Source organism: Pezoporus wallicus, unplaced genomic scaffold, assembly GCF_028554395.1.
Source record: "Pezoporus wallicus isolate ANWC-B61680 ecotype Strahan unplaced genomic scaffold, APGP_CSIRO_Pwel_v1 contig_5485, whole genome shotgun sequence".
NCBI lineage: Eukaryota > Metazoa > Chordata > Aves > Psittaciformes > Psittacidae > Pezoporus > Pezoporus wallicus.
The window spans coordinates 6200217-6438284 of NW_026641550.1; the positions used below are offsets into that span (position 1 = coordinate 6200217).

The window sequence follows — 238068 nt, forward strand, 5'->3', positions numbered from 1 at the left end:
ACATTTCTAAACAAGAGTTTAAGGAATGCATATAAAAATATATATTTGTAAACATTTTTTAAAACCTCCATACGCACATTGAATGGAGCAGCTTCGTGACAGGTCTTTGGAGCCATTTCTTTTCCAAAGGGCAGGCACTGGGGACACGGGGAGACTGCCTCTCTGCAGGTGCGGCAGGCGTGGAGCCTCCCACGCAGGCAGGTTGTACATGTACATGCAGCTCTTCCTGGGGCCACTTCTGCACCCACCTGCCTTCCCCTTTCACACATACCTCCGCCTGACCAGGGACTGTAGGGAGGGATGGGGATAGGCTCCACTGAAGTTGTCCCCTGAATTCTCCAGGCTGTGAATGACATTGATGCTAAGGATAGTTACTGATAAAGCTTTGACCTGGGTTATTTGGTTTTCTGAATAGCAGCTCTTCCCATCATTTTGATAAGCAGCATGTTTTCTTTCCATTTCATTTTCTCCTTCTCACTCCAAAGTGAGTGAGGGGTAGAGAGTGGCTGCAGAAGGGCTGACGTGGTGGCATGTCTGCATCTCACCGAAGGTTATATGCAAGTTTTGTTCAGGGATAACCCTCAACCGTGTCAGTGCTCACCACTGACACTGTACATGTCAGCCCTCAGGCTGGAAAACTGAAAAAAAGAAAAGCCTGAGCCCTCCTTTAACATCCAGTCCTGTGCTGTAGCAGTTGTGCTTCATTTAGCCCCAGGTCCTGTGCCCTACTCAAGCCTGGTGCCGCTCTCACAGGAGCTGGGACAGTGGGGGAGCTGAGGGCATGCTGAGCCTGGCAGGGTGGTCTGAGAAGAGACCGCAACCACTGACAAACACCACGTGCCATTTGTGGATCTACCTCACCTGCACATTTAACTGGGTTCTGTGTTACTTGGTGTCCTTCTGTGGTAAATGACATTTGTAAGCGTTTAGAGTTAAGTGATTCGCTACCCCACCCCAACCCCATCATGTCTAGAGGAATGCTGTGAGCGGGATAACCTGCTGCTTGCATGATGTAGCCCAAGGTCATGCCAGCTTTCCCCAGCCAGGCACTTGCTGAGCACCCAAGAGCTCTGTTAAGGTTTGGCCCCCTGGCTCCACAGTGATTTAGTTTAACATGCCGAAGACCTACAAGTGGGGATGCTGAAAAGGGCTAATGTCATTAAAGCAATCTGTGCTGAGCGTGTCCACCTCCGGCTTCTTGAAACCTAAGGACACCCAAACCAGCCCTCCTGCTCACAGCCATATTCTGGACTCTCCCTGCTGCAGGGTGTTTGTCCGGGAGGGCTGACTGGCTCTCCTGCCCATGCAGCCTGGCTTACCTGGGTGCTCCCCTTCACAGGCAGGAAGGTCTTGGCATGGCAGCAGCCTGGCTCACACCCCAGTGCCTGTGTGGTGGCTGTGAGGAGCGCGTGTGTAGGCCTCCTTGTGGGCCTGAGGCTAGCCTGTTGGAGGAGTAGGGCTTGAGCCAGCACCCTGACAGCTGCAAACCGAGCCTCCCAGGTCTCCTTTCTCTGAAAGAAACAAGTGCAGGGACCCAGGGGGTCTGGGCCTCTCCCTTCTCGCCCATGAGGCAGGGGCTTTGGCTGTGCTCTTCTCTGCAGCTGCCTTCTCACCTTAGGGCATGGTGGGGCTGAATGTGGGTTGGGGCCACCCTGTAAGTAAGAAGAGTTGAGTTTTAAGTAGGAGCAGGAGGAGCTGCTGCTCACATTTGGAGGAGCTTATCTCAAGACAAAGTGTGCCTGTATCTTCCCTTCAGCTAGTCAAAGCAGGGGGAGAAAGGAGGAGTGTGTGCAAGAAACACAGCAGCAATTAGCCAAGCCCCACTGTGTTGGGCCAGGGGCTGGGGTTTTCTGGTCAGGGAGATAATGAGAGTTTGAAGCTTTTCCTGAACCAAGCACTCCCTGGTTTGTGCCGATTGAGTTACCCGTCTTGAACAGACTTCCTTCAGCTTTCTGCCAGCGTTAGTGCAGTGTCTGTCCATCACCACCTCCCACCCTGCCACCTGGGGATGTTGCGTTTTAGTTGCTGATGCCATTTTTGTACCAAAAGGTCTTTGTTGGAGCCGGGAGGGCTTTTGCAACCAGCGCCAGGTTTGGCCTTGCTTGTGCAGAAGAGAGAAAAACAAAAAGCTCAGGCCCAGGGACAGCCATTTGCCTTCTGCAGCAGCCAGAGCCAGCAGTGGGAGCAGGCCAGGCCCTTCTCTGCAGCTTGGAGCCGCATGTCTGTGTCCAGGCTGCATGCAGGCACAGCTCTGCGCCCTTAAGCGCAGCATGGGCCATCCTGCTGCAGCCTTTGCTTTGCTTGTGCTCATTCAGGTGCTTAAGCAAGCCCTCCCCAGCATTTACTTGATAACAGTGTTTACCGGTTGAAGTTTTCATACATAAATAAACAGTTCAGAGTCCCAAACCCCTTGGTGTTGCCTGTGATGACTGTGAAGCACTTGCGTGTAATCTGTCAAAAAGAGCTGACAAGTATTCAGTGTTCTCCTGCCCCACTTGGCCCTGCTGAGGTGGTGATGGCGGGCGCTGCTGCTGACCCTCACCGGGAGCAACCGCGGGTGGCAATGTCCCTGAAACTGTTCGTAAGTTGTAAGTGGAAAGTTTTTGTTACACAATAAAGAGCTTCTCTCTAAGGGTCTGGAAAGGGTTTTATGCCCGTGAATGGCTACGTCTCTGTTTCTGCATCACTGCGAATAAAAGCAAATGCAACGCTCTCAAATGCATCTGAGAGCATTTGTGCTCTCAACCCCGGGGTTGGAACTAGGTGATCTTTAAGGTCCCTTCCAACCCGAACCATTCTGTGGCTGTATGAAATGGGTTGCTGGGAGGTGGGGATTAAACTGGGGAAATAACGTCCCTAGGAAAGCTCTCCCATTCAGTCGGAAGCGATAAAGACAGAACATGTGCTTGCAATTGGCACTGTTATTTTATTAGTACGAGTATACTGAAACAATAAACTTGTACTGGTATACAGACAATTTCTTTAAAACAATTTTGTTCAAATTTTGAATCAAACATTGTTTTATTATAATAATGAAATAATTTCTACCTAGAAAACCTGCAAGCACCATCAAAGAAAGGGACCATAAAATTCAATAAACAGACGCGAGTGTATCCTACAAATAGACACACCACCATTAGAAAATAGAATATGAATTCTTCCATTTTTTTTTAATATTTGTTTTAAAAAAGCTAGTGCAAGTACAATATTTTACACTGGAATTACAGAGAGTATGCACGCATATGGAAAAAAGTTCTCCTGTCACAATAAAAGCTCTTAACTATGTCTGTATGCACTTAAAATCTTCTCCTCTTTTCAATAAGGTGCAAAACGTTATTCCCTCCCTATTTCTCCTTTGTACTGGCCATGTCAGCTCAACTTCTCCCCAACACAAAGCTGCGATATCCCTTTTTCTGGGCCTACCCTAGGAACTACACTGGAAGTGGGATTTGCAAGAACCCTCATTAGTAATACCAGACAATTTAATTAAAAAAAGAAAAGGAAAAAAAAAAGACCTTAAAAACTGCTGCTGTAGAATGGCTAAACCTGACCCGGCATGGCCAAGCGCCGGGAGTGGTGACATAGCTAGTACAAAATGGTTTTCAGTAGCTCACCCGAACTGAAAAAGGTTGGGACACCCACCCCCACCCCCACCCCCCCCACTGTAACACTGCCAAAAGAGCAGCGTTCAACGTTAATATATTATTCAAAAAAAAAAAAAAACAAAAAAAGAGAAATCCAACATTAGTGAGTTTCAACATCAGCTGACTGCCGTGAAGAGTCCTATCTATGCCTTAACAGATCAGTAACTTCGCCAAGAGGCCAGTGCGATGGCCAGGGAGAGGACACAGACCCAGCCACCCCCAGTGACACAGGTCCCACTCGCCTGCCTGGGACAGGAGTTCTGCAGAGCGTAGTCAGCGAGAGAGCACGTGGGTCCTCGAGTTTTAAAGCAAACACCAGGGAGGGATCCCCACACTGGCTGGTGCGAAGGGGCAGAGCGGGGCTGTCCAGGGAGCTGGTGGTCCCACACCGGCTCTGTGCCAGCCAAGGATCCCAGCCCTGAGGTTTCAAGCAATCCCATAGTAGTACAGCAATGACAGCTTCAACAAGTGCCTAACGCTGGCTGCAAACAACGCTTCCAATGCATACCTACTGCATGGTCGAGGGAAAGGGCACAGGAGCTTTGACCGCTCAAAACAGAAATGAACAAAAAGGAAACAACCTTGGATGAAGCCTCCATCATAAAATCCTCAGTGGAAGACTTGAGTCCTTTCAGATAATGACAAGAAAAAAAACTACAGAAACCTTAGAGACTGTTATTGTATAAATACTACCTGTTGGCTGAATGCACTTCATTGTAACACAACTGGGGCTGACTTTCTGAGCGCCCAGGGACCACCTGGACAGGGCAAGTACTTTTGCCCTGCATGCCTATGGGAGCCAAAGCTTGGGTTACCTCTGGGGAGGGGAACGGGAGCAACCTCAGAGCCCAGCTGCCCTGCTGCTGGCTCCCAGCTGCCCAGCTGAATCTTTGGACAGGAAAAGGACCCTCTCTCTCCTCAGAAACTGCTTCAGGATCCTCTCCTTTTGGCTTCTGAAAAACACCAGTCTCACCATTGCTCAAGACCATCATCACTGGAAACGTGCTCTGCATGAGCGGCTCTAACACAGAGGTGAGTGGGGCAGTGACAGAGGCTGCAAGGCTGGACCACCTCAGGTATCACCCTGCTGCCAGTGCTGGGCTAGGATCCCTTGTTATAAGCACTTCTTGCTCAGGGTTATACTCTTTGGGTTTCATCTGGAACAGGAAGTGCTGAAAAAACATGGAACAGCATCCCAGAGAGAAGATAAAAAACACGGGACCGAAAGCTTTCAGGCAGGAACTAAGAAGGTTGTGCTCAGCCAGCAGCGGCTCTCCAAGCAAGGGCTGCTGCGGCACTGCCAGCCATGGCCCAGGTCCTGGTGCCAGTGAAGGCACGGCCAAGGCCTCCCTCAAACCTGGCCGTGCCCTGTGGGCTGCTGGGGCTCCCTCAGCACAGGCAGGAGAGACTTAAAGCCAAAACAGAGCTGGAGAGTGAGACTCTGGTTGTGCACGCTTAGCCACCCTTGAAGTGCCCGGTAGCTGCACTCAAGAATTGCTGCTCCAAGGTATATTTCAGCACAGGAATAAACAGTATGAAGCATGACTCCATTCCCTGGAAATGGGACCCATGTAATACGAACAGAAAATTAAGCACAGTTGTTCTTTAAGAGCCTTTTAAGTAATAATTCTTCCTGGCCAAAGCCAATACAAATCAGATCATCTAGACATGACATTTTCTATATACAAAAAACATGAAACTTTCGACCTTTCTCTGCTTTTGTATTTAAAAACTTTTTTTGTTTTTTTTTTACAAACAAGGTATGAAACTCACTGTTCAAACAGAGCCATCTCTTTGTCAAACACTGAATGAATCATTCCAACATTCATTTTTCTTTTGTGCAATTGTTTAAAACATTACCTGTACTCCTCAATGTGAGTGCTTCAAAAAAAGTTTCTATTTTTAATAAGCTTCTCAAATTAGGTTTACATCAAAAAATATTCCCACAAGGTATAGTGCTACAAGAAAAGATCCTATCAGTAAAGGTAACACATCTGAAGCGAGGTCGTCTATGTAAAAGAAATTGAACTCTGGAGTAGAGGTGTGCAACGTGTTTGGAGTTCCCCTATGGACACAAAGCAAGGCTGTCCTCAGGACAGGGAATCAAGTGGACACGTAGGCATACGTGCCAAAACAAATCACACGCATTTATTCATGTGCAGACAGACGCTTCTGTCTGGGGAGGTGTGTGTGCACGAATGCGGATCTGCATCAACAAGTTCTCATTTTGCTATGGATTTAGGATTTGTGGGGGTGGGAGGGTTGGATAAACCAGAGGAAGGGAAATTACTGCCTGCACTCTGGTGGTGCCTTCATTCCCCTTGCCTGTCGCATCAGCACCGGCCAGAGCCCAGAGCGGACCCTGCTGTTACCTGTGGTGATGGGGAGGGAAGAAATGGAGATTATTTGTACAAGAGCACGTCCTGTTTCACCCTTTGTCGAGTTCCTAGGACAGCAAAGTGTTTCAATAGGCCGAATCCCCCCTACCAGCCTGGGGCTTCCGCCCTGGCGAGCCTGGATGAACCCCAAGTCTCTTCCATCTGTCTGATTATGGTCAGGATCTGGCCCTGACTGAACCAAGCTTCAGTTTCACAAAGATTTACACACGTGCTTCACAGTGAGCTCCTGAGCAGCCCTGACCGGCCAGCCTGGACCCCCTGTATGCACGTGTGTAAGTGTTTGCAGAACTGGGTCCCAGGATGCGCAGAGCACTGCCCCAAGAGGCCCCCTCTTTAAAATAACACTGTTGTTAGTGTTTAAAATTATTGAGGATTTGCTGTCCTTGATACAGGCTTCTTTAGCAGTTGCAAGAATTAACAGAATTTCACCATTTCCTTTCTACTATTGGCAACACACATTAAAATAAAATAAATCTCTGCAGAAAGTGAATTTTCGTGATTTACCGACAGCTACAGTTCACGCTAAGCCTGCTGCTTTTGTATTGCAATCTAAGTGAGATCTACAAAGTTTAAAACCATGAGGTGCAGGAAATCCAAACTTGTCTGTAACATTGTACATCCCTACTCCGGAGCAGTAAAAGTGCTGCTTCTGGTCACATCAGTGTACCACACATATGCCAGCCCCATCCCTGAGTAAAAGGTGTGAAAGGTTTCTAAATGTTCCTTGATTTAAGGGAAACGAGAGTAGTGATGTCACTTCCCCATGCCGAGAAAATGACGGGAACGACAGGTCGAACAAAGCAACAGCGGGACGAAGGAATTAAAGGAATAAAAAAAGGAAGGTGTCTCCCCCCCTCCTCCCGAGGCCTGCGTCTTCAAGGAAAAGCCAGCCCAAGGGCAACGTATGAAATGAGAATATAGGTCAACAGCAACTCCGGTTTGGGTCTCGACCAGAGGCCTCGAGGTAAGTGACATCAGACTCAAATCCCCCGTGATGTGGCCCAGACAAACTGAAACAATGCCTAAGTTAAACACTATAAGGAACAGTCATTTTATATATATATAGATATATAGATAGATTAGCTAGATAGACAGATAGATAATTTTCTTTTTTAGAAATCCCTATAAAGAGGTTCTTGTTTTATTTTTCTTTGCCCTGACTAATTTCTTGGTGATTGTATGCGTTTCGTTGTAAACTAAACAGGCCTGCTACAAAAAGAAAGAAAGGAAAAAAAGACAGAAAGATAAAGAAAACTACTGTCAGTTACTATTGCAAAGCAGATGCTGCAGAAGCAGCGGCTCAACCTCCTCCTTGGGCTTCGCCTCAGCATCTCTACAACAGTGACTGGAATTTCTGCGTGCACCCAGGGATCGATGGAACTTCCCAGGCGTGGGGACTCACTGCAAGGGATGCTCGGGGCTTTGGGGAGAGGCAAAGCCACCACCTTGCAAAGGACTTGGTCTCCAGGGGGCTTATCTCTCCCTGATGGGAGCCAGGATTTGTCTGCATGCCATACAGCACTCAGCCGCACTCCACCTGGATGACACGCAGACATCAATACGTTTATGTTTTTTCCTTTGTTTTTTTTTTCCTGGATCTTTTTTATCATCCAATACAAAAAAGGTTTGTGTTTCCCGGGGCAGGGGATGCTTGACCCTTAATATGTTTTCTTTTCTTGGGGGGGGGGGGAACGACAACACAGGAACGGAGTTATTAATAGGGAATCAAAAAAAAAGGTAGAAAGAAAACCTATTCAAAAAAAGAACAAAATGAGGGGAGATCAGAAGTGGGTATGAGATCTGCTACCACCACACGGGTGAGTCTAAGTTGGCACATAAAGTATTGCACATCCTACAAAAGCCAAAGCATGGAAAGGGACAACTGTTTGGAAAGAACCAGTTATTTTAGAATTCCTCAGTCTGAAATACAAGCACAGAACTAATACATTCCTATTGCTCCAAACTTGGTTTTTTATTATTATTATTTTTTAGACTTTTTTTTTTTAGTGTTAGTTGAATAGATCCAGTCAGTTTAAAGGCCCCTGCTTCCTTATTAACCACAAATGTGTATGCATATGGTTTTACTTGAGATTATTTCTCTTTTCCCGAGTACACGTGAAGCATGGAAATAGTGGTACGACTGTGAACTAAAACTTGTAATTCTTTCTATTCCTTTACCATCAAAGCTTAAAAACAAAACAGGAAACAAAACTAAACAATAAATTGCAAGTGCCCTGAGCAGAGTATATGGAAGATTAAGCAACTTCTCTGAAAGAGAAATATTAACAAATAAGCACTAACTAAGCAGTGTGACTGTGAGAAGAAACCCACTCAGCTATTTGGTAGCCTGCTGAGAGGTTAATAAAATTCAAGGAAATTCAAGAAAAGTTTCAAGCTATTTTAAATGTATTTCAACTTTTTGGTACACCCCAGAATATGGTATAAAAACAATTAGGTCTGGTGTGAGCTAAATTTCAAGTAACAAGTCACAGAGTCAAAGCTGGGGTTTGGGGTTAACATTTCTTCTCTTAAATAAAAGCACTGTTATTTCAGGGGAGAGGGAAAATGAGATTTTAAATACATTTGTTCACTTTAGGTTACTGCGTTTCTAACAATGGACTTTTCTTTCCTTTTCTCCCTATCAATCAGTACAGCTTCTTCAAAACTACCTGAAGGATGTGAACTCGCCAACCAAACCCAACGACACAGACGCTCGCTCACGTAGGGCCCCGAGCGCAATCCCACTGAAAGACAACGGGACCTTTCTAGTGGCGTTAGCGCTCAGCCCCGGAGTACTTCATACTTGCACCTCCCCGAGGCTCATGCAGGAGGCTGGGTGCACAGCACCTCAAAGGATCCGGCCCTACCTGGGGAAAGAAAAGACTGAATGGCATGAATCCCCTCCCCCCTCGGTTTGTACCAAACTCTTGAAATGTCGTCTTTCCAATGGGAAACAATGCAATTAAAATAACAAATAATAATAATAATAATAATAATAAAATAACAATAGGTTTGTTTTCAAAACAAACAAACACCTTGCTTAAGTATAGAAATGTTTCTTGTGGAAAACTCTCTCAGCAAGTCTGAAGAAAAATTCTCAGAGGTGTCCCAGTAGGACCTGGTTCTGTGTGGCAGATACGGTAGAAAGACCAAAAATGAATTCTTGAAAGGAACATAACCCTATGAAATGGCCTAGAGCATAGGCAGGTTAGTGAGTAATTGCTACATTTGTTTATGCTCTTTCAGAACCCCCCCAACCCACAACATTATTAGGTAAAAACTGCAGGAATACCACACAAATGATAAACTCAAGATGTGCAAATTGCAAGATTCTTTAAAGTCCATCTTTTTCAAAAACACTGGACAATGATTTTTTTCCTCTTTCCTTTTTCCTTTCTCGTATTTTTTTTTCCTTTTATTATGTCAGCTCGCATATGCCTTTAACTCTTTCTCAAGCATTAAAGTTTAAAAAGTGCCTCCTATTAAGTAGTTCTTTGTGGACAATGACTGTCACATACTAGTTCAATAATTCACATTCATCCCTTTGAAACCACATTAAAACTTTCAGCATCTTGCCTGTGAGAAAACTTTATATAGTTGCATGTAATTACAGTGTTGAAGAGATTTGTTTGTTTGTTTGTTGTTGTTGCTTTCCAAGCAGATTAAAGTGAGATACAGTACGTACTGAGTGTTAGACCAGGATGCTCAGCAATAAAGTGTGAACAGCATTTTAAGTGCTTAAAGACATTCTAGGTTCATCTTCAACAGCGGATTCCTGTGTCACACCGCAATTTGAAAGAAGTGGCACCAGTTGTCCATAGTCATGAACTAAAACCAGTACTAGAGTTAAAGATTTGCAATCTAACTGCAAACCATGGATGCCTGTGATCTCAAAGGGGCAGTATGCGTCTACCTTGTGGAAGCAAATGTCAATGGCGTAACCCGATCGATTTGTCTAACACTGCACAGAAATAGGAGTGAGTCTGAGCCAGGCGCATCCATGGAGCTGCAGGCCTCCTCGCACACTCACGCACACCCAAGCCACACACACACATCAATACCCCCACCACACACACCCCTGCCATGCAGGACAAGCTGGCAGGGTGACCGGTGCGGAGGCCTCACAGCCTCCCCGCCGGCTGACTCTGGGCAATGGAACTGCACTAGCAAGCAGAAAGGAAATGTTGGTGTGGCAGTTGCTTTTAGGAATAAAAATCAGTGCAGTCAGACCCCATGGGGGGAAAAATATATATATACATATACACACACACAAATATATATATATATATATATATAGTAGAGCCTTGAGTAAGAGTTGGCTTGTTGTTGAAAACATCAGAGACTATCCTATCCTTCTCAATACCACCCATGGGTTGTGTCCTCAGCATCCACTTGGCATGAGGAAACCTCTTGACCAGCCCGCCACAGAGCCGCAGTCCCTCCTCGGGACTGGCGTGCACGCATGCACGCACATGCACGCTCACACATACACATGCACCCACATGTGACATACACCTCTGCTACAGTTCCCTTCTCCTGACCTCCCCCCAAAAAAACCTAGAACAGGAACCAAAACAACAAAACAAAACAAAAAAATAAAACAAGGACAAAAGGAAAACAAAATCACAGCTGGACCCTGTCCTACTCGAGGTGTTAGAAAACAGGAGCCATAACAACACATTCATTTCCACTAAGGGTGTGTGAAGCAGATACTGCCCCTTCTGTAGCTCTCGATAAACCTAGTCACTGACAAACACTTGTGGAAAAACATATGCACCAGTCTCCTGCATAATACCAGCTGCAACTATAACAACAAGGTTATAACATAAACCTAAAATAAGATGATAACATGTAAATACTGGGTTATTTAGTCTACAGTACAGTAATCTGGATAAAAATGACAAGGGATAGCCTAATTTCCTTTCCCCAAACGACTTTTACTTTCCTACATTGGATCGACCTTCAATGCAAATCTTAACCTCCTGAGGAATAAAAGAAGGCTTGGGAAGAGTCAAAGGTGGCTCCTCTTCTGATTTCTCTAGTTTTCGTGTTTCGGGGGCTGACCACCTCCTCTTCCTCGTTGCCGGGGGCTTGCTGGGTTCTGTTTTGGTGAGCAAAGGTGCTGCAGGCAATCCTATTTTGTCCGGAAACTTCAGTTCACCGTTCTCAGCTAACATCTGTGCGCTTCCCTGATTAATCCCGTTTTCCTGCTCTGCATACCTGTGTCTACTTCCAGCTAGACTGTCATTCTTTGAATGCTTCAGCAAGATACTAGCTGAGTCCATGGGCTGGCCCTTTTTAATAGAGCCGTTCTTCAGGTTCTTGAGCGTGAGCGATATGCAGACGTCCCCCACCGAGAGTTTGGAGCATGGCAAATCAAAGAGCTGGCTGGTTCTCTCGGGGCAGCAGGATGACCAGCCTTGTCCAAATACAAAAAAAGGGTATTCTACCAAGACTTCCACGCTGACCTGCAGGAAGAGAGGGGACAACAGAGAGAGACAGAGGGAAAGAGAAGAGAGAGCGTGAGATGACCTGTGTGCACGTGCATGGCAGGCACCACTTGTTGCCGTGGAGAGGGATAAAGCTAAAATCGCAAAAGTGCTGTTCAGTTTCTGCAATATCAGTACACTGACCAGCAGCCTTCACACCTATCCTTGTCACATGAGTGCTAATGCTTTCTCCAAGCTCAGCAGGCATACTTGTGTGAAGGCATCAGTGTGAATCAAGCTTTACCTTCATCCAGCTGCTCTGAGAGGCATAAAAGGCAAACGAGCTTTGGCATGTGGCAAACTCCGTTCCCTGTCACGCCCCTGTGGTACCTAGAGCCTGTCATCCACATGTAAATACACTTTCCAAACAGAGGATGGCTCAAGGGAAGCTCTGCTCTGACACAATTTTCTAAGTGACCACAAGAACGTCATCCTCACCTCTGCTCAAACAAGCGTGTACTTACCAGTGTGAAACAATTGAAAGCATGCTCATTTCCAGGGGAAGGCCATGAGTATGTACAGAGTTGTAGCAATAAGAGCAGGGAGCATGAACCTGCCTTCTGCCAGCAGCCCTGTTAACCCTTCCAGTTTCTTCCCTTCTCACACCTGCTCTCGTGCTTTGTAGTTAAGTTCACCTCCTGCACTTCCTCAGGGAGAGAGAGGATCATTTCTCCTCCTTCTGCAATTCCTACACTGGATCTCCTTTTCTGCACTCTGTTCCTTTCCCCCTACTTTAAAAAAACACATCTGGTTATGAATCCTACCTAACCATTTTACTGGAAGCTGCCACAGCCAGGAGAACAGACCAGCAACAGGCGCTTACTGCTCCTTGACCTTTTGAATGCTGGGCCTTGAGGTCCCAACATGATAAAGCACCTAAATACCTGCTTGTCTTTGCACATGTCAGCAGTTCAATGCTCACTGCATGGTGCTGTGTCTGCAGGCTCAAACATTTGATGTGGCCTCACACAATTCACCACCCATGGGACCGAGTGCCCGCCCCAGCACACCACATGAGGGCAGGAAATTTGGACCAATACTTTTTTTAACACTTGGCACACGATTTTAACTTGCTGTGTGTGGCACCAGTGAAGTCTGTTACTTTAAGAGGATGGCTTATGCTGAAGTCTGATATCCATGGCTCTGCTTCCAAGGCTCCCGTGCCCTTTGGAGCTCTTCTAAGCCATGGTGGGCAAGATCCTGTTCTCATATTGTAACCCCTGTTTGGTAGGGGCTAAAGGGTAGGATAACACCTGATTACAAGTGCTCATCTCATTTCTGAGGCACCCAGCAGGCATGGAGCATACCAGCTGCCTGGAGAGCCTTCCCTCTCCCTGAACACAGACTCACTTGAAAGGAACATCACAGCAGGCTTGTGAAGCCATCTCTCACCTTGGAAGCGAGTAACGCTGTCATACCGAGCATGACTTTGTATCGTCAAACCCAGATTTCAGCATCAAGGAATAGAAGCAGTTTGAGATGCAGAGTGCACTCCAGTGTTCAAACACCTTTGTTCATAATAGTAAGTGTGAACCTTTGGATGAATTTGCATGGCCACAGAAGAGCTTGCACTCAATTGCAGTACAGCACCCAGCAGCCCTGATGCTAGACCCTCCCTAGAAGCTGGGCCGGAGGTACCCTTGCAGCTCTCCATCCCTTTTGGGCAAGAAGACTTGATCAGGGATGTCCCACAGTTAAGACAGGGGCTTCAGAACCAGAAACCCAAAGATTCCCATCAGATACTGACTGTGCCTCCAACTGGTTAAGCCCATGCCATGCACTAGCAGTCAACTGCTGTTTATGAGACAGTTGATAATGATAGAAAAAGACCTTATGATGTCTATAAATATACGCTATGTGCCTCTGCAACTAGGCCAACAAGTAACGCTGCATGCATTATCCTGCCACTCCACCTGCCCAACATAGTTAAGCCACTATACAAGGAATTTCAAAAGGAACAGTTTAGAGGCACAAGATAACCCCCAACATGTCAATTTCTCTCATATTAAACCTTTTCGAACCACAACTGTCTATCAAGAGTCATCTACACACATGGCAATAGTGTAAGATAGTGTAAGCTATAGGACCTGATTCTAGGCCTGGTTTATGTTCTGAACTATGGAGAAAGTAGGGTGAGGTAACCATGAAAGTCCCATCCCTCCATGTCGCTGGATAGGAAACACTCAAGTGCCAGATTTGCCTAAGTATTTGCCGAGAGTCTGGGATCTTATTCCATACATACGCATCTCAGTAGGGGGTCTAACTGGGAGAAGTGGTCAATATCCAGTGGTCAATATCAGTATCTCCCATAGACTTAAATGGAAACTGCTCTCTACACAGAGCTGTGGGCTCTCTGATGGATCATCCAGTGGACACAGCTTTCTCCCTTTATATTACTATGTCTCTCCGCTTTGTTCCTTGCTGCCTGCTGTATTTTTTTCCTTCTTTTTCTGCTTTCCCGTCCTTGTCAAAAGCCATTTGTATCTGTGGGAATCGTACATGCCTGTGTGCATCATACTCGCTGACACAAGTTCCTCTTGATGTGAACACATTTTCACCTCATGTGGCATCCAAAACACTTGCCTGAACTGTCAATCACTGTAACAAATCCCAGAATTGGCGGTGGTGATCATGAGTAACACCAAATAATAAAGATGGTGAAATTCTGGAATTCCCATGATCTGTTCACAGTGTGCATGTAGCACAGCTACATCCAGCCACAATCCCAGCTAACTTGGGATTTAAGGTAACAATTCTCTACAAGCAATAGCAGTCAAAGCCCTTTAAAGTGTTAAAGTTCAGTAAAAACAACCGTGCATAACTTTTTTCTGCACTAAACCACTAAAAAATAATTTTAAATCTCCCTCCCCCAGTATCATCCCATGATTAATGTAGAAGAAAAAGAAGTTTGGAACTTGTTTTCCAGTTATTACGACAATAAAGCAAGAAATGAAAATGTTGGTCCCTCTTCAAGCACAATGAGGCCCTCCTGCAAACTAGATTTCTATTTCTATTTTTTTAAGACTGACTAATGAAAACACAAAACTGTTCAGTGCAGCCACTGAGTATCTGCGATTTTCTATAACCCTTTGTAATTTTATTTCTCAGCCGAACGCAGTAAGTAAGGCAGGCATTTCAGACTGCTCAGGAAACCCTGGCTGGAGCTGGAACATGGATGATAGGTGCTGAAAGATCTGATGCCCAGAAAACACCCTTCCCATCATTCAGAAACGCAGCAACTTCAGTCTTGGGGCTCGCTGCTGCAACCAACGTAACAAGCACTAAAGGAAAAGGTGCCTAATAAAAGCGGTTTGAGTGAACTGTATTTTAATAAATGTAAATACACATTTTCCAATTAAGTGGTATCAGGTTTCCCCGTATTATTAAAATGTGATGAAACGAGGAGTGGCAGGCTGGAAACAAAGAGAAGGAAGCGGCCCTGGAACCAGTGTGCAATTAAGCAGTGGAGATCTCCACAGAAGGCTTTGTTGCTGCTGTGAGAGATTCCTTGGGTCCAAAAAACAACTAACTGTGCAGCCTGGTGGATTAGAAGCTCTCCCTCTCACAGAGAGAAGTCTCTGCAGTGCCATTCTCCCACATGATGCCCCTTACTCTGAGACTCTGGGACTCCTAATGTTCCCACCACCCCAAACAACACCTTCCTTCACCCTGCACGACATGTGGTCTGGTGGGCATCCAGCGGATGCATCTAGTCCAGCTGAACTACATCATTATTACAACAAACGCCTCCAGGCTTGAAGATTAGGGGCTACTGCTCTCCATGTGATCCCACCATTCCTCAAGAGAAGCAACCTCTATCCACGAGTCCACTGGCTGCTGAGTTTATCACATGAGCTCTTATCTGCTGTGGTCCCAGAATTCAGTAATATGTATCCAAAGACAAATCACAGCTGCCTCATCACTACGAGGAAAAGGACTTATTGCCCCATGACCAGGGGCCATGGAGATCACATGAGGGGAAGGCGGGGAGAGATCTCCATCTGCAGCAGTGAACTGAGTCAACATCTCTTTTTCTGCGTCTGTTACAGTGCCAAAGATAATGAAAAGGAGAGTGCAGAGTAAAAAAGAAATAATTGGTTTGTGTGTGTGCAGAGATACAAGGGGAAAACTAAACTGGATGACAGTCTAAAAAAATTAACACTAAACAAAACTAACCTGAGCTACTAACTAGACACTCTAATGGGACTTTTCCATCTCCAGTGTCTATGATTCTGCTTTTTTTTTTTTTTTAAGGAAAATTAGGAACTGTATGTTCATTTTTCTTTCTAAGGTATACTTGAGGAATGATTAGGAACTGAAATGCAGGGATAAAAGCAAGCATTTCAGAGAACTCCTTTTGCACCTCCTGTGTATTTTGGCCTTAACATTAATGGAGGTGAATTACTGGCTTCCTCTTGTTCTTGGCAGCAAAAGAAACAACAGGTAATAATGATGAAAGTGTTATTACAAGAATAATATGTGGAATTGCAAAGAGATGCAGATCCATGGGTCTTTTCTTGTAGCAACTTGAATGCAGAGGAATAACAGCTAGACTTTGGGTTCTGGTGCAGCTGATATTTATTTGACTTCTTCCTAATCCAGAGTAGGGATGCTATGAAATGGAAACCTTGCATCCCTCCAGGGCTAAGACCAGCTATTTCACTAAAAAGGCATGAAGCTTTAGGTAGGTCAATTTTCCTCCAGGTTTCCAGACCTGGAAGAGGGTTTGATTTGTCAGCTGGTTGGAAGACAGGGAAAGGAGGGAGGATGACCTCTTTCTGCCTAAGTGCTGTGCTGGGGAGGGGCTCCTGTGGGCTTGCAGTGATAGGATACAACAGCAGCTGCATGGTACTTCCCTATTGACATTACAGTTGCACAGGCTCAGCTAAAAAATAATCTCCTACCTCTGTCCCTAAATTGGAGAGAAAATTAGCTAATGTTTGCACAGAGCCTGAAAATACAAATTCATCACTATTATAATGACTTCCCAGAGATCCCTGGGAAGAGTGCGCAAGTGAGCCCAAGCTAATGATAACAATGCTATTTTTGTATGGCACTTACTCTTTACAACTTATCCCTTGATAATACCATTTGAAAAGCTCCTTCCTTCCAGAAGTATGTATGCAACTGGAACTTAATTGTAATTTAATACTTTGCCAAGCTACACTACACACGCAGATACATTCCCACTGTACTTCGGAGTCAAGAGGTATTTAAGTGCAGGAGCACCACGGTGCCACTGCTCAAAGCAGCACGACTAAATACTGTTCTTGCAACAAGAAGTCTAAGCCCTCTTCATGCAGGCAATTTTCTAACAAGTAATGATTGCTGTACACCTGCTAATAAGGCTAAATGCTTTCATATAACAACGCTAGGCTGAGGGAGGTCACAGAGACTTGAAGCACAGAGAAGCATTCTCTCTCTGTCTCAACCCAGGCAAGGGAAAACCGTCAGAGCTGTCCCCACTATGCAGGGACACAGCTGATCTGGGAAGAGACCCAAGTCCTGGAATCGGCAGGAAACCTAAATTAAACCCTCGTTTCTAATCATATCTCTACGTGACTCGCCCTCCATTCTGGAAGCATCCCCGGTGGGAAACACAGCTGGGGAGTATTTTGGCTACGATGATGTCAGCCTGCTCCTGATAGGCTTCTCCGTAAGGTGCCACTGCTGGGTGAGACCCATGTGCCTGGCCCTGGATTTTTACAGGCTCAGCTTGCTTTCTGCCAGAGGATGGCACTCCACCCCCTGCAAAGGCATCCTTCCCAGCGCCCAGGCCTACAGCACATCGCCTGCATTGACCAGTGAACGAGACATGACACAAGTGCTACCGGCTAAGCTGTACCTCTTCTGCTGGGGCAGGGACTGGTGGGCTGGCTGCAGGGAGAGAAGCAGGAGTGAGATGAAAACTGCCAATGGAAGATTGCTACTTTTGAAAACTCATTATTCAAAGCACCAGGGCAAATTACAGTAACTGGTCCTGATCCCAGGACAGTTCTCCTCATCACAAAGACCAAATGCACCAAATTACAGTTGAGCAGTAGGGGGGTGAAAATATCACATCTTTATAGTGAAAGCACCAGAGGCCCAACTTCTATCAGCTGTGCAGATGCATGCACATATATGAACAAAACTACACAGGGAATCTGCATGCTAGATATGAGAAAGAGGATATGTCATATGTAGCAATTTACCATGTATGCACAACTGGGGAAGGACAGGCCACAGACTGGTGTCTGCTCCTCAGTACCATCACTGTTTTTCTTCTCCAAACTCAGCTTGAGGTGCTTTACTACATATGTCCACATCCAGCTCCTGAATCCCTCTCTCTCATTCTGGCTCTCCAGTGCTGAGGGTGCGGCAGTGAGATACAGATGTTGCAGTTTGCAGCACTCAAACCAAACGAAAAAGATTTGCAATGAGATTATTTAGACTGAGTACCTATAGGAAGCAAAATGCTATCTTGTACATCTGAACTGCTCCAGCCTCAATGCAGCAGAATCTACGCTGCTCAGAAAACGGACAGCAGCAGCATGATGCTTTATGATCAATATGTATTAGTTCTCAACCTAAAAATACCTTTGGAAAGTTACAGGTTTCCTTTCTACATTGCAAACCAACAAGAAACAAAAGTCAGAAGCACAGCACAGCCACGTAGATGTCTTTTCTTTCTGAATTTCCCTTGAACGCACGATTATGTAAGCTATGCAGTGTCTAAACCATCTGCAGCTGAAGCCTCCATAGAACTCTGTAGTGCATTTCAGTAACTTAGGTGTGCAATGGAGCCACTCCCAGGCAGTTCCAAGTTTTCAAGCCACAGAAATTCACTGCCTTGTGCCCTACCTATCTCTTAAGAGTAGGACCTGAGCTGAATCTAACCTGAGCTTTCTAGTGTGGAAGGTAAAAATCACCTATCAAAATGCAAAATATATCCTCTCATACTGCTTATGCCATTTTGTATTTTAATCAAAACCCATGTAATTCTTCTTGTGGGTTCTCCACTGTAAAAAAGTCCTGGTTTACATCCAAGAGATTACAATTATCACCAGTGTGACCCTGGTGGCTCCCCCGGCATGGCAGAAGACATGCGTTTTGGACCATAGTTTGTATCATGGATGGGTGTGGATGACAAAGAACCACCCCCGTGCAGATCCAAAGTGATTGAGATGTTCTGAAGAAAGCTGCACCTGGGGGAACACAGGGTGTACCCCAGTCCAACACCCCTACCCCACCATGCATTGCCATTACCTGTGCTCGATGCTCCCCAACTGCAAACTGTATCACGGCAATGCCTGGGCTATGGCTGTCTTCAATCCTCTCCACAGTGCTGGAGTCTATTTTCAGGTCATTGCTAATTTCCGCGCTCTGTATGAAGTCTTCTGTTTTCAAGTCCTCTACTTTCTTCAGCTCCCCATTGGCCAGCTGAATGATCGACCCCTTCATGAAGTAGGGGGGCAGCGTGGGGGGCGCGGCGGCAGGGGAAGCGATGGACTGCACCACAGGCAGGTGGATCTGTGCCTGCACCATGGTGGCCTGGTAGGCGGGCTGGGTGGTGAGGGGCTCCGCGCTGAAGTTCTCGCTCTTGGGGACGGCGGTGGTGACAAACGTGTGAGGCACTGCTGCAAACTGAGGAGACGACGTGACGATCGCAGGTGCGACTCCTGACGGCTCAACGTCCGCGCTGCCGACTGGTATCAGCAGGGACTGGGTGCCAGGGATCACGAGGTGCTGCGGCAGGCTGCCATGGTATCCAATGGCTTGCTGCTGACCACTCAGGTAGCCGATCACTGGTGGCTGGGTCCCGGCATAGAAGGCTGTTGCCGGCAGCCCGACGGGGAGTTGTTCGGAGGCGCTGTGGGTAGTCTGAATGACGGTGTGAGGGGACAACGTGGCCACTGCCTTCACCCCCTCGTGGCCCAGGGCCTGCTGCGGAGACAAAGCATAGGACCTGTGGGCTGGCTTTCCTAAGTGCAAGCTTCCCTTGTCGTTGAGGGCTGATGGAGAGGTCTCGCGGTTGGTGGCCTGCTGCACCTCCATGTCCGCTGTGGGTGTGCTGCTGTTGGGGACTACCATGACGGAGGCTCGGACACCTGACGAATCCCGCGTGCCGTACTCGGCAGGGCTCGAGTGGACCACCACGTGCCTGGTCTCGTAATGATGGGGAGCTGGTTTATTGCCTGCTTTGACTAGACCTATGTCGGTAGAGGGCGAAATGCCGTATCTCCGGCTCTTCTCAATCTCGCCGTTCAGTACCTCCTTGGCCTGCATCGCCTGCAGCCGGCTGCTCTCGGGCTTCTTGGGGGGATCCCTGGTGATGAAGTGGCCCCCCGAGTCGGTGTACTGCACCACTACTTGGGAGGAAGGGCCGAGCGTGAGGGTGTGTGGGATCACTGTCTGATGGGGGTGCAGAGGGACCGGGATGGTTGGAGGAGAGACATTTCTGACAGTGCCCTGGGAAGAGCTGGAAATATGGACGTACTGGTTCTGCTGGGTGGGTGGAGGAGACCCAGCGGCGATCAGTCCAGGCGTCCTGACCAGGTGCGGCTCAACTTTGTGCCCCTGCTGGCTTAAGCCGCTCATGCTGGCCAGTAAAGTGGAATAAGCCTCCAGCTGGGAGCGCTGGGATGGAGTGGTTGCAACGGCCGTGGCTGCCACGGCACCAGTTGCAGAATTGGCTGTTGGGGAAATCAGCTGCGAGGGGATGAATCCGGTGTACGACCCGCTGTACTGGGGCCCGACAAACTGGAAGGTGTGTTGCAGGTGCGTGTACTGCACGGGGGAAATGGGGGTCCCTGACTGGGAGAGGGCGGGCGAGTACACCGTGGGAAGGGTGGTGGAAGCTGGAACGGACCTGGGCGCGCTCGGCGGAGAATAGTCCAGCCCTGCAGACAGCGACTTGTGCAAACCCTGCTGCAAGCCTGCCTCCACCGAAGATGTCCCCCCAGGCCGGTGCCGGCTTCCCAGGCCGCCCTGGCTGCCGGGTGTGCTGGGGAGCCATGCTAGGTTATCCGCACGGTGGTTTTCGTTTGGCAGGACCGGCTTCACCTCCGAAGGCAGGCTGGTGGCAGGGATTTCTCGCTTCTTAGGTGGCAGGCATTCATTGCTCCGCTCTTGGTTGGATTTCATCTTTCGCCGTCCCCCCTCCACTGTGCTTGCTTCACTGTCTGGCTGGCTCTGATTTCAGTCTGATAAAAGGAAAGTCACATTTGATTTCTGCAAGGGATCCAGTGACTTCATGAGGAATCATCTCCCCGTGAGCACAATCCTCCGACAGCTCCTCTGGATTCTGCAACGAGAGGGCGGGCAAGGGAGGGGGGGAGTCACACTGTCAGCACTGAGAAATGAGAATGAATGAGCAGACACCCCGAAACAGCAAGTGAGAAAGAGAAAAACCTCAGGGAAAAAAGCCCCACAAACAGTAGGCATTGCCTCTCTCGTGTCAAGGAACAGTTGACAGCTGCGCTGTAAACAACAATAAAAAATCTTTAAAGCGATGGATACCTCTGCTAAAGCATCAGGAAAACAATTAAAGCTTTAGGCAGATCAGAAACTCTCTGGCCACAACTTGTCGCATTTAGCAAGGTTCACTTGCTGAATTTCCCAAGGTTCACTTTCTTCTTTCTCTCCCTGTCTCCAAGGTGCCTGGTTCACTCTTCCAGACTCTGCTTCTCCTGCAATGATATTGTCTTCACCCTGATGTGTCCTAAAAAGCATGGGAGCATGGCAAGGAGCCCTGAGGAACAGGCATGTGCTAAATATTTACGTTAGCAACAAGTAGCTGTTAGTGATGCAGAGGGAAGCCGGTGGATGACTCCTGAACCCCTCGAACCCCCGAGTCACCCACAGGGCGACTTCACGTCACACTGGGCAGGGCTGCAGAGGCAGCAGCTGCCCCTGTCCCCCTCCACACCACTGCTCATTCAGGGGCACACGTGCCCTTCATCTACCAGCCTGGCAAAACACAATCTATTTACAGCAGCAGTCCAGAGCCAGAGATGGCTCTGAGCCAGGTTTTTAATGTGTGGGTTGGGTTTTCTTCCCCAGCGCTTTGAAATCCCCTTGCTACTGACACTTCACACACAGGGGCCCAGGCAGGACTGCAGTGGGAGAAGCCCCCTGCCGCGCACAGGTTAGCTGCAGCCAGGTGCTGACACCATCCGCATTTCTGGTGGGATCTGATACCTCTGTTTCGGATGATGTTTTTGACCATGGAGGCTGCAGGTACCATGCTCACAGCCACAGCCACATGTCCACATGCCGTGCAAACTCAGTCCTGTGGATGCCTCACCAGGAGCGCTTGGAAAAGCACATTTGGGTTTCCTGATCCAAACCAGGAGCCCTCACCACTGTAAAAGCTCACAATTTTATATCAATATGACTTTGCTATTGGAGCAAAACAGTTGCATTTTCTGCTTTGCATCACTTAATTCACCCAAAGGCAACAGAGTCCTCCTGACTCTTTTACTATCGGCTAAGGAAAATGCCTTAACTAAACCACATCATGCTTGGGAAGAAAGCAAAGAAGCTCACCATCTCCCCCTACCTTCCTGAAACCTACCTAGCCTTGTCCCATAGCAGGCTTTATGGAGAATGAAACTCTTCCCCAGCCCCTGTCCAGCCACCACTTACGTACATTTCTGGCTGTTTTAAAAGGTGTGCAAGAATGGGTGCTGAGAAACCGCATACCCCACATGACCAGCATCCTAACAAGAAAAGCATGCATTACATGGAAGAAAAATGGGAAACAAAGAATTCAGAGTGGATGTGAAAGAAGGTGGAAATAGTATATAGCCTACTTTAAAGTGAATGCTGAGCAGCAGTAATAATACTTATCTTATGGCAAGTAATATTCCTTTGGGGGATTTCTTTCCCTGCTGCCTTGCTTCTAATGAACAATAAGCCTGATGTTTATATGCGTATGCAGTACTTTGAAGACATATTAGGCTAAGATTAAACCTATCTTTGAGAGCCCTCTTAATGTTTATGGTCCTCCAAACTGCTGTAAGCCTGCAGGAAAAGGCCAAACCTTTTGATGCTTTGATACAATCAGTCTTAAGTTAATTATTCCATTGCTTAAATATTGATAAACAGTAATAAAACACCAACAGCCAAAGAGCTGGGGAGGGGGGTAGTAAAGCACTGTTTTGGGGTAGATTCTTGGCTTCGAGATGAGAGGGAGGAAAAAAGGGCTTGAGGCAGCTTCAAAAGAGCAAGAGCCAGTGATGTCTTGAGCATGGCACCCACCAAGCAGTGGCTCAGCACCGTTACCCAAACCTGCCCCAACCCGCCAGCACTGCCGCCTTGATGCTGCGACCATGGCTGGATGAGGGCAGCCAGAAGACAGGGTCCTTGCTGTATCAGCACAGGTCTTCCCCCTCCTCCTAACAGTTGCTCAGCGTGTCTTGGCAACAGCTAAAATTATTATATTACACATGACTTACAGATTTTTATTTTTAAGCTCAACTAAAAATAAAATCGCCGAGCTCACATTTGCGCAGTCATCCTTGGCTAACTTTAGCTCACTGTAGCCCTGGCTGCCCTGGGCAGTTGGCTTTGGCAGGTAAGTCAGCAGCTCCTGGCTGAGGCGGCTGCCTGGGGACACTGTGGGGGGACGCACTCAACGCAGGGCACTCGTCCTACTCCCCTTGCCACGGCCTCAGACCATCCTTCATTCTCACGTGGAGATGAACATGACCTGCAAAACCAGAGTTTAAAGACACTCCCATGGGGAAAAGTGGGGAGCAGAAGCCTGGCCTCTCAGCCTGAAACAGAGCAGGGAGCTTGTACATAGGGCCAAAAAGGACAGTCTTTTTTGTTGTCACAGATAAACCAGGCTCTTCAAAACTAGTTCCAAAAGTCTAAGGCATCTGGGTTCAGCTTCTCTGCATCGTAAGTACTGCTATAAAGCTCTGTGAATCATAGGATGGTTTGGGTTGGAAGGGACCTAAAAGATCATCCAGCTCCACCCCCTGTGCTATGGGCAGGGAAACCTTCCGCTAGATCAGGTTGAAACCTGATGAAGTTTCATTCTGCAGGAGCTGAAGCAAAGGTTTTGTTCTGCTAAATAGCATCAAACCACTGAGTTTTAGGTAGCCTCCCAGTCAAAGCTAACATACTTAAAAGTATAAAATATAAAATATTTTGGGTTTGGGGTTTTCTTTTGGTGTGAATCTTTCATATGGGTGATTTCTTCATCACCAGTAGCAAAAGAGCTGCCCAAAATCTCTGGAAGTGCACAGGGGGAATGAGCAAGCTTAATGGAGACAAGGGATGAGACAGCCACAGAGTGGTGCAGACTGCCCCACTTTTCCAACCCCAAGTACTTGATGGTGAGGCTCTGAACTCTAACACACACAGGAATGTATTTGCAAAAATGCAAATGTGCAGCATAAAACAGTCTACTTCTACTTCAAGACTTAAAAGTAAAGTGGTACACTTTCAGCATAATTCAAGTTCCAGCAATAGCAAAGATAAGACAGGACTGATTTTGCTCAGGGAAATGAGGGAGATGACCCAAACAGAGTGTCTCAAAGACAAAAGATGCAAGACCTGTTTAAACTCTTCTTTGCTGGCCTAGAAATATAAACGCCTGCCTTCTGCTGTGTGCTGCAGGGTTTGTTATTTGTACACTTCTCAATTTTGGATCAGGGTCATTTTTCTGACTCTCAAGATTTCCTTTCTCTGTAACTTCAGAGCTGCCGATCACAAGCGGCAAACACCAGGTAGTTGTTATGCTCCCGCTTTGTACGTGCGTGTGTGTGCCACAGTGTGTGCGTGCGTGCGTTCACAAGCGTGTAATTATGGCTGGGAAGGTAAAGAGGACAAAGAGATCAGGGACAGCAGCTGGACTTTGGTATCTCTGGCAGCGAGTACACATGGAACATTGCTAAAGTGTCTGGACAGCCAGTGTCCGCTGGCAGACTGCCCACACTCAAATTCCTGGAAAGGCTTAAGGCAGAAAAATAATCACTTGGAGGAGTCACCATCTGGGCTTGCTCTGGTCCCACAGGGATTGCTCACTGGAGTTCAGGATGTGCATTTTTCATGCGAAAGTCCAACGTCTCTCTGTAAGGCACTTTAAACCTCACTATGTCTCCCAAACCAGTATTTTTCTATTTATTTCATCTAATAAATTTAAAACTCATGAGAAGAAACTGGCTTACAGCTTGAGGCACTGACTTCTTTTCTTTATCCAGGGTTCACTGCAGCAAAGGTAAAACCAGCAAAACAAGCCTCCAAACACGCTGTGATCATACACTGCATCCCACCATCCAGGATTGAGTCTTGGGATGCAGAGAAGTTGAGGCCAGACTCACCAACCACAGCAGCACATGACTATGCAAATGGTGAGACTTTCACTGCCTTCAGAAATGAGGCACTTTCTGCAGTCCCATGATGTAGCTGATGTCATTTTAAGGTCTCTAAAACATCTTCAAAAATCTGGCCCCTCATCCTCTCTGGTTCTTGACCTTTCTGCAGTTGATAACAAGCTCACACCAACGTGTGACAACCAGGAGCACGAGCTGGGACCACCGGCTTGTTTGCCGTATTGCAGGGAGATGACACAAGAGGGACAGCCGTCAGCCTTCAGGAATATTCAGGCCAAACCAGTCATTTATTGTCAAAAGGCTCCTTTGATCCCAAATCCTAATAACACCCACATTATTAGGACTTTTCAACTTTCACCTTCCAGCTCCAGGTATGACCAGTAAATTCTCACATTTATCCCTGCAATAAAAAAAAAATGGGTCTTGCCTCTGTCAGACATAATTGCTCTGCTTGGCAAACAGACATCAATGCAATATTCAAAGAATACACAAAAAAAATAATCCTTTGAATTGAGCCTGACACAGGGCTCTTTATATCTGGGATGTTGCTGGGCAGAAGCAGCCATAAAGTCTGATGCTCCCGCCTCAAATTGCCCGCCCATCCTATCATGATAGGATGAGCGAGTAATTTTGGCAGTGCTGGAAATCAGTGGGAAGGGAGGGCACTTCATCCCACCTCTCCCCTCCCCTCCAAGAAGGCTGGCATCTTGCAGGATCAGATTCAGAGAGATTAAAAGAGACACATTGCAGAGGGCTCCACAGCTGCATTCTGGCTCTCAAATCTGTATGCCAGCTTTCCTCCCTGCTCTACACCCTGCCCGCTGCCAGCTACATATTCATAGTTGTAACTGCTACAGATTGCATTAGCCTTGCCATGTGCAGCTAGGCGCACGCCAACAATAGCTATAGGAGTTTATTGTCCAATCCGACCAATTTCACAGCTCTCTGGCAGATTTCCCAGGAGGGCGAACTGCAGAGATCCATTAACACAAAACATGAAAACCTCTAATAAAATTTGAAATTCTCCTTCCAAACCAAAAGGATCTTTGATCAATACTGCATCTGCAAGACAGATTGTCCACTGCAGCATTAGCTCATATTATACTTCTGGGAATCAGCCACAACAAATTGCTACAAGCTTCTGCAGAGCGAGCAGCTATTCTACACAACCCTCCTCTCCCCAGTCAGATCAGACAGCCTCCACGCAGTATGAAAAGCATATGATACAAGCAAACCTCAGCAAGCACATCACCAATGTGAGATGCCCAATGTCTTGACATTCCCATGAAATTTTATGATGCAAGTAAGTAGATACCAGAGTTGAGAAATGAAGATTTAATAGGAAAATCCAGTGTAAGATACCTTCGCAAAAGGATGGACAGATGATGGACAGTGATTTACCCAATAACATTCATGAATGCAGGCAATACAAACTGATTATTAGAAAGCTACTCCAGTGGTTATCTATCCATTTCTGCTACTTAGCTCCTGAATTTTGAGGATAAGAGATCTGCATGTTTTAAGCAAGGCCCAAGTCTCCTGCAGTCCTGTTTTACTACAGTTACACTGTGGTTGGGTACATAGTTACTTTGCGTGGTAGGTGCGGGTGAGCTGCACAAGAATATTGTGTTAGTTTTAGCTTCAGTTTTAGCCAAGCTAACTGCTGAATGAAGAGTTGGAATTAACTTCCAGAAGTTTGCAGGTTTCTTCCATCAGTTCACCTGGGTGCCATCACCTAGTTCTGCAGAAGGACAGATGCTCACATTTTCAGCACCTGTAAAAGCCATGCCACGCTCTGGATGCCCTTCTGTGCACATGTATAGTGATGCAGCTACACATAAGCCTGGAGGACTGTGAGTAATGGGTGATCAGAGTAGATTCACAGCCGCCTACTCATTTATCCCATGTTTTTTTTTTTAAAAACAAACCACAACTTGTTAGCAAAGGTGATCCCTCCTCTTCCAGCATGCTTTGCAGAGAGGTGGTACCACAGAGCACGGCACAAGATGCCAGGCAGGCAGGCTGGAAGCAAGGAAGCATTTGCTCCAAGAGCCACAAGCCAATCCCATGGCAGGGCTGCTGTCAGAGGGCTGGGTGCATCAACTGTCCTGCTGCCCTCCCAGCCCACCCAGTGGGCAGCATCCTTGCCCACTGGCACAGAGTTTCTCTGCCTTGCAGTGCCAAACCCAGGTGCTCAAATATCACAGTCAGGCCCCCAAAATACAAGACATGGGTTTACAAATAGATGATTTCTTAAAATGATAATGGCAGAGGTTGTTTGCTTTTTTATTTTTTTTTTGCTTTTAACTTGCCCTTCTGCTGGGTGAGGCTGTTCAGGCTCTAAGTTTCTCGCTTTTCCCGGCAACCCAAAAGACCAGAAACTTACTATTTTAGCTGAAAGTGGAATTTCCCATCTCATCATTTGACACCAGGCGTCAGATATCTAGAGACTAGTGATAAAAATGCAAGAGCTGACAATGCTGATTACAGTGAAATTTCTTTGAGGGTGAAGTGCTGGACTTGAGAGCCCTCTGCCCCTATGGAGGAAGAGGGAGAAAGATCTATCTGCTAAGTAAGGGTCTGAGCCCTGGGGCAAAGCCATGTAAGTGCACATAACTCAATGCACAGCTTTCTGTCTCAGTTGCACAGCAGAAAGTGCACTCAGCTGACCCTAGAGAAGCGTCTCCATCTGCAGCCACAAAGGAAAGATCCGGGGCTGCTTGGGCTTGGGGTTTCAGCTCAGGCTGACTGTGAGCTGCATGGTCTTGCAGGCAGAACTGACCCAGGTGTGACACTGGAGCATGTTACAACAGCACAACATTTTACCACCACACTGCCCTGAAGCCTTTAAAACCTGACAGAGGTCTGCCAAACCTCTCCAAAGCCCTGCTCCTGAAGCCTTGAAGGTGGCTGTGCCAGGTCATGAGGGCCAGCAACCCAAGATGCTCAGGAAGGCATCATCCCTCTTGTGCCATCTTTGGTGGCAGCATGGAATTCATGGAGCAAACACACATATTTTAAAGCACTCCTTCACCCTCACCTACACCTGGATGGAAAGGCAGATCCCACCTATGCTGCTCCACAAGTGGCCAGATGCAGCATCTGACCTTTTATCTCCCACACCGCGCTGACTGCTGCCAGCATAGGACGGCAGCTTTACTGGACTCCTTTGTCTGACAATGCACAGTGACACCCTTTACTCTTACACCCATCCCCTAGAAGTGCTTCTGCAGTTAAATGAGTGAATAGAGCTCATTTATAAACAAGTATAATACTGAAATTACTTTGTTGATGTTTTTCATTTATCTAAAATGTGCCCAGCTACAATGGGAGCTGCCTACACAATTTTCCATTGAAAATTTCACGAGTGACTATAAACGTAGCGACACCCACTCGCCGCTCATTTTAACTTGTGACAGAAACTGTCATGCCTGTATGAACACATTTGCACCACAGATATGTCACACAGGTCTCCTTCCATGTGTCTGGAAATGCTCGCTAACGTTCTCTCCTTCTTCGGCAAAGCAAATCAGAGAGACGCCTGGCTTCGCTGCCAAGAGACATGAATAAGACCCCCACGAAAAACTACAGAAACCGGGGGTGTTTCACCCCTTTGAAGATCCAGCCAGTAACACCAGCAACCAGCAGCCAACTTGGAGAAGCCATTTTACCGATAAGCACAGGCGCTCATGGGGAGGAACGTACCTTCAAGCCTGGCTGATAAGGGGATGGTGTGAGATCACAGCTTTAGGAGCAGATTCGGAAAGGTCAGCTGCATGCTCAGTGCCTTTCCTTGGAAGTTAACCCTGCAGACTGCTTCTCCGGTAGATTCCACATGCTAGCAAATTAGACTATAATTAGTCCATCTGTAAAGTGTGAATGGTGAACTGTCATTAAATTCCCTTGAAATGGATTCCAACACCTTGCCTTTTCTCAGGCTTCATTCAGCAAAGCTTTAACTTAAAGAGATTTTGCATGAGCTCATAGCCCCAGCACACACTCGGTGACCTCCCGAATCAGGATCAGTTACCGTCACCACTGACAGGACTAGAATGCCAGCAGCTCACCCTGGCCTTGAGGCATGCAGCACGTTCCCTCAGTGCTGCAGAAGGCTGAGTGAGCCTTCAACACTTTCTCTTCCCCCTAAACCACCCCTCTAGTCTTTCTCTAATTCATTTTTTTCTTCTTCATTCAAGGTCACTGGGTGTGCCCTGCAGCACTGCCCACGCATCCTGCGTAGACCCTCAAATCAGCTGTCTCAACACAGGCAACAGCTCAGGGGTCAGTGCTGGTATTAATGCATGTGGGCAAAAAAAACCCAGACCAACTCTTCTGCACCCCCTCTCCCCATAAAATGCCTGCCCTGACTCTGCAGCCCACAAAACCAACTGAAAAGTTACTCTTCCTGACTCAACATTGTACGGAGCCTCCCTCCTGCTTCACAGGGACAGTGGCAGACAGACAGAACAGGCACAAAAGTGAAATCCATCACCAGTGTCACTTGACTGAGGCGAGCACGGCCAGGGTGAGATTGCCCCAGCTGTTCTATATGACCATGCAACACAGAAAACTATTAAAAGAAAATGAATTAATACAACTTTATAACAACATAGCAGGCTCTGCAGTCACAGGCTCCAGTTGCAATTAAAAAACCCACCAGTTCCAACTGAAGATGCAAATCATCAGCATTGCTTTCAAGCAGGGAACGTTGACAAATGAAGGCGGTGTGTTAACAGGCAGTGCCAGTACTCTTAATTTAAGTATGTGAGAAACAAAGGTATGTACCATCCAGGGCTGCCAGAAAGAACTTGCTTTAAACAGGAATCAAAAAGAACTGGGTTTAAAAATTACTTTTCTTACAAAAAAAGAGATAGAAGAAAACCTTTTGCTCACTTTCTCCCAGCCAACTGAAGAAGGAACAAGAAAACAAGAATCACACAGCTCCCATAAAGGTTATTTATACAGGAGTTTTAAACTCCGGAACTAAAAGCATTCCTCCACTGCACATGGGGGTACAGAGAATTGCAGCTTGGAAATCCGACTGGACCTTTTGTAAAAGCCACTGAGGCACGAACATGCTTTCTCACCACTGCAATCACTTCTGTGAAAGCATCTTACCCATCTGCCACTGGAAATCCACGGCGCAGAGACAAGTGACTCCCCGACACCAGTGAAATGGACAAAAGGATGACTAGCTACCTGCAGCTGGTTTCAATCGAAAAGCTGAGTAATTATTGCAGCCCTCTCCTGTGGCTCATATGGAGCGCAGCATGGAGCTGTAAAGCGTTATGCAAGTCTAATGTGCTGCCAGATCTCCTAGAGCAGGCAGCAGCCAAGTCGCTCCCTCCCACCATTGGCTCAGCTTCATTAACTTAATCAGGTATTCATTCATTCATTCACTCATTCAAAAAAAAAAAAAAAAACTACAAAAATTACACTAAACCTGGCAAATAGCCAGTGCCATGCATGCAAGGAGCATGCTCGCATCAGCCACCGGGGCTGGAAGGGAAAGGGCAATCTCACAGCCCTCAAGCTTTGAGAGGGGCATTGGCTTAGCATGCAGCCCTGGCACACACACCTTTGCCACAGCCTCCCCAAAAGCATGGACAGAGCTGCGGTGGGGGCAGACACCGGGGGTGGGGACTGTGGAATCGAGAGCAGCCCTCTGTCAGCACAGCCAGCAAGCAGCACAGTAGAGTACTTCCCAGAGCAATGGATTGATTAGTTAATTTGATTGTTCATGTGGAAAAAAATGGAATTTTGGCAGGATCAACTCAATTCATTTTCATGGAATCAGAGAATCATGGAACAGTTTGGGCTGGAAGGGACCTTCAAAGGTAATCTAGTCCAACCCCCCTGCAATGAGCTGCAACATCTTCAACAAGATCAGGTTGCCCAGAACCACGTCCGGCCTGGCCTTGAATGTCTCAAGGGATGGCACGTCCACCACCTCTCTGGGTAACCTGTTCCAGTGTTTTACCACCCTCACTGTAAAAAATATTTTCCCCATATCCAGCCTGAATCTCCGCTCTCTTAGTTTAAAACCATCACCCCTCATCCTATTGCAACAGGCCCTGGTAAGAAGTCCCTCCCCGTCTTTTTTATAGGCCCCTTTTAAGTACTGAAAGGCAGCAATAAGGTCTCCCTGAAGTCTTCTCTTCTCCAGGCTGAACAACCAAACATTCTCAACCTTTCCTCATAGGAGAGGTGCTCCATCCCTTTGATCATTACTATGACCCTCCTCTGGATCCTCTCCACCAGGTCTATGTCTCTACTATACTAAGGACTAGTTGGATGCAGTCCTCCAGGTGGAGTCTCAACAGAGCAGAGCAGAGGGGCAGAATCAATTTTGCTGTAAGATTGCTACCCTTCCTTTTGCACATACCACATATGGGGCACAGTTCCCTCCAGACCGAAGGGAACAATGCAGAATGGAGAGAAAAGGATGGAGGGATTAAATAGAAAAAAGAGAGGAAGCATCATACAACCAATGTTAAGAGCAATTGGTAATGGAAATCTCTGTTTGACCTCCGTACCTGTGAACATAAGACTTCCTACAGGCTTGTAACATTCAAGCATCAAATGCAGTCCCTTTCCTTGCACAGCTTTTGCGCTTGTTTTTCTTAGTCTTTACATGTAAGTTTGCAAAGAATGTTATTACTTCCCTCTAGCTGTCATCAGAATGACTTTCACTGCATTTTTTTTCAGCAAGCTACAAGAAGGCTGCTTTATTGACTATTCCAAAAAGCAGGCTTTGAGAGTCAGCTCTGACTTTACTGTAAAGAGTTTCATGCAGTGAACCAGGGTGGGCATTAAGGAAAGAGGAGAGGTGCTACATTTCCCACAGCGGAAGCTGAGCAACAGTGTGAAAACAGTCAGCATCTCTTCCCCTTATTTCACTCTGCCCTGTGCGAAAAAGCACCAGATGGCAGGTTACTCTGAGAAAGTCCGTAAGAGTAACAAGGAAATACAAAGCACTGAGACTATTTCAAAATAGTGTGGATTATGGTTAGACAATGAAAATGATACACCCTGGTGCAAATCTTCAGCCACAGACCTGGCTGACATGGCCACAGTCAGATGTCACAACCCTCCACCTTCTGATATCATGGAGAGCACGTATCTTCTCTGTAGGAAATTCAACTGCCTCTTCTCTATCTAGCCTCCAAGTTGCTATTTTTCTTCAGGCAAAAAAAATAAACCCAGGTCTTCTATGGTCACTGTCCCAAACCAGGACACAAACAGCAAATCAAAGACTTTCAAAAATTGCTATTAATGTAAGAACAACATTTAGGTAAAGGTCTGCAGTTCAAATGTGCTTTGCAAGAGCACATAAAAGACCCCAAACCAACACTCGTAACTCTCACCATGCAACAGAAGCCCGTGTTTAACTCCTGGGCCTTGTCTTGAATTTCTCTGTAGATGGATGTACTGAAGAGCACCTAAGTACATAAGTACCTAAGCAAACACACAGCTTCAGGGGGATCAGCTGTCAATACACCTAAGGGCCTGTAAGGGCCACAAGTGAACATAGTTACCTATTGCAGCTCATCAGTGAATGAACAGTGAAGTACGGCTGAACACTGCTTCTTTGACTGCTACATGACAGTGCATAGGATTTGCTGACTAGGAAAGAAAACCTTCTCCAGATGCTTTTATTGCATTAAAATAATTTTAAAAGCACATGAAATGAAAAGGGGTCTGAAGCAACACGTTTCTTAGTCCTTGGCCTAATGCACTCCAAAGTATGTAGGACATCAGCCAAGCAGCCTTGAAGTACTCTACACTCGAGTCAGCCTCCTTGAAACAGAAGTTCAATCTCAAGCTACGGGCCTTCAAATTATCCAAGCACTTAAACACTGTGTTTCTTTCATTATCCTTGTCTCCATCACTAACTCTTCTCTAAATGGGGTCTGAAGCTTGGAGGTTCCTCCTTTTTGCTCCATCTCCTTTCCTGACACAATTATTTCAATTCAACACGCAATGTTAGTCCCTCTTCCTCTGCCCATGCCTAGCTTCCCCTCTCCTGCTTGACCAGCTGCTCAAGCATTCTCTGCAGTAGCACTATTCTTTGCTGGCATCAGGGCAATGAATCTCTATGAGATTCCACCTTCTGAGCCCCTCCTCCATACATGGGAGCCCCCAGCAAGGTGTGATTTCTGATACCAGAAATTAGGCTATCAGGAGGACAGGAACAGGGAGCAGGAGAAGAAAATCAGCCCAGAAACACTATGAGTATTTTATTCCAAACAATTTGAACTTGGGCAAAGGTTCTACTTTGGTCTAGATAAATATATGTGGTTTGAGCAATTCTCGTTCTTTATATGAATCATTTCACTTCCCCCTAGAAAAGCCATTAGAAGAACATGGAGTTTCATGATTCAAGGTAGGAGAATGAGAAGGCAGTATTCCAGCATTCTGAAATGAGGCTAACCACACCACCAGCTCAGAGTTCACTTCTCACAAGTGTCAAGTATATTTTCTCTTCTGTATCTCTGCAAGCCCCAGTTCTGTCTGTTGTCATCACTCATGGGATTTACCTAATCCCTAAACGGCATGAAAAAAATCATCTTATCTTTTTTTATGCTGGAAAAACAGAATCACATCGCAAGCACACACTGAAAAATTCAAATTGTATGTATCACTTATTGTAGCTCTATTCATCCACCCAGTGTTGACAGTATAAATACAAACGATGCCCATAACAAAATGCTGAACTGCGGTCCAACATATTAGAGGTATTTCTTAAGAGATTTCCACTGGCTTTTGCTGCTTCTCTGCTCATGTTCCTTACACTTCAGCATATTCAAGCAGCTGCCTATTTATACAAACACAGCCTGAAACAGGTTGATTCCCTTCTTCATCAAAGCTGATGAATACTTTAGCTGTATCTCCTGGTCTGAACTAGAAAGTGGGGCAGAGGCAATCAAAAGCTAGTAGTTCATTTAAATTCTATTATCTCATGATTCAGCTACAAAGAGGGAGTTCACAACTTTTTAAGCACAGAAACTCACCTTTCTGGAGTATTATTTTTCACACTGGTGGATTGCAATGTTGACCTTTGAAATTCATTATATCACATTATACACGGCAGGTACAACTTGCTGTACAGCTCCTTTCATACACAAATACATGACAGTGTGGTTCTGTATTTTATTGGCACTTTTTGGACCTATGCCAGCAAATCTGGCTGATGACTCTGCATCCTCTACTACCAAAGCTCTCCTACCAGCTAGGGCAGCTTTTTGCACAGCACCCAGTGAAACTGTGTTAGTCCTTTTGTGGCAACAGACATGTCGGATTGCAATTTGCCAATGCATTTCAGTCGGTTCTACCAACAGGGCTACTTACTGGTACTACCAGACTGGAGCTAAGGCAAGACCTAGTGTGAAAGCTTGCTCTCTAACCAACAATACCTCGCTAATGACAGGATTTCAGTCTCCATGTCAGCTAAGGACCTTTCAGAAGCACTGTAACAGAATTATAAGGGAAAGAGATTCAGCCTGGGATGTGAGTGCTCAAAACCTGTATGCATTCCTCTTCAAACCACCGTTTAAGTGCTGGTAACCCAGAGAAGAAAATTGTTAAAATAAGCTCAGATGCTCCCACTGCAAAGCAGAACGCAACTGGGAGACTTTCTTGGAAGAAGAAAGCTCATGGGGGAGTCCCTTGCAAAGACTGACTGCCTCATCTCACCAAGACATCTGCTCCAACCAGGACAAATGGGGAACACTGACAGTCAGTCAAGTCTTGCTTGTGGAGGTACCCTGCATATTTGTGAACTTCGGAAGCGATAGTTGCGTGATAGGCGTGATGCATCCCACCACTCCACAGCTTCCCCTGTGGCCATGGTGACATTACTCACCATTGCCATTCCTATGGCAAAAAGGAAAGGGATTTTTTTTCCTGGTTTTATTTACACTCTTTTAGTCCTGCAGTGATTGATTCTCCAGCATCAGATCTGTTTACCACAATTTCTTTCTCTCTCTCTGCCTACTCTGATTTTTTTTCTTCTGAATGCATAAAGACTTTACATCTGTTAATCTAGTCTGTTTTCTCTTTCATATATGGTTATTGACTTGTAGACTCCTTACGGCAGATATGGAATATAATGACATTTCTTGTTACAAAAATGTTACATTTTCTTAGAAATGTGAAGTAACTACTGCAATGGATGATACGTAATCTCTTTCATACGACAGATGTTAGAAAAATATGGAATAACCATGATATCATACAATCAGGGTGACTAAACCAACAACATCATCGGTCACAACTTACTCAACTCTTGAGAAGGAAAAACCTTGACAACACTCTACTGAAGGCTAGTGAAACTAAAACTGAAATAAGGTACACAGTTACTGTTGCCCTTGGGATAAAATTAAGTAAGAACTAATGGTTTCTAATAGAAGTGGCAGGATTTTTTCAAGGAAAATTTACATTAGGAAATGCTTATTTTCAAACCTAAATCTGTTGGAGAAAAAAAATGTTTGAATACATTTACAGTTGAGGAAAACTACCGGAATGTCTTTGTAAGGTTTTTTCCCAGTAATATTAAAAAGAAAAAATCTATTCTCTGGGACCAAACTGAAGGTTTATTTTACACATTTAATGAAGGTCTAATTAAAAAATGCTGTAACTGCAAGAGAAATTTGGTTTGAAACTACCTTCTAGCTAGAATACAGATCTATAGGCTTTGCTGTAGTTTCATAAAACATTTTTAACTATTACCTGATTTTCACTGTAGCTCAGCTTTTCAAGTTTTCCTCCATTACAGCATGAGACATTCCTCTGAGATCCTGGAAATTCTCATGCGCAGAAATATAATTTCCTCCTAGCTCTGATTTCTAATCACATTAAAATCTTTCCTAGCTGGGGCAAGACCTACCCAAGCATTCTGAAACATTGCCAAGTTGATTACCCATATACATGAAAATTCACATCCCTACTCTTGCCTGGCAAGAACCATGAGCTGCACTGGAAAAAATATCTTTCTTTTGTGATGGCATCATTCAACTTACCCCCCAAGGGTCCAATTCTGCCTGCAAAATCTTCCCTTTTGGCTCAGATTGCTGCTGAAACAGCACAGTATCTTCTCTGATGTACAGCCAGGTTGAGATGACAGCTACCTCACTGGTTTAATGAGAGGGAAAAGAAGAGAGGGAAAGGAACTGCTGGCCTATCTGGTGAATTTGGGTTGAACGAGCTGCAGCATCTCAGCAGAAGCTACAGTTCCTGATCAATCCCATTCAGTGGGGAAGAAGGGAGAAGATATGTGTGCTATACATATGTTGCCTGAGCTGCTGCTCACATTTGCCAGTATGGTTAAATGAAAGGGTACCACAGAATTCCTTGGCCATTAAGGTGAGGTTACCTTGGCTTTTTGCTGTTTGGAGAAGTGGGCTAATGAGGAAGACCTTCTGGTGGCCCCAGCTACATTTTTCACATGGGCTGCATTGCTACAGCTTTATCAGTGAAATCTTGTACAATTTCAGGTCACTAGTGGGCTGCTGGCAAAGATGGGAATATGTTACATCTATCTACTGAAAATGTTGGAAGACTCTCAAGAATAGTAGATTTTAGCAGGTGATTTTGACAGCTATGCTTTGTGATGCCACTCAGCACAATTGTGCTGAAAACACTCCAGTGAGGAACTATGAAGGTGGGGGCAACATAAGTAGTGACTCATCTCTATCACCTAGATCAAGATCTTCACAGGACCTCTGCTGAGGTCCATGGTAGCTGCTACTCAAAGTATATGACCTATGAAGGCACAAGGGGAGCAAAGCACTCTGAAAACACTATAAGCTTCAGCACAGCCACACTGCACCAGCATGTAATGGCTCTTCCATGTAACTACCTACATCCATCAAAACCCCATATGCATCAGATAAACTACCAGCTGACAGAAAACCAACAAAAGCCCACCTGTGTACCACCTACTACACAGACCTAATGCTCCAATTAGACCAAGTGCCTCCTCGCACAGCTTACTTCGTTTATGGAGATATTTCCAGGGGAACATGCAGACGAATAAGCCCTGGGATTGCCAGCAGCAGCTGCTGCTTTCTGCATGCAGTGTTGAGCAAATCAACAGAGATGAACTCCTGCTCACATCAAAATCTCAAAGATGTGGATGACAACCCTAGTTAATTAAAAGACACTGGATCAGAGGAAAATTGTCACTCAGCAGCTTAGTCTTAAAATCAAGGCGGTCTGACAAGAAATAGCAGCTTTCTCACATTTTCACTCTGTGGTCAAGTACTGTTTCTACAGTTCTGGTTAAAATTATTTCCCCCACACACTCTGTTCTCTTTTGAACTACTGTTCTAGCATTTTTCTTCTTGATTTTCCTCATCTTAGCATTTCTGTCATTCTTGGTTGCTCTTTAATGTTAGTTTCTGTCCTTGCTTCAGTATCAGTTAAAATGCCACTATCACTAACAGCATGAGACTGAGTCAGAATTGAGACTCAGTACTCACTCAGTTTGGCCTCTAGGAAAAAATTACTAAAAGCCAAAAAACTACTGTGGATTACATTCCCTCTCACTGCTGCCCAGAACAGCAGAACTGCACTAGTACAGTCTTTCATTAAAAATGTATACCATTGCTATGAAGTGTTTATTGTGTCACTCGCTATAAAAAGGTTACGCTCTGTCCTGCTTGTTCCTACCCCACAACTTTAAGCCTATAGAAAACACGTTGAGAAGGTTGGCAGGCTCATATGGGTATTAATTCATATCTTCAACATGTTCTTAAAGTTGATTGCTGTTGCGTTACTCCCATTTTAACCACATATACCAGCAGTGAATGAACCTTCCTGAGAGGGCTTTCTTGTACCCTTGCAAGGTAGGGTTATTCTGTTCATGTTGGTTGCAGAGAATCAACACTTCATGAGCAGGTGAGTACAAAATTTCCGTAAAAACTGAAACTACTGATCTCAAGCAGGGATTAAACCATACTAAATATGCACATGAATTGCCATTTGTTTTGGATTTAATGGTATTTAAGTATAATCTTTAAAAAGAAGAGCTGATGCAAGGCAACCTTTCTTTTTATTTCATTTCCTACCTGCCGAATGTGGCCTCAAAGCCATTTGATGCAGAAGCACTAACACAACCAGGATGATTCTGGTCAGATAATAAAAGTAATAAAACACTTTTTCAGATTTACTACCTGAAGTCTTGTTCCTTTACTTCCAGAATTTGTTTACTGCAATGGTAACAAGATCAGGCTTTCCTTACACCAGGAATTTATTAACAAGCCAAATCACAGCAGTAGCACACAAGTAATGTGCCTATGTAAACAGCTGTAAGAGCAAACCAGACTTTCAGAGGTTTCCCTTGTAAAATGACAGGTCAAAGATTTCAGTAAGACTCCATAATTCCTAATTTTGCCTCCATAACACCTCTAAAACATCCAAGAACCTCAAGTCCAAAAATATTTGGGCATGTTATTTTATCAGTTGTTTTCATGCTTATTCAAGCAGACAACCTGAGCCAATCTCCAGCTCAAACCTGTGCTCTCCCTGTAGAGCAGTCTTTCTCTTCGGAGAAGCTCCACCACCCCAAGCAATGCTGTGCAACAATAAGCCTCTACTGGCCATTTGCTCTTTCAAATACCCTTCACATGATGATAACCAAGAGCCTTGCAGTAAGATCAGAAGTGGGATGGGCTGAAAGCAATTAAATGAGCAGAAATAAATTTCCTCCATGAGCATAGGCTATATTTATGCAGTGGCAGCACTTGCAAAAGGGAGAAGACAAAGTCTGTCCCTTGCCATCAGAAAAGTCAGTGATGAACAACAGTCATGAAAAATCACAGTTTGGCAATTACAGGAGATTATCTAATTATCATCATATTTACACTGTACAGCTTAATAACTTTGTTATCATCAAGATATAAGCACTATAGAGCACTATAAGCACTATAACACTGTAAGAATATAGTCAATTGGTTCTGATGCCTTATAGGCTAGATAATGGGAAGGAGAGGTTCTGCTCTCTGGGTCCTTGGTTGGAAGCCAGCTCAGGTTGAAAGTCAAAGTCATTCCTGCTGGGCAGCCTCTCTGAAGTGAGCTAATGTTGTCAGGCTCAGTCCAGTTCCACCTTCGGAGAATAAAAACTACCACCACAGCAACGGGGTGTGCCGGGGATGGGAATTTTTTAAAACACTTTTTTTTTAGCTTTTTGTTAGAATAAATCTATACAAATAGATCTTGGCCTGGAATGAGGACATTTATACAGGGATATTTACTCCAAAGCAAATCTCACCAATGGTGACTGTATGAAACTTGCATACACTTTGTGTTGGTTTAAAGCTAGAAAGATTTGCCTTGGAATAACAGGGTTTTTACCTCTGTGTAACCCTGTTACTTTGGTGTGGAGCAGCAAACCTAGAGATCACAAGGACTGCCAAGCCTTTAGTAACACTGACAGATGAATCTCAGTATTATTACTGTTCTCATTCTTAAAATATCTGAGCAAGTCTCAGCTTTAAGGTGCATCCCGGGTCAAGCTGAATCCGGAAGACCTACACCGGCAGAGAAGTTTCTAGTGGGTCTGTGTGGCCCAGCAGGTCACCTTAAATCCACCTAAACTAACAGTTAAAACCAGTTGGATTAATACAGGCACAGATCAATAAAGAGCTGAAAGCTCTTCTTTTTCCGAGGTTGGATGCTGCGAAGTCTAAGCTAACACCGCATCCCTTGGGACTGCTCTTTCTCAGCAAAGGCCGCAGCACATTAACAGGGCAGAGCAGCTTGTATGGTAGTTGCTGGGCCAACTTGGTGGAGTAACAGAGACTTCATCCTCTGGGGCTGTCAGTCCTAAACCTTTCAGCAGAAATGAAATCTCCAAGAGAAAAAAAAGAAAACCAGTACTGGAATTACAAATAAGTGCCTTTCTGATTTTCAAATGAGACTTGAAGCATCTTCATTTACAATTTAATATTTTAGTAAGCGCTTGATTGGAAGAGACCATGTAACGGGTTAATTTCCAAATGTCATTTATCTTTACTCACTAGGGATGACTTTCTGTAATTCACTTGAGGCTGCAACACTCATGGATTAATACATCATCCTCCAACTTGAGACGATAAAAGCCTAACAAGCTCTAACCTGCTACATAGGCTATATTTAAGCAGTACAGGGTAATGATAAATATCTCCCATAAAATGTGTTCTCTTCACACTTCCTGCGAAAACTGCTGAGCGAGCCAGCTGGCGAGATGGAGCTGACGGTCCTTGCTCACAGCCCCTCCATCCACATGCCATGAAACGGAAACACTCTCTTCCCAGTGTCCCCTCAATCCTGGCTGCTCACTGGCCTCCAGAGGTGAGGTTGCTGGCTGCCGGTACTTGTGGCTCTGCCTTTACCCCATCAGTGCCTATCCCTCTTGCCTGGCAGGCAGGGAAAGACTGCTGAGGTGGTGGGTGCAGTTTGGTTTTCCTTAAATGTGCTCCATTTCCTGTGTTGGACTAAACATTTTGCAGAACAAATTGAAGACTTGGTATCTCCCCAGAAGCGCTTATAAAAAACGGGACGACTGTGGTGGGCAGAGCAGGGGCAATGCAGGAACCAGGAGGAGACCACACAGTTGCCCAGGCTGCAAGACAGGCTGCTTGTGGGGCCTGGATGCACACTGAATCACTTCTCGCTTCCTTCTTTCATGTACAAGTGGTGGATGCTGATAAGCATGTAGGGGCCTCACAGCACAGACACTTAGACCACACTCCTGTGTCAGGAAGCTACAAGACGTCCAGGCCAGTCCAACCATAGTCTTTTCAGTTCGCATTGTCTCCTGCTGACCAGATGTTACCCCAACACTTTCCAGGGCTGCTTTTAACATCACAAAGGTTTAACTGCAGCCAAGTACAATGACCTCCAGCTGGAGTTGGCCTTCCTGTCCAGGGCCTGAAGCCTGAGTAACATAAAAATAGCACCTTAGCTTCTTAACCTATGTGGGAACAATCTTGCATCTCCAAGCAATGATGATACTTAGCATCCTTCCAACACCACCTTCATGACTTTCGTCACTGCTTTACACACACTGATCACTACTTAGTAACTCCCTAGAGGGACAGAGGAGTACTACAACCCTTCATCTAGTCTGGAGAAATAGAGAGCAGGCCTCACAGCCTCCCTTTCTGATGTGCTGAAGAAGAGTCCTTGGCTACAGCTGTGTTTCCTAGCCATCAGACCCCGGATGCATACCACTGGGAACTGGAAGGTTAAACCATTATGGTTAAAAATTATAGTCACCTTCTACAGATGTAATACATATCCCACCAGGCTTTCTCATCTAATTACTGCAGGAAAAGAAACCATCCTCCCACCCACCTGGCCATTTTAACATGCTGAACACTTCCTCCATTCAACTGTTTCAAAGCAGCTTCTTAGGATAAAAGGTCATTTATTTTGCTGTGTTAAAAGCTCCCTAGGCCTTTACTAAGACTGATTGTGTTGGGAGCTGCGCAAGTCTCACTGCCCTCTCCCAGGGGTGTGTCTTTTTCCAGGGCAGACAAGATCAAAGTCTGGTGTAGAAAAATTGAACTCACACTGGCCTTGCCCTGGGCCTCCTCCATGGTGAGAGGATTTCCAATGAAGTTCTCTCACCATACCCAGCCGTGCATAATGCACTCATGTTTATGGTTCCCTCTATCTCCCATGAGTTAGGAGAGCATCAGATCAGAAACACCACAATCAGATCAAGTCAGTTCCATCTCTTCCTGCTCATTCTACCTACATTTTATTTAGGCAGCGCATTTTGATTCCCAAGCATACTTCTCATCTCATTATAATCTCACAGTAGGTTACCGTTGAAACATATCCCTGACAACATACCACCACTTTTTTCCCAAAACAACTTTGCAGAGACGAATTCAGTTTTTCAGCAACGGCAGAAACATGACAAAATACCTACAATCAGGAGTTAGTAGTACCAACTATCCTTAGCATTGTTTTACCTTCATCTAAATTTTAAAACATGAAGAGATGCAGTAAGAAGTGAAGGAACACATGTCTATGAATCAATGCAAGTAAGAAGAAATCCTCTGTACCTGTTTTGTATCTATTTCCACTTTCTGATTTTAAATGAAGAACTACTGAGGCAAACAGCATTTTTACCAATTCTGTAAATAGCTTTCTTTGAAGATGGGAGAAGACGCTGAGCCACAAGTTTATGAACCTAGCATATTTTCCTGCAACTTTATGCTGCATCAGTTTTGGGTTCCTTTTCTTGTTCTATCCATTCAGACCATAAGAGTTTGGTGAAATGATCTGGCACTTGTTCTGTGCAACACCTCCAGCAAAACAAAGCGAATGGATTCTTGGTCACTTCATAAAGTGCCCCCACAATGACAGCACATCTGGAATCCCAGTTGGCTGGCCGTGGACAGCAGATGGTATGTTACAGAAAGGCAAAAGCTATGAAAGCAGTAATAATAATACAACTAGGCAGCCATAAGCAGTAATAATAATACAACTAGGTAGCCATAAGCAGTGTAAAGCAACTGAAAAACAGACTTCATTTGCAGTTTCTACTCTTGACTGCTGAATTGCATTACTAACATGAATGGCAGCTGCTCCAGCACACACTATTGAAGATCTGGACATGAACACAATGAAGGCGTGGTGCATAACATATGTACAACTCTTGCTAAGGGAAGAAAACTCGTTCCTGCTTACAACCTTCTTTCTATGTCTGTCATTTTTGGTGAATGACTTGCCTTGCCCCACTGAATACGTAACACTTGAGAGCAGTGGTTTCCTGAGTTCATAACTCTTTTTCCAGTTATCCCTGCTTGCAGTCAAGAATGGGGATGCACTGGGAGACCACAAGACGCAGCCACCTCCCATAAGTGACATTCTAACGCCCACAGGATTGTGCAGCCTCATGAGATTTAGAAACACATAGTCCTGGCCCCAGAGGAAAAAAACGTAAAACCTCTGTGAGATTTGTTGGGTTCAGGATTTTGCCACATGCCATCTGGCCTACTGCCATCAATATTGCTATGCGAACGGAACTTGTCCGATGACACCCTGGGAGGCTTTTCCCCCAGAAAACCTTTTTATAGCCACAGCATCAAGACACTGATTGCTGCCAGGCCACTAACATGTTTCTCCAAAAGTGCGTACCAGTTTTACACGTAAACTACATCTCTGCATCTTATGATCAGGATGCTGCTTATGTCAGTCCTAGGAATGAAATAACAGATGGAAACCCAGTGTCCAACAGAATACTGCATGGTATATGGTATCTTATAGGCAGTATCTTAGATTTCTGCGTCACAAACTGTAGGAGGAGGAAAGTCTGGGTGTTAATAGCACATGCAGGGGACAGTAATTTCTGTGCAGTTTTGAAACATGGTTATCTCCCTGGTTTTTAGCACTGGTTATGCTTGTTCCATGTATGTGTATAATTTACAACTACTTAACCTTTGGTGGAAAAACAAACACAAATTTGAACAACCTCTTAAACTGCTCCATCCTGTCCTTTATATATATGTTTGTTTTTTTAACAGCCCTGAGGAAAACTCTGAGGAATTTTTCTAGGGGATTTTGTTAGGAGTTGGATAATTCATATGATAAAAATGCAGTTGTCCTCAAAACTTGTATAAAAAAATGTATAAAAGTAAGTAGCAGCCCTTGGAGTATAAACAGAATGATTCTCAATTTTAATTTTGAGATCTTTTCCTTATTTAGTAATGATTTTTTTCCCATAGTAGAAACCTCTGCCCATGCACAAACACAACGTTTCTAATACAGAACCAGCCATTGGATATTTCTGTGCACAAAACAACTGCCCAAATAACTTTAACTCATTTTGAGTAGAGATCAAAGCTGGTGTTTCTCTAGGTCCAGACCTAGAAAACCACTTGAGTGCATATTAATGTGAAACTAGCCTGCTTAAAGTCTCATCACTAAGAACATTTAGTGAACATTTAGTTGGAAGGGCAGGCTTATATCCTCCGCTGAACTGGGCCACTCAGACTCCAGACCTGGTTGTCACTGCGCAAGGCAGGACAATATGAGGTAAGGTGAAGGCAAAAATCCCATTTAAGTGGACTGTGAATCCACTGCTTTGCACAGTAAGTAGGTTCAATGCAATGAACTATGTAACTGATAATTCAACCAAGCAGCTTTATTCAAGCGTGAGTCCAAGTTACATGTGCCGTGCATTAGTACAACAACAAAGTGACAGACCCGTTTCCTGGGAAGCAAGTGAAGATGTGACTGACGCATGTCGTAAACTTGCTTGAAAGAGTACACTTCGGTTTTGTAAGTGAACAAAGATATGCAACAAATGCTTCTTTACCTTAGCATTACTTCATACTTCGTACTGCAGCTTGGGTTTTCAGAGAAAACCAAGATTTCCAGACAAAGGGCAGGAAAGAACAAAACTGTTTACTGAACCTCGACAGCTCTATGGCATAGTTTTTGCTTTATTTGCTGGTATTTGCTGTTGTTATTTATCTGGTCATGCATGTGTTTTTTTTATTTTTTTTTTTTAATTTAATCCCTCCACTTAAAACACTTTATCTTTGGAAGGAACAGTGCTTACACTTTGGACTCTCAGATCCTGCTTTCAACTCTCCATTTGCTCACAGGTTAATGACATGCACACATTATCTTTAAATCACAAGGAACCTATTCCAAATTTTAATGGCTTAACGTCATCGCATCCCAGCAGAGTGAGAACTCTTCTTATTACTTCCACTTCACAGATGGGAACAAATGCATTGACTTATTCAGGAGATGCTGCAAACAGGCACTGGCAGCAGGTTGCATTAAAAGGTCACGTTAAAAACTGCAGCATTAAGGAAAAGGCGCATATCCTCTTCAAAACACCAGCAAAATGGGCTGAGGGGAGAGGAGGGAGGTGGAGTGTGGACAACTGGAAGCTGCTCCCAGTTCAGTTACCAGCACTGAATTTCAGTCAATACCCTCATCACTACTCTATTTAATATTCTTGCAAGCTTTCCAGTGCGCTGGCATGAGCCATCCAGAAAAAAACCTAAAAGCAGTCACCAAACCACAGTAAACCAAAACATACATTAATGCACAGTAACAGAGTTAAGTTTCAAGCATCACCAAAAATCTTCATTTATTTAAAAAAGTCTTCCTTTGCACATCATTTAGTGCCAGTACTCAATTGACTTTAACAGGGAAGCGAGGTATTTTAAACCTCTAGAAGTGAAAAATAATTGCTGATAATTCTGTTTTCTCATAATAATACTGATGCTGATGTCATTGAAAACTTATTCAGTAGAAAACTCTAGCAGTTTCTGATCGACTCCGTACTTTCAGGGCAATGCTATCTTTCAGATTTGCTAACGACAGATTTTACTCCTGACCCTTGTCCCCTGATGTTTGTGAAATGACCCTGATCACATCAGTTATCTCCCTAGTCCTGGCAAATCATCCCAGGTTCAGTTTGTTTTAACACTGCATTTCTCTCACCTTCCACTTTGGGTACACTGTCCTTATATCACCCCAAGGAACAACTGAGAAATTAAGAGGGACTCTTGGGGAGAGCAGAGATAAAACAGGAGGATAAAGGCAAGAAACTATTCGTCTGCAATCCTGTTAGTGGAGAAAATGCTTAAAGAGGTAACCTTGTGGGGAGCATGCCCTGTCCAATAGTAAAAAAATCCTCCATGTAGCTGCTTCGTAAAATCTCAAAGTATAAATCACTTCTTTGAAGCCAAATTCATGATCTGCACCATACTGGAAAGCATTTCTTCTGACATTTCTGTAGACTTGATGTTCTTTCACTTTCACCATTCTGCTTTTCAGGAGAGCCCCAGGAACAGACTTGCTCAGATTGATAAAACTGGAGAGTAGAAAACACTGACTTGGATTGCCACAATGGAAACTACAATAAGGAATACAGGGTGTATATTGTGCCCACAGCTATTCTTTCTACGTAATTCTAGGCTGAACATTTGGGGATATAAAGGAAGCATTTTGTGCCCACTGTAATAGGAGTTAAGAATAGAAATCATGAAGAATGTAATTAATCTGGTTTCCTAATGTTTTGTCTTGGTTTTATCTGCTTAGTTTCCCTTTTGTTTTAGCAGTAAAGTTTTAATTTGTATATTTTGGTCTGTGGAGAACTAAAAGAGAGCCTGCATTTATAAACTGCTAAACGCTATCATCAAAATCTTCTGCAAGCCGTGGACGATCACCTTGAAGCAATTTCTGTATGTCAAATCTTGCCCTTCCAAGTAAAGCAAAATTAAGGAAAACCAAAGCAGAAAGGCTAGAGGATAAGAGATAATTTATAAAAGAGCTTATTCAGGGACCTGAAACGATACAAAAAGCTCTCAGCCCTTCAGCAGAAGTCCCTAATTACCACTGAAAGCTTGGGTTTCTCAGGCAATTTGGAGACAGCTCCTGACCCTCTCAGCCTAATGCCTACCCTCCACTGGACATGCCTTTCCCTCTGGATCTGGGCACACCTTCGAGGACCAGGGTGCTGTCAATGGCAATGCCAATAGGATCACCATTGATTTCCATGCAAAATTCTCTGTACGCATTAGCAGGTGGAGCGCACTAAACAACTTTCCCCCATTTTTTCACATCTTATCTGAGCCATTATCCTAAGTAGACAGAGCTCCAAATATCACTGTCCTGTGGGAAGGTTGCATATCCTACTCTGCCTTTCCTACCTATCCACTTACAGCTACTATGGTCCCTTTAGGAGGTGGATCACATCCAAGAGGCATGTACATGGTTCCTCCCCAGTTACCATGTTTCAGATAGAAATGGCTTTCCAGTTTACAGCTACTGTTTCTCTATGGTGGCCACATTAAACAGCTAGGATATTGCTTCTCTTCTTTTCTGCAAGGTCAACCCATAGCCATAGCAGTTTAGGGGATAAAGCACAGTGGCCCTAGACTCTGCTCTGCAAAAGTAAATCCATGAAAGATTATATATGTGAAGTCTGTGTCTAAGAGCATCTGTGACCCAGGTTATACTATAACACCCAGCTTTCACTGAAGGTGGAAAAGTCACCACTTACATGTACTAGGGGCTGCTTTCAGTGCTCTTCTTGCTGGGAAAAGCTTGGCTCATGTTATTTCACATGATGCACACAAAGGCAGCCTTTATACCCTTGAGCTACTCACCCAGTAACTGAGGATCCGATTGTTTTTAAACAATCTCAGAGGAGCTTTAATTAAAACCCATTTCTGGCCTATAAAATAGGTGAGAGCGATTGCAACAGTGGCTTCAGACTTGCAGATACATGGAACTGTGGAAAAAACATATTTATCAGTGCACCTTGCAGGGGAGTACCATATACACTGCCGGGCAAATGCTGACCTCTGTTGCTAGGAGACTTTCATTTACCTTATCACAAATTTAGACCAGAACAGGTAACAATCTCAGCTCCTTGACTTGCCTGCCTTCTTGGACTGAACACATGAATCCAGCAAGCAGACCTGAAACATCTGGATGGCTCTCCACCCACAACCCCTATTAGCCTAATAAACCCCTTTCCCTCCTCCTCAGCACAAGCTGGAGCCTGCAGAAAGCAGTAAAGCACCACTGCAGCACTTGGTGACCCTGAACAGCCTCAGCTGGTGTACTGGTCTAGCAGAAAACACTAATGTTGCTTTGCCACTATTAATACACCAGCAGTGTGAATGGAGCTCCCAGGTTTGCAACTTCTGGGGGACAGCCTAGTCAGAGGACCACAGGCACTTGGGCTTACTGAGGAGTGAAGCCCTGGGGTCAGGCAGTCACAGAGAGGTGTGTGAGGACAGATCCAGCACATCATACTGCTGACGGTCTCAATGCTCTGGTGACCAAGAAGGTTCACAGATCACGGAAGAAAATAAATTAATTGTGCTTCCTCCAGACTGCCTGGCTGGAGTCCTCACTCTGCCAGGGGGATGTCCAGCCTTTGCATGGCCAAGCTGTTCACTCCTCGCACTATTAAGTACAAGGCAGGAGCTGTTTGTTGTTTCAGGGTTTTGAATTCAAAATGGCAAGTCAAATTGATTTCCTGGAAAGTGAGGAGAAGTACAGCCAAGCAGTCCCTCTACTCATCATCAGGTCTACATTAACGATAGCAAAGACATACCCTGCAGGGCTAACAGCCATGGGCTGGCACGCCACAACAACTGCATTTTTCCCCTGGATAGCTCTGGAGCCATGCAGAGCAGAAAAAAAAAAAATAAATCTGCTTTTGTAGCAAGAAAAAAAAGAACACAGATCCTGAACTTGTGGACAGAAATCAGGTTACCTGCAGAAGGCACAAACCCACATTTTCTTCCAGCTCTTATCCTGACCACAGCCACCATTTCCATACCACACAGGATAAGAAAAGGGGAGAAATGATGAAAGTAAAGCCCTCTATGCTCATTTATCTCAGGACCTCCCAGTTTTGCATACAGATAGGGGAAATTGTGCCCCTGAAACCTCTCCCTCATCACTGGAAGATCTCTAGAAGGTGAAAAAGGCATCAGTTCAAATTTTCCTGTGATCCTATCAGCCCATGCTTTCATTGATCAGACTCCACCATTCCTGCCACATGAATGCCTTCTCTGAGCCATGCAGTATGAAGACAGAAAACACAAGGCAGGCAGCACTATTTTTTTACCCCCTGGATTCACACAGCTCTGCTATAAACCTGTACCTTCTCTAAATTACTGATGCAAGAGAGAGAGACACAGAAGAAATATTACAGACACCCCACACACCAAGTGTACAGGGATTAGAGTGGAGAAAGCCTGCATCCTCTACAGTCATAGAGAAAACAATGATAAAGCAAACCAGAAAGAAAAAAACACCACTGCTGACAGCTTAAGGGAAGGACGACTAGCTTTTTATTGCCCCAAAGGGGTCATGCCTGTGCATAGTGAAACCAGGGCCATTAGCAACAGAGAATAGATGTAGGAAGTGTTACCACCCATGACATCCTTTGCAGCCACCAGGGAGTCCAGACCTCACACGGGGGTAACATTTTTTACTGCAAAGTGTACTGGTGAAGAGGGTGTTCCCACAGCCCTGCCCATTAGTCTCCCTCCCTTCGCAAAGGAATAGTTCATAGCACTTCAGTCAAACAAGGCGAGAATCAGCCTCAGTCATAACCTCCCACTGGTGGCACAAACACAAACACTATTGCCCCTGATGCAAGAAGTCAGTGAGGCCTCTGTACAGAGAACAGACCCTCAGCTGAGGAGACCACCTTTGGACTCTCAGGGCAGTTCAATATATCTCATCTCACCTTTTGTGTCCCCTAGCTATGGTCTTTCCCCTTGGGCTCACACTGCTTCTGCTGGCCAGTCAGTACTGGAAACCAGACTGATGCATCTGATGCCTACGTAGGAGATCAGGGAAAACCTCTGCTGTCTTCTGCTGCACCAGACCTCATGCAGATTTGGCTCCCTCTCACCCGTTTCCCATCCAAAACTTAAGTCCCAAAGCCCAGCAGAAAGCAGATCTATGGATGCAACCACCCTGCTGTATGGAGATTCAACTGCCTAACAATGTCCCTCTTGTGGCTGTGCAGGCCAAGGCAAGCCTGGGAGGGCACAGCTCAAGCTGCTCAAACTATTTTTTTTTCTTATCTAAGGCACAGATAATGAAAAAAAGAAAAAAAAAACCTAGAAGTGAACCTGACCTTTACAGATCTTTGGAAAAATAACTGTAAGAGCAAACAAGGCAGGAACTTGTCGCTGGGGCAGGGCTCCTTGCTTTTCTACCCGCAGGCAGCTTGCCCTCCCTCTCCTTCCGCCTTCTCAGCAGAATCTGCCCCAGAGCAGTGTGGTGTGCGGGCCCCAGAGTTACCATCTGACTCTGCATGCCATCCCGCAGCATGTTGATGCACAAACAGGGGTTGTACCCACTTCCCACAAAAAGATCCAGAGTACTACACAGACCCGATGGGCACAAGCAAGACACTAGAGCACCATATCGATGCCTATCAGTCAATCCATCCCCTACACAGAGGAAAGAGAAGATGCTCAAAGTAAGCTGGCTTTTGCAGGCATGACAGCTGTTACACTGCTTTTTGGCAGGAGCTGCGGTTCTTACTGCAGACTTGTCACTCTCCACCCCTTTCCTGCAGCTCCTTTCCCTCACTGACCACCTCCACTGAGCAAGCAACTTGAAGGCTGATGGCAGCCCCACAGCATCTTGGGACAACTGTACAGCAATTGCTTCCCTGCTGCATATTCCTAATGCTGTCTGCCTACTGGCCTCTTTTCTGGGCCACTTTTAAGGAAGGGCAACGAAAAACATGGAAGTATCTAGAAACACTGGACTGGGATATAGTCTTTAACTGCTCATTAATGGCAGTGCAAGGGAAACAGGTAGCACCTGTGGCTCTCCAGCCTTCACCATCCAGCTTGCTAAGGCTTACTCCCAGCTTTCATGCAATTGATAAGTTTGAAAAAAATGTTTAGCACAAAACCATTCATTTAATTTGACTATCCACAGTGGCCTTGGAAAACATGCTTCACAGGTCCCATTCTCAGACTCATAATGATCAGCTCAATCCCCTGCAGCCTTAAATCCCTTATTTAACAAGCACCTTTGGATCCCAGTACAATATTGCACAGCTGACAAAGCAGCAATTAAAGAGAAATATTTTTAAAAGGTAGGGATGGTGAAAGAATAATCAGAAATACAATTGTCAGATCCTTGTGTTAACTAAGGACACCACAGAAGTACGGCTCATCCAGCCTCCTCACCACTTAATGTGAATAAACAGCTTACGAGTGGGAGAGGCTGAAAGGGGAGCAGCCTCCTTCCCTGTCACGGGAGAGGGAATGTGATGATCACCAAGTACCAGAAAAGCTCCCGTTTGTGAAACCCGTGAAGGGAAGGAGCTTGCTCCTCCTCCCCACAGCTTCCTAGCAGTGATCGTGAGCTCCCAGCACAATGTCTCTCATCACGCCATCTCATATGCATGTCATCTTTGCAAAGCAGAAACACAACTGGGTTAAAAGACAAAAGCTTTCTGATAGCCTGGCTTTTTCAGATGCCTCTGTTTCTGGACATACGACCAAAGCCCTTATGCTTGTGCTTTCTGAAAAGCAGCTCTGAACCTAAACCAAGGCTATCAGGCTTTCCCAGAGCCACACAGACAAGCCTCTGCATCCTCAGAAAACACATCATGCAGTCCCCGCACCTCAGGGAGGAAAAGGACCTTCAGGGAACAGCACAGGGTACCACTGCAGAGTGGTTCTTTTTCCACAATGGAAGGTTTCTGCAGTGGTTAGCTGAGTCTGAGGTCTCCAGGCACGGCAGCTCCTCTCCAGCCACTGGCCATCCATGTGCTTCTGCAAGCAAGGGGTTGACAAATACAGCAAACCACTGGTAAGGAACTACCGTTTACACCGCTCGCCTAATGGCTGGCGCCACTTGCATTAAAACACTGACCATTAAGTTTGGTCCCTGGCAGGCTGCAGTGAGGCAAGGCTGTATTTTTCAGTTAGCTGAGAAGCAAAATAAACAGCGCAGTCTTGACCTTGTACTCCTTTTGCCAATAAAGCTTAACGAGGGAGCAAGAGGAACAAAAACCCAGCACATATGACAGTGTACATTCTTCTCCCTCCAGCATGAGAGGGGCTGGCTCTTCCCTTGCAGAAGTTCTACTGTGTACGTCCACCGCCAAGCTCTCAATGGTACAAACAGATGCATGGACATGCACCTACATATATCCATCCACAATATAATGGCCTGTACCTCGCAACTGCAAGAGAGCTGCACTGCTGTCCCTAGAGGTTTCCCTATGTAAGAGAGTTTTACAAGGACTGGACACTGGAGAATGGCTTCTGCCAGTTCAGCAAAGCAATTGCTATTGCATAAGTTTCATAATCAGCTTTCTTCTCAAAAAAGTGGCCTGGAAAAGCCTTTAAATGGCACGTGAAGAATAGCCTTGAGTTAAGTCATCCTTCCAACGAAAACAAATTGAAAAGATGCATATGACAATGGTACAAATGCTGCATGCTAAGTGAGTCCTAAACAGCAAAATCCAGGCTTTCCCAGGAAGGGTTCAAGGTTGGACTGGACTCTAGATCTGAAGTCTGTAATAGCTTACCTCTGTATTATTGTGAGTACAAGAGTATGGCAGGCACTTGGCTCAACCCTCCCCATGTTACCGGCCTGTGAATACAGCCCTCCTCTAGGTTGGCATCAACCACCCTAGCTTCTGTAAACAAACTTATCACATGTTTAAAAGTAAAACAGAAGGGAAATGGGCCAGGAAATTATTCAATATAGTTCTGAATGAGCATTTCAAGTGGCAGAGTCCCATAGCTACCACTGCTGGGAACGATCCCCAGCTAACAAAGACATAAAAAGACCCACCCAAGTAGGAGAAGGGCTGCAAAGCTAAGGAACTACAAGAAGCCATGAAAGAAAATACATTATTAAGGAAAAAGAAAAAAAAAATCAAAGCAAGAACACCAAAGGGGAAAGAAATAAGTCTCTGGGATTAGCAGGCAGAAGTACAGATTTAAAGAGATCCACTGTGTGAGTACAGCTTTATAAAAGCTTACAACACAACAACCTTTAAAAATAGCTTTATTCCTATTGCCAAATCACCACCATAAACTGCATCAAATGAAGTTACAATCTGTCAAGGAGCTGAATGCATTGGCTTTACTGGGATTTCATGGTACTCTGTAACTTACAGGTTTAGGACCCTACAACTAAGTGCTAAATTGTCTAGGAAAACATACAGGAGGAAACAACAGTAAACCAACCCTGCAGAGTTACACTGTGCATAATCTTTTACATATAACTGAATGCTATCAGCTGTGACAATAACAGACATATTCAACACCCCAAACTGGCATTGCTATGCTGGTGCAGAGTACTGAACACTTTTGAAAAATTGACTGTTTTCCTTTAGCTGTTTCATATGAGATTACAGCAATCAGGCTCTTTCCTGTGTGCTTTGGCGTGGGGTTACCCTTTTTTCAGTGACTTACTGCTTATAAAAGCCAGGAACAGCTATGGATGGCAATGGTTAGGTTACCTCCTATCCCAAACCATCCCTCTAAAATCCCCACCCTGCAAAGCTTGCAGGTCCAAAGCACCAGCTACTCCAAACTCCTGGGAGATGAGGTTGGTGAGCTTGTGGATACATCCCTTATGCCGTAGGCCACACTCACATTTAAACATGTTTTTAAACCTGGACCTTTCAGCTTCTTAAGAGCAAGGCCTGGCACTGAGAGGGGCACTGAGAGGCTGTGAGGTGACCATGGCAGGGCTCCCAAGGTGCTGCCTCATTCCCTGGCATGACTTGACCAGGGAGAACGGCATGGCCAGAAGGCAGCACCCAGGAAGATGGTTGGCATCGCACTGTGCCAGTCAGCACCACTGAGCAAACCCGGGATGGACATTCATGAGAGACCGCACCCCTGTGCGAACAAAGGAGACTGAAGTTAGGCATCCACAGGCAGCTGGCATTTGACACACCTAGAGGTTTCAGGAGTTTCTTTTGGTGACTAGGACAATTTCTAAACCATTTTTGGTGAGAAAATCACACTGACACTCCAGACCAGGGAGATGCCATCAATGGCATTTTCACCCTCTCCTTTCTTTCAGGAAAGAGAAAAGCTCTCTTTTCTTTCAGCTTAGAGAGGTAACTTACACAAAAGTAGCATCACCCTTTTTATTATTATAGTTTTCTTATGGTGTCTTCAAAGTACATGGTAACAACCACAGAGGAGAGGACTTATGCTCTAAATAGTCACCTCAAGAAACAGCTGAGTGCATAACTTGCACAAAACCAGAACAGATGCCACAAGGAAGGGAACTACCTAGAAAGTGAGCACGTTGCAGTCACCTTTGAAGGGAGATGATGCTCTGGGTGTGACTACTGCTGCTGGCAGGGTACAAGTGAGATAGGAAGAGCCACCCCAAAAAATAGAAAAGAGGAATAATTTGCAATAGTTAGGGAAGAAAAGACCCTGCAGATCGCATACTGCCACTCAGTAGGTTGCCCATCTTCAAGCTAAGCCTGCAATCCCAGCAGTGAGAACTGTGGAGCTGAATCAAGTTTGAACTCACCAGCAGTAAGGTTGTAAGAGCAGATCAGCCTGGTGGCTTTGCCTGTGCGAGTGCTCATCACAAGGCTGTCAATCCCTGCTCAAATGACTGGAGACCAGAACTGAAAGGGATGCTTGTAGGTCAGGTTTAATCCTCAAGAGCCTGTGGGTGGGTGAACAAAGAAGGGGTGGGCTTGTATGTAAAAATAAAGGACCGCAAGACACCTGGTTCTCAGTACTGCTACGAGTCTATTCCTTCCAACACCATTAATAGCATGCCAGACTTCACAGAAACAAAAGCAAGCAGCCAGGCTTTCCTCCCTCGAACAATAAAATAGAAGAGTCAAACAGAAGCAAAGATGGAATCAATTAGCCCAAGATCTTTTTTGATAAAGTTTACTCAAATAAGCCACATACAGAAGCTCTCCCCATCTACAACATTTCTGCACCATTATTTGTAATAAAATGACACCTCAGCCTGCAGAAGGTGCCACACTGGATACTAATAGCACACTTATTATTAGATTTTCTGCATGGTTACATAAGCCTGCAAAAGGGGAAAAATGTAAATGACTCGAGAAGATATTCTTCTGGTGGTTCTCATCAAGTCTTTAGTATCTAAAGATTGAAGATGATCCCTCCCGGCAAGAAACAATCAATTTTTATGCTTCATTAAAAGAGTTCTTTTAGTACTTTTAAGAAAATGCTCAAAGGCAAGTCAAGCGAAGAGTATATATATATATTTAAATCTAAACATTCTGTGCTAAATTTTACTCTCAGATCTTCTGAATTCTTCTCCTAAAATAAAACAAAGCTATGCATGCAACTTTGTGTTTATTTCTCCCTCGTAATCTAGCTGTGATCTGAGGACATTTCACCCTATATAAACCCAGCTGCATGAGCGTGCACGAATTTCAAAGAAGGACATAATAAGGGCAAAAGCAAGGGAGGTATGCACACACTCTGGTGACAAAGAGGCAAGAAGACTCCAGCCATAATACAAGGTCGTAAATCAACACCAGGCCAGCTAGAATAACTTACCCATGTCAACATACTGGCAGTAGGTGCTCAAGAATCTGTCCAGCTGCGTGACCAAGGGCACATCTCTTCCATTATTCAGAAATGCACAGGTCATAGCAGTGATCTCTTAAGGACGTGATGAGTGTATAATCCCCAGAGGACCTTTTCCCTGAAATCAATTGGTGGTATACACTCATCCCCAAAGTCCACTTCTGCACTGGATCTAAGCCTGATGACCTCCCTCTGGAAGTATGGTCTAACACGACACATCATTCCCAAAGGAATGATGGGCTAGGCCATGGCTATTAACCAAATTTATCTGTTACGAGTTTACAGGTCACTTAACCGTATCACAACACTGCGCACAGGAGAAGCAGATGCAGGAAGGGTTTAATACACTCTACGGCATTTGCACTTACCTATCAAATAACAGAAAACTAATTTAAGAGTCATGTTGTCTCATACTTCACTGCTGTACAAATGGCGTATAAATGCTGTTGTTACTGGTGCACAGGGTCTGCTCACAGCTTAGCTAAGTGAGATAAATCTAACACAAGTTCAGAAGGCTGGCTGACAAGTAGCTGCAAGCAGAAATCAGTGTTTTTCTTCCTTTAAATGTAAATGGTGTCTAACAAACTTACTTTTTGGAGGACTCAGCACTCTTGCCTTCATGCATATGGAACAACCCCAAGCCCACGGCAAGCCTCTGGCAGGAGCAGGGAACTAGGTGGACATCACCAACACAGCAGAAGGTTTCGCCACTGCAAAACTCATCTAGCCCATCCCTACATCACTAAGAAAGCATAACAGCTGGCTCACCTTCTCTCTGCTAAATGTACTGCTCCTGCAAGTCACATGAAAATACATACAGTGCCTTCTGCGACACTCACTGAATTGCCCAAATGAGGAAAGATTTAGGGTACTGTTAGCACTGTCCCTTGATTTTCTGAAAAAAGACCAACTCCCCCCCCCCCCCAACATAACCAAAAAAAACCCGCCAAAACCTATTGCAAAATTGCTAAGCCTTTGCAGAGAGAGTAAGCTGTGGCAAGGATTTTGTAGATCCTGTACCCAGGTTGCGGTACAGGAGGCCAAATTCAACGTGTTTTTTTCACTTGAACTACAGACAGAAGGAGCTATGTTTTACCTCTACACCCCTGATAAGATGACCTACACTACTGTAGCAAAGCCAGGGTGCATAAGGGTGCTGGAAAGAGCCAACCATTATATTCTGGAGAAGCAAAAGTACTTTTTTAAGTCTTCAAGGAACTTGGGTCTTCTACCTTGTGATCTATTTGCAAGATGACTTCGGTTACTGTGGGTCCTTGAATCCCTTCATGAATTTCTGTAACTCTATGAATACAGTGTTTTGAACAAAGCCTTTTTTGTCCTGCACCTCTCCAAAAAGGGTTTACTGTAATGACAACAGGTAGCTCTGCACAAACATCTGAGTACAACTGTGTCCCTGCTCAGTTCACCACTGAAAATGGACTTTGTGTGGACCAGTATTTTGAACCTTGTATTCTTAAGTTTGGCTTCTAAATTCATTTTTAGGTACCTAAAAAATTGCTTGATTTTTAGATGGGCTCAGCAGCTGCACCTCCTTTTTACTTAAACAGAAGATGCAGTTGTTGAGCACCTTTGAGTATCAGACCAGCTTTATTTAGGTTCCTAACTTCAGTCACCTGTAGAAGAGCACAGTCAAGTGAGATCTGTATCCTTTTCAAAGTGTCATGCTTTTTATATATGCAAGTGATAAAGCTGCTGTATTAGAGAACACAAAACCCGACACAGCATACTTGGAGCCGCTTGTCCCACGACATCCCACATCTAAGTAATTCCATTCAAGTGTAAATGAGACACGTTGCAATTTCATGATTATTTACTATATTTGTTTAGTACAATCACCTTGCAAGAAGCTGTTAAGCACTTTATTTGCAAGAGCTGCAAAAATTGCCCCTGGGAATGTGGATACAATGTGTAACATTTTTTTTGGAAACACGGAAAAAAATCTGTATGGGAAAACAAACAAAAACCCCCAGGAAAACATCCTTGGAAACCTGGAAGAGGTGTGATTCTTTTGAAAATGTAGCTCTCAAACTAAAAGGAAAAATGCTTGCTCGCTCTTCATACAGGTGGAAGCTACCCACATTCATGGGGGTACAGGAAGCGAAACAAGATGAAAAAGGACTAGTGTGAAATGCCTTGACTAACTTAATGTACCTAGATTGAATTTGTAAGCAGGTTATTATATTAATTATTTACAGTCTTGTCTTAAGAGGGTGCAGATTTTTGTGTGTGTATGCACATTGGGATTTTTTTTACACATTTATAACTGCTGATACAAAGAGTTTTGTTCCGTGCCTCAGAAGAAATGATCTGATTCTGCCTTCATTTACACTGATCTAACTCTTAAATCCAACAGTTACATTGCTGTAAAATTACTATTATCAAGGGGAAGAACGTTCTAAAATTATCCCTTCAGCAGAGAGCACGAAGCCTGAAACTCTCAGGGCTTTCAACACCATTTTATCGGGACTGTGATCTCGGCACGGCTGGTAATGCAGCCAGCCGAAGCCATGAAAGGGAGCTTTGTGCCGGGCTATACACGAGGCCATGTAAGACTTCCAGCTTTTTGATTGGCCAATGGGGATGTTGCTCTTAGTAACACAGCAAGATTGATTAAGTACAATAATAATAAAAAAAGGCATTTAGAAAGACAGCACTGGAATCAAGTTCCACTTCTATGAAAGCTGCTACAGTGCATGCAAGCAAAATATGCCATGTTGTCAAAAAAAAGGCCAAGTGCTCAAATATTTGAGATACTCAACTAGTAAGGACATTCAGAGATTTGTTTATAACGGGAGAAACCTCAACCTCCTCTGATCCAGAATGAATGCAGTGTGATCTCTCTGGTGAACCACACACAAACCTGTAACTGGATCTCCAGACCACAACCCTGCGAAAGGTAAGATAGTAGACCAACTGCCCTCACTATTGCTGTCATGCTTGCCTTTGAGATCTTGTTCTGACTTCTGCTGGTAGCTCACTCCCATCAGTGGAGGCTGGCCAGCGAACACGAGATCTTCCCTGGGGAGCTGCCTTCCTTCAGAAGGCTCCAGCAGACACATCCCAGACAGGATGCCAGGGAGCAGAGAGACAGCTGCACTGAACTAATCCTATCTCTGATGACCCCATGTCCTACTTCTTCCTCTTCAGGGCTGTTTTAGAGGATCTAGGCTTAGAAACTGGATTTTTCCTGGGAAGCTAGAGGTGGAAGGGGGCATTCCTGCCAGCCAGCTGAAAACCAGAGAGGCAGGTCCTTCACAGGGTGCTCCCATGGCACACGGAATGGGTTAGGACCAACATTTCTGTTGCATGTTGTTGACTTTCCCATCATAGGCTCTTGCACCAGGTGAGAACTGCACTCAACATCTAACCTGGAACCATGCACATCTACACATTACAGCACAGCAAAAAATTTCACTAACAAATGTGCTGGTTGCAGACGGACCCAAACCTATCAGCTTATCTTTTCTCAAGATGATTAAGAATGAACATCACAGAACTGATGTTTTACTCGTCTGTCAAGAAGTATGACCCACCATCGGCAGGTGGTGAGCACCCTACACCACCATTGGTACACAGCAGGGCTTTCTGACTCCTTTGGGCTGAGCTGACAAACAAGTTCTCACCCTGCTATTTCCACACTACTTCTTCATGCAAAGGCCAAGCATGGCATAGTCAGTCCTAGCTCTCTCCTGGCTCCTGACTGCTCTTCAAAACAGGCAGGTAGCTGCCCTGCCACAGGAAGTGAAGACAAAGATGCCAGTCCCAAAGAAATAGTGAAATAGTGATGATTCAATGCTCCCAGTGCTCCCTTAGCCCATGGAGATGGCTTTTAAATGTTCTCCTTCCACACTTCACCTCACCGTGACACTTTCATGCAGTTCAACTTAGATTTTTTTGGCTGGGTAACCCCTCTTGGATCCTTGGGACTTTTCCCTTTCATCTGTATTCCTAATCCATGTGCCTGTTCCTTAGCATTGATATAGCTACCCATGAATACACACTCAAATTGTATACACAAAGAAATGCAGATCGGATCAGCTTTACTGCAAGCCCCGCAGAGATAAGACCAGCTAGTCTCTTCCAGTGCTATAAAGTTTGCAGAGCTGCTTTAAATATCTCTCTTCTTCAGAACACAGATTGGCTTGGCGAGGTGGTATATACACATTACTCTGTATACTGTGTATGTGTGAACATATGTTTGATAGCTAGATCGCTCTATTCCAATACATGGAACCGCGTATACACTTGTTCTTTTAAAACCTCACTGCTGCTGCCTTTAGCATAGGTTCCCTCCAGGAATCTCAGGCCCCTCTGCCCCTCGCACCTCCAAGAAGGTTTTTCTCCAGCCATCAGCAAGACTTTGCAGCTGGCTCCAGAGCAGAGAGCAACGATGCTGCAAGCATCAGCCAGAGGGGGCTGCGAGAGTGTGTTGTGAGATCCGACAGCCTTCAAGGGCTCAGGCTGCCGACTGTGCTAGAGGCTTTTCTCGCTTGCGTAAATCATTTCTTGAAATAATAATGCTTAAAATAGTTCATCAAGTCTCCAGGTTTCTCACTTTTTGATGCACACAGAATTAGGCAGCAGGGATTGAAGATGTACATCTGCACACCGGCTGCCTATTAGGGCCAGATACCTGTGTCTGGGGCTATACACAAAATGCAGTCAGATTCTGATGCTACCAAACTCAAAGGGACGGTGCTGTGCATTTGTTCGCCAAATCACCATCACCTACAGTTTGTTAGCGTGGTCTCTGTCATTCAGTGTTTTCTTATCCAGCTAGATGTTAACAGTAAAGAAAAGGGCCAGACTTCTTGGGATAATGCATTTGATGGTGATAAAAATGTTTCCATGGAGCTTTTACAGCAAAACAAAAAGTGCTGCCCTTTATCTGATGTGCACACATTTCATACTTGCAATATGTCTAAAGTGATTTTATGACTAAATCCTGGGAAAAATGCAAAGAATGCTTGGCTAGAAGCATACTTTTCCAGTAAAAACACAACATGGCTTATTAACTGCGGCACTTGGAAGAGGCTATTCAACATGAAGTGAATTTTTTTTTTTTAGCTCAAGACCGAAAACATGTGTTCAGATATACGTTTTCTTTGGCTTCAGGCACCAATTTGACTGACTACATTAGCAGGGTCTCCAAGCCCTTTTAGTGTACACTAGCTTCAGTACAAATGAAGTGGTATTCTATTAAACATGCCAGGGTACTGCCGCTGAGAGCAAGGTTAAAACCTCCTGACTTTTTCAGAATATATTAAGCGGAAAATAATGGAAACAAAAAGCTGCATTAGGTACCTCGTTAAGATTTTTGTAGCTGCTGATCAGCAACCTTGTTATGGCAACAGTTTTCAAAGTCACTGCAAGAAATGTTAATTGTGGCGATGGTGGGGTGGGGACGATGCACAATGAACTGCGGGAGCAGTACTATTAGTGTTACCCTGAGAACAGATTATGCCATTTCCATTCTATCTTTGAATTCTGGTGGGTGTAGGGTGATGTGACTCTGAATGATGTCAGATTACCCAGCCTACATTTTTCTTGGAAAGAAGCTCCCTCCTCCACTTCTCTAGCAGGAGGGCTTATAAATACTGAGTTTAGGAAATCTCAGCTTCATCAGACTCTGAAACGATCCCCACGCTATCTGGGATTTCTTTAATCGGACAACTGGAAGGCGTACGCTTCTTGAATACCTGGAAACACCAGAATATGCTCGCTTAGGCTTGTGAAATGGTGAGAACCGATAACAAGGGGTGGTTTTCTGGACTAATCCCCAGGAAACAGGACTTCACTCTCCCCAGTGTGGGCTGCAATCCAGCCGATCTTGGGCACATTTGTAAGTGGGTCACAATGTCATTTCTCTTCTCTCCCATTAAAATACTAATTGTAAAAGCTTTTGTCTCTTATCTGCAGCTAACAAACTGGCAACACTGCACAAAGGGGAAGAGTGCAACTCAGTCCAACATGCCTAAAGGGTACACTATCTCCATATCATGCATGGATTTGCACACCTTTGCTTCTCACTCCCTTCCCAGGTCTATCACAGAAAGCCATGAAGTGGAGGGGTGCAGTGGGGCTAGCCCCCACCACACCAGCCAGGGCTGCATATGCATCATCAGGCACTAACCCTTGGTTGTGCAGCACCCAGCCATCTCCCAGGATGCACCATTAAATATAAAAAGAGCAAGCAAATTTTCACCCTCCCTGTGCCAACACACACACACACACACACACACACACACACACACACACACAGAGGCTGCAGCCTGGGTAGACAAACTATGAGGATTACTCAGTTTACATTTGAGACATATATTTATCTTTACAAAGATAAAAGATCTTAAACCCCAGTCAAGGGGAACACATTCTCCCTCCTCTCAATCCTGAGGTGTTTTTCCCAACAATGCAGACAGTTCATGCCAGCACTCGCTCTGCTCAACCAGATGATTTTTTTTCCTTTCCTATCAGGAGGCTGCAGACCGTGCATCTGTGCAAGATTAGGACAGATACTTCTATTACCCCTTTTTGTTGTGCTGTCACAGGTGGGGAGGCAGAGAGATGCTGGTTTGGTACAGTCAACCACAATATACCCAGGGCCTGACATTTCTCCCCACTGTGGCAGCGCATATGAGGGTGGGCATCCTCCTTGTTCTCCACCTTCTCTATCAGGGAGCAGCTCCAGTAACACTCCAGCCAGTATTAACCATCTGGCAACAGACCCAAAGCATCGAGCCCACAAAGAAAACAAACATCAAACTCTGCTTATTTCCACTGCTGATGAACTAAAGCAGGACAGAGACAGGGTAAATTACAAAGATTATCTCCTTTCATGCGAAAATCATTTGCACAACACTACTCTCCTCTTCATATCACATCAAGCAAACTCCCAGTGATACTAAAAGGGGCATGGAGATCTGCTAATGCCAGACCTGTGAGATGGTGCCTATATTACTCATTTCACCTCCAGCTTTTTAAGTGCTTGAAAAAGACCTCTCTCACAATGAAAAAAGGAACTGCACATGCCATATTCAGAAGCATTTGTTTGTTTTGTGGAAATAAATGCACAAACTCAATTATTCTTTTTCCTACAGAAAAATACAATGCAGTGTTCTTTTTTTCCTTGGGTTAAGACAAAAAAGAAAAAAAACACCTCCACATCCAAAATCCAGAATTTTAAAACCTTTTTAAATGTCTTTCCAACATGCACTGAAGCTTTAAAAATCAATTCTGAAACTTGTTGAAAAAGGAAAAGAAAAAGTAATTTTCAGGTTCGACAACTCTTCCCGCACACATACACCCTTACATAAGCACTCATGTGCAAACTTTTCTATTAGAAAAGTCAGGCATACAGGGAAAGAAGTCTGTCCCCAGGTATGCACAGAAATCCCAGACACACTGCTGGAAGATGGAAAGACGGAGCAGCCTTCAGTATATAGCTGTGCCAGGAAACACAGAACTCCTCTGCTCTTCTGACAAATCTGAATATTTAAATGTGAGGGGAAAGTAAGAGTAACACCATCTTCTTTGAGATAACTCTGCTGGTACAAGTGTGTTAATGCTGGCTACAGATGTGCTAAAGTATATGCGTGTAAAAGGCAAAGACTTTTTATGATACACTGAAACACGCATTTTTATTTATCACAAGACCAGCGAGCAGGGTTTTTCCTCTGCTGAATAATTTCACCCCTGGCTCTCTCCCCTCTGCTTCTTACATTTCTGCTTCTCCTATAACCTTTTGGTGCCTCTTTACTCCCGAAATACAGTTACTGCTGAAGCATTTACATCTCATCCAAGATGCTTGTCTCACACTTGGTACACCTGATGAGTCCTAAAGGGAGCTGCTGCCATGTAAGGCTGATTCGCTCTACACTTAGTGCCACCTCATCTGTATCAGTGTCCCATTTACCTTTACAGTTACAACTCAGACTCACTGATACGCTGTCCGCAAATGTCAGGCTGAGCTCTGAGTTGTCTGTTGCTCACTTCCTCTGCCTCTTAAATCTGCGAGGGAATCTCTAAGACAATATTCTGCTGACCTAGTGTAATTTTTCTGGTGCTTCTTAATTTTTTTGTGCTTACCCTGATCTGTAAAACAGCACTTTGCACATTATGGTCTGTTAGTGAAACATATGCATTTTTTCTCCAAGCATCTTTCTTGCTGCTTTATTCCTCTCTATTTTGAGCAACTTTCAGCTGAGAACAATGTCAGACTGACAGGGAGAGAGCCCAAGCACAATTCCTTTCTTTTATCAAAAGCTAAAGGCAAGCTCTCTGTCTTCTTTTCTGTACTCTAAGAAACTGCACCCTCTTTCAGTCTGCCTTAATCACTGAAAAGTCCCTGTTCACCAAACCAATGTGCTGGGCACGTACATGACCAAACTTGTCAACACAAATCCATTTGAAAGACCAGGACTCAAATCCCCAAATTCCCAACCGAGAGGGATGAGTTATACTGATGTAGGGGCTGCTCTCCACTGCTATACAGTCCCATATCTCTGCAGATGATGAACAGAGACAGTCTCAGACAACGTGCCTGTGCAGGAAGACTTCAGCAGAAAGCTGCAGGGAGTCTGGAAATACAACCTCCTGCTGCTGGAGGCTGTATTGGAGGGCCAAGTGAAGCCTTCCCAGCTGTCAGTGCAAGCAGTTGCACCAGCAGAAGGTCCCTGGCTGAATCATGCCCACACAGCCAAAACAGTCAGTAAGAGTTGAGCACCTTGTTTCTCACTCTCCCTCTGGGAGAAGGAGGAGGACGACTCTTCATTTAGCCCTTGAAGAGGAAAAAAATGGGATCTTGTCCTTCCATTCTGCTGTCAGAGGTGCTGAATGCTAAAATCCTCATCTGATTTCTTAGGGAGAAGGAGGTGGCACTAAAGGAGGAAGAAGGGCAGCAGTAACAGGAAGCTACCACCCAGAAACCCTCCCATCCCACTTGGCACTTAAATGACTTCTCCATCTAAGAAACTATTTTCACTGAACAAATAAAAGTATTGCCATACCCTAAAACATTCACTAGCTCAAAAATTATCAGGCTGGCTTCTGAAGAGAAAGTTAAGCGTGTGTCACAGAAATGTTGTACCATGCCCGCTGTAATGGCTGCTGAAGAAGGCAGCACTGCAGTTGAGTCATTAGGTTAAAATTAGTTTACCATGGGATGGGAGAGACAGGCATTTCATAGATTATTCTGTTGTGGTTTAACCCCAGCAACAACTAAGCACCACACAGTCACTTGCTCACTCCATCCCAGTGGGATGGGGAAGAGAACTAGAAGGATAAAAGTGAGGAAACTTGTGGGTTAAGATAAAGACAGTTTAATAGGTAAAGCAGAAGCTGCATGCACAAGCAAAGCAATTCAAAGAATTCATTCACCACTTCCCATTGACTGGCAGGTGTTCAGCCATCTCCAGGAAAGCAGGGCTCCATCATACCTAACGGCTACTTAGGAAGACAAATGCCATCACTCTAAATGTTCTCCCTTCCTTCTTCTCCACCCAGCTTCATACGCTGAGCATGACACCATATGGTACGGAATATCCCTTTGCTCAGCTGGGGTCAGCTGTCCTGGCTGTGTCACCTCCCAGCTGCTTGTGCATCCACAGCCTGCTCACTGGTGGGGTGGTGTGAGGAGCAGAAAAGGCCTTGGCTCTGTGCAAGTACTGTTCAGCAGTAACAAGAACATCCCTGTGTTATCATCACTGTTTTCAGTACAGATGCAAAACGTCACCCCACACCAGCTACTTTGAAAAAAATTATCCTAGCCAAAACTGTAAGGACAGACAGGCCTGTTTAAAAACTACCTCAGAATCTGAGCCTAGCAGGACTACTCACAGAAAACCACAAAATAATGTAAGGAGGATCATATTTTCTGTTGAATTCTACAAGACTTAGCACAAAGACATCTGTCTCTGTCCTTCTTCACCACTGCTGCAATTCACCTGCTTCCTGACTGTATTACAAATTTAGAAAAACCAAAGAACACCTCACAAACAGCTAAAAAATAAAAAATAACCTGCTACTTTTCTCCCAGATCTGGAACATAGACTTTAGCTCAAAAGGCTCCCAACCATTTCTGAACCATTTTTGTTTTCTACAGGCATACACTTAGGAAGATACAATGCTGTCTGAGAGATGACCCCAACTGCTCCTTGAAAAAGGCTTACAAACAATGAAAACAACAAAAGCACATTAGCAAGCAGAAGCATGGCTCTTTATTTGCAGGCATTACCCAGTGTCAATAAACACTGATAAAAAAATGAGCATATCAGGCAACTAAAGCCCAGTGTATTGTTATGTGACAAAAAAAAACCTTTAAAACCTCGATTTTCAGGCCAAAACCTATTTTGGGACTGTTGAAAGCCGCCAACCAGCCAGCAGCCAACTAAGATGTGCACGGTGACCAACTGCTACATTGGTTCACCAACATCCATCACATAAATTGATTAAATAGAGTCTGCATCAATCATTTAATATAGGAGAAATAAAGCCATTGTAATAGAATATAGTTTGCAGGATCAATACTTCCTGCTACGGAAATAAATGTTTCGACAACACCTTGACATGTATTTCTCTCCAGTACCTCATCCATGTTCTGCTACTTAGGTGAGAGAGGGAAATTGTTAACCTTGCTTTTCAGAGACTCTGAAATCCTTACAAAACCCAGCTGTGACATCTAAGCCTGTAGGGAGCCACACAAATCCTCTTCCCCACTCAGGGGGCTCTTGGAGAGAGAAAACAGTACTGAAACACCAGGCAGCTACAGATGCAGGATGCTGCCAGCCTGGTCTGCATGCCACAATGGAGTTCTTCATTGGGAACACGGTGCAGGAGCATGGTCCCGCTCTCCCACCATTCTCAACACAAAATATCTGAGGATGCAACCCATGCAAGCTTCAGGTGAACAGCATCTCAGCGTTGGACTTTTCTCTCTAAAATTTCATAGCATGAACTTGACCTGAAGGAAATGAAAGGAAGAAGGCAATGAGTTTATGTCCTTAGGTTATGCAAGAGCAGCAAAGAGAATACAGGATCAGCAATCCAAAGCTCCACCACCACAGCAGTGTGGGGAGGGAAAGGTAAACATTTCCTTTCCATGCTGTTCTTTTAAAGAGAACCTAATGGTATGGAAAACTATGGTGGATATGGTGCTGCAAACATAAGTAACTTAAAAACTCCACTGGCTCCTCATTTTCATCATACACATTGTAGCTTTCTAGCTTATTATCCAAAAAAAAACCCCAAAGTGACATAAATGTGGAGACCAAGCCCCTACACTACAAGTGGAATTTAAGAACTTATGACTTGCTTGGCTACAGCAGAAAAGTGAATGAGTAAAACAGGCCTATTCTGCTCCGTCATTCTCACTCGTAATGGCTGTACAAAGCTTGCCAACAGCTCTTCCTCAGCCTTTGAGAACAGCCGAGGAGCCTGTTCCAAGTGAAGTATAAAAAAGTTTATCACTAGGTAGTTTTACAGTAAAGCAACTTCTGCTCTCTTTTGTTAGCCTTTAATCTGTGTTTGTTTGTTTTTTTTTAAATAGGTACAAGCAGGGACAGTTACAGGGCAGAAAGCTGAACAGGGAGGGATTTTTGTGTTTCCACAAGGAAATCCCTATTCAAATGCATGCTAAAATACAGCACTCTTAAAAATCCCCCTGCGATTTCCAGCCATTGTCAGTGTTGGTACCACCTACAGATAACAGAGGGAGGAAGGGGGGGATGCCTCAAAGGTGATGTTCGGACCTTTCCCCTACACAGGACCTTTCCTTTGCCATATTCGGGAGCTCTGCCTTTGTTCAGTCTAGTTCAAATGGCTCGAGTGATGTGGCTTCCACCCCTTCCCACCAGAGATTATTCCACATTCTAACAGAATTTACTCGCTGGAAGTTTTTCTGGATTTCAGCCTGCATTTTCTGCACTGACTTTTATCCCATTACTCCTAGTCATACTGCTTGGACCACCCAAAACAATTCTTCTCCAGATCTGGATATTTATACTCCTTGGGTGCAGGACTGGTAGTTTTAACATCACCCTGTTTCTTCCCTCACTTTATCTCTCATTCAGACAAACCACATGTATTTAATTCTTAATCCTTCTTCTCTTCTCTAGTCCGTTAATCACTTTTGTTGCAGCTGTCTGAATTCCCTGCAATTTGCCAAAGTCCTTCTGGTAATGAAAGACCCACATGCGTATGAACTTTGTATCTCCTAAAGCTCTGTCTGATAAAAGACACGGACTAATACACATGCACACAGAAACACAGCAGACGTTTTCCAAATTTGTTCTTTTTATAGAAAGAGCTTAGTTTCTTTCAGGCAGGAAGCAAAAGGCATTTGTCTTTTTAAGTCCCTTAACAGAGGTGGAAAAGTAACATACCATACTTCTTTTTTTTTCAGATAAGAAACTGCCTGACTCCCAACTGTTTTCCACAATTGCTCATTCTGCCTTGCAAAAGTAGTGTATTTATCAATGCCTTTATCTTCCAGGAAGAGCGCTTTAAGGAAGCCCATGTGGAAACTTCATGTTCTAGTTTTCAGAAATTGTTTGAGTCACCTTCAGAAACAGATCAGTGAGCTGCTTAACAGTACCCTATAACTGCCTCTATCTCTCTCCTGCTTCCTTTTTGTTATAAAAACTGGTAGGGATGCAGATATGAACAGAGAACCCAAATTCGGCATTCCCCTTCCTTAGGATCTTAGGATTAGGAAGTTCCTTAGAACTTCACGTTGCTGATGAGAAACAAAATAATGTAGAGAAGGGAAAATCTCTTTTAGGGTCCAGGGTAAAACTCCTGCCACCCTGATGCGGAAGTGCATCTTTGCTCCACCAGAAACTGTGCTGATATTGATCTCTGTGCAGCTACTACCTTCTCCCCAAATGGGCTTTTAAATATAATATATACTTTAGTATGTTGAATCCTGAATACTTTTAAGGCAATTCAGTAACTACCAACCATTGTGGAAGATTAACTTCCCAGCTTTAGTTTGGTGCCAGATATATAATAAAGAGCTTGATTTTGCAGACAGATAAGTACATGCGACTTCAAGTTCTACTTAACTGGAGTTAGAATAGGAAAAAACAAAGGAAAAGAGCACATACAACATGCAAATGCACTTTAAACTGAACACTCACTCACTGCAAGGCAGGGCAGAGGGAGAAACGTCCTTGCAGGTTGATGCCACTTACCTATAGGCAACTTCTCTCCTCTAGCAAGACAACTATGGGTATCTAGCACTAGAAGTCATTTTATTCCTTGCAAACATTTAGGATATTTTCATAGCAATAGAGTTGCAAACAACAAAAAACATGTTCAAATAGCCACTGAAAACCTGTTTCCCTCTCCTAGTCTTAATCTGTATGCTTACACTATCCAACATGCATTTTTATTCAGAAGTTAAATAAGTCACCCAAAACTCTTCTTTACTCTCTCTTTTCATACCAACAAATCATGTACATACAAATATAAAGAGAAACTCTTAAAGTCATTATGACATTATTTGTACCCTGAAGCGAGTCATAATTTGTATGCACCCTGCCAAGTTCTTTCTGTCAAAGCTAAAGTAATTATTAGGAAGTATGAAAGCAGGTGTCACTTCTGGCAAGTTGTAAGATGGCTTTATATTCTCAGTTGCAATGGGATAAAAATGATCCCTAAAAAGAGCATAGCAGGCTATTACTTTACATCCAGTATATATGTGACACATAACAGTTGTCGCCTGTATTTTTTTTTTCTTCTTTGGTATTTTAATCAAAGATTCAAACTCCTAAAAGACAAAACCTAAAAATATGTGCAAAATCAATCCCATTTTGCATAATTTCTATTTAGTTTCATAACCAACTGTCAAGCCATCTGACCCTCATTTGCATGTGCTATAAGGCAGCCAGCCGAGCTCGCTTCCACCACAGCGAGACACATACTCTGTCCCTGCTCACTCCCACGTATGAACCTCCAGCTTCTTGGACGAATCTCTGCTACAGCATTTCAGGACAGAGGGGACAGTGATTGTTATGATTACAGGACCCAAACTTTTCCAACTTGGGTGCCTAAATTTAAACGCCTAACTCCATCTTTAGGCATCTGAATTAGCTGCTAGCATTTCAAAGGTGCCAGGCACCCAGCATTTCCTACTTGTTTCTGTTCAACTTGCCAAAAAGAACATCTGCTTTTAATTAATTCATTGAGAGCTGCAGGTACGCAGGACCTTTGAAAGCCATCCCACTTACTTCAGTCCCTAAATATAAATCCAGGTGCCTACCTCTAGGCAGTAAACTTTAAAAATGCTGTTAAAGAAAAATATAGCCTTAGTAAGTAAATACTAGAAAAAACACTTGCAGATATACTCAAGGCCTTTGGAGTCTTTTTCCATACTTGCCATATGACGTGATGTGAAAGAAAGTAGATCTGATTTTGTTGTAAAGTAGCATTTCATGCTGTAACTGGAGTACCTACATTGCTAATAATTAACGTAAGTATAATAAGGCAAGGCATTCAGGGAAACTTTCTTCAAAAGCTGCTCCTCTTCCTTCGATAAGTAACCAAGCAAACCAACCCCCAAAAGTGGTTGTATTTATGCTAAGAGTTTAGGGAAATTGCAAATTTACTAGTGTATTTATTATGCAAGTTTATTTTATTTTTTCTTTCATTCAGCCAGACACCCACATTCTTGACAGTGTAGAACTTGAAAAGATTTTTTTTGTTGTTTTTAATTTAAAAACTGCAAACGGAAGAAAAATACAGGCTACCACCTGCCTCTGCAAATCTTTCGCGTGAGCATTTGTGCTTCTGAGCACGAAGCAACTGACTACCCTGTAAAGAATAATATTCTAACACAGCGGCAATATTCCACCCTACAGTAGGGCACTGTCTAAAAAGACAACATGATAATGCATGTATGCACGTACGTAAAATGCAGTCCTGCATCTGGGACCAGGATACCATGCTGCAAGACCAAGAGATGCTCTCCCAAGGGCTGCCCAGAGAACCTCCTGACTCTGGAAAGGAGCACTGCCCACTGGTGTCAATGGAGAAACTCACAGGTCAGGGGCTGCACTATTTTTAAGCAGTATTTGCCAGGTAAGTTTATGCAATTATGTGTATATGTTGTGAGTGTGCAGGATCACATCTAAGCTTTGGATTAAAAAAAAAAAAATCACAGGGTGCACACAACATGCAGTTAGTTTGTACCTCTGTGGGACAAAAAGGCTGGTATTTGCAAGACTTAAATCTGCACAGCTTCAAGACACTGTACTATGGCTCCAAATGAGGCACGAAAGCCTCAGAACAAAGAAAAAAAAATCATTACTGTTACTATTTTATTTGAAAAAAAAAACAAAACAAAAAACACCGCAAACAAACCCAACAAATTGCCTCAGACTGCAAGCAGGGAAAGGGAAAAGAAAGCGGAAAGCAGAAAGGAAAAATATGCCTGGGCAATCCACAAAGATACTTATGGAAGTTCTGCATAAAGGCTTATGTAACCACAAGGAGTAGGACAGTCCTCCACAAAGGCCTGGTGTCCACCTGTCCTGCCTGCAGCATCCTGAAGAAGCTGCAGTTTGCTTCATCAAGTAAGCTGTTACCCTTGCTGTCATTTCAACACCCACCACAAGCCCTGCTGGCACCATGACCACGTGGGCCACCGCTTCCCTGCCGCGCTGCATCCCCAGAGCCGGTGCTGCCCCAGTCCTCAGCGTGCGAACTCTCTGCAGCTGGGGTGGCACTACAGATTTGTCCTGTCCTGCTGATCTTCTGTTTGCAAACGCCGTGTCTTGCTTCTCATGCGCGGCCCACTCACAGGAACGCAGGTGACCACCATCACCTCCTCAATTATAGGAGACCTAGCAGGCTGCAACTGAGCTCACTTTGAGATCGTGCTGAGGCAGGCTTATCCCTGCGCTTGGTCCAGCAGCACGTTGAAAATAGGCTTTTAATCCTTGCAGACAGGCAGTTGTTCCCCCCACCCACTGGTAGCAGCCACATCTTGCTACCAGTCGCATCAAGGCAGGGAAGAAACGCCAGAGCTAATGCCCAGGCATCACAGCCGCAAGGAAACCTGACCTGGTGAAGCAGTCAAAGCCATTTCCACCAGCATACAGAGCAGACGCCCATTCTGCTCCTCTTCATGCTGCTTCCTGGTGCCTCCTGTGGTGCACAAGGGAATGGAAGCTGGGTACAAAGCCTATCTATCTACTACACTCCCTGTGCTCACTGCAAAAGGATCTGCCTTGCACACTCACCCTGCCCTTCCCACAAGTGACCTGCCAGAAACATAGAGAGGTTACAGGGGTGGTTTAGGGGAAGAGAGACTGATCTTTCCTTGATACACTTAGCAACTGCCTGACACGGTGCATGTGCAAGGTGTGGAGGGGGGGGTCCATCTCACTGTCAGGGATACTTCTTCCCCTTACTACAGTTTGGACCTACGGCTGCAGCCCTCATGCTTCACAGGGACTGCAGTACAGCACAATCAGATACTCTGCAACCTTACCAAATAACCACTTTATGGGTATGCACGCATGCCAGACAAAGCAACAAGAGCTGCAGATTGCCCACCTCATGCAGGAGGAGGCGGCTGGGATGCCGGCCAGCTGCTCTGCCCCGTCTCCTCTCCACCACCGAGAGCCAGGTTGCTCCTCCTCACACACCGCTCTGCAGCCTCCAGCACAGCTCTGTCCAGAGACCAGCAGAGGGACCAGCAGCTCCCACCTGGGTGACTTTTGGGGGAGACAGCGGCGCTCCAGCTTCACGTAGGAAGGTTGGAGAGCAGCCCCCTACCTTCACCCTGCTCCCACCACGGCTCGCTCTGGCTCTGGGAGCTGGCTGGGAGCAACTCTATTTGCTTTTCTTGGACATTCCCAAACTGAGGAGGGAAAAAACAACAACAACAACAACAAAAAAACACGCAAAAAAAAAAAAAAAGGCAGCAAAGCAACAGGAAGAAGCTGGAACAGGGAAAGCCCTCACATACTTAATTGTCTTACATATTGCTTGGGGGAGCATTAGGCACAACAAGCCATCACCCACTGAAGTAGGTCTCTGCTATGTGTCACAGGGCTGCACTACACTTCATCAGGAGCATTGACTGGACGTTGGCAGGAGACAGGTCACTGCTGTTCCTCCGCTCCACCCCGGTTTTGATTTCATCAAAACATTCTCCTCACATTGCTTTGGTTATCTCTTAGAAGGGGAAATACTCTTTTAGTGCACAAGACAGAATGATACTTTTAGGACTTAACAGGAAAGCTTCTACACAAAACAAATGTGCTTCTGGTATGAAGCTTCACTGCCAAATGCCTGGATGAAGCATGCAAGACCAAACACATGCATACCTCCGCAGCCCCACATCGGAGAGAAACACACTGTCCGTGGGATGTGCTAATGCAAACCCGTGTGCTCTGTGTCCTGGCAGCGCAGGCTCAGAGCGGCAGTTCCTTCTGCTGGCTTCCAAGGACCGGTAATTTTGTCTGGGAGGCAACAGGACTCTGAAACAAGGTCTTGCTCATTATTCCCAAGTGGTTTTCTCGATGAAAAGTCTCCACACCATGTGATGGAACAAGCAAATGTTTCTACAACTGTCCCACTGAAAGGTTACTGGGAGGATGTGTCACTCCTGTGAGATGAGGCTGATGGCAAAAGCCCAGCTACATGGGGATGGGGTGTGCCATTAAAAGCAACAAGGCAGTGCTCAGATTTGATTTACTTCAGGGAAAGTGCTCTCCAGTGAGGTTTGAGATGGGAAACAGGGCTGCATTTTGTAGGCGGAGAAGCAGCAAGCCTTTTGGAAGAAGCATTGATACCTGCAACTGAAAGAAACCTAGCTACAAGCTGGTGCGGCTGATTTGAAAGCCTCAACACCTAAAGCACAGACACCTAAGTGTGCTCTTCTAGACACTCGTGCCAGTGCTGCTTCCCCAGCTTCTCATGCCACAGCCTTGCAACTGAAACTCCTGTGTTTTGCACTACAGTATTCTGTCATGCAAGGGACAGCCACAAGAAACACTGCACAGAGGCTGGGGAGCATCACTCATTTTCCTTCTGGTGCCAGCAGGTAACAGCAGAGAGCTGCTGACAGAATAAGGACATTGCCCTCACTGAGGGCATTCCCAAGGGAGCATGCAAAAAAAATCACAGACGCGACCCTATTTTCCCCACACCTTATTACCCCCAAAACACTCTGAGTAGCTGCTTTTGAAGGGGCTAATCCACCCACCGCAGTATTTCTGGCAGACTCACAAAATCCCACACGATTCTGATACCATTTTCTTGCTAAAACCAGCTGCCAAATGAAACTATACATTTGGTGCTTTAATAAAAAAAAAAAAAATAGAAAAAAAGGACAAATCTACTAGTTGTTATTAGTAGTGAAGCAGTGAACATGAAACTGACGGCGTGTGGTGCAAGAACAGAGCTGATCGCTGCACACAGACTCCCTGCAGACAGAGGTTTGAACAACCCGTTCTGCCGCCTGCCACCAAGAATTTGCCTTCTTGTATGTTGCAATTTACACAGATGTTCGCATAATTCCTTGCATATGGACAGCAAACAGAGCATTCATTTCAAGAATGACGTGACTGTCTATGTGGTAAGGATAAGAAGGGAAAACTTTCAACATGCATCCAATGATATAGCTAAATGAGAAGCCAAACTCTTCCCAAATGCACTCCAAGGACTTCTCATGAAGTCAATGACAAAATTCAGACGAGACTTCATAGCACTATTTCTTCCTCTCATTTTAAAAAAACTCAAATTACACTCAGGCATCTTACAATGAGATTCAGGAGCACAAAACTTATCAGGGCACCACAGTATTCATGCACCACTGCAAAACATTAACTAAACTTGCTCTGAAAAATGTTTTAACTATTTATAGAGAAGCCAAGGGGGGAGGGGAGAGAAGAAGACGCTTCCTAGGCTTTTTTTTCTTTTTTTTTTTTTCTTGGCAGACTTTATCTGAAAGCAGCCAAACTCCCTTCTGCTTCTGTAAGACAAACTAACAGAGCAGTGGGTGTGCTGAGGTCACAGGAAGAGAGTACTCAAGCTTGTGCTTAATTCTGGGACAGCCTTGTACCAGGTGCTTTGTCCAAAAACTACTGAATTCCTTCAGGACAGATGCCAGCCCCAAGCCTACTGCAGGTTAGCAGCTGACATTTCATTCACTTCCAAGTGACGCAGGATCACAGCATAGGAATTGAAAAATACCCAGGGCTTCTTCGGGGTGCCCACTGCCTCACAGGACAGAGCTGTCACACTGCACTGATGAACTGGGAAGGGATGCTGGAGGAAAATCACCCTTGTGACAAGTAAAGCATATACAGAAACTTGTATTTGGTTCATTTTCAGAGCAGAAAAGATAACAAATCTGTGTCCAAATAAATGGCTGGAGAGAACATGCAGCATGTGAAGGCCAATGCCAAAAAAATCCCAATTGATTGGATTTATTTTTGTTTTTTTTTTTTTTAACATACTGAATGAATTCCTGAAAATAAGCAAGTTATATACAGAAAAAAAGCAGTTAAGGTCATTTCAGAGGTACTTTCCAGCAACACTTAAAAAGCATGCATGTCTCTCCAATATAAAACAGACTGCAAAGGGCTCTGAGAGTCAATTTCCACACTGTTCTCCCTAAAATAGCATTATTATCACCAGGAATCTCAAGTAAGATCCCACCTTCCTTCTCAGCTGGGCAAAACAACAGGTCTCCAGAGCTCTGTCTCAACAGAGCTGCCATTGGTTCAACAAACTCAAACGCTGTGAAACTGCATCGTCAGCTGCTTGTAACACGTAGCCCTCCTCTGTATATTCCTCTAATGACCTGAACACCCAGGGCATAAGAATTCTACTTCAGCTCCTTGTCCTGACATTTTCTTAACCAAAGAGTAATACAGGAATAAGTAAGACAGCAGAAGGGAGTCACTTTGGAAAGTTGAGCAGCACCAAACAAAACTGCTAGCCTTCTTTTGGTAAGGCAAAAGATTTGTTTAATACTTTTTCCTCCTACTAGATGTATTTACTCTTAAAAATCTATTTCCGCTGTCACTATTTATTGCTGCACATTACTCAGTGGTTCTGAGAAACTGCATGGAAAATCACAGCGTTACGCTTGTTAAATTGACCCTACAGGGCCATACCACCAGTGTATGCATCATCCCAAGAGGCAAGCCTGCCAAGGCCATGCTGTGCATATCATCACTAAATGCAAGGCAAAATGCAAATCTGGCTGTATCACAGTTCATTTGCATAGCTCTCCATCGGTTTTGCACAACCTTTTTACAAAATGCCAATTTACTTCACTTCCCTACAGCTTATTACCACTGTGAGGTACTTAGAGCTTTTATGCAAGGCAGATTTAGTAGTTAAAACATTAAAAGGCGTAATTAAATGCCTTTTGGAAATAGAACATACCCTTCAACATGACAACATAAGGCGCAGGACTCTGGGATACAGAAATGTTAATGTCCCTTCGCAAAGGTGCAGACCCCTCTCTCTCACATGCCTGAGAGCAGCACAGCTTTTTCTGTTTTTTTTAATCTGATCTGCAAAAGCAGAAATATTTGCTTGCAAACTATGAAGGGCCTGAATCCAGTTACTGAGTACACATTTCACTCACATTGATATCAGAATGGATGGCTGCCAGTTTGGTGTCTTGGCTGGCGTTCAAACACGCTGATTGCTGAGTCTCCTTGGATTTCATGATTTAAAAAAAAAAAAAAAAAGGAGGAAAAAAAAATACCAGCTTGAACACGAAACAAAAAACACTCCACAAACATTTCTGAGATGCTACTGGGCTCATTTTCTCCCTCTCCTCTTTTGTAAGCTCAGTCTCCAGAAGCAAACACTTACAAGCAACACTCTCTGTCAAGACAAGCAGCTAGGGAGTTTGGACTTTATCTGCAAAGCTATGATACAATGAATGTAAGATCATTCCTAGCCCAGCAATTTTCACACGTGTACCAGGGGCCAGCCCCCATTCAAGTCAGCAACAGAGGAAGGGATCTGTTTACACTTCCATATCTTGACAAAAGAAAAAAAAAAAAAGAGGAAGAAAAGAAAAGCCTGAAATGTTCTGAGACTTACGTCACAGCCAGGTATCACAGAATGGAAAGGCTGTTTGCCTTACACAAACCTATTTTTTTACCTCTTTTTTCCTCACTACTTACTACCCAAATCCACCAGGTTGAAAGGAAAGCCAAGAGCTCCTTGAAGCCCCCCTGCTCCCAAATACTTAATCTTGGAGCGCATTACTTGACGTGGCTGGCATGCTGCATGAGCCCTGCTTTCTCTGGCACGGCAGCAGACGCTGTAGATCAGGCCACTTAGACATTTCAATTGAACTTGACAGGTGTTTGTTAATAGGCTCTACAATACATTTGGGAAGGGCTGCCTGGAATTGTAAAATGGTTTATTATGACAGTTTAATAAGCCCAGGGCAGACAGCTCAGTGCGTTATTTTCTAAGTCCGTAAATGTGACCAAAATCTGAACTGTCAAAAGTTCCATCTGAACTGGACAAAATCTGAACACATATAACGTATAGCTAACCCAATTAATGGCAAATGCATTTATATAGTATCTGCGTCTACAACTGGACCTGATCCTGTCAGGTCAGTCTGGGAATCTCTCCGCTCCTTGAAGGATCAGTCCTTCATTTATTACCACAATTCACAGAAATCAGGTATATCTATTCAGTGATAACTGCTTGGGCTAATTATTAGAAAATCCAATTTTTGCTAATTTGCCTGAGGGGAGGGGAGCATTAGAATGAACTTGATACATTTATTTAACTTTTTACAGTATTATTCTTATTTAAAATTTATGATGGCATTGTGCCCAGAGGCCCCAGTCAGGATCAGGATCCCACTGTGCTCAGTGTCCCGCTGCATGTGCCTGAGTATCTTCCCAGCATAATTCTGAGGCAAAGGCCCCGTCCCAGCAAACTGTTATGCAAGTGCTTGCCCCAAAGACTGGGAGCAAGGCCGTGGAAATTAAAAGCCCATTAGTCTTGCTGAAGTGAAGCAGGTACATTAAGCCACCACATCCTACCATGCACTTGCAGCCCACACCAACAAGGCTCCTATTTCAGAAGAAAGTGACAGCTAAGTCACTTTTGGTTTTACCATTAAACACATAGACACAAACTTTCCTTTCTATCTACTACTGCCTTTTCTTGCTTCTGTTTTATAAATGGGACCATTATCAGGTGAATGAAAGAAATCATGTGTGGGGTGAAAGGCCTCAGAAGAGAGAGAAGACGCATGTCAGTAACTGATCTGGGGAACTGTCAAAATCTCAGCTTTTATTTTAGATGCACAACATGAAACACAATCTTTCCCTCCAGAGAACTTCGGGGAATATCTACCTGAGAAAAGTACCTACCTGTTCCACCTGCCTCCATTTCTGGGCATACAAATGCCAACCCTGAAAGATCACCACCTGAATGATCACAAACACTCACTGTCCTTGAATAAGTTGGCCTTCTTTTTATACCCAAGTAAGCCCAACCTCTTTAAACAACTGTCAGACAGTATTATCAATATTATCTTATTAATCAATATAATCAATTCAAATATTTTACAGTATTTAATCAAAAGTAGAAAAAATGGAAGCATTCCTAAGTTAGGGCCTTAAAAGTAAACTCTTCACAGTACTGGCTGTACTGACATAAGGTACACAAAAGAAGGAATGGTGCCTCCAGGAGTTATTAGAAAACCATCAGAATAAGAAAATATTAAAAGTCCATCTCTTCCTCTGCCTCTTTGATGGTGTTTTAGAAACAAGGCATACATATTCATTATACTTGCTCAGGCTAAGGAGCACCACTCAAAAGTCAGTGTGGACTAACTTTCAAGAAGCTTCAGAGGCTCCTCAGCTTAGGGCCAGGGGAGATGTTAGCAATGTGCTTCACTCCCTGATCTTCCCCACACCCCAAAAAGAGACAGGATATATATTTTCTCTATAAGCAGAGAGAAAATGGCAACATCAGAAAAATAGTCACCTGAGTGAGCTGTCCTAACAACCTCATTTCAGCGCAGCATTTCAAGAAGGGTGAAGACAGGCAAACTCACCTTTAAGGCTGCTCCTCCACAGCTAACTTGCGTCTCTGTGCCCAAACATCACATACACTTTGGAGAAAATTTTAACCCCAAACTTACTCACTTGTGGAGCAGATGGAGTAATGACTTTTCCAGAACTGCAGCATTTTATTTCAAAAGGTAAGCTTGGTTACCTTCTACTTTCCTCTGCTGCTTTTTCTGCTGCAGTTCACTGGAGCTGTTTTAAGGTTCCACTGAATAGGTCAAGCCTTTTACATGCCACTGCAACCTTGCAGCACAAAGTGACATGGAAGCAGATGAAAGAAAAAGAAACCGTCATTTAGCCACACACAAATTCTGTATATTTTGCATATCACTCCTAACGGGGCTAGCAAGCCACACCAAAAAGACTTCTATTTGGGAAGAAAGTGACATTTGAGTCACTTTTGTTTTTAACATTAGATACGGGGACATCAAATATCACCTCTTGCCTAATACCTCCTTTTCTTGGTTCCATCTTATGAACAGGGTGCATGTTGCTGTGGTCCTTTAGAGCACTGCCTGCTTGCCTCAGCACCATGACATTTTCTGTATCTGCAGACAGTCCCATAACTGATGGAGTATGTAAGATGCCACCCATGGCTCTGCTGAGCTGCCATCCTAGCAGGATGTGGTACCACTCTGGTTTTAATACCAGAAAGTTAGAAAAGGAACAGGCCATGAAATGCTGTTTCTGCTGCCAGCAGAAAGCACTGGGTTTGCTTGCTGCTACCCACCTCCCTTCCACACTATCATTTTCTGCTGAAGAACATGTACCTGAACTCTGCCGGGTTTTGCCCTGGGGTGCGTGCTTTGCCCATGCTAGCCCCATGAGTGAGACACCTTAGTTAGATTATGCAGTGAGATGAACTACTTGGAAGGGAAAATTTAGTCCTTTTTAACCTCTTACTCCTAATAGTTGGCTCCATTCTTTTTAAATCCCAAAATAACAACATCCATTCTTTGACAACAGGCTTTTATCAGGTTTTAAAAAATATTAAAATCAAACTAACCTGCTTACTTCAAAGCCATGCTCTCATAATTCTAGCTGGCACATCATGAACAAAATGGTCTTTAACTAACCTCAAACAGTCATCTGGAGAAAAACAACATATTTTCCCATGTCATCACCACTATAGCACATACTAACCACAACTATTCAGCCTGTCAATTTTCAGTTTACATTATGATAACTTTACCTAAAAGCATTTTGTGGTTCAAAAACAGCAAGTGCAATGCCAAGGAAACATTTGCAGAACTGACGAGCACAGCAGCTCTGGTGTGAGGAATATGTTTTCTGCAGAATGGAAAGCAAAGTAAAAAGAGATTTTACTGGGGACAATGGACTGCTCAGAAACTCCTCAAAACATTGCTTCAGGTTGGCTTAATCCCACAGTCTAATCATGGTAAATTGTGAAGAAGAGGCTTAGTTTGGTCCTCAGGAAGTGAATTTTCCATGAAAATCTCCAAGAACCGTGATGAATGTTAAAAGGAAAACATGAATCTTTTTTACTTGCATCAGCATCTCCACTTCCACACATTGGAAGGTTTTTTACAACCACTGAGCATTTATGAGACGTAAAAATGTAGATATTCCTGGAAGTCTGAAGAGGGAACTATGTCAGAGGCACAAAAGCTATGCATTTAAAAAGGACGTTAGCAAACACACTTTCAACCATTCACAAGGAATCAAGCATTACACAGTCTTCAGTTACTTTCCTTATTTTAAGGATGACAAAGGCAAACACCTCATTAACAAAGCACTGTGATTCAAATTCTGTACTAAAACTCCCTCAACTTGGACAATCGTACACCCACACTCAGGCTTCAAAAATATTCTCATGCTACAAAGCTGCCTGTGTCATCACTCTAGAAGCAAACAAGTCACTGCATCACACCCCAGTGATCCAAGGCAAGGAGAGGATGGTTGTGATTGGAAGACTTTAGCTGGATGCTTAGGTAGAGACACCAAACCGAGCAAAAAACCCTAAACCAAATGAAAACAAACAAAAACCCCTTGAGAAACCTAGGAAACCACTCTGCAGCCAATGCTATTACTCTCTTCCTTGTACTGCTTTGCCTGAAGCTGGGCCACAGTGGTACCATGCTGTTTTCCATAATAAATTTATTGGTAGCTTTGCCTTTGTGGGCTGCAAGAACAGCCTGAGACACTTTGCTTCAACTGCACCTTCCCTGGCCCTTCTCCTCAGCATCACTGTGACTTCCTACGGCAAAGCTTAGACACACTGGGGCAGCTTTACTCCTGCGGAGGAATGAATTTCCTCCCCCTGGTTTTGATGGGAGACACACTGAAGAGGATGTGCCATCCCCAAGGATATGAGAATCAAAATGAGAATCAAAAGTCAAAGGGCTGCTTCTCCACGCACTGTTCTACTCTCCTCACTCTTTATGAATTAGGAAGGATGTTTGTTCCCATGGGTTCTTTCTGGACAAACCTTCTGCCTGGAAGAAAGAGGGAAATTGTAAGAAAGGGGCAAGGATGGGGGAAACGGGTAGGAGCCCTGCAACTGAGCTTGCATTTATTCCAAAAGTGAGTGGTTATCTGACTGCAGCGCCTCATACCCAAGACTTAACAGTCTGAGACACAAGTTTGAGCAGATCTTCCATGATCTCACAGTGAGTCTGAGGTAGACTGCATCCAGTGCTCGCAAAATACACAGCTGCATTGCTCCACTGCTCTGACAGTGATTTATGTCAATGAATGTACCGCTGCTAATACGCACTGAGCTCCTATTCCAGGTGCCAAAGCCATGCTCTGCACAAAGCGGGACTGTGTAGTGCCCAGGCACAGCTTGCTATTAGCTGTATTTTCTCTCTGTCTCATGGAAGCTTTAGGAAAGCCACAAGGAGAAAACCAGTAGCATTGCAAATTGTGTCCAACCACTCAATCAATAAACTAACCTCATTATTTTTTTTTTTTTCATGCAAGTGTTGCAACTCAGCAGCTCTACTATGGGATCCCAGAAAGAATGGGACTTTCTTACTTTAGCAAGAACAACTGCATACTATGTTAACTACTGAAAATCTCTGTGTACAGCAGAAAATATTTAGAGTCAACAGACTGAAAAGCAAGGCTGCTGGATTTTTTGTTTGATTTTACAGCATGTTTGACGTTTTCAAAATAAGATTTAAGGAGATGTAGTATCAGATTTGAAATCTTACTTCTCTGTTGAATCTTTCATTACTTTCAGGCTGTGCAATCTGCTTTAGTTGGATTTTTTTTTTAATATAAAAAAACATGTTTCACAGTTGAGGCTTTCTGATGTTCACAGTACTTAAACATGTAGAGCCAACAGTGGAGCCAACTGAAATTAGAGGGATAAAGGGGTGCTAAAATGGTGAATGTGCCTCAAGTGTTTACCTGAACAGGAATGAGATGTAAGTATGTGATCAGATGTCCCTAAAATAGGTCTTTCTTGTCTAATAATAAGCACGAATCACAGTATACCTTGTGTATCAAAGGACAGCAAAAGCTGTGTCTTGAGGAGAAAGACTAAGCAGAGAAGAACTGGAAGCCTCTGGGCATAAGATGCGATTGTTTCATTAGAAAGAAGATTAACACACAGAGGCCAAGGATAAAGTTGAAACCCAAAAGGAATGAGTCAGGGAAGTTGTTCCAGATGGCAGAACCACGTGGGATGTGACTCCACTATCTACTGTGGAAATAAAAAGGAAGAAATGAAAACTTGCTGTTGAAAGAGCATATAGGACTAAAAGGAAAATAAGAAAGAACTGAGAGCAGTAGAAGGAAATTCAAGGCAGAGTGGTGAAAAAAGGCCTTCAGAAATTCTGAAGTGCAGCAACACCACTTCACCACTCAGCCAGTCAAAAAAGGCTCAGTCACTTTACTCTGGAGAAACCTGAAAATCTCAGTATCATTGTCTGTCCAAGGCACATTCCCCCTCCTTTGGGGTTTGACATATCATGTGGACAGCTTCTCAGGAGCATCTCCCAGCAGGTACTGAAGGCACAGATGACTTGCAGTAACCCATTACTGCAGATGTAGTCTTGAGATTAAGATTAATGGGAAATTTTAAGAAGTGAAAATTAGGCTAAATATAAGATTTATTAACAGCTCCTTAAGGGAAGTGGAGGAAGCCATGAGTTTCAGACCCCAGGAACTTAAAAGGGCAAAATACTCAAAAATGCACTACAAGGAAATGTCCCATCTTGTCAGAAAAATGGATGTGGCATGATCTACATAAATAGGTCTTCTGCACCACTTCAGTGCAAACAGGAGGTATGTGAAAATAAACCAAAAAGACTAATAAAGTATGAGCTCATAGACAAAACCTGAAACTACTCTAGTCACCTTCCCTTTGATTCAAAGATGGGATTTTCAGCTAGAAGTTAGAGGTCTTCTTAGACTAGTTAGTCCATTCATTGCACAACAGCCCAGGCTACCATCCGCAAAAGGAGTGCAAAGGAAGGTTTTTATTCGGGAGCCAGTGCACACCATCTCCAAAACCTCCATTCTCCTTCACACATACATACACAGGCACATTATGACCTCTTTGGTTTGGAGAGTCTTTTTATTACTATTTAAGTATTCAAACGCCTACCCAAATTGGGCTTTGACCAAGGCCTACAAACCTAATTGCACAACAGTAATAATAATGTCTGATATTACAGTTTCTTATTAAAATGGTAGAGAAGTACACATCAAACATATAAATAATCCCTGAAAAATAATTTCAGAGACATGTCTGATCTTGACTTTCTGTACTGAAGGCCTAACCTAAAGTCTATGAAGTCAGTAAAAAAGACTCGGAGACTTCAAAGCTGACTTTAGGCTACAGTATGATGCTTTCCAGTCATGTTCCTTCCCAGTCATGGCTTCTCCATTTCAAAGCAACTGAACTTTAAACCTACCTAAACTAACATTTTGAAAACGATTGACCTGAAGATAGTTCAAGAGTCTTGGTATTCATATTCATTGATTTTTCCTGCAGAAGCCACAGAAACTGTGATCAGCTGGCTACTTGTTCACCTGTCCCTTCTTCTCAGTGAAAGGATGCTTATATAAATATCCCTTAAAAAAAAAAAAAAAAAAATCAATTTGCAAATCTCTTCTCTCTTGCAAAGTATAGACTTATTCTTCAAGACACAAGATGAATGTGATTGCTTTAAACTATCTTGGCTTTATCTGGGTGCATAAGTGAGACATCTAACTGCTACAACCAAGTACGTCAGCATGCCAGACAGAAACCAGTGGTAAAAACCAGGCTGCAACTCTTGCATATCTTTCATGCTTATCCTTTCAGCCTTGAGGATGTTTTCTTAGTTAGTCAACTTTCAATCTATCTATTGTATATACAGTACCGTTTAAAAAGAGCACTCAAGCGTAGAGGATAAACATGTGCCCCCACTGAGTTAATAAATACAAGGTAATAAATTTACATCCCTGTGAATATTACTACTACCGTGTAGCTGCCTTCAATGTACAAAGCAATACAAAACCAAATTGATGTGCCAAATAAGTGAGAGGCCCTATGCAGAAAAAGGCCAATGCTCTGGAGGCACAAACAGAGCTGTACAAGGGAGAAATTCAGCAGTCACTGAAAACAGGGCCTGCCAGACATTACATGTGCATAATGAGGACAATAAGAGAAATTCTCCGTAAGAATGGGCAGGCTCTTCCACTTGGAATACATGGGGAGAAGTCCCACAGTTACAGGAAAATAATTTTTTCTAAATTTGCATTTACTGCTAATTGTGAGCAACATGGAGGGGAAAGAGTGCAAGAGCTTTGCCAGGAAAGAGTCAGAATTCTTCACAGCAGAGGAACCCAGCTCTGCCCAGGAGAGGACTGAAAACACCCCAGGAACATAAGGAAGGCATGTTCAGAGCAGCCAGAAACAAAACCACCGGCAGGATCTCAAGCAACAAATTCAGTCAAAGCCCTCCTAATAACATGTTCCATTCTACCCAACAGAGAGCAGGATTTGCACTCTGCATCTCTGCTGTCCCTCTGAATGTACCCATCTCTGTACATCATCTTCCCTCTGGCACACTCCAACAGCTCAGCCTTGCTCCACATCCTGCCAAGCTGGCATCAGGCCAAGGACTGCCAAATCCCACCGGACGCAGTGGAGGGACTCACTGCCAGCCACTGCTAAAGACTGTTATCAAGAGCAGAGCTTGGCTTGTCCCTTCCTCCTCAGTGTCAGCACTCACTCATGCCTGTCACATTCCCTGCCTGTTGAGGTCAGCAATAACAAAAAAATTTTAGGAATTTAATTGTCTTTGAGACTTCTACTTCCTGCTGGATTTGGTGGGAATTAGCCAAGATAATATTATGGAAGTGGGGAAATGGGGATGGACAAGCAGACAGACAGATATCATCACCACAACCACATACACCTCACTTCCTTGGAATCCAGGCTAAAAACACCCAGGCTCTGGAGCAGAAATACTCATGAAAACATGCCATAATGCCTTACCAAAGAGTGATATAAGTATCATTATCTCCATTTTATGGCTGCAGTACTGACTGGTCATGACATGCCTCAAGTCACCCATCAGATAGCTTTTCTTTCTGGCTCTGCCACCATCTCTCCTGATTGTAAGTCAGTGCTGTACCACTGGAGTCATCCCAAACTGCAGGCTGCACAAGAGGAAAGGGCTGCAGGAGTCAGTACATGAATATCTCAACACCGGCTAGTCCCTCTGCAGATGGGAAGTGAAAAATTTTAAAGGTATAATAGAACCCAAGAAATGCAATTCTCCTTCCAAAAGGCAACACCTGCCTCTACCAGGTTCAGTGAACTAGGCGTCATAGATGCATTTCATGACCAGGCAGCACAGGACAAGACTGACTGCAACCAGCATACATGCAGAGGTGATTGCTTAAATTAAGAATCAAGTCAGAACCAAACTATAAACCCAGAGAAGGCTGAGCAAGGGAGAAGGTGGGATCTGAACTCCAGTTTACCCATCAGGCATATTCTCAAATTCTCAGGGGACCCACTCTAAGTAACACATAATATTTCCATAGTGCTTCAAATCTAGCCATGCTTAGCACTATACAGCCAAACCTTACCAAGGCAAAATTCTTCCCATTCTCCTTTGTTGCCTTCACATGTGAAAGGATAAAGTAATCAGCAATGGGTCAGGAATCGTTTAAATTATTCCTTATTTATTAAAGCAATGCAATTTCACTTGTCTTATCTCTTAGGTTTCAAATTTTGGGTATCACAATTACCTCTTACCAAGGGAAGAATGTTCCTATCATTGCAAGTTGAATCTAAAGAAATCAGAAAATAAGAAGACAGGAATTATGAAATTTACTTTTTAATGCAAGAAATGGTATGAAAGAGCAGCATGAATTGCCATTTTATTTCTCTAATTACATAACCTCCTCTGTATCTCCTCCTTTCTTATTGTTTTCAGGTAAAGATCAAGTATACAATTTCTCCCCTGCTCCACCACAAAACAGAAGGCAAGCAACGAGCCCAGCAACACTTGACCTCTGCCATCAGTCTCCTACCTGCTGTCAGCCTGTTTGACATCAGCAGGGTAGAAATGCCTCAGACTGGATACCACAAGCTCTCCCATACTGCTGCTATTACTAGTCCTAAGATTGGTGGTCCACACACATAATTACATTTGTAGTGACAAACACCACCTGAAATCAAAGTTTTTGCAGTGTTTGTTTTGAGCTGCCGCATAGCTACCACTACAAGTTATTGCATATTAATTCAATGTCAAAAAAAGTACCACATGGTGACATCAGGACACAGCACTGCCCTCATTCTGTGACTACCTTCATCAAGGTACCAAATTCTCCTTCCTGGTACACCTTTGAACTATATTAAATCAAGTGAAATGATGCTGTTAGAATGGAAAGACTTTCAAGAATGCAGTGATTTGATACACAGGAATGGTTCCCCAAATGAGTTCTCCTCAAACTCTGCTGCAAGTATGACCATAGTGTCCGCTCTAATCAAATGGGTAGGCTGGATGAGAGCCATGTGTAGCATCTTCAAGTGTCAAATACTGTTTAGATAAGGCACTGGTCTGACTAAGAGCCATAAAGAAAGCCTCCTACAGTCTCTGTTCCACTAAGACAGTTTACAGACAAACAATCATCAATCTGAAACTCCACGTCCCCCACACCATTCTCACCAAAACAAAATGGAAAGACAGAAAAAAACCACAGAACTGAAGAGATGCTTTAGTATGATGTTTTCTACACCAAATCACTTGGGTTTTCCAGTACAATACAGACACTGAGACTGAACTCATATGAGTGCAATTTCAGTTTCAGCTACACTGATAACATACCAGTTTTGCACAACCACAATCAGATAGTTTGCTTTGTTCTTTGCAACATTTTGAAGTCCTGAAGGAACATTTAAAAAGAAATGCCTTCATTGAGCTTAAATGCATTATGACATAAGCCTTAAAATACCAACTGTAATTCATTTAAGGACCATTTATCTTGCTTCCATTTGCTTTCCCAAACAAGCAATCACCATTGCCTTATGCACTACCTTCAGCACTGGCCTCATCAGACAACAGGCTTTGTTTTGGCATAGTGGTTTCCCCTCCTTGACCATGGATAAACACCGCTCCCTACTGCTCTGAGGCTCCAGCCCTGACATGCCAGACAGCCTTAAAAGCCTGCACAGATCAACAAGGACGCTCACAGCTCAAGTTTGTAACAGCAAAACCAGCTACTACAGGCCTACGAGGACCATGCAGTGTAAACGCTGTGATTCATCCCCTGCCACTAGTGGTCCAATGTTCTTTTATCTGCTGCTCTCCCCTTTCAATCCCAATACAGTTGTTTCAGTGAACAAAGCTCCTTCCACTCTTTCAAACCATTTTTATGCACTTATTGGGTGCAGATATGGGAGTGAACTGCAAACTGCCAGTCCTAATCTGACCAAGGAGCAACACTGAATCTGCAGTTCTGATTGAGCTGACCTGTTAGGGCGTTCCTGGCTTAAGTGAAACCACTAATAGTTGTGATTTAAAACTGGTGAAATATCTGCATTGCAGTAAGAAATTATCTACTTATTGTTTTCATGTGTGGTTTACAGAAAACAGACTTTCTTTAGAAAATGCTGAGTACAGATCAGTCTGAATCTAGCCTATCTCATACAGGCTCGGGGGGGGGGGGGGCGGCGCAAGCACACACACATCCCTTCGCAAGAACAAAACACATCCTTCTAGTACTAGACACACTGAGCTAGTGTTTACACACTGATCTGCTAACAAGCAGACCAGGGAATTCCAGAACACAAGATTTATATTTATTACTATTTTACATTAGCACAGAACGTGCCAACTTTGGGCACTTTAAATTATGAGCACATTCCCTTATCAGTCTTTCATACAACTGCATTACTGAAGCATCCCGGTAAGAATGTCTAAAATGTCTGCTATGCTTTAAAACAGCAAACTCTTCCTTTTCAGCTGTGACCCAGCCATTTCAGTCAACAAAGCTCATTCTACTCTTTCAAAACACTTTCTACTCACTTAATGGATGCGATCATATTGACTGTCTTGGAAACTGCTACCCCCCAGAATAACACAGAGCAGCTATTTATTCATGGTAGTGGCTTGACATGATATTTTGAGGACTACCATTTCACAATATAGAATGAAACATGGACATCCATCTTTTGACAAGAGATCTAACTATTGCACTTCAGGCTTCATGCACGGAACATTAATGCACCTTTGAAATGAAGAAACTCAGGGAACTGTGCAACTAAAACAAACAACTTGCCAAAATCAGCATGCATTTTTGCACTTATTTTTACATTCCCAGGCTCACTAAGATCAATGTCTATATAGATAGGTATGTGTGTATACATACACATTCATTCTCAACTGCATTTCTCAGGAAGGTGCCAGTCAAGAAGAGGAATAGTCAGGAGTGTAAAATGCCATTTCTACTACAATGAGCAAAAATAGTTTTATTTCTTATCATTGGGGGCTGCTGGGGTTTTTCTTTGATTGTTTCTTCTAAAACCTGTCTTCTGTAAGCTCAGTCAATGTCTTTGAAACAGTAATTGATAGCAAACTTACCTATATTGCAGTAGCTATAGCTGGAATTGAATGTTAAAACATTGAATTATGAAAGTCATCCATCCCTGTTCTCATTTCATCCTGCAAGAATCCCACTTGGAAGGGAGAAAAAGGGAGAGGTGGAGTGGGGAACTCACAGCTAATTAGTGAGGTTTCACAACCTAATTCAACCTGCCAACCCACTTTTCTGCCAGTCCTGCACACATAAATAGGATGAAAAGCAGAAAGTACAAGTTTCTCACACTCTGATTCCTCAGTCTCACCATTTCCGACTCTCTGCATGGGCACATCTGTCATGTGTCTCCCTGCCTCCCTGACTTGGAGCTCCAGACCACCGCCTCCAAAACCAGAAGTCATTCTCATGCAACAAAACAAACAGGACAGAAGACACTTAGCAGCATGTGTTTTTTCTGACAGCAAGGATACTACTGGTAGTTAGTTGTTCAAGACTTTCTCTAATGCTTAGCACCTTTACTGCCATCCCAGCAAGCCACCCACAGCTGAGTGATTCTTGATAGCACATACAATAAAACTCCAGGAAATCCATGTGCTTCATAGCCACACAGTACACACTCCTGGGCTTGTGCTGTGCAGGCTCAGACATTTATATGGTACACTGCAGGGCAGGGCTGTACAGGCATACTTGTTTCACTCTCACCAGTGTCAGGCAGCACCCTGCTCAGTCTAATCAGCATAATCAGAGAAGATGTAAGGTGAGAAGTAGGGCTAATTAGCCTGAGCAAAGCACCTTGTCAGGTTGGGAATCTCTGCACAGGGCTCAGATGCACAAATAGATGTACCCATCGTGACTGAGCCTTTCTTACTCCCTGCAGTCAGCAGGTATTTCATTGTGCCCTTACTGCTGAAACATGTCTTGTCATCTGAGAATAGAGTGGGATGATTCCTCAGGTCTTAATCCTGCTTTTTTGAAGCGAAGAACTGCACGGATCTCACAGACCAATATATGATTTCTTTCAGATATCTTTCTGATATGCTTTCTACCATTGCATATGCTTAGGCAGATAACTCAACAGTCTTCCTTTGCACTGTCTTTTTTGAAAGAGGAGGATCATATTACGTTTGCCATGGAACTGTTTTTTTTCTATTTCCCCTTTCTAGGTTTTTAAGAGAAGAAGAGAAAGAATACAGTACTAACAATAGTTTCTCTACTTCACTGTACCTTCCCCATCTTAAAATACTCTCCAGATGGAGTTTATTTGTAAGTAAGCAAGCAGAAGGCTGACTGAAGAGAAGTGATAATTACATTAGAATAATAATAACAAGAAAACCCACAGCTAATGAAGACTGCTTGCTTCATTGAATTTAAGAAGAGATTTTGCCCTATAATGAAGATGTATAAAGCTCTGCAGCTCACTCACCCTTTCTACAAATGACATCAGGAGCAGCAGGACTGCTCACTCACTAAGCCAAACCCCTTCAACTGAACTGGTTTGACTGGTCAACGACAACAAGAAGGAAGTGCTTGTACTTAATATCTCCTTGATCACTCTGCAGGCTATCCTTCACGTTGAATAAAGATAGTTACACAAGCATTTTAATGGTTCTAGTAAAAGTGAAAAAGAATTCTGGTAATTTTCAGTGTGGCTCTAATGAATGTATCTGAAGTTACAAGAGCTTCTCACCTCAAACAGCAGTAGTATGTGTCAGACTGAATGACAAAGAGACATTATTTTGCCTTTTTTCCCATGAGAAGCTGATTCTTTAACGAAGTTGCTGGCAGTGCATGGTTTTATGAGAAAACAAACAACACACCTCTCAAAAAATGTAAAATAGGCCCAAATCACTTTAACTATGAACATGAAAAGTGTTAGCTCTTCCAGTTGTTCCACTCTGAGTGTCAAACTAACTTTCACTTCACCACGCGTTCAGGTTACCTGAGGTTTCTTTTTGTAAACTATTTGCACCAAAAATGCTAAATGAAGCTGGTGAAAAGTGAGGTTTTATCTGCCAGAGAGACAAACTCCTGTCAGCTGAAGGCTTAAAGCTCAGTTTGCCCGCTTTTGCTATTGTGGACATCTCTCCATTGCAAGGAACGTCTAGCTCTATTCACAAATGTCCACTCACTAGGGAAGCCAAAACACATTTTGCCCAGCTTCCTTCATATGGAACAACTTCTGTAATGCTTTAGCAGGATTCACTGCTGTACAAACATTGGAAATGACACAAAGTAAATTTATGAATCACCCCCCCCAATTCTGACTGAAGGTTGCCTGAAACAGAAACCCACAAATAACTTTCCTCATCTAATGCAGCCCTCACTCCCCAAACAGATTTCTTCTATGACTAGTGCAATAATTTGGTAATACTTTGCACTAGTGCAATAAGCTTGATTTGCCATAGTGGGAAGGGGGTTTTCCATTATTCAAAGAACTGTCAGGAAAAACCATCAGAAGTAAGTAAGAGACTACAGCATTTCAGGTTTTCTTAGCCCGTCTCTACTTCTGATACCTCAACAGGGAAAGAAGCTAAGACAAATCCTGGCAACATGCTGCTTTATCTTCTTCCTTTTGACCTTTGTACCATCAGGTGCCTGTGAAACATTCATCAGTGCCTGCAGCTGGAAACACCAATGCCGATTGACAACTAGGAACATAAGACTCCCTGAGAAGGATCACTGATAGCATCAATATTGCCAGTTTGCTTAAGAGTATATAAAATTCCTTCCTAACATAAGCATCCAAGGTTAACATGCCTGGCAGGCTACAAACAAACCTGGAATAAATATGAATGAACAAGCTGTTCAGGATGGCATTCTGCTACAAAGGGCTCGTGAACCCTTTTAACTAATCTGCCAGTAGCAGCAGCCTTCCTTTTTGAAGGCACACTCCAAACAGAAAATAGAAAAAAACCCTCCTCTCTAGGAGAGCTTGATTTATATTCTCTTCCTGCTGCTGCTGCTGCTGCCACAAACGTTATCAGCTTTGAAAGAAGCATCGGCAGACTACTAGATACTGTCATTGTCATTGTGGGCACAGCAAACCAGGTCACCAGTGATGCTCACTGACACAGCAGCACAACAAAACAGCAGTGAAAAAGAGGACAGGAAGGAGAGCAACAAAAGAAATATTCTCACAGGCATGGGACACCTGTATTTTGGTCATCTTCATCCTAGACACAACCGGCAAAGCTGCTAGAGCAGCTTTCATGCTGTGCTGTCAATCCATGAAGGCTGGGCTTGGTTCCCAGGGCTTCTTCTTGGCTTCACTAGAAGTCTCTTGAACCAAGGACTGCTGCAAGTAAGGACCTGAAGCTTCCCTAGTTGACACCACCAAGTTAAAAATAAGAGCAAGCATAAGCTATACTGCTGAACTAGAGGAGGTGCTTTGCTCTCATGGACCAAACTGCAACCACCCTGGTTTGTAATCATTAACAAACACATTCACCTGTCTTCCTTGCTGTGTTTACCCACTCCAGTGCACTAGTACTGCCTGGACTTCTCTAAAGCAAAATCATGAAACAAAGCTGACAGCAAAAAGCTGGGACAGCAGTTAATGACTGCCAAAGAGAAATCTGTTTGCTCAGGCAAAAGCTGTTCTCAGTCCAAACATGGGAGTCATAATCTTACAGCCATTTGCTTGGAAGACAATGAAGGGGAGGCAGAACAGACTGGGAAACTACAGCTTGCCACAGTAAGAGAAGAGTACAATCTTTGTGCCCAGATTTCTTTGCTCTGCAGGATAAGTTTTACAAAGCTGACAACCGGTAGCAACATGTAGTGGCCCCAGGCATCATGCCTGCCTATCAAAGACTTGGATTTTAGCCCTAGAGAAATTACAACTTCTCAGTTCTCTGGAAGCTATATAGGCCAAGAAGAAAGAAAGAGAGTAATGAATGACCTAACTAAAAATTATTTTAATATACTGATTGCATACTGTAAGTCATAAACTTAGGAGTGTGGAGAGAACTCGGGGAAGATGGGGAGGAGGAAGACATCTTGAATTTGGCAGGACCAGCATAGCCACAGATCACAAAAAGCAACCGACTTGGGCAGCTGTGACAGTGAAGTCATCTACTGGAGTGGTAGGGACTGGCACACCAAATGGAAAGTATGGATCCAACAGATAAGCCATGGAGAAAAAGGAGGGGAAACTCAGCAGTTCAGACTGGAAAAGACAGCAGAGAAAAGACAGGTTCAAAAGTCCTGAGTCGAGAAGCCAGTCAGCAGGTGTGTGGAGAAAAGAGAGAAGAGGGAGATAAACCCAAGGATGCTGCACAGAAGTCAATAAAAAGGCATTTGGCCTGCAGCAGTTCCCAAGTGCTTGTGGCTTACAGCCTCACCACTGCATGTTCCTCTGCAGGACTCAAGGCCACTCTGGCCATCTCTCTGCTGGGTGGCAAGAGCAAGCAGACACAGCCTGGCTCTCACATGCTGCTCATACACTGACCATATAGAAGATTCCTCACCACTGAAAGAGCCTTGCTGCTGCATACCACCAAGGCAGGTTTGCACCCATGCACTCAAGAGGATAGTGGTGTAGGGCCAGGAAAGGGCGTAAGTTTCTGCACAGACACAGTAACTCTGCTGTATTTCCGTAACGTCCACATTAATACAGTGCTCATCAGTTAAAACTGCCAAACCAAAGGCCCAAAGCTACGGTCAGAGACTTTTTCTGAAGCCCTGCAAGAGACCCAAACTGCTTCAGCTTCCTCTCCCAAATGTCAGCCTTGAGCCACTCTTGTCTGGCTGGCAGAAGCATGTGATGTGAAATAAAAGCCAGGAAATAAGACTTTCTGAATAAACATCTATTTGGTGAAAAATACTTCTGATTTTTGGCAGAGAAATGTCAGAAACCTGAAGCCCTATGTATAGCATACCTACAGAGTGCATTTTCTATTTAAAGGGAAGCCGCAGCTGTTTGTAGCTCTTAGTGAAGAATAATGCCTGGGAATAAATTACTGCCATTTCTGAGAGACATTTCTCTAATGGCAGTGATTCTTCCCTTTTTCCCCTCTCCCTGTAGATACCAAGTGCCACGTACCGGGCAGTTGTTCAGAAGAACGGACACACACAGCTCTTGCTTTTGTCAGGAGCCTGGTAATTTCCGTAGAAAACCATGAAGTGATTTAGCATATGGATACCAAAGTGATTCAAAAAGCAAAGACATTCAGAAACATTAAGGTTGCATGTGTCAGAATGTCCCATCACTCTTCCAAGATGTGCACAACTCATCACTGTTTGAACAGGCATCACTGCCAACCACACCACAAACTCAGCACCGAGGCTCAAGGTGTTGGAGAGGGCCGCTGTCAGAAAACCACTGTAAAAGTCTCACTAGTGTTCAATTTTCATCACTTGTGTATGCCTCCTCTCTGAGGGGCTGCCACAGCGGCCGTGCGGAGAAGGTGATGCTCTGGCGAGAGGGTGTGCTGGGGCTGCTGCCAGCCCAGCCAGGTGCCTCAAGCAGTGGCACTGACATCAGCTCCAGCAGCTGTCGCTCCCAGCCCCACTGCAGGTCCAGGTGCCAGGAAAAACAGCCTGCGGCCTGTGGAGCTGTACAGACGAGATAGGACCATGGTGAAAGGAGCAAAGAGGGCCAAGCAGTGGAGAAAGGAGGCAGCAGCTCAGAAATGGGATGGAACTGGGGCTAAGCCCTGTGCAGCTGCAGTCCCCAAGACTCCCTCTGAGGTCAGCCCTTACGGCAGCAGGTTCCCACCACAGGCAGGCTTGGAAAGCCTGTCAGAGACAGAAGCAGGGATGCTTACTATCCTGACATCTGCAGTTTGCCCCAAATGACAGTCATAAATATGAGATCAACTGTAGACTTTTCAGTTATTGACACATACTGGATTTAGAGATTTATTTTCCATTTCCCACAAACTGTGCCAGAGGTTTTTGCATAAGCACAAAAAAAAAAGGGAAGAAATGCCTGTGAGTGAGGAACACGAAGAGTTTATTCACTGCTCCTGTCAGAATGTGTTTGTGCTTGTGTGGCTAGCACTCCAAAAAAGCTGCAGCATATGTTTCAGGATGGAAAAAAAACCCCACAACTCAGGATACCTAATTCCTACCAGAAAATTGCCAAACCATATGCTGGAATTCTCAAGGTAACCCCCCTGCGAGAGCAAAGGAGCCTCATGCCACTTTGTTTTTACCCCTTACTAAGTGAAATAAACATTCCTCCTTAACAAATCCTCCTGACATCCCTTTTTATTTTTGCTAAAGAGGAATATGGACTTGATCTGAACAAGCTCTGCTATTCCAGAAATGTGCTTCATCCGAATGAGGAGAGCAAGAGAAAGGAAGCAAGAAATTTGTACTGTTTAGTAAACAGGCAGTTTCTAGGTGGATACAATACACTGGTCCCAATTTACTGTCCCCCGCCCCCACCCCCCCTTCTTCTGAAATTTGCCTGGGTGGCAGGAGGAGGCAGCGGAAGGGATGAGAACAGCTACTGCTTCCAACGGAAAGGTCTGATCGCTTTCCACGCATCCCAATGTGACAACACCCTGCAAACACTCACAGAGGAGAGTAGTATTTTTCAGTAAAATCATTGTTATGCTGGCATTTCCTTTTAGCAGAAACACCATCCACCCTCATCTCTGGTATTCTTATCTTCCTGGGAGAATAAAGGGAAGAAGGGAGGAGAGAGAGGAAAAACCTGGCTGACCACATCCTTCTTGCAGCACTGTCCTCCAAACAGCCAGGTGACAGAATATGCTCGCGGGGAACTTCTAAAGAACTCTCAATCATCTATGAATGACTCCCAAAAGAAAGCAGTCCTGGATGCCAGGGTGAGAGCAGTTCTCAATAGAACTTTCTTTCCAGCACTACCTGGTGAGAAGAGCACTGCTTTTTCTGCACACACCTGGGACTCATGAGTACAATTCAGGGTTTTGTCACTGCAACGGCAGACCACCTAAGTGGGCTCATTTTAAACCATTTAGGACAGGGCAGAATGCAATAATTACACTGACAGCATCTTCAGCAGATACTCCATCACCGTGATTGCCTCCTTCTCTCATGCATTTTATCTGGCTGATCTGGCACACCACATACCTTGGAGGACCCAGGGAATGCTCTTCTCCATACGAGTCAGTGCTGCTGTTGCAATCAGTGGAGGTGATTGCAACATCTTGAACAAACATCTCCTGTTATCCCAACAGCTCTGCATGCTAGGACAGTTTATTATTATTATTACTTAAAGCTGCCCTCCTCTGTTCTAGGATGTCAGCGTGCAAAGTAAGCCCTTGTGGTTTCAAAGAAGTCTTTTAAAGTGTGGGAATAAGCTGATATGGCCCCACATCTGCTTGGATACATAGACAGTGAGAAGCTGCAGATCTGAGAGGCCTCTTATTCATCTTAATCAGTTACTAACTTGGCAGTGCAGTGGTACTAGTAGCTAACAATTCCAAATATCAGCTTTGTTAACTATTTCACTGTAGATCAAAGCATGTGGGAAAGGGGAGAGATTATGAAGATTTTTCAGTGTTCTCTCTAACATGTATTTTTCAAGTGATTCTTGGGAAAGCAAGACTCTCTCCATCTGCTTCCCAAAGTCTAAACCCAAAGGTAAAAGCAGAGCAAAGGAGAGCATCCAGCTTCCAGGGAGCTAAAGACATGCCCTAAAGACATGCCCAGCACTCAGAAGATATATTTATATTTACTAATTTTATGTAAAGCACAATAACTATTTGCTCAAACTGGAAGAATCTATAGCTGTTTTATCACTACTAACATCCTGAAGGACCACTGCATACTTTGGGCATAAGGATTTAAATACTAACCTAACTTTGAAATTACCAAGGTTCATTCTTAAGATAAAAGTAAGGATTATACTCAAATTTGGCAGGCAGAGAATTCTTGTTTTCCATGCTCTTTGAGGATGTTTCTGTTTCAACCCAGAAAAGCAGTGGCCTTCATGAGAAAAACAATGAACATAAAAATATGTATGCCTTCTCTTTAGCCATTCCTCATGGGAACAGTTTATCATATACCACAACTGATCAGGGTCTTAGTTATGCAACTGTATTTCCCTCTGAAAGGTGTGCTACTTCATTTCCCATGAACACGAACCTCTGAGAGGAGCACTTGTATTGAAAATCCTCAAACTAATGTAACAAACTGATCAAAGCAACAGGAGTTTGGAATACCAAGCACAAAAAACCTTCTTAGCATTCCTTAACTTGAAAGTGACCAAACAATTTCAACCACTGCATAGGCATTTATAGAACTCCTGAATCTGACTTGTAGATTGCTGAACTGTTATCCATAGTTTTTTTCATTCTTCTTAGCCTACAGAGTCACATGCCTTGAAATGCAGGCTTACGTATTTAACTAGAAAGTGATAGTTGTGTGTTAAATAACTGTAGCAGTCCACAGAAAAGAAATCCAGCATCTTTCCTCAGATAACACTGTTCTGCCTTTGAAGACATTAAAAGAAAGAAAAAAAGAGAGAGGGAGAGAAATTCAAGCCTGGCTTTGCAGCACAACCCAAACACACCTGCCTTTGGTTTCAGCAGAGAGAAAAGATGCTCAGTACATCACAGGGATGGAAGCAAACACCAAAGTGCAGGTACCACCCCCCAAAAGACACAACTGCAAATACATGTTATTGCTGCTAGGAACTCACAACATTCACTATGTTTTTCCTCAGGGAATTCTGGATTATCCTTTAGCATGAAGATTTTTCAGAAACTGCCGGACTGCTCACAGGTCCTCACTGGCTTTCCTCTTTCAAACAAAGTAAGTTAGAGCTGTAAAAGAAAAGCAAAACAAAGTAAAAAAAGGAAAGCAAAGAATAAAAGGAGAAAAATCTACAGAGCTGCTTAGCAAATAAACAATTGATTCCTACATCTCCTTGAAGCAAATACATTTTTAATGAGCTCCCAGGATGGACATTCCCGTACAGCATGAGTGCACGTCAAATTCTGATCCAGCATAGGAAGAATCATTTGTTCTTCTTATTACCAACAATTAAAACCCAGTTCAGAGGCAAAAAGGCAAATACATAATTAAAATAGTTCTTGGATACTTCTGTTGCCATAACAAGAGGAAGAAAAAACTACTTAGGGTTGTTGTTTTGGAAAGTGTCTGGAAACAAAGCCCATGGTGTGCAGAGGCATCTACACAGGAAGATTTTTGTTCTCAACGAACTGCTCTAAGAGGACACAAACACCTATTTATTTCTGTGGTCATCTATAATAATTGCAGCAGAGGGGTACTGAAACCAAAAATGCACACACACTTGCTGTTCCTCACTAGGAAGTATTTTTCACATCTCAGACTTAATATCATGTGGTTCTTTCATACTTATTTTTTGACAAAAATTCTTTGGCACCAATTTTTTGCCCTATTGTACAATATATTGAACTATCCTAAGCCTTTTTACTGGGGTCTGGGACTATTGCTGAGCTTCACTTCCATGTGAACCTCACACACAGTACTTAAAACAGAGTGTGTATTTCCACAGGGCCCAAATTAACCGTTTTTCCTTCAGCCAGGTTCCCAGGGTCTACTTGTTCTTCCTGAATCCTTAGTTTCACTTTGTGCCACAGGTTTGTGGCACCTGTCCTACCTCCTTGAATTCAGGCTCCTCAAACACTTCACATGTAATTTTCAAGATTCCTGCACATAGATCCCATCCTACCAGTGCTATGATGAAATCTGTGTCCCTGAACTGAAAATGTGCAGGACTAAAGTCTACACCTAAGGCAGTGCAAACTCTCTTTATTTTCAGTGCAGGAAACTAGGCAATCTAGAAAATGATGAATTTGACCTATCTTAAGCATCTGCTCTAGGACAGAATGAATCACTCTCTAGAAAGGTCTGCCTCTCTCCCTCCATAAAGTCAGTCTAGACACTGAGCTCAGATTCGATGGCTACAAATGAATGCAGATGAGTTTCACCCTTCATGAAGGCAGGAAACAAGTCAGACAGATGGACAAGAGCAGCTCACAGGTGAAGAGCGGAGAGAAGGCAATGCAGTGATAACTACTCAAAAAGGTTTACAGCCCTGAGACAGTCTGGTTTATTTGAACATACAAAGCAACAACAAAACTTTCCAAAACCAGTATCTGGCCAGCTAACCCAGCTCTGGCATAAGGCTCTTCCAGGATTTACTGGCTGAGGCTAAGCTCTTGCAGAGGAGCATTCATGAACCAGTATCCAGCTGGTTGTCACTCTCCAAGGTACACTGGCAACGATGATGATTACCACTAGTCTCTTACTTATCTTTGTCTTCCCCTCAGTGGACTGTAGCAATGCCAGATACCTATTACAGAAATCTTCCCAGCTTCAGAAACTCTGAGCTGGAGGGGCAACTCCTGTATGACAGAGACACTGCAAGCCTTCAGGTACCCAGGCCCTGGCTACACTTACAGAACTTTGATCACCAGCTTCTCTCCTCTACTGAGACTCTGCTGCTAATCTCATAGAGAAGCACATCATCAGACATGACCGCACAAAATTTTTAACTTTAGAAAGCAGACCAAAAAGAGAAAAAACACACAAACTTACTGTTAAGTCAACCCTTAAAATTTTGCTTAACCCAAACCAATTAATTTTCAAGCATTCATTTTTTCTTTAGAATTATATGAATGTCAAGATTGGAAAAAAAACAAGAAAACAACAAGCTCAAAATACTCAAACCATTTTATTTCTATGTGTTAGCATTTTGTTTAAAAGTGTTTAAATGAAACATTTCAGCACTTTAAAAATTCTGTGGTTTTTCCTGCAATAATTTGGCAATCCAAAAATCTCCTAAAAATTCAATTTTTCAGTCTTCATCTCTTGTCATTCAACATTCAGAGGAACCTGAAAATGGTGTCTGAAGGACTATAAGCAAATATTTAACAATTCTGCCAAAATTAGACAACTTCTAATTATTTTTCATAAGAGCACGTAAATTTACTCCATGCGAGTCCCATACCAGATTTTGCAGGTCCAGCTTGCACAGACTCCTCTGAGCCTCCTTGGAGAGTCAGTTGTGCGAAATACTGGGCTGAAACCCAGCACACTCAAAGTACTTCCACTAACTTCAACAGGTGGGATTAGGATTTTGATCTTGTTCAAGTTAAACAGGGCTCCAACTACTGAAATGCTGCATGCTAACTATGCTTGATCTTGCTATCAGTCTGGAATTTGTCTTCCAGACCCCTGCCAGCACATGGACACAGAAACAAGTCACAAGCAGTATCTGTGCAATATAGTGCAGTGGTGTTCTGCAGCTGTCATCCTTCTCCATGCACTCTTATTTCATAGGAAAGCTGACATGAAGCAAGGTAGCCTACCCCTCAGGGAAAAAGGTGAGAGACCTTGTATTTACCACAGGGTGCCTTTGCACCACGCACACAGCCAGTTATTATGGAGCAGATGATGTGCTGTAAATTCACAAGCTAGTTTAATCTGCTACAACTTGCTCACTTGACCTTAGCCGTAGGCACTTCTTTCTGCAAGGGGCAAGGCATGTCTGCCTACAGATGTTCCCAGACATTTTTATGCTTAAGATTTAAAGACAGCCAGGCACAAATTTCAAGACCTGCAGGGAGATATGCTGCTCCTTGAAGTGCAATCCCAACCTGAAAAGCAAAGCACTCATTCCCTAATTGGGACGATCTTTAAGCTATGCAGACCTCATGGGCTGCGATTACATGCTCTTCTTGGAACGTGCAAAAGAGCCGTAACTTGGAGGGACCCACCAAGGAAGGTTGGTTTGCAGTAACAAGGTCTTAAACTGAAGTTTCAACATGATCAATGAATCATTATCACATACATGGTTACCGATAACATCTTTGCTATAAATGGGAAGTGTTATGCAACGAAGCTGTTTTTCAGAGTCCCACAGCATTGTAGAAATTCAAGTATCACAGCATAGACCTGCCTTTGAGTGCTAAAAGGACTGAATTGAAAGATTAGAAGTGTAATTAAGAGATGAACAGACCTCAAATCAAAGATCATGGAAGTATTTCCTGGGAGTATTTAGATACTAAAATTGGACCCCAGAGCAATCAGCAAATAAGAACCATAGTACAAGTGAGCAACTGCAAATTGGCAAAACTGAAAACCAGAAGCTGGCTCTGTGCAATAATCTGCATTTATTCCAAGAAAAGATCATGCTCTACATTTTGCTTTGAAGAGCAGGCAGTGAGAGATCACTTTTTCTAGTCCTTTCCTGCAAGTTTTTATTTGCCATTCCTTGCTCTCCTGCATGATGTAATTTGGTTTTCCTAATTCACAAATCAGCGTAAGCTAATAAAACTGTTTAAGAGATGGCAGTGTTGTTCCCAAGTTGTTTCGTTGTTCGCTATTATCCCACAACTAATCCTTCAACTCAAATAAAACAGTAATTCATTTCCTCCTTTATTCTCTCTCTGCATGAAATAATTTTAGACAGGTTCAATCCTGCCCCACCGCAAATGGGAAAGGCAAGGTTGTATCTTCCTGGAGTGTGTGTGATTTCAATTACCTAATGTGCGTATCATCTATCACATCAGGAAAAATCTTCTAAATTATTTGCAACAGGTTTAGCTGATTTTACACATATAGAAAAGATTTTAATGGAAATAAAAAAAAAACAAACAAACAAAACCAAAACCACAAAACAAACCAAGAATTAACTGTCTTTTAGATTTCAAGTTAATAAAAACTTCTCTATACCAGCCATGCCAAACATTAACCATCTGGACATCACCCATTTCCTGACATTTTGTCTAGTGTACAAAAGCTGCTCCTCATGAAGATGATTCATCTTTACATTAATTGCTCTGCTAGTGTAAAAAAGACTGAAATCACAATTATGCCTACTTTAAGGCTATGGTAAAGGAATATTGTCTTAGCACTAAAGAGGCTCCCTTTGCATAAAGCAGACAGGCAACACTCTCATTCTTGTTTAGCACCCACTTCTCATCTGAAGCTTGCTTCTCCACATCTTTGTCACATCAACAAGCACTGCCCATGGCTTTGCATATGATCCATAGTGAAATGCCAAACTTAGAATAATAGAATCATAGAACAGTTAGGGTTGGAAAGGACCTTCAGATCATCTAGTTCCAACCCCCCTGCCATGGGCAGGGACACCTTACGCTAAACCATGTCACCCAAGGTTCTGTCCAACCTGGCCTTGAACACTGCCAGGGATGGAGCATTCACAACTTCCTTGGGCAACCTATTCCAGTGCCTCACCACCCTAACAGTAAAGAATTTCCTCCTTATATCCAATCTAAACTTCCCCTGTTTAAGCTTTTACCTGTTACCCCTTGTCCTATCACTACAGTCCCTAATGAAGAGTCCCTCCCCAGCATCCCTATAGGCCCCCTTCAGATACTGGAAGGCTGCTATGAGGTCTCCACGCAGCCTTCTCTTCTCCAGGCTGAACAGCCCCAACTTTCTCAGCCTATCTTCATATGGGAGATGCTCCAGTCCCCTGATCGTCCTCGTGGCCCTTCTCTGGACTTGTTCCAACAGTTCCATGTCCTTTTTATGTTGAGGACACCAGAACTGCACACAGTACTCCAGCTGAGGTCTCACAAGGTGTGAAGTTTGTGAAAGGTGAATAACTGTATCTTGGTGTAAGGGAATAGTAAATCAAGTTGTCAGCACTTCACATATCCAGAAGGTCCTAAACCAGAAAACCAGCATGCAGATGATGAGGCTCAGACAAGGAAGCAATCCATCCTGCCCCACAATTTGTATTAAGGGGAGGAAGATCTATTTTACCTTCCCCAGCTCTGTCAACACATCCACGGGCCGCCCAGCCCAGTACCACCTTTTCTGTGTGAATGTTATTTCCAGTGTGAGTGCTTACTCACTGGGAAAGTGAAGTGCTGCAGGATGGGAACATCTGTCTGCAGCCAGCAGACCGGACTGGCACGTGGGCCTGAAGGGGTAAGGCTGCAGCTCACACTCTCCAGTACAGGAGCCTCTACTGATGATGACCACTGACTGCATAACTGATACTTACTGTTAGTCATCTAGAAATCAGTGTCCCAAGATTTAATCTAAAATTAAAAAAACACATTATTCATCATTATTTCATCCACAGCAGGTATTTCTCACAACTTAAGGCTCAGCTGAACCACCCTTCATTTCAGCATCAACCTATGCAAGCAGATTGGGAAAGGATTTTTCAGCCCTACTCACTAGACATCTGCCCTTCCAAATCTGTCATCTGGAAACCATGGAAGCAACTTTGCTCCCACAGTGGTCCCACTGCTCTCATTACCCGTTCCCTAACCCCAACACCATCAAACAATTGATCAGAAAACAGGTGAAGGTTCATCACCACAGGGCAGTTGTAAATATGAAAACACACGCCAGCTCAAACTGCCACTCTGTTTACATGATGCCTAACAATAATACAAACACAAATCTGACTAGGACCTCCAAGTCATCACCTATACACAAATAACACCTACCACAACCATACTTGCTAACTGTACTTTGGTAATACGCAGTTTTTCCAACAAAACTTGAGGTTAAACTGTGCTTAGCCCTGTGCTTCAATAACTGTGCTTAGTTTCTAAGTTCTACAAGATTTTCCCTACAAAGAGAGTACATGGTAAATTATTAAAAAAGCAGGTAAAGAGGTGAGCAGCAGGTGCAACTTACAATGCCACCATGTGAAAAGAAAACCAACAGGAGGTTGTCTGGGTTGTTCTGTCTGAGAAGCAACAGTGTAGAACTGGAGAAAGAAAAATACCTCACAAATACCTCCTATCAGATGGTAATGATCCATTTTTTAACAAAAATCCATTGCCCCTTTAATACCAATACCTCCTATTGGCCACTTTCTCATGGTTATCAAAGCAGGAATAGCAGGAGGGAGGAGAAAGAATTTCAGCACAGATTTACGCTTCTCTTAGCATGCCAGCTTTCTTCATTCTCACACAGAGGTTTTAAGTAAAAACAACTCTATTGCCTGCATGTTTGTAACAGTCATTCCTATAGGTCTTCTGAGCAAAAGAGATTGGAAAAAGAATGCGAACAGTCCATAATAATTTAGTTAGAGCCAGTGATGTTGAACAGCTATAAGCAACAAATATAACCACTCTGGATGCTTCTGTTACACAACATAAATATTGCTTTTTTTCTTGCTATTATGTAAAAAGTGCAGCTCAGCCCTGAGTTGAGACAATGAGCCTCCCGCGTATTTTAAAGAACTGCAGCACCCTTGTAACTTGTTACAGATGAGAACTAGCTCAAGGGCTAGGCCTTTGTTAAACATACAGATTTCTCACAAACGATGGCCACAGCTCTCCTACAAACAGACGGTGTTTGAAAGGGTATCCAAACACTTTGAGTCCCAAAGCATAACAGCACCAAAACCAACAGCTGAGCTTCTGTTTATTTGCAATATTTTAAGAAATGAAAGACAAAACCACCTGAAGAAGATAGCCCTGTGGGTTGTAGCATTAACAAATATCAGCAAAAAGGCCTGATCTTTGGTGGCACCAGTAATCCCACCGGATGCCCACTGTACCAATTCCCTGGTGCCAGTAAGATATGAGCTGGGTCCACAGCCTTTGCCTCGCTGGTCTCAGCCACAGGTTTCCACAGCTATTCATCTGCCTACTTACACAAAGCTTTTGGGGAGCAGCTTCCCCGTAGCCTCTACCCGTGCAGCAGGTTGGGTTGAGGAGGACCCGAGTAACAGGAGCCGCCAGGCTGAGACACACACACGGACACAGGCACAAACAATGCCACCACGTGAGCTTTGCTTCCTTAGGAAGCCAGCCCAGAACCCACCCTTAACCTTCTCCCTGCTTCCAGCACGGCCACGTCTTCTGTGCTGCTGATGCAATGTGAAACACAGGGCTGGAAAACAAAGGCACTATTGACTAACTTTTCTGCAGGATTAAGATGACTACACTAGCTTACAACAAAGATTTCAATGATTTCAACACTGAGTTGAGCGCTAAGTAACAGGAACACGGCTTGGCAGTAAATCCAGAGATTACCTGTTGAAACATTAATGGCAAACACCTTTTGATGTGGGCTGCTTTATGTGGTGCAAAAGCCAGCACTGTAATTATGCACTTCCTTTCTATGAATCCAGTATTTAAAAGTAAAGTATTACTCGGGGGTGTGTGCACGCGTATGTGTGTGTATGTGCATGTGCGTGCATGTGTGTGTGCTACAGGAAATACTCTACAGCTGAGTCTGTGATTTACCAGCGTAGCTGCACGTAGTAAATCTGCAACAGGGGACCTCAGCCGTTTCATTCATCTGCACCAAGCAGAGGGCTAAAACAACTGCCATGCTTGAGACAAATGCCATTGTGAGTCACAGCAGCCAGAGTGCAAACATGTTTGCTGTTGGGTGAGTCAGACTATCACATCCTGAATTCACAAACCTTCCTATAAATAATAATTTCCAAAATTGTTGCATTTCTTTAATACAATTTTAAGCGTGATGCCTCATCTATGAAGGCTTTCCTGACTACAAAGAAAATGTTTTTCTCCTTTTCCCTTTTGTTCCTGATTACATGTACCTACCTCTAGTAGCAGGCTGTCTATGATGACTGACGTGGTAACTGCGTCAATTCATACTTAGCAAAATGCAAACATGTCTTAAAATGGGTGACAAATAAGAGACACCCCCCCAAAACAAACAAACAAAAAAAAAAAGAAAACAAAAAAGAAAACCAAGGACAGAACTAAACACAATCCATAGGACCTTTTGCTTACTGTAAATGCTTTCTGTATCAGCACTTTTTTGATGCTGTAATTGTGACATGCTTTAGCACGTTCAGCATTCAGAGAAAAGGAATGCCATGCTGGTATGGGACACAGACCAACTGAGAAAAGGGGTGAGAAGCACTGGGAAAGGGATGAGAGAGGCTGTGGCAATGTGCTGCATGCGGGCAAGGAGGGACTGGGTCTGCTGCCGTGCTTGATAGCGTATGTATGCACAGCAAAAGCATGGTCCCTGCTCCAGGGAGCGCTTAGCCTTGATACAGCATACAGCAAATCACTCCTCCCCCCCATGAATGAGAACATACCTGGTAACAAAATTAACGCACTGTAATAACTGGTAATGATTTTCCATGACTGCCTTTAATTCAGGAAAGCATCTGAATCAGAAGTCATGCAAGAGCCTTGTGAAATAGGGCTGAACTTAAGGATATGACCAAATTTATTCAGGAGAGTGTTAATAAAGATGTGTGATGTCTCTGTGATCAAGCAAAAAAAAATTGTGATTTTATGTAAGGTTGTGGGGGGATGTCTCTAGCTTCATTTTCAGTTAGGAATTTGTTCTCATCTTATACGAAAGGGAATTCAGACACATAAGAATCTCGTTACACCAAATCAAGACAGTCTTGCTTTCTCCTAATTATTTTGTGGAATAACCACTCAGAAGTTCATTTCTATTACCTTTCTCAGGCAAAATAAAAGGCCTTTTAGAAAAATTTTATTGCTAAAACAATGAAATTCTCCTGGGAGCAACTTCGTTATGGAAATGAAGTGACAGCTTCTTTTATCTAGCCAAGCAGCAAGTCTGCATTTATAAAAGGCATTCTGTGCACGAAATACAGTGAGTGGGAGGACATGAAAATGCTATTTTTAATCCAGATTTTAGCATTCCTCCCATGCAGATCTCCTGGAATAATAACAGCAACAACAATAATGATAATTAATAATGCCAAAAGAGGAGTATCATCTTAAAGGTGAATGGCATGCCAGAAAGGAAATTGTAGTTGAGGACCTGTAAGATTTCAGGACAAATGTAAGATTCTTTCAATTAAACTGGCATTTTGCCATGAATTTCACAGGAGTCGAGATTTGCCCCTAAATTTTATACTGTAATTTGGGAATATAAAGGGCAATAAATTATCATTATGTGTAACATATGCTGCATCTCTAACATTTGTTTTCTTGCAACAATTGTTATTGTCAGAAATACCACTAAATGAGAAGTTAACTGTGGAGCTGCTGTTGTCACTAGGCTTGGGTAAGTGACCATGACAGCATTTAGACCCAGGGAAGAACACAAACCTTGAGAAAAACCAGGAACAAGAAATGAACAAAGGTAGGATGCAGACTTTGGCTCAAAGCTTACAAAAAAAAAAAAAAAGTGCACTGGAAAGATCCTTTTCTGCTTTGCTGACCTTTGGACCTGAACCGCAGCAGCAAAGACACTGAACCAAATCCTTCCTCCCCATCAGAAATACACCAGCTCCAGTGAGCCTGGTTTGTAATTATCCTAGGGCAGAAGTTAGCCCTGATTATCAGAAGACTGTTATTCAGTTGTGCTACCACCTACCAGTAGTAATTAGGATGAGCCTTTGCATTTCACACCTAATAAAAATTAACAAGAATGAGCAGGCAGTAAGTAACAAAACGCATGGGAGGCACATGAACGCTGAGGTGCAACGTGAAACTTGCTGGCGCGATCGCACTTGGAGTAACCCCACCACTGGAAAGCCCGCATTTCACACAAAATTAGAGCAAGCTGGAAAAATCACAGTCTTTCCCTTCTTACACTCGGCAGCTCTAACACAGAAACACGTTTGAGTCTGGCACTGACTCATGTTTCAAACTCAGGAGCACCCCCGAACACACATGCCTGCACAGAGCCCCCCTGCACACACACATGCTGCACATCCCCTGCCTCACACTGTTGCCAAGGGGTACCAATCTTGTCAAAGCGATTTCCCCCACGGCTTTAGTCCAATGCAAACCCCTCACCAGCAGTATAGGATGAAATGTGCAAGAAATAGTACCCTTGGCATGCTACACCCCAGTAAAATATCAGTCACCTAACTACTCAGGTACACTTTGTTTCCAAAAGCTATTATTTAAGGAACGTTCAGGGCACACGTGGAGGCACTTCCACTCTCGCACCGTACTACAAGACAAATTTTCATGCCATTAACCTTTATCTGCCTTTCATAGAGTAAAATTTAATGCTATTAAAATATAGTTCCAGTTTGGTATTTTGATCACCTCTGTCTGCTTCATGGGAAATGTATGGTGGTAAGAGAGAAAAAAAATACGTAGGACTGGAATAAGTTATCCCCATTTTCCTTTTTTGTCCATCGCTTGCTGCCAAACATGCTTGGTGCCGGTCACTTGCCTAGTTTGCTGCCAGTGAATGTTCAGCTGGGCATGTCACCAATGTTTAACCCTCAATAAAATTAAATCTTAATAATACTTTGCACTCATTTGGGGTTTTATATATTGCGAACACTGTAAAAAAAAAATAAAATTAACTGCACACTCCATAACACCCCTGCAAGGTAAGTTGAGTATTATTATTCATACATTATGCAAAGGGGAATTTCACTGGAGATGGGATAATTGACCTGCCCAAAGCTATGCAACACAGGTGCTCCTGTTTCCTCATTCTCTCCTTATTCCAGAAGACCAGTTTCAGCCTTTCCTGAAATTCGGAGAGAGTTAGGTCCTGCCTTCATTTCTGCCTCTTTCTGCTGCTGAGAGAAAGGAGGGATGAGGTCTCTGTACTGAGAGGTACAAGTGGTATGTGGATGGCATGAGGGTGGATCCCGGTTGCATCAGCTTGTGGTTGTGACCAGAATTGACTGGACCTGTGGCACTCCTGTTTCCACCTCCTTGCAGCAAGTGAGGATTAGCTGCAAAGAAGATTTTGGTCTGGGTAACATTATGAGCCCCTTTCACAAAAGACAACTAAGTTTTAGTCTCTGAAGACACCTAGTACTGCAAGGAGGACTGAAAGGAATTCAGTGGTGTATGGATACTGCACACTGCTTCTCATACTCCCCCTCCCTTCTCCTCAACCACAGAAAAGGGTAAGATGGAGCAAATAAAGATTTTAACCAGGATAAACAGTGGCAGGGCAGGAGCAGCGCCCACTGTCTGTTCTTGTGAGCTGCTGCCACCCCTGCCAAACATCGACGACAGAAAAGGCCACACTGGGCTTCCTGTAGCTCATGCTGCTCCCAGTGTGTCAGATGCACCTGAACTTTTTCACCACCTCTTTGAGGTGAAAACCCTCATGTCACAGGCTGGACAAAAGAGTAATGTTAGTCAGAGATCCTGTTACAACACCAGCTGTTCATCCTGCACCACTGCCAATAGCCGAATGCGCTTACTATGTCAGAAATCACAGTTTTCTATCTGTAAAAGATCTGTACCCTTCTGTGCAGTGACACGATTAAAGCAGAAACCTTACCTGCTAGCACTGCAGATGTAATTATCCTCGTTAAAAAAAGGGCTTTTAATGGCAAAGCTCATTCCAGTTCACAGACCAAGTAAGCCCTACTTTTGATCAAAGCAGTTAGATTGGAAAAGCACTTCAACACTTTGATCAGCTCCAGAGCTTAGACGAGGCTTAAGTAAAGGGGTTTATCTCACCTAACCTCTCACTTTTAACCATGTTGGGTTGGGTCAGGGCCAGCTTAGTGTAACCAGATCCTCAGTCCTAGCTGCAAGTTTTGCTTGCCCTGAAGCACCAGTTCAAGCCAAAGCCTCTTTAGCTATCCCACCTAAGAGCCCCATCACCCTTGCAGATCAGCAGATGAGCTCCACAGTTTAAGTGGATTAGCTGCGCTGAACAACTCTGCTACATCCAGTTCTTGTGTCAGCAGTGCTCGAGATTCAGTCACCAATGACTGTACATTCAGCCACCCCAGGAGGTTTTGCTGCAGAGGACAAAGATGGGCTAAGAACAAACCTGAACTGCCTCCAGGCCCTGGGAGAAACAAAGGCTTGTAGCTTAGGCTCGGTGGGCATCCCAAGAGGACCACTGAACCAGAAGCGTCAGCAAAGATTTCCCTCTACACACACCCTCTCTGGCACCAGGGTTTGGGGTTGGCTTTCCACTACAGTACGCCTCAAGGATGAAAAGTATCAGCTTGACACACCACACACCACCTTGTCATGACTTCTTCCACAAAATCCTCAGCAGCAGCACATAGCAGAGCAGTGCTTAAACCAACACAGTAACAGGATGCCTTCCTGATCCCACCTACCCTAGCCACCTATCTTAGTCTGGGAGAAACAGCCTCTACTGTGTCTTAGCAGCTATAAAACTCCCTTCCAGCAAACCAAGTCTCTCAGAAAGCAACGAATCTCAATTTCCCAGGTACAGCATATCCTTCTCCCTGCCACTCCTCCCAAAGGCAGCAGGCAGAAGTGCCGCATAACACAACACGATCAGTGTGAAGTTGTAACAGTGTGGGAGAATGTGGCAATTCATGGAAAATGTCATCGACCAAAAGGCAATTAGCAGCAAGTCTAAATGCAGAAGCAGAAGGGAGTGGTTTCCTAACAAAACAAGCCTTGTTAAAAAAATAAAAGAAAAAAACCCAAACCACCCGAAAACTTGCTTTCCTCAAAAAAGCAGCATTCTCAGGAGACTGAAAGCATGTGAAAAAAAAACCAACCAACCTCTGTGAAGCTTTCTGTAAAGATTATTCTTTACAGACAGAATTGGCAGCCCTTTCCGTTCTGTCTCCTAACGCTATTGAGTATAACTATGTTAAGTCAATAAGCAAAGCCACTCAAAGTTGGGTTGTGTTTTTTTTTTTTTTTTTATTTTGAGGTTTTCTAGGCCAAGAAAGGAAGCTGTGCGATACGAAAGTTTTCAGAAGTGGGAGTTGTGCCTGCCTTGCTTCTAATTGTAGTGAAACTGTCAACCTCTGTGTTGTGTTTCAAGACTTTACACTTCAAAATCATTCCCTCTGTGCTTTGAATTCCTATACTTTTAAGCTAACTACTTCTAAAAGTGCTGTTTGAAAAATGGCATCTTCAACCACATTTAATGTTAAGAACAAATCTAAACTTGCAAAGTCTCATTGGGTCCCTGCAAAAATGCAATTTTTATAGTGTACTTGACAGCCAATCTCTTGGAAATTATTTGTGCAGAAATTTAGTTTAAATTACTTCATATCAAGACATGTAAGAGAAAATGAGCTTTTCCTTACAAGCTAAAAATAATTATGCTCTACCTTAGATGAAAAAAAACCACCGGCATACATGCAGCAAACAAGATTGAAACCAATTAGTAATCTTACAACCTAAAATCCAACCAATGTGTAGGCATGTATTAATCGTATTTCAGAATGAGCTCCAGATGCACATGGCTAAAAAAAAAAAAAAATGGAACTAGGCTGACTTGCTTTCTCCCTGCCAAGAGAAAGTGGGTCCATATACTACAGTGAGAATAACAGGCACACAGTGCCCTTGGAAAGATGTTTTCTGCCTTTGAGCAGAATCACCCCATCAACACTAGAATGGTAAATTCATAGATAAGCTAAATTCCTCTTCAGACCCGATCAAGTAAGGAGACAGATCCATGCCAAACTCCAGGGAACTGAGGGAGGTCAGCGCTTTCCAAGTGCCCCTGCATACATTTGAATTTCAGGGTAATTAGAAGGCCGCGCTCCTTTCATGCTGTCACTAACCCAGAAATATTTACACTGCTTTGGCTTTAATGATTTTAAAACACAGAAGATCATTCCGGGAGAGTAAAGACAGGCTCAGTAAGGCTTGGGTATATTTACCCTTCTGTTGCTCAATGTGGTAAAAACAATGCAGGGTAAATGTTCACTGCTAAATAATTGGGGAGATGGAGAACTGGCATGTAAATAGCTCAGAGTATGCAGGCTGAGAGTCAGCTCAGCCAGGAACTATATTCTAGCTAGCGGGACAGTGCCCAGTGCAAGGAAGCCCCAAGACTGACTCCAGTTCCTGAGTAATACTTCCACTGAGCAGAAAATTATACTGTACCTTGTGGGGCTGAATAACTTTGAAGTACTATCTTGAGGTCTGCCAAAGTTTGAGGTGTTCCAGACGCCAGGTTTCAATTTAAGCTAATCTATTTTTCATATCCTTCTCCCGGACTCTCATCTCTGATTTAAAGGAGGACAGCACAATACTTAACCCTGGGGGAAAAGGCTCCTACCATTGCTAGTGAATGACTCCCCCTCATAGCATTTGGAGATTGCACTAATCACCTTGCAAGGAAGTCCCACCTCACTCTTTCCTCACTGCACAGTGGATGCTTGGCTGGGCCAAGCTGAGGTGCTACAAACAAGCTCCCACGCTGGCATTGGTTATTTCTGCACTTGGGAAGCAGGGGTATGTGGCCTTCCCTCTGCAGTCCTCTCATCATCATTTCTCCATGCACGGATGTGATTCCTAACCCATGTCTTTCCAGCCCAACAGAAAAATAAAGCCTTAACCAGACAGGAGCAATGCTGGCAAATTGCCTTCTCCTCCAAACTCCAGCACCAGCTTGGGCAAGAAGTGAGGAAATGCAGCCACGTCACATGGGAAACAGCTGAGCTATCGCAAACAACAGCCAGCAACCCTTCTGACAAACCAGAAAGTGCCCAACCCAATTCTAGTTTCCAAGTGGAAAGGCTGCCCTCCGCTTCAACAGCAGACTCCATCTGAGCTGGATCACCTTCTCAAATATCCCTTGTCTGCCACAGCAGTCCAGCAAACATTGCCATCTAATCATTCTCACAGTATACAAATCTCTTCCTGGCTTGGCACAAGGTTCAGTGCAAACTTTTTGCTAATCTTGCATTCATTTCTTTTTTTAAACCCCTTTTCCACATCATGTCAGTCATCCCTGTTTCCTAGCATGAAAGAGTTAATGGAAGAAAGAACCACCCTAGCATGTGCTTCATGCAAGAATAAGTGGACTGGCCAGATACCAAAGCAGATTGTTAAAGTCTGCACTGAGCTCCTGATTTTTTTTCCCTCGACTGCAATAAACCTAAGAATTGAATGTGGACATAAATGTAAACCTAGACCACATCTGCTGATAAAGCAAAGTCTCTGTACTTGCACAACTGCCATTAAGTGTACACAAAATACTTAGATTTCATGAATTCTCCTGCATTCAAAAACTGACCTGCAGTCTGCCCAAGGCAGCCAACGTGAACTGCACGCTCAGCAGAATTGCATATTAAAAACAGATTACGCTATAATACAAAATTAGGCTGCTAGGAAAGTGAATCATTTGTGCAACTCTTAAATGCTCAGAGTATTTTGGGCACACTTCACCACACCAGATGAAAACGCGTCTATTGTGGTTCTTGTCTGAAAGGCAGTGCTAGGTAACAGGTTTGTGTTACTTGCCCCTTTCATCACAGGCTCAAGCAAAACTAGTGCCTTAAGGATTCTGTCAGACTTCACTATTAAACTTTTCTCTTAATTAATTGAGGCTACTCTGCTATTTGAGGATTTTTACATTGCTACAATTGCATTAATAGCTTAGAGAAGAGAGCATGTGTGTATACACATCATTTCTTCCCAAAACCTCTAGGGAAACATCAGCTGCAGATTTTGGCCATCAGTGCTCACGCTGCTGCTCAGAAGATAATCGAATTCTGATACAGAATTCTAATTCTAACTTACTTCTTGCCAAGATACTCCCTCCATACATGCATTCATGTCAGACATGAACTGTGTTTTAGCAGAGTTTCCTTGATTAATTATTACCTAATCATTTTGAGGTTTCTCCATCACGAACCAGGTATAGGCAGCTAGGACCTACATAATAGGATTCAGTCTCTACACAGTTTAATTTTTAATGGCATAAATTACCTTGGGTCAGCTTATGTCCATGTTGGTTCATGTTCTGCTCTGCTGTGACCTTGCCTGAGGATGATGGGGACCCGCTTTTTCCAAAACTACTCACTTCCCATTTTAGATTTCTTCCTATTTCAAGTCTACTGTAACTGACCTGTAGGCATGAAATCCATCCTGTGATGTTGCTAGCAACCCTTTATACAGCCTACATTATTATTATTATTATTTACATGACCATTATGAACATTATTAACCACAGCAAAATATTTTAATCTACACTGCTAGCAAATTCAATTTTCACATCTAGAATAAACAGAATTCTGCATACAAATAGACATCTGCTCTTACATGCTGGGTTTGGAGACACAAAAAAGAGGAGGTGTATTTCAGATTGCCCCATGGCATCTATACATAATAGCGCACCCTCAAGTCAGGCAGAAGTCAGTGGTAACCCAGTCTATTTTCAGTTATCCAATACTTCCTAGTTCAGGGCTAGTCTATTAAAAATTTAAAAAAAAAAAACAAAACAAACAACAAAACCACAAAAATAGCTTATGATAAAAATTCATAACCAGTATTCAAAGAACTGTGTTGCAAGGTGCACAGATTCCATGTATAAGCATCAATCAAGAATTCTGGGTGCTTCTGCAGAGGGATGCTTAAATTTGTAGTTCATGGGGAGGGCCATTTCTTACAGGCAAACTGAAAAAAAAAAAAAAAACCAAACAAAAAAACAAAACCAGACTGCAATACAAATGTAAAAATTAAAGTTGGATTTTGAGGTTGAGAGTGGTTTTGCACAGGAATTGCACAGACCCCATCTACTGGCTTTTTGGAAGACTTGAGAATTATTGGCAAGGTGAGTTTACCTTGCATTGCAGGTATTTACTGAGCAATGCCTGTGAACTCAGGGCTTGATAAATATACAGGAGACAACCGCCTATCCCAGGTGACTAACAAAGTAACAAAACAATCCAGACCTGCCAAAACTGTTCAGAGCCTACAACGGTACAAACACAGGTCAGAGGCAAAAATAGTCACCTAAATCATCACAGCACGTTACAACAGAAACGTAACAGAGGAGCTGGAGGAGAAAATACTCCAGCTGGAAAAGAAAGGCCTTGGTTGTGCTGCATGCCTGCTGTGGGACGTGCCTTGCTGCCCTCAGAGCTGACAGGTAGCATCCAACAGAACAGATAAATACAGCAACATGCACCCACAGCAGAGACTTAGGTCAGTGTGGCTGTTGTGCCATCACTGCAGCACTTGGGGAGCAAAGTCACTCTAAGTTTTCACTCAAGAAGGTTGCATGGCACTTCATACAGGCTTCAGCCACTGCATAAGAAAGAAAACTTGAGTTAGACTGAAGCAATCAGGATCTTTGATCATGGCAAGTCAAAGAATCTGATCAGCTATTCTGAAAGTTACCCAAAGCCAGTGCAACCTCCCATTCTTCTAATAGTCTGCAATGCTTTAATAGCAGATGGCAAAAGTACCGAGATTAAATCCAGTGCTAACAGCAGGTGGGAATACTGGCAGTTTTGCCACTGGAGTACCAAATTGTGACACATTTTTTCCTGACAAATCAGTAAAGTTAATATAACTACACTGCAATGCCAAGGGTATCATGGCCAGAATTTGCCTGTTCCTTTCTAACTCCATAGTTGTAGGCAGGGGCTCACAGAAGTGGCCAGTAACAATGCTGACGCTGATCTGTAGTCTTAGGAGACTAAATACATTGGAATCTGTCAACACTTTTCACCTTAATGTGAAATTTTCACAGGCACGTAGGCTGTTACTGACATTTGTACTGAAACACATGGTGGTCCACAATGTGGACTAGGGAGAGCCTCAACCCCTTTTCACTTGTGACCTACCCTGGATTTCAAATTAGTATCTTTAGAAGGCACTCGGTATTAATTCACCAGTGCGTTGTCACACAGATGGATAATAGCTACAATTTCTAGCAAAAGCTGAAATCATAGAAATTTTATTTGCATATAGGGTCAGAGCTATTTTGAAAACAGACTTTTCAGTTATCTATGCTGTTTGGAGGAAGTCACTGTTGCAGAAAGAAAATAGTATTTTTCCTCCATTTGTTACTATGTCAGAGAACAAAGTCTGATCCTGCATCCAGTACAACTTCAGCAGATTGGCCTGGGGCACGAGTGAGGTAATGCATTAAACGTGCAATTTTCAAATAACAGATGAAATTTCTTTTAAAGTACTGTCTTTCCTCAAAGCATTTAAACCCAACCATTTGATAAGAAGCTACTGTTGCTGTTGACCCCTTGTTTTCATCTTCCGTGCAAAAGTTGTGAAGGTACAGTACTGCTCTAAGCTGTGTACCAGCCAAGGAGAACACAATGATGTGAAACTGGTATTTGTGTTTTGTCAGTACCAGCACAGGTGTGTCTGCACCAAGCTGTGATAACTGTCACCACCTCAAAGCAATTTAGATCTTCACTTGTTTGTGCGCCAGGCAATCTTCAGAGCTGCCTGAAGATTCTCTCACTTTTTAATGCTAATATCTTAATAACTTCAGCTCCCAAAATTCAAATACCATATTCATCAATTTCTAGGAATACACCAGAGTTTGGATGACACATTATGCCAGTGCTCAGTTTTTTCTGGACACGAAGGCATCCTAGATGTCTTAAAACTCAGACCCTCTTCAGCTCCAACTGGAGCTAGACCAAGTGTCCAGGGCTGGCACCAGACCCAGTGCAGTGCCAGAGCATTTCAGAAACTAATCCAATAGCTGTGGAGGCGCTTTTAAGAACCCTCTACAGAAGGTGCTTCTGCCAACAAGGTTTAACAAGGTTTCTGCTGGTGACTTGAGACGACATATTGAATGTCAACTGGTATGTTTATCGTCTTTAAACACTGAACTTCCTTTCAAACATCTAATAGGGCAGATTACTGGTTTAATACTAATGGAAACTGATCAAAGGACCCTAGATTATTTATCTGGCTTACCGTAAAACCTTTTCCTGCTTTAGTTTCCATGCAAAATATATCAAGAGTATTCCTATCAACAGCGAGCCTATAAACTAAGCATTTAAGGAGACAGGAAAAGTACATTTGAAACTTGGTTGTGGATAGAAATACCAGAAACTCCCCACACCTATTTAAAGACCAGCTCCTCAGATTTTCACAAGAGCTACTTTGGAAAATAAACCTTAGGGAGCCATGACATAAAAGGACATCTGAAAATGCTGTTCCTTATCTACAAAAGGCAGTTTCTTCTCAGTTGCCATCACGGTTCATTTGGCTAGGGACAAAAGTGGCTGGCAAACTAGCGTAAAAAAGGAACAAGTAAATACTAGCATTTTAAGCGCTGTCTCTAGGCTTAATAAACAGCAACAGTCAAATGACACCCGGCCAGCTCTGTCTCAATGCCTATTTGAAGGGACAATGGCTGGTAACCACCTGGATCAAGGCTGTCAATCTATTTAAATGCACTAATTTTTCATGATTTCAAGGCAGAACACATTTCTTTTTGTCTGCACACCTTTTAGAAAACATGAACAGCAACTACAGAGCACAACATAGATGACTATTAAGAAAGCCAACAACAATTACTGCTATGTCTAAGAATCAACAAAAAAACCCACATACCAGTGTATTCCAAAGGCATTTGCTCACAAAGCAAACTCACTCCATGCAAGCCCAAGCACAGAAACCTGACGGTATCTCACAATTTATGTTCTCTCAGCAGGTTGTACTGGGTCCTCCAGATTCCGGGCTTGCCTTAGAAAGCAATTAAGTTTCTAGCACTTCTGGGAGCGACAAAAGCTCTCACTATGAAAACCTGCATGCTGCACTCTCGCTGAGTCTGCAGCCTGGCAGACTGAAACAAGGCACTGAGAGAAGTGTGAACTTCCCCCGCTTAACACATCTGGGAGCGTAGTACATAAAGGGCCACCTCTAAACTTCGATGCTATTTCCAAATCATGTCTTTGTCCAGCACCCAAACAGCCAGCTGCCTCTGTGACTTGGAGAATGTTTGCAAAGCCACCTCTCAGCCCAGAATGAAAAATCCCCTTCCCTCACCAGCCCATCTGCAGGGAACTCTGCAAGTTCAGCTAGTGTGAACTATTCTAATCACTCAGCAGGATGGGAGGACCCTTACTTACATTGCACACTGTGTTCAGAAACTGCAGCGACACCTGGGTCCTGCTGTGCTACGCACCGTACAAACACACATTAGAAGACGACACCTGCTCCATGGAGTTCACAACTTGCACAGAGTAAGCAATGTAACCTAAGGGAAGGCAAGGGCAAGAAGCACACGTACAGAAATGAGCAACAGGCATTTCCCACAACTAGTGTGTGAATGCTGCTTCTGAATTTCTATAGTTCAGGAATGCTGTCTGATCAAAAAATAGATCTGTGATATGCCCCTGGCTGAATAAAAGAGAGTAACAACAAATTCAAAACTATTAAACATCCTGGCCCCAGTAACAAAAACCCCAACGCTGTTCAAACATTAGACTGCCTGGACGAGGCACAACACCTTTACCTCCTCAAGGAAATAAAAATAAAAGCCAAAGCCATTTAACCCCACTGTGCTTATTCCAGCTATACTACAGACAGAAGTGATCTTGTGAAGCCAGAGCAGGAGTGGTGAGATGGGCTGACAAACAAGGCAACCTGCTGCACAGAAGGGCGCACACCAGTGATACAGTGACAGGCTCTGCAGGAGCTGCCCAGGCTTAGAGCCGAGTGGTTTTGTGGGTCAAGGTTTGTAGTGGGTTTGTGTGTCAAAGTCTGTATTGGCTTTGTGTGTCACGATTTTGTTAGCAGAGGGTCTACAAGGGTGGCTTCTGTGAGAAGCTGCTAGAAGGCAGTGGCTATGTCGAACAAAGTTGGTGCCAGCCGGCTCAGAGAGGAACCCACCAGTGGCCAAGGCTGAGCCATCAACAATGGTGGCTCTGCATTTGGGACAACAGACTTAAGAAGGGGAAAAGTTACTGTGCAGCAGAAATTGCCCCTGGAGAGAGTAGTGAGAATATGTGAGAGAAATAGCTCTGCAGACACCAAGGTGACTGCAGGAGGGAAGGAGGTGCTGGAGCAGAGATTCCTCTGCAGCCTGAGGTACAGACCACGGTGAGGCAGGCTGTCTCTCTGCAGCCCATGGAGGTCCACAGTGGAGCAGACAGATGCTCAAAGGCTGTGTCCCCATGGGAAGCCCATGCTGGAGCAGGCTCCTGGCAGGACCTGTAGCCCAGTGGAGAGAGTAGCCCATGCTAGAGCAGGTTTGCTGGGAGGACTGGTGACCAACACTAGAGCAGTCTATTTCTGAAGGGCTCCACTGCATGGAAGGGACCCATGCTGGAGCAGTTCATGAAGTCCATGGGAAGGGCTGATACTCGAAAAGCTCATGAAAAACTGTCTCCTGTGGGAGGGACCTCATGCTGAAGCAGGGGAAGAGTGTGAGGAGTGTTCCCTGAGGAGGAAGGAGCGGCAGAGACATTGTGTGATGAACTGACTGACCACAACTTCCATTCCCCATCTCCCTACTCTGCTGGAAGGGAGAAGGAGAAGCTGGGAGTAACGTGAAGCCTGGGAAGAAGGGAGGGATAGGGTAAGGTGTTTTTAAGATTTGGGGTTGTGTTTCATCATCCTACTCTGATTTGACTGGTAATAAATTAATTTTCCCCAATTGGAGTCTGTTTTGCTTGTGATCTCTCCCTGTCCTTATCTCGACCCCTGGGCCTTTCATTATATTTTCTCTCCCCTGTCCACTTGAGGAAGCCAGTGACAGAGCAGCTTAAGTGGGCACCTGGTGTCCAGCCTGGGTCAGCACACGACACCAACTAAATACAGAAGGGCAACAACTTCAGGCAGGGTGATGAGCCACCTCCTGTTCACTGCAAGACAACCTCTCCTAAGAGTGCACACAAAAGCAGTTACTAAGGGGTTGGTCCTACATGGGGAGTTTACAAGTTGTTTACTCCGTGGCAAACAAACTTGCTAAGACCAACATTTCTCAAGTTAACTTATTTCTATGCCTTAGACTCGGCATATTTGGTTTTCAGAGCTGCTGAATCCTTGTAACTCCGAATGAAATCAACTGGAAAGATGCATACTCAGCACCCTGGGAAGCATCCAACAGGTGTTCCTGTATTTTTTTACTTGTCAGTGTACCTGTTTCCTCTGTTACACAGTAAGACACCTAACTCCTTGTACACTGTGCAAATAAGATATATAATTTCAAACAGTGCCATTTTCAAAATGCCTTTTAAGCCTAGTCATGAGAGTTAACCCAGCTCTATTTCCTTGCTGACAACATCTGTGGCTTCATAGCCACATTTTTTTTTGCATCTCTCACTCACCTGTTGCTATGCAAGGACTTACAGGTAAATGATTTATCAGGGAGACCTGCAAAAAATGACCAACAACAATTTTCTATCAGATTCAGACGAACATTTCGCCTCTTATCTCCTTCAGTTAAAGTTACAGTCATTTTTAAGAACCAGAGCTAAGCAATTCTGGAGATAGAATTGTGCTTAAAGAAGCATACTGGCAGATACGTAAGATGCTTTAATGCCCTCTAAGCCCTCTTTAAAGGGCTTAACATCTCTGAACAGAAAGTACTGAGCAACTGCGAACTTAGTCACAAATAGTTCATCACATAGAAACATACACAGACAGGTAAAAAATGCTAAGTCAAGAACTGGGAGACAAGGAAATACCAGAAATATGGCCAATTTTGCAACACTTCATCTTTCTTGATTTCATTATCACATAGGGGCTTTTTCCACAGGAAACGGTGCCATTCATGGTTAGTAGAGCTGGTGTTACTGAATAAGCAATACTCAGTAGCTTGCTTCATTCTCACTATTAAAAATGATCCTTAACCCTATGCTTTAAAGGCAGAACAAGGTATTTCCTTAGAGGTTATTTTCTGGCTGTCACCATATTACCTAACTGCCTGAAGTACTAAAATTAGTGCATGTTCACAGCACCCCTGTGAAAAGCTTTTTTTCCCCATCACACAGACATAACTGAGACTCAGAGAGACTGAGGTTGTGGACAAAGGTCCCTTCCAAACCCCGTGACGCTGCTTGATGAGGTTTTCCTCCCACACACGTGCTTGGCACCAGCTGCCCCTCTTCCTCCTGACTGTCTCCCTTCAGAAGTGCTAGCAGTCTTGTGTAAAAGTGTTTTGTAATCCGTTACGGTGAAAATAAACCAGAGCGGCTACAAACTCTTTTTACGGCCTTTAATGCTAACCCAATTTTGCCTCCAACCAGCTGGGGAGCACTCACTCCACCCCAGAGCAGGCCAGACCAAAGATGGCCATCTCCAAGTGGAGGTGCAGTGAGCACATGGAGCTTGTGCTGATGCAGGCAGACCGAAAAGAGGACATCTGCACATAGCTATAGGTCAAAATCATTACCAGGACCGAAACTTTTAAATGCAAACAAACAGCTCTATTCCACTGGAGGCACCGAGATAACTGCAAGTGGGAACAGAGGACTGGACCTTATGTGAACCAAAACTGCAGGGTTAAGACATACAACTTGCATTCACAGACTTGACTACACAGGGACAGCAAGAACAAGGGGTACGAACATGTGGAAAGAGAGGCATTCGCACCAGGTACTAGTGCCAGCAAGACACTTGTTGCATCCTCTTGGAGATTGCTTCTCCACCACTGAGCTGCTTGAACAAACTGCCTGAATGCTCCTCATCATGAATATTGAACAGTGTGAAGTTAGACACTCGAAACAGACTTAGCAGCAGTTTAATTAAACTGTGTGGTTTCACACCAGGGTTTTCATACTGATGCAGAGGTACAGCACTTGCATAATTTAGTTTGCTATCTCACTAGAGCTATGAGGCTGCACTATAACGAACAACCAGAGGTGAAATGGTCTTGTATTTTCACACCAGACAGAACAAGGAGCATTCCTACAGCCTCAGGAATTACAAACTCCATCTCAGTGTACAGAACAGATTTCCCTCTGACCTCCTCTCCTGTGGCTTCAGACCTGCTGCTTCCCTCATCAGGCTGTTCATCCCAGTTTCCCCCTGGGTCTTCATCTTAATCTCAACAGAACCCCTGACAGTCGCACCAGCTCCAAAATGCTGTGCCCACACTTGGTGCTTGCAGACATAACCACCCCCTTCATCTCCTTGTTCAGACAGTTTCATGATTCCCAACACTTCTCCTGAACACATCTCCCATAGCTTGTATTCCCTCTTCATCCCTTCCTTGTCCTCTGAACCTGTTTGGGCAATCAACAGCTTTACTGAAAATAGGGGAGGACAACCTCCTTCCTTTTGCTTCCTATGCCTAAGACCACAGCTCTGCTTGGTAGACAGATGTAGCAATATCAAAGCAAGTCCTACATCTTTAAAATATAGTATGCTCAGCGCAGCACTATCTAAAAAGCTCCTGCTGTTTAGGTACAAAATGAGACATTTCAGAGTTTATAAACTGACTGATTATGGACACGTTTTCCTGCAAATTACATGGCAGATCCCTGATACTGGGGCAACTCTACAGCCAAATTTCAAATATCCACCCCCACATGTGAAGCTGCTACACAGCTACTCAACGAAACAGCTGGCCTATTTTTTAAGAAGGTACATAAATGCAATGGTTTGTATCTTGTTCTCAAAACAACCTGAATCATTCATGCTGAAATGTAAAAAGGAAGAAAAATCAACATGAAACTGCCACCGAGTTTGGAAAAATGTCACTTTAAAAGGTGATCCTGGAAAAATACTAAATGTTGTGCAATTCTGATTGTAAGCAGTTCAATCAGCTCTTCTTACATTACTTGCTATTTCCTACAGCTATTACTGAGAAAGTCCCTTAAATAAATCCATGATGTAAAATAAAAATGAAAGATTATAGGCTCCAGTGATGTCTGGACATATCTCAACCAGAGAAATACAGTCTGTAATAAAGATAATGCCTACTAAAGAGATAGTAGATGGTGAATGCAGAAGACAAGACATCTTTGTATGCACAAGGTTTTTGATTCGGATGTGCAGAAGACAGGAAATCCCAGTGTCACAGTCACAGCCTATTTACAAAAATTAGGAGGAAGTGTTGATTGGTTTCTATAGACACAAGCATTGATATTCACACTTGAATCAAACAATTGTTCTTATGACTGGAAGCAAGGACAAACTCTGACATTGTAGTTCAGTAGATACAGAAAGGCAGCAAGAAAATCCTGTTGATACATAACCTTCACCATCTAAGAATCAGATAATTCAGCTATAAAAAAGCAAATAAAATTACTTTAAAACAAACAGTTCTTGCTTCATAAAAATATGTAACTTTTCAGGAGATGACTCAAATGTGAAAGTCTGTGGTCTTTGCTCTGGCAGCTGGGTGGGCTGTATTCTGATCCACTATGCAAATGATTCAAGTGTTTTTCATTTTCTAGGTGCCAGTTGCACTCCTGAACCCTCTGCAGAGGGGACCACCACGGCTGCTGAGCCTCAGAAGAAAAGAACAACTGGGTATGAAACATTTTTTCCCCTAAGGTGACTACCACCCAGGTTTACAGCATGACAGAGAGAGGATTGTAAAGTCACTTTCTCCTCAGGTAGCACTTCTGAAACAGGCAAAAAGTCTGACTTTGTAATTTTACTGAAAGAGAGGTGGGCAGGCAAATTCTCCCATGGAACATTCCAAATTTATGCCTCGCAGAGCATCTTTTCAAGACTGATGCTAGACCTCCCAGATTATAGGAAAGATACAAGCAGAGGAAAAAAGAAAATGCAAAATAGGTCACACTTACATGGGATCTTTGCATTTGCTGGATGGGACCTTCCTACCAGGACAAACTTCACTTGTGGACCTTGGTGCTTACTACTTCCTCTCCTCCCCACATTCTTGTGTTGGCAAGAACGATTTTAAAAAACAGCAGGCAGGCAGCCTCCAAATGTAGGGGTGGAGCAGAGCTACAGATGGGCTGATCCCTCAGATCCTCCACTGGAAACCATGGAGCTGGGAACAGGCCTTCAAGTGGTCCTAAAGAACTGCTGGGACTTCCTGAAAGCCTTTTAAGATAAAAGTCACAGATCTGAGCCCCATCATACTGTACCTCAGAAACGTTGTTTAGTTCAGGTGTCCTCAAACCCACCTATTTCTAGTAGGAAATATAGAAATACCTGACCTTTACTACCCTACCAGCGTAGGTAGGGTATGAAGCATTACTGCCATAGCTTTGTAACCATGATAAGAGGTGTAGCAAAAAGGTGACTTAGGGACATGAGACAGGTTACTCAGGGACTTGGGACTTAGGGACATGGCTTAGTGGTGGACTTGGCAGTGCTAGGTTGATGGTTGAACTTGATAATCTTGAAGGTCTTTTCCAACCTAAATGATTCTATGATTCTAAATCAGGGGTAAGAATAATGAAACCATAAAGGAGAGGAGAGCACCCAGAAGCTGGGCTCAGAGCTCAGTGAAGAATGCCTCCCCACACAACTGAAGCCTCTGCCTGCCAAAGAAACTTAATTTTCAAGTGGCTGAACTCCATGGCAGAAGCTTGCTTAAAAATGAGGACATATGCTTAATCCCAAGGGCAGAGTGTATGTAAGAGATTTTCTATTTCCTATGGCATTACAGGATTAAAGTAATTTCCCTCTTTTCATTATTTTCTCACAATTTCAATTATCTACACCCAGATTTATTGCACACTTAGAAAAGAAATACTGCTGAAGGACCACATCCATCAAAGTTCTTATTTCATCCCTCTGAAAACTGGAATTCTCATTAAGGCAGGCCCTCTGCACATAAGAACTGGACAGACTTTAATATCTTAACTGCTTTTAATGGAATATAAGATCTTACATATTAGGAGTCCTCTAGATATTGATAATACTATACATAAGCAAATAATGTAGGAAAACAGAAGACCTCAAATGTCCATGACAAGGAAATTGTATTCAACAATACAAAGCACATGCTCATAGAGCTCAGAAAATTAAATTGTCTATAATACTCATTAGTTTCAAATACAAGATAACAGAGAAACTAGTGCCTCAACAAAACATGGAAAACACAAAATTCGACTGAGCTATGTCTCTTATGATTTCCTAATACCAATTCATTGCAGTAATTAATTAACCAGATCACTCTCTTGTAGTCTTCTTTATTGGGTCACAAATTCATGCAAACGATTAACTTCTTCCAGTACTTTTAGTAAGTAGTGCCAAAGAGAAATCTTTGGCAGGTTACTCAGTTTAATACTTATCTTGCAAATGTGCCAGTTTACTGAGGAGAAAGGAACCAAAATATCAAAAAAAAAATTGACATGAAATAGCAAATATTAGGCCAGAAATGCGTAAGTAGTTAGGAATAAAATACCAATAGTGGAGCCAAAAATAGCTCTTCAACCATTTGTCTTTTCAAACCTCCTTGTTTTTTCTTTTCAGGATTCAGGATGAATGTTTCTTACACTTGCACAGAGCCCTCTTCCACTGAGATAAAAATACGACTTTCTCTCAACCATGTTATTAGCAATCATAGCAAGTGGTTTTATTTCTTTTTTCTCCATGACCTTTCTTGAATTGTGCCTACTGTTTATCTAAAAGCAAAAGCTGGTCGATGCTCATCACTTTTTTCTTTCATTAAGCACTCAAACAAAAAGTGATGTTACCTCTTATTCAAATGTGTATTTTAAGCCATCTCCAGTTGGGGACACACACACACAGAGCTTGGCTTTCCAACTGGCAAAACTCTGCCATGGATTTTCTTCCCATTTATGAGCATTCCTTGTATCACATCCACCTCTACTTTAAATTATTACTTTTTTTTTAATGTGTGACTTGTTATCTGAAACAAATGTTTTCCTTGGGCTCACAAGAGCCAGGTTTTATGCTACCCCAAAGTAAGCTGAAATGAAGGCCAAAGCAACAAAGCCATCAAAAGGCACCTGTCAAAACAAGAATATGTAACTGCTGGTAAAAGTCAATAAATGCTGAATCTTTTGTGACATGCTGGCATTTTGTTATAGTTATTCCTCCCCAATAATTAACAGATGACAGTTAAGGGCATTTTATAATCAGTGACCCATCTATGCTGCTCAACCATCTGATCTGTCTCAAGGTCGCTGTCTTTAGTAACTGTCTTTTGTAACTGGCTAAGAATTACATCATCTGTCCTACTATAGGATGACAATTACATCATTGATCAATACCTGAGATCTGAGTGTTACCAACAAATTCATATTAGGGATGAGTTACAACTGGGTAGATACCACAAAATGAAACTCCTGTTTGGTTCAACCCACATCCCCATTAAGACTACATTATAAAACTATTACCTCTATTACTATTATTTGTGGAGAGCTAAGCAAAGATGTGGTGGGGAAGGTGCCACAGCAGCATGCGCTTTGCAAAGACAGAGAAGATGGTCTTTGCTTTGAAGAGCTTGCAGCAGCCTGGAGTGACAAGAGCAACGGAGGGTAGAAGAAAGAGGTGTAAGCAGATGGCAACAGACCACATGTTATTTCAGTAAGCTTTTGGTAGCAGTGCAGTCTGAGGCAGTCACATGTTCACCTTCAACAGTGATAAGTATTTTAAGCTATTTTAGTCTCCTCTGCCTTGAAACAGACCTGGAGTAAGCAAGCAGCAAGCTACTGTGTCTCAGTAGAAGACATGCAAATTGACAGCCCTTGGGTCGCCTGCTCCCCTGAAGCTGGTTTGGTAGTGAAACATGAGGCTCTGCCTTCAGTGAGGAAGAGATCAGCCAAATGGAAGGAGAGTGAGTGGAGGTCCAAGCAAAAGAGGATAAAGATGAACCACTTAAGAGGGAAGTTGGGCAAAAGAGGCTCAGGGAAGAGGGGAATGCTGCACCAAACAATAGATCAGCTTAGGGTAGAGGAGATTTATATGCAGTTTGGGCTCAGAGTCTGTCTTCTGGCTGCTTTTGCCATTGTGCCTCTTCTGGCTCAAATCTTCAGGAAGAGACAACTCCCTTGCTCGCCCTTCCGGGAACCTGTTAAAAGAGATGGAGCTTGCTTTGTCTACCTTTGCTTATCCAAGGCTCAGGCAATCCCCAGGACTAGGGTAACACAAGCAGAACTCCACTGAAATGTTTCATAAGAAATATCTACAGCGAGATTCAACAGAGGGTGATAACTCACCCATGGGGAGATATATAATATACAGTAGTACCTAGAGGCACTGACCTACTTGGCTTCTGTACAGGCATACAGTGAATGACAGCTCCTGTCTCAAACACATGAGCAATACAGTGGAACAGGAGTGCCAGGGAGAAATAATACTAAGCCAACATTTTCACCCCTGAATACTAAATACACTAAATTAGGTACCAATCCATACATCGGGACCTACATAGCTGGCCTTCACAGTAGCGCTGTGTGTGCCCAGAGGCCCATTAACGTGAAATGGAGGGTTGCAGGCGACTTGCCTGCTCTGGAAAACAAGCCAAGACTAACCAGATTCGATAGCTCTTACCTTTACAGATACAGCTGTGAAATACAGACAAGACTCTAGCACCAGCATGGTCTCTAAAGCACAAATTACATGTTGAATCTTACAAACACATACATTGCAATTGCATGTCCTGAAATGTTTATAAAGGCACAAACTGATTTGGCCATTTAAAATGCTAGATTTTAAAACAATTTTGTAGGATGTAACTCCACAACCTGAAAGATAGGCAACCTTCTCTGACTTCTGCTGTCAGATACACACTGTAGATATTTACTGCCTATCACTCCATCTTCTCCCTATAAACACACAGACACAGAGCGGTCATCTTTAACAGGAGAAGCAAGTAAAAGCATGGTATCAGAGACCACAATGAACTCAAGTCATAGAAGAGCTGGCAGTGTGCACTCACAGCCCAGAAAGCCAACTGTATCCTGGGCTGCATCAAAAGGAGCATGACCAGCAGGTCGAAGGAGGTGATCCTGCCCCTCTACTCTGCTCTTGTGAGACCTCACTTGGAGTATTGTGTGCAGTTCTGGTGTCCTCAACATAAAAAGGACACGGAACTGTTGGAACAAGTCCAGAGGAGGCCACGAGGATGATCAGGGGACTGGAAGACCTCCTGTATGAAGACAGGCTGAGAAAGTTGGGGCTGTTCAGCCTGGAGAAGAGAAGGTTGCGTGGAGACCTCATAGCAGCCTTCCAGTATCTGAAGGGGGCCTATAGGGATGCTGGGGAGGGACTCTTCATTAGGGACTGTGGTGATAGGACAAGGGGTAATGGGTTAAAACTTAAACAGGGGAAATTTAGATTGGATATAAGAAGGAAGTTTTTCACCGTAAAAGTGGTGAGGCACTGGAATGGGTTGCCCAAGGAAGTTGTGAATGCTCCATCCCTGGTGGTGTTCAAGGCCAGGTTGGACAGAGCCTTGGGTGGCATGGTTTAGTGTGAGGTGTCCCTGCCCACGGTAGGGGGTTTGCAAGTTGATGATTTTAAGGTCCTTTCCAACCCTAATTATTCTATGCTTCTATGATTCTAAGAGGGTTATATCACAGGTTAGGGCAAGGGAGTTAATAACTGTGTTTCTCTGGTAGGGCTCACCCCTGTATAACTCTCACCAAGAGCAGACAAACTCGTTGCCTTTGGAGTAAATAGCAAGTCAAGTTTTGCCTCTGGGGCTCTTTACAGGGCAAGGGTATTACTCCCATTTTCTCGTAATAAATCCTTGGTGTGCTCACAACAACAAAAAATTACTTTCAAAGTTTTGTTTAAAGTACCTAAAGTTCAGTGTTCAATGCCTCAGATCACATCTGCAGCAGATTTAACAGAGCAGTGCTGCTGGCCTCCAGAAGGTGCTTTTTACCCATGCAGACTAGAGAATAATTACACACAAGATAGGCTAACTCTGCCATCCCCTGTGCCAGGTCTGTGCTGAAATAATTCCACTGATTGATGAAATTAAGATGGAATGAGACTTCAATAATCTAATACTGAATCAGGCCATAAAAAAATAAAATCTGCTTTGTCAAAAGTGTACTTGACTCAAAGAGATTTCTTTCCTCATTTCCTATGCAGAAGAGCTGCGCTTTTATTATTTTCACATGAAGAATTTTGAAAAAGCAAGACTTGTAGGATTCTGGGCTCTGGGTTTTTTGTACTATAATGTTATGCTCCCTGCAAAGTTAAGTGCAAATTCCTCACGGGTAACAGGAAATTAAAATACAACAGGAAAATAATTCATCCAGCCAGCTTATCATGTAGCTTATCAAGCAGATAAATATGAAGTTAAATAAAAAGTTAAATGCTGCTTCAGTTTCATGACTGCTATTTCTTTATCCCTGTCTCAGAACCCAACTGTGTTCTGTGGAGGAGGAAACATGTCAGTGCAGCAAATTTCACCTGCAATGAAAAGTAATTTATTGTGCCTAACTGTGAAAAGCAAATTGATATCATCATCGAGGAGTTCATACCTCACAAGGGTTTTTTCTGTAATTTGCCTTTCTTTTCGAAAGAACTAAGATTAGAATAACAATGCAAAAACTTGCAACTAGTATTAAATTAAGCTGAATTTCATGGGAAGTTGCTAGATGAGAAAGACTGGAAGATATATGCATGACACGAAAAGAAGTACAGTATGGTTATGAAAAGTAAAGTTATTTCTTAATTACTAATGAGATCCCTTAGTGTCAGATATCATGAAAATTCCAAGAAAAATAACCTTTTCTTCTCAAAATGTGTTTCTAGTAAGCCAGTTTGTTAATTTAAGAAAAAAGAAGTAAAGAGTGAAAGAACTGGACATTATTTCTTCTGCATTATCTGAAAGACAATCTGCATAAGCACAACTGAGGAGGAGGAATAAACTGCAAAGCTAAACAACCATACTTAAAAATTAAACCTCCACCATGAAGCACCTCACCACTGGATTCCTTTAAAACACACTTAAAAATACCACCACACTTTTCCTAGCAGCAAGGATGATAGGATTTGTATTTTGCCACTGGAGCATTAGCTAGCTAAGGTTAAGAAAACTCAAAAGGATGGGGTGGGACAAAGGTTAGGACAGGAATTGCGTACATCCCATTGCTTTTCAACTCCCTTGACTGCGTAAGAGGGACACAAGACAAGACCTCTACAACAACTGGTTTATGTCTGCTGTGGCAGACCGCTTCACTCTGCAGCCACTCTTTTTCCAGAGAGGTAAGATATAAAAGCCTGAGCTCTTATGAGACCACCAAGAATAATAAACTCCAGCCTTTTACACTACTAAAGTATTATATACAACTAAGGAGCCTCCTGCTCCTCAGATCCACTGCCAGCACCTTCGGTTACTTTCCAGTCTCTCCGCTTTCACTTTTTCCTATCCTTTCCCAGCTATTTTCAGCTATCCTGTATGCACTTTACTGATAGTTTACCTCCCATCTCCTGTATCTTCCTGACCCAACTCTCAACCTGTAGCTCCTTCACATGATACATGGCTTTTCAATTTCTCTTCCAGACACTGGTTAACATCCTGCTGATCATTCTCCTTGCTGATAATCTGTTTTTAGTAACAGGCCCTGGTTTCTTTCTTTCTTTTTTCTTTTTTTCTAACACCAAAAACTCAAAAAAGCCCTAACAGGAACCTATGGAGCTGATAACAGATTAAAGCATTGCTTTTGCCTTTACTTCCTTTAGAAGGCAGGACATGAAAAAAAAAAAATCATCAAAAGAACACATCAAATTCATAAAAGCTAACTGGAATCAATTCTCAGGACAGATGGCTTGACACTCCTTCTTGTCCAGCTAAGCACTCGGATCACAGCACCTTGCCATTATATAATTTCAGAAAGAAGGCATCATCAGCATAAAATTAGGAGATCTTCAGGCTGCGTTGCTCAGAATGGAGCGTGGAAAATGCCACTCAGTTGACTCCTGCAAGAAGCCTTCCCATATACAAAAGGAGGGGATTTAAACCCCATCGTAAGAAAAAGAGGAAAAGAAACACATAGCAATTCAGTGCAATGCCCCCAGATGAGACTGCAAGTTAGCAGCAACAATACCACCAACAGAGAATCCAGAGCTTCTCGGGTCTTGGCTACATCAGGCTTTCAAGAGGAAAGCTTTTCTCCTTCCTTAGTTGTGAAGTAACACAAAGCTATAGAAGACAGTTATCCTTTCTGACTTTACCACAGACCTCCGTTAAAGAAAGGCAGTACTCATCACACCAAAGCCAGAGGAACTGCCTTCTGGGGATGTGTTTTCTATTCAGGCTGGGGCCCCTCTGACTGCCACTTTTTAATGAGGGTTTCTCCCTAGTGCATCTCAATGAATTGCAATCTCCTCTCCCAGGTTAACCTTCACCACCATTGCTGAACACATTGATGAAGATGATGAACAGCAAAGTGGTACAACAGATTAACTGATGGCCGATACAGCAAGTGCGTGGCATTACTTCAGCGACAGCAGCTTACAGCACAAAAATTACTCTTTTCATCCTTTACTCCTCCACCTGCCCCCCTTCAAAATGAGCATCTTCCACTTCCTGATATGGCAAGAGTGACTTCTGGAGAGAACAACCCTGGAGAAAGCAGAACCGCGTACTAGCAGCAGTGAGCAAGAAAGAATTTGCCTTACAAAATAGCCAGGCCCCCAAAGTCCCAAGTGTGACAGTGCACAGACGGAAATACTACAAATACATTCAACAGCACAGAAATGTCTTATCATGCAGGCTTCTCTAACAGAAATGAAAAACTCAAATCTGGCCAATTACACTGTGTGTGAAAGCCTTTTGTGCAATGGGTAGGGGCCTTTTTTTTTTTTTTTTTTAAGAAACAGCAAGGGAAAGGGCACTAAGCAGGGAAATGAAGGTGAGAAAAGCAGAGTCCTCTTCCAAAAAACAGACTTCGATGCTTGCTGTTGCTGAGGAAGAGGAGCTGTACCCAAGCTGTACACACAAGATGTCCAGTTTCAGGATCCAGTCTGCTCTCACCGACAGCTCTTCCTCACTGCCAACAGCAGCCTGCAGCAGAACTACTGCTTGTGCTTTCTAGCAGCAAAAGTAGGACCAGGAGTATATTCAAATAGGTATTTATAGGTACTCTCAGTTTTAGTTATCAAACAGCAGAAACTGGTGGTAGTCAGTAAAGGCTTGTTAAGCACATTCAAATAAAGTCAGAGCATTTCTACAATGCAATTAATCATGATTTATTTGAAGGTATGCTGTTAGCACTCCCTTTTTCTGCTTCCTGAAACTCCAATTAAAGAGGGCCAGCCCTCAATCTGAAACTGTTTAATCTCATGTGCTGAACAAAAATTACAGGAAAAAAAGAAAAAAAGGTTTATTATCTAAACCAACAAAGTGCTCTGGGGAATAAAGAAAATAATTCTTTGCATCTTTGAGCAGAACAAATGTCTTAAAATGAGGTTGGGCAAAGTAGATAGCAACTATATAGCAACTATATAGCAAACTATAGCAACTTTGGAATTTGTAAGCAAAACCCTTTTTTATCTAATAAGAAGCTAAGCTTGTGTTTCTGCCATCACTGCTGTTAGTCCTCAACTTTCTACTGTTCTCTAAACGTCTGCATGTGTTACAGAAAACAAACTTAACAGTGTCTCTGAAGCAAATGAGTGAAGAAACAAGCATGCCTTGTTTGTGGTAAATTAGCTATATGTATTTTAGAATTTGTAGTTTGCCTGTTTAAAAACATTTCCAGTGGTTCAATGCATTTAAGAGAGAGATAATCCACTTCTATTTTCATTAATATTTCAAATCAAGTGCTTAGATATGAAAAAAACTAGGCTATTTCTTCAAACATTTTTGTCCAATTTGGCAGGAGATGGGTTTGGTGACACTGCATGGTTTTCACCCATCCCATCCCATCTGCTAAAACACTTAATCTCTAAAGAACTGCATCCCATTACTACGGGTGGATCCTCTGCACCAAATCCTGGTGAACAGACCGTATCCATGTATTGTCTTTGTATTCCCAACCACAGAGAATGAAAGCAACTGATCATACTAGCCTTCAGGTCACAGGTATCCCCTAAAACCAAGAAGTATGGATGAAAACAGCACTATAACCACCAGTCAGAAATTATTTCAAACTCATCATATCCCAGATAGGATACTTTTTTCAGCAAGGTTCTGCTTCAGCTCCTGCCCCCACTACAGACAGCAAGTATCATATCATAATACAACAATGTCATGACAGGGTTATAAAGCAAGTTGGACTTGACTGTATGGACATGGTCATTTTACAGTTCACGGACAAGCACTCTGTTCCTGCTCCTGCTCAGCTAGAATGCACTGTCCCAGCACACACACCCTTAGCACAGTAAATTCAGTAGCACAGAAAAGCTTTTTGGGATCCAGGCACTTGGGAAAGGATTTATGAAGTAATTTTCCAGCAACATTTTGCAGCAGCCCCTCCAGGCCTTCTGAACCTGGGGACACACTGCCTGGCTGTCCTCCTTGTGCCAGAACAAACCATGTTCTCTGTCATTCGGACTTAGCACAGTAAACTTTTATATACTGATGCGAGAAGACAGAAAATAAACCAAAAAAAGCCACACAATCTTGTGGACAATAAACATTGCACTGTTTGCAATTTATAGCCTTGACTTTCTATTTCATTAAACAATAACCAGATTTTATCTCAAAAGAGAAATTTACAACTTGAGCTGTACATCCTTACTGAACCAGTTGTAGACTTACCAAGCATTTACTTTTGCAGAGGTTTGCAAGAGACAACGGTTTTGTGATCCTGCCAATCTTTTCAACTTTTATATACCTTTATTCCTGCTGAATGACAGTGCTCTGTGGTAACATTCTGCTCAGCACAGATACAGAATACCTAGACGTCTATTCTTGTTGCTCCATGTTTGTGCGGAGGATGCACGTCAAAAGCAACATAGCATACCTGTCTTGGCTCCCCTGTGGTTGAAACTGATGTCCCTGGAGCAGCCAGCACACTGCTGAGCTTGTGGTGACCCAACAGAACACAGGAACATGAAAAATCAATATGAGGGTCTGAGAGGAACATGCAATGCTCACCAGGGAGGGGGTGTGAGGTTGGCTTTGAGCAAACTAAGGATCAGAGCATTGGGTCATGCTACAGATGATGAGCATCTCAGCAGTAACAAGTGCGTCAGATACAAAACTTCAGGTTGTAAAGACTGCAGCCGGCCCCTGGGAAGAAGGACACCCAGATGAACTGCAGATTTTTATCACAGTATTTATGTGCAATGACTTTTACCATGTTATTTATGTGTGTGTCCATTAATATAAAGCAAACTGTGATGCATCCAGGAGATTATTAATCCCATCAATAACACAGTGTAAAGCCGTAACTCTTTGACCCCTGATGTACACACTGCAGTACTACTTTTTAGGCTTCCACATTGCAGTACAAAATGAAAGGTGGTGAAGGGAAAGTAACATGCAGCACACTTTCATAGTAGATTTTAATAATGTGTGTTACAGGCCAAAGAAATAGTTGGCAATTCATGTCCTCTCCCCAGCCTGTACCCGAGCGGTCACCAAGGAAACTTGCCCTCACTCTTCTGCTATGCCACTTAGATGGCACATGTGACACAGGCTGACATCTTCCTTGCTACAGCCCAGCAAACAGCATCGGCTTTCAGGCCAAACAAAAATAATGACCCCTCAAGTGAGTCATACAACTTATCACCATTTATTATCTACGACAGTTGCTTTAATAGTGTTACACTGGGAATTCAGTTAACCCACCCCACAGACTGGATTTCAACAGTATTGAAGCCTCTGGCTCTTTCATCAAAGGTTTGAAAGACTTGGTGCTTTTTCTTTTTTTTTTTTTCTTTTCCTTTTTAATGTCTGCAAAAGAAATGTCACTTACAAAATTTATGAGTGGCCCAATGGCAAGCCTGGGCTTGGTTTGTAACAATGCTGACAAGTCTGACTTCTTTAAGAAAATAAATTTAAAGAAAAAATGAGACAACACAGAGTAAAACCATTCCTAGCAGAAATGAGAAATATCTTTCTTCTCTCCAGCGATCAGGCTTACCACACTTTAACGTGTACTGAACTGCTTGTTTTTTTTTAATTGGAAAGATATCAGACAAACCTCCTTGGTCCTTTTTTTCCCTGCTTTCCACTGATTTTTAAAGACTGTGGCTGATAAATACTATCAATTTCAGTTAGTAGCTTAGTCCTAATCAGGTCATATCACAGTTCATTGCCTGGGGTCCTGCCCAACATGCAACACTGGCCCAGCAGAGCCATTCTCAGTCCCCCGGTTGCCATAGATACTCATCGGTGACCTCCTGACACATTTACTTGGCTGGCAAACAGAAACTGTCATCACATGAAGTGCTGGTCCCTCTTCTTCTCACTGTTAGGAATACCACTTGTCTTCCTAGTGGCACTGAGGAGGTCGTTGCATTCATATTCACTCACTGAAGTCGTGGTACATCTAACACAGTGAGATCTGAACCACTTCAAGCACGCGTCCAGCAACTCTGATGCAGCAACTGAAACCACTCATACTAATCCTGAAACACATGCCGAACCCTCTCACAAAACACTGTGCCAGTGGAGGGCTCCAAACAAGAAATCCAATTTCAAGATGAAACCCCAATCACAAGGAGTTTTATTAGGTTTGGGATTTATCCCGGAAGTGCCTCAGATTTCTGTTTTAAATTATTCCTCCCAGCAGGCTAGCTTTCTTTTCACACTGCCTTTCCTTTCCTTCTAAGGCATTTTAAGATCTTTGGTTTTACTAGAATCTGGAGAAGAAAAGAGGCTACTAATACCTTTCCTTGGTTTGTAGAGTTGGAGAACATCTGGATCCCAAAATAATATGAAAAAATAAAAAAAAAAAATCCCACAATACTAGAGTTTACTTTTCCTAAGAATATGCAAATTGCAACAAAGGAGAACTACAGAATATTCAATTTTCAATCATGGAAAAAGAACTATATTTAGAAAGGCATAATACATTACTTTTTCTTCTGGTAAATTCAGTGGAATTAAGAGAACCAGATGGCCAAATATCTATGTAGTATTCAAATCTATTACAGTGATGCAGAAACATTACAGAGGAGGAAATCCTACACGTCTTGAGAGTAGCCTGGGCAGACCACATAACAAATGAGATCATTATGCACAGCCTCGAAGCAAATGGTCTTTTGACTTTCAACAATTTATGTGAGCCATGGAATACCAAGTTATTATCATTTTTTTCTATTAAAAAAAAAATCCTGAAGCACTATTCCTTCTGATTTAGCACAAAGATTATACAATGAAGAACCTCTACTCCCAGTAAATAATCATTTGGCAACTTCAGTGATCACAGGATTTGAAAATGCTGGTGTTACAAAACATTGGTTTACTATTTAAGTGCAAGTGAAAAATGAAAAGCACAGCTCTGAAAAAAGCAACACACCCACCAAAGCATTACTGATGCTCATAGCAAAAAAACACCCAGCAAAGGGGAAACATTATTGCCACTTTTAACACTCTCAGCAAAGAAAGCTTCCCAGACAACTTATGTCAGCAGCCCCACAGCATCCTTTCACAACAGAAGGAATTTTACAGATGCAAGTCAATGGCACTGAACAGCACATTTATGACCATCACTCAGTATTAAACCCATCCCAGGTCGTCAAACTGCAGAACAGAGAAAGAATGATGCCACGCTGACAGCCCCAGGGTGGCACTTGGGAGACACCAACTCAACTCCCTGACATGCTGCTCTTCGGGCCACTGCACAAGCCCACCTCCAAGCTTGATTCAGCCATCTGAGCAGGGGAGGCACTACAGCTTCCTCACCCGAGGGGAGCACCATGGAGACAGACACAAGGAGACCCAAGATGCTCACGTACTCATTGACTTGCTGCATGTAGATTCCCTATGTGGTCCCTGTAAAACAAATCCTGCATTGCTGCATTCTGCTCTTTACTGAATAGATAACTATAACTGGATGGGATGGAAGAAGGAAGCAAGTAACTTCGAATTTAACATGACAATAAAATTCTGCCAACCTTTCCACTTGAAAAATCACTGGTTTAGACACACTCCAAAAATAACAGCAGCGCTGTTCTAACTTTATAGCTGTAGTTACAGTAACATTTTCAATACTACCATGTTTCTGAAATACATTCAATGAGTATTTTAAAAGTTTTGTTAAAATAGTTTTGAGACGAAAACTGATGTTCTGTTTTCTTAGGCTGCAAACAAATGTGATCAGAGCTGACATGAAAAGCATTTGAACTGTGCAAACACTATTTTCCACTATTTTCTTCTATAAACACTGACAGGAAAGCATCTTCCAATGCAGCCACGACTTGGTCCAACTGATTAAAAACTATTTCAAGCCCTGTCCCTATACATTGTGTTAAAAATAATTTAATGCTCTGTTTTATAACAGGGAACTGAAAAGCAGTGACAACTGAAGAACCAAATGAAACAGACTCTGGTTTTAAAAGATGTTCATGGCATGGATGATCACGAGAACATTTTCTTATTGTACTTTCCTTTTTCCCCCACAAACCTTAGTATGAGAATGTTCTACAGTGACACATCTCTTGAAGGATTTCCCTCCTGCTTGCCCACAAACTGTCCAGCCCCCACAAAGCTGAACGGATTGCATATGTCAGCCCAACTAATTAAATCAAGCTTACAAATAGCTACCCAATCTTTGTAGGATATGTATCTACACAGTGTTTTCCCACCCACATCTTACTTGTGTATTTCATGTTTGGAGAGCCTAATATATTAATCAGTGTGAAAAGGGCAAGAAGGCAATAAGACCATTTATACCTGGTTCAAGACCTTTTTACTTGCCCCAAGAGCGTAAAGTGGCCTCCATGTGTATGAAGATCAAGACCTAGGTTTTGCATGTTATATATTACTGGTGGGAAACCCCTGCACTATACTGGTAGGTTTGATTTCAGTGGTTAAAGTCACCAAGAAGGAACACTACCCATAGCTACAGAAATACAATCCCAAAGGTCACAAGATTCTTCAGTCACTAGAGATCTCATTCTAGAAGACACTGAATGTGCATTGAACATTTTAAGTCCTAAATAACTCTCCCAAGAACACTACTTGACAGGGCCTTACACACAGAAACAGTCTGAGGATGACTTCAAACATGGTCTTTTAATTTGTCCTGGTTTCAGCTGTAACCAGGACAAATCCTGTACTTTTCTTCCCAGTAGTTGGTGCAGTACTGTGTTTTGGCTTGAGAACAATGCTGGTAACACACCGATGTTTTAGTTGTTGCAAAGTAGTGCTTACTCTGATCAAGGACTTTTCAGTCTCTAATGCTCTGCCAGTGAGGATGGTCACAAGAAGCCGGGAGGAAGCAGAGACAGGATACCTGACCCAAAGCAGCCAAAGGGGTATTCCATACCACAGCACGTTATGCCCAGTGCAGAAACTGGGGGAAGTTACCCAGAAGGGCAAATCACTGCTTGGGTCAGGCTGGGTATCGGCTGGCGAATGGTGAGCAACTGTATTGTGCATCACTTGTGTTTTCCGAGCTTTAACATAAGCTGGCAGTGTGCACTCACAGCCCAGAAAGCTGACCGCATCCTGGGCTGCATCAAAAGGAGCATGACCAGCAGGTCGAAGGAGGTGATCCTGCCCCTTTACTCTGCTCTCCTGAGACCTCATTTGGAGTACTGTGTACAGTTCTGGTGTCCTCAACATAAGAAAGACATGGAACTGTTGGAACAAGTCCAGAGGAGGCCACGAGGATGATCAGGGGACTGGAGCACCTCCTGTATGAAGACAGGCTGAGAAAGTTGGGGCTGTTCAGCCTGGAGAAGAGAAGGCTGTGTGGAGACCTCATAGCAGCCTTCCAGTATCTGAAGGGGGCCTGCAAGGATGCTGGGGAGGGACTCTTCATTAGGGACTGTAGTGATAGGACAAGGGATAATGGGTTAAAACTTAAACAGGGGAAATTTAGATTGGATATAAGGAAGAAATTCTTTACTGTTAGGGTGGTGAGGCACTGGAATGAGTTGCCCAGGGAAGCTGTGAATGCTCCATTCCTGGCAGTGTTCAAGCCCACGTTGGACAGAGCCTTGGGTGACATGGTTTAGTGTGAGGTGTCCCTGTCCAAGGCAGGGGGGTTGGAGCTGGATGATCTTGAGGTCCTTTCCAACCCTAACTATTCTATGATTCTTTGATTCTCTTCTTTCCTGTTACTATTGTTATTATTATTGGTATTCTTTCTATTAGCACTATATTTTACTTTTAGTTATTGGACTGTTCTTATCTCAACCCATAGGAATTGCATTCTTTTGATTCTCCTCCCCATCCTGCCCAGAAGGGGGAAGGGGAGGGGTGAGCAAATGGCTGCATGCTGCTGAGTTACCAGCTGAGTCTAAACCAAGACACCACTATCCCCCACCCCCATTTTTTTCTTCTTTCTTTTCTCTTCACAGTTCACATTGTCTTTGCTTAATTCACTGAATTGAGGTTTACAGCAAGAAACTCAATTGTGATTAACTGGTAGTACCATTGCAACTACAGCCAGAATAAAAACCCACTGCTTAAAACTCAGCATATTTTTATCTACACGTATGTGATTATAAGTAACTTCTTTGACACCAGATGTGCCATGCATTCTGTGCACATTGCTGCAGCTTCAACCATGAACCCGTCTCTGCTTAACCCTTTCAAGCGCAAGCAAACCACTATAGTAACAAATACAACAAAACCAAAACCCAGTAATCAACTTCCTTGTGGTTTCCTTAACTGAATTAACTGTGTCTTGCCCTATGCAGGGAAACCTCAGTGTCTGCGTACCTGTGAATTGCTTTTTACACTTCTGCAGTTAATTCAAACATTTCCCCCATCCACATCAATGGAGCTGTTGCAGACCACGCGTGTCAATGGCTCACCCAAGGACAGCATAGCGAGCGTCTGGCTTACAAGCCTACACACCCCATCACAAACCACACACAGTTACGCTAATTAAGAGGGGCCTTTAATACACATTTGGAGAAACATCTGAATTCCTGTCTCCGTGATGCAGTATAGGGAATGCTTTATCACATGTACTCCATACACTTAACGCCAAAGCTGGCTGGAAAATAGCTGCTAGCACTACCCTTAGCTCCATGTTCCCATGGTCAGCAACCTCTCATAGCTGAAGCCACATGCTCCTTCTCAGCAACACATGACACATCATCCAAAATCTGTAAGGGGAAGGATCAGCATCAGCAAGACAGGACTTTTTGGAGGATTAGGTTGCGGTTTTGTTGTTTGTTTTTTTTTGAGCCAGTTCTGACATACCACAATGCTAAAGCAACACCATCAATGTTAGTGAATCCAGTGCAAACCAGTGTGTCAGATTTGGCATTTTCCTTATAGAAGGAGGACTATCCCTTAACTTAAAATCTAGTACACTAAATCTACTTTAAATAATGTACTAGAAAATGTTACTTAACCAGAAGGCCTAAGTAACAGTTCTGTATCTCGATCACAGGCACAGCACGAGCAGCCACAGCTCACAGTGCCTGTAGCATGTACTACCAGCACCTTGCAGGCTTGGAGAGGAGAGCTGAGGTGTCACTCCCACCCTCTACACCAGCAAATGTTCAGTTTGTCAACAGAGAGAGATTCTGCTAGAAAATGAAGACACTAGCAACTCATTTCCATCAAACCACTGGGCAATAATAAAAAGGGGTTCACTTAACAAGAGCTCATTTAAAATAAGAACAAATTAGGGAACACATAATTTCCTAAGTGTTAAACGAGATTTGTCCTTTAGCTATAATCAGTGAAAATTAAACACAAACTTGCAGTTTGGCATGGAAAGGCCTCAAGAGAGGGAAGACGTCTTCAGTCAGTGTCACTCAGTTCAGGGACCAGTGAATTAGGCTGAGAAGTACTTTCTTGCATAAAGAACAACTGTAAACAGTCAGGTAGAGCAGATGATAGACAGACAGCTATTAAAAAGCTTCACAGATAACCGTCTGGCAGTATCACACACATAAAACAGATACTGAAGAAATTTCATAAGCAATAGTCCTAGAGCTCAGATACCATAATGCAGTTAAGATCCAAAGAATATGCTTTTAAAGTGGCACGGATGATTGTCCATTTATTTCATAAGAGAAGGCCAGCCACATCTGACAACACACTTCACGAATCATTAACGCAGTGGAATCCATTTATTGCTTCTTATTCTCAGTATTCACACAGAGAAGGAATTAATATCATCAACCAGAGCAATACCAGCTTGCTAAATGGTGATTCATTTAATTTCAGAATGCTGCTCCTACTAAAACAGACCAAAAACACTGTCCCTTCCTGATCACTTCTCAAAATGGTCACTGTAACAGCACAAAGCAGGCAGGGGCAGTTAAACTGACGTAAGTTGCAATCTGCAGCACTCTATGTTTTTTAGCACCACATTTTGAACTTGGAACTGAAAAGAAACAATTTGAAGCACATTTCAGTGAGCAGCTCGCAAGAAAAAGGTTGCAATCCTAGACTTTTATAGGCATTTAAGCCTGTAGTGCTTCACTCCCACTATTGTTATAAATGCTGACACCCTCCACTCCACACACACGTGCACACTCACACGCACTCAGTGTCACACCCGTGTACTTCACTTCTAATAGTAAACCTGACAGAAAGGAATTTTATTTTTACACTTTCACACCACCCACTCCTAATTAATGTCAATCAGTGTCTTCTGCATAGTACACACTGCAAATATACATGGCCTTATCTGTGCTGGTGGGGGGTGGCAAAAAATTCCACTGTTGCTAGAAACTGAGTGGGCTCCGCATGATGGATTCACACAGAAGAACCTGGAGATGCACATCCCCCCAGAGGGGTCATTAAAAATGCTCTGACTTTGTGGGGAATGTTTGTGTTGGTTGATTTGTGATTTTCCCCCCACAGATATGAATAGATAGTAATTCTGCAGTTCAAAAGAGTCACTGCAGACTTCCTGAGGTGCAAGAGGGAGCAGGGACTTGCCAATATATCTCAACAGCTGCCAGGAACAGTGGCAGCAGTGGGAGCGACAGCAAGGGAATTTTGCTGGTGACTTCAGCAGAGCCAGTCCATGCAGTTTGGACAGCCATAGATCAGAGCCAGACAATTAAAACAATTAAAGCTGTCAGTTACAAGGTATGCACCTATACTTGAGCTCCCCACCTCTCCTGATAACCACCACAGCATCAGGAGTGAGGGTGGGAAAATCTTGCCCCTCAAACCTAAAGCAGACAAACTTGGTTTACCAGCACACACACACCACTCAATTCTTTTTATAGTCTGCTTTTCTCTTGGATGCAAAAGTAAATCCAGCTCAGATGATTTCCCTGCCTTAACTTTTGTACAAGAGGAAGACAGAAAGCTAAAAAAGGAAAATTAGACACTTCATGAAATCCGTGATTAAGACACAGAAACTAACAAGACAGATGGGCTGAAACATTCAGGGAGCTTCAGTTCATCAGCCCATGTTTTTCAAAGATGTACAGTAAGCTATTGTCTTCCCCATTTAGAGTTTTTAAATCCCACTTTTCATTGCAATAACTTAACACCATTTCTAAACTTGGAGTCCCCTTGCCGGGTAGTCCAAAATAAACCTCAGTATCTACTCAACCAGCAAACGGCCCTAGAACCTAGCGATGGGGCTTTTCTGCCCACTTTGTTTGCTTTGTTTTGGGTGCAGATAAAGGCCACTGCTGCTAGCTCAGAGAAGGTGAGCTTGCTGGGGAAGCAGAGAAGGGTGGCAGCAAATCTGGGGGGAAGCAAGAAGCTGCTCAGGGGTCATCCAGCCGCATCTCACCCTGCTCTGCTACACGCTTTACTCCCTTCTGTGCACTCATGGGAAGCTCTGCTGTCACTGGCCTTAGCTGGGTCATTACTGTGCAGACAGAAATACAAGGCCAGCTATGCAGCTAAATCCTTCTTACAAATATTCATCTCCTGTGGGCAAGAAGCAGCAGTCAATATTGAAACCTCTGAAACAAAGCACTGATTGCTCCTAGCAAGGGTGGTCTGCCCCTCCACAAGTTCCTTGCTAACAACACGGACTCGGGCTGGTCTGTTCCCCTCTGCATCCCTCTTGCATCAGAAATTATGTCCTCTTTTCTACAGGGTGCACAAAGCAGCCACTCACCCAGGGAAAAAAGGAGGGGGGCAGGAAGAAGAAGAAGAAAAAAACGAAAAGGGAAATCTGTGACTCTGCACTTTGCAAAAGCCAGCGATCAGCAACAACTGCTGAATGCTGAGTCACTTCTTTCCCTTCCACCTGGTGAGTGGCTGCCCAGACATTCAGCGGAAAGCCTCTTTTCATCAAAACTAGCATAAATCTGGAGTAATTCCCTCTGTTTCAATGGAGCTGTTCAGGATTTACGGCAGCGTGACTCAACAAGCAGAACCCTGGCTTTTAAGAGCTACAAGCGCCAGGTTTTCCTGCAGGAGATTGTGCTGCTCTGCTCTCATGGGCCACAATGCTAACCATGCAACAGAACCAATGCTGTGGCTGGTTTTATTTTTCCTCATGCTGTCACCTCCAGCAGATGCTCTGCGACCTGGACATTTAGAGAAATCACCCTTTTTCACATGCTTCAGGAGAATTTTGATAATCTATGACCAGAAAAATGTTTACTAGCTTGAATTATTTTTTTTTTCAGATTTATTCCCCCCCCCCCCCCCCCAATTTCATGTAATATCCTAATTTGTTTTTTCAAAGGTTTACAAAATCATTATTTTTTTAACATCTCGCTGGACTGTTCTATGTATGTGAACTGTCACTCTGTCTGTGAAACAGAGTTCAGAAGACGGCAGAAATATCTTCTGTGCAGATGATGTGTGAATAAGCAAGGGATGAGATCAAGATTTAAGGAATACCAATCAGCTTTACCAGACAATTATCTGCTCTATTTATGTTCTCAGCTGAAGAAAAAGTACTGCTAGAAGATTTATGCATGCACTTGAAGGTTTCTATAAGCAGGGAAAGACCGTAAGAAAACTACATATATTCACTGCAATGCAATGGCAACCAGAATAACAAATGGCAAACAAGCACAAACCCCAACCTTTGAAACAGGACTACTTCAACTGAAGGGATTTTCTGCTTTACTATAAACATAGCACCTATGCAAAAAAATGCATTCACACATATACTATGATTCTATACGAGGGGACCAACAGGGTTTTTCCAAACAAATGCAATGAGTCTTGTCTGTCCTGGTTAAGTACACGTACAACATTCAAGAATAGGATGTAACTGCCTAGAAGCAGTGGCAGTTCCATGTAGTCCTTTCAATACAGAGCACACAGTGTGCTCTACAAATATTAATTTAGCCTGAACAACCAGCGAGGTATACAAATACTACACCCAGCTTCAACAGGGGAAGATTTGAGCAGGGAGGAACAATGAGGGGGATTTTCAGCAGTGCTTCAGGGAGCCAGTTCACAGTCAGGGAAAGCTGGGATCTTTCGTGTCTGCAAGTAGTTTTGATAGCCTTGCCCTGACCAATTTCCTAGACATGCTATAAGCCAGAGCCTGAAACTGAAGCCCTGCTTGTTCTCTTCAGGAAACCCAGATGCTCAAACGCTTTCTGCATCCCAACTGGTTATGCTGCCAAAATCAACAAGGTGGTGTCCAAACATGGGTGCACTCCGTGGCACCTCGCAGATCCTGGTTCCCCAACCACAAGGCCTGACTGGAATGTACTGCCTTTCTTCCTTACACCCATGCCAGAGCTGCCTCCCCATGGAAATCCAGTGGTGAGAGCTAAGCACACCAGTTTTACCCAGAAGTAGGAACCAGGCTGGAGACAACAGAACCTTGACCCACAACCCGGAAAACAGGAGGCTCAGTGCCTTTGACATGGTCCAAGAAGAGCCACAACAGCCACCCAGCTGAGCAAGAGCAACTGCAAACAGACCCCTGTTGGGTATCGCTGCTTCCAAAAAGCGCTTCCAAAAGCAGAGCAAAGCAGCAGGAGTTTCACCAGATGAAAAGAACTTCCTGGATTTTTTGAGAAAGGACTATGCTGAAGAAACCCTGGGCCTCAACTGATGAGGACAGGGCCAGAGAACAGAATCATAAAAGAGTTTGGGTTGGAAAGGACCTTAAGGTCATCTACTTCCAAGACCCCTGCCACGGCCGGGGCACCTCACACTAGACCGTGTAACCCAAGGCTCTGCACAACCTTTCCTTGAACTCTGCCAGGGATGGAGCAACCTGTTTCAGGATGACGAAGTCCAAAGGGCCTCAGTGCATGTTTCACCTTTTAGGTTCCACCTCTAATCCAAAGGGAGGAAAGAAACATTTTGTGAAGCTGAAGAAGCAGACAGGGAAAGGAGTGCTGAAACAATGTGCATTTAAGCGACCTGAAAAGAATGATGTCCTTGATCAATTTTTATTCTTTTTTTTTTACCACTCCACAGAACAGCAGCAGAGGAAAGTAAAAGGCAGAGAAACGGTTGTCTTGAGGACAGGGTCTATGGCACTGAAGGTGCTTCTACCTGAAGATAACACCTTTAGAACAGCAGCCCAAACAAAATGATTCTCATAGGAACCATGACACTTAAGACTATTCGACACTCTTCCTCAAAAGCCTTAGGCTTAGCTCTTTACAACTCTGGCAAATATTTTAATTAGAATCTTCCATGCCAACATCTGCCTCAGACTGATCTTCTGTGAGAAAGTTTCAGAAAAAAAAAAAATAAAATACACCCATCTCAGAGACAGAAAATAAGCAAATAAAATATGCAGCTTTGACTGTGTTATATTTACTTCTGCTGCTGCTGCTGTTAATAATTTTTTGAAATACTAAAATGGCTTCAGACTCTGGAGCAAGCCTGAAAATTTGGCAAAAGGGTTATGCTGATCAGAGATGTGTTTAGAGCTATTCCTGGGGAAAAAAAAACCAACCACCTATATTTGCTTGATTTTAAATCCCATGGCGGGGGGGGGCGGCAACCAGTAGCTAAAGTCTTCAGACCTTTCATCAGCATAAACTTCACAACTCAGGCTTCAAGAGAACTCCAGTACAGGCCACAGCATCTATGAAAGGGTCTGTCCTCACAGGACTCACTGCAGAACAAAAGATTGAGCTCTGAGCAGCTTTGGGACTTTTTAAATCAAGAAACCACAGTTAGTAAAGAAAGATTAAATTACTTCAGAGTACTGTTCTTTATCTGAATATATAGAGAAACAAGGAAGGGATACAAAAGCAGAGATGCAGCACTTACAACTTTTTTAAAAAAGTATACCCATAGGAACAGCAAAGAACAAGCACTTAAAATATCCCCACCACAGAACTTACAGGATAAATACTTTCTGGTAACCCACCATGCCTGTATCTAAGGTTCATGGTCTGCTATTCTCTAAAGTATTCTTCTCTTTTAGGAGCAGCACTGAGAGAGGGTGACACTGCGAAGCCCAGTTGCCCTCTCTTTATTCGAAGGCACCTCCCCTCAAACACTCCCAAATGCCATCTCTTCCTTGTCAGAAATCTTCCTTCACAAATTTCCCTTTTCTTTTTTTGTGAACTGTGCTTTCTTTTTTGTTTGTAAACAAAGAAACAAACAAAAAAGCCAGAATGCAGCAAGGCTCTGCCAGAACTCAATTAATAAATAATGAGCATTGAGTGTTTTTGATATTTCCTTCTGTCTCAGCCTCACAAACTGACAGTAAAACAGTGTATGACCCTTTACAGAACAATTTTACTATCACATTACATCCTCATTGAAAATTAAGCAACACAAATTTCTCATTTTGAATGGGAACAGCTAAACCAATCTGGTGCAATGTTACCCACTTGGGAAGTCCAGAGAGAAATATGCTGCAGGCCCAAACAGCAGGATTTCCAAAGCATCTATCTAGTCACACAGCAAACCCTAGCACAAGCTGCACCAACTTCTTCCCTCACTCTGCACTACAGAAATATAACTAACACTTGTCAACTCACAGAGCCATACTATTCTGTGGGACTTTTTGCATCATGTGGATGAACACGTAACCTGACCTTGAGCTCAAGCAGTTCCTAAGGATGTGCGAATCCCGAGGGGTGAAATGCAGGAAAGGAGAGGAGTAAAGACATCCTATCCCACTACTATAACTGGAGATGCAGGGATGGGAGAAGCAATACTTGTAGTCAAAATTGGAAAATGGGAAAAATGGAAATAACAAGCATTTGGAGAAAGGGAAGAGGGTGATACCTGCTGGAAAGTGTTTGGTCACCTGGAAAAAAAACAATGACTGGAGAACACCTTTTGTTACAGAGACAGTATAAGAGAACAGAAGAAACACACATACAGAGACAACTACAGAAGCTGTTTCCAGCATTTTCTTTAAAAGTAGTGGCCAGGAGAACAGGTTCCCATTCTGCCTCTCTTGGTGTAACTTTACTTGATGGGAATATACCATTTTGTATCAGCCATACACCTGCCTCCTTCATTTATAAGGTACAGGAGACAAGACCAGTATTAATAATACCTTTTTATGTCCTGGTGTTCCTGAGCACACCATCTGCTTACATTTGGAAACTGCAGTGAGGTGCCCACCATACATACTAAATTGCCAGGATTCATGAAGTGAGTGAAAAGTCAAAATTTCCATGACTTCAGCCCTAATTTGACTAACACCGGCACCAAGTGATCTCTATCCAAAGCATAAACACATTTCTTATGAACAGCGTAAATGCCAGTGCTTTAAAGGAACAAATACTCCTGTGTTGTGATCTCTCTAATGAATAAAATTCAATCACATCTACAAAGAAAAGTAATCTGTTTGTTGGCACATCACTGAAAGGAAGCAAATAAGAGCTCACAATACTATGAGACGTAATGACAAATGTAAGTGAAATTACCCTTTGAATAATTTGTGCATGACCTGTAAGTTTTAGTGGGCTACAAGGAATACAAACTCAGCAGTTTCATTTTGCTCTCATACTAGTGCTTTAATTTTTTACATATATACATTTTTAATGCATACTTACTCTCCTTTTTAAAGACTTTAAACTGCTATTGGTGCAAGGGAAGGACTGAATTTGACCTCTTCAATGAATCATGCACATAAGCTCTCAAAAAATGCATATGGATAATAAAATAAAGAGGACAACTTTCCTCCCTTGCCTGTTTAAGATACTGCTGCCTTTCAGGCAGACAGTGAATGCTGCATTCAAGTAACAGAACATGGATTTCTCCCAGTAACTGCAGCTATAATTGTAGCTACTGCTTATGCTGCTTCCATCCTATTAGTGTTACGATTGTCCAAAGTGTTAACGCTCAACTAAATTGCTGTAATTTCTGATGAATGTTCTACTTTTTTAATGTAACATTAAAAAAGAAAACAAAAAATCCACCTTCAGAATGTTACCCCTTTCCTCTGTTACCTTATTCTGCTTCTCTGGCACCAATACCAAAAAGCAATACAGCTTCCCCTTCCCTTGATGTCTGGCAACCTTTTCTTAAACCAAAACACTGATTCAGTGGATGTTCTGCCCACTAATACAGATAACATGCCTTTTCCAAATCTGAGTCTCTTAAGGACAATGCGGGGTAGCTTTATTTGTAATCATTCACCAACAAGTATCTCATTTAGTAACTAGTAAGAATTGGCTTTCAGCATTTTCCTCTGCTGTATGTGGTATTTGCATGTGGTTACGGCATATTACACAAAACAGTGATCAAAATAAATAGCCTGTGTTGCCACATTTACTCATACATGGAGTACATATCTTAGGCAAGGACACATTTTGCCTCTCATGCATTTTCATTATGATGAAATAAGGTATAGGCATGAAAAATCCATTCCCCTGCATGGAAATAGCATGTTGGGCAGAGTGGCAGCAATTAGAAACCAGATTTACCGACTCTTATTTCCCTGTGGTGACAAGAAGAAAAAACTCCTGCACACTCAAAATGCTAGACAAATTGTAGCATTTCAAGCAATCAGTTAGTCCTCCTAGGTTTCAGTCTGTTTCATTGGAAAGCAACTGTTTAACAGTATTATTAAGGTAGCACGCTACAGTTTACTCTTACTCATTTTCAGCTAGAAGTACTTCTTCCTCTTGCATTTCCTTATTTTTTTTTTTTTAAAGGAAGGATGGCCCTATAAAAAATCAATGAGAAAAAACAGCACAAAATACAATAGCTCAATTTTTTTATAGGGTCAGATGAAGAGATTGAAAATGTCCATTAAATCCAAACACTACTTCCAGTCTTCCTTCTTGATCACTTACTATTTTGCATATTTTCCTTTATACCTTTGCAATAACAGACAGGCCAACTATATCACACTTAACAGATTCATGCTATACTATCATCCCATACTTCTGATAGTTGTGTGCATTCTTGTTACCCCATCCCAATAAGCTGTAAGAACTAGGAAACAGACTTCAGCGTGTGGCGCTGTGGCATTTTGGCAAATTTAAGAAAGACAGGAAAAGGGAAAGAGGAAAAAGTCAGAGAAGGAGAACAGGAGGCAAAGAGAAGAGTAGCACTTAGTCTTTTGCATGGGAAGGTACACCAAGAGGACAACCATGGTGTTTCATAGTAAAGCTTAAGAGGTCTAAAAAGTCTGAAACAAGCAGGATGCTGTGAACTGATCTAGGAAGCTGAGCATCTGCTGCTCCTACTGCAGCTACAGAAAGCAGATCACTGCCTTGCTCAGGCTTTCTGGGTCACAGACCATCGTATTCCCTCCAACACCCAGCATGATGACGGATGTACCAGTTGTCATGCACAGGTGCTTCTAAGCCCCTTCCTCAACACCACTGTATGCAGACACTCGCCTACACTGGTTGGCCAGAGGTTGATCACACAGACACTTTGCCAAGCATCAGTCAGCTCCTCCACCCTGACACAGAGGTCAAGCACAGCAGCAATAGAGAAGCTGTTGTTTTAGTCATAAAATACTAGGAAAGTCTAGAAAAAGCATAACCATAACCACCTAATGGAACTAAACCCAAGTCATTTTCCCCCTCCAAACACTCTGAAGGAGCATGAAGTAACCTCAGTAACTTAACTGAAAGAAGTCCTCTATGAAGTTACTTCTCAATACTTGCAAAATATTCTTGGAAGTTTTTCAAGCATTATGGGAACACCTGGATGCGTGTGTCAACCTGTGCATCTAGCCAGCCTGCTTCTTCTCTCACTAAAATCAGCTGCCCTTAATTTGAACAGTAGGAGACATGGGCCTTTTCTACTGCTGTGTTCCTTATCAGAGCTCTATAAATGTCACACCTTTATTTTATTAGTGAAAGACGTATTTTATAAATTAACAATAAAAGCATTCTTGTACGGGAGGTTTTTTGGCCCCTGTTGCGACTCTGAATTCTTGAAGGTTAGATGAAGTGGTCCATAGAAAGGAAGAGAGGAAAATGCTCTGCAATATCCTTTTAAAGAGCCTCTGCAGTAAAGACAATAAATAGCTGATTTGTTACATGGCTTTGAGGGCAGTCACGAATGCAAAGACCACACTTAAATGAACCTGTTCATGAAAGGAGCAGCAGCTTATCCAGTACTGTATCTACATTAGTTAACTCTTCTTGTGATTCAAGTCCAAAACTTCATATTGTTCTATTTCCGCCTGTTCCTCTGCTCTAGATTCCCTTTGTGACACTTTTATCAATGGAAAATCGAGGGAGGGGTTTCCAGCTGGGAGCCCAACAAAAAAACAGGAGGTTCAGTCTGGTTTTCTCACTTGCGCTGCAAGAGCCATTTCAGCACCAGTAATAAAAGAAAAACTACACAAAGAAAGAAAAGACATGACCTGAAATTATTTTATCATCATAAATGCTGCACTGCTCTTTATTCTCTGGTACAGTTAGTCTCACACATTGCCACAATAATTTGCTACCTTGAACAGAGCTCCTTGCAAATAACACTTATTCGTGTTAAGGGACAATGTCAGCTAGAATTCCAGGGAAATGCTAAGAAGAAGTTAACAGCAGCATGGGTCAGATCTGCTCTTTGTTATGCCCTTGCAATTTTTAGAGTTATAGCTGCAATGTCACAATTAAAATAAATAATAAAATACAGTAGCCTGATTGTGTCCTCTGCGAGAGGTGGGAAAACATGCACAAACAACAAGGGAATGTAAGTAGCACACTGGGAGCTGTGCAAAATGGATTTAGCACAGGCACATCTACATGGTTACACCTGGGGTTGTCATTACAGCAGCTCTAGTGCAAGTACACCCACAGCAGGTTGGGTGCTTACATTAGACTTGTAACCTTAGAAGGTGGTTTTGAAAATAAGATCATTTGCACTAACGGGATTTTCAAGGTAAGTCAGTGGGTAGCTTTGGTCTCATTTAAGACCAGAAAAGACTAACAATCATGCATTGGAACATCATGGGACCGCAGACCATTCATCCTGGGAGGAACTTCATATAATAACAACAGAGCTCACATAAATGTACAGGAGCACTGCTCCACACAGATGATAGGCTCCTTGAACTCTTGAGCTATGTACTGCAGCTATTTTCATACACCACCAAGAAGCCCTGGCCACCACCATCTTTTCAAGCAAAAGGACAGATGCCTCAAAACCTTCAACAGCCAATTAACCAGCTATTGCAGACTCTGCAAGTGTCCCAAATACCAAAAAAAAAAATCTTTCTCGCACATACACTGCCTTCATGAGACGGCTGCTCAGGGCACTGTGCCTGTAATGGCTCTGCTGAGAAAATCACCTTTAGATGCAACAGAAATCAAGGCTGCTACCACTGCAAGGCAGTAGCTATCATCCCAATCACCTAAGTTTGGAAAAGCTGCAATAGAGCAAGAGCAGCAAAACTGAAAGAATACTAGATAAAAAGGCATCTAGTGCTTAGACCTGGAGAATACTTAAAGATATATCTTGTTATGGAAGAAAATCAGCAGTCATAATCATCAAACAGCCTGAGTATTCAGAAGGCACCTGAAAGCATGGCATGGTACCCAAATTCCCAGATTTCAGCCTGTTGGACAACTTCTAATAATATTTTCAAAAGGTCATATGGATCTCAGGTACCTAAACCATAAAAAAAAGTTAACTAATAAACCTTGAGAACTGACTGCTAGCATTCTCTGAATATATATTCCAGACCTGCTATGAAGAACAAGTCTCTGGGTACCAGATATCTGCCCTATAGATATTTCTACCCCGGGAACAAGGTGCCAAACGATGGGATGCAACACTTGCAATGTTTCTGATGACACTGCAAGGAAATGTCTTCGTTCCTAATGCCACAAACCTCAAACTTTCTTAAGTAACCTGCTGTAAATCTGGCATCTACTCCATTTTCAACTGAACTTTCTTATTGTGGGTTATATCTTTCCTAAATAAACACACAAACTTCATCAGTGACTATGGCAAACCCATGTATCTGGGTTATGTCTCCAGCTCCAACCATTTACTTTCTTTTCTGCAACATATAGAGAAATTCTTGTTAAGTAGCTGAATGTGAAGCAGCTCAGTTGAGAGTTAAGAAAATGCCTAATTCAAAACTAACTGAAGGGGCTAACTATGTGTGGAAAAAATTAATTTAAGTTGTGCAAAGTCCTATGAAGGAACTAAAGGAAGTTTATATGATCCTAGCACACAATGATCGTAACATGTTACAGAAAAAAGCGACAGGAGGAAATATCCTTTAATACAACACTTCTCAGCTCCAAATCTAGAAAACAGAAACTGAGTAGGTGCCATTAATCAAAGCCAGAAAGGAAATTTCCATACCATTTCTGATCACCACTCTACTCTGTCTAGGGTCTGATCTTTCACAGTGACCAAACTCTGAGAAAAAAAAAGAAAGAAAATTACAGAGAAAATAAAAATAAAATCACCACACCCACAACACAAACCTAATCATTACAAGCCAAAACATGAAGTGGGCGAAAAAATTACTTCCTGTCCCTGCAGGTAAGGTTGAAGTCCTGAAGCACCAGATATGAGAATAATTAATTAGAGACCAACAAGTTAAACAGCCTAACAGGGTCTTTTTAATTTATTAAATATACTTTGCTTTAATCACATTAAATTTTCAGAATTGTACAATAATCTTTGTAGTTTAAAATGACTTTGTATTCATTTTTTAATGGAGAGTATTTTTATTCATCTAACACATTATCCTTTCAAGAAAATTATCATACTTCACTACAAGTACTTAATGAGGCACTAATTAGTGCTCCTATTTCTTACCATTTAAAACTCCTTTGAGAAATGAGGTCAGAAACCTGCTTTAACACAAAGATACTTCTCAGAAGCTGAATGGGAAGGGACCCAAAAGGCACCTATCACTCTTCTTGATGGAAGACATCCCCTTTGAAAACTGAAGCCCAACATGACAGTGATCCCGCTGAACTAAATTGTTGCTAGCCCCCTGCACAGCAGCTGTGGGAGGATGCTGGCCCAGCAGCATACCCCTCTTCACAGTTCATGAGCAATGAGAAGTAATTCTTCCACTTCTTGTTTAACAGGACAAGTTTTACTTTTTCCACTCCCATCAGGGGGCAGCAGGGAAGCTGCTGCCTCTCCCAGGGAACACAGCTAAAGGGTCTATGGGTCTGTCCTATTTACAGCATGCTCCAGAAGCCCCTTATTCCCCGTCTTGCTTCTGCCTGACACAACGACAGGCAGCTCCACTTCCTCAGCCCAAAGGGCCCTGGCTGAGCCATGGCGCCCTGCCAGTGGCTTCAGCCATCCCTGAGCCTCGCCAGGAACGCAGTAGGTAAATTCGGGTAACAAACACCTCCCAGAGCAGGAGTGGCCATTCTGGACTCAAGGAGCTGCTGCTGCGGGTTTAAAGAGCAGAAGCAAAGACCAAGCGCAAGCATTTCTGAAGCTCTCAGGAAGTTTGCAGATACCCACATACTTCACTGCTGCGTTTGCTCCGCATTGTATACTAAACACAATTATTGAAGAGCGGCTCCACAATGGGAGGAGGGGAGGACAGGAAGGCTTCCTTTTGGCACAGCTCCTTCAGAGTTCGAAGGGTACATATGGCCTGCAAACACAGTGCAGGGGATAACGTAAGGATTAAGGGAGGGATCGGAGGAAAATGAGAATGCAGTAGGGTCAAGCATTGATGTTCTGGATCTGCAAGACTGGAATTTTAAATAAAGGAATGGTGGGGGGGATCAACACACACACACACCACCACCACCCCCCCTCACCCCCTTATTTTAATTCCACATCCAAAGGGAGGGATGGATTGTAGGAGGCACCCTGCCTGAAGGGAAGACCTCTGTAGAGCAGAACCTGAGCCCTTCTGCTAGGGGCAGAGACCTGGAGCCTACAGCCTTGGCTGGGCAGCAGGACCTGCAGGACTCTGCCCAAAGAATAGGATTGAAAGCAGACAGAGATAACAAGAAGGGTACCACAAACACCTCCCAAGAGATAGGAGGGGTTTATCTTGGAATAAACACATGTATACAGTGTGTATACCAAGCCTGCAGGGAAGGGACAGCATGTCTGCCCACTGAGTTAGGTGCCTGGATGGCACAGGTCCTGATTGGCCTTGCTGTGCCCATGTAGCCACGCAAAGGGAGCCACATGAAAGTCAGCAGCCTGTGAGACAATGCCTGTACCCACCCCGAATTCCAAAACCTGCTTGTGACCCTGTGTTAGTTAGGGTAGAAACAAAAGCCTGTTCTTCCCACTGCAGGGGATGTCAAGCACAAAAATAAATAAATAAACAACAACAACAACAAACCCCTAAACCATCCACAACAATCCTCAGTTGCAATTTCTACATAATTATTACACAACAACTGCCCATAATGAAAGAATGAATTTATAACCACACACGAGCTATATTTACCAGTGGACTGGTTACAAAGCAAAATAGCAGGAAACCACAACGTGTGCCTTCATATTAGCTCCTCGGTGGTAGTGCAGAGAAGGGCTGCCCATGCAGAAGGGCAGGCTGGGCAGGTGAAACCTGGGCACACTGGCCACTGAGGCGTGCAGCTCTGTGGGGACGGAAGCTGGACCTAGCAGGGCACAGAGATGCCACTAGGAGTTTAAGGTAAGCTATGTAGAGGTAGGGCTAGAAAGACCTGATTTCAGGGTTTAAATAGTTGGCCACCCAAACAAAAACTGAAGGGAGTCTTGCCTCCCAACTTTCCCAGCTTCCAGAAATATTGATTCCTAGAGGAAATTAAAAAAGAGCAACACAGAAAATGAAAACCACTCCACAACTGGAAAGCGCAGCCCCCAGGCAGTCAGGACCCAGGAGCTGAACTGTTCCTGCCCCTTGAAATGAACAGTCACTCCCAGGAACGCTTTGCACTCTTCCCCCATCAGCTGTTCAACCCCCTGCAAAATGGACACAACCCAAACTGGGACTGGAGGACTGTGCTTCATGAGGAGGCCTGATGAGGTGAGCAGCCAAGCCCCGGCTGACAGCTCTTTTATCACAGGGGAGAGTTGATGTGGGTCTATCAGCCACCATGCCTAGCTGAGCTCAGGGGGTGTTCACAACCTTCAAACACTGCTTTTCAGGCACAACTGGTCAAAACTGCCTCACAGCTTTGGAAGTTACTGGAAGTGCAACCAGGCCAATAGACTTAAGGAAAGACAGGCAGCACACTTGTGAGAGCTCCATCTCCTCAGGCTGACGCCATGGGAGCAGGCAGCATCCCCGCTGCCAGCAGCACCCCTGACCACCTCCCCCTGGCTGCTCATCCCCACCTCTCCCTGTGCCAGTACAAACCCTCATGCTTTCCAGGCTGGTGTGAGAATGATGGTGAGATAGATCCAGGAACAGATCCTGCTGAAAACATACCTCTTTTCTTTTTTTTTTTTTTTTTTTTAGGGATTATTTTTGACTTGGATTCTTTCCCAGACCTGGCTCAGAGCATGACTGCACAACGCTTATGTCAGCATAAGGAAGTCATCTGATGAGCACCCAAGGGGGGATGGGCAGGACTGCTGCTGTCGCCATCCCCGCCACCTTAATGAGCTTGTAAAACAGTGGCCTACAGACAGCAGGTTAAAAAGTCACACAGCTTCAGCTAAGAGAGGAAGGCAGATGAAAAAAACCCAACACTATGCACACATCTTACCGACTCACTGCCATGTCAGGCTGCTGCCACAATACTGCAAAAGCACAGGGCCTTTCCTTGAGGAAAAAGGACCCTTCGCCCAGCTCCACCACAGCCCCAAGGCAGAAAGGCCCTCAACATCACCCAGGGAATATCTTGCTCCCTATTAGTTCCTCAACAGGATATGCAGAAAAATATGCACCTTGTAAACTACTGGTATCTCAAAACTACCTGCTCTCCTATCTTTTTGGTCAGCATGCTCCCCTACCCTGCTCTGTCTCTGGACAGGCACCAAACAGCCTAGCCCTAGTTCAAAGCGGAAGCATAAAAGCAAGACAGGGAAGGTGAATGGAAAAAACAACTCTCCTTCCCCATGGGCTATGGGTGCAAACCCACCACAGCAAACAGAATAACCCTAAACACATGCTGTGATGGAGACAAAAATCCATGATCACCGCTTCTGGTGTTTATGCTGACCAGCATGCTATTTTGCTCTGGTGGCAATCAGCAAACCTGTCATGAAAAGAAAGGATGCGCTGGGCTTGCTATCGATCCTTGTAATCCCTGTCTGAGTACAATCATATAGTCTTGAAATGTAGCCCGAAAGGGCACCACTATTCTGTAATTGAGCTGCTTTTGGGAGATGAGTCAAAAGCAGTTCCACACACTTAGATCTCTTCTTGAGGTTGCTGACAATTTTTCCTGGCTTTACAGCCAAATTTTCTGATTCTTAATGTATTTTCTTTACCCTGTTGCTGATAGAGCCACACAAATAAAGAGAAATCTGACTATCCCAGGAAATTATGTAACTGACTATACACAGAGGGGCTGTCAAATATGCACAAAGTAAAGTAACCGAAATAATATGATTTTTCCCCCTCTACTATGCTTCATTTATAGTCATTGTAGGTGTTACATGTAACAACAGTAAGTGGAACTATTTTATACAGTATTTTCCATATTCAGACAGCTATTCTACATCCCCCTGTGCAGCAGACAGTTTCTATAGCTCACTTTGTATTACGGCAACATAGCAAGGCATCTCAAATTAAGCCTGGAGCAACAACTGTTCCCTAGAACCAGGGCTAAAACCTAGCCTCATGAGCGGATGTATCTAGAGTCAGACTAGCTTTTTCTCCCCAGCAAAGTTTGGACATTGCCAGTAGCTAGCAGGCAGCAGCACAAGCCTCTGATGACCCAACTCTTGCCTCTCAACAGAGGCAACCAACAGCATGAGCAATGCATGGGGTAACCCCCAAAAAAAACTATTTTGGGATGGCACATGTGCTGCAAAAGAGCTGCTATACACTACAAGGGATGAGCTCCTGCTTGTAAAACCTTGGAAAAATGCTAGGGAAGAAGTACGTATTGCTATTTAGCACAAAGCTTGTGGGGCTTAGCGGAGGCCTTGACTGACAGCACTGCTCCCTTCCTATTGCTCATAGTGGGAAAGAAGCAACACTCAGTTGAAAAAAAAAAAAAAAAAGCAAACCATGAAACACACCCAACTCACACCATATCCAAACCAAGCAATAAAGGATAAAAAATAAATGCATCCCAAGTACCCACTGTGTTTTATGTTCTTTTTCTCATCAGTTACAATTCCTGTGATGTTAATAATATGTACAGTGACAAATAGAGGACACAGCAAGATGCACAAGGAGAAGGTCAATGCATGCCATTAGACAAGCATGACATGCCACACTCAGAAGATAACACACCCAATGGATTAAGTATCATTCAGTACTAGTCACCATATTACTGCATCCAAAACTGGATCCAAAAATACACAGGAAAACACATATTCCAATCATGGCTAAAACAGTAGTACCAAGCAAAATACATTGTATTAACTTAAGTGTGTTATGACAAATTGTCCATTTTAGCTGGAAAACGGAGAAATGTGGCCCTGAAAAAGGATCATAACAACACTGACCTAACAACTGTTAAGTGTTCATATTCAACATACATTCTAGCATAGTCATAAATCAGGTATGGGAAGACGAGAAAACAGGTTAAAGAGCTGAATGTAAATAATAAAGAAAAGTTGAAGACATAACTCAGAAATGTGAGCTAAGAAATATGTGCACAAGCATGTGAAATTTAATACAATTCCTAATTCAGGTATCTCAGATCACACCTGTCTTTGTTTTCCAGGCCTCAGTTTCAGAAGTTTATTATTTTTCTCATTCATGGTTTCAGAAGGACTGCTGTCTCGTTAACAGTGACGTTCTTCCCTCCAATTTACACAACACATTCCCACTGACTCCAACCAGCCTAAGGTTAACTACAAATACAATGGAAAAATTTGAGGTAGGTTATTGCCTTTATTTTCCGTTTTTGTTTGTTTTTTTTTTTTTCAGATGTGCTATTAGGCTATTTATAATGAATATCAAATGAAAACTTTTCTGAATTAACAATTAGGACAAACAAAGGCTCTAATATTTTACAAACCCATTTGATGTGAAATACTAGATATGTGTTCTAGGCCTCAATTTTTCAGACCTTTATTGTTGAATTCTGACTTTCATTCCATTAGCACTCTCAGTTTATTAACATAAAGCAAAGCCTTGTTAATTTGCAATAATGTTTAGGATACCTACTCTAAATTAATGGAAGAAATCAATAAATTCATCAATCAACAAAAATGAACAGAAAAGAAAAAAGATAAAATACATTCTGTTCTATTACTAAACAATAGTTCAGTAAATCCTAAATGGTGTTTTAATTATTCATGCAATATCTCTAATGCATTAGTGAATATGATGTATAGCATATCCACTTAAAATAAATAAATAAATCTTAGGTCCCAGTTCAGGAATGTGGCTCCTTTGTGGAATACAAAGGAGGCATCTGAATACCTTTTTGTATTTGATTCTACATACTCAAGTACTGTCCTGCCTTAGATTCAGAATACAAGACAACTTACTTCCCAGCACGTCTCTGCTGAGTGCAAATCCATACAGAAAGTCAGGCAATGCTGCACACTCTGTAACAGACCACACAACACAATCACAGGGCAGGAGCCCCTCTCCACCAGTCCTGCCACAGCCAACAAGCAAATTCCCAAGTTGCAGCTTGAAAGGGAAAGCAATCTCACATCTTGACATCCTACTGAAAAAAATTAGGATAAAACAATGAGCTAGTGACTATGTTTGCCAAGAGAAGCCAGGGTCTAAATTCTGAGTCTGCCTTGCTGCTCCACTCCTCCTTTTTCACCAACATGCACAATTCGGTGCATTTTCTGTACACAGCGCTATGCGATTCTCACTCATTCACTTCGATGCTCAGGCTGCACACACTCGGTAACTATGTGTAACTAGTAGCAATCATTCCTGTACCAGGAGAGACACCAGTAGCACAAAGCAAGCTGCAAAACCCATGAGTGAAATTCTGGGTAGAGGTGGAGTTTTTCAATGATGGTGAGCTCCAGAAGGGAGGCTTAAGTGCACAGAGCTCCACAATTACCGGCCTTTTCCGTTAAAAGCAGGGCATAATAAAGGGTTAACAAGCCGCTACTGCTCACATTATTTATTAATCCACACCTCCCTTACTTAGCAACTTCCTCCTTAAGTCCTGGCATCTCTTCTCCACTTCCCTCACCATTTTGGGTCCAAGATCATCATCTCATGAAGTTTCTCCTCCCTGTCCACTTCCCACAACCCAGTCTTTGTCCTGGCTCCCTACAATGCTCCATGCCTGGACAAGCTCCACACTCACTCTGAATTTATTGCTCTCCTGCTCTTCCATGCCTGTAAAGCAAGTTTTCACTCAGTCACCCTTGCATGCCAAGATGAGAAGCAGTGCATGGAAGCTGGAAAACACATGAGCAAGCTCATGAGCAACAGCTACCAGGAGAGCAGGGCTTTGTCACTAGAAACCCAAGGTGGAAATGCTGTGGGTCTTACTTAGTTCAAAGCCGAAATGTTTCTGTCTAGGATGTCTGTTTGTATCTCAAGTCACACAGAAGCCATTAGTACCAATAATGTGTCATTACGGGGGCGTCAGCAGAGACTCTGCAGCTAAGGTTAATTTGAGATGCATAATTTAAAGCAGAACTAAAATCCCTCCATTTCACACTTTGATGACTGAATTCAAATCATTCTTCAGATTTGACACAGCAGCTCTTAAGGGGACACTTGCACTCATCCCTTTTCTCCCTTTTTTTTTTTTGTCAAATTTTACAAGCTATCTACTGCAGAAGAAAAAATGTTCTCCCTTTACAATCACTTTAACCTGTTTTCCCCTCACATTTCTTTTCTGCAGCTTCGTATTTCACACATTCATTCTGACATGTTAGAATATGCCTGATACAGGCCACTTCTGCGATTTAAAAACACAAGACTGAGTTAAAAATTTCACTCATCATAACCTCAGTGATTTTGCCAAGAACAGCTGACAGCACTGCTTATCTTGAACATACCACATCACTTAGGTAACAGTAGTACCCACATAATTTTCTGTCCTCAGAAAGTACTCTGAACATCCTGCTAAAATATATGAGACATAGTTCTTGTTTTTCATGCCGAAAACTGAGGCAAAGACAGAAGCATGCTGTGGTTCAACAAGTGCTTCAAGCTCATCCAAGACTCCCAAATCTACTGATAATTTGTTTTGTCAGGCAACTTCCCTGAGCGCAGCTGATAAAACAAAAAATAATTAAGCAAACCGTCATCACAACAAAACAAAGCGGTGTGATAGGGAGATCTCCAAGCTGCTCATGCAGAGATGCAACACTTCTCTATCAAACGCCTTCTGCCTTTTACTGTGTTTTCTTCAATAAAGCTCATGTAACGTTACCAAAATGCATAGAAACATACATCAACTTTTATCATCTGACACAACTCGATTTTGCTCTGAACATTCAAGAAATCACAGTTCAAGCACACAGACATTCTTTGGAGAACTGCCCTCCATGCTAAAAATGGCAATGGAATTGCACAAGGGGAAAGGGGAGGAAAAAAAAAAAAAAAAATTCCAAGAAATTTTTGACTCACCCATTGTTATTCATCAGGTTTTTGGAGCAGAGAATGGAATGCCATCAAACTGAAACTGACAGTGCTATTTTCTGAACCTAAGTGATGTCAATCCTTCACAAAGCCCCAAGTGCTGAGAAAATTTTTCTCTGCAAAATTTTAAGAATGACTCTCAAATTTTATTAGGTGGTGGTGGTGGGAGAACACAGAGCTAAAAGAGGCACCTGAAATTAAACTACGTAGGTGTGCTTTTGAACACTGAGATTATTAGGCTTCACAGCTTTGTGCTATCTGTGATTCAGACTTGGTGCCACGGGTGTCAAGAGACCTGGGACCTAACTGGAGCTCTGTAGAAACCTGCAGCTTTGTGTCTTATCTTTCCTTTTTTACTATATAGTAAAAAATTCACCCTCAAAGCAGGTTTTTGCACTCAGTACAAACCTGAATCATTTTAGTCCACAGATTTTACTGTCCAGTTAACTTTCACCTAGCAAAGCAGATTTTTCTGCTGTTTAATTCTTAAGGTTTTCAGAACAACATGGTGTCTAACAGCTGAAATGGCTTCAATAAAGTTCTGAAAATAACACGTACTCTGGCACGCCAACACACTATTTTTAATTGTAGCTCATTAAAGATGTAATAGAAGAAGAATTACATTCACTTCCAGCACTGTTCCATCAATGCAGTGAGATAATCATGCTGCTGTATCATACATAAAGCACTATTTATGTGTAGTGGTTTAGGTAATTTAATGGAAAGACAGAAAGCAGTGATTCACCCCTTGTTCTAGCTGTTGCTGCAACATGGCTTTTGCCTATCGCAGGGCCCAAGCAGGCACACAGAGTGATTGGTTTCAAATGTTAGTAAAACAGAGACCTGGAAAATGAAAAGAGACAAGTCAGTTAAAATGCTGAACAAAAAGAAAAAAACAGAGAGGAAAAAAAAAAATCAATCTGGATTGCAAATGAACAGTGCTTTACAGAGCAGAGTACAAATGCAGGCTTCTGAGGTAATTTAAACCAAATGCAGACTGAAGCTGAAGTAGTTTGGTGAGTCAGCACAGTGAAAGGACACTAAAATTACATGCGAGAAAAGTGCAATCGTTTTGTATAACATGCTGTATATTCCAGATTTACCAGGAAAAAAAAAAAAAAAATCATTGTCTCCTTTGTGTTGTGTTGCCTTCATTTCCATTTGGTCTCAACCTCTACCTTCCAGAAACAAACTGCATGCAGGCTAACTAGCTGTGAACTCTGCTGTCTAAGACGTTCATCTCCCTTTCACTAAAATTTCCTCTCTATACCATGGCAACATTAATAAACAATCATTGGCATGAATGCTACTGACCACCTTCCACGACTACTTTTCTCCGGAAATAAAAAAATAAATTAGTAGTTAAAACCAAAACTGCCGAGAATCATTACAGGCTCTGACAATGATTAAGTGCCTCCCAGATTCTGCCATCCCAGAGGTTTCAGCTACATACAGCTTGGTGCAGACCAGGATTTCAGCATTAAATATGCTCAGCATCAGTCAAGGAAAAGCTTAGCCTTGTATCTGCCTCGAACGTTTCAAAAACTATAGCCATTTTTAAACTTACAAAGCAATTTTCATCTCCATTTTCATCTCATTCTTGCCTAATACTTTCACAAGAACGTAATTCAGTGAAAGCCACAACAATTGCTTGTTCAACAGAGACTGCCACTCTCTGAAGTGCTTTCTGTGATAGATTTGTAAGGACAGACGTGGGTAGAAACGAATAATCCAAAAATATCCACAATAGATAATGAGCAGAGTCTAGAAAAAAAAAAACAAAACACACCACCACGTACTGCAAATGCAGCCCAAATTGGAACAAATGTCTACAGTAGCAACAGCACAGGAAGAGCAAAATGTTATTGTACATTACTGGCATGCAGCCCGTAATTACAAAAAATACTGCAGTATTCCACAGTAACAGCGTAAAATATTATCATTTCAAACAAAGCAGCTGCAGCACCCAGCCCACAGCAACCACGTTGCAGAGAGCCGGGGGGGAGAGGGCAGCCGGCTGCTGAAGGACTCCCTGCTGCAGAGGGTGAAGGGCCACAGGGTCAGCAAGCCCTCGGGACGGCTTCACCTCGCACCCTCGACTCCACCAGGGCACAAAGGACAACTGCGCAGCAGCAAAGGGTTCCCACATGGCTCCAACAGAGCCCTCTAGCAGAGAGAAGCACACTGGCTGCTCTGCATTTGGCCTCTCACTATAGTGTGCCTTCTGCCAAATCGCATTTTCACAGTGCCTCTGATTCATTAAAATCCTGCCCATTCCAGCTCCTCTGTGCTAACCCATGATACCCGGCCCCCTCTAACACCATCCCAACAGGTTTTTACAGTGGGCTAGCAAGAGGCTCCTGAGCATCAGCTGACATACACTGAAGCTGCAATGGCTATCATTTGCCTCCCCAGATACCAAGCAGTTGCTCTACTACTTATCAGCAAAACAAAATACAATATGCACAGTTTATTGGCAATGCTCTTCTTGACCACTCCACCCAAGGACTGCCAGCACAGAGCAGTCACACCAGGGCAAACAGAAACACCCCAGAAGTTACAATTAAGTCCATCTGCTAACTGGCATGCACAGCACACAAATCAGTAGTGCTATATAATCATTCACAGAAATAACATATATCACATTTGGTTTCTACATGGATCATGAAAAAAGACCAGCTAAGGAGCCACATGGTTTTTCCAAACTTTATGCACCCAGAGAACTAGCGAGCAAAGGAAAAGAAATGCACAACACTGAACAGTGAGATTAGAAGAAAAGGAAATGCTGCTCAAACAAGATACTTATTTCTAACTCATTTCCCTGTTTTCGGCTGGGATAGAGTTAATTTTCTTCCTAGTAGCTGGTGCAATGCTGTGTTCTGGCTTTAGTCTGAGAATAATACTGATAACACACTGTGTTTTGGTTGTTGCTAGGGAGTGCTTACTCTAAGTCAAGGACTTTTCAGTCTCTCATGTTCTGCCAGTGAGGAGGGGCACAAGAAGCCAGGAGGGAACAGAAACAGGACACCTGACCTAAACTAGCCAAAGGGGTATTCCATACCACAGAACATCCTGCTCACTGTGTAAACTGGGGGAAGTTGGCCAGGAAATACCAGTCACTGCTTAGGGATGAGCTGGGCATTGGTCAGTGGCCAGTGAGCAACTGTATTGTGCATCACTTGTCTTTCTCAGGTTTTATTTCTCTTTCACTTTTTGTTGTCTCCCTTTTCATTACAATTATTGTTATATTTTGTTTCAATTATTTAATTGGTTTTATCTCAACCCATAGGTTGCACCTTTTTTTCTGATTCTCCTCCCTATCCCCCCAGAGCAGGGGTGAGTGAGCAAGCAGCTGCATGGTACTCAGTTACCAGCTTGGTTTAAACCACAACATTCCTGCTTCCTATACAGGCTGCGAACAGTACAGATTCTCTGGATGAAACTGCAAAGCCTGAGCTTTGCCTCAGCTGTCAGTGCTGCCTCAGGTATTGCGCATCTCCCCACAGTCCAACAACTCTGAAACACACAAACACTTCTGGGCAGTACCTTTTAGAGATGTTCGAATCATCACGAAAACTGTTTTCATACTGCCAACCAGAAAGACGGTGGTTTTAGGACGGAGCAAATTAACTGCCATACCTAAACACCTCCAAGCTCACCAGCATTTTTCATTTTTCCCATGCCAGCTTTTCCCTGCCAAACACAAAGGAGGCTGTAGTACATATATGCAATAAACTGCAGTAATGCATGCAGTAGATTGAAATACTGCATTCACTGGCTTATGGATTCAAAGTCTCACTGGGAGTGCTGCAGATCTACATAAAGACTGGGTGGCTGGATTTGACTCTCTGACATATGTAACAGATGTGTAAAGTAACACATAACCAGATGCCTCTCTAGTAAATGTACAGCTACAGACTGAAAATCCCTAAAAAGTTGTGCCCAAGGGCAAAGAAGAAGTGGGAGAATAAGAGCAGTGTCCTATATCTAGTAAGAAAATAAAAGTTTTAAGCTTTATGAATTTTTTCTCTACATACAAGAAACAGATTTTTCATGTCTGTAATTCAGCTATGGTATTATGAGAGAGGGTTTCTAAGCAGCTGGGGAGTCCAGCCACTGTGACCTAGTTTGCTCCATGCTAGGCTGATCAACTGTTTCTTGGCATCTGTGAAACTTCAAGGTCCTACCTCCAAAACCTCCACTGTGACTCCAAAAACCTTCAACCAGAAGGGGAGTCTGACTCCTCAGAAGGAAAACTCCTCTGGACAAAAATCATATGGCTGTGTAACAGTAATCATCACGGAGGCCCCTCTCCACCCCCTGAATTGGTGTGTCCTGGACACAGTGGCTTGGAGAAAATAGCTGGTGTGCTTTCACAATAACCTTCTAAGGCAGATGAGAATGGTGGGTGAGAAAAGGCAAGAACTTGTTTAAAAGCCTCAATTTAAAACTTCTGGGTGCTTCCATCTTATGAAGTAAGTTAAAACCACTCTCTACTAGAAACTGTGTGAACCACTGACTTCAGATCTGGATCCTGCCTTTTGCAAAGCTGCTGGTGGGCTTGGATCCAAGGCTTTGGTTCAAGCTCTTATCTACTCCATACTAAAATGACTTATACCATACGTCCTTTATAATAAATAGCCTCACAGTAAGGAAGCACAGTATTGGCATGTTTCATATTTACATCACTCTTCTGAAAGCCAATGCACATGGTTTAAGGAAAGAACTGGAAATATTACAGCTTTCAAATACTTTGCCTTATGTGGTTTACAGCCAGAATAGTCAACAGCTATGTAAGCTTCACCCACTTTTACATCGTGTGTTAAGCAGGGCAAGTCCCAGGTAATGCCCACCAGGGCTGAGCAGATCAGGCACATTGGTAGCAGTAAAGGCACAGCCACATCCCACCACAGCAATGCACTGAGCTGGGCCACTCCACTCTCCCGGCTCGCCACAATGAAGGTCTCCACTCTCCATCACCACCACCTCCTCTTTACAAAGGCTCACACACGCTTACAGAAACAAATGAACAATTCCATTATGTGCCTGGCAGCCTGTGCACTTTCTTTCTGATTCAGAACAGAGGTGCCCCACTGAACAGGGGGGAGGGGGAGGAATGACTAAAAAAATCTAAGCGAGTCTCCAGCAAGCACACATATTATCAAAGCCTCATTTCCACTTAATGCAAGTTGCTTTGGGAACTAATGCAGCTGACTTGAGAGGAAAACACAAACAAACAAACAAACAACCTCTTTTTCCATCAGCTGGGGTGCAGAATCAAGCCAGTGCCATCTTTGTTGAAGAGCTCCATGAAACTAATGGTTTAAGAGAGCTGAGGAGCATGGACAGGGGACAATTTGTGACTGAGCACTGCCATCTGAACATGGCACACTGACAGCTGAAAGAAGAGCAAGAAAGAAAGGCAAAACAAAACTGGCATGTGTTTAATCTGGGCAGGCTCAGTCCCCTGTATTCACTCCCAGTGAAAAACACAAGAGAGGAGGAAGTTGGTCCCTTTGGGTGCTCAGCTCAGCACCCACATAACTCCCTGGCACACACCAAAGGACCTTCTCTAGGCACTCAAAAGGGGGCAATATTTATTCACATGCTGAAAAAAAAAAAAAAAAGGGCAGGAGTAGTGCTACAATTTAATGTACCTTAAAATGAGTCTTCCGCCACCAAAGAACTTGCCTTTCTTTAATACTCCGCAAATGAGCTCCTCCTGCACTCTCCGATACAAAGAAAACTAAAAACGATTCAAGTTTTGTGACTACAACAGAAATCTGATCAAATTATTATAAAGACCATACAGGTGCTACAGAGATACCTTCCCCTGAACTTCAACACACACTTCCTCCAAGAGCAACAAGGAGGCAGCTGTGAAAGGAAAATCATACATATTATTCTTGTCCGACGTCAATGAAAAGACTACAGGAATAAAAGCATTTGGATTTATGCTCTGCAGAGCTGAGGAGGAATGCTTGCCACCAGAAGACTGGGACAGAGAGAAAGCAAAGGTGGGCTGAGAGTGATCACACATGGGTCACTGTAGTGCACTCCTACCTCTCGCTAGTTTGGACAAGACTGTCACCCTATGCCTGAAACAGGGCTCGCTCCAGAGAGGAAGACATTTCCCCACCTGAGCCACAGGGATAGGGAGAGAGGGGAGGGTGAGAATCAGAGCCCCTAAAGGGCGTACAGCAGCAGTTTCAAGCAGATTTGCATCAGTACCTCATTTCACAACTACAAAAATCACCTCAAGACTCCCACCAAGAGAGTCTCGTATTCCTTTTTGGACTCAGTCTCTAGTGCAAGACCTGCACATAAAAAGGAGCTGGCTATACTGATTTGCAGAAGTTTTCAGATAAATCAGTACCAATACCTACAGGACTATTACAGTTTCCCAAGCAATGGCTCTTGTCCACTAACCAGAAAGGAAATATTTAGCTCCCTGAAGTGAACCTGTTGATTTCAAAAGAAACTTAATAGCTCTATTCCTACAAAGCAAATACTGAGCAATCACCAGGGGCCGGCTATGCCCTCCTCTCTTCTGAAACATGGTAAGCAACAAGGTCTGCAAATGCCACCAGCCAAAGGGGTTTGATATTCTGCACATTTGTGGGATTGTATCTCCTGCTTCTTCCATTTTCAGTGGATCTTTTTGATTCTGCAGCTTTCTTACAGCAGTTTTGTCTCTTTCAGCATAATTGGGGGGCAATACAGAGTAAATAACTTGAAATTCTTATTTAAGAAAGAGGCTGGTGGTTTTAGTTTTCATTTATGCAGCATTTTCAGTGGTTAAAAGTTTTACAATTGTAACATTTTCTCTTTGCTAGACAAAAAAAAAAACAACTGGGAGGTCATTCTTTTCTAGTGAGACATGAAAACAAAAAAATGACGATTTAAGGGAAAAGGTGAGCTTTTCCCTGTTACTCTTGATTGCCTTTATTAAAAAAATTATTAACTCAGGACCACAAAATTCCACCTCACTCAGGGAACTCTTAATTCAGCTGCTATTCAAATATCTAAGTGCAATCTGCAACTCTAGTTATGAAATGGGACATTATTTGCTTTCTACATTTAACTCTACTTGTTCAAAGACACACTGATGAAGCAATTAGGGCAGATATATTATTAAAGTCTCTGTTAAAAGTTTGGTATTTCAATGAGGCACTTAAACATAAAAATGAGGACTATATGTTTAATACAAAAATATCATGAATGCTATAAAATCAGATGACTCATGACATTATCACCAACAGTAAGAGAATTGTATATGCATTTTTCTGGCTGTGCATTGTGTGTTTTTCAACAGCTTTCTTCTGCACAGTTCCCATAGAACACAGACTCTAAACTTGGAAATATTTAGGCCCATGCCTAACTTTTCAGGGAGAATAGTGTCATTGATTTAAAGAGCATTTAGCCCTTAAAAATGTTAGAGTGATTGCCTGTTTGTGGGATTAGACCTCATGGGGCCCATTTTCAAAAAGATAAGTGCATTACACATTCTTGCTGCTGTTTCTGGGTTTGCCATTAAAGTTCTCTCCCTCCCTCTCCCATCTGTTTTCATTGCCTCCGACAGAAATATCACAACACTCTGGGGTAAATAATGATTAATTTAATTACAAACTAACTGTAACTTTTGCAAGACCCTCCAATAACTTACCTCGAATCATGTGAGTGTTTCAAGATGCAATTGCAAATCTTCTTTTTTCCCCTTTTCTCACAGGAGGTGTTGCAGTCTTTTTTTTCTGATGTTTTGCATTAAAACACTCCCTGTACTCCAGGATCTTAAATGAAAACAAAACAAGAAACACTCAGAATGAAAATGTCATTTCAAGCCATTGGTGGGTGTCTCAGGGGAAATCCCTGACCTTTCTCCAATGTATATTTCATTATCTAACCAAGTGTGATAACTCCCCACAGCAGAAGCAGCATGAACACTCTTCTGTGGGCTGTCCTTAAAAAAACAGCCCCAAAATCCCCTAAAAACAAAAACACACACACCACACCACAACCCCACTATTCTAGACCACTCAAAAAATGTTACTTTAAAAACCTGCCATACAGTACACTACAAACTATTCATCTAAAGCACAATTCAGTATATACCAGACTCCACAAATTTATGAGGGTGAAAAGAGAAGAAAGTCCAGAGATACAAATCAGACCAAAAAAAAAAAAATAAATCATTATGTAAAGTATCAAACTCTTACATGGGAGAGCAATCGGCAGTTTTATTATTATTACTACCACTCTTGTTATCACTAATAAAATGTATATGGCCAACTCCCTAAATCTTCACTGAGTTACTGTAGTATTTCTGTAGTAGCGGCGTGGGGGAAGTAGTAGCTGTGCTGGAGAAGCAGTGCAGCGTTAGCACGACAAAACCCAGCCGGGCTGACGAGAGAAGAAGGAAGGGAGGAGGAGCGACAAAGCAAATGAGTAAGAGAAACTGGCAGGTCTGTAATACAATCAATTTTGACATTCTCCACCATCACCAAAAAAAGGTCTGAATAAAGGAGTTTGAATTTTCAGCGAGTGCTGCTTCCAGAAGCCTTTCTACCCAGCCTCCATTTCACCCCTCCTCCCTCTCCCATACCTGCAGCAAGGCGGGCCAGGAGCTGGCTGGGTACCTAAGCCTCCAAACCAGGCTCTGTCAGCAGGAAAATCCCCTGGCTGTGAGAAGAAAACACTGCCAGACAGTGCAGAGTTCGCCTTCCCTCTGAGAGCACAGTCTTGCATTTGCATGGCCCCTCCGGATTAAAGGCATCCCAGTTATTTCTCTACAAACAAATTTTCGGACCAACAACTATATTCATTCTTGTTCTGTAAAAAGTCTGAAAGACAAACTGTTCCCAGGGCTACACCTGTGCCTATCCCCACTGAAGCCAACAAACTTTCAAAACACAGTGAAGAACAGGGGATGTGACCTTGCAAGCATGTAAGCCAGATCACTTTGGTTTTCTTCCTCAGCTAGGACAAACAGCACTGAATAATTTTTACACTGCTTTTAATTAAGAAACAGAGGGATTATCCACAGCCTCCTGGGGATGTATGTACTCCAGAAAATACAACTTTTTCAAAAGCAGTCAAATTCTAAAAGTACAGCTTTCAACATCACTGTTTATTCCCCCCCACACACACACACTGAGAAAACAATCCAAAACTCTGAGCAGGCCAACACAAACAAGGGGGAAAGTGGGCTTCCCTTGACACCTGCACAAAGGCTGCGCCTGCGTCACCGCTCCCCTAAGCTGCTTACAGTACAAACAAATCCAAAATACTCCATTTAAATTACCCTGCTCCCCCACTCCACGGTGCCTGTTCTCACTTAGACGGTGTTGCTGCTTTCAAGGAGCCTGCTCTCACTCAACATGAGTAAAGGTTGCAACAGCTAAGCCTACAGACTTGCAGGAAGAGGACAAAGCCTTCTAAAGCTGCAACACAAATCCAGAAGGCTGGAAGTTCAAAGTGAAATAAGGACAGTCTGTCCATGACTCATGCCACCTAGAAACCATTCTTAATTTAAGAAAGTGTTAAAAGGATTATTCTATGGAGTGTCACCCTGCTGAATCAACTAACTTCTGCTTCTCATTTTTTTTACCCGACACAAATACAAGGTGGCCAGGGATTCTATTTTAAGATTAAAATCAGCATAAAATCCTCCTGTTCTCACTCACATATTTATATTTTTAATGCTCCATTTAAAGAGACAAAAATGCTGTTTGAGGGACAGATATCCAGCTATCCTCCAGGCTTTTTGCATGACCTATGGGCAAATGCTATGTGACACTTCCTGAAGGGCTGAAATAGCTCTGAGTGACACTTGAGCTTCTACAGGGCAACTGAAGTGTAAGAGTTTGGCTCCTAATGCACACTGTCACGTAACCCAAATATTCCTGTGCCTCAGTTTCCCCTTCCTGTATAGCAAAGAGTATTCCCCCATCTCGGAGGGCTGATGCAAGGAACACAACACCCATGCTGATTTAGTGGATAATCTGGTAACATGGACAAAGTTATAGATCTCTCAACTAACATGAGGCTGAAACTTGACATCCACAGAAAAAGGCCCTATAAACCAAAATGAGGAGTGAGTCATCAGACTGGCCCTCAGAAACCATTTTGCTGGATAGACATTTCGCTCATACAACTATCCTCTCTTGGGTGCTCCCAGCAAGCGTGGGGGAGACTGAATGGATTCACTGTAGTCACAAAACAGTTTTACAGCTGCTGAAAAAAGGCCCATTGTAGCCCTGCATTCTACTATCTCGAGTAGCATACATTAATTTGCTGTACAGCTTCCATTACCCATCTGATCCTTACAGAAACAGAAGCAGCAAATCAGGGTTAGACAAATGAAAAGAGATGTAACTATGACAGAGAAAATTTTCTGGTTTGCTAAGAAAAACCAAAACCAAACCAAACTAGCACCCCACCCCCCCCAAAAAAAAGAAAAAAAACAACAAAACAACAAAAACAACAAAACAACAAACAAACAAAAAAACCTTTAAAATGGTTCTGCCCTGCTTTTGTGGGGTTAGTTTGTTCATTTTGCTACATCATGACATTGTGAGCCAAATTTCACAATCAGAAAGGATCTGCAGCCCTGCCATACGCATATGTGCTCTTCCTGCTGTCACTGTCCACTCACGGCTTACACTCCTCTGCATTTATGGTATTTGCTCAGTAACCTGAATGGTATCAAAACCAACTGCGACCTCTTAATACAGAACTGTTCAGTCGCACGTACAAAGCCTCAGTTGACAGTCACATAATGCTGGACTTTGCAAAAACATGTAAGTAGATTTGACAGCCCCCGTCTAAATGTCTTGATTTTTCTCCATGGTGTCTGTCGAGTCAGGGAGAAAGAACAGTCCTGAATTACACACATTCCTCCCAGCATTCAATTACTCCACTCTCCCCCTTCTGGAGAAATGAATGCAGCTTCAAACAAATTAAAGGAGAATTTTGTCAGCTCTTTCATTCTTGATGGTGCAATAAATGAGGTGGTACTCAGCTTCTCTAGCCCCCAGCAGAGCCAAATGAAGGCTCACTCTGAAGTACAAATCTCCCTTCCTCCTCCCATACGCACACACCATACACAGCATTAACCCTGCCAGCTGCAAAGAAGCAGAATTTGTCCAGAGTCCCCTGAAAATAGCAGCGTATCACACCTGCAGAGTGCTGTACTGCTAACCTCCAAGCATTTAATGATGGTCAGTCAGCACATATCTCCCCAAAACACTGTGAGACTGGACAAAAAATTCACAGGGTCTTTTTTTCTGCCTTCTGGCTTCAGAGCCACAGGAATGCATCAGGTGCTGTGCTGGTCGGTGCTCAGAAGGCAGATATATTTTGCTTTTCAATGAAAGCTGTGACAGAGAATACCCCTTGCTTTGGAAGCTCAAGTATCACAAGAGTAGCAGATTGATAAAATGCACCAGTGGGACCCCTCTTTTTTCCCCAGCCTTCCTTCATTTCACAGCAGTGCCTCTCTCAAAGGGCTGATGGAGCTGAACAGACCGAGCTGGTTTTTCATTCAAGTCAGCTTGTACATTTCCTAAGTTAACACAGCGTGGCTCTGACGAAACCTGATAAAAACCCACAGCAGTGGAAACAAAGAATCAAGTTAAGAAACAAATGAAACCCCAGGAAAAACTACAAATAAAGAAATACATGATACGATCTCTGCTCATACTTTTTGATTTGGACAGCCTTGTCTACCTCCAAGCCTGGGCAACAGATGGGACTGCAGCCTCCCTTGCCAACCTCAGGCAAGCAGTTCTGAGGTGGACCTGGACAAAACCACTGTAGTACTATCACATATGACAGTACAGAGCCAAGGCCAGATCAGAGCAAAATGGATTGCTAAAATATGGCCTCATTTTGGGATTAGCTATGAAGGACGGAGAAATGGCAGCACCGGGCTCCCTGCGCAACTCCTGTCATCAGGACAGGAACTGTTTTCCTCACATCTCCCAAGAACAGGCCTGCTGCCCTCCCTTGCCTCTGCCTAGGATCTGGCAGGTTCGGATACATGGTCCCACCTGGTACTGACTCTTTTCCTTGCCTTCTGCTTGCAAGTACAAATTCCATCAATTCCCCTTTTTTCTAAACAGCCAGAGTGCCTGTATTGCATGACTTTTGGAGTGAGGACTGCTGGCCCACCCTCACTGCCGCCATCCCGTGACGCAGCCTGCTTATCATTTGAAGGTGACGCAGGGCCACGCTCTCTCACCTACCCAGAGAGGTGTTAGGTGTTTCCAAGCCGTAATCACCCCAGCCTACCAGGCACTGACCTCAGGCCCTCCCTGGCACCTTAAGCGCCATCTTATGCCAGTGCCTGAGCAGAGCATGAAGGCCAGGGTCTTGACTGCGCCACAAGTCAGCAGCCTTGTCCTGTGGCAGGGAGCCCTGTCATACGAGTGCTTGTTCTTGCGGAGGCACAGCTCTCCTTTACTCCCAGCTTCTGAGAAACAAGAGTGCTAATGGGCGAACAGCTGACTACCATCCACCCTCACTGGCCGAGCTGGTCTGGACAGTTAACACCCTGTTGTAAAAGTTCAGCGTGTTGTGCATCAAGAACAGCAGATGAGTGTATCTCTCCGCTAAAGTGCAAGTACAGTTCAGGAAGAGATTACTAAGAAAATTGCCCAGAGAAGCTGTGGCTGCCCCATCCCAGGCAGTGTTCAAGGCCAGGCCGGAGGGGGCTTTAAGCAACCTGGTCTAGTGGAAGATGTCCCTGCCCATTGCAGGGGGGTTGGAACTGGATGATCTTTAAGGTCCCTTACACCAACTCATTGTGTGATACTATGAAAATGAAGTAAGGCATGATTTGCAACATACAGATACATTCTGGGTTCTTCAAATGAAGGGCTCTAAAACAAAAAAGGAATTTTTGTGTTCTCTGGGTGGACAGGTCTTGTATTTTTTTCCTATTCCCTTCTGCTTTACTTACTCAACTCACCTACCTTCCAGCTATATGAGGTCAGATTCTGAGATGTAGTTGTTTTCTGCCGTGTATAGAAACAGAAAATCAGTATTCTTTATACATTTATATATCTCCAGTGCCACAGAGTACAGGACACTGGCAGAAACCTGTGGTGACCTGTTTCAGGAAACTTTGGAGGCCTGACCATAAGCTTTTTTTTTAGAACAGAAATCTGACTAAGCCACAACCAGCTCGGCACCACTGTAGTTTGGTCTTACTTTTTTGAGATCAGCAGGACTATGCCAGCAGCTTGGCCAGTAACTTACATCTTCCAGGAAGAGGAAAAAAATGTCCTCTGCCTGAATTCAGTGAGTTGGTTGGCTACAGAGCTGGTTGGCTTTTGTAGCCAAATCTACTCTCTCAATCAAGGACAGACAAGACACTGAAAAAGACAAAGTTTTTGTGTAAGTCTACTAGTCTAGACTTTAAAAACAAAAGCAAAACCCACTGTACTACTGCTTCTGTCATCTCTACTTGTACTTCCTTTTCTTCAACACAAATCATACCATGAGCATTTCAGCAAATACCAGGTTTAGTAGTAGGCTCTCTGGGCTGCCAACTGTCAGATCCAGAAAGCAGGACTGTCACATCTGCCAGACTGAGTCTCACACCTACTCTCTAAGGTAACATCTTACATTTTTCAAGTCATGCTAGCAATAACATGACATTACATCTCACCATACGTATGTTCCTCCTCTGCCTTAGGACACACACCAAAAAGAGCCTACACACAGAGGATGCCCAGCCAATATCTTACAATGAACAATAACCTCGGTTCAACGTAGTATCTGACCACCCTGTTTAATCTAAAGGCATGAACGCTGTCTCCAGTGACACAAGCTCATGTCAACAAGTCAAGCACAACCTGCTAGGCACGGGTCATTACTGGTTAAGCATCTAATGTGCACTTGGCATTTTATATGCTCCTTAAAGAAGTTATAATCCATCTTTCGGTAGAAGATACCTTCTTTCTAACTTCTCAAAAGAGCCTTCCTTCTCTGAGGCCTACTCACACCAACCTTCCCCTTTCAGTAGTAGCTATGAAGAAAACGGAAGAAACAACATTAAGAAAGAAAAATTATGAAACGTGTTTTACTAACTGGTACAACTACAAGATTAGATAACTGAAATATACCTTCTTTCCACACCTTAATCCCACAGGGTCTCTCTAGGGCACAGCTACCTTACTGCTTTCGTTCAGATCAGGGATGTAGCTTTAAAAGCAAGTCTCCAGATAATCCATCCTGCCTGGGTTTTTAGTTGCATTGTGGGGTGGTCCTGGAGTATGTGAACTGAATCTCTCTTGGGAGAAACTAAACTAGAAGCATCATGTTCTCCAGAGCAGGCAGTCGGCAGCACAAGACTGCTCAGAAGTAAAAGCAACCCTGAAATGTGCCTGTTACGCACCTCAGGTCCCATCACCAAGTTTCTCACTATACGGATATTCTCCATTTGGTCCACATTACTTGCTAATGTAGGCATAATCATAAAAATAAAATATCCTGCTGTCATTCATTTTTATGCCACCAAATAACATTATCTTATTATATTCTACTGTAATATTGCAACAGTGTAATAGAGACAACAGCAATGGCATCTTGAAGTGAACGATGTAGAGAAGAATAGATCAAAGTAGTTTCAGCTAACCTAATTTCTGTAGTTTTACAATGAGTTCTTCTGCTCTTTAAAGTATTTTCATCTTGTACCAAAATATTAAGGAATGATTATAAAAAAATCAGAAAAATCCAACTGGATAAAAAGATAAAAACTGTACCACCTTCCCCCCACTAAACCCCACGAAAATAATAAACTTCAGACATTAGTTGTAAAAACAGCCAGCTGAAAATTTTAGGCAGTAGTGCTTTTTTAAGGTGACTATGTTGTCATCTGAGCTTATGTCAAATATCCTCTGGTATTTTTTCTCACAATCTTACGTTCTTTTTCCAAATTTCATTAAAAAGACTCCAAAAATCTTGACATTTCTCATAAATGAAGTAACAAGACAATCATCACATCTGTTTTCAGTGCATGAAAGGTAAATAATCCTATGATGTGACATCTAACTTTCTCAGCTACCTTTTGCCACCTATTAAGAAATACCTGCTGAGCCTGCGGAGGTTTGCAGGCCACATGGAGGTCTGCAGGCCACTAGCTAAAAGCTACCTGTCTACACAGTCCAAGATACTTATGGAAAACATTATTAGGAACAGGAAGAGGAGCTTTTCCTTGTAAGCTGTTTGCCCCTAGCAGCAACAAGAGCATAACACTCAACAGTTTCACTGGAACACTTGCAAGAAACACCTTGCAATGGAAACCTCCTTGCGTTCTTGGTGCAAGAAACCAGTTAACCTCATTGCTCCATCTGTTCAACTTTTGTCAACAGTTCTGGACCTGGCAGCAAATTCACAAGCAAGAGTGACATTGCCCACTGTGCCAAAGACCTGGCTGAGGCCAAGTGAAATGCCTTCCTAGTGCTCGAATATTTCTTGAAAGCTTCTCCCTCCATGTGCCTTCCACTGGCCCTCCATGCAGTACACATCTCTGAGCTCACTGTAAGCAGGAAGCCCAAGTCCAGAGGAAGTATGTGTAAAATTCACAGTCTCACTTCACCACCACTGTCCGTTTTCATGAATGAAATGGGCAAAGTCAGCAGGGGAAGCTGGGCCCTGACATGACTGCTACCATGCTGTTTGTCCTCTATCTTCAAAGCATTGTGGAATTGTATTCATTTCCTTCAAAGATAACTGTTTCTACTTTTTAAACCAGCCAGAGACACGGTTTCTAATGTGGTCAATTTTTAAGACAGCACAGCTTTGTGTCTAACTCCTCACCTTGCATTTTTGAGTGCCATCTGAGAAGATTCTGGACCTTTAATAACAGTTCTGTGCATTTAAACTGCATTCACTAGTGACTCTATGCACAGGACAGAAAACGTGAGTGGGCTCTAGCCTCCCAGCCCAGCTGCACAGGGCAGCACTATGCTGTATCTCTCATATAGACCTGGTCACATCACTTCGTTTGTCTGCCTCAGGCTCCATTTATTGCTTGCAGAACATGGGAAACAGGAGTGAAGGTGCTGTTGGTTTAGAGCAGAGGAAAGCTATAAACCTAAAATACTGCATCTATTTGGAAAGTGTGGGAGAAGTAAAGAAAGTTAGGATATTCTCCCTCTTTAGAATACCAAGCAATCCCATAAGGAGTGGAGAGCATTAAGGCTGGTTTCTTGTAGCTTTGCCTCTCATGGGTAGGTGACCCCATGCACAGTAAGACACATGCAAAGACTGCCCTATGCTGGGAGCACTTGCAACAGCTCACACCCAGTGTACTCTCATCTGTGATAACACGAGAGAGCCTTTCCTTCAGAAAGGTCACCAATTGCTGTCATCATCCTATATCCAACTGCCTGTTTCACAAAACTGCTAGGAGTTCAAGGATTTTGTGATCTCAACCTGTTAAATTTAGCTGGAGTGGCCAGAGAATTCCAACATTATTGCAGAAGAGACTGATAGCGTGCTCCAGAAAGAAAACAAACTAAAATATCCATCTGGCTGATGAAAAATTATGTTGAACTGGCAAAAAAAGGTAATCAAATGGATCTGATGTTAAAACTGGGAACTGCAGGGCCAGTTCTGCAAGGTTCATTAGTATCGAACCCAAGCAGTCTTGCCCAGGGAGGTTTATTTTACTTACGGTGGTTGGAAACACAGCTTTACTTTTACTTACTGTGAATAAGCACTCTGCTTATGAATAATATTAGGTACATTTTCTGGGGAACTAAAATTTAATCTTTCCTCTGTTCCATTTCTTTAACATATTATGTTTACTGCTGTAACTTGTTTGTGATATTACTAAATTGTAACTACAGAAAGTGGGACAACATTTTGTTCCTATGCAAGACAGGAAAAGTGTATCTGTAGATTTAGGTACAGATAACAGATTCAAAACTACTTCAGATGACACAGGACAAGTAGGTGTCTGGGGTTTTTGGGGAGAGGTGCAATAAAGAAAGGGTTTTTCCCCTGGAGGATCAAAACAAGGTAGATAATGTCAACATCAGGAACAAAGCTAAGCTTATGGAACATTCACAATCTTGTACGTGGCTATGTATGTCTTATTAATTTTGGTGAACAGAGTTTGTAAACAGAAAAAAAAAAAAAAACAGCCTCTAATTTATTTAGGATATTGTACCTCTTTGCATATACACACGTGTACTAGTGTGGGCTGCAGCGCAGTCTAATCTCTCCAGCATTAAGTCAGACCTAGGCTGAAACTGCTTTCAACCTCCAAAGATTTGTCATGACAAAGCTAGCATGCAAGTTTCATTTTCTAGCATCAAGCAGTGTCAATTTTAACATTATAGTGTCTTTTCCAACATTCCTCGATCTTACACCTAGGGTTTCTCTTCGGTGTCTACAGCTAGCGACTGCAACACCACATAACTTTCCTATGATCGCTGTCCTGCAGAAAATGAAAGTAACCCTTCAGCCAGTCTCTGCAGGATGGCCGAGGTTTGCAAGAAAACAAACTGCACAACTTTCTTTCAAATGGGCAAAACAGACACTGTCCTGCTTTCAGTAATTGGTGTGTTACTAAAAGAAAAGCCAATGATCATCACATAATTGCTTTAAAAGAAGTAGAGCAGTGTCTAAAAAGCTACAAACAAGTCTGGTACTAGACCATGGACTCACATTTCATGCTAAAATGCACATGCCTCAACACATAGGTGTGTTTCTAAATGTAATATAAACTAGATTAATCAAGGTAAGGCTTTAAGCAAAAATTAAAGATTTTGAAAATTGGCAAGGACCATTATGTTCCATTAAAGCTTATGCTAATTCATAGGACAGGCCACACCATTTCAACCTACAAACCCCTCTGTAGGGAATCATCCTTCTATTGTATATGAGTGAGTAGCTTCAAGTTCAAAAATCTGCAGCATAGCATTTTCACAAAAACATCCAAACTCTATCGAAAGGTTTCATCCACCCATGCATGGACTACTTTTCTAGGCCTTCTCACAGTTATTACCAAGATCTTGTAATTATCTTTAAAACCAGACTGTTCTTCATTGTGAAAGTGAACTGTTCCCCCTGCTCTCCCAAGTTCCAATGAATGTGATTTTCACCAAACATTGACACATTTGTACTACAGAAAAATGTTTAATTAAAATAAACTGAAAAAAAACCTTCAACCCCATTTGAATATTTTTTTCAGAAATGCTTTCCACGTATCTTAAAAGCTTCCTTAAATTAATATCTGCTATTTAAAATTTCTGCATTTGAAAAATAACAGCTGATCTGCAGACAAAAGCATGAGGTATTCTGTTTTATCTTTTTTGAGCACTGAAGATTACTGGCATACATGAACAAATGGATGTGGATCCCCTCCACTTCAGATCCCTTCAACATCATGAGCAACCCACTGGAAGCAGGAAAAGACCTGTAACTTGTAGGGTTTCTGCATCATAAGGTTTTGCTGCAAAATCTCTCTATCTGAATAAGCCAGTGGGGCTTGCTCAGGCACCAAACTATTCATGTTCTTAACTTCAGGGGCTTCAGGAAGTGAGCAGAAGCTCAGATTTGCAAGTTAAACACCCGCACAGCCAGAACTGTAATCCAAGCCAGTCAGCAGTACTGCTGTTAACTGTCTGGTGGAGTCAAACGTGTCTCCTCTCCTCCCAGCTCTCCCTCTCTTTGTATTTCCAGAAGCAAGAAGGAGGATAAATAGGCCTTCTACATTAGTACTAATCACCTGTTAGTCACAGTAGTCTGAAAGGCAAACTGACACATCCACTTATTTTTACTGTTTCCAGTATTTATAGAATTATTTCTCCAGGACTATGAATTAGATGCCAGTTATTACTAGGATCTGGCATGCAGAAGCTCATGTATATGAGAAAACATAATCAAACAATATGCAGCACATTAAAGGAAGTTTATAACTTCATTCCCTGCCCTAATAGTTTGTTTTTATCTCCTGAAAATATTTACCACACCACCTGATTAGGTTGAGCTGCTTATGTATTTTGAAAATACAAATTATGTCATCAGTCATTCATTGTATGACAGTAAACTTGCAATTACGCTACCCCGCAGGCTTGCACAGTGCACCAAGGTAGGAACAACCCAGCCCCAAGTGACAGCACAGCATGAGACTACCCAGTCTTTACTGAACTTAAAGAAAACTCAGGAGATAGAACAGCTCACGTCATGCTCCGAAGAGCAAAGCTTGGACTGGCTCTAACCCTGTGCCAGAGGGAGCTGAGCTATGTCTCTGGTTTATCTCTGCAGGCAAGGTGAGCAGGAAGTGCTTGCAGAGGAAAAAGTGACTGGCACACTTTCCCAAGTGTATAACAATGCTACCTTAAGACTGATTTCTCAGAGTTGTGCATCTATGACGAGAAATTACTGGACCTCAGTCCTATGTTAAATAAAACCTACCGTCTTTCTTTATCTTCCCTCTCCTACAGTTTGATTTTGAGCTTTTGCTCCTTATACAGAGCAGCACTGAAGATTTGGTCCTTTGTGTGTGTGTAGAAATATACACCCAGGGTGTCACCCTTCGCTGGGAGGAGGGGGATCCAATTCTTCTGGACTGTGACAGCTCAACATAATTCGCCCTGTAACCACTGAGATTGACAGGCAACTTACGGACCTTGAGAAATCTACCCTTAAGCTTTTACACTCATCCTCAATTCTATCTCTATCACACTTAAAGCCCCTCCCTACACAAAACCGGCAATAGTATCTGCAGCAAACTAGTAAGCAGAAAAGTAAGAAATTACAGTGTATGCATGAAATTCATGCTGCTTGGCATTTATTTCCAGTCTCATGTATCTATCGTAACACAATTAAACTATTCCCCCAATGCTAAACAGCTGGTTTCCTTTCTGTTGATGTGATACGCTATCTTGATTCACATGATACTGGATTCGCCCAAGGCTGCAACTCATTCAGAAAGCTAGCACAAATGCTATGTCCCATTTCAGATCCAAATGAGGCTTTAAAACATTAGCCTAAATCTGCATAAGCCTCATGCCTGACTCATTCAGGGCAGAGACCATTGTGTGAGCAAGCCTCTCTGCGTTCAGAAGTCCCAGCCTAACCAGTATGAGTGGCATGAGACAGGTAGCTGCAGAGGACTGCTCTTCTGCATCTCCTCATGATGTAGAAGGGAACGGCAATTGGTCCCACACAGATCTGCATGGTGCAGTGATCTATTTATACAGCTCTAGCAGGCTGAAACTGCATAGAAACTGCAGCCATCTTTTCAGCTCTCAAACCGAAGAGGGGTGGATGTCTTTAATTCTGATTCCCATGGTGTTCCCTGCAAAAATGACAATCATTTTAATTTTGGGGGGGGGACAGCTGCTGGTGTGTTTTGTATGTCTTTCTCTATAACACCTTCAGGACTCTTACACCTTAAGGATTATCACTTTGTCACTGAGTTTTAGATTCCACATCTGTCATTTCTAATATGGCCACCCAAATAAAATCCAGAATAAAACTTCTCCACTAGGTCAAGTTAGCCAGTAGGCACTATGACTTTTTCTCTTTTTCTTTTTTTTTCCTTAAATATATGATAATAATGAAACAACAACCAAAAAAAAAGTAATTTAAAGTCATACTATATCCAACTGTCATTTGTAAGACTTTACTGTATTATTAGTCAGAGCTTCTGGTGCCAATATAACCCACAAGGCTGAAACTTGAGTGGTTTATACATGTCATCAGAGCCTGAGAAAAAAATGCCACCTTAGAAAGTGGGAGTATTTAATTTTCTATATTACTTTTGTACTAGTATAAAGCATTCACTTAATTTACATCAGTGACTTCTTAAGGTATTTGCAGCTGCTTGATCTTCTACAAGTAATCTAGTTGGTTTTTTTTCAGATCTAATAGTGCTGAGCTCTTTAGGGTTTGGTTGCTTTGTTTTGCTTTGTTTTTTGGTTTTTTTTCCTCTATTTTTCCAAACCAGAGCACAGTGTTGCAAATGCAAAATTGCAACCCCCACCCACCGAATACCTAATTCTTTTTATGAAGAGGCATGGATTAGTTATGTTATTTGGTTAACAGCTGCCTGCTGTAGTGGCTGGTATGAGGTATCTGTATAAACACATGTCCACAGGCTGTAAAACAAATTTTCAGTTCCTGCAGAAAGGCTAAACCCCACTGAAAAGTGCCTGTGAAAGAATGCTGTGACTCAAATTCACCACAGTCATAGTTGTGGACATTACAAAGAGTTACACAGTACCAGTAACTGTGTACCGTAACTTGATTACTGACTTTCCTAGTATTGAAAAAGCTCATAAAAAAATGGACTGTTATCAGACCAAAACATGCAAGAGAAAAAAATAAAAAGAAGAAGTCACTGGAATGAAAACTAATTAATTTTATAGGAGTTCTCCATCAGCTTGTATAGCTCCACTGCGTCTCTGCTGTACTCATGGTTTGCATGTATGTGTATGCACGCACAGATACATACACACAATTTTGAGAAGTTGAGGACAAAAGAAAGAAATAAGTTTTATGAACAACCAACGAAGTAGAAATTGAAGAACTGATTCAGCAAACCAATTAACCACATGATTAATTTCCGTTATCTTCTGTGGAGCTTGACTACAGTTGAATTGTTTTGCTGAATGAGGGTCCTCAAAATACAGTGCTCCTCAATCCATTTATCTGATCATGGCTTTAGTCCTCTGAAAAGGACTACAGGTAAGGAAATGCTCAGGTTTAGCAAACTCGAGCCTTGTAGGAAGGAGTTTTACTAGTTAGGAAAAACTCCATAGTGGCCTCGTAAATTTTCATCACCTCTAGCAGTTTCTGAATAATGCAGTGGGCTTTCTGGCAGCTGTAATCTGCACAAGAAGTTCTACAATGTCTCAGCACTTCCTGGGGACTCAGAGCAGTAGGATAGCCTTGCAACACAAGCAGAGATTAATCATTTTCTAATGCACCGTAATAAATAATGTATCCCCCATAGTACATAAATTAAAGCTGTAATTCCATCCTGATCCTGTGATGACACCAGAAACCCAAGATGGAATTTCAGCCTCGTTACGACCAGTCAGGATACACGTTATTCCTAAGATGATGCTCTGAGAGTTGATAATGAACTGACAAGTTCTGAAGGCATTACCAAAAAGAAGTGATGTGTAATTACAAGCAGAAAGCAAAACTATTAAGTCAGATACTGTTTGCAGAACTTGCTAAACTAAGCAGTGAATCTCATCCCTGAAAAGCCCACTCAGCAGATTTGTAGCAAAGCAAGTAACGAGCACTACTACTATCAAAACCCTGAAAGTTGTTCTAGTATCACAGAGCAATGCCTCCATCATAGTAAACAGAAAGAAATTACATGCTAAAAATCAGGTTTGTACATTACAGAGTCCTTAAAATGCTGACTGTAACTCCTCCTACAACCATGCACAGTATTTTATTCGCAAGTCAAACAAGTACCCTACAGGTGCACCATGACAACCATAAAGTATCAGGAGAAAGTCACAAATCTGCATTCCCATTTGGAAAGAAAGCTACTGAACAAAGCAAAACATTCATCATAACAATTGTTTAGTCCTTCTGATGAATAAATATGTGGTTTACACACTGTAAATGATCTAAAAAGATTTCATGAAGAACATCATCCTAGTATTTTCCCTGCAGATAACTTCAAAAAATTTAAGGCTCTAAAGAAATTTTACAAGTCTAACAACAAGAATTCTAATGGAAAAAAGTTTTTAAGTATGACGACAGGGAGCCAAAACAATTATCTATCTAGACTTAACTGCTATATTCACCCTGGTCTTAGCAAATCCCTCAAGATTTCAAGTAGGCCTGGAACCAGTTTTATTTCAGACACAAGAAGAAAATAACTTTCTGACCACCTTACACAAACAAGGCATGAAACTTTACAGGATCAGCTGTGGCCTGAAGTGGCTAAAGTTCTGACCTTTTTCACACAATATTATTCACAAACTTACCTCTCCCCACGTTTTCTGATAATGTGAAATTCTAAAGTCATGCTCACTCTCTCTTGCTCTCCCCCTTTACATTCTAGCTTACAGAGCTGTAAAAAAGAGCAAGGAAAGGGCAGCCTGAAAATTATGGGGAAAAGTCAAACAAAGTGGTGCAGGAAGTTGGTATTTTTAAAAGCTGAAAATGTTTAAGCCTCGAGTACCTGGTTTTGAGTATCTGATGCTTCCCCACAAGCCACCATATTATTTATTCCTTACCTCCCCACTTTCCACTTCCCCTTTTTATAATGTAACATAAGGTGTTCAAACCTGAACACCTTGACTTACATTTCCTACATTCATATTCAAGCATTTTAACAGTAATGGCCTTGTATTCAAGGGGCCACTCACCTGGAGATACATAGTGATTCTTCCATTCTCTTTTAATCACTCTAGTAACTAGTAAGAGTTAAAATCTGAATATAATCATTTATGTCTCTACATCTGCATTTAAGGACACCTGTTTTCCAAGAACCCATTTTCTCCCCTTTCACCTTTCATGACTATCCATCCAAACAAAAAAGGTATCAAAAATCACGAGACAAGGACAAAGAAAGCAAGACAATCAATGCCTAAAGCTCCATGCCTCCATGGTATCACCTCTAAATAGCAACTTGAAACCTACTCAAGAGACTTACATAAGTCATGACTCAAGAACTAAAGCAATGAGTGTCAAAATATTCAGAGACAGTACCCTCTGCTCCTAGTAGTAAAGGAGTAACTGCTGAAAATATGTAGCCCTTGCACTGTGGGGAAAAAAAAGCAGTAAGAACTTAGAGATCCACAAAATCACAGAATGGTTTGGGTAGGAAGGAACGTTTAAAGATTATCTATTCCAAACCCTCCATTGCCATGCGCAGCAATACCTAACACTATATCAGGCTGCTCAAAGTCATCCATTCAAAATCATCCACACAAGCTAAAGCTACACACTTCAGTAACAGTAGTACCTTACTAGAAAACCTCCAATCAGATGTGATCTCAGAGGCTTGTTATATCTCAAATCCTGATGTAAGCTCCAGGAAAAGTAGTAACATAATGCCCAAAGTATGCCTCCAACTGCTTTTACTCGGGACTCAGAGAAAGAGATGGTTTTCTATAGGCTCTATTAGTTAGTAGGTTACACTGCTCATGAAACACTGTTCATAAGGAATGGCAGTCTAACAGAGACTAAAAGGTGACCCTGTAAATAAATGTCAGCTGCAAAATCGAATACCTCTCCTAGTCTGAGCTGAACAAACACTGCTATATTGACAGTGTAAACAAAATGCTGAGAAGAGAAATAAATCTCTAGTGAAAAAGAAAGAAGGAAAAAACTCAAGAAGTAAGGAAAAGCGAATGTGAGAGGGAGAGAGCACAAACTTAGGTTAGTGTAACTCTGACTGACCAACGCAGACTCTTCTCATGCTCATCACCACACCATCTGTACTTACATATAAATGGAAGGGTTACCTACCACGCTGTAATGTTCTCTTTCTTTGTGCAAATATCATTTTCACTTTTATATATTCCAAAGACTATGTGACTTATTAATTCAGAAATTAATCTAAAATGATGCTTATATACTACACACCAGATTGATTCACAATCTCATTGCACTAGTCATAGAAAACACATACTAGAAATCAATGTTCAGAACTCTTTCCTCTGATCCAGGAATTACATTAGAACACTTGCACTCTAAATTTAAAGATATCATGTACACTGAAGTCTGAGCACTAGCCTGTTAATTGGTTTTCCTTCCTTGCTCATTAGCTCAGCACACAACACAAGACATGTGGGTGAGGACTCACACCAGCAGCAGCAGTGAAAATTTCAGTGCGTAACCCAAAGAGAGGAGCAGGACTGTGTAATTACAAGAAGGAGGAAAAAGTATGATTAATGAGTCCCTATGCCTGACACACCACAACTTGGAAGAAATGCCAGCACTTGTCACAACAAACTGTGTGGCGAGGACTTCCCCACCAACACTATACCAAGTGATGTGGGTTCTTCACCACAGAATTCTATTTTCCCCCCTGGAAAAAGGAAGTTGAAGGAGGAAAGTCCTTTTTCATAACATTTTTAAATTATTAATTCTACTAACTTAAAAAGACTTATGGTTAATGAGTTGCAATACAGGCATTAAGAATCCAAACGCAGAAGCTCTTGCTTCCCATCCAACTATTGATGCTGATTTGCTTCTGACAAAATATAGGACAAATGAACATACTGTTAATGCATACTGTGTTAATTATTCTGCGGTGCCATGTAGTAACCCTGATGGAAGTTCAAACTAATTGTGACGGATACAGATAGAAATGGTACTATATATAGTTTAAATTTGTATTCAGTCAAGTTACAGCTATAGCATGGGAGGACCGAGTTGCGAGGCTGCACTACTGCCTAAATGATATCATCTTATACTATTAGATTAAGTACTCTCGTGAGCTAAAACATTATAGAGGGGTAAGGTCCTGAAAAACTATTTGAATGCTGTTTTGTAAACTTCACTATAGCTCCAATTCTCTGTTATTGATACCAATTTAATGAATCGGTTTGCACTGCAAGCCCACACCAGGCTTAAAAAGTCAACTGGTTAGTGCACAGCGCTGAGAGCACCGTAGGGAGCACAGACACTTACAGACAACATGCTGCCAAAACAAAGCTTTAATTTAGTGGAAAAAATTCTGGCCTCTGGAACTGCAAGAACCGCCCCGAGATAGGAACTGGGAGTACATGGATAAACAGAAGCAATGCTATGAGTCTACACAAGAGTGATTTCCAAAACTCATCCTCCCACAGCTTTACCAAAAAGCAGCTGGGGGATCTCAGCAGCAGCAGCCAGATGCTGTTGAGTACCCCTGCAGGGCCCTGAAATCAAGTAAAACCCTGCTCGATGCTCAGCCCAGCCACGCAGGACACCCATGCCTAGCCTGCAGCCCATGGGCTACCATGCTGACCGCCAAATGCCCGCTCCAGCCTGCCACCCACTGGCACCCATGCGCCCTCCAGCATCATTTGGCCCTGGGGAAACACAGCAGGGGCAGGCCCACCCCAGGGCACCTCTGCTTCAGCTCCTGCAAGCCCGCAGCACGTTGTGGGATGCAGTTCAAGCATGGTTTTATACCCAGCCTCTCTGAAGACAGCAGATCCCACAGCAAACTCCACCTGTCAGAGGAGAGCCGGGGTTGAACCACTGCGGCTCAGACTCACAGAGGTGACACAGTGCACACCTAAATGTGGACATACCTAAACATATAAACTGTACATAGAAGCTCCCAACAAACCCACATTCACATGCATTTACAGCATACGGTCTTATTTTCCAATGCAAAAGTTTTGTTGCCACACCCACGCTACCCACAAAAAGAAAAAAGTAAAATTAACAAATCTCCATTGGCTTTCCTCAATCATTAATCATATCAAACTAACAAACATTCTGGCATCAACGCTGTTTAAACAGCTTTCTCTCCACCCAAAATCGACTGGCAAATATTTTCACATATAAGATGACCATCCCACAGCCCTGCTTTTGAACACTAATCTAAACCGAGTTCTCCAAGCCAGCACAGTAGAATGTTCCTCTTTGGGAGGGGGAGTGCAGGAAAGAAATAAGAGAGGGGCCTTTAAGATGAAATAAAAATAGACTCCCTTGATCCCACCATGCCATGGGCCCAGACATTCTTCCTATGGGGGAAGAAAATGTTTCTTACTGCTGTGAGAGGTTTTGTAACATTTTTTCCCTTTATTCCCCCCCCCCCGTGCAACTTTGCTTCCTGAAGAATGCTTTATATAAAAGACATGACATTTGGCAACCTAGCTCTGCTGCTTAGTGAAATTCTTTGGCAAGTGCCCTACGTGCTGACTGCATTAAGTACATCAGTTTACTTATTTATTTATTTAGCGAGGCAGAAGTCAGAGGGAGCAAGCCATACAATTAATGTGCAGCATGGCACTGCTCCATCCAAAAAAAAAAAAAGGGAGAGGAGCTGGGGCTGAAGGGGCTGGAGCCTCTCCTTTTGGGAAACTTCATCAAGCAAGGAGAGCTGGTTCTCCAACCTCAAAGGGTTCCTGCTGCTCTGGGGCATACACAGTGATTCTTGGATCTCAGGCATTTAGTGAACATCAATTAATTAATTAATTAAGCCTCAATTCCACAACAAAGGCAGGTATCATTACACGCCTATTTTGCATATGGGTAAAACGAACCGCGGAGTAAACCTAAGCCTGTGCCGATCTCGCCCAGTGTCCCGAGGCAGGAGGTGCATTACCTTGCTCTTGCCAAGGCGAGAGCCTCTGCAGTGAACGGCAGGAGGGAATGGCACCAGCTGCCTGCACACCCACACTTCCTCCCTCACGTCCCGAGTGAAACCCGAAAACAGAGAAGTCTCCACAGGCCACCATCTTCCAAGGATGCAGCCATGGCATGTGACTGTGTGGTACACAGACCTCCATCGATAAGCACTGATATCCTTTGCACCACACTGCGTGCCCATGACATACCTCAGTGCCATGTACAGCAAGTCAGGGACAGCACCATTCATATGTATCATCCATGGGCATGTTCTCACAAAGGCTCAAGTCAAAGACTTGAACAAGCAACCCCTACTTCCTATTCAAATGCCATGCGTTGGGCAGGAGGGCCATATATTTGTGGATTGGAGTTATGGAGTGTATTAATTTAGGCTTACAAGAAAACAAGATGCTTCTCAGAAACAATGTAATATTTTGCTTATGATCACGATCAGCCCCATTTATTTACACCAGGGACTAATAAAGCTTGGCAGCACAATGCCAAGGACACCCAGCAACAGCAAATTCACAGCACCATGAAGTTTTCCAGGGAAACAGGAAGGTGAGATGGGAATGGGAGAGGACATAACATACCTGCCCAGAGACCAAAGCCAATGGCTACCCAGTCCCACAAGCTTGGAAGTATGAAGCTTCTGCACTTAGCCACGTGCCCCTCTGATATTTTCAGGTCAAGCTGTTAGAGTGACAGGCCCGATCTATCCAAGGCACACACACCACAAGGGAATGCTTGAACGTGGCCTGGTGCCTTCCATGGCAAGGAGCTACCAAGTCTCCAGCCAACTGCAGAACAGGCAGAGAAAAGACTTTTCTCCATCTCAGAGAGCTGAGAGAGAACTGGAGAGTCTGCTTGATCAAGTGGTGCTACTTCAACGGCGCAGATAAATCTATCATGCACTTAACCTTTGGAAAAATTTTAAGCAGCTTGGTCTAAAAAAAAAAAAAAAAAGAGTTACACATTTAGCACTGAAAAGTGTTTTCTACACATGTCTAGAAGAGACAGTTGTGTGTTCCCATCATTTGTGTGCCCCAATGAAAAAAAGCATAATTTTGCTCCTAAAAAAGAAAATTGACACAGCAATCTAAACATGTTTTGCAAGAAGAGTATGACGAAAACTTTTCTTTCTTAAATGAAAAAATCTGGCATTATCCCACCTTCCTGTTTTAAAACTTTTTCTTAGAATTTCTGTCCCTCATTTCTAGGCTACATTCTATGATATCAAAGTAGTTACCACAACAACAGTATACAAGCCCAATTCTACAAGGTTTATTCAAGGCAAACAAATTTTAACCAGACCGCCAGTTTTAGTAGAAGTTTGATGTGGCCAAGGGCTCAGGACAGTAAGATAAAGAACTCAGCATCAGTTTAACTCTACAGCAATCTTTGCCAATCATCTGACATCAGTGAAGCACGTACCTTTGAAAAAGGATTTATGGATCTCAGTGCTGAAAAGGGCTAAAGGGACACAAATCTGTCCACAAAAAGATCACTGGGGAAATTCCCTTCACCTGAAGCAAGGAAATACCAGTCCTCCTCTTCAACCTGGAAACAACAAACTAGCACTTCAAGTGGGGATTTCAAGCTTGGTCTAGCGTGTTACCAACTGGCACAGAGGATGCACACCTTGGTCTAGGAGCTGATTCGGGAATTACAGGCCAAGAACAAGAAAGGAAATCCTCAGCACAAGCTGTCTGAAGTTGTGGTCTCATTAGCCCAATATGCAGGCAAATTTGAAGAGGCTTTGGATCTGTGTGCATACACTACATATCTACATATGAAAGATGCACATGTCCCAGTGCAAAATCTCATACCAAAACATTAACAAATTTTATTTTATTTTTAACAGAAGAAACAAGTAATGTATTTTAGGGCAAGCCTGGCAATCTCTATAGCCTCAGGTGCAGAGATGCCGTAAGGATTCAATTACACAGCCTAAAACTTAGTTACAGATGGTTTACTTGTGGAATCACAGAATCATTAGGGTTGGAAGGAGAAGGACAAGATTATGACAGGAAGACAAGACGCGGAGGTAAAGGGTCAGCTAGGACAGAACACATGAGAGAGGGACAAGACTGGGTTGTTTTTGGCTTGACACCTGCCAAGTGAAAAAACAAGCGTGAGTCATAGTAAAGGTAACTCAAAGTGTGATGTGAGTGCACTGGAGAGCTGAGCACATCACACTGCATGAGTCAGCAGCACAGATAAAAAGAGTGATAAGAAGCAGCAGATGCGACATGTTTTTACTAAAACGACCCTACAGGACACAGGCGTCCTTTGCTCTAATGAAGTGGTCATGCCAAGCTCGTGCTGGCTCATAAGCTTGCAATACCGTGAATCAAAGAACACTGCGCACAGTCAGAAAAGCAGCAGGCAAACAGGTGCTGACAGACCCACATGATAAAAAACACCAAAAAGCAAAGCAACAGCAACCCCACCACCATACACACACACCCTGACGAGTGCTCTGGGACACCACCCTCGGAACCGCTCAGTCAGCGGGGTGGGGAGGAAGAGAAGGGGGAAGGAAGCTGTCACTGGGATCATGGCATTCAACTGGGCCGACAGCCAGCTTTTCTGCTCCTGCTAGTCAGACTCTGCCTTCCTGGTGGGTGCCAAGGGCAGGAGGCTGCAGCACTGCAGCCCCCACCCCTGTCCAGCCTCTTTCTGCCTCACGGAGCCAGGAGGCAGCCGCAGCCACACAGCTCATAAGCATCTCTAGAAGCCGAAAGAGCAGCTAGGGCTATTTGTGGAGCTATACTCCAGCATACCTGCAGCTCAGGTGGCTTTGCAAAACACCAGTTTAAAGCTCCATCTTTTAATTGAGGATTCCAAACCCCATTTTGCTATGAAAGCAGAACATTTAGCCTCAAGAGACCAAGCATTACGTTCCTGGATAGCACAAACCATACAGTCCTACACAAGGCCACATTACCTGTGAAAAGCAGCTGCTGCTCTGACCACATAAAATGACCTGCAATGGTGGTTCTTCACTGTCAGGAACCCTACTCACTGCACTTTTGAACCTGAACAAGAAAGACGAGGGCTCTCTGTCACAAGCTCAAAGAGGACAAAGATGTAAGGCAAAGCTCAAATCACCTTTCATCTCATTTCTTGGTTGAGGTAAAATTATACTCTGCCTGAGAGGGTATAAGTAAAATGCTCTATTTTTAGACACAAGATCCTGCTTCATCAGGTTCATCCAATTTCTAAGAAACAAACTTTGGCAAAGGTCTACATTTGAGGGGGATGAAAAATGACTTGTTTCGTTTTCTTTTAGTGCAGCTCATAGCATGACAAGCATAAATCTAGAGCAAATCTGCTTTAGCCACATATACATGCCAGCTGTTTTATTTGGGAGAGACAGTCCCTATATTCTAGCAAAATATATATATATATATTTCACTTATCCCAGTCTGTCCTGCCAAAATAAGCATGTTGTGTCCAAGTATTTCAATGGAGTTAGAAGGTGTGTCTATTCCCCCTGCTCCAGACATCTTTATTTATAGATTTCAAAAGTTGGCAGGTATGCCGAGGAAGAGCAGTTGCTGAGCCTAACACACTCTGCACAGCAGCAGATCTGTTGTAACAGATCAACAGGCACGAGAGAGAGAGAGGAAAGAGCCATACTCTCCTTCTTTACACAGGTCCTTGCTTTCAAATGCAGCTTTATGGAGATAATGACAGTAACTGTGTGTCTGAAATAAAGCTGGACTGAGAGCCAAGGCTCATGCAGGCTCACTGACAGCAGAGCTTTGCTCTGCACTTTGGTCAAGGACTTTTCTAACCCAAGCATGTGCCTTCCAAGAAGTAGGTAGAGGAACTGCTCTCCTACAGACATTGTAAGCATTAGTAAAGGGGGAGGGCGGTCAGCCTGTAACAGAAACAGTGAAGTTAACTTTTCATTTCCTGTTAGTTTTAATCTTGTCTAGAGGTTTTGCTAGCTGCTACTTCCATTTTCTGGCCTGCCTGCAGAGGAACTCCTCTCTTTACTTGTTTGCAGAAGGTCCCTCTTAACTGCCTGCAGTTAGTGCCTCTGGTACTCCTGAAATCCACCCAACCCTGCCCACCATCCGCTGGCTGCAGCAGTGGTGAATCAGGCTGCAACCACAAATCACTGTGCTGACCTCCCTCTTGTAGCTCTATAAACAAGCATACTCCTGATTACAGCTTCCACTGGCAATCTGTTTAAAAAACAAACAAACAAAAAGTTTAAAATGCACAGGATTCATGGAAGTGGATGCACAACCTTTTTTTTTTTTTTCAGAGTCTAATCTGCTTCTATTTCCCCTTCAAGGGTCTGGCCACGCAGAAACACCGTTATACCCATTTTAATGCTGATTTTCACACACCATGGGCTCTTTGATTTTCTTTGAGCTCACGATGCCAGTGCTTCCATACATTCTGCAACTGATCACTGAAATGCACTGCACAATTTGCACATAGACACAAAGTGTCGACTAACCCAATTAGCGACAAATTGTGATCAGAACTCAGACGCACACTCAGTGAGGACTCCTTTGTCCTCAGCACGGAAACGTGCTGCACCAACATAACTCCCATCACAGGGCTCTTGGGCCCTCACCACAGAGGCTGCTAAATGGTGACAAACCATCACTGATAGTTCTGCAAAAAGGTCTCTACATCTCTTGGCCACAGCCCTCTGGCAATATACACACTTCTGCACATCTGCTTTCTGAAGAAGCCATCAGATGCACGCATCCATCTAACCCAAGCTGTAAGACACAGCTAGGCAAGGGCGACATCCTGCATCAAAGGTGGCCAAGGATGGATGTCAAGCTAGGAGAGCAGAAAGTAAAGGTGTAAGCAATAGAGTGCAGAGCTCACATTGGTTAAGTGTTAACCAGCACAGTAGGTGCTAGGAGCAGTAACTTCTTCCTGTGTAAACTCTGACCAGAGACAATGACGGCAAGTGTGCACAGCAAAAGAAGTCATAGCTAAGAGAGATGAAAGTGGGGGAATCACCTAATCCTTTGCCTGTGCCCATCTCTCAAGATTTATCTCAGCACCACATCTTTGATTTTATTCCCAGTTTCCAAGAACTGGCCTTCATAATATGCACTAGGTACAGAAAATTTGTTTGTCTCGTAGCTTTACTTCCAGCTCCTGTTTGCAATGCTCCCTGAGAAGAAAAGCACAAGACTCCCCAAGTGATCAGTGTTATCGCACTTGATCCATATGTGCCTTGAGCTTGCTGCCCCCATGGGACCAACAGCTATTGCTGCCTTTTCCTCAGAGAGATTATGTAGCACAGCAGAAAATAAAATTACTAACTGCATTCCTAAAATCTCTGAACAGTGCTCAGTCTCACCTCCTCATTTACAACTGGATGAATTTGAAAGACAGAGCCACTTTTGCAAGATCCAAGAACGTGACTAGGAACACAATGGCAAAGCCTCAAGCCCTGTTCCTCTCCCCAGTCTGCTATGCAACCCTCTTCTCTCCCTCTGGGCACAGTGGAGTGAGGTCACCACCTCCCACATACCGACTAATATATAAGTGACCTCTCTCGTGTGTAAATTAAGACATACTTTAAACTAAGTTGTGATGATCCATATTACATTTAAATACTGAATCCATCAAAACCATTTGAAGTCAGGTTGTTTTTTTTAAGTCATATTTAGAGCAGGACATGTTTGCTGCTGAAGTCTCAAAGACAAATACAACCTGGGAACTAACAGCAGTTACTGACTACACTTCTTAGACCAGGACTGACTGATAAGCTTGCAGTACCAGTTTCTTCTGCAAGGCTAGATACAGTAACTTCATCATTTCAGTGCATTTAGCAGTCTGAGTTGAACACTTATAAACATCAGAAAGGAACTGGAAGTTGTAAAAGTAACAAAACAGGAGTTCAAATAATGTCTTAACAGAAGTGATGTGCAAGAGTTCAGGATCTATGATCCGCAAAACTCTTATCTAAGATACCATGACAAAAAAAAATAAATTGACTTAATAGCTACAATTAACTGTTCCTTTTTAAAATGGCTTAATTTTAATGCAAAACAAGGGGGGTTGTTTTGGTTTTGGTTTTTCTTTTTTTCCCTCCCATTTCCCAGCTCCTATTTTAAGGAAGCATTTAGTTACGTGACAGAAATGTTTCAAAATCTCTTTTTGTGCATTTTTGCTGAACATTTATTTTCATGTGAATGTAGCCTGACAAAAGTCACATGCAAAAATATAATCTAATAAATAGTGAAAAGAAAACATATAACAACTATAGGCCCACAGAAATCTATCTTGCACCAGATTGCTGGTGGAACATCTGTAGAAATATAACAGACCAAGTTTAAAAGAAATATATAGTTTCCAGTACTGTAATCATTCCCTTATTTAAGGACCATAACTAAAAAGAGTAAAAGCAAAACAAAATTTTAGAAGAAACCTTATTTTAATGAGGTTTTCCTGCTTGCTGATTTTAATCACAATTGAAAGCAGCAATTTAAGTCCTCCTGAAGAACCCTCCACAGAAGCAGCAGTGCTGATTCATTTCTCATGAGATGGGACACTCAGGATCATGAAGAAGAATGTTAGTTTGCTGACGCACGGCAGATACACAAGGACAGGCACAAATGCACACCAGTGTTTCACATTTCAGAAAGGCAACAGGCTAAAATACATGCACATATATGCACAAGTGAATACAAGCCCTCATTCTGTTATCACACTCAATCAGGACACAGACCTGCATAGCAGCAAACTAGAAGAAGGAAGCTTTTGCAAAGAGGTATCGGCCAGCAACTCTTGAGTGCTCAGGGCAATACTTCCAGATGCAGAGGCACGAGGACTAGCTCAGCAGCAGGTTTCTTGGCATAAGCACAGCGCTGCATGGCCCGGGACATGAACACGTGGTGATGTCTGACTGCTCGGAGTTAGCGTGGATCCTGCCAAGATTACGATAAGCCTTGCTAGATCCGTGCTGGGCAGACGGTGACTCTGCACCATTCTCCGCCAGTGCTCTTAGTCCCAGGATGACAGTGACAAAACACCGCTCAGTGCTTTCAAGCCTAGAGCTGCACTAGGAAACAAGGAGCCTGGCTGCTCTCACTAGACCCAAACTTCCTGGCCCTACCAACTCATGAAAGTCTCCTACATGTGTCCTGCAGAAACTACCACCTAGGCTGTTCCCACAGTCTGTAGCAGCACAGACCTGATCTTCCCTGCCCTGCCCAGCAAGGGGAACAGGGGAAGCTGTGTTTCAAAATGTTATATACTTTTTTGTTCTCTTATGCCTCATGGAGTACTGCTGGCTTTACTACGGCCACTCTATGTATTAGCGAGTACTGATTGTGTTTGCACAATACTTCAATAAGCACAGCCAACCAACATTACTTCCTCTATTTCTGGACAGAGTAATATATTTACAGGAACAGCCTTTTGAAATGTTCCAGTAAAATTAGCTTACTCAGATTGTTTCTTTAAAAAAAAAAAAAAAACAAAACAAAAAACAGAGAGCAGAAGGATGTCACCGCTCTTTTGTGCATAAATCAGCTGTCTATTTACCAGTGATATGCTGCAATAACAAATTGCCACTATCTTTGGAGTTATTTGTTGGGTTATTTGAGATTACCCAAGTCCACAGGATTACAAAAAGTAATAATCTTCATTATTTCCTGGGAAATGACCTTCAGAAGCATGTGTTCCACCTCCTTCCCCGAAGCAGCGCCCAAAATATTCCTGGAGGAGGTTCATCTGTTTTATAAAAACCTCCAGTGACGATGCTTCCATGGCTTTCCCAAAGACAAATAACTACAGCATCAAAATACCCTTATCACTTGAAAGTTTTCTTAAGTGTTTACTTAAGCCTAGCCACCTCCGAATTAAGTGCATTTCTTCTCATCCTAAACCCTGCAGTTGTGCAGTACAATTTATTCCCTTTCTCCCTGTAGGAACCTTCCACATACTTGAAAACTTCTATCACATCTGTTACTGGCCTTCTTGCCTGTAGACTAAACAATCTCATTTCTTTCATGTTCTTTCCCAGGTCATGCTTTCCAAATCTTTGATCATTTTCACTGTCTTCTCCCTGGATGCCATCCAGCTGGCTCTTGACTATGTTGTGCCCCGAACTAGATGTTGTGCCATTTCCAATACTGAGTGGAGTGGATGGGTTATTTTGTACCTTTTCTTTACACAACCCAAAACAGTGCTTTTTTGAGGGGCAGGGATGGGTAAACCTTGTTCCTTGTACAACTGTACGACACCCACAGTCTCAGGTCTATGATCCCCTTCACATGCACTGTCCTGCACACATGGATGAGGCCTGGAGGAGCTGGGGCTCTTCCCTGCAGGTGCTCATGATGGAGCTGCAGGGCTGCCATCTCCAGGGTTGGAGTGGAAGCAAGCAGAGAAGGGAAGGATGAGCTGCCCACTCAGCAGAGCACTGGCAGCCCAGCTCCCAAGGGGACTGGAGAGCAGGACATGCTGCAGGCTAGTTTTCACTGGTGGTCTGGGAACCAGCTGTGATTTTGAACACCCTATTCAACTAAACCAGGCCAAATTGCCTCCAGCACATCCCAATTCCAGCTCACAAATCTTCTGTAGGACCACTAGTGAGTCAGCCATTCTCCATCCTATGCCATGCAACTATCCCTGTATGCTGCTTCTAAGTTTGTATCCTGGTATTTTTTAACCCAAACTACCCCTCCACTTAGCCAGGGCAGGTCTAAACTTTAAGCCTACTCTCCAAGGAGCCTGCAGCCCCTTCATGCTTCTTATCCTATGTAAATTTAATAACTGCTGTCTCTGCTCCATCAGTCATTTCAATAATGAAAACAGTGAGTATTACCAAAGCCAGGACAGCCCCATGGGGAATCTCACTCCAGTCTTGCAGTTTAACAGCAAATCATGAATAACTACTTATAGTGCCAGGTGAAATTCTGTGCACCCACATTTCAGACTGGCTGACCAGACCCCCAGCCTGCTTCAAAGAAAGCATCCACAGCCCCCTATTAAAGAGGGAGTAATTTCTATTAGAGAGGTCCAATTACATTGTCACGGGTGCTGTTGGAGAGTCTTTGCTCAACACTGCCATAAAAAAATAATGCATGCTGAAAAGAGGAATATGAGGGTTAATAACCAAGCTTTAGGCTGACAGAAGAACTTTAGCTGAACTGAGACAGCAGGAGCCCGAGTTTGCTTCCAGCAAGCAAGAGGCTTGGAAGAAGCCAAATGAAACAGTATAAAAATGACAGGAATTTTGTACCTGTCATCAACTACTGCCAACCTATGAGTTAAAGAAGATACTCCCGCAGAGGTGTGGATTTAGCTTGGTTTGGTTTGGTTGGTTGGGTTTTTTAAATAAAAATCAAAACATTTTCTTAGTTCTTCCAGATGATTTTTGAATTGCATTCCTTACTTAATAATTGCATTATTGCTCCTTAATAGCCTATCCTCCTCAGGGATCACAAACAAGCCAGACAGACAGCGAAGACATCTTCATGGCTCTCAAAACCCATATTCATGCTTTAATCAACCACAGAAAGCATCCCCAGGCCCCCACCAGCACCAGGAGAAGCAAGTGGCAGTGGCTGTTGTCTGAAATGGGGAGAAAGGGTAAGTTCCATGGAAAGTGAAAGGTGAGGCAGCTTTCCAACACTGGCTCCCTTTGCTTGCCAAAATAGCAATGCCCTGGCCATGCCTCACTCCAACTTCTGCGGAAGATGCGCTTGCTTCCCAGGAGGGTTTACTCTCGCAACGCAGATGTGCTTCACTGAGGCAATCAATTTCTGTTGCGTAATGCAACCCAGAATTAAACAGTATATGCTATTTGGTGCATTTTTCAACTGTAAACCGGAAGTTACCGTGGAGCTCCGCGATGCTGCCAAGAATGTTAACACTGTCATTTTAGCAGGAAAGAATACATTGTATCTCCCTCCTCCCACAGCTTACTCTCGAGTTGTAATTTTGGTAAATCCTTTTGTACTTGTTTGTAAAATACAAAGTAGCACATCTGTGCGACTTATTTTCATCTTTGGTGCCTGCGGGTATCACCGGCTCAGGACCTAACAGAGCCGCACCAGGGGCAGGCACAGGGTAGCTCTGAGAAGAACCTGGCCAGTGACTGCACTAAGGTGCAGAGAGTTCAATCATTCATCTCATGACCTATGAAACTGGGGTAAATAAAAATAACAAAAATCAGGAACAGAACCTGCAACCAACCATTTCCAGTCCCTTGCATGAACCAGGAGGAACAACATGGCAGATACTGAGGCGTACTTTGAATACAAATACACATACATTTAGATTCTTCTTATATTTTCCAGGAATTGCACAATGCCACTCCTCTTTAGAGGAATACAGGTCTTTTCTAAAATACAATAACCCAGTTTTCCATAGCATAAAACTCACCAAGGGAATACTGTTTGCTCATACCAGAAACATATCCCAAATTACAGTCATTTATAGCCTCATTTTCATTGACAAAAGAAATAGTATCATTCTTTTCTGACAAATATCAGTATGCTGAAAAAGTAGCAAATTAATGCTTACAAACAGGTATCAAATAAAGCAACTATCAATCATTGCAACTAAATTTCAATTAAATCATACCTCGAGTAAAAGAAGACTGAAGTAAAAACAAGCTATATAATCTGAAATCAAAATAAAAATCTGTCTATCACACTAAAGCAGAGTAACTAAATTGTAAGCACTAAAGTACCACAACTTGTTAAATGACTGGTCAGCTAACTGTTACTTGCAAAGCTCCAACTATGCTAAATGAAGCCAAATGTAGAGATTTAGCAAAGTACTTAGGCATGTGCTAAAGTGGAGCCGAATTTTAAAAAACATTTTTTATGTGACAGAGACCTTAAAACTCTGGAACTGTTCATGTACACCTCTACAACAGTTTCTTTTCAAGAGACAGAAAATATTCAGAAAGTGATCTGCACTGTCCACATTTTAATACTACAAATCAAATCAGCATTCAGCCTAAGCTGAATATGTATTTCTGGAGACACATCAGAAAGAACCCTGAGGATTAGTCCTGACACAAAAGGATGAGGGAGTTGCTTGCTGTCATCCTGCCAATTCTGCAGAACAGAAGAGTTAGCAAATGAGGCATGAAAAGATGTGTGCAAAGAAATTCGTACCTGTGAAAAATGCAGCAATACCAGGTGTGCAAGAAAAGTACAGTAAGTAGGATCAGGCCCAATCACAAGAACTGCTGACCAGCTGAAAGTCCTTTTGGCCTCAGCTGGAAATACTTAGCACCCTTAAGGCTAGTTAAACTTATAAGCCGTCCTCATTTAATGCTACAAATTACATTTGAATATTCAGCACTTAACTTCCTAAGGCCCTGACATTCAATCTGAATCAACAGTAAGGCACCAGCACTAGCTGAAACTGTAGGTTCATCAAGAAAATCTTCCTGTATGCCTTCATTTCTGTCTTTTACTGTAAAGTATAGAGTTCTCTCTTTTTTAATTCCTTAGCATGATAGCAGTATCGAGTATACCTAGCTTACTGCTTACAAAGCTCATGTTCTGAGCTTTGAAAATCTCAGCTAATGCAGCTGGTGGCTTTCAGAGTTCAATGGCAAAGGGAGAGTGTTATTCAAGTGTGTAGGTTCATGCACACACATGTGCAGAGAAAGTGAAGAAGTCAGAGGCACACTGTAATCCTCCAAACCAGAATACAGCAACCAAACACATTCACTGCAGATGGGCAGTCATTTTACAGAACTACAGAGTTGACTCAACGTTACCATGTCTAGCAAGGTGGGCTGACAGGTTTCATACAGCAAAGGCTAACTCTAGGGGAGAGGAAAAGTTGAAATGGAGTTCCATACCTGCCTGGAGATACCTTAAAAGTCACTGTAATTAATCTGATACATAATAATCAACAAAAAATAGGGAAAATAAATTAACTGAGGAACAAAAGGCTTAACTTACTGAGTAAAACACCACTTTAAGAGGTTTCCCCACTTTCCCCACTGTAAAGCACTTCTGAAAAATTCAGCCACTGAGCTACTGCTTTTCTTGACCTTTTCACTGAAAGAGAGCAGAGTAAAAACAGGAAAGAGCTAAAATGATATGCAATAAAGATGCTTCATGTTAGGAAAGTCTTTTGAGTCACTGTGGCAAATTCATTCTGTGTCAGATTTGCCAATACAATAGAATCACAGAATCATAGAACAGTTAGGGTTGGAAAGGACCTTAAGATCATCTAGTTCCAATGCTTGCTAAAGACCATCTATGGACAGCACCAGCACTCAAAGCATGTGTACTGTCTCTCAGCTGTTGCAGCAACACCATACGATGCAGCTATTTAGCATTTCCATCTGTTGCTAGTTTTCCACACCCAAAAGCTCACTTCGTATCTTATGACTAATTCGTAATGCCCTGAGCCCCAAAGAGATTTGCTCTTCTGATTGCCCTTTTCTTAACAATAATGCAAATAAACATGGAAATAAATCTATTGTCTGAGGAATCCTTCCACTAATTTTGTTCTTTGATGGTTTGATTGTTTTAGTATAGCTAGGAATCAAGAGTAAAGTGGATCATAGCTTAATATAGAGTGTGGCTAATCTTCCTTTTGCCTAATGCTGGTACACTATGGCCCAAATACCAGAGATTTATTTGATGCGTACATGCTTTCAAGCATTAGTAAACAAGTTACAGCCCATTATGAAAGAAGAGTAAATCCAAACAGTTGTGAAGCTCTTTATGTACTAGATTGGCATCAACAGCGCAAGATACTTACACCTGCATGTGTACTAGCTTTATAATTTTGGAGACCATTTCACCAAGACACACCTTTTTTAAAAATATAACTAAAAGTAAGGCTGAGATCACTTCCCATGTCCTGATGCATTGCTGCTTGAAGCGTGATGGAACTGGCAGAGAGAGGGGCACAGTATTCCTTTTCTCTCTTTTTTTTTTTATTAATCGATTTTATTCCTTATAACATAGTCAGAAAGAGGAAGAACAAATACTAGAGCCTCATAAATGTATACATATTAATTCTTGTCAAAAAAAAGCTTCTCTCACTTCTCATTTCTTATTCTTCCATAACTTTAAAGAATATGCTACAGAATATGCAGAATTACTCTACCAAATACAGGAGTGTTTTATTTACTAGACCTATCGAATTACTATCCTACATTCTGTAACTAAAATGTTTTTGTTGTTTATGTACAAATTAAAACAAATTGGTCCTTTAGAAGCTGGTCACAAAAGCAAAATACTCAAGAGTATTTTGAGTAATGAAGTTTTAATTCAGTACCTTGGAGTGCACAAATGTTACCTACATGTGGCAGTGCTCCCTGGATAAGAGACCTAGTGTGAGTCTACAGTATTTTAACACACACAGGCAAAACCCACCCAAGCTGCACTGTCAGGCATCAATAAGCCATTCTCACAGTATGGTGCATTTTTTCTACCTAGCAGAAGAAAATGATCCCATGCTCACACACAAGCTTTAGAGCACAGTACCTAACTCCCTGCCCTCTCACATACATACGTGATTTTCAGCAAGTCTCCAAGTGTTAATACTACATGCACATACTCCACACATAGACTACAATTGGACACCACCAGTCACTTGCCATCTCTGGCCTAGATTTTATCCTGTTCTCTGCTGAACACTAACTTGAGATGACTCAGGAACAGTTGTCTGTTTTTTCACCCACAATAAATGTAGAAGCCATGACAGAGGTAGAAAGAAACTGGGGGCTGGAGGGGGAAAGACCTTTCAAACAGCAATTAAAAAATCTCATCTACATAGGTGTAGAAAACTTATGCTCCTGGAATGAGCCGTTCAGATGAAGCCTCAAATACTGGATGTAAAAGTATATGCCTGTGAAGGAGGTTCTGTGAGAACAAACACATCACTGACTAAGTGATGCCAGGATACCACAAAAAAAAAAAAAACACAGAAGAGAGGATGCCAGTGTCTCAGATAAGCAGCTATGGCCATGTTTACTTAAACTGTTCTGCTGAGTTGTTCCCATTTCAGGCAGAAAACTCTGATTTAAGGAAGAGACTTGCAGCTCTGTCTGCATAGTCTTTTTTTCCTTCAAAGCATGAAAGAACTTCCCTTTTCAAAACCAAATTAACGAAGTTTATGTCCAAACCCTCTCTGTCCCAAAAATCTCAAATCTGAACTCTATTAAAAGCTGTGTTTAGTGCAGCCAAATGCTCCAAGAATATATTTAATAGCCTATAAAATTTCTAATGCCCTACTGCCTGAAACCTATGATCTCGAAAGCCAGCCAAGCACACTCACCCAAGGGTAATGACTGCTATGGGGAAGACTGTTATCTCCCTTGGCTATGGCCCTCTGCCATCATTGGCATGACTAGACCAGGGACTCTCCAGCTGCAGAGAGCAGGCACACAGACCACCTCTCTGGCAGCAGGATGCCTGAAGGAAGGAAGACAAATTAGAAATGAAAGCTGTGCCAAGCATGTAAACATCAAGCTACTCTTTCAAACTTGTCCTGCAGTTTTATGGGTGTGTTTTGTTATTTGATTTTATTGGACCTTCTTTCTAGCCTGCTGCTTCCCTCATATCACTTAGGCTTCCTCCCATCCATTCCTACCTCACATCCTTCACACTGGAAGATTTCTCAGATCACTTCCCCAGTTCAACTACTAACAAACTCAAAGGAAAAAGTCTGTTGACACAAGTGGGGACCAGAGCAGGCATCTGCCCTGAGCTCAGGTATGAGCATCCAGAACACACAGCAGTACTTCTCCCAAGTCAGCCTAAAAGATGCTTGGGAAAAGCATTTTGATGCAGATTTCACACTTGCTGGTCATGACACTGGAAAACAGAGAGCATGCTGTCGCCTGACAGAGAGAACCACATGTTCTTCTATTTAACGTGTACATGTAGGAAAGTAAAAAAACCTTTTCTAGTAAGTTATGCAAAGTAGAAACGGCCTCCTGGTACTATTAGAACCGAATGGAAACTAAAATAATGCTAATTATACAGTTCACTTGAACTCCAGCAAGACTCCACGATTCCTAGCTATCCTAGCATGAAGGACACTGCCTGAGCAAACACCCTGCTGGGCACATCCCTGTCACCATGCATGGGCAAGGCCCACCAAAGCACCAGGAGAACACGGACTGAAATTGGGCAAGACCTGCTGCTCCTCTTCTGTCACCCTGCACAACAGCACCAATGCACATGAGACAGAAGCAAGGCCATCCCCATCCAAGCAAGAATTTACTCCTATATGCGGCACAAATCTGTGCTCCATCTCAAGACTTTCCTAAGCATCAAACCTCCTGCTGAAGAGCATTTTCCACTCTCTTGCCAGCCTGACTGCTCAAGATTAAGCAAAGTTGCAGATGACTCCACAGCTTGTTCCACATTATCATGCCAGTGGGTTGATGTGAATTTGCAACAAAGCAAGTGAGGCAGCACACTCTGGTATGAGCCAGGCTGAACTTCCAGGACTGCTTTCTCTTGTTTTGGGCCAATCTACCAGGGGTGCTGTGAAATGCCTCAAAAATTGTCAGAAATAACATCAAAAAAAAGGGAGAAAAAAGGATTATTTGCATATAGCTGCATAATGAAACAAGGGAGTTTCACTTCCATGCTTCAGTATCTAAAAAATGACCATAGGAGTATTATCATATACCACAAGGTCTCACGAATGGATGGACAGCTGTGTTCCCACAAACACTGACAGTAACAGCTTACTCCCTTTTGTAGTGAAAACAAGTAGAATATATTTACCCCCTAGGATGATTTTTCCTGCAAACTCTCAAGTTCTCTGAAAACAGCCATAACCACAACACTGCTCACAGAATGTTTGGGATCTTTAAAGAAGATGTCGTGTGTTAAACACTAATTTAAAAGGAATTCACTAAGCTACCCTGCAGTGTTTTCAAAGTCATCCCACTTCAACACTGTATTAGATCAATAAAGAATTTTGGATCTCAAAAAACTGCACATATATTCAAAGAGAAAGACAAAGGTGGACAGGAAAGAAGCAAGAGAATGACGTGAAAATGAAAAAAATACAATTAATAATCCACAAAACCATCAGCGCACCAAAATGATAATTTTATGATCTCACTTCACCCCTGGAAAGGCAGAGTAGGCTTTCAATCTTTTCCCATTTGCAAGCTCCCTAAGGTTTTCCTGGTAAAAGCAAAGCCCTCCACAGAGCAGTGGGGTGCCAGCTGACAGCAAGCTAGCTTTCCTGAGTCACGGCTCTTCAGAGGCAGGCTCTCAGTCAACCGGCTCACAGACCACAGCCTCTGGTCACTACTGCCACCACAGAGTACAAACTAAAAACCACCCTTACACTGCAAACCAATTAACCAGTGTTAACCAGCCACACTTGGCAGTATGCAACCTCCAGGGAAGACTGCAAGTTGCATTTTTCCTGCAGTTAGGCATGCATGGTGCAACACTGTTGTATCCATTATACAATGTTGTATCCAGCTACCCCAAAGCAGCAATACTCCTGAAGGACAGGAAAATTGGGGTTATAGACATTATGCAGCATTTGGAGTGTATTTTAAAAACCTCCAGGCTTAGCAATTAAATTGCCTTAATATTTTCTGGGTACTCTGAAACCACGCAGGTGTGCAAGTTCGCAAGGAGCCCCCATATGCCTCATCCCTCTAACCTATGCGCCAGCTGCACCATCAGCATCAGGCACCTGCTCTCAGGAGAAGCCTGACCCTGCAGCAGCATGGAAAAGCAGGAAAACTGTGGAGCAGCTGCTGCTCCGGGAGCACTGACACATCATGGTCTGGCAAGCAGGGAGCACCTTGCCGCACATCCGCATGCCACTGCTCCAGGGAACACTGCGGGGCTGGCATTCAGGAAGGCATGCAGGACAGGGGAAGTAGCCAGCCTTGAGCATGCACCCATGGGTGTTCAGGGAGACATGGGTGCTGGGGTTCAAGCCAGGAGCTAGCCCAGGGCCCTCCCTGACCTCAGAGGCTTCAGGAAAGGCTCATGAGGCTATGCCACCAGCATCTCTCTCCCATGCAGTTTGCTGTAGGGTGGAGAGCGGGCAGGAGACAACCCTGGTAAAGCCAAATGCCTAGAATGCAACGGACTTAGTTAAGGGCTCGTGGGATACCTACAGGGCTAAGGCATAGATATAATGAATCCATTTCTATTTACTTCTCTTCATCACACAAAAATCCAGTGACTACAAATCAGCCTTCCTGAAACACCACAGCAAAAGGCAGGCAGGGGCAGACAGGAAAAATTAAAACGTTTGCCCCAACAGCACACAGCCAGGCAAAGCCCCAGCTTTCACAGTTTCAGGTTAAGGCCCCTAGCACTCCCATAACTCACCCGCCATCTCTGAAATGTTCCCCCCACCCTGGGAAGGAGAGATGTCAGTCTACTCTCCCAGCATTTGAATCCCTACTCCCAAGGGCTCACATGTAATTAGGCACCCTGTGACTGGAGGCATAAGCAACTTATTTTGCCTTGGCCACGTGATGCCAGCTGAAGCATCTCTGGATTGAACTTACATGAGGCTCTCTGGTCTTGTATGCACCTCTTCCAAGCTGCCTCTTGATTTTTCTAAAAGGCAGGGCAATAAACTGCACTCGGGGAAGCAGAGCATTCAGTTACAGGCTTTGGTACTCCACACATATTAATGAACAGCACAGCAATAATGCTAAAAAATACCCCCAACTTTCTGGGTCACAGTCCTGACTGTAAGGTTTAAAATCACTATCTCAGAAACCAGCTCCCCACCTGCTTAGTGATTCAGCTTTGAAAGCAAATATATGTAATTATTTAGTGGAGGGAAGTTGTGGACAGCTACACCTCGGGGTATTTCCAGAAATGACAAGTATTTTAAAATGCAAATTCACAAATTCTGCAAATTCTGCAGCATACATCATTTGAATACCTAGTGTACATCCTGGCCACACACCACATTGCTAGCAAATACCACAGCACAAACAGTTTTTCCAAGACTACATATATCCCCAGTGACACATTAGACTGTAGTTTTAAACAATAATACAAAGATAAAAGCATGTTCTATATGGCATGCTTCAGAGCAGTTACCATATGCTCTGTAAATAAACTACGACTAATAGGGCCCTGATGTACAATAACATGTTGGCCACTCACAGCTTCATGGAAGATTATTCCATTCACCATGAAAATTATTTGAGGATTAGGCATATGTCACAATTTTTCATTCATATTTTTAACTTGATCAGCTCTAAGATACTACTGTTGCAGATGAGTGGGATTTTATTATTCTTTAAAGGTCTGATCCTAATTCCACCATTAATTTGCACTAACATCAAGGGAGCAGGTTCAGGAACTATATCAGATTAATTTTATCTTAACAATTTACTTTTGTGTGCCCAAGAGCAGCTATACAGTTATAGAGCATTAAAAAAAAAGGAAAGAAAAAAAGATTCATTTAACCTATTATCCTACCACTGATAGTAGATGTAGCTGATACTTTGGGAAACAGTTGAAAAAAAGATAGAGAAAGTATAGTATGTAAAAAAAGTAATCTGTTTCAGTATGATTACTCCCAGTTTGGGCTATATTTTGCAGCAGTTCAAAATCAAGATGCTTTTCTAAATCTTGCCATTAGGAGCAGACAGTAAAATAGATCTATAAAACCTAACAGCAACTCATCTCGTAACAGGCCAAAGCATCCCGAGGACTTTATTTCCTTGGGTTTTATTTAGAAGACAGGTCTGGATAGTCATGTGGATAGCTGGTCACAAAATAAAATGTCATTTAGTAGTTACAACCTAACCTAAGGTGGGGGAGATTCACCTTCCATTCTTTGTAGCCCTACAGGCTCCCCAGATCATCAGCATTTGTGCCTGGGCAAAATGACTTCAATACAGTAACAAACTGGAGTGCTTCCAGGACATTTTCCATCCACTCTGTACATGCTGTGAATCACCTTACAAACAGCATAGCCTTGAGGAGCAAGATCTCCATGTGTCACTACATTGCCCAGGTCTCCTTAGTGAAAATTCAACAATTTGAGCAAGCTAAAACGTCACTGTCATCAATGGGTTCATGGATGCACATACTGGGTTTGTGTATGCACAGCGGCAGGAGGAAAGGTTTTGCATTCCTTACTAGAAGCGCTGTTATTTCACCCTTTGGAAAGGAATGCTGGTGACTGCCAGGGATTCGGGATTCTCCAACATTCCCCTGCGAAAGATACCTCAGAGGGGTTGTTTCTGCGTAGGTTACCGCTGCTGAGACACAAAGGCATTTCAACAGTTCTAGCGACCTGCGCAATTTCTCCTCCTACCTACAGTGGGTAACACACAGCTAAAGGAAGCTGCCTACGCTTGGCAAAGCAGAATGGTGCCACTTTGACACAAATATGTTGCAGCACCTACAACTATGAGTACATAAATATTTCAGAAGGTAAACTCACTTGGTTTTGTTTGGTTGGTTTTTGAATAAATAGCTATCTTTAATTTGTCTGGTAACCAGTTTGTGCAGAGAGGAGTATTATACAGTGCAAAAGTACACTAAAACTGCATTTGCATTCTAAAGACAGAAGTTACCATTAATCACATCTGAAAATAAGAGAGCCAGAAAGTACAAGATACATTTTTGAAGGGAAAAAGAAGTCATAACTACCAAAACACTTTCAGAATGGAGGCTGACAAACTTTTCCTTCCTGTCCCCCAAAGAAAGAAAACTTCTTTAACTAGCTTGCACACAGCTAAACAGCTAGAATCAAACTGGCACAACCCATGCTGGCAGTATAATGCCAAAAATGTGCTCTGCGCACTCCGTGATAAGGAATTTTGGAAAGCAATACACCTATCAGCACTATCAGCAGCTAAGTGACTTACCAAATCATCTACATAACAACATAATTGCCAGAAGCTATCAAGAGATTTATCAACAGTAGGGTACCATCCACAACAACCCTGCATTACACAGAGTGACAGAACATAAATATTCCTGTTCTTCAAATAGGCTTGGCTTGTATCTCCAGTGATTCTCACTGGTCTCTATTTTGCATGATTTTGGGGGGAAATTTGTTACACTGCGAATGCAAAGAAGCAATGGTCCTTGGGCTCCATCACATAGGTAGACTGCAACTTACTATTTGCATGTGAAGTGCTGTATTCTCCTGATCTCACCACGCATTTTTATAAGAACCAGTCAAGCCATAATGAACTTACATTAAGGGATTGTGCACAGACTCATCTGCACAAAGATGTGGGGAGAGCACGCCTGCCTGTTAAAATAAATTGCCATCTCTACTTCATGCTTAGAAAAGAAATTAAATTAGAATTAAACTTGGCTAGGGATGTTAAGGATAACAGGGAGGGATTCTATAGGTACACTGCAAATAAAAGACAGACTAGGGACAATGTGGGCCCTCTCTGGAAGCTATCAGGAGAGCTGGCTACACAGGATTTGGAGAAGGCTGAGGTTCTGAATGACTTCTTTGCCACAGTCTTCACTGGCAAAGGCTGTGACCACACCACCCAAGTCTTGGAAGGCAGACGCAGGGACTGTGAGAATGAAGACCTTGGGCCCACTGTAGGAGAGGATCTGGTTCAAGACCATCCGAAGAACCTGAACGTACACAAGTCCATGGGACCTGATGAAATCCATCTGCGAGTCCTGAAGGAGCTGGCGAATGAAGTTGCTAACCCACTGTCCATCATATTTGAGAAATCATGGCAGTCAGGTGAAGTTCCTGATGACTGGGAAAAGGGAAATATAACCCCCATTTTCAAGAAGGGGAAAATGGATGACCTGGGGAATTACAGACCAGTCAGTCTCACCTCTGTGCCTGGCAAAATCTGGGAGCAGATTCTCCTGGAAGGCATGCTAAGGCACATGAAAATCAACAAGGTGCTTGGTGACAGCCAGCATGGCTTCACTAAGGGAAAATCCTGCCTGACCAATTTGGTGGCCTTCTATGATGGGGCTACAGAACTGACGGACAAGGGTAGAGCAGTTGATGTCATCTACCTGGACTTGTGTAAAGCGTTCGACACTGTCCCACACGACATCCTTGTCTCTAAATTGGAGAGACATCAATTTGATGGATGGACCACTCGGTGGATAAAGAACTGGCTGGATGGCCGCACACAAAGAGTTGTGGTCAATGGCTCAATGTCCAGCTGGAGACCAGTAACGAGTGGTGTCCCTCAGGGATCGGTGTTGGGATCAGTCTTGTTCAACATCTTTGTCAATGAGATGGACAGTGGGATTGAGTGCGCCCTCAGCAAGTTTGCCGATGACACCAAGCTGTGTGGTTTGGTTGATACACTGGAGGGAAGGAATGCCACCCAGAGGGACCTTGACACACTTGTGAGATGATGCCAACCTCGTGAGGTTTAACCATGCCAAGTGCAAGGGCCTACACCTGGGTTGGAGCAATCCCAGGCACAGCTACAGGTTGGGCAGAGAAGAGATTCAGAGCAGCCCTGTGGAGAAGGACTTGGGGCAGTTGGTTGATGAGAAAATGAACATAAACTGGCTTCAGTGTGTGCTCGCAGCCCAAAAACCCAACCGTATCCTGGGCTGCATCAAAAGGAGCGTGACCAGCAGGTTGAAGGAGGTGATCCTGCCCCTCTACTCTGCTCTTGTGAGACCTCACTTGGGAGTATTGTGTACAGTTCTGGTGACCTCAACATAAAAGGGACATGGAACTGTTGGAACAAGTCCAGAGGAGGCCACGAGGATGATCAGGGGACTGGAGCACCTCCCATGTGAAGACAGGCTGAGAAAGTTGGGGCTGTTCAGCCTGGAGAAGAGAAGGCTGCGTGGAGACCTCATAGCAGCCTTCCAGTATCTGAAGGGGGCCTATAGGGATGCTGGGGAGGGACTCTTCATTAGGAACTGTAGATAAGACAAGGGGTAATGGGTTAAAACTTAAACAGGGGAAGTTTAGACTGGATATAAGAAAGAAGTTCTTTACTGTAAGGGTGGTGAGGCACTGGAATGGGTTGCCCAAGGAAGTTGTGAATGCTCCATCCCTGGTGGTGTTCAAGGCCAGGTTGGACAGAGCCTTGGGTGACATGGTTTAGTGCGAGGTGTCCCTGCCCATGGCAGGGGCATAGGAAGTAGAGGATCTTAAGGTCCTTTCCAACCCTAACTATTCTATGCTTCTATGATTCTATGAAATGCCTCTTTAATAAAGCAACCTGTAGCCAAATCTTGATGTTACAGAACTTACAATACATGTAAAGCAAGTCTGAGTACAGATAGTAAAGACAATACATCCCCGAGTGCCCTTTCTTGAGCCCACATATATTCATGTATTTTTACAAGTCAATCTAAACCACTTTGTAGCCCTGTCCTATTAACCTTTTTGAGACCAACTTCATCAAATAGCAAATGGCAGAAGGAGGGAAGACAGAAATAACAGGAAAACATCTCTTTGCTTCCAGCTTTACCTGAATAGAGATATTCCCAAAACTGGATATAAAATGTCCAGTCCTGACATGTAATTTTGCCCCGGTTTTCATAAGGATTTTTTTTCAATCTATCTGAAGGGCTTTAAAACTTTTTTGTCTTTATCTGATCAAAATGCTGTCCTTCCTTCTGCAGTCCTGGCATCCTTTGTGGTGAGACTGTTTCAGTATCAATATTAATATTCAAATGTCAAGCTTGTGACACTACATTTCCTACGCTATTTAAAGCATTCAGAACAATTATTATCTGTGAAATATTAAACAGAAAATTTTTGCTACCTTCTTGCAATTTCAGCAGCCCTAGCTGTGACATAACAGCATTTACACCAGTCACATGCAATTTTACAGAGAGATGTATTGTTCAGCTTTTCTAGCAGTATTCATACCTTCCCCCAAATTGGCTTTTGTTGTTTTCAGCAAACCTACAAATCTCTTCTTTTTCTGGAGACCTGAATATCAACTGAATTTATAGTATTTAGTATTTCAGACTTTTATTCCACATGCATTCCCTAACTGATAGCAACTTTAACATACAGTGTAGCACTGAGCTTTTCTTTTTTTCTTCTTTTTTTTTTTTAATATTTATGGAATAGTATTTTTTCCCTTTTTTAACTTTACTGCTCTTAAAAAGAAGAATCTTTCATTTTTGCCTTTTTTTTTCCTGTTTCAGTACTTAGTTGAGTCTCTTTCTTTTGTAATTCTCTAGACTGTGGTTACATATCCTTGGCTATAAGGGGTATTTTTTTTATAACATGTAGGTGTCTTTACAAGCAACATACATTAGACCTGCACAGCTGAGAATGCATCGAATTGCCACTCCTTCCTACCAAACTGAGACAGTTTTGAAGAAGCTTTCATATAATAGTAGAAACTTGAAATAATTAATGCCTACTGCTGGATACAGAGAGGTGCCTATTAATTAGATAGATATGTTTTTCTCCTTCTCAAAGAACAGTTTTGTGAGGAACGCAGAAAAACCACATCAAGCCTTCCATTAACAGACAACACTACAAGTTACATATCAAAATGAAATATCCCAAATAACTCAAGGAAAGCTTTCTTTTCGGTGTACGGCTGTATCATGCCGTGAAGTACTTCAGTATCACTGTACAGGTCAGTTATTTCCACTGTTCTCCCTCCCAAAACTGGAGGCTGATTTCAGAATGTGCACGCTTCTTTCAGTCTTAATTAACTTCACTCCTTGAGCCACAGGGGTCTGATCCTAACCCTCTGAAAGTAAACAGGATGAATGCCAGTGGGAACAGGGCCTAAAGCAACATGTCTACAGTAGTCAACAGCTATGAGTTATATAAATACTTGCTAGTACCTCTATACTGACCGGTCATCAACTTTTCCATTATAAGCCTTGTACTTGGGGATGTCTGAATGCTGGATGCTATCCATACTTCTCTCTAGCCAGCTGAAGGGAATTCTTTTTGAGTGATACAAGGCACCCCCTCTCCTCTGGAGCCCTGCAGACAATTAATGGAACCCTCATTTTTCACACAAATCAACAGGAGCCTACCATTTTAGGCTGAAATCCAGTTTACCTGCTTTGCTACAACGTGCTTTTGCAGGGTCACATAAAAGGAAGACTTGGTTTTGTTTCAAGAAATCAAGGGCTACCAGCTTTTTCATGTAGTATGTCATGATGTGAAATAATTAGAGCTAGAAATGCAACAGTGAGGTTTAAGCAACAGCTTATGAATAATGTGCCCTGCAACTCTTCATCATTCTGTTTACACTGCACTGAGAGTTATAAATGAAGTAATAAACAGCAAAATCCAAGCTGCCAAAATAAGAAGCCTGTCACAGATGCTTTTTAAAAAATAGCAGGGGTAACACTAACATCACAACCAGTATTCTTCCCACTGCAGTCACTGAAACCATCCTTGAATTTGATCTGTTGCACCCAGGACAGCTGTGATTTTCTACAGCGCCACAGCACTACTATGGCTGAACTCATTATTTTGAAGTGTTTGAAGTACCTTGAGCATGACAGAAGATACAGAAAAACAAATTCCATTGGACAATATGCAAGTCATACTAATGTTAATTAATTCACATTCACAACGTAAGCTGAAGATGTTCCAAAAAAACCCGATATGGTATATTCTGAGGATAAGTACTAGAAGCAAAACATAAAACTTGGCTTAGTTTAACCAAGCTACCAACGCAACTTTATACATCTTTCTAAAATGAGCCCAAGTCTTCCTTCTCCTTCCTGCTCCTGAAGGCATGCTAATATAAGGCAACCCAACTACACTGATCAAGTATCAGTTCTAGAAGTAATTCTTCTTTCTGCAGAAATCAGCTGTTAAGGGGGCCAAAATTATATTTTTAGGAGCAACATGAATAAAATGTGAGTGGAACTGCTTCACGCATTAGTTCAGTGTGTAGCTGAAGGAACAGGCATACATATTGCTCTGACCTCTCACAGTAAAATATGATTGTTCCTTCCCTTGCAGGACTCCTCCAGATCTACTCATTAATCTTCAGGTCTCCCCAGGCATCTGGAAGCTGAACCAAACAATGGACAGGTATTTGCAAAATGGACCTACCACTTTCCAACCTCTTGCCCACATAAAATACAACCCGGCTTAGTAGAATTTGCTCTGAAGCCCCAGAGCACATTACTCTGCAGAATCTGGGCCAGAAACATGACAAACACCAGTAACCACCACTAGCTAGGTGAGGTGAACCCTACGTGGAGGCTATCATCTCACAGGAGGCTCTTTCTCCAAAGCCAAGGCTTCTCTGAGGTGTTATCTGAGGTATGAAGAAGCAGAATTTATATACTTATGTTGTCAGGTGCACAGCTTTGGTCTCAGTAATAACCACAATTTCTTCTGAAGTCCTGAACTGAAGTTAAGAGATGACCCCAGTCAGCATTCACACGTCACAGCTTTTCTCAAAACACAAGATGACAGAAAAATAACAAAACCAAAAAGCCCAGCTACAGAGTAAACGCCAGTTATACATGCCACAAAAGCTCTTATTTTTCATGCCCATCCAAGAACACAAATTGTCCAAAGACTGAATACTGGCTCTCCACAAAGGACCTCTAAGCCCATCAGTGTCTCAGCTCCCTGCCAGCCTGCCGGCTCCAAACAACCAGGCACTTGCACTTAAGAAAACTGCTCTCAGCCAGCTACAGCAATGCACTTTGCATCCAGACAGCAGTTTCTTTTCATCACATACCTACTTGTACATGTCTCTGTAAAACACACACTCAAAAACTTCACTAGCATGAAGTGAAATCAGTGGCTACAACTGGAAAGCATCCTCTTGCTAGCCAGAGAGGAAGAGCACGCAGCGTGATGTTGAATGACTGCCAGCAAGGAGGAGTTCCAGCTTCAGGCCTTAAAACCACTTGGAAAGCTGTTGCTGGGCTGATTACGTCCCTTCTGAAAGGGTAAGGCTTTAGAGCAGTGTGTGTTGCAGATTAGACATCGGGCACCCGCACGCACCAGCAGAAACTGCAGATCTGAACTGCCACACGTACTTTGCGAATAACCCTGGTGCATACTCACAGCGTAACATGCTCTGAACTCCACTGTTATAAAAATAATAGCTGTTATCAGGGAAACCGTAGTCCATGGGCAGTGACCACAATACGTGCTGAACTCCCCCTGCAACGAACCAGTCCATAAGAAATTCTAAACACCAAGTGAAGGATGTGGTAAAACTCCTATAAAAAAATAAAAAATAAAAAGAAGGGCAGTGTCTCCTTGAAAAAAGGGACAAATTGGCATTTGCAGTGTGTACAAGTTGCTTTCATACACTTTCCTGATTCCTTTCCAGTAACTATTCAAAAAAGACCATTTAACAAGCAAACAGGTCTTCAGCACAACAAATAATAAAAAAGAGAGCAAAGCTTGTGCTATTTAAATATCATGAAACATTCTGCTAATCATGCACAGATGGAAGTACAGACGCTTCTGCCAGACGCCTTGTTCAGAAACTTTGCTCTATTTTTAATTATTTGATGCACAGAGGACCTGTTTGCTGATTAAAAGGGCACTGCCTTTAAAAGGACTCCATCAATACGGAATCTAGTCTTGTTTTTAATGGAGGATTGTAAAAGTAGTAACTCATACCTCCAAGCTCCCTGCACCGATTTGTATAACCTTATAAGCATGTGGTTGTTTTTCTTCATATGCTTCTCTCACCTTGGGAAACTGTCCACATAAGGGAAAAGCGAAACTAACTATACTCAAGCTATTGTTAAATACAATGAGTAAATCCATGTATATTTCCCTTTAACATCCTTTAGTTTGTATCTTTTTTGGTGTTACTTATAACAAGAAGGGGTATCAATTTTCAGATAAAAGCATTATTTTTTGACAATTTTTTCATTCAGTTAAAAACCTAAGGTTTTTGAGAAAACATCACCTCCAAAATACTTATTAAATTGCTGTGGTTTGTTTTTTTGGTTTGGTTTTTTGGTTGCTTTTGTTTTTTTGTTTGTTTGCAGTTTTGGTAATCTACTATAACCACATTATCATTCCAATAGTCAGTTCTTGGCAAAAACACAATGATAACACACAGACACAAAAAAAAAACCCCAACCAAACACCCCCACATTTTTTCCACTTCACACCTTCTGTGAACTTCACTCATTCAGTGCGTACTTCATTCCTGTACTTCTCCATAGCAGTCCAGGAATTTTTCCCTTGCTGAAGAGCCTCACTCAAAACACATACCATGCTCAATTTCTTTTCTTTTTCTGAATGAAGTGCTTTTCAAACGTTCTTTCTTTTGTTTATCTTGAAAGTTTTGCAACCTGTTACCACAGACCTCTGCCACTGGAGCAAAGTCAAGGTGTGAGAAGGACTGGAAGTCCAAGGAAAACTGCCCAAGCTGTTACTTTTGTCCCACTGGTAGGACATGTGAAAAGTGTATTATATTTTTAAAACTTACTAACATTAACAGTTCGAAGTGCTGCTATTAACACAGTAAAAGAATCCTTTGATCAGCAGACCACGTGATATGATAATAAAGTAACAGTGACCCCATTATCTCATGAACAAATGACCCAAGGGGGGTGGATCCCAGCTCATGCTCAGGTACAGAGAAAACAACTGAATGACTTATATTTTAATTATTTTTGTTTTACAACGCCAGCATGTAACATTATGCAAGCAAACACACGCAACTGATTTGTTAGAGACCAGCTGACAGGCCTGAAAAGCAAGATGCCTGCTGAAGAGACACTGCAGCTGAAAGCCAGGGACCGAAAAATCCAACGTTCAGCCAGGGAAATGCGCACCCACAGTGAAGCTTCAGAGCAGAAATAAAGGGGGTTTTCCCATGGACAGAGGGAGAAGGCTGTACGGAGCAAAAGGCTTGTCCAGGCAGATCATCGGGGCTGCAAAGCTCAGAATTCAGCTATGACTAACAAGGAAGGAAGGGAGGTAGATGAAACAAAATTCAAATTGGCAGTTCTGCAGAAAATTACTGAGGTATTGAAACCTTCTGAGCAGAAATAGATTTTAGACACATAGAAGCACACACAAAAAAAAAAAAGCTGAAGAAAGGGCCAACACACCATCAAAGTATTGTGCAGGTAACAAACACGGCAAGGGAGCTGTACAAGTAGGTCAGCTATGCAGCAGCAAGAACTGCTGAGCACGGGAGAATCTTGGTAGAGAAGGGGGTTAGAAGAAAAATTAATTGGCCAGCAGTAAAAGAATAAAGCCTGGCAAAGGTTAAAATGTGACAGAAGGATGAAAGGGCAAAGCACTGCCTGGGCTATATAAAGAAAGGTCATTCTAATTCACCAATACATCCTCCTGAAGCACTAGAAGGAAAGAAGACAGATGACACTTGACCAAGGAACAGTTTTCATTCCCTCTTCACCTGAAGGAGAAGCCAGGCAAATCCTCAACTGCTGTACCTACCAAACTCAGCTCCAAACAAGCAGTGTCTGAGCAGCAACACTGACCTGCCAACAACATCTCTGAGTCCAGAGGGCCCGACACACCCCAGGGACCCTGAGACAGATCCCATGCTCTGTCACACCACATTTACACCCACGAGGCTCCATTTAAATCATCTAAGTAAGTAAGGGAGGTGGGCACCTGACCCCTTACTCCACCGGAGCCTTTGGCCAAGCGCCTCAGTGCGACACAGAACATGCACAGCTCACACTGAACTAGATAAGGAGCATAAAACCCCTGGCTGCTGCAGCACAAGCTGCGCAGCACTACTGGTTTCACAGAGGCACTCTGGCTGAGCTATATGAACAGCACCAAACACTGCAGCCAGCCAGCTGACAGCTCAGATGAACGCGCTTCATAGCAGAGCTGCACACGTAGCAGAAGTGTGTCTTAGTTTGCATTTCTTCCATTCCATACAGCCAATGTGACATTCAACAAGTTCGACTCCTTAGGCAACAGAGGAGTACTTGACTGCTGCTGTTTTATGTATTTCATCTGCTTACTATAAACCTTCTACCTACCTCAATTTTCTTTAGGGCCTTCCCTGGCTGTACTCTAACAGATAACACCTGGATAGTAGTGTCATGTAACAAATGTCACACTTCCACTCAGGAATTACTTTAATTTACTCTGTCACTACACACTGTATACCCCCTGAATCTGCTGCTGAGCTGCAACCAAAATAAACTGGCGGTGACCACCAAACAGCAGGATGCATGCATGCTGTCTTGTATCATTCTCACAGTTGAAACCCGAGCACCAAGACCGAGTTCTTCTGCCAGCTTGTGCAAATATGGAACAAAATGCAGACTTTTACTTCTTCTTCGGTCCTTCAAATATTGTAGTATCACATGCATTTTTAAGCCACAATATAACATACTTTCTGCACTATCCAGACAAACACACAGTGTAATTTTAAACTCTAGATTGGTCCATAAAGTCACAGAATCACGGAATGGTTAGGGTTGGAAAGGACCTTAAGATCATCCAGTTCCAACCCCCTGCCATGGGCAGGGACATCTTCCACTAGACCAGGTTGCTCAAGGCCCCATCCAACCCAGCCTTGAACACTTTCAGGGATGGAGCATTCACAGCTTCCTTGGGCAACCCATTCCAGTGCCTCACCACCCTCACAGTAAAGAATTTCTTCCTTATACCTAATCTAAATCTCCCCTGTTTAAGTTTGAACCCATTACCCCTTGTCCCATCATTACAATTCATGATCCACCATCATCCTCTTTCCCCATAAAAGAGAACAGAGGCAAGTTACAGAGACAGCACTGCCGTGTCACTTGTCTCCCTATCATTTACTTAATCAATTGTCAAGTTCACAAAGGAAATCACAAGTGATTTCCAAGACTGTGTCATTAACAACAACGTCAGGCCAAACCGCAGCAGATATCCAAGAAAATTTAGCAAGACTACTAAATAGGAAACCTGAAACTCATCCCTGATTCAAAGAGGAGACAGACAAGACCTAAGCAAAGAGGTGAGGCAGCTTCTCAGTTCTGCAAACTAGGAGATGGAAAGGCAAAGCGTTTGCCCGTATCTACCAGTTCATATTTTGCTATTCCATCAGCAAGTGCTGCTCGCAGAGGAGTCACGCTAACATGGCCCAGGGTAGCAGGTGGGAAAAAGGAAAGGGAATCCAGAGGAAAAAAATGTAAAATGTAGGATTTATTAGTTCTCTCATTTATAATAAAGTGGGGGCGAAGGTACCGTTTCATTTGGATGGCAGGGAGACACAGCAGTTGTCAACAGAGAAACCTCCACCACATGTTAATGAGTTGGGCTCTGTTTGCTTGTTTTAAACCACACGCTCAAATCTTAAGACACTAGTATGCAATTAAAATCTCGTGCTAACTGAAAGATCATGTTCATGATATTCATATGGTAGTGTTTTACTTGCATGAATATTGATATCGGTATCAGTGTGTCTGGGGCCAAACATTTTACTCAGTAGCTCTATCTTCATGACAGGCAACCATACATTGCCTTTCCTTGATGAGGGAAGAAAATACCCTGGGCCAGATCTGGAGTCCTTGGGCACATCTCTTCGGATATAAAACAGTCAATGCTGCCTGAGCAGAGTCTCAGTCTTTAGTGAGATGCTGATAAGCCTGAAGAGGAAGGTGAAAGGGGGGTGGAAAATTCACAGTTGGACAGACCACCTCCGAGCAGGTGGTTGAAGATCAGTCCAAATCACTGGCTAATAACTTTGGCTACCTCTGTAAAATAAATAAGACACCATGGCTTGGGATGCAGATCCACAGCAGCTATAATGGTTTGTAGAAGGATCTGTCAAGGGCCAGTTCCTGGGTGTGTAAGCAAACCTTCCAGATCACAGGTGGGACACTCTGCTTGCCATCACATTTCTGATTCTTACAAAGGATTTCTGTTTTCAGCAATGCCTGCACATCACTACCCGAGATACTGTGAGTCGTTAAAAAATTAAATAGGATAAAAAATAAATTCAAAAGAAAAAAAGAAAAAATTCAATGACCTTCTGCTGGGTTTTAATTGCTTATTTTATTATGCGCCCTACTTATTGCATTTTCTAAAATGCAAAATTTTGTCTGTTTTACCTTCTCATATCTTCACTTTTAAAACATGACAAATTCTGTAACAAAACCAAAAAAAATCCAAAAAGCAAAATGGAAATTAATTTTGAATTAAACAATACAAAAAAAAAAAAATCACACAAGCCACGGCAAACATACAAGCAGGCAGAAAGTAATTGCATTCCTATTAGAATTCTGTACTTCAAGCCACCTTTGATCAACTTGATTAATATTCCTTTCAAAAGATTTTATAGCTGGTGTACTTCATGAACACAATTAAGGTAGATTAATCTGTTCGGCATTCTATGTTTCATAAAATTACTGTTCCTCTGATTAATTTTACAACAAACACATGTAACAATGTACAAATACATTTTTCTCATTGATAAAACAAGCCTGTGGCACAGCTTCCAGTGCTGGCCAAGAGATATCATTGTGAATACCTAATAAATCAGCAAGTCTGATGACGCAATGTCATCTGAACTAATACACAAAGTACTACACTACTTCTTCAAGAAGAAATAGCCCAATTCTCACCTGTAACACCAGCTCAACTAAAATCCAATTCTTCAGGTATCAGCATCTGCACGATAATGCCACCAGCTAGTCAAAGTGACTGTAGCTGGTCTACAAACCATCCTGTGCTGAAGTTAGTAATAAAATCTTGATCAAATTCAACAGCCTGGTTTCACATGGTTGTTTCAGAGGCACTGGGCCTGAAAAGGATCCATCTGACTCCTGGCCCACAAAGGAGGCTCATTTTGACCTTACCAGGCCTGCTGTGAGAGGGCTGATGTCACTTCACCCCATAAATCCCTTTGCCTGCTGCTGTAGCTAAGCACTGCTGAACTCAGGTACCCTCTAGCAACACTGCAATGTTGTAATTAACAGTAAGACTGGAAAGGCATTCCCCAGCCAGAAACAACGGTTGCTGTGGCCACTAGAGTGAAAGAATGTGAAAAGGGATTGGGGAAGAATAAAAAAGACAGGTAACAGTAGAGAAAACACAGTGACAATTTATCTCTCATTAAGTGACAAAGTGAGAGTAACAAAGTATCTCTCATTAAAACAACACAACAATCACCAGTATCAGCTGAACTGTCAAACAGATATTAAAAGAAACTGTGTTTTTTAAAGAATAAGATTTCCTTTCAATTGATTATTTCAGTGGAGAGGACAATAATACAAAGAATGTATCGCTGACACAAGCTTCTGCTTCTTATATATGTCTTAATTATGTTAGGTTTCGTTTTGGGGCTGTTTGGGTTTGTTTTTTATTTTAGAAATTATATATTTACTATCCTTTCTCTAGTGCAACAGTAACCTAAACCCCTTTTTTATTTTTTGGGTAATGCTGCACATCACTCATATTTAGCTTACCGTTGACTGTGAACTGTTAACATGTCTTAGCGTGGTTTCAAAGTTCCTATGGCAAGGCTAAACAGCATTTAGAAAACAATGATATCCCCAGGCCCGCACTGTAGTTTCAGAAGCACAGATTAAGCATGGTATTCTGCTCAACAAGCTCATCACTGTTAAGTAACTCATCAGAAAATAAAGAGGGAATTATCAAATGGGAATTGCTAAGTAATTAGTTCACTGAAGCAGATGACATACAACTGTTTAAGGGAGGGGCTTCCCCGTTAGTCATATGTCAGAGTAGAGCCTACTAATCTGTAAATAAAAATGCATATGATTAGTGCTATGGGTTTTTAACCACTACTGGTACATGGAGAATAAACTTACAACCTCTTCTAAAGTAATAATCTACCAGGACTTTTTTTTTCCTCTTGCATACAAGTTAATTTTCAAACATTCTGGATCTACATGTTGTCAGCCTATCTGGGGAAAGCTATGAAAACGGGACAGTACCAGGCAAGGCATGTGTCAAGGAGCTACAGAAGAGAAGAAATTAATTTATATTAATTTGAAAAATCACTCTCTACTCAGCTGATAGACATAGCATTGAAAAGGAACCGCACCAGTGGAAAATATTCACTAGCACAAAATTTCAGAGCACAGTAAAGGAGGATTAAGCCTGCTTTTTGTAATTATGCTCCATTAAAGCCTGACTTTCCATTAAAACCTGACTTTCCATTAAAGCCTGACTTTCTCTCAAGTAGCTGGCCCCTCAGAAACGTTAAATTCACAAAACTAGACGGGCCTTCACGAGTGAGTACCTGACAAACAAAAATGTGCCAACAGTCACAACTACACTGCAATACAAGTGAGAAACACTTCAGTATTTGTACTTTTTAAAGAGCAAAGAGTAACTCAATAAATTCTTAAGTCAGGTTTACAGCTAGTGCCAAAATGGGTTGATCACTGCTAAGCAACTGATCATAAACTAAAGAATTAATTATCAAACTTATCAAAGGATGGTTTGCCTCCACCACAGTATCTCACTGCCAAAACCCCCTCAGCCAACACATTCAAATTCAAATGCTGTCACTGGATCTAACTTTCACCCAAAAGCATACCCGTGGTATCAAGGCATGGCAAAACCCAGCAGGGGCAAAACCCAGCAGCACAGCCTGCCCACCACACACAGCCAAAGGAGAGGGGCAGGAGGAAGGCACACAGATGCTGAGGCTTATACACAATCACACATCACATTTAGTATTCTCAGCCCTTTCAGCCCTCAGCACACAGAAGTTATCCATCCCTCTAACACTTTCACTAACATCCGAATGCCCACACTTTAAAGTAATGCTAACAAGTCGCATGCAGCATGTGGGATAACAAGCCTCTTGTTCCATCTGCAAATACACCTTTTTGAAACAGGAGTTGGAAGGTGAATCAAACCTCAAGTCATGGCTTGTATCACATTATGAATGTGAGCCTTGTGTTTTTAAGTAGACAGATCACTACACCCAACTCCATTTACACTTTAGAAGGTGTTAGAAAGCTTTCAATCAGTCAAACATCAGACCTTCAGTATCTGATGAGGGAACAGACAAAAATGTGAAAGGTCACAGCTGAGGTGATGAGGTAGGGCTGAAGGGGACCACAAGGCCTCCTTTCTAAGGTGTCAGTCTGCACTCGTATCATTTCATTTAATTTACCTTTGAGTTACACACAAACCAAACAATTTAAAAAATATTATTTCTGATTACTATCCAATTATACCTAGCTCACATCTCCATTCCACCTGTGCTCTTAACACTCTCAAGTATCTCCATCTCCCACCTTCTTTTAGTCCTACAGCCATTGTAGGCCTTCATAAACAGTACAAGAGGGAAGAAATAAAACCAGCTATGATACACTGGACATAAGGACACCGATATGGCAATCAAAGTCACCACTGGACACACTAATATAGAGGCAGATTGTCTCTTTTTATGTTCACTACAAAGTATTTTAAAAGGGCAGATTGTTGTCCATTTACAGAGAGCAGGTCCCAGCAGACTGCATGTAACAGAAATTATGCCTTATGCACAAAATAAGCCACGTTAGGTAGTGCACAGACATATGGAAAAGTCAGAAAAAAAAAAAATCTTTCAAATGGGCTGCGGTTGTAAATTCAATCTGATACTATAATATGACTAATAGATTCAAGTGACTTGACAGTGGAAAAGATGAAAAAGAACTTTTTAGTTGTTAAAATGTTCAGTGCCTCGCACAAAATCCTCCCAACACAACTGGTTATAAGTAAGCATTGAGTCGTTTGCCTATGTGGAAGAAGGCAGTGCATGCTCTGAATAAGTAACAGTAATTCTTGTTTTGTAGAGCACACTAAAAAATTAATTCAAATCATGATTAAAAAAAGGGTATCTCCAGTTATTTTTATTTTTACTATACTTTGTGTCCTTATTCAGGCAAGATGTTTCAGCAGGCTCTGAAAGAACACTGCTTGAATTGGAAGGGTAAGTACACCTGGAGCTCACACACACAATGGTGTTATTCCCTGAAGCCATGCGATTCCTCATATGAATAAAGCCCTGAATGCACATGCAGGCCCATTAGGCTTTAAGTAAGGTTTCTGAGATCTCACTTTGGATATATTCAAGCATGGCCTATGTTTGGTCCCTCTGACAAACTCTATGGTAATAACACAGGCGTGCCTAAAACAGAGTGGGGCTGTTGCCACCTTCACCCTGAAACAAATGCAAAAGCCAGAAACACAATGGGTCTTATCATGCAATGCTCTATCTTGAGCTGTGAAACCTACCTGTGGCTGCTCCCCTCACGGCAACGGGTCATGTTTCTTTCACGTGTTACTACTGTGATCTCTCTGTCTGTTACATCCAGTGACAGAGAGAATGTTTTCAAGCACGCAGTCTCTACCCAGTAACTTTTATTTCACTTATTTAGCTATATAGTGGTCTTGATTTTGATTGCTCCCTAGGGAAAATGAGAACTAACTAATAAGGCCGCGTAAGTACCCGAAACAAAGTGACTAAAATGTCCAATAACAAGAAAAGAAGCCCAAACAAATCTGATCTAAGGCCCACAGATACAACACTACAGTTCAAGCTGTACTGGTACAAAAAAAAAAAAGCAGCATAGTACTATATTCCTGTTATGCCTCTGCACCAGACTTAACCAGATTATATTTTTTTTATCCGGAATGTTTGCTTAATATCTAATATACTATCTCTCATGCAACCGCAGGAAATACCAAATGCTAAAATATTCCAGGTGACTTAGCAATACAATGTGGCTAACACAATCTGATTATTCATAGGATTTGACCAATACATTATAAACAATTACTACTTCTAATTAAGAAATATAAGCCTTTCCTGGAGTAATCACTTCTGCAAATAAATACAATTTCATACTGCCCAAGCTAATTCCGGAAAAAAAAAGAAAAAAAGAAAGAAATGCCTTGTGGAAATGATGTCCTAATAAAAAGCTTCCTTCTACTCTATCTCCCAAGTCAATAGCTGCTACCAAGTCAGTTTTCTTCCACAACAGAAAGACAAAATGTGTCAGCACACTGGCACTTTGTCTAGTTTTTCACTCTCAAAAAATTCTTATTGCTCCAAAGAGATACAGCAGTTACTATCCACCCCCATCATTCAAGCTCATTTGTAAACCGTAACAGGCATGTCTTTGCATGCAACTACTTGCTTAGACAACTTCCCTTTAAAGCACAGCACCCTTCCCCGCAGCCACGATAAAATGTAAATTATGTGCTGCATACTTGGCTATGATATGCTGTATACATGAAAAGTTATTCTGCAATGGAGACTTTCTGATCAGCCCCTCATAAATAGAACACTATACTAATTAGGTTTTCTGGCTGTAAACAGAAAAAGAAAAATCCTTTGATTTTCTGCAAGTAACCACTACATTTAATTTTCTTTTATTTAAAAGACACAGGCAGTTTCCCTACAACCCTTTATTTTTTTTTTTTTTTTTAAGCATTAGTAGTATTGCCAATCCCAAGCACTCAAAAATCATACAACAGGTCCAAAAAAACAGGCTGGCTTAATGACAATCAGATTAAAGAAATAAAGTAAAAATTTATGTTCTTTTTATTGGCAGTATGATCATTGAGCCTTGAGATTTGGTTTTTTCAAGGTACTCTCCACAACCATATGGGAAGGAGAGAGAGGAGACTGATATATGTGCATTATTACATCCTGTCTGGCTACAGCATTTCGGAGTGGGTGCGGGTGGGGAAATTAGAAGAATCTGAAACATTCCTCAATCCAGAGTAAAAGAGTAAAAGACACCCAGGCACGTCAGTAGTAATTAGTTATCCTGGGAACAGGACAAAGTTTAGTGGTCAGGAGGAACTCGGGACTCTGGAAAAGCCAAGCAGGCAGCAAGCAACTAGAACCACTGAAAACATTTGTAAGAGTATAGGAAGGATTTATACAATTTTACGTGTGGCATTTTACAACAAAAGCAAAGCCTGTAAACTTTTTCATTCATACTATCATATTTTAGTAACTGAGGTGAGCATAAAACCACTCATCTGGAACCCACTGTCCTGTAAGTCATCGAACTGAATCACCAGAGTTAATGGAATTTTTCTGACGAGAGTTTCTCAAGGACCTCTACTGCCAGGCAAGGGAAATACAAATATATCGTGGCTTGGTAATCGGGCAGACACAGGTAAGGTGTGCACACTGATGAAAGCCCAGAGCAGAGAGCGTACACTTGATAGAGGAAATAAAAAGCATTATATTCTCACCTTATTGGCAGTGCATATCTGTATGATGAAGAAAAAAATGAAGGTGGTCACTGTCCTACAGGGGTCAAGAATAAATTCACAGGTTGTATTGCTTGCCCATGTGGCTTGGTCTGCGATGTGACTGTAGATCCAGGAGTTGAGGAGATGAAAACAAAAAAAAAAAAGAAACAAAACGACAGTTAAGAGCCAAACAATTTACAGCATGCTAAGACATCCCAATGAAGACTGAGAGAGACTGCTTTTGCTATTACTGAAGCACAAATAAACTATGCATTTAATCCTGCAGAGCACATATAGTAGAGAGCAGAGCCCACTTATTCAAACTGAGTGCTCTTTTCCTAAATGTAATCTTAATGAGGTGAAGAATCATAAGCAAGTTAAGATGCCTGTCTTCACTGCCAACAGAACATATTTTATTTGAGGAGGAGCATCATCCAGAGAACATACTGCTGCAACTACTACGATTAGGTGGAAAATAATCAGCTCGGGGAATATAACATTACCTTGTGCACATGCTGATGGCATGCTAAGGGTCGATGCATATTACTGCAAATTCCCAAATAACATAAACAAAACTCTATCAATGTGAGTTTTTTCTTCTATTTCTGTATTTATGCTCAGCAAAATTATGAAGAGCCAGCACTGAATTTCTGCTGACATCATATATTAAACAAAATACATTTTGGTTTTTCATTTGGAATCTCACCAAATATTTTTTATCACTCTTGTGACAATAAAAGTATTTAGTGGGACCATTTCTCCCTCATTTTTGTTGTTTCTGTTTATGAACATACTTACTCTTTCCTATTTATGGAAGGACCTACACACATACTCAAGATAGGTTCTTTAATCAGTCCTCATTCAGCAAACCCCCCACTGGGACGTATACTAAAGTAACTGCAGACTGGGACCAATGCACACACACAGATTTGCATGTGTTGTACAACCACCTCAGACTAAAGCTTTGAGGAAAAAAAAAAAAAGAAACCTATCAAGCATTACGTTCTCAACACATGCACTGAGATCAAAAAAGAATCACACTCATAGATCCGTTTTTTGTCTTTTTGCAAAAGTCAGGAGTTTGCAAAGTTTCTTATATTTTAAAACATTAGTCATGCATCAGCTCAGCCAAACCCAAGTGAAAATCTTAAATTTCTTTATATAAAGAATGTGAACCACTGAACAAGTCTCTAAAATACAGTGCCTTTGTCCAAATATCTATTTATTTATTCAGTTATTGCACTTAAGAGTCTTACACAAAAGTAAAATGAAAGGCTGAGGTCAGGATTTTCAGTATGCAAAGCTTAGGCTACCGAAGTGACTGGAACATAGCACATCATTTCTTTGCAATGAAATATTTACCTGTGCCAAGCCTGCCATACTTCTGTTTCCCGTGCCAATTAGACCTTTCTTTGTTAAAGCAGAATGCTTACAGCAGTCTCGGAAGAGACCTACAACTATGTTATCTGCACCCTGTGAATTGCACACACTGTACCTGATCGGTCCTCCACAGCAGCCCCATCATTCACAGCCTGCATGCTTAGCTAAGGCTGTCACAGAGCCCGAATTCCCTCAAGCAGCATCAGCGTGAGCTGCCTCACACGCTGGAGTAGGTTTGCAGCCAGCCAGTGCTTCAGACCATCTATGCAGTTCTGACACACGTTTCCTTTTCAGCCTGCCTTACTCCTTTATTGCATTTCCCCTTCAATTAGCACACCACAACAAAAGCAGCACACTGTATGAGCAATGACAATGATAATCCTGACTGCCATCTACTAAGATGTACTGCTAAACTTCAGCAATGGGAAAATTAGGCCTTGGTTTTGTTTTACTACCTATGTTAGTAAAACGATTCCTTTTAAATACTAATGTTCAAATCCTTAGCTGCTTTTCAGGTGACTGCATTTAAGTGTCTATTTTCTTAATTAACAGGAAACTAGGCCACTGGATCTATTACATAAAAATTTTTGTTAAGTGAAATTCCAGGTCTCTTTTAAAACAAGACTAGTTTTTTTCAACGTTTCTAAATAAATTCAATCAGGCCAGAAGGGCAAGGGAGAAAAGTTGCACTGTTTACTTCCAAAAAGTCTTTTAACTCTGTACACATGGCCTTTTTGAAAATAAATACTTTCTAATGCTCTTAGTCACACAGGTAATTTGTCTTACAATAAAATATGTATAAGCAGCATGCAGCACACAAAGGCTCACTCTAGAAGAGTTGTCCTGCGTGCGATAATTCACTCTCTCCAGCCAGTCCTAACAGTCTCTTCTATTTCAAGATACCCCCTCGGTACAGAGGCCCAAACCGGAGGCAGCCACTTGGAGCAGAGGATATTCTCTCCTAACCAGAAGGGCGAATTCACTGAGGCACTGAAAAGCTGCACTTTGGGTGTAGGAAACTGCCCGTGAACTCACTCCCTGTCCCCTTGCCCCTGCCAGGAGAAACTCTGCTGCTCAGCAGGCAGGCTGAGACCTGCAAACTTGTCACACTGACCCCGAGACTGGCAGCTGCCTGGAACCATAAGAGCTGAACCACCGACAGGCATTTCTCATTGCCTCCTCCAGCTCCGGTGCTTTACCATCAGCGCAATTAAAATATCTATTTTACTGAGATATTTCTGGCTTGCATTATGTTCCAGCCTGGTACTACAAACGCTCAGGAGCTGTGGGTGCTGATGATTTCTCATTGAGACATGAAATCTTTCGGGCCAAGTTCAATATTAGTGTAAGTGCACACAAGATTAGTGACTGGAATAGGGGTGTTAACCACTTCTGCAGACACTTAATGTGGCTCTTTAATCAGGCAAAAATCCTATTTAAGCCCACAGTGCTTTTTCCCATAAAAAGATATAGAGAAAATAACAGTGATATGCAGCAGATCGCCGTCTGAGCTCCGTTACTCTACTACATGCCTGGATTAAGTCCAATAAATGGAGTTATTCTAGATATACACCCATGTAAGTGGCTCACAATCCCTTCGCCTGGAGTTGCTCCAGATTTATGACACTAGAGCAGAGTGCCAAATTTGGTGCCTTTAAAAATTTGTTACCTACGTTTGTGGAAAAGCAGCTTAAAACAGTGATGTCCAAACACAGAGAATGAGGACAAATATACATTGCTCAGTTAAATATGTTTTTAAGACCAATACGCAGTTCTAAGCTAATTAGATTGCATATTCTTTCAAGGTACTATAAACTTTGTGGCAGAAAGCCTCTTGTGCTATGGATATAAAGTTCTGATGAGCACAACTGGAAAAAAAAAAAAGGCAAAAGAAATACCAACACTGGAAACAAAGCATTTGCTGAGGAGAACATTTGTTTTAATACTGTATATACTTAGCTTTTTACCGAGAGAAACTAAAGTCAGCTTTCACCTAAAACACAGAAGGGCCTAGACCTTGCTAAGAGTTACAAACAGGCTTAACAAACCTAAGTGACAATAGTGATATCAGGTATCACAGACTTTCATTTTACTGGCCAGGAGGTACAAAGTGCAGTACGTGAGCGCAGAATAACAAGCCTGCAGCCTAAAATGTGAATGGCAACTGTCACAATCTTACAAACAGCCACCAAACAGTTAAACCAGCCAGGGGAAAAAAAAAAAAAAAAAAAAGGAAAAGTGAAGAAACTTTTATGCAAGCTTTTATAAGCCAAAAGTATTTTTACAAAGTACCACACCTTTGTAAACTTGCTAATAATAAACTCCATGGAACTGACAATTTGGCTATAACCTGCTAAGCGTGCCATGCACCGTCCCATCTGCCTGACACTACAGCAGGCAAAGAACACCCTTTCTGAGAAGTTCAGCCATTCCAAAACCACCACTGGCATCCTTCAATTTTCGGCAAGCCCGAGGTGCTGCTTGTGCTGGCTGCAGACCACTGACACGGCTCTACAGGGCACACAAAGGGCTGGAGGTAGTAGCCCTGTAGGTAACCCGCCACCCATACACACACCTGACTGGACGGTGAATACGGTGAATACCGTCTGTTACCATGGCAGCCTGATCTAATTACATGAGTGATCAGGGCTGGAGTAAGCGCGCTGAAAGCCTACACTGCTGACATGTCGCTACATGATGAGAGAGACAGGCAAGCGCGGAGGAAAATCTATCGACCTCTGCCTTATGTAAAAAGTGAGGAGATCGCAGCCACCCCTTTAAAAAACAAACCAATCTGCTGCCCGTAAAATACCATGCTGGTTTTATGACAAATTAGGTGCAATAACGTGCAATTACAACTTACTACTATCTCACAGCATCGCAAAAATAACCCCAGCATAATATTTTGCCCGGCCATTCTCAATCTTCCTCTCCCTCATTCATAACCCTTGCTCCATATCATAAAGCTGAACTGTCTCCATCACCCGAACAGAAATAGATTAACACGAAGCTGGGATTTTCCTTTAGGGGAAGGCTTCATTCGAAACTGAAATTAAAAGTCCTTGACTTCTCGGTGTGTAAGCAGAGTAACTCACTATGCCTGACCACAGCTGACACGTAAAGTAACCACTGCTGCGTAAAATACATAACCATGAACATTAAAGGTTAAAGTGTAACCTGCCCTACAAAAATATGAATTTCTTTACCATATGAAAGGGAAAAGGTCCCCAACAAAGGTCATGTACCTGCACCCTTGCTGATCCGTACACAGAAAGCATTTGTAAAGAGGAAGACTTTACAAACCCGGATTTCTTTGCCTGGGCACAACAGGAATGCCTAAAATTTTCCCCTCAATTCTATCTGGAGTTTGGGCTCACCGGGAAAAGATGCTGCTCGGAGGAGTCCCTATTACACAGCATACGGTAAACAAAATAAAAATAGCCCGTCGCTCTCGTTGTCTACACAGTGCATTATATAACGGGCTTCCGACTTGTTTTCTTTTCTATTATTACTCTTCAGTAATTCCTCCTCTTCAATAACATGTAAATCGCTCCCAATTCCGTCATTTTATTACCACCGCTATTACTGTTACAGTAGGAGCTAGCGTTTTCCAACATGCTTTAATATAGACTTTTAATATTCTCAGGATTGGCATTAAAGGATTTAGCACCCACAAATGTACGGGGTCATTTATTTGTTTTCTGCCGGTAAATTACGATGCCTTAGGTAAGAAAAAAAAACAAACACAAAACCCCCCAAGCCCCCACAGCCCAGCCACCCAGCCTGACTCAAGCCAACGCCGGGGCAGCGGGGGAAGGCGGTAGGTGAGCGACAGGAGGGCAGCGGCCGCCACCGCAGCCGAGCGGAGCCCCGGGGCGGCGGCAGTAGGGTGAGCCCCGGCCCCGCTCCCCGAGGCCACCTCGGGCCGTCTCCGGCAGGACCCCCGGTGCCCCCTCACCACCCCGCGTCCCTCCCTCCCGCCCGGCCCCTCCCGCCCCGCTCCCCCGGTCGCCAGTACCGGGTGGCGTCTGCAGCCGGCCTGGGCCCTGAGTGAAGCGGAGCGGGGCCGCTGCCGGGCACATCCCAGCGCCAGCGCCGCCTCCTCCTCCGCCGCCGCCGCCTCCTCCTCGCTTCATTCACCCTCCGGCAGCCGCCCAGCCCCGTACTACATACGCCGTGCGGCGGCGACCGGCCCTGCCGGCACCCGGCCCCGCGCTGCGCCCCGCCGGGCCCGCCCGGCGTACACGCACCGCACGGCCCCCCCGCACCGCGCAGCTACACGCGCACACACACAGCCCGTGTCGCCACACAGCACACACACACACACACACACACACAGACACACACACACACACACACACAGACACAGACACACACACACACACACACGGACACCGCACCCGCAGTCCCACACGCCCCGAGGCCGCCGCGGCGAGCAAAATGTCCACCGTCCCCGCGGCCACACACACCCCGCCCGGCCCGAGGGGAGGCGGGGGGGAAGCGGTGTGCGGCGGTGAGGAAGGAGGAAGCAGGAGGGGAGAAGCGGCGAGCAGGGCTATACGAGCGGCTCAGCCCGCGGGGCCGCCCCGGGCCCACCGCCCGGTCCCCGCTCCCTCCCGCGGCGGGGCGCACCGTGTCCCCACATCCTCGCTGCCTCCCTCGGCCATTTCGCGGCCGCCTCCCCCCTCACTCCCTGGGCCGGGGCTGAGCCCGCGGCTGCGGCGCCTGCGGGCCGGGCCGGGCCGTGCTGTGGTGGGCCGGGGGCGGCCGCAGCGAGGCGGGCTGTAGCCCCACGGCGGGGTGGGCAGTGCGCTCCCCTCCCCCAGGCCCCGTGTTTTTCCAGCTGGAAATCGCCGGCGGTCTGCAGTCTAAACAAGGGAAGAAGCCGAGGGGGGAGGCAGAAAGCAGAGGAGGAAGAAAAAGCCACTTACTGTAAAGTATCAGTGGAGGTGGGGTTGGCGGGGGGTGTGGGGGTCAGAGAGAGACTCGCACACAAATGTCTTCCTAGCTGATCACGGGGCTTGGGTCTGCTTTTTTGTTTGTTTGGTTTTTTTCCTTCCCCCTGCAGTGACACAGGTCCGGGATGGCTCCACCACCGTAGTAGAAATGATGTCTGCGGTACAGCGCTCGCTCCCTCTCCGCTCTCCAGCATGTAAATGGGTAATAGAAGCCAAATATGGAGCAGTTGGCTGCCTCTGCAACAGCTCAAGGATCCTACTTCATGCAAAAAAAAAAGGGGGGGGGGGAGGGAGGAGGAGGAGGAGGCAAGGCAACATTCTGGCTGGCGGCCAAGAGAGCCACACAGATTATTGCATACGCACGGCACCGCCGGGCCAAGGCGGCTTAACCCTTTGCGGGTCTGTCGCCGCACGCTGCCCGAGGGAACGGCGGCGGCGGGCCCGGGTCGCCTCGCCTCGACGCTTACCTCCTTCCCCTCGTAACACTTCCAAGGCCAGGCTGGCTCGCCACGGCGGGATTAATCCCGGCGCACGACACTGTTCCAGAGAAGTCCCCGCTCCTGTGGCAGGCTCAGTCGCGGGGATCTCAAAGCACTTTGCAGGCGGAAAGAAATGAGCTGGGGAAGGGAAAAAAAAAAATAAACCCAACCCCAACCTATATTGTTTAAGGAGGGGGGCGAGGGGGGAGAGAGAGAAACAGCTAGTGAAGCGTGCTGTCCTTCAGAAATGGCAGGGAATGCGGGTTTAAAGGATGCGTGAAAATCAGTTGCTCAGTCAAGGCTGGTCTGTCTCTCTCTAAGGGAGGAAATAAAACTGTGCTGGAAGCCAGGGAATGCTCTGAAGCAGCCTCTGCAAGAGTCAGAAGAGGGTGATTTTATTTAAGATGCCATATTGCATTTCACTGAGAGAACTGTGAAGTGATTTAGAGCAAGAGCCTGCATCCCACTCCCTTTTTCTGAATTAGTTTTATTTATCCGGATCCTTGGCATATGCTTGAGTTGCTTTGTAGAAAGTACCTTCCACTTCATTCAGTCCAAAGAGGCTCTGACTCATACCGTCACTGAACTACAAGACAGGCAGGGCTGAACCACGCATGTTTGGGTACTAACTCCCTCTTGATTCCTTAGCATGCATTTCATCAGAGATCACATCTCTCCCAGCTGTATGCAGGCCACTGTGAGCCTCTCACAAATGCCCTCCCCCCCCCCCCCCCAATTGAGGCAACTTACACTGCTTCCATCGTGTTCCAGCATCAACCTGTTACTCTCTTACTCCTCTTAGCACAGGTTTCTGCAGTGCCATAAACTGCAGTGATAGGCAAATAACAAGCATGGATGCAAACTGGAGACCAGAGAAAATACCCTCCTTCTGAACTGGTTCAGTCTGGTATTCAAGTCTTAGAAGAGAAGATAAAACATCAAATTACCAAGCCAGGTACAACTTAGAGAAACAGAGAAATAAAAGAAATTATGGAAGCAATGGATGGGGGGAATACACCCAAATGATGGTGGGCTGCTATGCTTGCATACAACTTGACAGTGGTCCATGAAGAGCCATTCATCCTCTGCTTTGACATCAGGAAGGGAGGTGCAGCACAGAGAAAGCCTCTCCCCACCCCAAAGACATTGCAAAAAATGCTGTATTAATACCAAAGGCTGTTATGTACCAGCTCTGTGGATCTGGATGCTGTGGGGTCACAGGCCTCAGAAAGGCCTCAGATGTGAGCTCCCAGTAACATGGCTATCCAGACCAGGCTGTTTGTTGCAGCTTGTACTAATTAGCCATACGAGTAAGCTCCAAGGTACTGGGTTTCTAGTACAGGTGTATCTCCTGTGTGTCCATTAGCATTAAGTCTGGCATTAGAGTCTAGATGCAAAATACCCTAGGACTCAGCCTGTCATTATGCAGATCAGCAAAGTAGTCCCTTCTATAAATGACTGTACTAGTTCACTGTAATTGCTAAAGAACTTAATAATAACATTGTAAGCTGCAGTGCTCTTGATTTAGTCTTGATACTGTAATATAGACTGGTTCTATGAAACATAAGGCTCTTTTACCACAGCCCCTTCTGCATCTTTAGTTCCGGTGCACTATGAAGTCCAACATCAGTTGCCATTCTACGAGTTGTCTGGGGACAGAAGCAGCAACAGGCCAAGATGTCTGGACAAACGTGCCACTCAGCACTATGAGGCAGTGAACCTACAGCAGCAAAGCAGACAGCAAAATTATCTTCACCCAGCTAATGCAAGGTTCATTGATTTAATAAAACGAACCAAGGGAGAGAGACAAACCAAAGGAGATTACTGAAAAGCAAGTGAAAGCTGGGGACAAGCTACAACCCCATCATCAGTGTTCAGTTCTGAGTACACAGCATTCTCTCATCTGCCACCTTTTTTATTCCAGTTGTACAGAGTGTTACCTCAGGAGAAAGGAATCTTTCCTTCTCAAATGCTCACCTTGCCAAGAGGTGTGGCACACACAGAGAAAGAGAAGCCACATTCATGCTGAAGCAAGCTTTGGGCAACTTTCCCTTCTGCAGCAGGCTCATGTAAGAGACTTGTGTGTTCCTCCACTCTGTGGCTATGGTCTTTGCCACAGGACATGCATTTTTTTGACACACTTCAGGTTCTAGGCTTTGTAAAAGCTTTGTAAAAGCTCTTTATGTTTCTGCTTCAGAGTTGAAAAGAGACCCCTAAAATACAAGTCCATTGTAAGTCAAAGAAATACTGTTTTCCTGAGCCAGCTTGAGGCCTTAACCCAGGGCTTTGGGAAGTGCCACAACTGCCACCAGCCATGGCAGGTCCATAAGCCATTCCTCACCTATGTTTTGACTATATATATGTTGACTGCATTAACAGATGAGAGCTGAGGAGACTATGCCTCCATGGACATTGCCTGACACACAGGATATACTACCTTATCACAAGACATCCTTGTGCCTCTGCAGCTGCCCTGCTGAGGGCCTACACTGGGGCTGAATATATTCTCTGCACAAAGAATACCACAAAATAGAGAGGTGCTAGTGAAGGGAAAGGGGTTGGGAAACAGCACGTGAACATGACCTTTGCTGAATGGCAGGGACAGAGGTCCTTCATTATCTATTAAGGCAGTGCAGCCTATTGACCCAGAAGTGCAGAACTAAGAACAGAAAGTAATTTGCTGTGGAAAGTAGATGTGATTTTACCCACCACAAGGATAGTTCAGACAACAGGAATAAAGAGCAGCAACTTGGCACTGAAGCAGTCAGGTACTGCCCAAGGGCTGCAGTGCACTCTCAGAGAAGCTAAGAGCCATCCTAATACCCATCACCTTGCCCCCTTTGAGGAGAGCATATAGCAAGGGATGCATACATGAAAGTAGCAGCAAAATTCCAAAACACAGCTCTTACATTGCAGACTTTCCTGCTTCTGGGGAGACAAAAAGAGCAGAGATACGCTACAGCTGCTAGTCAGCTGGTTGAGCACAGTACGGACAGAGGCTCTGACACCACATTGGTGAGTGGGACACGAGAACCCACATTGACTCAAGCAGTTTTATTTACTGCTGGTGATGTGCTGAAACTGATACAACTCTCAGCTGAATACAGTCTTGATCAAAAGATATTAATCAATTTGACATGCAAGATGCACACTGTCTAAAAGAACCTGTCTTTCAATCCACTAGCTGTAATGTCATCTATGCTGCATGTTTTATACAATTAGTAGTATCTAGGAAAAACAGAGGAATAGGAGACATAGGAAGTTGGACTTTTATATTTTTCAAACTTTCATATTCAGGGAAATCCAGTGATTGACAGTGTACTGAGTGTGAAAAGTAATTTCACAATTATTGATCATTACAGTCTTAAGTATTCAGTTTGTCTTAAAATGACATTGTTGGTCTCATTACAGCCTCTAGTGGACAGTAGTAATCCACTTCACAGACCTGTCATGCAATTTGCTCAACTGACAAGGATTATTAAGGTGGAGGTTACTCCAAGAGAGCGTGAAAATACAGTCATTCTTATCCCTGGCAAAAAGGATTTTTTAATATAATCAAAGGTTCGCCATCATTGCTTGTAAGGTGCCTTACTTTACACTTCATGTATTAACACTGGCTTGTAAATAAACAGAGAACTTCTGCTATTCATTTCAGTTTCAGACAGTTTTCATGAAAACTAAATTCATCTCAAATATTTTTATAACAGAAAATATTGGTTGCCATGTTTTTGGCTTAAGTAAGATGTTTTTATTCCAATTCAGAATCTGCCGACTGTCCAATCCACCTCCTATCTATTTATAGCCCTCTCACATTCAGATAATTTTTGCTAATGCAGTTATTTTCCTTAATATTTAAACCATATGCAGATGATTTAAGGTATTTTAACAGCTTTAACAAATGACAAACTATAATTTGGATTACAGCTGGCTAATTAAGGTATGCTTTCCTTGAGGAAGTTAAAAATGTACACTATCTGAACAATAATATATTTGGAATGTATTCTTTAACTTGAAGTGCCACTTGTCTAAACATAATAAAATATGACTAACGTCTTTATATTTTGTGGATTCACTTAGACATTAGTGTATCGCCTGTCAGAACAGGCGTTTTGATGATGTTATCCAGAACTCTGTGATTGTTTTCAGATGGAAGGAAATTAAATTGGTAGACACAGAGAGCCTGTGCTGTCTCTTTAAAGCCACAAGTATCTCATGCAAATTAACATTTAGTGAAATGAGAGTAAAGCATTCATGAAGAGTAAGCAAGTATGTAGTACTACACTGTGACTCAAAGAGAAAAATCTTTTGGTCTAAAATGCTGAGGTCCTTTGTGAATGAATTCAAAGGAAAGGCTAACGTTAATTTCTTTATCTTACCACATTGTGGCTAGGCATGGGGTGTAGAGTCACTGAACAAATCATTATTTATCGTGCCTTATATAGGTAGTAGGCTATTTAGGTAAAAAAAAAATGTTTACCTTATCATTGTCTTGATTTTACAAAAGAAGCAGTCAAGTTCCTCTTTAAATAACAATGGCTTCAATAGCTTTAAAATAACAATGCGTCCTTAGATGGAGATCTGAAATAAGATGCTTTTGTTGTTGTTTTTTTTTAAACAGGGAAAGCAATTCATCAGGGGGTTAAGAAAAGTGATTATTCCTCTGAAGTCTTAAAATCAAGACTGATTTGGTCTTCTGAGTAAGCTGTCAGTCAGTTACAGGTCACTAATCTGGAAGGAAGACCAGGATGGCCGCACTAGGATAGACTACAGCCACAGTTAGCCCTAGAAGTTGTTCCAAGCAGTGACCAGTGGAAAATAAAAGTGCTAAGCCCTTCTCTAGAGGTGCTCAACTGGTCTAGGTGCCTCTCAAGTAATAACTATTATGACTGGTTATTTGTTTTATGGCCTGTGGTCTTTAGCTGTCTGAGGTCTCAATCCACATCCTGGTCCCCACATATCTTCTCTGACACTGCAACTACCCCTATGGCTGGTGTGAACAGAAGGGCCAAGCACAAATGGAAACCAAAGTGCCTTCTTATTCCTAGAAGCAATCACTTTGTTTTGGGGTCAAAGTACGGCAGCAGGGCACAGAGGGGAAGGTGTCAAGGCAGTGCTGTTAATGAGGATTAACATTCAGCCAAAATGATAGTGCAAACCTAAGAAGAATTCACAAGCCACTTTCTGGGAAAGAGCTCTCAGCTGCTAGCAGGGAGCAGCCAGAGGTCACAAGCCCCTGTAAGAGACACATGTTGTACCTTTAAATCATACCTGGTACAGAGACTTATCTGGAAGTTCTCTTGCCAGTTTTTTTCTGTCTGTTAAGGGCGTTATGGTCTAGACAGATTAGATTAGCATCTATCATGTAAACACTTAGGGTTGGGAAATAACTCTTGACCTTTCTTAAAGCATCTTACGCCTGCATATAAGGCAGTGTGGTTTCTAAAGCCTGTTACAGTCTCTCTGATCAATGCTATGCTTACTTTGGTATGTGCAATAAGTTTTTAGGGGAAGAGGGAAATGGGCTTAGAATGGGCCATGTAGCTGTTTGAACTGACCCAGGAGCTGAAAACATGGATTTTTGACTCCTAAGTCCTTTAATGGCCTCAGCTGAGGTGTTCTGGTCTATTGAACAAATCTTTCCTACCTCATGGATCATTGACCTACCAGACCTTCAGAGCCAGTGTGCTCAATCCTGCTGCCAAGCCTGACTGTTTTGTTCACATGCTAAAAATCTTTATCTTTTGTTGAGAAAAAGTGCAACATATGATTAACAGCTATTTTCTACTCTCACTGTTTCTACCTCTTCACAAAGTACAATACCCACAGGTATTTTAGGCCCCAAAGCTCTCATGCAAATTCAGATCTGAAGTTTCCCAAATTCAGCTAATAGCAGTAAATCTGGTCTTATGCCTTGGTTTCAAGACAGAGATAAGCTGCTATATGTCCAAGACCAGAGTTATTTTGTGTCCATATTTTCACTTTACTGTCTAAAATAAAACTAATAACTAATACAGTATTAAACAGAAATAGAATAATAGAATCACAGAATGGTTTAGGCTGGGACATTAAAGATCATCTGGTTCCACTCCTCTGCCATGGGCAGGGACACCTTCCACTAGAGCAGGTTGCTCAAAGCCCTGTCCAACCTGGCCTTGAACACTGCCAGGGATGGGGCAGCCACAGTTTCTCTGGGCAGCCTGTGCCAATGCCTCACCACCCTCACAATGAAGAATTTCTTCTTAATATCCAGCCTAAATCTACCTTCTTTCAGTTTAAAGCCACCCCTCCCTTGTCCTGTCACTATATGCCCTTGTAAAATGTCCCTCTCCAGCTTTCTTGTAGGCCCCATTTAGGTATTGGAAGGCTGTTGTAAGGTCTCCCCAGAGCCTTCTCTTCTTCAGGCTGAACAACCTGATCTCGTTTAGCTAGCTTGTATTCTTAAGAGGTGCTCCAGCCCTCTGATTATCTTTGTGGCCTCCTCTGACTCATTCGAGCAGCTCCATGTGCCTTTTGAGTTGGGGGGCCCAAAGTTGGATTCCGTACTCCAGGTGGGGTCTCAAGAGAGCAGAGTAGAGGGGGAGAATACAGTAATACAGAATAAAACAGAATACAGATAAATACAGTAATAGTCTTGAAATATAGGCCTCTTCTACACAGAAAAGAGGTGTATTTCTTTGTTTTCAGAAGATATTGCATGCCACAAAACTGCAAGTCACCTGTAGCGCAGGGGTAGCAAGTTTGAACGGTGCATAAACATCAAAAATTTAAGTGGGAGAGCTTTGATATGAAGAAATTGCTATATTTTCTTAGATTTGGCACATAGTCATGGTCAATTGGAAAATCCTCAGGCAGAGATGGACTGCAGGCATGACAGTGAATTGCCTAGAGGGTAAGAAGTCCTCAGCCTGCAAGGCTTTGACCAACAACCTAGTTGAGCATGGTAAACATTTACCTTCTATCTGATTACAAGGTGAGGGGGTATTTTTCCTGTTTCTTCTGAAAGGTCATAGGGATATGTCCAAACAGCCCTGAAACTAGATAGTTTAAAAAAAAATATGTTCTGGGAAAAGTGACAGAAGACCTGAGGTAGGACATGACTTTAAATCAGAGTTATTTCTGCTTATGCAGACGATCTCATAACTAGTCTGGCATCACTTTAACTTATTACTGCACACAGGCAGTAATCTTTCCTTCAGAGATTTTCCAGATACTTATGTTCTCTCTTTACCCTTCAGCAGAAGCCTTTCTACTAAAGGCAATAATTGTTCCTGCATTGGCTAAAATGTCATATCATGTATCTTTCACCCTGCCCACATTTTCCACAGGAGACCTCCCATTTATGCCTGTCTTCCTACTTTGGATCTGCCTACCTATCATCATCATATGATATTATTCA

The 238068-nt window shown here is 43.1% G+C and overlaps 1 protein-coding gene across 28 annotated transcripts; it reads right to left on the reverse strand.

The window, feature by feature from the left end:
* Positions 1-7748: 7748 nt before the first annotated feature.
* On the reverse strand, positions 7749-231332 carry ATXN1 (ataxin 1). 28 transcript variants are annotated; one of them, XM_057424409.1, is made up of 8 exons: positions 230661-231332; positions 230167-230449; positions 223856-223976; positions 198724-198822; positions 167175-167298; positions 96686-96809; positions 18781-20818; positions 7749-11511 (listed from the first exon to the last, which is right to left on the reverse strand). In XM_057424409.1, exons 7-8 carry the CDS (start codon positions 20656-20658, stop codon positions 10981-10983), a joined length of 2409 nt encoding a protein of 802 aa, XP_057280392.1. In that variant the 5' UTR covers positions 20659-20818; positions 96686-96809; positions 167175-167298; positions 198724-198822; positions 223856-223976; positions 230167-230449; positions 230661-231332; the 3' UTR covers positions 7749-10980. The 28 variants fall into 28 exon arrangements, 20 of the variants coding, with proteins under 20 accessions (XP_057280392.1, XP_057280394.1, XP_057280393.1 ...); XM_057424411.1 differs by having other exon boundaries at positions 230167-230452; XM_057424410.1 differs by lacking the exons at positions 230167-230449; positions 230661-231332 and adding exons at positions 53895-54035; positions 229254-229483.
* Between the last annotated feature and the right edge of the window lie 6736 nt (positions 231333-238068).

Excerpts from the sequence above, each read along its gene's own strand:
- ATXN1 (XM_057424426.1), bottom strand. The coding sequence starts at position 20,658 with ATGAAATCCAACCAAGAGCGGAGCAATGAATGCCTGCCACCTAAGAAG. Across the intron at positions 11,512-18,780 it reads TTGGGGAGCATCGAGCACAG|GTCAGCGTGGAAGTCTTGGT; the intron begins GTAATGGCAATG and ends CTCTTCCTGCAG.